The 283,631-nt window shown below is 39.5% G+C and overlaps 8 protein-coding genes and 1 long non-coding RNA gene across 17 annotated transcripts in view; 3 read left to right on the top strand and 6 right to left on the bottom strand.

Annotated features, from left to right (window-relative positions):
• The window catches only part of LOC124271904 (uncharacterized transporter slc-17.2-like), a 31,926-nt gene extending 31,035 nt beyond the window's left edge, over window positions 1–891 (bottom strand). The window contains exon 1 of the mRNA XM_046707079.1: window positions 534–891. The gene's annotated coding sequence lies outside the window, so the exon portion shown is untranslated. The remainder of the gene's footprint in view (window positions 1–533) is intronic.
• Window positions 892–20,812: 19,921 nt separating this feature from the next.
• On the bottom strand, window positions 20,813–66,046 carry LOC124271903 (forkhead box protein J3-like). 2 transcript variants are annotated; one of them, XM_046707075.1, is made up of 10 exons: window positions 65,684–66,046; window positions 46,642–46,716; window positions 38,422–38,505; window positions 36,731–36,835; window positions 27,103–27,202; window positions 26,147–26,200; window positions 25,462–25,584; window positions 23,695–23,847; window positions 22,222–22,301; window positions 20,813–21,414 (listed from the first exon to the last, which is right to left on the bottom strand). In XM_046707075.1, the coding sequence occupies exons 1-10, from the start codon at window positions 66,038–66,040 to the stop codon at window positions 21,301–21,303; spliced, it is 1,245 nt and encodes a 414-aa protein (XP_046563031.1). In that variant the 5' UTR covers window positions 66,041–66,046; the 3' UTR covers window positions 20,813–21,300. The 2 variants fall into 2 exon arrangements, with proteins under 2 accessions (XP_046563031.1, XP_046563032.1); XM_046707076.1 differs by having other exon boundaries at window positions 20,814–21,414; window positions 23,695–23,844.
• Window positions 66,047–88,384: 22,338 nt separating this feature from the next.
• Window positions 88,385–105,397, top strand: LOC124271898. Of its 2 annotated transcripts, none has more exons than XM_046707068.1 (17): window positions 88,385–88,427; window positions 88,730–88,793; window positions 89,173–89,229; window positions 90,228–90,354; window positions 95,644–95,733; window positions 96,281–96,468; window positions 97,393–97,441; window positions 97,787–97,886; window positions 98,554–98,645; window positions 99,282–99,651; window positions 100,016–100,365; window positions 100,861–101,045; window positions 101,575–101,655; window positions 102,409–102,563; window positions 103,338–103,406; window positions 104,306–104,414; window positions 105,088–105,397. In XM_046707068.1, exons 2-17 carry the CDS (start codon window positions 88,739–88,741, stop codon window positions 105,324–105,326), a joined length of 2,316 nt encoding a protein of 771 aa, XP_046563024.1. In that variant the 5' UTR covers window positions 88,385–88,427; window positions 88,730–88,738; the 3' UTR covers window positions 105,327–105,397. The 2 variants fall into 2 exon arrangements, with proteins under 2 accessions (XP_046563024.1, XP_046563023.1); XM_046707067.1 differs by having other exon boundaries at window positions 88,385–88,437.
• Window positions 105,398–114,047: 8,650 nt separating this feature from the next.
• LOC124271896 (arf-GAP with coiled-coil, ANK repeat and PH domain-containing protein 2-like) lies at window positions 114,048–217,784 on the bottom strand. 5 transcript variants are annotated; one of them, XM_046707062.1, is made up of 26 exons: window positions 217,610–217,784; window positions 207,368–207,425; window positions 192,227–192,285; window positions 190,716–190,776; window positions 189,687–189,704; window positions 180,072–180,125; window positions 179,539–179,597; window positions 178,201–178,384; window positions 171,873–171,917; window positions 171,486–171,581; window positions 170,836–170,910; window positions 146,683–146,727; window positions 138,641–138,735; window positions 128,626–128,778; window positions 128,308–128,425; window positions 125,515–125,618; window positions 124,924–125,049; window positions 124,130–124,294; window positions 122,798–123,009; window positions 121,004–121,117; window positions 119,537–119,787; window positions 118,806–118,915; window positions 118,043–118,103; window positions 117,212–117,261; window positions 116,697–116,755; window positions 114,049–115,707 (listed from the first exon to the last, which is right to left on the bottom strand). In XM_046707062.1, the coding sequence occupies exons 1-26, from the start codon at window positions 217,660–217,662 to the stop codon at window positions 115,622–115,624; spliced, it is 2,511 nt and encodes an 836-aa protein (XP_046563018.1). In that variant the 5' UTR covers window positions 217,663–217,784; the 3' UTR covers window positions 114,049–115,621. The 5 variants fall into 5 exon arrangements, with proteins under 5 accessions (XP_046563022.1, XP_046563018.1, XP_046563019.1 ...); XM_046707063.1 differs by having other exon boundaries at window positions 114,050–115,707; window positions 128,314–128,425; XM_046707066.1 differs by lacking the exon at window positions 121,004–121,117 and having other exon boundaries at window positions 114,048–115,707.
• Window positions 154,183–167,659, top strand: LOC124271899 (leucine-rich repeat-containing protein egg-6-like). The gene is made up of 2 exons (XM_046707070.1): window positions 154,183–154,305; window positions 164,814–167,659. Exon 2 carries the CDS (start codon window positions 165,181–165,183, stop codon window positions 166,855–166,857), a length of 1,677 nt encoding a protein of 558 aa, XP_046563026.1. The 5' UTR covers window positions 154,183–154,305; window positions 164,814–165,180; the 3' UTR covers window positions 166,858–167,659.
• Window positions 217,785–217,819: 35 nt separating the features above from the next.
• LOC124271900 (enolase-like) lies at window positions 217,820–240,335 on the top strand. Of its 2 annotated transcripts, none has more exons than XM_046707071.1 (14): window positions 217,820–218,027; window positions 223,940–224,047; window positions 224,428–224,523; window positions 225,297–225,355; window positions 225,914–225,983; window positions 226,472–226,539; window positions 227,901–228,042; window positions 229,185–229,274; window positions 230,367–230,423; window positions 231,165–231,310; window positions 236,967–237,106; window positions 238,116–238,232; window positions 238,680–238,788; window positions 239,192–240,335. In XM_046707071.1, exons 1-14 carry the CDS (start codon window positions 217,955–217,957, stop codon window positions 239,315–239,317), a joined length of 1,401 nt encoding a protein of 466 aa, XP_046563027.1. In that variant the 5' UTR covers window positions 217,820–217,954; the 3' UTR covers window positions 239,318–240,335. The 2 variants fall into 2 exon arrangements, with proteins under 2 accessions (XP_046563027.1, XP_046563028.1); XM_046707072.1 differs by having other exon boundaries at window positions 217,949–218,027; window positions 223,894–224,047.
• A 3,120-nt stretch (window positions 240,336–243,455) lies between these two features.
• Window positions 243,456–243,629, bottom strand: LOC124271902. The gene is made up of 2 exons (XR_006897176.1): window positions 243,596–243,629; window positions 243,456–243,538 (listed from the first exon to the last, which is right to left on the bottom strand). It is a non-coding gene; the product is annotated as an uncharacterized LOC124271902 (long non-coding RNA).
• A 3,153-nt stretch (window positions 243,630–246,782) lies between these two features.
• LOC124271901 (caspase-2-like) lies at window positions 246,783–265,238 on the bottom strand. 2 transcript variants are annotated; one of them, XM_046707073.1, is made up of 9 exons: window positions 265,141–265,238; window positions 261,389–261,551; window positions 258,479–258,863; window positions 257,575–257,627; window positions 256,677–256,844; window positions 255,488–255,725; window positions 253,905–254,090; window positions 249,101–249,210; window positions 246,783–248,132 (listed from the first exon to the last, which is right to left on the bottom strand). In XM_046707073.1, the coding sequence occupies exons 2-9, from the start codon at window positions 261,518–261,520 to the stop codon at window positions 248,022–248,024; spliced, it is 1,383 nt and encodes a 460-aa protein (XP_046563029.1). In that variant the 5' UTR covers window positions 261,521–261,551; window positions 265,141–265,238; the 3' UTR covers window positions 246,783–248,021. The 2 variants fall into 2 exon arrangements, with proteins under 2 accessions (XP_046563029.1, XP_046563030.1); XM_046707074.1 differs by lacking the exon at window positions 265,141–265,238 and adding an exon at window positions 265,018–265,128.
• Window positions 265,239–272,354: 7,116 nt separating this feature from the next.
• LOC124271839 lies at window positions 272,355–275,043 on the bottom strand. Its single transcript, XM_046706990.1, has 4 exons — window positions 274,903–275,043; window positions 273,481–273,776; window positions 272,967–273,037; window positions 272,355–272,692 (listed from the first exon to the last, which is right to left on the bottom strand). The coding sequence occupies exons 2-4, from the start codon at window positions 273,773–273,775 to the stop codon at window positions 272,645–272,647; spliced, it is 414 nt and encodes a 137-aa protein (XP_046562946.1). The 5' UTR covers window position 273,776; window positions 274,903–275,043; the 3' UTR covers window positions 272,355–272,644.
• Between the last annotated feature and the right edge of the window lie 8,588 nt (window positions 275,044–283,631).

The following is a 283,631-nucleotide window of genomic DNA, read 5'->3' as shown; positions in this document are numbered from 1 at the left end:
ATTTCTTTACTGCTGGCTCTAAGTTGTATCGTGTGACCTGTGTGAAACTTTTGCTGAGACATTGTTTCATAAGCCGATCGCGAGTATTCATGGACAGCTACATTATTATGCATTATACATTAAGCATGCAGTTTCTGATTCACGGTTGCTGGGCCTGCCAAATAGCCTTGTTATGTGGTGACCTCCTTTAAGCTGACGCGCAGTGGTGTACCGAAAATGCTATCACTAGACCCAACCCACTTATTCATAAGATTTACTTATATACTTAAACCTCATTAACTCGAATATATTCGACTCTTGTTAATGGTTTACTTATATACTTAAACCTCATTACCTCGATTATATTCGACTCTTGTTAATGGCCTTGATATACTGTATATAATGATCCCGAGTTGTCATTTGAATACAAACTATACTGTGGCGACACGTGATCCCAAGCCACGGTGGCATTAACCTGATTCTTGAGAATCTGGGCGCTATTGCTGTCGCAAAACTGAAACGAAACTATTAAATCATGTCAACTCAGTACATACCTTGTTGACACAGTTTAAGGCTTTTTTGGGTTAGTCCAGGCTATTTCCACTGTACGGATGTCATTTTGACCTCTCGCATTCTCTTCCCACAGAGGTTACTTATCATATCTTCCTACGTAACCTCTGTTCTAATACGGCCCTTTCATGGTGTGAGCGTTCAAGACTGGTGATTGGCGGCAAGCAGATTTAGTTGTGTCAAGTCAAATCAAGTTTATTGTATTCAAGGCCTCCGGCCCATATACAAGGAGTTACATACATATACATAATTACAGTACATAATACAATGGCAATTATAATGGTTATTGCTTAGATAACCTATCATTTCTCAAGACAACAGCATGTTTTACAAATAGAGAAAGGTTGCGGATAACAGTTTCGTAAAATCCCCCTAGCGGCAAAAGATTGCAACACGAATTATCTCCCCTTCTTTCTATCCAATCAGAACACGTGTCACATCGACTTAGATTCAACTTGACTAACACAAGCAAATGTGGGGCCACAAATATCCCCCATCTGCCGGGGACTTGTGTTGATATTACACACAAGACGTTTAATGGCTAGCTTGTCCGTTGTCAACGAGGGCGATGGAGACGCCACTGATCCGCCATAACATGACTGAGTTCTGTCTAGAAGAAACGCTTGCGCATCGCGCAGGGGAAGAGGTTTAGTTTTCTCGAAGCATACGGAAGTTACCGAGGCCTTGCGAATGATCACTTTTGAAACAACGTCGATGATTGCACAACTAAATCTGCTTGCCTCCAATCACCAGTCTTGAACGCTCACACCATGAAAGGGCCGTATTAGAACAGAGGTTACGTAGGAAGATATGATAAGTAACCTCTGTGGGAAGAGAATGGTTTAGTTGTAAAATCGGGCAAAAAAAAATCCGAATAGCTGCTAAAAACAATAGATCAGACTATAGATGGCAATTAGGTTGCTCAGCCAGGTGTGACGACGACCCAATCAACTACATTAATTGTAAAGATAAATGTGAAAAAATAACAGGTTTTTAATACATTTTGGGGGTTGAGTCCCATCCGGGATTCGAACCAACAGTGGAAGTCGCAGTGGTTGAGCGGGTTAGGCGGCTGACTTTGTGTGCTGGCGATTCGGTGCCTGAATCTGATAGTTTGGGTTCGAATCCCGGATGTGACTCAACCCAAAAATGTACTAGAATCTGTACTTTACTAAGGACGTGTAACACCAAATATGACATTTTAACAATAGCCCTGGCTCAGCTTCTCAGTTGATTGGTTTAATTTCAAATATACTTCTCTCACCGCCATGTTACTAATAAGTTTGCACCACACTGTCTCTACATGAGGGCTGTTTAGAAGATTGAGAAGATTTGGGTCTAAGGATTATTGCATGTGTTGGCTGCCCGGCTGCTGGTTGCTTGAGCACACTCCCGTGTCACCCACAGGAGTGTCTACTCCTACTAGTTCTCCTTCTTCCACTACGGACCGCCTCCGTGGTGTAGTGGTTAGAGCGTCCGCCCGGAGAGCGGAAGGTCGCGGGTTCGATCCCCGACCGCGTCATACCAAAAGACGTTAAAATATGGTACTTGTTGGTCCCTGCCTGGCGCTCGGCATTAATGGGTACAAGGACTGGTTGGCTCGGAGTCAGTATAATGTGTCTGAGTGGGGTATTCATGCTTCACTGCGGCATGGTATCTCAGTGAGCTAGCACTAAAACCAGCTTCAGTCTGGGCTAGTAAAAGCAGCCGCACATACACATACACACGTTGTCATATGAGCGAAATATTCTCAAGCACGACGTTAAACCAATTTCACCTCACCTCACCTCACCTCACCTCACCTCACCTCACCTCTTCCACTACGGAATAAAATATATTACACAACCCGTATCCTGTGGTTTATTACAGAGCACCACTATTTCATGGCTGCAACATTATTGACTGAGAAAAAGACATGGTGTTTTCTAAAGGTCGCACTATCCTGAAACTTAATATCAATCACAAATTGACTAATTCAGCTTCTATCCAAATAATCCAAAATCGGCTTAGGTAAACGTGCTGTCTGCTTTCAAGCAACATCTTTGTTTTAAGAGAGCATAGAGTTAACATAGACACATGCTCTACGAAATATATCACTGCCACAAGCTAGAAGATAATTCCATCTTAGCTTTAGGATTTGAGTGGCAGCTGCAGGCATTTACAGATAGAGTTGCCTCCCCTGTGTACTGAATCCATTACAAGGCAATAATTAACCTTGGTTTTGTATTGAAATAAATCTGATTAATACAAATGAAAAGTAGTTGATTACTTTTGCACGATTATATGGAAGAGGCTTGTGCGTGGGTTATAAACTCCAGTAAGCATGAGCGCGACCCACTTCAACACACCTTAGCTCTGAAAAGTAAGTGAAATATCTTCAATGTATTTGGTATTTTCGTACAGGCATCTGTGTAACTGGTGTGAACACTTTGTTGTTATAGCTACTCGTGCCTCTGCTAGCCCTCCTAAACCGTCCAGGGGCTGTGGGGTAGCCTAGTGGTTAAAGCGTTCGCTCGTCATACCGAAGACCCGGGTTCCATTCCCCACATGGGTACAATGTGTGAAGCTCATTTCTGGTGTCCCCCGCCGTGATATTGCTAGAATATTGCTAAGAGCGGCATAAAACTAAACTCATTCACTCCATTCTAGCATCATAGCGCTTTGTCAAAACCACTATAGAAAGCAGGAGCATTCACCCAGGTACGTTTACGTTTATGTTCGTTATTTTCACATATGTTTTACGTAAGCGACTGGCGTTGATACGACTTTTTCTTGAAGGAAACGTTTGTTCCACAGAAAGAAACAGCGTCAGGTCGAAACAAGACAAGATAATCGTTTACGAATATCCTGAAGCAAGAACATTGGAGCTGAGAAACTCTGGTTTCTTTGCAGACACGGTGCCCCCTTGAAGCGATAGGGAATGGTTACTTTCGGGAAAAAGCTGATCCCCTTCAAGTGTTGGGGGAAATTGTTACCATTGGAAAAAAAAACCTGTGCCCCTTGAAGCGTGAGGGAAATTGTTACCTTTGGGGAAAAAAAACTGTGTCCCTTGAAGCGTTGGGGGAAATTGTTTCCATGGAAAAAACTGTGCCCCATGAAACGTTGGGGGAAATTGTTATCATTGGAAAAAGAACTGTGTCCCTTGAAGCGTTGGGGGAAATTGTTACCATGGAAAAAAACTGTGCCCCTTGAAGCGTTGGGGTGAATGGTTAACTTTGGAAAATACTGTCCCCTTAAAGCGTGGAGGAAATGGTTATTTTGGGAAAATACTGTCCCCTTAAAGCGAGGAGGAAATGGTTATTTCGGGAAAATACTGTCCCCTTAAAGCGTGGAGGAAATGGTTATTTTGGGAAAATACTGTCTCCTTAAAGTGCGGAGGAAATGGTTATTTTGGGAAAATACTGTCTCCTTAAAGTGCGGAGGAAATGGTTATTTGGGGAAAATACTGTCTCCTTAAAGCGAGGAGGAAATGGTTATTTTGGGAAAATACTGTCTCCTTAAAGTGCGGAGGAAATGGTTATTTTGGGAAAATACTGTCTCCTTAAAGTGCGGAGGAAATGGTTATTTTGGGAAAATACTGTCTCCTTAAAGCGAGGAGGAAATGGTTATTTTGTGAAAATACTGTCCCCTTAAAGCGTGGAGGAAATGGTTATTTTGGGAAAATACTGTCCCCTTAAAGCGAGGAGGAAATGGTTATTTTGTGAAAATACTGTCCCCTTAAAGCGAGGAGGAAATGGTTATTTTGTGAAAATACTGTCCCCTTAAAGCGAGGAGGAAATGGTTATTTTGTGAAAATACTGTCCCCTTAAAGCGTGGAGGAAATGGTTATTTTGTGAAAATACTGTCCCCTTAAAGCGAGGAGGAAATGGTTATTTTGTGAAAATACTGTCCCCTTAAAGCGAGGAGGAAATGGTTATTTTGTGAAAATACTGTTCCCTTAAAGCGAGGGAGGAAATGGTTATTTTGTGAAAATACTGTCCCCTTAAAGCGTGGAGGAAATGGTTTTTTGGAAAAATACTGTCCCCTTAAAGCGAGGAGGAAATGGTCATTTTGTGAAAATACTGTCCCCTTAAAGCGAGGAGGAAATGGTTATTTTGTGAAAATACTGTCCCCTTAAAGCGAGGAGGAAATGGTTATTTTGTGAAAATACTGTCCCCTTAAAGCGAGGAGGAAATGGTTATTTTGTGAAAATACTGTCCCCTTAAAGCGAGGAGGAAATGGTTATTTTGTGAAAATACTGTCCCCTTAAAGCGTGGAGGAAATGGGTTTTTTGGGAAAATACTGTCCCCTTAAAGCGAGGAGGAAATGGTCATTTTGTGAAAATACTGTCCCCTTAAAGCGAGGAGGAAATGGTTATTTTGGGAAAATACTGTCCCCTTAAAGCGTGGAGGAAATGTGTACCTTTGAAGAAACAATGTAATTTGAAGCGTCGGGGAAAGAAGTTTCATGGAGAAAATGTGTACGTTTCAGAACACTAGAATCTTAAGTGATTCGTCAGAACCATGGGGACACTTTGTACAAGTACATTAAATCACATAGACAGAACCTAACACTATCATTACTTGCTTCACCTACACATGATACAGGACCTTGAAGTTAAAACATATATCACAGGGAAAATAAACAGTATGAAGCACACTGCCTTGAAAAATAAGTATATATTTGAAAATCAGATTAACAAAACGTTACCACAATATTACAACCTTATTAAACTTCATGTGTATAGTGACCGTATTCCATTAAATTACCGTCGAATAACCATGTCTGGTTTCATATTTAATAACCATCAGGGGGGGGTGTACTTTCTTTTGTCCGTCAGTTTACACCAAAGAGGGCGGTGGGGTAGCCTAGTGGTTAAAGCGTTCGCTCGTCACGCCGAAGAATCCGGGTTCAATTCCCCACATGTTTACAATTTGTGAAGCCCATTTCTTGCGTCCCCCGCCATGATATTGCCGGAATAATGCTAACAGCGGTGTAAAAACTCAACTCACCGAAGAATCTTGCAGTGCTACAATTACATCTTGCCTTACACACACATGGTACTTCGATACCGGCAAGTCTGTTACAAAAACAAGTAGACACTGAACGTTGGGTGAGTGAGTGAGTGAGTGAGTTTAGTTTTACGCCGCACTCAGGAATATTCCAGCTATATGTCTTCAAATATTCAGGTCTGAACCAGAAAATCCAGTGATCAACAGCATGAGCATCGATCTGCGCAATGGGGAACCGATGACATGTGTCAACTAAGTCAGCGAGCCTGACCGCCAAATCCCGTTAGTCGCCTCTTACGACAAGCATGGTTACTGAAGATCAATATTCTAACCCGGACCTTCACGGGTAGAACGTTGGATGAAAATCAACAACCTGGCGTTACGCTTGTGTAAGAATAAGCATATGCATGTGTAAACGAAAGGGTGGAAAGTGTTAATATGACAGCTTTATGTTTCACTAGAACATTGACATTGGCTCCGATCTCTGGCTCCGTCTGTTTAACTTTTTATAACAATACAGTAATGTTGCTCGTCGTCTGTCTTTAACTATGAATATGGATACTGTCTGGATCGCCATGTACCGATTATGAGAGAATACATTCTTTACTAGCAAGTCATGCTTTTTGAGAAAGGGCCGGTGGGGTAGCCAATAGGGCTGTGACGGGTCCAAATTTTCTATCCGGGTACTCCACCCCCTATTTTCCTACCCTAACCCGATACCCTGTCAACAAACTTGTAAGAAATGGCAACATATTCTTCAGCTCAGAGACTAACATTTTGAGTTATCTTAACCATGTATTGTATTCAAAACGGTGACTGTAAATTATGTCTAAATCTTCAAAGACAATACAGCTTTTTAATCATGAAAGAATAAGATTGTTTAATCCATTAGTCACATGATCATAACGGGTACCCGGGTCCAACTCATTACACATCCGTCCCAGCACTAGTGGCCACGTTATCGAAGCGTTCGTGGTCCAGCAAGCTCATGTAAGCTATTGTAAGTAGTGCTCTTCACCAACTTCCACCAACACAACCACTACCACCAAATCCGCCATTTCTCAAAGGCCAGCCCGTGTAAACCATTGTAGTGCTCTACGGCCACCAGCACCACCAAATTTCCAAAGTCAGTTCATGTAAGCCATTGCAGTTCTCTACCCAAGAGTTGCGTCCATTAGCAGGAAAGATTCTGATATATACTTTGATGCCAGATTTTTGCACTATCCCTTTTCATAGCGTTAAGAACCCGTAAGTGACAGTATATACCCTAATGCCATTTATTCATAACGTTAAGAGCTCGTTAGTGACAGTATATACCTTGATGCCAGATTTTTGCACTATCCTTTTTGTAGCGTTAAGAACCCGTTAGTGAGAGTATATACCGTGATGCCAGATTTTTGCACTATCCCTTTTCATAGCGTTAAGAACCCGTAAGTGACAGTATATACCCTAATGCCATTTATTCATAACGTTAAGACCCCGTTAGTGACAGTATATACCGTGATGCCAGATTTTTGCACTATCCTTTTTGATGGTGTTAAGACCCCGTTAGTGAGAGTATATACCTTCATGCCAGATTGTTGCACTATCCTTTTTTATAGCGTTAAGACGCCGCTAGTGACAGTATATACCTTGATGCCAGATTTTTGCACTATCCTTTTTGATGGTGTTAAGACCCCGTTAGTGAGAGTATATACCTTGAAGCCAGATTTTTGCACTATCCTTTTTTATAGCGTTAAGACGCCGCTAGTGACAGTATATACCTTGATGCCAGATTTTTGCACTATCCTCTTTCATAGCGTTAAGAACCCGTAAATGACTGTATATACCCTAATGTCAGCTTTTTGCACTATCGTTTATTTATAATGTTAAGAGCCCGTTAGTGACAGTATATACCTTGATGCCAGATTATTGCGTTACATGCCCATGTCGGCATGAGAAGCATCGTTTAATGCAGTCACGATTTAATGACAGACATCGACCAGGTCAGTGGGTCTGACCACTAAATCACGTGAAATGATAAACGCCTTTTTCCGTAATAGTGTCATAACTGGCCACAACCTGATAAAAAACATACTTGCAAATCACCAATAGTGATGAGATGTCCAACATGTCGACAAACTGGTACTATATTTTGACTTGTTCCTTGAGGTAGCTATTCTGACTTATGGGTAGGTATTTCCTTTTGTCAGATCTCGGTCAGTGAGGAAACTCAGGCGTGGCGTGAACGATAATAGCAGCACCTGAACGCACAATCGATGAAACGAACTGCTCGACCGGGGTGACCTGAATTCTAGACCTGTTACTATTTTTAGATGTGGCTCGCAGAACAGTAGATTTTAGCAGGTTGTGACATGGAGAAATGGATACGGGTGGCGTATGATTCAAACAAGTAGGATAAAATCATCACACTGGGAAACGTGTTTGTGTGCTCCTGACTGCACGTGTTACTAGCCTGGTTCCCGCCACCCCATGCGTGTCGTTTACTTGCGCAACAGCTCATATTGCGATATTAGAGACGAGACCCAGGTTAAGTGGAGGCCTACACCTTGTCCTTCAGACCCATTGAAAATGTTTCTCTTTGGTCGACACTTAGCTCAGAATATCATTCATAATTGGGGGACACATACTCACCACACCCTCTGCAACATCTGCAACTCCGACATCCACGGAAGTCAGCTGGCTGAGGTGTTGCTAGTTGCTCCAAGGCTGTACTGAAGGCTAAGCCCATGGATGTAATTCTATCCTTTGATTAAAGAAGAAAGTCTAGATAAGCGGACAGTACATCTAAGGAAGCCAGTCTGTAGAGATTATAATTTTTTTTAGAAATTATCATATAAACAATTAATCATTACCTTAGAGACTAGTGCAAGTCTAAGGTGTTGCTATCTCCGTCGGTATTACTGACCTGGAGTGAGTTTAGTTTTACGCCGCTTTTAGCAATATTCCAGCAACATCACGGCGGGGGACACCAGAAATTGGCTTCACTCATTGTACCCATGTGGGGAATCGAACCGGGTCTTCAGCGTGACGAGCGAACGCTTGAACCACTAGGCTTCCCCACCGCCCCTCCTGGCCTGGAACCTCTGGGTCGAAAACAGAAGGTGCAGTGACTGCCACGGCCAATCTGGCTTTTGTTGAGACTGTGAGGTTGGGGATGTTGACTCTGACAGGAGTGGAAGGTGCTTAATCTGGTACGACGAAGACGCAAGTTCCGCCGGAAGGGTAGCAATCTGGTTCCACAGAGTAGCAGCATGGGTTATGTACTCTCTGTAACTTCGTGGAAACGATTTTGTTCATTGTTTAACGCTCATATTCCAGCTTTGAGGACAGTTTGTAAATAATCGAGTCTGGACCAGACAATCAAGTGAGACATGAGCAACGATGTACGCAATTTGGATACTATGACATTCATCAACCAAGTCGGCGAGACTGACCACCCGATCCCGGATTCAAAGGCGCGTGTTCATGATCACTATCGTTAGTGAATAGCATGGTTTACAGAAGATCAATTCTAAACCGGATCTTCATAGGTATTGTGCAAACGACAGTGGTTGGTGAAGACTGACTGACTGACTGACTGACTGGCTGAGTTTGGTTTTACGCCGCTTTTAGCAATATTCCAGCAACATCACGGCGGGGGACACCAGAAATGGGCTTCACACATTGTACCCATGTGGGGATTCGAACCCGGGTCTTGGGCGTGACGAGCCAACGCTTTAACCACTTGGCTACCCCACCGCCCCGGTTGGTGAAGAGTAGTGGATTGTTTCATCACATGTTGCAGAGGATTGATAAGTGGTTACCAGACTAGTGCACGTGTCCTTTGGACCGACATTTGTCTTTACGGAACGGTAAAGTCCAGTATTTCGATATCCATTGTATCGAATCTCAATAATCTGCGGCATGTAAAGGATTTTAACAATTCCTCCGGTCCTTGGGGCGGATGTATTTGTCCAGAAATGACTTTTCCACCTCGTCAAACTTGACAAGTTTGTGAATACTCTTTAAACAAGATGTAAGCCTCCTAAAAGAACAGTGGAAAATGTGAACTAGTTGCACGTAAGTCCATATTTTAATAAAAGCAGGCTCAAATTTCTTTAGCTTCCCAGAGTTCTAAAGCTGTGATGGCTATAAACAGATATCAGAGGACACTTGGTCATATTCCTTGTAAAGATTTGTTCAAAATATTTGACAGTATCGTTACTCCTATCCTGTGCTATGGCTCTGAAATTTGGGGATTTAATTACAGCAAAATAATTGAAGATGTTCATGTGAAAATGTGCAAATCTTTTCTCAAAGTGTCAAAGAATACATGTAATGTAATGGTGCTAGGTGAGTGTGGTAGAGCTCCACTGCAGCTTACATATATGACAAGAGCTGTCAAGTACTGGTGTAGGCTGATACAAATGGGCCCTGAGAGACTACCCCACCAGTGCTACAGGATGCTCACTGCCCTTGATGACATGGGACGCACCACTTATGCTACTAATATTAAAAATATTTTATTCAGATTTGGATTTGGATATACATGGATTTCCCAAGATGTTGGAGACAAAAATATTTTCTTATCAATGTTTAAGCAGAGACTATTTGACAATCTACAACAAACCTGGAGTGTAAATGTTAATAACCTATCTGACTCTTATTCATATAAACAATATAAATCCCTACTGACTGTTGAATACTATCTGAACTCATCACTTCCATCTCGCCTACAAATGATCTTATCACGCTTCAGATGCAGTAACTTTAGAATAGCTGTCAACACTGGAAGACATCAAGCTACACTATATGAAGAAAGACTCTGTCCTCTCTGTTTATCCCAAAAAAAGTATTTTATTGAAAATGAATATCATGTACTTCTAATTTGTGAAGCTTATAGTTATTTCCGTAATACACTTATTGGTAAATACATCAATACTACCTCTCAACATAACTTTAATTCTATAATCGCTTCTCATAATTATGATATTTTGCATAACACTTCAATCTTTTTATTCAAAGCACAACAAATAAGGCAAAGAAATATATAATATATTCATATCATGCATTTGTACTGTTTTATGCTATCAAATGTATGTAAATATGTATTATGCGCAGGGATATTTTGTAACCCTATATTGTCTGTATTTTGGGCCAAAGGCCTTATACTGAATAAATCTGTCTGTCTGTCTAAAAGCAGAATAAAGGAATCGGCCAAGCCTTTCTGCACCAAGAAGGGCCTGCTTGGAACACAGCTACCTGTACTCTTGCAGTTCCCGGGGCACCATACCTAGCCTGACTTTAGACCTTACTCTGCAACCCGCATTGTAAGAGGCGAGTAACGGGATCGCCGCTGACTTGGGTGACACGTCATCATATCCCAAATGTGTAGATCGATGCTCATGCTGTTGATCACTGGATTGTCTGGTGTTGACTCGATTGTATAGATGGACTATTGCTGAGTGCGGTGTTAAACAACAAACAAACAAGCGTTTGAATCGTTTTGGCCAATCCCTGTGAAGATGACCCAGCATTTACTCATTCCTGGATGATTTGTGTTGTATACCTCATGCCTTCATGTATTAATACAAAAGTACAAAATCTCATTTCAAGGTTTATTCATTCCATTGTTATAGTATATTACACTGACATTGCAGCTAACTATAGTTAGTGAACTGTCACAAGTTTGAGCTAAAACATGATAGAAAATGTCAAATGGATGCCAAATTTACATGTTTATACAGGACGGATTAGAACATACTGATGCAAAAATATGAGCCAATAAACAGTTATTGTAAATGACATGCCCAGGGCCTCATGAAAACATTAAACACCTGGGATACGAGCATGAGTGAAGACATTAAAGCCTCAACAGTGCTAGAGGGTATTGTGGGCATTATCAGGGTTATATCACACCACCTCATTGTTAACATAGTGACAACCAGCCAGTGCTTGCAACACTAAGTTAGTTATACCCTGGGTTAATGTGGGAGAAAAAGCATAAAAGTGAAATATGGATTCTTGGAAAACATAAAATAGTGAATGGCAAGTGTAAGAGTTACTTCCCTTGCAATTTTGAGCTTCTTTGAAAGAGATTTTATCTATGAAATCAGTCAACCCTATCCAAAAAGGATAACTGTCTTATTTATTTCAGTTTTGTGCAGTAACATAAGAACTGCGTGCTGCCAGGCAATAGAAAATAATATTGCATAAGTAATCTTTTCTAATATAGATGGACAAGACAAATTGATTGTGTGTTTGGCTTGGAGTTAGTGAGTTTAGTTTTACACCGCTTTTAGCAATATTCCAGCAATATCACAGCAGGGGACACAAGAAATGGGGGTCACACAATGAACCCATGTAGGGAATCGAACCCTGGCCTCCGGCATGACGAGCAAACACTTTAACACTTTAACCACTAGGCTACCCCACTGCTTAGAACCTATTTCAGTTATACCACAGGTATCTGTTCCATGTGGAAAACCCGTTTCATTTATTAACCATCAGTCAAGCTAAGGTGATGACAAACCAAGAAACAGATTCACTGCAAATGGAGGATTCAAACCCATGATCACATGATGGCCACTCGTCCACTTAGCCATCAATCATTGGCAATCAACTGACCACAAATACACAAAAGACTAAGAACACTGGCAGTTGCGACATTCTTTGCTGGAAGCTTAACAATTGTTTATCATACTGGCAAACAGAGGATATGGTCAAATTTACTAGTTCAGCATTTTTAGCATAGCTTTTAAGTAACAGCTGAGATCCTGGCACTGTTAAGGGAGGCAACCCTGCATAATGAGAGAGATTATCAATGCACTATATATTTTATTGTAAATGAATATTTTTATTGACTTGTAAAATATTTTATCTACTGACCATTCAATAAAAATAATAAATACCGGAAAATTATAGTTCCTGCTGAGGCCACTAAATACATAAGGGGTACTGTAATATTTTGAACAATGACTCGTATGTCATTTACAATAACTGCATTTGTTCATGAGCCAAACAAGTTGAATTATGAATGCAATACATATCTTGATCTCAAATAAGCAGTACTGTCTAAAATGTACTGCCAATAAAAAACAAACAAAATAACAACAAACGTTGATATATAATATTTCTCTATGCATGTTATATTAGTGACCTTGACTTGAGAGATGTGGGATTATGACAATGGACAATTCATATGAAACAATGAAACAATGTGTAAATAATTATAAAATCATCATTAAAATTACAAAATTCTCTTTTAATATCTATAAATGTGGATGGTTTAAATATGGACGGACAAATATTGTCAAAAACACAAAATATCCATTGCATCTTAATTCTGATATCTTTGATAATAATTAGAATTTAAGAGCACTTGGAGAACAAAATAATCACAATGAAACAAATGACAAAAATTCCCTTTTTCCTAATATAGCTGAATTCCACAGCCAATTTCAACAAGGCCTGACTTATTGCAAACGCACCTCTGAGCCAAACTTTAGGAATATAACCAGTTCATAGTCACGAACACACTGCTGAACTTTTGAGCGGAATCAAGCTAATTATTTTGAGAGGACATCATCACAGCATGGAGAATGAGTGAGTGAGTTTAGTTTTTACGCCGCTTTTAGCAATATTCCAGCAATATCACGGCCGGGGACACCAGAAATGGGCTTCACACATTGCACCCATGTGAGGAATCGAACCCAAGTCTTCCGCGTGACCAGCAAACACTTTAACCACTAGGCTACCCCACCGCCAATAGGGAGAATCATAACTCTCATTGTGGAAAAGTCCTGCATGGTTACCCTTTCCATTAGATCCTAAAGAATTAATTAAAAATAAGAGTGATCTGGCAGGTCTAGAATACCCTGAAACATATCATTATTCAGAGCTCCATTTAGATCATATTTTGAACTTTCAAGATATACATTTTTAGATAAGATTTATAAAACACTGTATTTCTGGAACTTATGTAAGTCCATGGTTTGTAACTTGACATCCCTATCGAAAGTTGAGTAGTGTGTTGTTTTACTAAAGATACTGCGTGAGAAGAAAATTCCGGCCTTCTAGAGTTACCCATCAAGTCTGAAAGCACTAACAAAGGCTCATAAAGCAGAGATATATACCTGTGTTCAACACATTTGTAAAACTGTGGATAAAATTAATTTAGTTCATGTACATCCTTGTAAAATGAGTAGATTTAAATGTCGGCCATTTACCTCCGAGAATGAAAATAGCATGACAATGAAATAAGAACCTCATTTGATCACAGTGATGTACACAAAACATTCTAGACGTTCATATCAAAACCTCTGTCTTTAAATTACAATATATCCTCTGTGGTCTACACAGAAACAATTTGAGACACATAAATACTTTCCGTAACAACAATATAATAATCTACCAATGTAAAATATGCATGTCTGTGGTTTTGATTGATATTATGCAAATTGGGACTATGACGAATGTATAGCAACAAGAATGAAACAGTATATTCTAAAGAAATAAAATATACTTAACATATTCATGATATGCATGGAGATTCAATGTTTAGCAATGAATCTATATTATGTACAGTATTAAACCAGAAAACTGTGGACGGCTAACATATGATAATAAATTATATTGAGGGAACACCATGGTAAAGGGATACAAAGATACTAGCTTAAGTGTAGCAAGTTTAGTTTCACATTAAACAGGCAGAAACCTAACATGAAACTCCAATTCCAGTCAACAAGTCCATGTGTCAAGCATTTCCAGTCTTATAAACAAAACTAATGTTGCTGCTTGTAAAAGAATTCTTGAAAAACAAAAAGGATTGAAAATACTTCTATTATCACAGACTGTGTGACGGGAGTAAGTTGTGGTTCAGATGAAGGTCATTGGAGGTGATGTAATGTTGTCAGGGAATTAGTATGATCATAATCCAAACTAAATACTACCTTCCTTACCACATTACACTTTGTTTCAAATCAATGTCTACAATGAACCATATCATCAGTGACTTGCTTCCAACACTTAATGAGAGTAGTATAGCACAAAAATAAAGGATTCATTTAAGATACTTGAATTATTTAACGGAATGTTTGGCATCTGTGATGACTAATGATAAATAGTAAAAGTAAAAGATAGTGAAAATAGCATGTTTCAAACCATGGCCAACACAAATGAAAATAGCATGTTTCAAACCATGGCCAACACAAATGAAAATAGCATGTCTCAAACTGTGGCCAACCCAAGGTACACTTTGACAACATTTGATTATAAAAAAACACACCTATTTTTGTTTGAATAAACTGTTACAGCATGATTTCAAATGCCTAAAGATTTTATGGACCTTCGGGGTAGGAGGTAAACTCAGTGGAGTTACTTCCCTTTGACAAGAAAGCAGTTTGAGCTTCAAGACCCAATTCAAGATCTCAGGTCTATGTTAGATGTAAGGGAGTTACGATCATCACAGTTCTAAGATCGCTTAGTGAAGTGGGTCCTTGTCTATAGTAACACTGTGCAAATTTCAAATAATGGAAAATAAGTTCATTCATGTGGACACAAATATAACCACTTGTCAAACTGAGTAACACATTTGGGACTACACTTTCTCAGTCAAGTACAGATTCTAGAACTTTTGTTGGGTCAAGTCCCACCTGGATCCGAACCCACACCCTCAGAGTAAGGCAGCTAATCTCCAGCACAAGAAAGTGTAACCCCAAATATAACATATGTTACAATTCACCCCATTCTTATTGGCATTGCGTATTCCTGTTAAACTGAGGGTTTGAAGAGATTGAAGGGTTGCTGTGTTCACTTGTGGCCATGATTTATTCCAGTATGGACGGTAATGATATCACATGTAAGGCAGAGAGGGAATGCTGATCACTGGCACACTAAGACAGCAGTATGTACCAAACACACACATAAACAAGGTTAACACTTCCACTTACTGTATTTACCCCAATAAGCACCCTGGGATCGCGACAAAGGCTTAAGACTGGACAAGTGGTTCTAGGAAACCTTTAGCAATATTCAAGCCAGATCCCAGATGGACACCAGAAATGGAGATCCCATTCTCAATCCATCCAAAAATCAAACTCAGGTCTTTAGCGTCGCGAGCAAACACTCTAACCACCAGGCTATCTCACTGGCGATAGGGCATATGTCAAAGCTTGTTTCATATGGCTATGCATTGATAATGACTCCAGGGCCCTGGCTAGCTATTCTCGAAACTTTCGTAGCCCTACGAACATCTTAAGCCCATTCTTAACACATTGGCTACGATCAAAGTTAAGAATTCTTAGGGTTACGAACGTTTCGAGAATAAGGGCCCTGTTCCTCAAAGCGATCGTAGCGCTACGACTATCGTAAGTCTATGTTAACGTATGGGAGTTACGATCTTAGGGTTACGATCACTTTGAGGAATGGGGCCCAGTGCCTTAGCAGGTCTGCAATCAAACGTGTAATACTATTGATGCAATGTTTGATTTAGATTGATGCATGTACATTTTGACCGGGAGTCATGATCATGAACGGTGGGAGGAGAAGGAAGCTGCAGATAGCAGCATCTCCTCAATGTTGGCAGTGGTAGTTTGCATAAACATGAATATAATCGCTGCCACAAGTTGACACACATCAACCAAGCCTTGTCCGAGAGATCTTAGCACTCAAAAGGCTGGGTTTCTGAGGACCTGCACTGCCCTAAGAGTTTCTATGGGGAGACAAGCCAGAGTGAACTGGGACCTTTTTAGCCCTGCAAGTCCCTTTGGAGATGCAAGCCTGGGTTACTACTGACCTTTTCAGACCAGTGAGTACTTTTGGAGAATGAGTATGGTTTTATGCCGCTGTTAGTAATATTCCTGCATCATCACGGCGAGAGACACCAGAAATAGGCTTCAGACATTCTGGGGCATCAAACCTGTGTTGTAGGTGTGGCGAGCGAACACTTTAACCACTAGGCTACCCCAAGACCCCTATACCTAATACACAGATACAATACACATCTCCACAGTAATGACACATAAAATACAACAACTTATCACGCATCAAAGTGAGTCGTATTCCCTATCACCTTCTAAATCACCTTAACTTAACTTCAGAAACATTGGCTTAAAAACTGAATGAAAAAGTACATTTCTTCTGAATCATGCTGAGGATCATGAACACAAGAACAAAGAAAATAATTATTTATGGGTTACCATGACAACGAAGACATGGAAAATATCAGTAAATATCATTTGACACAGGATTACTCTCATTCCTTAAAACGGAATAGCAACATAATCATTTCAATGATTTCTTTTTTTCATAGTAGTACACAGTATATCATGTTTCAATAATCAACATTCGAAACAAAGAGCACAGATTTTAACATTGACACCACACAAACACTGAACAGTTTTGATTATGTAAGTTTGTTGAAATCCGTATCTCCACATCTGCTGAGAAGAATCTGGGGAAGTATATCAGAGAAAGACCTATTTCAGGATTACTTATCCACTTAACTTCAATTTTTATATAAACTTTAAAACCTGAAAATAATTAAGCCTAACAAACTATAGATTTCCAACAGAATGGCAATTTTGAAAGTCATATTCTTGGGTTTTTTCCAAAAGAAATTTCCTTTTGTCTACAAAGCATGAACTCAAACTGAAACACAAGAACCAACCTGATTATGCAATGACATATTGGATAACTATCCATGACAATTGTTATTTACCCTTTAAGTTGATGCAGTATGGGCTGGAGATGACAATTTCTTGTATTGTTGGAGCAAATCCATTTCTTTGAAAAATATCTCATACTGTTGGTGCCATTAATTTCTTTCATCTTTATTCTCACATTGTTGGTACCATGCACTTCTTGAGAATTTGTCTTGTATTGTTGGTGCCATCCATGTCTTTGAGAAGTATTCTTGTATTGTTGGTGCCATTAATTTCTTTCACCTTTATTCTCACATTGTTGGTACATGCACTTCTTGAGAATTTGTCTTGTATTGTTGGTGCCATCCATGTCTTTGAGAATTATTCTTGTACTGTTGGTGCCATTAATTTCTTTCACCTTATTCTCATATTGTTGGTACCATGCACTTCTTGAAAATCTGTCTCATCTTGTTGGTGCCATCCATGTCTTTGAGAATTAGTCTTGTATAATATTTATTGGTGCCACCTATTTCTTGGACCATTATTCTCATATTGCTGATACCATGCTCTTCTTGAGAATTTGTCTTGTATTGTTGGTGCCATCCACTGCTTTGAGAATAAGTCTTGTATTCATGGTGCCATGTACTTCCTTGACAACAGGCTTCTTGTTCTTCATTTCTTTGAAAATTTGTCTTGTAATCTTGGCACCAAGTATTCCTTGGACAACTAGTCTCATATCTGTGACTCTACATAGTTTTTAGTTTCAGTGTTAGTTTAACTGATAAAAATCTGTTCAGCACGAATACAAAACAGATGGACAGACAAAGACACATTCCTTAACAAAAACACTCAAAATACATATTTGACAGTTATTAATTATGTAGTATAACAAAGAAATATAAATAAGTTAAAAGTTAAACCTTTCATGCCAGAGTACAAGATATATATGCTCTACTCACACAATGTTCATGATAATGAACAGACAATATGATATAGTATTGGAAACTTATCTAAGTATCTCTTAATACTTGACAATCTGAAGTAGGTTTTCCATTGGAGCATAACACAATGAAGAAACGAGAAATATATACAATAATCAATCCCAGGAATAATCAGTCATATTCCTTGTCATATTGTATATACAATATTGAAAATAAAATAATTCTGGGAAAAGCAATCATAGGAGCATTTTCATTCTCTGGAGAATGTCGTCTAGGAAATAAATAAAAACAAATATATGATTCAATAAAAATGTACATTCCCAACCTGACCTATCATTTGCATTTGTGAAAGCTCAGATTGCTAGCCGTTGTATAGAGTCTAAGATCTGACCTGGTATAAGTGAGCTTGCATGAAATTGACCTGACATAAGTTATGTTTGTATGAAATTGACCTGACACAAGAGATGGTGGTATGAAATTGATCTGACATATGAATCACTACAAAATTGCCCTGACACTGTGAGTTGAATTGAATTTGAAATGACGTGTGTGAATGACACTGAAATGACACACAAAACTGCCTGAAATTGACATGACACAAGATATGTCTGTGTTGAGATGACAAATGGAATTGAACAAATGGCCTGATGTTCAGAATCACTGCAACATATGTACAGTATAATTTCCTTTTCGCTTTTAATTCCAAAGTACGAATATTTAATTCTCGAACAGGAAAATGAAGTTGCCAGTTGACTTCTACAAAATTTGACCTGTCTCTTCACTGACAGTGGGAGAATGAAACTTAATATACAGTTAAACTTGCAGGGATACATGTATCTAGTATTCCATAAAAGTGTGCAAAACAACACTGAATTATAAACTTGTCCAAAACATTGATTTTCTGTTTCTCAAATGTTTTCGGCTCCCAAACAAGCATCTGGCTCTGTCCTTCACCTTGCAGCCATCATGCAGGACTGGCCATACTGCACAAATCCAGTTAGGGTACAAGTAGCGAGACTTTTTAAACCTTGAACACCAGAATGCATTCTCCCCAACATGATTAACATCTCTTGAGCCTCCTCTTGGAACACACTGTTAGCAAGGTTCCAAGAAATTAGGTACAAACAAATATCAATTAGTTGTGGCATCAGCTTCCTGTACATCCTCGATAATCTCCAGGGTATACGTTACAATCACTCTCCACTATACCCTGGATGCATCCACGGCTTGGCCAGATGATTTTATTACCTCCCTTGGGTGGCTTTTTATCCAATCAGGCGTCTACGCTAGGAAGTTGAGCGAACCTATCACAACTCACTTTCACTTCTTAAATTATCTAACCGTTTAAACTTGGCAACACAATTGATGCAGAGGGTACTCTGAAAGATGTGGAAGGAGTTCTTTTATATATTTTTGAAAGTTTCAGATCTGTCATTTTGTCTGTATTATTTCTCAATAAATCTGAGTGGCACTGCAAACAAACCTTCGCGACTGCGACCGCTATCTTTGTTGACACTGGCAAGCTCGGATGTAACGGCGGCTTAGCTGATTGGCTACTGTAAGAATGCAGAGCCAGCAAAGGGAGGTAATATAATCATCTGGCCAAGCCGTGGATGCATCCAGGGTGTAGTGGAGAGTGATCGCAATGTATACCCTGGAGATTATCGAGGATGCTTCCTGTAATGAAAATCCAAATTGACAATTGAACAACTCGTAGTGATCAATAGGCTCATGGTTGTAAAATCATTCAATCCATTATCACAACACAATTGATTATCTTCACTTGACCAGCATTTTTAGCATCAAATATATTTTCTTTCAAAAACATTTCTTCCGACTGTAACACTGTACACGATTCAGGTAAAATGGACAGTGCATTAACATTTCTCTACTCATGCATAGATGATTCACAGCTCACAAATGACATCCCATTCTCGATGAACGATTTAGTCACAATGTACAAATTTAAATTTAAATTTCCTTAGTTAGTTATACAAACTTGAACTTTCCACACTTGTTCAGAAATTAACCATCACAACTCAATGTACAATACACAAGGTTTCACTACACACTCTTTACAAAGTACCAGAAGTAGCTAAATATCCACAGCTGGGGCCAGTCTATCTAGAACAGTAGCACTGGGGACAACATCTAACTGTGGTATCCCCTGATCTCTTTGCATCTACACATATTGTGACCAGGCTTAAAACACAAGAACCTTACAAACCCAGGAGAGAAGAGACTGAATACAGGACTGAGTGTTGCTGTAGGACTCCATATAAACACTGCATGAGAAAAAATCTTTAAAAAATAGTATAACTATCATCGCTAACAATATATATATATATAACGCAAAAAACAAGGATAAAGAGCGGGAATGATTTTGTGCCATATCTAGCAACATACCTACAATAACGCGAAATAGGCTTGTCATATTTTACCCATGTGGGGAATCGAACCAAGAACTATGTCATAAACAACACCACCTTGAAATCTCGACCACCCAACTTCCTGGTAGGTGATTATTTAACCTGTGTTAAACTGACTGCCTGAGTTTGGTTTTACGCCGCTTTTAGCAATATTCCAGCAACATCACGGCGGGGGACACCAGAAATGGGCTTCACACATTGTGCCCATGTGGGGATTCGAACCCGGGTCTTCGCGTGACGAGCCAACGCTTTAACCACTAGGCTACCCCACCGCCTGGGGTTGTAACTCTGTAGAATATAAAACTTTTACATTTTTTGTTTCCAAAAATAAGGTCAGAATTGAACATTAGTATAATGATGGGTTTTGATTCCCTTACCAAAATTTACAAACTTCTCATTTCAAAACAGCCAACTAAAATACTACTTTCTTGAAAATATACTCATAATGCTACAGGCCAAACTAGAAGATGCTTCACAACAGATATAAAATTTCTTTACTGGGCTCACAGTAGACAATAACAACTAAATATAGATACATGTATGTAAGTTATTTACAATCAACAGAATATTTACAAAGCACATTGCACCATATCGTCCTACCACAACTCAACCACTCCTATATCCAACCCTTCTCCCCTTGTATAAGCAGTATATATGAATATCAACAAATGGGATAACTCTGTGAGCAGCATCTCATGTGAACTGTCACATGGTCTTCAATGAGGCTTCTGATTGGATGAGGTGATGTGATGTCATGGCAACGCGACTACAGAAGCTTGTCCCAGTTGAAGTCGTCGTCGATGTCGTCCGAATGGTGATATGGTGTTCCGGACGGCAGTGAAACTACGGTCTGACAAGATGAGTAGCTCTCAGAAGCATTCTGGAACAATGAGTTTATTAATGTGATTGTTATCATTGTTATTATAATATTGTTATAGTTGAATGAGTGAGTTGGGTTTTTCACCACTTTTAGCAATATTCCAGCAACATCACGGTGGAAGACACCAGAAATGGGTATCGCACATTTTACCATTTGGGGAATCGAACCCGAGCCTTCGGTGTGACGAGCAAATGCTTTAACCACTAGGCTACCCCACAGACCCCACATTGCAATGAGAAATCACAATTGTTATTATATTGTTATAAGTGCTGGCACACCAATGACAGTAATCAGGTGAGAATCTCGGACCTTAACCCACACTGACTAGTTCCGGGCAGATTGGTTTGGTTGGTTGGTTGTTTAACGCCGAACTCAGCAATATTCCAGCTATATGGCAGCGGTCTGTAAGAACTGTAAATAACGTAGTTCCTGGCAGAGGGTGGTGACACCACAAGACTACAGCACAATCTGGGCCTACATGCGGGTCTCAAATTCTGATTCTGAGGGTCTCAGATTCTGCCTGAGAAGTATGGCAACTTTTGTCTTTTTCAGAGTTTTTGAAGACAAGATCTGAAGTAGAAAGTGAGTGAGTTTGGTTTTACGTCGCTTTTAGCAGTATTCCAGCAATATCACAGCGGGGGGACACCAGAAATGGGCTTCACACACTGTAACCTTGGGGAATAGAACTCAGGTCTTTGGGGTGACGAGAAAATGCTTTAACCACTAGGCTACCCCACCACCCGTTACATACGAAACATGCACTCTGGTAATATAAGTTACTGAGGAAGGGTGTAAGGGGGCCCTTACTGATGGGGGCCCTCCTTCGGCCACGTTCAGCTGTGTGCTGCTCATCGAGTTACTGCTGTTACAGAAACCATTCCCGGGACCTGTAACACATCGAAAAACAACATTCCAGACTGACAAGAGAACCAGCAACAGTCATACAATTTGGTGACCAGTATTAATGTTACAAACCAGTTATTGTGATCAGGAGTGTGGTAACGTTGCTTATCCCCTACCCAAATCAGCAGCCACTGTTTCCACCATGACAGTCTTATGGTATAAAAGACAGATTGCCTCTTTGTTAGCTAGCCCATTGGCTGTACAGAATTAACATCAACTTATGTCTAATACAGAGTACAGACTTTCCAAGATTTTCGGTTTGATTTTCCAGCTTCTTCTCTCGGACCACAAAGGACGGATAATGATAAGTGAATATATCATATGGGAATACGTTAACCACAGTTGCTATGCAACAATACAGTTGGTTTGATTGCCTAACACATTTTTCAAATCAATTACTGAAAGAATCAATTAACAAAACAATTGTTCTTACCTCATAACCATAGTTTGAGCATAAATACAAATGGTGTTCAAGCATTTTTATGAATCACAAGAAACTCTTGAGCAGTAACAGAAAAACCTCTGAATACTTCAGGAAGGACACAAACTACACCGAGGGGGGAAAGGTGCAAGTTACCCAAATGTAGGAATCTATCAATGGTAAAGTGAGTGAGTGAGTTGGGTTTTACTCTGCTTAAAACAGTATTTCAGTCAATTCACAAAGCATCAGATCAACTTGGAAAGACCTTCACAATTTACCACCAAGAAGCATGGGTATGGTGCTAACAACTACAAATACAATGCAGGTACAATTGGAAAACCTACAGGATTCTGGTGCACCTAAGGGAAGCAACTCTGCACAGTAAATCTCACCATCTCAGACAACTATGCCGCCTGTGCTTGTCAACATGTTACTTAAGGTTACAACTCAGGGGGCCCAATCCACAAAGCAATGATACCTATACTATACAGTTATGACAGCTCGTAACATTACGAACAATTGTGGATTGGGCGAGTGAGTGAGTAAGTTTGGCAGTGACAGATTGGCTTGGTTGGTTTGTTGTTTAACGCCGCACTCAACAATATTCCAGCTATATGGCAGAGATCTGTAAACAACTGAGTCTGGACCAGACATTCCAGTGATCAGCATCATGAGCATCGATCTACGCAACGGGTATACAACGACATGTGTCAACCAAGACAGCGAGCCTGACCACCCGATCCTGTGAGTCACCTCTTATGACAAGCATTGGTTACTGAAGACCAATTCTAACCTGGATCTTCACAGTTTTTGTGGATTGGGGCCCAGGGCCTAGATTTTCGAAACTCTCTTAGCGTTAAGATAGTCGTAAGTTAATGTTAATGTAACGCACTTACGATCATCTTAGCGCTAAGAGAGCTTCGAAAATCTAGGCCCAGGATATTACCGAAACCTACCTGATATTCCGCTGGTACTACTTGACTGGTTTTGACTCTGCAGCAGTGATTGATTGAAGAAATTGTTGAGAGAAGATGCTAAATCAGCAAATTGTTCCGGTTTTAGCGACCAGTTTGCCGGGTCCTCCTGTTTCATAGTTTCCATCAGGCCTGCTTGTGCAAAGAAAAACGTCTTATATAATGATAATGGTCAGTGTTAGTAACCAAGCGTGATGCAAGCAGCAGAGTGATGGTTAGCTCAGACGTGAAGACAGCAGATGAAGGCGGGCCATTTTGGATGAGTGGCTAATGACCCATGATGAGGTGATGGCAACCAGCCACGATATACACACTGGATGGCATGCTGGGTGGATTAAGGGTGTACATCATCATAATTTGATAATTTCCTTTATATTTTAATGATTTACCTTTACACTTTGACATTAGGATGAGTGAGTGAGTGGAATCAGAACTTCACCAACTTCAGCAATACTTCAGCAACGAACAGGAAGAATAGGGACCGAACGTAAACAGTATTTGTGGGAAATTGAAACAGGTTCATAAGTGAGATGAACCTATATGGGAATCTTAAACATATCAGATATCACCAAAGCTTTGTTTCATCCTCATTAATATTCAGATTATTTAAGGATAGAAATATTTCAGTTGGCAGTCAGGAAGAGTCATTGGCAGATACTGGAAAACAACCCTCTATCAAACAACTTTGCAAGACATTCGAAGACTCCCTCCTCTCCTTCCCCTCAAATAGGCCATACAATACACTATACTACACTTACTCCTATTTGTATGTTAAAATGTATTCTACAACCTTTCTTTTCAGTTATTATGGATTTTGAATCTTAACAGAATCAAAGTCATTGTTTGCAAATAAACTCAAGAGTTACAACTATAATAGATTGCACAACCAACATTGCATCTTAAACATTCTTCAGTTTTCAACTAAATTTTGTTTAGATACACTTTAGATGGGAACTAGCGAGTCTAGTTTAAAACCTTTTCAAAACTAAACCTAACTTCAACTACTCTTGATAAGGCCTAATGATATAGGCCTTTGCGAAGACCTGAAAACCCAATACTCCATGCATTATGAACATGCCTTTGGTATGACTTCTGATGAAAATGGAGGTCAATTGTAAGAATGAACTAGCAACACTATTAGAGATGGTTATGGTGAATTTGAAAAGGAGTATTTTCAAAGTTTCAGTTCTATGACAGTGAATATTGCAGGTGATGTGAACACGCACACACATATTAGACAATTAGTAGTCAAGGAATAGGAGTAGTAGAAGGAGTATATCATTCCCAATGACTAGTCTGAAACATAGTTCCATTACACAGATACTCGACAACCGTTAACTCGGAGTTAAGTACAGCATGGAAAGGAACACAATGAATACCCACAGTTATCTGTTTAACTCTGCACTCACAATATTCCAGATACAACAGCCCATATATAATCAAGTTTGCACATACAAGCCACTGTTTGATATAACGCGAAGAGAGCGATTCTGGTTTTACGCCGCTTTTTGCAATATTCCAGCATTATCATGGCGGGGGACATCAGAAATGGGCTTCACACATTGTACCCATGTGGGGAATCGAACCTGGATCTACAGCGTGACTAGTGGACGCTTTAACCATTAGGCTACATCACCGTCCCGGTTGATATAATGACCATATCATTATTATATTAATTATTATTAACCGAAATATCTGCAATCCCATCACTGTAATGTTCTTGTCGTTAATCACAGATCCCAAAAATACCTTGAAACTGGGTCATGTCGATATTATTGAGGTCATTCCCCGCTCCAGCCAATCGCATGCTCTCTTTCAGGGAGTCAAGGTTCTGAAGCCACTCACTTGTAGAACAATTCAAACTTGGAATGCCTGAAAATAGATCAGTAAGTTTTATCACAACTGTAACCATGAATTATTATGTTATTAACTGAGAATAAGATACAGAAGCATAAAATACACCACAAGAATCTATCACACAAGAATTTGCTACACAAAAGTACAAGAATCTATCACACAAGAATTTGCTACACAAAAGTACAAGAATCTATCACACAAGAATTTGCTACACAAAAGTACAAGAATCTATCACACAAGAATTTGCTACACAAAAGTACAAGAATCTATCACACAAGAATTTGCTACACAAAAGTACAAGAATCCAAACCAAAATGTCGCACTCACAAATTATACGTTGTTATCCATAAATTTGTCATTATTGTACTTTCCCAACTTCTCAAATGCCACTCGAAGAAGTAATGCCTGATTGTTTAATATTCAGCTTTCTTCAATACCATGGCACCAGATTAATATGGGGGAAAATGACACTACGGTAAAACATTACTCAAAAAACCAATAAGTTAGTCCAGGAAACAATCACACTTTTCCTGGATAAAATTACCTGACGATGTCAAAATAATCAATATCATCTCACCTGTCCCACTCTGGCTCTGAGAAATGTTTCCATTGAGGAGGGCATTCAGATTACCTGAAGCAAGAGTGGAGAGTTCAACACAAACTGCTCATTCAGACAATCGGTGGATAATCAGGGGACAAAATATGACGTTTTCCTAAAAACTGTTTCCATGTGAAACAAATATCCAAAATGATAATTATGGAGTTATGTATATTTATGGATTGCCAGACATTCCAAATTGCAATTATCCCATAAAAGAATTATCCGACTGACAGCCGAGCATTGTACATTAGTGTTGGGAATTGGTTAAAAATCGGATCAACACTATTGTACATTAGAGCCAGCAGGATTCAAATTTACATCTGCACATACAATACCCTCCAGCCATGTATTGATTCAGGGATTAAGTGTGTATCAGTTTTCAAAAGTAACATTCGCTACATTTTGCATCAATGTTCCAATAACTGTACCACGTCTAGCATTACCTTTCCATGTAGCACAAACCATTATGATTAATCTCACTGCATGGATCTATCAGACAAAACCTAATTTACCTGTGATGTCGATAAAACTATACCAGTCGCCAGAAACATTCTGAGTTTTATATCAAAATGTTGAAAGTGATGTATCACGCAGTAATGTATCAGTATTAATGCACTTTGTCAATGAATCAAGTATCGCAGAATGTTTCTACAACAGAAACTTGAGTGAGTGAGTGAGTTTAGTTATACGCCGCTTTTAGCAATATTCCAGCAATATCACGGCGGGGACACCATAAATGGGCTTCACACATTGTACCCATGTGGGAAATCGAACCCGGGTCTTCGGCGTGACGAGCGAACGCTTTAACCACAAGGCTACCCCACCATCCACATAAACTTGAGTATAATAATGAAAACAACATTTATTCAAGTCAAAGATTTCAAATTATTTGCTTCAGGAAATGTGGACCGAACACTTGTAAACAAGGTTACCTGTAGAGTTTTCAAACACAGACTTGTAGAGATTAACAAGATTGGATGATGCGTTCATGTCATCTGGATTTCCGTTACTTTCAGAGAAATTGCAGTTACTCTGAAAAAAGAACATCATATAATCAAAATGATATTCACCTGTATCAGATCAATAAGGTAAAACAGACTTCAAAGACACAATGGCTGCATCCACCCATCCAAGTGCCCTTGCAGTTTTGGGTTTTGTTGTTGTTTAATGCTGCACCCAGCAATATTCCAGCTATATGGTGGTACTCTGTAAATAATCAAGTCTGTACCAGACAATCCAGTGATCAACTGCATGAGCATTGATCTGCACAATTGGGATACAATCAGATGTATCAACCAAGTTAGCGAGCCTGACCACCCAGTCCTGTTAGTTACCAAATGAACATGAATATATGCTAAGAATCTGGCAGACAAATGTTTGTTTGGTTGCTAAATTCCACACTTAGCAGTTCTCCACCTATATGACTTCAGTCAATAAATAATCGAGTCTGAACCAGAAAATCCAGTGATTGGCATTATCAGCATTAAGCTACGCAATTATAAAACGATGACATGTGTCAACAAAGTCAGTGAGTCTGACCACCCGATCCCGTTAGTCCCGAACCCAGATCTTCACAGGCCTCCCATTTCAGTGAAACAAGTCAAATACATTATATACATCAACAAAGTAACAGTGAGTGAGTGAGTGGATTAGGTTTTACACCCCTTTTAGCAATATTCCAGCAATATCACTGCTGGGGACATCAGAAATGGGCTTCACACATAGTACCCATGAGGGGAATCGAACCCGGGTCTTCAGCGTGACGAGTGAATGCTTTAACCACTAGGCCACCCAACCGCCCCACAAAGTAACAGAAACAATTGCGTAGTTATGAAACAAAATGAAAAATATTGGTGAAAGATCAAGGCAATGGGTAACAATGAGGAATTTCTTTTCCATAACGAACAAAACTATAAGATTTTACAACTTGACATCCGACCCTGCACCAAGTTACTTCTGCTTCTGTCTCAGCTTCACATGTTCGAAGTAATTAAGAGCTGAGCCACATTGGCACTGTCACCCAGACATGATGAAGTGCAGTTAGTGTCTTTATGGCCCTTATCTGATCTTCGTGTAGACAAAACAAACCAGACCTTTCTGGATGTTGCCATTTAACACGCTTGTCATTTACCATGTTTGCTTGTCATGTCAGTGACAGTCAATGACATGAAGCTTCTTCCTCTCGTATATGAGAACAGAATATCTATTTTGGAACGTTTGTTTGTTGATAATGCAATGCTCATTCCAGTTAGTGAGTGAGTTAGTTTGGTTTAAACCATTTTGGCAATATTCCAGCTTTATCACGGTAAAACATTGTAAATGTGTAGGGAATCGAACCAGGTCTTCAACATGACGGGTGATCACTTAAACCACTGAGCTACCCTGCCCTCTACAGGGACTTACCTCGAGTGCTGTATTTGAGGGTCCCTGGGACTCAAAGTCTTAATTTTCAAGGGTCCTGGACTACAAAATGGGGGTCCCAGACACATAAATATTATTACTAGTAATGTTATTGTATTGTGTATCATGATCATCACATTGTTACAGTAATTAAATTGCAAATGATACCATAACCAAGCTAGTTGCAAACTCAGTGATAACCTATTGTTACTTGATTGGAATTTATACAAAAAGTATTTGGACTTTTTCTGCGTCCCTGTAGCTGCACTAATAAATTTATTAGTCCATTGTCAAAAAATTTTATGTGATAGGACCTGTAAATCCCCTATCAACCACTGGGCTACCCTGCCCTCTATCAACCACTGGGCTACCCTGTCCTCTATCAAACACTGGGCGACCCTGCCCTCTATCAACCACTGGGCGACCCTGTCCTCTATCAACCACTGGGCGACCCTGTCCTCTATCAACCACTGGGCTACCCTGCCCTCTATCAACCACTGGGCGACCCTGTCCTCTATCAACCACTGGGCGACCCTCTCCTCTATCAACCACTGGGTGACCCTGTCCTCTATCAACCACTTGGCTACCCTGTCCTCCCTGCCCTCTATCAACCACTGTGCGACCCTGTCCTCCATCAACCACTGGGCGATCCTGTCCTCTATCAACCACCGGGCGACCCTGTCCTCTATCAACCACTGGGCGACCCTGTCCTCTATAAACCACTGGGCTACCCTGTCCTCTATCAACCACTGGGCTACCCTGCCCTCTATAAACCACTGGGCTACCCTGCCCTCCATAAACCACTGGGCGACCCTGCCCTCCATAAACCACTGGGCTACCCTGCCCTCTATAAACCACTGGGCTACCCTGCCCTACCCTGCCCTCTATCAGCCACTGGGCTACCCTGCCCTCCATAAACCACTGGGCTACCCTGCCCCCTATCAACCACTGGGCCACCCTGCCCCTATCAACCACTGGGCTACCCTGCCCTCTATAAACCACTGGGCTACCCTGCCCTCTATCAACCACTGGGCCACCCTGCCCTCTATCAACCACTGGGCCACCCTGTCCTCTATCAACCACTGGGCTACCCTGTCCTCTATCAACCACTGGGCAACCACTGGGCTACCCTGCCCTCCATCAACCACTGGGCTACCCTGCCCTCTATCAACCACTGGGCTACCCTGCCCTCTATAAACCACTGGGCTACCCTGCCCTCCATAAACCACTGGGCCACCCTGCCCTCTATCAACCACTGGGCCACCCTGCCCTCCATAAACCACTGGGCTACCCTGCCCTCTATCAACCACTGGGCTACCCTGCCCTCTATAAACCACTGGGCTACCCTGCCCTCCATAAACCACTGGGCTACCCTGCCCTCCATAAACCACTGGGCTACCCTGCCCTCTATAAACCACTGGGCGACCCTGCCCTCTATCAACCACTGGGCTACCCTGCCCTCTATAAACAGTTTGGCTACCCTGCCCTCTATAAACCACTGGGCTACCCTGCCCTCTATAAACCACTTGGAATACAATATTATATCCCTTACATAGACATGCATGCACATGTGTGCGTGCATCCATGCTTGTAAGAATCTAGAATAACACCAGCTTTACAGTGTGAGATACCATGCTGCATGTTAACATACCCCCACACATACACTGACTTCAGAGCAGACCATTCTGTGCGTAATTCCCTTAATGCACGCAAGGCAGGGATACAATTACTACGTTATGATGTCCTTCAGTATGATGCAGCAAGGAATCCAACACCCAACCTTCTGTCCTCCAGGCAAACACATTATCCACTAGACCATGGAGGCGTCCTAAAGTGATGAAGTTTGACTAGATTGAGTGTTCTAACCTAACAACAGGGATCAAAGTACTGACCCTTTCTTCCCTATATTGCTGTACTCCAGACAACATTCAGCATGAACCTACCACAGGCCTACCAAAGAAAACTTTCCCATTGTGCAGAAAAATGCAGAAAAGCCCACATTAATCGTGGAAATAGCAACATAAACACATTACCTCGCTACTGAAACAGTAAAAACGGCATCGTTGATGCATCGTTACAGCCCTAGATGTGATACAGGCCTACCAAAGAAATCTTTCCCACTGTGCAGAAAAACGCAGAAAAGCCCACATTAATCGTGGAAATAGCAACATAAACATAATACCTCGCTACTGAAACAGTTAAAATGGCAACTTTAAATCGCTTACACTGCATCATAAAACGAGGAGCCCGCAACTTCGATTTTGCGCATGCGCACATGGAAGAAGAAGTCTCGACCGCATGTTGACATTTTCCAGTTGGACAAAAGTTACATTCCTTTTTAAGTATTTCTGTTGTGTTATTTGGCACTTATCATCATGATACTTGTGTGCACACTTGTTTAGTTTACTTTCCATTCGTATGAAACGATTGACAGCAATTATTTCGACATATTTAATACTTTTTCTACGCGAGGCAATTAATTAATGGAAGAAACGAAAAACTATCGATGCATTGATAGTATGTGTGACTATCGATAGTTTAATTGACTTTTGTTGATAAATGTGCAGCGCAAATTTTTTTTTGTATTTTTGGTATTGTTTGGGTGCAGACTTGCAGCTTCACTGAGTTTATGTTTAACTGTTTACTTGAACTGGGTTTCAAGTTTCTTGTCAGTTATTAAGAGACTGAAACTTGTTTCCATTTCATATAAACTATACATTCATTTGTGAAATGACTTCAAATGAAACAATTCAAAGAGAAAAATACTATTGCAATAGACTATCACTATCGCAATAGCTGTTTCCCCCTCAATAGTCACCCCTAACCATAGCTGTGTCATTTCTAAATGTTCATACTGGGTGATAAATGTCGTATCTGCACGACTATAATTGCTGCAACAACTTGCGACAAATAAGGTCCTTTGTATTTCACAGATAATAAAAAAATTTTTTTTACATATTTAATGCATACTTCGCAAGATGAATTTGATAAGAGAAGATCTTTTATCTGAACATGTATTCAGCAAACCTCTTGCTCCATAATAAAATCCAGATCAACCCACAAATTCAATTAAATATAGCCTGAACAGCTATTTCAATATATAAATACTTCCAACACAGTATATTCACAGGTCTAATTCAGCTGCATTAACACAAGACATGAGATATGCGTCTTACAAAAAACTCGATCCACCTGTGATTTCTGACCCAGAAAGTACCCTCTTTCAGCTATTTTCTACTGCGAGATCTTTATAAACCTCTTACATGACTGAGTGGGTCTCCGTTGGCATTCTGCCATTCTCTCACCGACCCACTGGCATTCAGCCAGTACTATGGTAAATATTATTTTTACAACTCTGAAATGGAGATTATATTGTTTGATTATTGTGAAAGCTCAAACGGAGTTCGAGAATAGAGCATGTCCAAGGATAGAGACGCTTGGCGTACTTTATTAAGTACCCTTGAATAAGTTTATGGTAGAACACATTCCAGCGAGTTCTAAACACACTTAACGTTGTGTATTGGCTATTATGCAGGGGCTAAAAAGAGCTCAAACCATTCATATGGATTGAGATATTATTAATACTGCAAATATGCCGAGACAAGTTAGTGAGTTGGGTTTAACACAGCTTATATGAAGTTGTCAACTTAGTGTGGCAGCAAAAACTAATTTTGTAGGTCTGGACTCCTACTCCTGAAGGTCTGGAGCCATAGTTTTGTAAGTGAAGGTAAAATAATGCATTAGGGATCTTCATAATCCAACAGTAGAGTAGACCAGAAATAGGCTTCACACACTCTATCCATGTGAGAACATAAACCTGGGCCTTCATTGTGTCGATACCTTAAGTAACCACTAGGCTAGCCAGCAGCAGTTGGATCACTAACGTTGTAGCAAGTTAATGACATGGTCAGCATGCCCTGCCATACACTAAGAAATCCGCACATGTGAAGGTCAAGGCCACTGTAAAGTTGTCTAGAGAAAACACATCCCATGATAGAGTAAGGCTATGGAACAGAAGGAGGATGATTGGAAAGTGGGTCAAGCCAGTTCTCAGGCAGTCATAATGTTTAAATAGAGAGAAGAACCAAAAATTATCAACCATTTGACATTTCAGAAAATATATTTTGTAACATTTCCAAACTATGACTTTAGCAGAGATTTGGAGGTTTTTAAAAAACGTTTCACTTGATTCTATTTTAGACACCAACGACCACTGAGAAAGGAACAGAAAAGAACACGAGGGATGTAAAATAGCACTAAAAACAATCACTTGGTAGTGGATAAGTATGCGTTCTCATTATTATTTTACTATACTCTTCACACAGCCTAAATCAAAAAGTAAAATAACAATAAAACAAAATTAGACACGGTAATACAAAACAATACCATCAGACAAACTAAACTAACACAATGTAACACTATAGCAACTAGCATTACAATGCCTTGCTTCTCTATGAAATAAAACCTGTTACTACACTTTTCTCCATCAAACAAGACCTGCTACAGAAAATATCCACCAGCTATTTATCTTGTGGAACGGTATACACTTTCTAACAGCATATAGGTAGGGGAATACGATCAATACAGCTTGCACTCTAGGACATTTCCTAATACATCGCTATCAATATTTCATGACTGTACCAAATCAACGACTGATGTATGTTTGAAGGTAGATTAAAAATCAATACTACATTCACACATCTTTGCTTCCGCTATTTCCGACTGGACAAGTATTTCATGACATGCCAGAGCAGACACATATTTCGAACTCCCTTCGTATACGGTTTTGAGAGCAACTGAGTGTGTGAGACTGTTGAAATCAACTATAGTTTTGATATCAAAAATCCTGTTTCAGAAGAGAAACTCAAGAATGGGAACTTATTTTCCAAGCTACTGGAGCCAACCATAGGAAATGTATAAAGTATTATTTTCACAATAAAAAAAATCTGCTATTTTGCAAAAATCAATAGCCAGAAATGTCTAATCCTTGAAAATATTTGACAATGTTGGTCTTGATAGTCAGTAATATTCAAGTTTAATGTTGCATTCAAGATTATCATAGTTATACAACAATGTAGACATACATGTCTATATGTGTGTGTCCGGAATAGTCCAGAATAGAGCTGTCTTTATGGTATTCCCTAACTGCCAAGCATCAGACTGAGTAACAACATGTACCATCTGTTAGGAGCGAATGACAGACCCTTCCTCTTATCAATAAGTGAGTCAGTTGGGTTTTACGCCGCTTTTAGCAATATTCCAGCAACATCACACATTGGACACCAGAAATGGGCTTCACACGTTGTACCCATGTGAGGTATCAAACCATGGCCTTCGCCCACTTTAACCACTAGGCTACACCAGTCTGATACTGCAGTCTGCACTGGTTAAATACAACAGCCAAAACTTACCATTCTGGTCACAAACACACATAGTAAGCCAGGACATATGTTCCTCCACATCTTAACGTTAGTACCTTCATCAAACACTGATGCAAGGGCATGCAAACAGAAGCGATCATAGCTCTACAACGGTCGTAAGTCTATTTTATAGTGTAAGAGGCAACGAACAGGATCAGTTCAAGGTCTATTTTATAGTGTAAGAGGCAACTAACAGCATCAGGTCGTAAGTCTATTTTATAGTGTAAGAGGTAACTAACAGGATCACGTGGTACGACTTGCAGACTTGGTTGACACATTTCATTGTATTACAATTGTGTAGATCGATGATAATGCTGTTGATCACTGGATTGTCTGGTCCAGACTCGATTATTTACAGAGCACCGTCATATTCCTGAAATATTGCTGAGTGTGGTGTTAAACAACAAACAACCAAACTATTTTAAAGTAAAGTAAGCTAAGATCTCTTTTAAAACCCCTCAAGTTATAGAAAAAGATGGCAAAGTTCTCAAACAATGGACAGAAAGAGATGTCCCAATTTCATGGTGAAGTAGATATCGAATTACCTGTTATAATCAGAGACAGATTATTGCGATTTGAAACCTTTCACAAAAAGTATTTTCCCAAGTAGTGGAAACTAAACACACTGTGTTACGAGATTACCCTACTGGTTTTTATGAAGTGCTATCTAACAAATCCATCGGAAAGCACTAAACGGAATTTGCACGCCTTTGTAATTAAACCATTCAACCGGACTCCGGCTTACTGGACTGTTTCAGTTACAGGTGAGTGAGTGAACACGATTCTGTTAACAATATGTCTCCCAATACGACGTTCACACTTAAGCCCCATGAAACTGTAGACCCATTACTCAGTGGTCCATCTAACACTTGGAGCTAGAGCAATAAAAAAATATCTGTTAACCTTAAATGGTTACGGGTTCCTAAACCAATGAAAATTTCGTTACCAGCAATAATGACAGTTCGTTGGGACAGATTGCTGGGAGTATTAGGTCCTGATTTAAACGCTGTCTATACTTTTTGCTCTGTTTCCAATCTCAATCCTACGTGAAATACTGAAAACATTGTCTCGATTTTCCCTGCCCCTGAGGAAATTTTTGCCCTAATGTGATAAATACTGCTACCCTTGCACATTCGCAAAATCCAGGTCAGCTTGATTTTTCTTTATCTTTATTTATAAGAAAAAAATGTTCCCGAAGCAAAGAGACTTGATCTATATCATTAATAAATTAAAAGATAAGAAGCATTGTCACTAAGGTGACATAATCCCCCGCTGCAAATTATCAAATCAAACTTATAAAGTAATGAAAGTTTAAGATAAAGTTAAATGTCATCAAAAGCATTATCTTGCTCTTTAGTTGTTCAAACACACACATATTTTCAAGACTGACTTTGACCTTGACATGAATGTCATAGTGTATGAAATATGCAAAACTAGTACTAAAGAAATTGCTTATTGAAAAACATTCAAGGGAGGTCTTGAAAGTCTATGAAGAAAATCCAGTGAACCCTTCTTAAAATATCTTGCTGACAATTCAGGTTAACATTCTGAAATCTTCATAGTGTCGTTGTGACCCTGAAAATTATGTGAAAGTCACCAAAATCGACTGGGCCCTGGGCCTTCCCTAGATAAAGCTTGGGGTTGAATATGAAGAAAATCCAGGAAACGGTTCTTGAGATAGCTTAACATGCAGGTAAAACGCGAAAGTCCCCTTGTGACCTTGAAATGAAGGTCAAGGTCACCAAACCTGACTTGGACCTTTCTTATAGTGTGATGAACCTAGGTACTAAATATGAAAAGAATCTAGTGAACGGTTCTTAAGATATTCCAATTCGTCCGTATGTACGGACGGACGGACAGAGCCTAATACTATATGGATAATGGATAATACCCAAGTTATCTAAATTTTCCTGAGTGATGTAACGGAGTTCCACTGGCAGTATGACCAAACAACTTGTGAATGAGTAAGTGAGTGTTTAGTTTTACACCGCCTTTAGCAATATTCCACCAATATCACGGCAGGGGACACCAGATATGGGCTTCACACACTATACCCATGTTGGGCATTGAACCAGGATCTTCAGCATGAAGACTGACTGACTGAGTTTAGTTTCACGCCGCTTTTAGCAATATTCCAGCAATATCACGGCGGGGGACACCAGAAATGGGCTTAACACATTGTGCCCATGTGGGGAATCGAACCCGGGTCTTCGGCGTGACGAGCCAACGCTTGAACCACTAGGCTACCCCACCGCCCTCAGCATGAAGAGCGAACGCTTTAACCACTTGGCTACCCCACTGCCCCACTTGTGAATCTTGACTAAAAGCATCACTGTCAGTAGATATAACGTTTTCAGGCTATTAATAGTTGAACTAATTAGACCAAACAGAATTTTACTACACAGAGGATTCGGACTGATGACAAAAATCACAGACAGAGCTTGGTTACCTCATATATCTGATGTGTCTGTATCTCTCTTGTTTAATGCTGCACTCAGCAATATTCGAGATAGTCAGCCTTCAAATAATCAAATCAGGACCAGACAGTCAACCCCTAATAATGAAGTCTGGACCAGACAGAACAATGATTGATAGCAATATCTCACAACCAAGTTATTGAGCCTGAACATCCAATCAAATTACTCACACTGAAAACCAAGCAGCACAAGGGACTTCATTTGCTATAGGGAATATAACTCTGAAACGTGTATTCAGTTTGTAAACACAAGAAAAAACTTACTTGATCTTGAGGTGAAGGAGGTGACACTTGTACATTGACGGCTGTCAGCGTCTGTGATGGCATCTTCGGTACACCAAGCCCTGGCTCCGGACTGTACGGTGATGCCTGCAGTACCAGACAGAAGTCTTGTAACCATACTGACATACAGGTATACACAACGGTCGTATTATATACCCATGCACTAGTCACTCCACAACATATCATCAGACTGTAATCCATAAAAAATTTAAAAGTAGGAATTATATTTTATTATTTTTTCACCTACTAAACTATTCAAAATATTGGTGTTCACAAGCGACAGCGACAACGTGTGTACTCATATGGGGAATCAAACAGGTCTATAGCCCCATGTGATTCATACAAAGTACACCTGATCATTAGGACTATGTACGTGGTGAATTTTATAAAACAGAGAAAAATATATTTTATGCATTTGTGGTCATTGGAGAAGATAAAACCTATCAATGAAAAAATATTATAATTAATCCATTAAGGACTTACGGTAACTGCAAATACATTCTGTCCAGTTCTATCTGTAGTCAGGTTTAAAATATTATTTCAATAAATGAAGATTGGGCCAATCAACACTATTTACTTAGTACTCCTAGGCCAAATGTAGAGATAACATCATTATCAGGTAATATGATACACCAGGCCTTATCACCCATACTGCATATCCTGATCATGTTGAACATCAGTGCTTGTCACCGTCCATTAAACCATGTGGTTAACTGACTGACTGACTGAGTTTGGTTTTACGCCGCTTTTAGCAATATTCCAGCAACATCACGGCGGGGGACACCAGAAATGGGCTTCACACATTGTGCCCATGTGGGGATTCGAACCCGGGTCTTCGGCGTGACGAGCCAACGCTTTAACCATTAACCATGTGGTTAATACTCATGAAGTTGGTCTATGAACATGTGGACACTGTTTCAACAGAGGTTTTTTTTGTTTTGTTTTGTTTTGTTTTGTTTTGTTTTTTTGTTTTGTTTTGTTTAAATCCTTGTTTGTTTTCAGCAACCTGATACATTCTGTGTCTAGTTCCAGGTGGGAGGGTGGGAGGGTGGGAGTTGTCATACCAATTACTGGATAACGCTTTTACTGCTGCTGAGAGATCCTAAAAGATAGGGACTTTTCTAACATTTGGCCTAGGACTATTACCTGGTTTCAACAAGACAGATGTCTTAAATACAGAAACACACTTAAGTTTTAATTCTTACCATAAGGTGCATTCTCAGTTGTAATCACTGCATCACAGCAAAAATATATACTTGCAGGGTTTTACACTACACACATATGTGGCGTCCAGTACGTACAAAAGTAGAGAAAGGACACAGAAACAAATGCAGCGTGTTCTCTACACTGTTACTTCACAGGACCCACGTTTGCCTGCAAGGACCCTAAAACTAATAATTACAGGTCCACTGGACCCTATGTTTGTGAGACGAAGTAAAACCCTATACTTGAAAGAGCAACCCCCCCAAACATCTTACTCCACATTCATGCGCACTGAGACAAAGGTACAGCACTCCACAAATTGACAGATCGTATCCCTTTTATTTTTACATCCTAAAGGAACAAGTGAATGGGAAATGGAAATATTCCTAAAAGAATATTACTCCTAAAAGACTCCAGCCACCTTGAATATTGAACAGTCAGACCCTTTTTCACGTGTGTACGGTACTCACCCGATCGTTCAGTCTCGGCCTCTTCTTGTGTCTGGCAGGGAGCGGGTCTTCTGGGGGGTTGCTGTCTATTGCCCAGTATGATCCCTGAAAGTAAGAATGAATATCATCATAGGCAGTGGTTGACAGCATGAACACACATCCCTTCGATCTGGGCACAATGACCTTCACCTTCAGGTACTGTAACAAGGTGATCTTCCGAAGTCAAATCTCACAGGAAGTTCAGGAGTACTGAAAGCTAGCGTGTCTTAAAAAACCCACAGAGGATCATAGCAAGCAGTTGACAACAGGAGCAACCATCCACTCCAATATAGGGGGCCGGTGGGGTAGTCCAGTGGTTAAAGCGTTGGCTCGTCACGCCGAAGACCCGGGTTCGAATCCCCACATGGGTACAATGAGTGAAGCCCATTTCTGGTGTCCCCCGCCGTGATATTGCTGGAATATTGCTAAAAGTGGCGTAAAACCAAACTCAGTCAGTCAGTCCAATATAGGAGTACACAAAATCAGCCTGGTCACTGTAACAAAAGGATCATATATGAATACTTGCTGTGACAGGCATGGATTACTGGGGACCTCGAACCCCACAAGAAGAAGGCATGGGGTGGGGCCCTGATGACCTAGACTGCCCTGGAAATCCTACAGGGAGGCAGGCGTGGGTTACTGCGGACAAATAAGCCTACAGGAAGAAGGCATGGGGCCCTGGACCTTCAGTTCGTAATGTTGTGAGTTGTCGTAACTATGCAGTTTATCATAAGCTTACGAATGATGTAGTGCTATGAACACTTTGTGGATCGGCCCTTTGGTGACCTACACTGCCCTGGTCATCTACAGGAAGACATGCGTGGATTACTGGGGACCTAGGACCCACAAGAAGAAGGCATGGGGACCTGATGACCTGCACTGCCCTGGTCATCTACAGGAAGACATGCGTGGATTACTGGGGACCTAGGACCCCACAAGAAGAAGGCATGGGGCCCTAATGACCTACACTGCCCTGTTCATCTACAGGAAGACAGGCATGGATTACTGGGGACCTAGGACTCTTCAAGAAGAAGGCATGGGGCCCTGATGACCTACACTGCCCTGGAAATCCTACAGGAAGACAAGCATGGATTACTTGGGACCTAGGACTCTTCAAGAAGAAGGCATGGGGCCCTGATGACCTACACTGCCCTGGTCATCTACAGGAAGACAAGCATGGATTACCGGGGACCTAGGACTCTTCAAGAAGAAGGCATGGGCACCTGATGACCTACATTGCCCTGGGGCTCCTTTCACGAAGCAACCTTTACGAAGGTTAACCTTAACTCCCATTCTTTAACATTGCACTAAGGTTACCTTAGTGACTCACGCTTTAGTGCAATGTTAAAGAATGGGAGTTAAGGTTAACCTTAATAAAGGTTGCTTCGTGAAAGGAGCCCCTGGACATCTACACGAAGACAGGCATGTGTTTGGGACTCTCTGCTCTAAGAAACCATATATTGATTGAAGAGTAATATCATCCTGCAACATCTAAGACGAGAATAACTAGAGAAGAAAACACTGAGTGTCTTACACAACCTTGGCATCTTTATCTCAAGATACATCAGATAATGTGGCCATAAAGCTAATCTTGTACCAGTCATACCTGCAGCCTGGAGCTACATACTACAAAGACTGCTGGCTTCATGCGGTCACCCTTCACTGCTAATTCAGCAGTACTTCAGGAGACTCAGACTTGAAACACTAGAATCTTGCTGTCAACAAGTCCTACAATAGACAGTGTATGAAATAAGCCAAAACCCCAGTCAGACAGGGCTGGTAACTTTAAAATGTTACCAGTGCAAAATGGATTTAACCAGACCAGACACCGAGATATGACTCAGATGTATATATAACATCTAAATTTTGACCAGACCATCGGGCTGGCTCGCTGTAAATCTAGACCATCCGTCTGAAATCTAACCCGTCTTGGGGGGTTGGACGGGCCTTATTTCATACACCGCAATAGACATGTGACACAAGAATTTTGTCAACAACTGATCCTCTCTCAGACTTGCAACACATGAATCTTGCTAACAACTTATCCTATCTCAGACTTGTGACACAACAATTTTGTCAACAACTGATCCTCTCTCAGACTTGTGACACCTGAATCTTGTTAACAACTGGTCCTATATCAACATTGCAACACAACAATCTTGCTAACAACTTATCCTATCTCAGACTTGTGACACATGAATCTTGCTAACAACTGGTCCTATATCAACATTGCAACACAACAATCTTGCTAACAACTTATCCTATCTCAGACTTGTGACACATGAATCTTGTTAACAACTGGTCCTATAACAACATTGCAACACAACAATCTTGCTAGCAACTTATCCTATCTCAGACTTGTGACACCAGAATCTTGCTAACAACTGGCCCTATATCAACATTGCAACACAACAATCTTGCTAGCAACTTATCCTATCTCAGACTTGTGACACCAGAATCTTGCTAACAACTGGTCCTATATCAACATTGCAACACAACAATTTGCAAACTTATCCTATCAATCTTGCTAGCTTGCTAACTTCCTATCCATTGCAACACAACAATCTTGCTAGCAACTTATCCTATCTCAGACCTGTGACACCAGAATCTTGCTAACAACTTATCCAATCTGAGATTTGTGATGCCAGAATCTTGTTAACAACTGGTCCTATATCAACACTGAAACACAACAATCTTGCTGACAACTTATCTGATCTCAGATTTGTGATGCCAGAATCTTGTTAACAACTGGTCCTATATCAACACTGCAATACAAGAATCTTGCTAGCAACTTATCCTATCTCAGATTTGTGACACCAAACTCTTGCCACTGAAACCTGCATTACCTGGTCATATCTTAGCACCATACAAATGGTAATTGGAAGCTACACACAGACTACATACAATGATCATAACGTGAAGTTGATCGAGCTTCCCCTACAGGAAACACTGCATCATGACAAAAGTTCACAAGAAAATAAGCTGTTTTACCACTGTCTGGCGATGTGAAAACACAACCAGGACATTTTTACCAACCTGGGAGGTCCATGTGCTGGAAACATCAACATCCAAACTCTTCCAGTAAAAAGTGCAGTAAATGCACTGTATCACGCCCTCATCAGTGTGTTATAACTAAAGAGATACGCTTACAATCACGTATCCCACGGCGCCGGCAACTGTCACAGCTCTCTCAAAGACAGTCTGTGACAGGTTTCATCATTGATCCACTTCCAGCCATATGATAAAAAGCAGTTGCACTTACGTATTTGCTCACTCTGAATGAACTGTGAAACAAAACTTCAGCCAGCAAGTTCAGTGCCAAGTATATGATTGTTTTTTGTTGCTTAATGCTGCTTTCTGCAATATTCCAACAATTTACAATGTGAATAATCAACTGAGGACTTGACAATCTGATATAATGAGCAAATATGTTAGTTGGGGAGCTAGGTGCTTACTCCACTAGCAGAAATATTCAATATCACAGCAGACAACTTGAGTGAGAGCACTTTTATACCACTTTTAGCAATATTCCAGCAATATCACAGCAGAGGACACCAGAAATGGGCGTCACACATTGTACCCATGTGGGGAATCAAACCCGTGTCTTCAGAGTGACGAACAGGTGCTTTAACCACAGGTTACCCCATGAGATCATGGATATGGTTCGCTATGTGTTCAGGAGAACTGTGCTAGTAAACGTAGAATATTCGCATGCGCATGAAAACAAAAACAGTCATGCTTTCGACCTCTCCTTAAATTAGTGTTAAAAATTGACGGACGAGGGGTCGTATATTCGACGGCCTATCTTAATATTTGAATTATAACTCGCAAGTTGATAGGCTGCTTTCTGCAACGCCTATCGAAAGTATTCACAATAGGACTATATTGTTGTGAACAGTGTACAAACTGTATACTTTTGTGCAAAACAAAAATAGAATTAAAGTGAAAATAGATTAGTGACAGTGCTGAGAGCTTATTTTATGGAACACTGCGTAACACTACGCTTTCAGCAATATTCTAGCAACTTACCAACTGGGAGCACCACAAATTGGCTTCACAGATTATATGTGAGAAAATGAACCTCTGCATCTCCCTTGACAAGCTAACACCTTAACCCCTGGGCCATACCGCCTTCAGTTATTTTAGTGGGAAACTGGGACACACAATATAAAAAGAGCAAAGAATTAAGCTGATGTGTTCTTAAATGTCGATCAGTCTTTAATGCAATACTTCTGATTAAACTGCCTGACCCTACTTTTCACTTCAACTTACTTTCAGCTTTCATTCATCACTTCACTATCAAAGTTCCACTTCAATAAATATTTTGCTGCTTAATTTGCTTCTGCACTGATCAACTTTAGTTTTGATTCATTTTTAAATTATACATTATTTTAATTATCCCAGATCAAACCATGACACTCCGTAGAATCACGGATGAAAGGGCAAAGCTCCTGTGATGAAAAGGTGATAGTCTTGGTTGTGCTGTAACTTAATGAGATGAATTTGGAAGCTTCCATTACAACCTAACACTCCAGCCTACAGCCACTGAAACCTTATTCCATATTCAGCAACAACTGCAGTAAGGCATTGAAAGCTTGGACATCAACACTGTAAGCTACTTTTAAAGTCACAAATTTTGAAAAAATTGTATAACTATCTGGTTTCCCCCTACTATGATATGGCTCTACAGCCAGGCTTTACTGCTTCCAAATTTGGGGCCAAACTGTACTCACTCTATGTAAAATCTGAAAGATCCTAACAGTAGCCCACTTACCATGACCCAATCAACAGCCCACCTACCATGACTGTATGAGACCCCCATCTACTGTTTACCTACCGTGACGCTATGAGACTCAATCCACTGTCTACCTACCATGACTGTATGAGACCCCATCCACAGCCCACCTACCATGACTGTATGATACCCAATCCACTGTCTACCTACCATGACTGTATGAGACCCCATCCACTGTCTACCTACCATGACTGTATGAGATCCCATCCACTGTCTACCTACCATGACTGTATGAGACCCAATCCACTGTCTACCTACCATGACTGTATGAGACCCAATCCACAGCCCACCTATCATGACTGTATGAGACCCCATCCACTGTCTACCTACCATGTCTGTGTGAGACCCCATCCACAGCCCACCTACCATGACTGTATGAGACCCCATCCACTGTCTACATACAATGACTGTATGAGACCCCATCCACTGTCTACCTACCATGTCTGTATGAGACCCCATCCACAGCCCACCTACCATGACTGTATGAAACCCCATCCACTGTCTACCTACCATGACTGTATGATACCCCATCCACTGTCTACCTACCATGTCTGTATGAGACCCCAACCACAGCCCACCTACCATGACTGTATGAGACCCCATCCACTGTCTACCTACCATGACTATATGAAACCCAATCCACTGTCTACCTACCATGACTGTATGAGACCCCATCCACTGTCTACCTACCATGACTGTATGAGACCCCATCCACTGTCTACCTACCATGACTGTATGAGACCCCATCCACTGTCTACCTACCATGACTGTATGAGACCCCCATCTATTGTCTACCTACAATGACTGTATGAGACCCCATCCACTGTCTACCTACAATGACTGTATGAGACCCCATCTACTGTCTACCTACCATGACTGTATGAGACCCCATCCACTGTCTACCTACCATGACTGTATGAGACCCCATCCACTGTCTACCTACCATGACTGTATGAGACCCCATCCACTGTCTACCTACCATGACTGTATGAGACCCCATCCACTGTCTACCTACCATGACTGTATGAGACCCCATCTATTGTCTACCTACAATGACTGTATGAGACCCCATCCACTGTCTACCTACAATGACTGTATGAGACCCCATCCACTGTCTACCTACCATGTCTGTGTGAGACCCCATCCACAGCCCACCTACCATGACTGTATGAGACCCCATCCACTGTCTACATACAATGACTGTATGAGACCCCATCCACTGTCTACCTACCATGTCTGTATGAGACCCCATCCACAGCCCACCTACCATGACTGTATGAAACCCCATCCACTGTCTACCTACCATGACTGTATGATACCCCATCCACTGTCTACCTACCATGTCTGTATGAGACCCCAACCACAGCCCACCTACCATGACTGTATGAGACCCCATCCACTGTCTACCTACCATGACTATATGAAACCCAATCCACTGTCTACCTACCATGACTGTATGAGACCCCATCCACTGTCTACCTACCATGACTGTATGAGACCCCATCCACTGTCTACCTACCATGACTGTATGAGACCCCATCCACTGTCTACCTACCATGACTGTATGAGACCCCATCTATTGTCTACCTACAATGACTGTATGAGACCCCATCCACTGTCTACCTACAATGACTGTATGAGACCCCATCTACTGTCTACCTACCATGACTGTATGAGACCCCATCCACTGTCTACCTACCATGACTGTATGAGACCCCATCCACTGTCTACCTACCATGACTGTATGAGACCCCATCCACTGTCTACCTACCATGACTGTATGAGACCCCATCCACTGTCTACCTACCATGACTGTATGAGACCCCATCTATTGTCTACCTACAATGACTGTATGAGACCCCATCCACTGTCTACCTACAATGACTGTATGAGACCCCATCTACTGTCTACCTACCATGACTGTATGAGACCCCATCCACTGTCTACCTACCATGACTGTATGAGACCCCATCCACTGTCTACCTACCATGACTGTATGAGACCCCATCTATTGTCTACCTACAATGACTGTATGAGACCCCATCCACCATCTACCTACAATGACTGTATGAGACCCCATCTACTATCTACCTACCATGACTGTATGAGACCCCATCCACTGTCTACCTACCATGACTGTATGAAACCCAATCCACTGTCTACCTACCATGACTGTATGAGACCCCATCTACTGTCTACCTACCATGACTGTATGAGACCCCATCCACTGTCTACCTACCATGACTGTATGAGACCCCATCCACTGTCTACCTACCATGACTGTATGAGACCCCATCCACTGTCTACCTACCATGACTGTATGAGACCCCATCTATTGTCTACCTACAATGACTGTATGAGACCCCATCCACTGTCTACCTACAATGACTGTATGAGACCCCATCTATTGTCTACCTACAATGACTGTATGAGACCCCATCCACTGTCTACCTACAATGACTGTATGAGACCCCATCCACTGTCTACATACAATGACTGTATGAGACCCCCTCTACTGTCTACCTACCATGACACTATGAGACCCCATCCACTGTCTACCTACCATGACTGTATGAGACCCCATCCACTGTCTACCTACCATGACAGTATGAGACCCCATCCACTGTCTACCTACCATGACTGTATGAGACCCCATCCACTGTCTACCTACCATGACAGTATGAGACCCCAGCCACTGTCTACCTACCATGACTGTATGAGACCCCATCCAGTCTACCTACCATGACTGTATGAGACCCCATCCACTGTCTACCTACCATGACTGTATGAGACCCAATCCACTGTCTACCTACCATGACACTATGAGACCCCATCCACTGTCTACCTACCATGACTGTATGAGACCCCATCCACTGTCTACCTACCATGACTGTATGAGACCCCATCCACAGCCCACCTACCATGACACTATGAGACCCCATCCACTGTCTACCTACCATGACACTATGAGACCCCATCCACTGTCTACCTACCATGACTGTATGAGACCCCATCAACAGCCTAGCCCAATATTCTATGCTAAACCAGTGGCCTTCAAGCAAACATGCGCCATATTTCCAAATGCATGTAATAGAGTTATAACTAATGTGATCATTTGGTCGAGGTGACATGTATTTCACTGATAACACGATAAGAAAAAACAAAGAGGATGTTTGACATGACTGTATTGAAAGCAATGTTAAAATGCAATCTCTGAAAATAAGATCTCCAAAATAACCATTCCTTCCAATTTGCCTGCCAAGAGCACTTAGTTTCCAATCCCAGATAAATCCCTGGGTGTGTCATGTACTCTATCAGTTACAACGTGTAAGAGTATTTTACCAGCCTGTGTGCACGTGGCACTGCATGTAGCATTTCAAATGTGTGAGCTTTGCACGTGAACGTACCTTTCCCGGATCATCTTTCGACCTTGGAACTTTAAGGAAGCACTTGTTTAACGACAGATTGTGTCGTATGGAATTCTGCAACACAAAACAACATAATTACCAACGATTGTACAACAAAAAGCTCTGATATACAACTACAATATAAGTATGTGGAAAGGTAACAGCCTCGTCTACACAAACCTTTTCACACCCAATTATGACAGACTGTAAGGCACAAGAAAGGATACATAGTTTGTTATTTATGACATTAATGATAAAAAGAACTGTTGTTTCCTAACGTCTATCTCACAAGCACTCATAGATTAGAGATTAGGCCCTGAATATATATCATATAAAGATAGTAACAAATAAACCCATTTAAATTGAAAAGGAGCCCCAGTGAGTTGGGAGATTCAGCCTGACTCTGGGGATATCTAGACTTGCTTCATTTATTGAGTTAGCACTGGCTGGACAGTAGGGTGAGTGAGTGAGTGAGTTTAGTTTTACGCCACACTCAACAATATTCGAGCTATATGGCAGCAGTCTGTAACTAATCGAGTCTGGGTAAGATAATCCAGTGATCAATAGCATGTGCATCGATCGACAGTAGGGGAAATAATGTGGTTCACGGACCATGAGACAGACTACAGCACTCTTTCCTGCAACAGTTTGCATACGGTAATGTTGACAGGTAATTTCCTGTAAAAATAAACGGTTCATTGAAGACTCCTCTAAGAAATACCTTTGCAACCAGCCCTACCTGTAGGAATTGTTGTAAACGTACTAAATAAATATATTTGCAACCAACCCTACCATGTCGGAAATGTTGTAAACTTGTACTAAATAAAGTAATTGTATTGAATTTCAAAAATAAGATAGCGAACATTGTGATCCCGTAACATTTGTGTATAATGCAAACAAAATTCAACTTCAAATATAATTTTGAAAACATACTGACTGACTGACTGACTGAGTTTAGTTTTACGCCGCTTTTAGCAATATTCCAGCAATATCACGGCGGGGGACACCAGAAATGGGCTTAACATATTGTGCCCATGTGGGGACTCGAACCGGGGTCTTCGGTTGAAAACATACCATGAATGCATATTCTTTGCAGTCAGAAGCATCAGTGGCCAATGTTTGGGATATAGCATCAAAAACTTAAAATTCTTTCATTGAAAAATCAAACATGATAAAATCAACTGAGAATTGAGTTTCTTCTGACTTCGGTAATGCAATATGCAACAATGTAAGTGTCATGGGGTGCTAAAAGAAGTGCATGCTGGGATATCACCTTACAATCTCTGAAAGGGGTTGATAGAGTGAAAACAAGAGAAAACGAATGAACAGTAAAATACATACATAGAGTAAACATATTGAAGTGAATAAGAGAAGATGACATAAGCAGAATAGATACACAGGAAGAGACAGATGAAAGGCATTGTGAAACCTACGACACTGAGTAGATTAATACTATAGTTAGGCAGATTTGTGGGGGATTCTGGTTTCGTTTCCTTTTTCTTTTCCCTCACTCTTATCAACTCTGTCACTCAGCCTCTCCAAATTACTTGTTTTACAACAGGAATCGTGAACGACTTAATGGAAAATATCTGTATGTTTAAAATAAGCCACGATAACACCATCAAGTATCAAGTATGACCTGAACATGATCTGCACAAGCAGCGAAGGTTTTTAAGAATACATTAAAAGTAAGAAATATTATGCTTCAAAAGTTGCCATCCTGTGGCTCCTGCCTGCTCAGTGACTCACTCCAGCAAGAAATCTGGTTTGAGTGACAAGCATGGATGATTAAGGACTTGAGGCAAGATAAATTATGTTTGTCTGGTCAAAGAAACAAAATATCATGTTGCAGTAGACTCTGTTCACCTTACTAAAGAAACCATAACTACATGTACAAGGTCTAACCCACCGTGGAATCAAGCAGGTTTACTTGTTACTCTAACTACAGGTACAAGGCCTAACCCACCGTGGAATCAAGCAGGTTTACGTGTTTCAGCATCAAGGAAACTAGGAACCTGTCATGGTAGACCCTTTGTTAGACAATCACGGAACATGGCAACCTGCTTTGTTAGACCATTACAGAACAAGGCAACCTGCTATGTTAGACCATCATAGAACATGGCAACCTGCACTGTTAGACCATCAAGACCAAAGGTAACCATCTTTTTCCACCTTTGTGTCCACAGTGCAGCAACATCAAGACAGAGACACCACAACAGCGCTTTACAAACTGTCCATTTGAGAATCAAACGCATCAGTGTATGGGCAAGCACTTTAACCACAACACTACCCAGCGACACACTTCCAATGACCTGCGACCATATCAAACTACAACTACAAAGTTGTACCATCATCCAATCCAACAAGATGGAAAGTCAACTGGACACCGGTACAGTGTGATATACAAATTTGCTTGCCCAACAGAAAAAAACACTAGACTCATGAAAAAACACTGTACTCATGCGTCGGGCAATGGGTTATTTCAACCCCTGTGAGGTAATCACTGCATCTTTCTTACAGCATTGTTGTTGTACACAGATAAGCCCTTAAAATTCTAGGACACTCCAAACATGAGAAGTGCACATACTCGAAGCCCTGATTTGAATCCATGGCACACTTCCTGTCTGCAGGTTGTGTTATTATCAATGAAGAGATACCACCAATAGTGTCAACAACACTGATCAAATATGACATCAACAAGCACCTGCAATTCCATGTCACTTATACCATGTACACATAGCAGCACTTACATGAAAGGCTTTGCTCTGATCTTGAAAGAAATCTACCTGTTAAATACCAAGGTCTTGATCCACAAAGCATTCGTAGAGCTACGACTTTCGCAAGCCTATGGTAAACTGTAGAGTTACGACAGGTCGTAACGTTACGTACGATTTGTGAATCAGGACCCTGGTAGTGGTAATCTTGCTATAATCTTACAACAACTATAATACCATCATTTCTACTCCAGATCTTCACAGGTGTGGATAAAGAAGATAAACCATGCTAAACCATACATATACTGAGGTAAACCGAGGTCTTCAGCGTGACAAGTAAACAAGTTAAGCAGTAGGGTACCCCACCGCTTTGCATCATGAAGACAAAAATGTATCACATGGTACACAACGACACTGAACCAAGTCACCAAACATGACCACATGATCCATCCATCACTTTTTACAATTGTCACAGGTAACTGTAGAACAATTCTAACCAGAATCTCTATGATAACTGAATTTATGAGATAAAAAAAATAATAATTAAAATTCTAAAATTCACCATTGAGGACTGAAATTGTTTTCCCCTGCTTTGCCTGACAATGGACATTTCTTTAAAATCAGATGGTCAGATAACCTTTCGCACATTAGAAAAGCAAGTCAACGTCACATTCCATAAAGTTGTCTTGGTGCTATAACTATCATAACAGTAGGTTAAAATAGGGGAGTTACGACCAACTTAGCGCTAAAATTGCTTTACTGTGGGACATAGCTGTTTCTTACCTGTCCCCAAAATGATGACACGATCATATCAAAGTACACCTGTAAATGTACTGTCGTCTTCAAAAAACGTGTGTCAGTCATTGATTGTGAGTACTTATACCTGGCAGAATGACAGCGATGTCAAGCAGTCGAACTATCGAGTGTCACACGTGATACTAGATCAATGTCATAGACAATAACCAGTGTGCCGGGCAATATAACCAGGGAATATAACTGGGGAATATAACCTGGTAATATGTTACAACAGTTATCAGGTAATTAGTTATGACTGCAACTACTGTTTGTTTTATGGTTGTAATGGTTGTTGTCAGTTGGGCTAGGCTGTAATATCCTCTTAAAAACAACATGGTTCAGATTACCCGACTTACTCTATTAAAGGCACCAATTATACTGACTGTATTGACCATAATAATCAGATTCTATTACGATCTCTGCCTAATGATTGACATTATCATGACAATTACTGGATAGTATGACACCAGCATTCTTTCATCAATCTAGATAACTACAACTGTGCATTTTGATCATTTCTTTAGTATGACACCAGCATTCTTTCATCAATCTAGATAACTACAACTGTGCATTTTGATCATTTCTTTAGAGTATGACACCAGCATTCTTTCATCAATCTAGATAACTACAACTGTGCATTTTGATCATTTCTTTAGAGTATGACACCAGCATTCTTTCATCAATCTAGATAACTACAACTGTGCATTTTGATCATTTCTTTAGAGTATGACACCAGCATTCTTTCATCAATCTAGATAACTACAACTGTGCATTTTGATCATTTCTTTAGAGTATGACACCAGCATTCTTTCATCAATCTAGATAACTACAACTGTGCATTTTGATCATTTCTTTAGAGTACGACACCAGCATTCTTTCATCAATCTAGATAACTACAACTGTGCATTTTGATCATTTCTTTAGAGTATGACACCAGCATTCTTTCATCAATCTAGATAACTACAACTGTGTGTTTTGATCATTTCTTTAGAGTATGACACCAGCATTCTTTCATCAATCTAGATCACTACAACTGTGCATTTTGATCATTTCTTTAGAGTATGACACCAGCATTCTTTCATCAATCTAGATAACTACAACTGTGCATTTTGATCATTTCTTTAGAGTATGACACCAGCATTCTTTCATCAATCTAGATAACTACAACTGCGCATTTTGATCATTTCTTTAGATCCTGGACTGAATTATTGAACGTGTGGACTGATGGGTGAAATGATGCAGTTAACTACTCTGAAAGAAACGACCAACTCTAAGCATTGTCATAGATGCATTGTGGGTACAGTGAATAATATTTTGAGTCCCTCTGAATGGAGTGATTTTTTTTTCATCCATTCTCTACATTTGTGCGTACTAGATGCACATTTGCGCATTACGTAAAAATCAGGGCCCCGTTTCACAAAGCTATTGTAGCGCTACGACTGTCGTAAGTCTGTCTTATAGTATAGGAGTTAAGACAGTCGTAGCGCTACGATAGCTTGGTGAAACGAGGCCCAGGGATGTAACGTCACAATCCTTATCAAAGTCTTAATAAAAGGACAGATGCCAGGTTTTTATGGGGGCAAGTTTTTCTTATTATTCACATTATCTAGAAATTATGATTTATACGAATATATTTTGTCTTTAGACTTGTGCAAGTCTATCCCAGGGTTGTTTCCGTACTATTTCCAGACTATTGCGACAGTTACTGCCCCTGCTAGTCTCCGTGACCAGATGGTAAGGCCCTGTAACCTCCTTCCCTGCCCTCCATATGTGCATTCCAGTCCAATAAATAATTGACATAGGATCTACCTATATAGTGACGACATGAAAGCCGGGATCAAAGGGCACCTGTCTGGTAAAGGTAATTGTACAGTATCAAGTATTAATGCAAGTAATTGCTAGTGGTCAGACCCATACAGACTCTGACAATATGCACAACTCTCTAGTCGAAACCTAATGAGCTATAGAACTCAGGTTATGGATTACAGGGTAATACCAGTATATCGGTGTTGCTGCTACGTAAATGCTATTGCTAACTTTATGACCCTGCTATTGGTCATCCTGCTGAACCTATAGAGAGGCTGGTTGTCTACCCATTCTCTGCTCCATATGTTCAAACTATGTGTCATTTGTTCAAACCATGTGTCATCTGTTCAAACCATGTGTCATCTGTTCAAACCATGTGTCATCTGTTCAAACCATGTGTCATCTGTTCAAATCATGTGTCATCTGTAACAGGGGCATTGGGGTAGCCCAGTGGTTAAAGCATTCACTGATCACGTCAAAGACCCAGGTTTGAATCCCCACATGGGTACAATGTGTGAAGCCCATTTCTGGTGTCCCCCTCCCCCGGTGTGATATTGCTGGAATATTGCTAAAAGTGGTGTAAAACCCAACTCACTCACTCATCCTGTTGGACCTACTAAGAGGCTGGTTGTCTAACCATTGTCTGCTTCATATGTTCAATATGTCATCTGAAACACAACTTAAGCTATTGCTAACTTTCGGACCCTGCTATTGCTGATTTTGTTGAACTGCTAATCTGCTATGGCTACCTCGATTGTACTACCAAACATCTCCGACTAACTTTCAAAACACAATGCCATTTAGAAAGTGGTCAAATGTAACATTACTGAGAAAGTGTAATCCCAAATATAACGTGTTACATTTGACCACTTTCTAAATGGCTTTGTGTATTCATAGCTTTTGGCCCTGGACAATTTACACTTGTCAGAGGGGTATACAAAGTCTGTGATGTAAACTACCAGTTGTCCTACTTCCATTTTTGTGGTGGCTGTGCTGGTAATAGGTGCCTGGCTCTAAAAGTGTGTGTTTCCAATACCGGTAGGACGCCACCCTACAAAAGTGAGTGAGTGAGTGAGTGAGTTTAGTTTTATGCCGCACTCAGCAATATTCCACCTATATGGCGGCGGTCTGTAAATAATCGAGTCTGGACCAGACAATCCAGTGATCAACAACATGAACATCGATCTGCGCAATTGGGAACCGATGACGTGTCAACCAAGTCAGCAAGCCTGACCAACCGATCCCGTTAGTCGCCTCTTATGACAAGCATAGTCGCCTTTTTGTGGCAAGCATGGATTGCTGAAGACCTATTCTACCCCAGATCTTCACGGGTCCCCTACAAAAGTACTAGAATCTGTACTTTACTGAGAAAGTGTAATCCCAAATATGTAGTTTAAGACAAAATATCATGGATGTCAACTTCTCTTTATTGTATACACGTATGTGGGTTTTTCCTTGCCCCTTCATCAGGAACAAATATATAGTGTTATATTGCTAACTTTGCTGAACAAACAACCAGCTGTTGCTAACCCTGATCAACAACTAACCATCTCGAGATAAGTCTGGTAACCTGCTCAACATGAGTGAATTTAGTTTTTATGCCGCTTATTCCAATATTCCAGCAATATCACTGCAGGGGACACCAGAAATAGGCTTCACCAATGTGGGGAATCGAACCCAGGTTTTCCACTTGACGAGTGAATACCTTAACCCTTAGACTACCCCACCGCCCTGCTAAACATGGTACTAGCTGACTAGCCATCGTGTGTTTCACAGGTTAACATAACGGATACACCCATATACATACATTGAAGACATCTGGAACACCACTCTTGCAATTACATACTTTCCTAGCTACCATACTTCTTCAAAGCATATAATATTTTGCTCCCAATTCTGATATTGTGGACTGACTGACTGACTGAGTTTAGTTTTACGCCGCTTTTAGCAATATTCCAGCAATATCACGGCAGCGGACACCAGAAATGGGCTTAACACATTGTGCCCATGTGGGGAATCGAACCCGGGTCTTCGGCGTGACGAGCCAACGCTTTAACCACTAGGCTACCCCACCGCCCCTGATATTGTGGAAGCTGAAAGATTTGGTTTGTGATTGATGTAATCATTAAAGTAAAGTATTCATCATGTATGTCTCCTATCTAACATTAACAACGACATACAGTCCAACACAGACAATGAAAAATCAATGTGTAGTTCCCGAATCTTGTCTAAAACACATTTCAATTCAAATTACTTTACAGCAGAATCATGCTTGGACGCTCTAACTATACAAAACTGCACAAAAGTCTTCAGCCTACATAAAAGAACTTGCTAAATAAAACACCCATTACTGACGGATGAATGAGCTGGAGGCAAAATATGCTAAATGAAGTAAAGAACCCTGCCGATATATTATTACCCTAATCTAAACTGAAAACATCAAAAAGAAAGGCAAGATCTGAAACTGATGTAATGCTCCTTATGTAGGCTGTCAATCAGCTATGAACTTCCTAAATCAATACAAAATACATTCAGTTTAATGATTTTCAATTTAGCAATTAGGCAACAAGGCTGATCAGCCCAGACACAATCGCATCGCTGTTCTATCACTGTACAGAAACGCTGAGCTCAAGAGAAACATGGACAGACTCACCAGCACCAACCATGGTTTGGTTATCTTAACCGCCATCAAAAGATGCATGCAAACTGAAGATTAAGTCTGTCCATGTTTCTCATCCACTCCTGGTTGGTTTCAAGAGACCATTTGGTGAGATGAGGTGAAATTGGGTTTTACGTCGTGCTTGAGAATATTTCGCTCATATATGACGACGTGCATGCGTGTGTATGTGTATGTGCGGCTGCTTGTACTAGCCCAGACTTAAGCTGGTTTTATAGTGCTAGCCCACTGAGATACCATGCCGCAGTGAAGCATGAATACCCCACTCAGACACATTATACTGACTCCGAGCCGACCAGTCCTTATTGAGCCCATTAATGCCGAGCGCAAGACAGGGACCAACAAGTACCAAATTTTAACGTCTTTTGGTGTGACGCGGTCCGGGATCGAACCTGCGACCTTCCACTCTCCTAGCGGACGCTCTAACCACTACACCACGGAGGCGGTCAGAGACCATTTGGGATAATGAAAGACTGTTTGAGTTGGCAATGCAAATTCCATGAAGGCACCCGCAACAAATCCCTTACGAATATGAAGCAAATATGATAAATATCATGAATACTGGGTAACGAATACTTATATTGCGCAACAAATATATGCATTATCACGTCAATAGTAGATGTATTATTCTTGATATTCAGTGAAACTATCGTCACCATCTATAGTAATACTATTGCAATAGGTTTTTTTCTCCTTGTTGTTGTCTCATTTGAAGTCATTTCCCAAATGAATGTATAGTTTCTACGAAATAAAAACAATTTGAAGTAGTTTCAGTCTCTTTTAATAAATAACAAGAAACATGAAACCCAGATCAAGTAAACTGTTAAAACATAAACTCAATGAAGCTGCAAGTCTGCACCCAAACAATAATTTTTTTTAGAAAACAACATAGATATTTAATAAAAGTGAATGAATCTTGTACTTTCTGTATTTTGGGCAGCGCATTCATCAACAGAAGTCACTTACTAAACTATCGATAGTCACACATGCTATCGATGCATCGATAGTTTTTCTTTTCTACCATCGATTAATTGTTATCAGAGACTCAGCGATTGCAATCCATCGATAGTTTGAAGCATCAGTACAGCACTCACAAATATCATGATCATTGGGTACACGAATACTTACACTGCGTATACACTATCAAGTCAGCAGTGGATGCATTATTCATGATATTCAGTGAAACAAAAACAAAATAAATACTTTGACATGTTTTGACCATGACCATGACAAACGACCAGTGACCACATTACTGGCTTTGATATATATTCCATATGTATCTTGCTTCAAAAACTTAATCCCCAAATCAAGTAAAAACACTCTTTTTTCAAAAACTTGTGAATATTCAATTCAGTGATCATGAAAAACAAAATGAATTCATTAAATGATACTGCTCAATTCTAATGATCATGAAACATTAAACGAATTGGAAGGATACAGCTCAACACCGTGAATCGTCAAAGGCCTACCAGCCATCACACATTTCAGAAGGACAGCTTGTCCCGTCAAACATGTCCTGCATAGCGATTGTAACATTCATGTCTTGTAATGACAATCACTGGCACACATAATCGATTTTAAGTGTCCATAATGGACTGTAGCAGAACATTCAGTCTTAGACACATAATTTCCTACGCGACCAAGGCATCTGACTCATTTTTACCCGAGAAAACAAATGACCGTCCATATTTGACCTATATGGATCATGTAGTTCCGATACCTGCCACATCATTTTCACAGTAAGTGCGCCACTTGACCTAAGATTAACGTAAAGCTGTTGTACAAACAAAGGTTATTTTATACAAGGTTAGGTGGGTGGGTGGGTGTGTGATTGGGTGAGTGAGTTTTATCAATATTTCAGCAATATGATGCTTGATGTGTGAACGCTTTAACCACTAGGCTACCCCACTGCCCCTTCATTGGCATGAGAATATTTGGTGGAGTGTTTGCTTCTGAGACTGACAGGAAGGAATGCTTCATTAACGTATAGGGTTTTCCTGAAACTAGTGACAGTTGTTTGTGTACACTTTATTTAGTTACTGAACATTACCGTAAACTCTGACTTGATTTTCAGTAGGATTAAGTTTCAGTGTAGTGGCAAGTATGTTCTTAAGGAAAACGGGGCAGTGGGGTAGCCCAGTGGTTGAAGCGTTGGCTCGTCACGCCGAAGACCCGGGTTCGATTCCCCACATGGGTACAATGTGTGAAGCCCATTTCTGGTGTCCCCCGCCGTGATATTGCTGGAATATTGCTAAAAGCAGCGTAAAACTAAACTCAGTCAGTCAGTCAGATTAAGGATAACCATATGAAATGTTACTTGGCACTGGCATTACATTAACGATGAATGTTGTGAGATTATTCAAAAACGACCAAAACAAACATACGCAAAACACTGACATTAGCTGTGCTATTTGTTCCATGGTCTAGCACCAATTTTTGGCAAAGGAGCTGATGTATGATGAGAGCGACACATTGTCTCTATGTAGTGTTCTCATTTATGTCAGGGTCTCTGTAATGGGTTCCATGATGAGCATGTTTAAAGGATTGTCTCTACTTTCAAGCAAACTATTTACAAAAAGTTCAAGCACAAGACAGATCAACTGAAGCTGTTTGACAGAATCAGTGGTTCTTAAAACATTTTGAGCTACTTATAGCAACTAAGGATCTCAGATTGATCCACATCATAAAGTGTTGTTACAGATCACGTGATCCAAAGATGCTGACACTGCAACTTTACCCTTCTTGGCAGCCACATGGAGGAACAACAATGATGCCTGTATGTGTGCATGATGTATAGTACCTGATGTCTATGCTTGGTGTATTGTGCATGAATGGTGCGGTCACAATGCATAGTGCATGATGATGTACAGTGCCTGATGTACAGTGCCTGATGTACAGTGGAAGCTGGGTGACAATGTTGTCACAGTCCCTGAACCACCTTCTTTTCCCTTCCGACTTTTGCAATGCAAGATTGGTTTATTTGTTAATTAACGCTGCACTCAGTAATATTCTTACTATATGGCAGCAGTCTGTAACTGACTGACTGACTGAATTTGGTTTTACGCCGCCGCTTTTAGCAATATTCCAGCAACATCACGGCTGGAGACACCAGAAATGGGCTTCACACATTGTACCCATGTGGGGATTCGAACCCAGGTCTTCGGCGTGACGAGCCAGCAGCAGCCTATAAAGAATCAAGACAGGACCAGACAATCCAGTGATCAACATCATGAGCATTGATCTATACATAATAGGGATACGACGACATTCCGTCAACCAGGTCAGCGAGCCAGAACACCCGATCCCGTTAGTCGCCTCTTACGATAAGCATTGGTTGTTGAAGACAAATTCTAACACGGATCTTCATGGGTTATAAGTTAATGGGTCTAGTCAAGTCTAGATTTTCGTCAGCTTCAGGCTGCACACTGGGGCTCTTTCTCAATTGAAAGGGAAACATCTGTTTTTTATCAAAATTACCCGTTTTTCAGAGATTAAGCATTCGACTTAGGTGGGTGACCAGAAGCGTTGAAGCAAAGACACTGTTGTATTGTGGGTAACTTCACAAAGACGATTACCTAAGCTCAACTGGACTGCATAACAGGTGAAAATGCTAATAGTATAGTGTATGATATCATTGAAAAATGGGGTGACGTCAGAATACAACAGACAACATGGAACTGTGATGAAGCCTTAGTGGGTCAAAGCGTTTGTTCAATGGGGTTGATTCACCAGAGGTCCCTGTTATTGCTGGAATATTGCTGAAACATTGCTGAAAGTGTCAACCTATACTCTGTGCTTCCATTGTAGGATTAACATGTTTCTAAAGCATCTCAAAACCCATAACACGAGCACATGTACAGTGAAAACATTTTAAAATTTCAATCCGCACTGAATTTCACTAGTTTACAACATGTTTAACCTGAGCAAAAACAGCAGATTTGTTGATATGTTATTTCCGCTGATGTGAAGATGTGTGATCGCTGGCCAACTTTTTTTATGGGAGCTACAGATTACCCCGCAGTTTAACCGAATCCACAGTATCACCAGTCTATTTTAGACTGAGCCCAGGGTTTTACATGACGCATTATTCCTGCGTATTTGATGCAACAATTTCGTAAACGACTCTCAAAATATTATCATAAGAGTCAAGCTTGATGCAAGTTTGATGGGTGACCCTCACAACTCAGTTCAATAAAATCGATTTGATAAGCAAAAAATGATATTGTTAGATTGTTCCAGAGAACTCAGAGGAGACAGTAATCCTGGCTGTTTGAACTGAACAATGCTGTAGTTTCACTTGGTGGTGTGACATAGACATTTACATACTGAGAATGATTAACACAAAGAAATATTAAACTTTTCATGACTCCCAAACATTTAAAATGACTCCCCCAAAAAATATTGTGAGTCACCATGACTCCCATTTTCAAAAGTCTGTGTAAAACCCTGTGAGCCCTTGCGCCATTGGCTCATTGAAGTAAAAAATGACGCACTATTCCTTGACCTGGTGGGTCAGGTTTGCACACCATAAAAATAAAATGACTCGCAACAATCATGCATAAACATACACTGCCAAACTTTCCAATATTTTCAACTTGTTTTCACATTTTCTAGAGATCAATCGGCATTCGTAATCCTCACAGCGCTATGCACACTTTCCAACATCCAGTGCGGCGCCAAAATCAATGCATGGAGCTTATAATATGTAACTTATTCAAGTCATGCATTTTGTCTATACATTAAGGGTTACGCCCCTTTACAGTATTTTTCTATATCGAAGGGCGGTAACTGAATTTGAAGGTAGTTATCGAACCAATGTCGGGAGCAAAATCATCTGATGACCCACCTAAAATGGCAAATGTCCCACTAGTTTCATTACCGATGGGCCCACGGCCCACTTCATTTGAAAAGTAAAATAGACACTGTATCACGAAGGGTGTTATTGTGAGGGAGTACTGTATCATATTTGATGACACTTACAGGGATTGGGATAGAGAACTTTAACAATGGGCCATTTTCAGGATTATTAGCCATTTTCTGAATTAAGAATGGGCCACTGCCCTTGTATCAATAGTAAACTTCAAAATTTTAATAGGCCATTTATTATTCTAATGTGCAAAATGGCTCATGGCCCCTTCCTTTCCCAAGCCCTGCACTTACTATCAGACGCTCAAATGTCCTACCATCGGAAACAATAAAGAATGTTGTATCAAATATGGAAAAAGAATGTTCAAATGGAACTTGTCTCCAGCAGAAAGCTTGTAATACCGTGATCATACACCCACAATTCATCAATATCATGACAATTGGATAAAAAGGAAGTAAACGTTTGTGAGCGGCAGTGCATGAGCACCTCCAACATCACATGACTGGCCTCGACTAGAGATTACTGGCCAATCCGTTTTGGGTAATGACCCATAATTTTTTCTAACAGCTACTCATTTCACAGACACAACCTAGCACGAAAGATATCCCGAGGGCTTGCAGAATGCCTGGCTTTGTCAGGGGAGTCGTAATTGCTATCAATATTCCAGCTAGGATTCAGAAGATAATAATTCCATCAAAATGGTATTCAATACATAAAAATGGAGTCGCTTTTTTTCAATTAATGAGCGCATTAGGCCATCATGAAATCCAAGTGACTTAAATCAGTTCGGCATGTCAGAAGTCACTGACGTCTGTTTTACTTTGTTCCTGAAAACAGGACTCAGTAATGTTCCAGCTTTATGTTTCCTGGAAAAAACAAACTAGTGACTGATATTACCATGATTACTATAGTGCCATCTTTAGGGGTGAAACCAGGGGTGGAAATAACTTTAAAATTGCTAGTGTACTCCGGTACAGTGGCAAATGTAAAATCACTTACCCTGATAATTTTTCCACTATACCGGCCGTTTTCTTGTTGATTTTTTAAATAAACAACATAATTAACGTTGGGAAGTCAACTGGACACTGGTACAGTGTGATATACAAATTTGCTTGCCCAACAGAAAAAAGCACTGGTCTCGGACGTCGGGCAATGGGTTATTTCCACCCCTGGAAACGGTAAGCTCTTATCACAGTTCGGTACATACTGCAGTACAAGGTCTTCGGTTTGGTCCGTTTCAGTTGGGTATATGAGAATTAACTCAAATGCATAGATTTCGACAAAATGATTCGATTTCTAGACATTTTTAAAAAGGTTAATAAAATGACAATATGAAAACTGAAAATACCGAATTTTTTTATTGCATTATGTTATACCAAACCGAGGGAAAATACCGTGGTTTTACTAACACTGTGGTATACCGTTTCATCCCAAATATTGTCGGGTGACCTGACACTCAAATCAACCAGGAAAGGCTTCCCCATCCATTCAGTCACTTTGGATATCGGGGTATGTGAAGTCAGGAACTGTTCTAATCATCACAGGGGCGGTGGGGTAGCCTAATGGTTCAAGCGTTGGCTCGTCACCCCGAAGACCCGGGTTCGAATCCCCACATGGGCACAATGTGTGAAGCCTATTTTAGGTGTCCCCCGCCATGATGTTGCTGGAATATTGCTAAAAGCGGCGTAAAACCAAACTCAGTCAGTCAGTCTAATCATCACAGAATTTCTTATGCATTTATGACACAAAATATTACCTGGAGAAAGAAGTTGCTTAAGTATAGCTACCATTTCACTTCACACGTTTCATCTTCATCATGGGTGCTGAATGTACACTTGTAAAGGTTCGCCAACATGCCGATCCACTTTCTTTCTGACATAATGTTTGTTTCAAAAATGCAGGAGAGGAGGGTTGTAATATCCACTTCTTTCTTCTTACTTATTACACTTAAGAGGGTATGAAAGTTTTAATATCAAATAAATAGCAGGATTGTTCTTAATGTAGATAATGTCATGGCTGCTCCCATCACTATCATAAAACACACAGAAGACAAGACAGTAAGAAGCCGCCTCATTGGCTAGTTGTTGTTACGCTGACATTCAAACATAGACACATCATAATACTCCATATTTGTTTCTAATTTCTAACCAAACAACTGGTTTATTTCTGTGTGCTTTATCATTTTCTTGTTTCGGTTTTTGTAAAAAGCAACTTTCAAACCCACCAAAAGATAATATAAAAGTGGTCTGGTCTCGGGGACAGATGAAAGATAAATCTATGTAACTGTCTCCTACGACTTGTGCTCAGATCAATGTCTACTGCTATATTCCGAACACATATATTCCATTTCCTGCTGGCAAGAAATAGTGAGCGTTATATCTGCTGTAGACATTTCCATCTTGATACTGTTTCAGAAAGTAATGCCTAAACAGGGTTTTCTCTCAACCTCTCTGAGACAGGTAATCTGCCAAAATCTGCAGCAAATGTAAGTAAGAAACTCCCAAAGAGGATCTGAAATGTACACCTCATGATATAGTAGAGGTGAGCTGTCTCCTATCAGGATCAATAATTAGGAAAGGTCTGATGGTTCATCGTAACTTGCATGCAGTGGTGAATATATCTGGATTTTTAAAATATGCTTAAAAAATCTTCAAATATTTCAGAATTTTTTCCACCATATGCAACTAAATGGCACTTAGTTTGGAACCCTAGATAACTCTCAGCGTGACTAATGCAACGGCCTCTACAGGTTTTCAATGGAGAGGTACATTTGTATTTCTACTCATAACTGGTAGGTTCTTAATTAATGAAGATGTTCTTTGATGAATTGTACTTATCCGATGATTTTTAATCCTCAACCAATCTTCTATCCTGCAAAACACTGAAAGATTTCTGTCCACAAGTTCAGACTGCAAACATCTGTTTCATCAATCACGTACAGAAATATATAACGATAATTTAACATCTGAACAAAAACAATTGCGTTCACAAGACTCTCGCAATAAAAATTTGTCAATTAGACCAAAACCTTGAAGTTAGTTTTTAATCAGTTCAGTTTTATGTGTACATATACATTACTAAGTAACATTAAAACTTCATTCAGTAGTGGAGAATTACCTGACTTCCCATATGACTCACTCACAACTTTTTCTAAATCGCTACAGCAAAGTTTTATTCCAGTGGAGGAAATGTATTTCAGTTTCTAGACTTTAACAACGTTCCCTTTTCCAGATTTACCTTACTCATCTTTTCCGCTACCCATAATACTTGCAACCTTTGTTTACATAAATAACGGAACTTTTCAAAACTAAATGAAGACAAAACTGAGTTTGTATAGACAACTGTTAACATCTGATATACAGCACTGAACAAGATTGAACTAACCCTGCTTTCAAGGATTTACAGGACGCGAATTCCTGCGTCCTATACACATAAAAAGTGACAATGGATGCAACGAAATTTATTAGCGCATCCACAGGGACACAGAAAAAGTCCAAATACTTTTGGTAAAAATTCCAATCAAGTAACAATAAGTTATCACAGAGTTTGCTAATAGCTGGATTATGGTATCATCTGCAATTTAATTACAGTAACAATTAATGTGATGATCATGATACACAATACAATAACAGTATTAATAATAGTATCTAAGTGTCTGGGACCCCCATTTTGTAGTCCAGAACCCCTGAAAATTCAGAGAATGAGTCCTAGGGGCCCTCAGATACAGGACTCAAGGTAAATCCCTGCTGCTTTGAACAAGTATTCCTGTTATACCACTACAGGTCTGTTTAATGAGGGAGAAGACCCTGGAGTGATGCAGGAGTAAGTGTGTGAGTGAGGTTTTACGCCGCTTTTAGCAATATTCCAGCAATAATACTATTATAGGATATTTATATAGCGCACATATCCAAGCAGCTAGTGCATGCTCAAGGCGCTGGTATTTTTTCCCTCAATCATTGGATGTCAATCTCAATGGCACATCGTATTATCAATCTCTACTCATTGGGGAGTATACAATTCTTGCTGCCACTAGGCGCACCGAGTTATTGTGGCTTTCTCATCCTAAGGAGGTGCCCATTCACAGCTGGGTGGACTGGGACACATAGTCACAGTACTTTGTCCATGTTCACTGCACGTTGCCGTACCCGCAACTAGGTGTTTGCACGAATTCATGTGGCCACTATCTGGTCATATACCAACGATTCATGGGTTCTTTTAAGTGCACTGGGTTGTGTACTGTACACTAACTCGGAAAGATTCTGCACACAAAGTTGACTCCAAGGTTTTTACACCCGGTCACAAGTGGGCTCGATGCCAGCATCACCTCGCTGGATCACTAGCCTGGCGCCTTAGCCAGCTCGCCCACCACGCCCCGGTGGACACCAGAATGCCGGGGGACACCAGAAATTGACTTCACACATTGTACCCATGTGGGGAATCGAACTCGGGTCTTCGGCATAATGAACAAACGCTTAAACCACTAAGCTGCACACCGCCCCGTGATGCAGGAGATGAGACCAGGTATGGTACAGACGAACCTAGAAACCTCTTTAGGGCCAACAGGGATTCAGACCCCAAATTGAAGGATTCTGGCATGCCCTACACATTATACACCTCTGTAAATCAATGACTGTTATATCTTAAGTAATCAGTAACAAAACCCACAGATAAAAGGTAAACTATTTACATGTCTGGTCACTGTTATCATGAACATGGGAATATGTTGTAAGCTCAATAGCTTTTTGTGTGTAATGTGATATAGATAAACATATTACCTGACATCTAATCATGTAATCAGCATTGGCAATAAAAGGTAGTTTCAGTTTTTATGTACTTTTAAGTAGTGCATACCAGCCCATATCCTCATTTGTTTTTTCAGTCATAAGATTTTCTCTTAAATTAGGTACTGTCATCCCTTGATCTTTTTCCCATTATATAGCTGAGAATTTGAGACTGTTTATATTTGGTGCTGATATCATCATGATCATATTGACAAATATTACCAATAAAAACACATTATGTCAGCATATTTAAAACAATAATTGAGTGGTATGTACCATCCCACTCCATCATTATCTTCAAGAAAACATTTTCCTGTGTTGTACTGTCCATTAGGTCTGCATTATTCTGAAGTGAGTGAGTGAGTAAGTACTGCTTAATGCCACATCAACAATTTTGCAACTATTCACAGCTATTCTGAAGTGATTATGTATCTGAATAGAGTAATGTTGTGAAACTAAGCTTGTCAATAATCGATTCTGGACAACAGACACCATCAATTAATATTTTCAGCAAAATCTACACTTGCTATGATATGTAGTGATATTCTGTCATCAATAAAAAAACTACCAAATCATACTAATAAGGAGCTTGAGTCAAACTAGCATGAGAGAAAACTCAATTTTAATATCATTAAACTCAATTCAACACCAATAACAGATGCTCTGAATATGTGAAAGTACTGTTTGTATCTGAATACAATATTGGAAAAGAGTTCCTTACATACACCCCGCCTTTTTTAGAAGGTACTTTTCATTACTTGTATATCTTTGTATTTTGTAAAACAATTTGGTTGGGGGGTACGCAAGGAACTCTTACCCAATATTGTGTCATGGCATGACATATCAAAATTTACCTAGCCTGCAGTAATATCTCACATTCCTACTGCTTATCAAATGAAATGCTTTCAGTGACACTTAACTGTCATGCATGTCTTGTTTCTCAGTTCAAACTTAAAACCTCTATGCTGAATCACTCAAGTGGAACAATACACCTGATTAACTGCCAGGCAGTCAGTGATCAGGCAGAGGTGTCAGGCACTGTATATCACGGGACCCTACATCACTGTATATTCCGCTAAATTAACACACAAAAGTGAAGTACTGAAGCACTAAGTCGTACGCGTGCTGTCGTCACAGCTCATTTGGAAACACATTTCTCTGCTTCATTTGCTTGGTTTAGGTACAGTGGCCTACCTATGAGAATACGACTCAATATATTTATCTGATACATTAATTTGATTAATATACACATATACTGCCAAGTTTTGACGATAATCGTAACAATAAAGCAACATTTAAATGCACAGTTTCTACTTCCAAAGGATCAGTACATCGAGTTTGATGTACATCCAGTGTGTAAACATTTGTATTACCTGTATAAAAACACCTGTAAAATCCTTACCTTCCACCCATTCCCTGCATCTTTGTAATAAGGAAAATTATCACAAATCCACTGATATATCTCGCTTAGTGTCATTTTCTTTTTAGTTGAACTGTTGATTGCGAATGTGATCAAATTGGCATAGCTGTAAGGTGGTTTCCCATCTTTTTGTATCTGATGTCCTTGATTATCGTACGTTGCATTCGTATCCAAGGGTGAATTTGGGCCCTTTCTCATGGCCAGTTGTCCACCTGAGGCTTTGGATAGGGGGTCGAGGGCACCGTTGGGCCCCCCTAAACCTGCCCCTCCCATCGCCCCACCCACACGCAGGCGGTGGAGCCAGTCCATAGCAGTTAGGGAACTCTCCAGCTCCGCCATCTTGCAGGTACTTGTTCACCGTACAACCTTGTGACGTCATTTATGTCATCATGCGCTATTTCCGTTTAGTTTTAGTTGCATTCCTTTTATATCAACGTATGAATATATTATGTCTTATTTGAGTACATATGATGTACAAGTAATATAACTTCATCAATATACCGCTATGGATGCCTTACTATGACGTCAAAGCGGAACTATTTCTTCTCGCGGATGAATCGACCGAAGCTCGCCAAAGTAGCTTCATTACCCCCAGCAGAGTTGCATAGCAGCCGATGCTGACCTCTGACCCATATTGCGGGAAATTATTTCCGCAATGTCACACGTGTAGGTAAAAATGTAAACAAAAATGTCATATGTTGGCGCCGAGTTGACATGGGGCCAACTAATTTCAGGTTTGACATGGGGAAAATTACCGAATAATATTCTTGTGAGAAGTATGTGAATACGGGACCTTGTCACGTGTATATGATTGTGTTATGTACAGTCATATAGATATATATACGTGAAATCGGTTAATCTGTTAAGGTGTAAATTATGATTTGAGAGCAATTCACAAAATACGTAAATATTATTGTCATTTTACAGATTTACTGATAATTATGTCAGTGTAACTGACAAGTAGAATGGCATTATTCAGAAGTGCAAAATATTTTAAACAGACTAATAATGCTATAACCGATGTTTTATACACATGTATATATAAATTATAGAATTAGCCTTTAACCTTTTAATAATTTTTAGTCACCTGATTATGGAATTCAACATACAAATTACAGGAATCCATTAAATTAATGTATCATATTGACAGTATTTTCAGTCAAATGGTTATATGAACGAAAGAAAATAGGCGTTTTGTAAATTGTCTAAGTGAAAATTCACTGACTATATAAATACCATATACATTTGTATATGTACAGAGAATCCGCTGTATACGATGTCCGGGTTGTTGAGAAAGGGGAGTCGTCATGTTAAGTAACACGGCAAGAGAGTATGTTTGTTGGAGTGTTGGGGTCAGGGAGTGCCAGCAAGACATAATACACTCCAGGACCAGAAGCTAGGTTACAAAAGGCGACACATTTAGGATTTGGAGGGATGCTTTTTTTATTTAAAAAATAATATATCCAGAGGATTATGTAAAATAACCTGGCAACAAAAATTACTCAGACCACATCCCACAATTCATCTATCAGAAAGACACTGTAGACATTGATTAAATGTTAGCAGTGCAAACAAAGCAGTATTTCAAGACATCATTTCCTTGATCTTGAAAGGTACACAAGTGTGTTACCCACTTGTCAGACTCGGTGACCTGATTAATTTGCCTGTCATCGTACCCCAACGTCGCTTCTCACAGGATCGCTCATCGGATTGTCTGGCCCAGACTTGATTATTTACAAACCGCCTACATATATATGGAATAGTGCTGACTGGGGCGTTAAACAACAACAAAAAAAACAAAAAAAACCCATACCATTAATAAGCAATAAGGCTCTGAGTACCCCGATCGAGGGGAAAACAGCGCCTTGAGCATGTACTAGTTGTGTGAATATGTGCGCAATATAAATATCCTATAATAAAAAATATCCTATAACTTGATAAACATGAGTATTTTTATCCCAGTTTAAAATGCAGACTTACAACCGTGATCAGTCGGGCGTTAAATTTGTATACACAGCACTTGTAAATCAACGTGTTATACTGTTATAATGCTGGACGTGACAGCAGCGATTACCCAGCGAGCTGATAAGGATGCTATATACCCGAGGAGTAAATCAATAATAATGTAGGAAATGCATTGGGGTACTATTCAAGGTGGAGGAAATGGTTTCTTGAAATAATATTTAGTTTTACACTGCTCATATTCACAAATCAATGTCTGCAATTTCCTTCAGGTGTTTGAATTGTGTGATTGGCATCTACATTCAATGTCCTGCTTTCGTTTATGTACATATTGGCGACATGCACGTGTAGTGGGTGTTGAAAATGGCCGATTTGGCAAACGGTACTAAGGGGTTATTCTACATATGTTGCAGTCTTCGGGCTGCATGCCTTAAGACATATACAGCATGTCATAAAGTTGCACTGTGTAGCCATAACTGAGATCTCTTTTTAGATTATATCTTTTTAAGCATAGGGTCTGTGGATGAAATGGGAACTTACTTAATAATGTATTTTTTAAACAATACCTGAAAAGAATTGTCGTCGAATATTTTTTTTCTGTTCTTTCCATTTGTTTGCTTGGGTAATGTTCGTGCTGTGTGCGTGTTTGGGGTGGGGTGGAGTGGAGGTTGATGATGTTCTTGATGCTATGGCCGTGTGTGTATTTGTTGTGGTGTTGGTTCCTTCCCCATTTTTCATATTTTTTAGCTGTATAAATTGCCTATTCTTCGGCGGCGTGGGGGAGGAGGTTGTTTATAGTGTTGATCCTATATTAACCCTTTGTCCTAATCTGGTTTTTTTTATATCTTTGAAACATATTACTTTTAGTGAAAGTTACATCTTACATCTAAGAAAATACTTAAATCTTAATTCAAAGCTTGTGTTCTTTGAGATACTCTTTTTTAAAATGTGGAAAAGATCGGTATTCCCAAATGGAAATAGAAACAAAATCCCCGAGGGACTTTGGGTCAGGACAGGCCCCCAGTACCTCATGCTTGTCGTAAGAGGTCACTACAAAGGGGATTAGGTGGTCCGGCTTTGTCATTACGTGTCAACATGCCCTGATGACGTGGTACTGTGCTCATGCTTATCACCGGTCCAGAGTCAGACAACTTATCCGCAGATCGTTGTGCTTCTCAAGCTATTTTGTCTCTTAATTTGGTTGGCAGCTCTGCATCTTGCCCTCCAACTGTTCAAATTTCCCACAATCAAGACATCAATTCTACAGCAGTCAACATTTCAACTGTACCACACTAACATTTCAACTCCAAAATAAGTAACACTTCGACTCTACCAGAATCAACACGTTAACACTAATGCGATACACATTTTTATTGCACCACTCTAACACTTCGACTCCAGCGCATTCAGCATAATCCTCAGCTTTATTGTAGGACGTACTTCACCTGCCCAACACTGACTCACTGCAACATTGCGATTCCATATTCCCATTACCCTGGACATGTTCAACCCGCACCCTCCAACACTGACACCTAAACCCCGTCCACCCCAGCACCCCGTTCTACCCCTACACCCCACTCACGTACCCGAGTTCACCAGCGGCCCTTCACTATACGTGTGTACACATGCCACATCAAGCGCACACTATGATGATTATATTGCCCTATCAGTAATTGCCTTCATGACAAGCACCCGTCCTCCCCCGCCGATCTACCCGATAAATTGGGTCACGTGGCCTCAATTCGCGTGTTGATTGAGAGGTCGCGAATCAGCTCGAGCGTTTGACGTTCAATATGGGTCAATACTTGGGCCTTTGTGTGACAAGGCCTCGTTATAACGGCAGTTAACAATATTCCTTGGCCTTGATTCTCAGAGAAGCTGGACAACAAAGGGAACGCACTTGTTCCGTCACGCAGTCGGTGCACGTGGGGCGTCAACCTTAACGGCAGCCATTGAACGACATAACTGCCACAACTGTCGGCATTATGTAACAAAAACAAAAGGCACTTTGCAATATTAACTTGAACCCTTCAAGAATCCCCAAGTAAACAATGGCTTCTCTCAGATGCGCCAAGAAAGTGCTTTGTGATCAATCTTTGCAAACATGATATGACGAACCGATCACTGTCTTGAAATTGATATATATGGGTTAGGAATAGCTATCTAAAACATTGTTCATATTTCGGACCAGCAGTCACTTAATGCCGGTGAAAACAGACACTGAAATAAAATACTTTATTTCGATAATTCTTGCGCCATGTCGTCTTCATGTTGAGATTAATTGAATTATTTGTTCGTGTTTTTTCCCAGAAATATCCTTAATATCTAATCTCCGAAACGAACATATTTTACACACAAAAAATGGGTCGTAAGTTATGTCCATAAAACATAATAAACAACTTTCTTCATTTTCTGAAATCTGAAACTGTAATTATCTGGACTTGCATTGATTTTATTGGGTATATTTGTTTCAAGGTGTGCATGACAGACTGCATGTACCAATTTATTATGCTAAAACATATTTTACAAATTAAAACCCAAAAATAAATGTTTATAAAATGTCTGGCTGGATGTGTTTTTGTATTACAACCTCCCATGTACCAATGCGTGTGTGAGTTAGTTAGGTTTTACGCCGCTTTTAGCAATATTCCAGCAATATCACGGCGGGTTACACCAGCAATGGGCTTCACACATTGTACCCGTGTTGGGAATCGAACCCGAGTTTTCGACGTGACGAGCGGACGCTTTAATGTTTTGCTGACATCCGTCGAAATAGATTTCCATTGTGAAATCTTTTGGCCACGTGGTACTTTAGGCCCAGAAGCCATTCAGTACCACCCGATGGTTACCTTTTGCTGACATCCGTCGAAAGAGATTTCCATTGTGAAATCTTTTGGCCACGTGGTACTTTAGGCCCAGAAGCCATTCAGTACCGCCCGATGGTTACCTTTTGCTGACATCCGTCGAAAGAGATTTTCATTGTGAAATCTTTTGGCCACGTGGTACTTTAGGCCCAGAAGCCATTCAGTACCGCCCGATGGTTACCTTTTGCTGACATCCGTCGAAAGTTATTTTCATTGTGAAATCTTTTGGCCACGTGGTACTTTAGGCCCAGAAGCCATTCAGTATCACCCGATGGTTACCTTTACATATAATAGTATAATAGTACAGAAGAAGTTTTAACTGAATAAACCCAGGGTCTCACATAAGACATAAGAAGTCCTTAATATCAGTTTGTCTTTCCAAGGCAACGGAGTTTTAAAAGAATCCTGCAACAGGCCAAAGCGACGGTTTCTTTTGAATTACTTTGAATTTTCTTACCAAAGAGAGGTAAGATGTTTCCTTTAATTATTGATAACCATTATGTTTAAAAGGCAATTTCTTAACATATAACCCGTTCAGGGTTCTTGTTGTTAAAAGGGACAGTGGGGTAACCTCGTCACGCCGAAGACACGGGTTCGATTTCACACATAGGTTCACTGTGTTGGAATATTGCTAAAGAGCGTAAGACAGTATTCACTCACTCACTCACTCACTCTTGTGGTCAAAGCGTTTGCTCATCACGCCGAAGGCCCCACAAATGTGTGAAGCTCATTTCTGGTCTACCCTGCCACGATATATGGGAAGCATTACTATAGGCGGTGTAAAATGATCACTCACTCACTGTTAACAGAACAGAGCAGAACAGAACTTTCTTGCTTGAAGGAGGATGAAACCCGCTACATTGTACATTGCAATGAGTGAGTGAGCGAATTTAGTTTTACGCCGTTTTTAAGCAATATTCCAGCAAAATCACGGCGGGGGACACCAGAAAATGGACTTCACACATTGTACCCATATGGGAAATCGAACCCGGGTCTTCGGCGTGACGAGTGAACCTTTAACCACTAGGCTACCCCACCATATGCACATTCAAGGCAATGAGAAATCACTACCAACAGAGCAGGCTATGCTCACCCTTATCGGGAATAACTGATGGGGGCGCTGATTCCCTTCATGAAAACCTTCCTACCACCATTTGACCCGTGAAGATCCGGGTTAGAATTGATCTTCGGTAACCCATGCTTGTCGTAAGAGATCTGGCTCCGATTTCTCGAAACAAACTTAAGTTTTTACTCAAATTTCAAACTGAGTTTGACAATTAGAAACAGCTGAATTTTTAACTCAAGTGCATTTGTAAAATAAAAAAGCCCAAAGAACTTAAGTAATCTATCAACCAAATTCAAATTGTTTGAGTTTAATATCGATTTCAGTTTATTCTGGGAAATGCATTTTCCTGCATTGTCTCACATTAGAGTAAAAACTCTAACTTAAGTCAAAACTCAGACTTAAGTTTGTTTCGAGAAATCGGGACCTGGTGGTCAGGCTCGCTGACTTGGTTGACACATGTCATCGTATCCCATTTGCGTGGATCGATGCTTGTGCTGTTGATCAGTGGATTGCCTGGTCCAATTTCGATTATTCACAGACCGCCACCATAAGCTGGAATAAGTGCGGCGTTAAACAACCAACCAACCAACTTACCATTACTTGGCCGTTAACGCATTGTCCTTGACTTTGAAATCTGCGACCGCCTCCGTGGTGTAGTGGTTAGAGCGTCCGCCCGGAGAGCGGAAGGTTGCGGGTTCGATCCCCGACCGTGTCATACCAAAAGACGTTAAAACATGGTACTTGATGGTCTCTGCCTGGCGCTCGGCATTAATGGGTACAACAAGGACTGGTCGGCTCGGAGTCAGTATAATGTGTCTGAGTGGGGTATTCATGCTTTACTGCGGCATGGTATCTCAGTGTGCTAGCACTATAAAACCAGCTTAGGTCTGGGCTAGTACAAGCAGCCGCACATACGCATGCACGTCGTCATATGAGCGAAATATTCTCAAGCACGACGTAAAACCCAGTTTCACCTCACCTCACCTTGAAATCTGCACAACAATCACTTTCTGGGTGGAACATAAAGTGTATATAGACGCTGTTAAGAAACTACACTAGTTTTGTAAACACGTATCACAAATTAATAAAAGCGTGATTGTTTATTTATAGGTCTACGTTCGATTATTGTCTTATAGTGCACGCACACAAAAACAGTTTGAATGCTGTACGCTTGTACGCCCCGACACAGCAGCACTTAACCGATTGTACCCTACGCACTGATTGACAACAACATACCCGCATGAAGGGCACGGAGTGCACGGAAACCAGGCCACGTTGATGAGTGACATTTGTCGATATCATATATTGAACCTTTCAGTTGGTTTGTAGATTACTTATCATTAAAGCGTAAATCTTTCCGCGAGGCTCGAGCAGGTTTTTACCGTACGGTACTACAGACGTCCTGGAGACTGGGATGGTATAGTAGTAGTAGTAGTTGTTGTTTTATACATGGGGGTGGGGGTAGGGGGGCTTGCTCACCACCACAGTCAGCAATGTTCCAGCTTTCTGAAGACGGTCTCAAAATATTGGAGTCTGGTCCAAACAATCCAGTGATTGACACCACGGGCAGGCATCGATCTGCATTTAGGATACGATAACATGTATTAACCAAGTGAGCGTGCCAGACTACCAAATGCTATCTTCTTATGACAAGCATGAGGATCTCATTGATACCTACATCTTGGCGGGTGGTGGTAGTTGTGGCATCAGTAGGAGTGATAGTATCAGTAAGAGCGGTAGTAATGGTTCTAACAGCAGTTACGTAGTATTGACCCTTACAGCAGTAGTTGTAGACGTGACAGTAACAGCAGTAATAACAATAACATCAATAGTTGACATTAGCACCAATAGCTGTAGACGTGACACTAACGTAAATAGTGGTAGACGTGACACTAACGTAAATAGTGGTAGACGTGACACTAATGTCAATAGTGGTAGATGTGACTAACAGCAATAGCTGAACACGTGACTAACAGCAAAATTTGTAGACGTGACACTAACGCCAATAGTGGTAGACGTGACACTAACGTCAATAGTTGTGGACGTGACACTAATGTCAATAGTGGTAGATGTGACACTTACGTCAATAGTGGTAGACGTGACACTAACGTCAATAGTGGTAGACGTGACACTAACGTCAATAGTGGTAGACGTAACACAAACGTCAATAGTGGTAGACGTGACACTAACGTCAATAGTTGTGGACGTGACACTAATGTCAATAGTGGTAGATGTGACACTTACGTCAATAGTGGTAGACGTTACACAAACGTCAATAGTGGTAGACGTGACACTAACGTCAATAGTGGTAGACGTGACACTAACGTCAGAGTAGTGGTTGACGTTACACACACGTCAATAGTGGAAGACGTTACACACACGTCAATAGTGGTTGACGTGACACTAACGTCAATAGTGGTAGACGTGACACTAACATCAATAGTGGTAGACGTAACACAGACGTCAATAGTGGTAGACGTTACACAAACGTCAATAGTGGTAGACGTGACACTAACGTCAATAGTGGTAGACGTGACACTAACGTCAGAGTAGTGGTAGACGTTACACTAACGTCAATAGTGGAAGACGTTACACACACGTCAATAGTGGTTGACGTGACAGTAACGTCAATAGTGGTAGACTTTACACTAACGTCAATAGTGGTAGACTTGACACACACGTCAATAGTGGTAGACGTAACACAAACGTCAATAGTGGTAGACGTGACACTAACGTCAATAGTGGTAGACGTAACACAAACGTCAATAGTGGTAGACGTTACACTAACGTCAATAGTGGTAGACGTGACACTAACGTCAATAGTGGTAGACGTTACGCAAACGTCAATAGTGGTAGACGTGACACTAACGTCAATAGTGGTAGACGTAACACAAACGTCAATAGTGGTAGACGTGACACTAACGTCAATAGTGGTAGACGTTACACAAACGTCAATAGTGGTAGACGTGACACTAACGTCAATAGTGGTAGACGTAACACAAACGTCAATAGTGGTAGACGTTACACAAACGTCAATAGTGGTAGACGTGACACTAACGTCAATAGTGGTAGACGTTACACAAACGTCAATAGTGGTAGACGTGACACTAACGTCAATAGTGGTAGACGTGACACTAACGTCAGAGTAGTGGTTGACGTGACACTAACGTCAATAGTGGTAGACTTGACACTAACGTCAATAGTGGTAGACGTGACACTAACGTCAATAGTGGAAGACGTTACACACACGTCAATAGTGGTTGACGTGACACTAACGTCAATAGTGGTAGACGTGACACAAACGTCAATAGTGGTAGACGTGACACAAACGTCAATAGTGGTAGACGTGACACACACGTCAATAGTGGTAGACGTGACACTAACGTCAATAGTGGTAGACGTGACATTAATGTAACTTGTGGTAGACGTGAAACTTATGTCAATAGTTGTAGACGTGACACTAACATCAAAAGTTGTAGACGTTACACAAACGTCAATAGTGGTAGACGTGACTCTAACAGCAATACATGTAGTTGCCGACGTGACTCTAACAGCAATAGTTGTAGATATGATAATACGTCAGAAGTTGTTGACGTGACAAACAGAAATATAGGCAGTCACGTCAATAACCAATAATAGTGGTCGTGATACTGGTAGTTGTAGCAGCAATAGTAGAAGTGCACTTTCAACAGTACTGAGGTTAACCGCAGCAGAAACAACCGTTGTTGTTGTTGTTGTTGTTGTTGTTGTAGAAGCAGCAGCAAGAGCAGTACAAGTAGTAAATATCCATTACAAACTGAAACACTGTTAAAAAATGGCTTATGAAGACCTACACATGTGTATGATCTTAGCAAGATGACACAGCAAAATCAATGCTTACGACTTTAAGGTATAGTTTTACTGTATCAACGCCAGGAATTAACATTGCATGTAGTTCAGAAACCAGAATCCAAAGTGGGAGTTTAATTTTGCTTCAGTATGGTTTATTTATAAACACGGTGATTTATCAACATATTGAATAAAATATTGAATCAGATATGTTGCCACATAAAATGCTCGTTTCATTTTTAACACAAACTGGCAACCATGCGCTAACCGTTCATCAGGTTTGAACATGATGGGTAATTAATGGATATAAAGGGGACGATCTCAAAACGCTGAAGTAACATATTCAGGGGAACTATATTTCATATGCGGGTTAAATACGCAGACTTCAAAACAAAGAAACTATTTTTGTCATTGAGCAATGCATTATGAATTGATTTGAATCGCGTTTTGTTAAACAAGAATTCTTTAGTTGAGATAATCTGGCAGTTGATTTTGAGACGACCTCAACTTTTTAGTCTGCAGATTTGCAGATACACAAATAATATCCCTACTGTGTGCGAGCGATTTGATTATGCAAAAAACATGTCATAATCTTCATGATATTGATCGTCGATAATTCCATAAATCCAAACACGACGACCGTCAATGTAGCTTAGATAGGGTACGGTGCTTAATGCATGGATGGGAGCACAGTCGAATGAAATCAGATTGTACTATTGGCCTCAATAATATTACGTGACCTACATTCTGCAGGGAGATTCAAGTATGTGAGAATGATTATAGCTCGGGTAGATTATTGTCATAACTCATTTCATGTTCACTTATACGGGGGGCGGTGGGGTAGCCTAGTGGTTAAAGCGTTCGGTCGTCATGCCGAAGACCCGGGTTCGATTCCCCATATGGGTGCAATGTGTTAAGCCCATTTCTGGTGTCCCCCGCCGTGATATTGTTGGAATATTGCTAAAAGCGGCGTAAAACTAAACTCACTCACTTAAACAGGTAGTGTAGTATTATTTCTTCTCATAACAATGTTCGTCATTTCACAGAGAACAGCCATAAGCCAAAGGATTACACGCACGTAGGATGAGTGACTAAATGTTGTTTTACGCCAGTCAGCGATATTAGAGGTATATCACGTGACCTGTGTAAAAGAGAACTCAGTAAGATAAACCACTGGTTTGTTTGTTAGTTGTTTAACGCCGCACTCAGCAATATTCCACCTCTATGGCGACGGTCTGTAAATAATCCAGTCTGGGCCAGAAAATCCAGTGACCAGCATCATGAGCATCGATCTACGCAATTGGAATACAATGACATGTGTCAACCAAGTCAGCGAGCCTGACCACGTGCCTTTTACGACAAGAATGCCGCCTAACATTTGTTATAATATGCTTACCAAACTCTGTATACAGACGCATGGTTATATTTGACTGCTATTTGATGTCATGGTTTTGTACCTAAAAATGATGAAGAAAAAAAGGAAAAAAAAGAATGCCGCCTTTTACGACAAGAATGGGTTACCGAAGATCAATTCTAACCCGGATCTTCATGGTGGTTCACTAAACCAGTGGTTGACATCATGACCACCACGGCAGGTCAGCAGTGCCACAGCTGTATCACGTGACCTGTGTAAAAGAGGGTAATCTGGTAAAACTGGGTAATCAAACCAGTGACATCACGAGCACTGACCCACGTCCTCTAACCAAAGGCATACATGAGTCAATGCTTGTAATATAGTCAATGGGTTTTTTACTGACCTCTTTTTTAAAAGTAGGAAGCTCCGTTTGCGCTTATTTCTTCTAATATTACATTATTGGGGATTGACGGTTAGTGGGACATTTATTGCAATGATTTAATTAAAATAGTTTTTTCACAGGAACACGTACATGTATTGAATTTGGACAGTTGCTATTTGGCACAACCAAGAGAACATAACACAGTGTTTGTATGTAAGCAAATTAAGTTTTATCTGATATACTGTATTCTTATCAGTGGATGGGACACTGGTGATCCCATTGTGATTCACCTCACCTGGGATGACAGAAACCTAGGGTAGTGGGTTCAAATCGCATATTCTCCATGAGTGCGTTTCAAAGTTGTCGGCACCATATACCCAAGTTTGTCATGCAGCCCCTGAAACAAACCCAATACAGCCCATTTAAGTCTGTAATATTTGGTAGGGCTGCGCAATATAACCGGTTTACCGGTATTTACCGGTTCAGACATGAAAACGATACGTATTGCGATACGCTGATCGAAAACCGGTATTTTGACATGCATTCGGAAAACTTCAAAACACTTGGAAATCTTCGGATATTTCCGTTTTTTAAATTATATCCTTTCCTTGATGTTCCAAACATTATTTACATTTTTATTTTGTCATGATTAAAAGTTGTTATTAAAGCCTAACCAAGCATTGTGATTTTGTAGTGTTTTTGCTTTATAAATCAAGCATTAACTCGATTACAAGTAGGCTTTTTTTTGTTAAAAACACTTCTTGCAATATATTGCAATATATGCTTTCGCATCGCAGTATATCGCAATATGAAAATTCTCTGCAATACCCACCCTTAATATTCAAGTCTAGAGTACTGCAGTTTCTGTAATGAAGAAAGTCTTACGGTGCATCTTTGTTGTATTTCATTACGATAATTTAAGAACTGTTACACGCGTTCATTTCAGAGACCTTTTATCACCAGAAGACGAATCCGTGTAAATTAGCCCTTAACACATTAAAGAAGAGTCTGATTTCTCCTGTCAACTAGTTTCACAGTGTCATGATGCTTTCCTCTATTAACGCTGTCCATACTTTGCCTGCCATTATAACACTGTGTGTACGGGCCGGAGGACTTATGTACAATAAACTATCTTGATCTTGACTAGATGTGAGTCTACACCATCTATGCTCGTGAGTTTCGCATGCATCACTTTGTGCATCCTGCAACCCCAAACCCGCACGCCGGGTCACAGAAACGCTGTTCTCGTTGAGGGCTTGCTCCAGCATGAAGAATCACTGCTTGCGTGTGACACCGTCTTCATCAACTGCATCATCAGGTCAACAAGTATACGCCCGCTCCTTAAGTTAATGAAAGACTCTTAAGTCAACAGGATGCCATCTCAAACGTATTGAACCATGACGCCAAGTGTTTTAGATCAAGTTATTGGAGTTGTTTGTTATGTCTGCGTGCAGTATTATTTAGCTTTTAAATAATCGCGTATGATAGGTATTTGAATATAAACAACAACAATATAATCACATGTGTGAACGCAGGTTTCAAAACAAAATGGTCTATATAACGTCCATAATAGGTGAAGACAAATCAGTAGTACAAATTCCTCCATGTCACAAAAATGATATGCTTCACGTCGGTCAATTTTGTGTTGTTTGAATGCGTGAGGTTTATTTGCTGTTGTTTGGTGTGTGTGTGTGTGTGTGTGTGTGTGTGTGTGTGTGTGTGTGTGTGTGTGTGTGTGTGTGTGTGTGTGTGTGTGTGTGTGTGCGCGCGCGTGTGTGTGTGTGTGTGCGCGCGCGCGCGTGCGTGTGTGTGTGCGTCATAAGCATCGTTCTACGAAATTGGGATACGATGACATGTGTCAACCAAGTCAGCGAGCCTGACCACCCGATCCCGTTAGTCGCCTCTTACGACAAGCAGAGGTTACTGAAGACCAGTTCTAACCCGATCTTAAAACTTAACGCCACACTCATCAATATCCAAGCTATATGACGGCGCTCTGTAATCGCGTCTGAACCAGACAATCCAGTGATTGAAATCATGAACATCGACATACGACATACGAAGTAATCAAGCCTGATCACCAGCACGGTTTGCTGAAGATCAGTTCTAACCCGGATCTTCACAATCAGCTGACGTTCCTTAAGGGACGACAAGCACAGGCCCTCGTGTCTTTGCGCGGATTAAAGATTTTTTAAAATATATAAAACATTGAGATGACCCCCGACTCGAAATGCTTCACAGTACAATGTCATGATATATATGTCAGGGTAGAGACTGCGATCTGGTAGAATCGAATCGGAGATTCTACCAGTAGAGATTGCGATCGGAGTCTCTACCAGTAGAGATTGCGATCGGGGTCTCTACTGGTAGAATCTCCGATCCTACTAGTAGAGACTGCAATCGTAGTCTCTACTGGTAGAGACTACGATTATATGGAATAACCTATGCAAGCAAGTGCAAGCAAGTGCAAGCAAGTGCAAGCTTATGCAAGCAAGTATAATAAGTGGGGATAATGTTTTCCTATTATTTGCCAGTTATAATTGAACTTATTTATTGTTATCTTGTTAACTTTATTTGTTAAGTCTGTTTTGGAGTAAGGTATTTTGTTTTTGTTTTTTGAGTGGAGTCCAAATTTGGCAGCTTGGTCTCATGATGAAAATACAGTGTTACAAACCATTTTTATTTTGATATTGTTTACAGTGAGGTGTTAAATGTTTGTTATCAAAGTCTCAGTTAAAAGTAGGAAGTTCATTCAGATGTATTTCAAAACTTATGATCAGTAATTGTTATAAAAACACTGCTTTCCAAAGAGGTGGGGAAATGACCAGGTGGGGATATGGCAGATGGGGTAATGACCTGGTGGGGAATTGCCCTACACCTATCCTCCCAAAATGCCGACATGCCAAGACACCTATAGCTTATAACACCGGGGAGTCATGATGACTCCTAAATTTTTATGCCTGGGGCAAACACTGATTATGCAATTGATCTTGCTTGTAATCAGTTTTGTAATATATGTATATATTGTAATATGATCTCTCAAGTCACATTTGTATTTTTAATATATCCGTAGAAGTGGAAACAGTCTAGTGTTATATCTGAATAAAATGCATAGTACTGTTCAGAAAAAGTGTCTTTGTTGTTTACCCACAGATCACTCGGAGTTTCTACCAGTTGAAGACGATTGCAGCCTCTACTAGTAGGATCGGAGTTTCTTCCAGTTGAATTGGAAAATGTACTGGTAGAATCTCCGATTCTACCAGATCGCAGTCTCTACCCTGACATATATGTACTGTGAAGCATTTCGAGTCGGGGGTCATCTCAAAAACAATATTTTATTAATCTTTAATCTTCCCAAAGATACGAGGGCCCGTGACAAGTAGTGACATACCGTGAAACCCGAATATAAGATATAAGTACACAATAAAGGTAGCTGGAAACAATCTCTACTGAACGTGTATGACTAACGTTGCCGTATATATGTCTTGTACCCCGAGTTATCTAAGCATTGTTACACATGCGTACTGGGGTGGTGGGGTAGTCTAGTGGTTAAAGCGTTCGCTCGTCACGCCGAAGACCCGGGTTCGATTCCCCACATGGGTACAATGTGTGAAGCCCATTTCTGGTGTCCCCCGCCGTGATATTGCTGGAATATTGCTAAAAAGCGGCGTAAAACCATACTCACTCACTCACACATGCGTACTTCGATAGTATATTAATATGAGACACTGAAGATAATAATAATAGTACTCACAAGGTTTAAATCTTTATTTCATGTTTAAATATTATAATACACGTCAGCAAAGAATCTATTGAATTTGCACACATTGCGCCAACATTGAATGTCACTCGAAAAATCTGATCATTATCATGGACTGCCTGTTCTGCGCATAGCAGTCAAAGTTTATTTAAGGCCAGACTAAGTAAACTTAGGCTCAGTATTATTCGATACACTGCTATACAGTATACCAGTGTAACGAATAATACTGAGCCTAAGTTTACTTAGACTGATTTAAGGCTAGTTGAGCCGCCATATTGTGTCAAGAGTGAGTGAGTGTAGTTTTACGCCGCTTTTAGCAATATTCCAGCAATATCACGGCGGGGACACCAAAAATGGGCTTCACACATTGAACGACCTGTGTATTAGATATCAACCGGAATTAGCACCTCCGTCTGTCAGTTAATTACTCCAGTGAGAGTGAAAGTAACTATAGTGCGTTTGCAATCAAACTGACTTACATTCTATTGTAACGTGTTACTTTGCAACATGCTACCCGTGAAGGTCCGGGTTAGAATATTTATCTTCAGAACGGGATCGGGTGGTCAGGCTCGCTGACTTGGTTGGCACATGTCCTCGGTTCCCAATTGCGCAGATCGATGCTCACACAGTTGATCACTGGATTGTCCAGACTCGATTATTTATAGACCGCTGCCATATAGCTGGAATATTGCTGAGTGCGGCGTAAAACTAAACTCACTCACTCACTCACCCACCCACCCACCCACCCACCCACCCACTCACTCACTCACTCACTCACTCACTCACTCACTCACTCACTCACTCACTCACTCACTCACTCACTCACTCACTCTCACACTCACTCACTCACTCACTCACTCACTCACTCACTCACTCACTCACTCACTTTGCAACAAGCTTCTTGGGACCGAGAAATGTATATCTCGATGATTATATCATGAGAATACCGGGACTATAGTAAAGCATCTTCATGAGAAGTTTTACTCTTAAAAGGTTTCTTTGTAGCGAGGCTTATCTCTTTGTAAGACTAATAAAAACACTTTCCGTGTATTTGAAAAATAGTTAAAAAACAAAATTTACAAAAAATAAACTTTTTGAAATGACAGTAGTTGTGTCTTTACTAGAAACAAAAGATATAGTCTTCAGAACTTCATTTGACTGGTACAGATCAATGTGTAGGGGGAACAAAGGACGTGCTCAAAACGTTCACACTGTATGGAAGCGTAAGAAGTCCATGAATGCGGTTCGTGGATCGACAAAATGCTATTTACTCAACAACCATTTCCGCTTTTTAATCTGACAGGTTCTCACGTGGATTTGAATACTGAACGCGCACAGCAAACAAAAACAGATAAATAAATTAAGGAGTTTGACAACTTTATCCGACACGACAATGTACACATGCAGAGGTTCCTTGCAAATTACCAACACACGGTAATTTGTATAGCCTCTCTGAATCATCGGCACGCTCCACGCCATTTATATATGTGTTATAGAAGTTTGCTTGAATAAGTAATGAGCTGCCTTGTCAGGATGTCTCCCTGGAACCGGCCGCTCCTGAGTCTATCAGAAGGATGCGCTCCTTCTGTCAGAGCACGCTTCCGATGACAGATTGTGCCGGAGGGCAAACTAATCTATATTCTAGCACAAAAATAAGTGCCTTTCGCCTTATTGATATGTGAGAATATTTTTGAAAGCATATCTTCATGTTGGAAATGTCCTAATCAGATATTTTGAAAACGTTGTACCAGAGTGAGTGATTGAGTATGGCTTTACGCCGTTTGAACAATATTCCAGCCATATCACGGCGGGGGCATCAGAAATGGGCTTCACACATTGTACCCATGTGGAGAATCGAACCTGGGTCTTCAGCGTGATGAGCGGACGCTTTAACCACTAGGCTACCCCACCGCCCTTACCTAAAGAGTGAGTGAGTGAGTGAGTGAGTTTAGTTTTACGCCACACTCAGCAATATTCCAGCTATATGGCGGCGGTCTGTAAATAATCGAGTCTGGACCAGACAATCCAGTGATCAACAGCATGAGCATCGATCTGCGCAATTGGGAACCGATGACACGTGTCAACCAAGTCAGCGAGCCTGACCACCCGATCCCGTTAGTCGCCTTTTATGGCAAGCACATGGGTTGCTGAAGACCTATTCTACCCCGGCATCTTCACGGGTCTCCTAAAGAGTGAGTGAGTGAGTTATGTTTAACGCTGCATTCAGCAATATTCTAGCAATATCACGGCGGGGGACGCCAGAAATAGGCAGTATACAATGTAACCCTGTAGGGAGCTGAACCCAGGCCTTGCCTAATTGATGGCGTGACGGGTGAACGCTTTCACCAATAAGGACGAAAATTCAGTAAGGACGAAAAACCCTAAAAAATGTTGCTGAATATTTTTTAGCAGGTTATCACTGAAATTAGATTATTTAGGGTGCCACGGAAGAAACTATGTGGGGAATCGAACCCGGGTCTTCAGCGTGACGAGCTAACGCTTTAACGACTGCTTCGCCGTCCCTCGTGGATTTGAATCCCGGTTCGATCTCGTTGCGTGTCAAGGTTTGTTCTCGCTCGTAAGAGGTACAAGTTTGAACACTTACACTTTTTACCTGACATATATAACTGAGAAATATCAACTCACCCACAAATTAGCTGCACCTGATATTGTATCGGGGTTATTTACATGTAGTAGTTTTGACTGACTGACTGACTGACTGAGCTTGGTTTTACGCCGCTTTTAGCAATATTCCAGCTATATCACGGCGGGGGACACCAGAAATGGGCTTCACTCATTGTACCCATGTGGGGATTCGAACCCGGATCTTCGGCGTGACGAGCCAACGCTTTAACCACTAGACTACCCCACCGCCCTGTAGTAGTTTTGAATCCACCTCACATATATAGAGGAAGAAAGATCAAGGTTAAAATTGATCTTAAGCGCCCCATATTTGCCGGGAGGGACACAAGTTCAATTTTAAAGTCACATCGGCATTGTTTCAGTCATATGGCGACTTGATGGGTCACAAACGATATCTGGTTGTTAGGCAGATCCCAACATCGTAGATCAATGCTCGTTAGGGGTGGGTATTGCAGAGAATATTCATATTGCGATATATTGCAATGCAAAAGCATGTATTGCGATATGTATTGCAATATATTGCAAGAAGTATTTTTTAAACAAAAAACTACATATTATCGAGATACTGCTTGATTTATAGAGAAAAAACACAGCAAAATCACTATGCACTAATGAAGTGTGCACCCTCCCTTTCCTCAATAGTGTGCACCCCCCTTTCTCAAAAAGCTGTATCCGCCCCTGCCTGCGTTTACTTAGACTGCCCTATAATAAAGCGTGTTACATTTGAAATATGTCAACATTGCAGTTTACAAACGAGTAGCCTGAAGACACAGGCTTTATATTCCTACTGATACATCTCGTGTCACCAGAGATCCCTACTTTGAATGTTGTTTTTTTCCTATGTATTATCAGTTACCCTATACACATATATTTGAATGATCAAAATTTGACGAGTACATACATGTATGTGTAAGTGCATTTTTTACTGTATGTTACACAATATCTAAGCTGTCATTCGATATACATTGACATGGATATTACGATAAATGCATTTGCACCGCCATAATTAAGTTTTTATTCTCATAGATATAAAGTGTCACGCGTGTGGGCGTGTATTCTTTGCGTCATACATGTTTCATGGTGACGTGTGGCCTTGTGGGTTTGGATGAACCCCGTTGGGCAATCCACGAAAATGAAGCGCACGACTGTTCAACTTGAGACGAAAGACGTGTGTGTCGCACATGAGTAGATTGATAGGCTAATATATTTAGAAAGACTTGATTGGGATTTTGGATCTAAATACATGCTCACTCTCTCTCTCTCTCTCTCTCTCTCTCTCTCTCTCTCTCTCTCTCTCTCTCTCTCTCTCTCTCTCTCTCTCTCTCTCTCTCTCTCTCTCTCTCTCTCTCTCTCTCTCTCTCTCTCTCTCTCTCTCTCTCTCTCTCTCTCCAGCTCCTACCATTGCTGACGCAGACAATGAAATCAATAAAGGCGGAGTAAGAGATTAAATATTAACTCGACCAGGGAAGATGAAGATCTTCAGCTATCTACATATCGAATGACTTCGCCTACCTTTAATTAAGCAGCAGTCGACTCGGATGTCAGAGCAGACGATAAATTACTCTTGAGCAGACGACATAAATCATGGTAATCTTCATGTTACTCGTAGTCTTTCTTTCTATCTACAATCGGAAATCGATCAGAATTAAAAAGATGTCAGCAATTAAAGAGGCCCGAAAAAACATACATATATACTTCGCAGCACACAGCCGGAAGGACTTTTGGTGAAATGTGAGACGCGCAGACGACACAAACCGAAATACTATAATGCACACTCATCATAGTGGACAATGGATATGAAGTGTGTCACTCCTTTGTATTAGACTGATATTTAGTCCCCGAAATCTTATTTCTACAGACAAATTAAAGACAATTTAAAAGATGTCTTGGGCTGAGCAGGTCTAGATTAGGCAATCATTCTTGTGATAGTGATAGTGGGAAAAAAACACTCAATCAATCAATCATTTTATTCTCAGATAACTACGATTGGTGGTACAAGAGCGAATACAATTACTTTATATACAAAAACAAATGAAACAGATACATAATAATAAATAGAATATATAAATATACACAGTGTCAATAAGCGAAATCTGACTGGTTTAAATGGGATTAAGTCCGGATTTCACGACGAATATGTTTTTATTTTATCGATGTTCCTCGGATTTTATTTGAAGAAATGCTAGTCCAGATGAGCACAGTTTTTCACCTTTACTGTAGACTGGATGTATGCTGCTGCTTCAGTCGCATTTTCTGATTATCATTATCTGATGTTTCAGATTAGAAGCATTTAACGCCATCTTCAGGTGTTTCAGTTAAGAAGCGTCGTCTTCTGATGTTTCAGAAGTATAAAATCTTCTTGGGATGAGATTAGGGTGTTTCAGTTCTCAAGCGTGATGCCATCTTATGATCAGATTCAGATATTTCAGTTTTCAAGCATCTTATGATCAGATTCAGATATTTCAGTTTTCAAGCGTAAGGCCATCTCATGATCAGATTCAGGTATTTCAGAAGTGTGAAATCGTCTTAGGATGAGGTTTAGATGTTTCAGATTAGAAGCATAATCTCCTGTTTGGTTTCATACATGTCACTTTCGACTCGACCTTTTCATCGAGAAATACCTTTGGTAAAATCAATCAACAGATGAACTATTGTGTTTTCGAATAGTGAGTGAGTTTAGTTTTACGCCGCACTCAGCAATATTCCACCTATATGGCGGCGGTCTGTAAATAATCGAGTCTGGACCAGACAATCCAGTGATCAACAGCATGAGCATCGATCTGCGCAATTGGGAACCGAGGACATGTGTCAACCAAGTCAGCGAGCCTGACCACCCGATCCCGTTAGTCTCCTCTTACGACAAGCATGGTTACTGAAGATCAATATTCTAACCCGGACCTTCACGGGTATGTTTTCAAATATGTTCATTACACACATGTAATTAGTTTTAATCAATCCGATTACCCAGTTGACTAACAGTTTTATACATGCAGAGATTTGCAAAACAAAATAACCTTTACAGAACACAAACTCGTCATTTCTAGCTTCAGGGTATAGTTGACTGATTTCATCATCGATTACAAAAGATCAATGAACATTTCTTCAAACCTCATTTTTTGTTCAGCATGATTTCTTTGTATGTTCACCGAACTATAAAAAAAACAACATTAAACAAATAATAGAGTTAAATTAAAATTTATAATATAAAATGAAAAGCGATTTTGTACATTCCGGGTCGTTGAAGAAAGAGTTCTAGTCCAAGTAGGTATCAAGACTTTCTCACAGGGATAATAAGGACTGCGCACTGCAGGTGGAAACAATGCAAAATGTTATGTTTAGCTGTGCCTGAAAAGAGATCGCGAAATAAAGTATATAAGTACATTATCTGGGTATAAAAGTACTACGCGAACCCGAGGGTAAATCCCCGTCACCCACCCCCTCTGTATACTAGAAGAAAGAGGTCCTCGTCAGGCGACTTGGAGCTTTAAATAGCGTCAGGCCTCGACACGTTCGGGACAGTTCTCTGAAAACATAAAGGGCTGGTTAGTTGCTTGAAGAGACATGTTTAACTATATATATGGGGTCACCGTCCCAGTCTCGTGTCATCGTCACAGTTAATTCACATTCTGCCTGGGGAATAGTTTTGAAGTCATTGTAAACCACTTCAAAGTTGTACTCCGTGTCGCGTGTTAGTATTGCACAATAAAACGAGTTTTCGTGATGTCGGGTGCTCCCGTCGAGTAAATCTTTCTGAATTGACTTATTCATACGCTGTTACTGTACTGCCTTTGCCTGTGCGGGGATTTCTTTTGGCAAAAACATTACATTGGGATTTCTAGCTGGTGAATTTTCAAGAGCTACTTGTTACCTAAGCTATTATTGATTTCACGCTATGATCTCTATCGATTCTTTTAGAAGTACTTTGTTCCAGGTGTTAAACTATAGGTGAGAGCGAATTGAGGTGAAAGGTTAAAGGTTAAAATTGTCAGTTCAAATACCAAAACGATTCTTCGTTTACAGAAAGGTCTAGAAACTTTAAGAAATGAAGACATTTCTCCATCCTTTTCCACACTAAAATGAGTAATGATATTATTTTAAGCATATTTTAAGGGAAAATCTACTCTTATATCGTATGAAAACAACATAAACTCTTAATTAAGGCCAGAATAACGACTGAACGTTGAAAAGAAATATTAATCGAATTTAGTATGAAAAAAAGTAATGTATCTGTATTGACGTTTCAAACCATTTGGATATGTATGGGGTGTCTAAATAAAGCTATCAAAATGTGTCCATTTGACAGACCAGAAAGACTAGAATTTTTGGGGGGATTTAAAAGTTACTTATTTATATTGTACTGATATTGTCGCACCGCATGTGGTATTTAACCATTTAAGGTTACCGACTGATCCAGTGACTAAATGAATACTGTCTTTGGACGCAGAAAGCAAAATTACATGTGCATCACGTCCACCTGTAAACAGTTTAGTCTTGGTCAGGCAGGAGTAACGCCCCATGTCATCGGAGTACGATGCAACATAATCAGCCACTATGAACATCCATTTCTAATGGCTCCGATGTTACTCTTTCTGAAGATGTATATCGGCCCTCAATCCACATGATTAAGGACGCGAGTGGTATGGTAAGACTTTGCGCAGGGGTGCCCAGTATCAGCGCAGTTGTTGATCTTTCCCCCAGATTTACTATTTGCTAACGATGTCCTTTAAATGATCGAACTCACAGGAAAACATGGAGAAACTCCTAACAACGCCTAAACAGTTTCTGTGTAGGGAGCTTAAAAAAAGAGTCATCAGAGTTATCCTTCTTGAATTTGGGCGACCTTGCAGACGATAGCTTTGGATGAAAGGTTTCTTTAGGTGATCACTAAATTTAGATCAACTGGTTGATAAAGAAGTATCATTTCAAAGATTGATCTTAATTGTGATTAAATGTACAGCCTAATAAGAAGAATGAATTGTGAAATATTATTATAACGTTGTGATTGACAATGACAAGATACAGCAAATACATTTCACAATCGTCTCTTGAATGATTTAGTTAGACAATGCCTTGCTCTCCATCTGTCAGATGAATAATACAGCTACCTTTTAGAACTTTCACCTTTCAACTGAGTTTATACTTTCTTTTATTATCTTTTTTCTGTGGCAGAAGATTAACATGGCTCTCAATGATGGTACAGTTATGGACTTGGACAGACTGATTCAGAGTTGTGGTAATATCAATTCATCCATACATTTGTACTGAAAGTTAGATCACACCAGTTGTAAGGATATGTCAAAATAGTGTCTTTTGCTTTATAAAGGCAGATAAATTTATAATCAATTAATATGATTTGATTGTAGGCCTATATCTATTTTTAAATAGGATCTTGTGCTAGTTTTCATTTTTTTCATTATCCTAAATATGAACCATTATTCAAGAATTTGCAGTGTCTATGTGATGCATCACCCCTTGCTATAGCAGGAGTAAGCACTGCCCTCTGAAAACGTATGATGTACAAGAACCTACAATGATCATTTATTAAATACCATTACCTATTGTCCCTCCTTGTACTAATGATCCTCATGGTGTCGAGATGGTTTTTGTTGCAGAATTTGAAAACAAGCAGTATGTGAAGTTAATAGAAAAAGAGAATCAGCAAACTGAAGGTAAGAAGCCAGATGTTCCTGCTATTATCAAAATGTGACTCACAGACAGGGTGACTGTGATTGAACGATGGTATTAATGTATGTATTGCGCTTATTTTCCTGTGTAAGGGTACATTTTTTCCTTTACTTGAGATTATGTTGTTTAATGAATTCATCCACTGAATATTTGAATCTTCAAACAGGGCTCCAGAAAAAAATTTCAACATCAGGAGTACGTACTCCTTATTTTTTCAATATATGAGTACTGGAAAACAATAAGAGTACATTTAGAGTACTGAATGGAATTTAATGGTGTATCATTAAACTTGTGCTTCGTTTCATATATGCATGGCAGCATTGCAACTCTGGTGTAAACGGTCAATAAACAATTAAACAATACTTTTTCAGATAAATATGTCTGTAAATGATTCTAAGACTGTACACAATTGCTGTGGTGCGTATCTGCTACGTTTTCTAAATTATTTCCTACCGTATCGTGTATATTTTTTATTCGTACATACGCCGATACGGCCCTTATCTGTAGCCCTGTTCAAATTTGACTAGCTGAAATGTCAACTATAATGAAATATCTGTGTGGCAAACACATGAATTTGATAAAGCATTTACCTGCCTGCTCTTCCTTTAATATCCTATATGACATAATGACAACGCCTAACATTCAGCCGATTCCGGGCCAGGTTTCAGCAGACTGGTTTTGAGGTTCCTATAAGGGTGTCTGCAATTACTGTCTGATATAAAATTAAGAATTGTTAATGGACACCCTTGGTTCTTCAAGCAGGATGTTGAAATGAATGTGTGTGACAATATTTGTTCATGATGGTAAGCCTATCAAGGGTATCAGCTGTGTCGTATGACATAGATGTTGACTAATGTATACCTTAACTTATCATCAATGCATTTCAATCAGACCAGTCACCTTGCATAAGTAGAATTTTCATTCACCCAGCATCATTATAAACACTTGGGTTTGAAGATCTTTTGATGCTATATTTTCTCAGCCTATGAAAGAGAAATTGAGGAGAGGGAAAGGGAAACATTCAAGCTGGAAGCAGCTATTTCTCAACTTGATGAGGACACAAAACGTGCTCACAAACAGTTTACCCTGAACAGAGACAACTGTGAAAGGTAGAATGTATATTTTTGTTCAAAATTTGCTTTTTCACATTTATTTGTTTTCAGTCTAGAGTCTGTTTGTGTAGATTATGAGAGTAGAAAGTAAAATAATACAGACATCTGTTAAGAATGCATGTTTCAGAGGAAATCCTCTCAAATAAACTGGTTAAAACTGGGATCATCTTATTTCATTCATAGTCCAGTTCCAGTAAAATTCAGGATGTACTATAATGACATTCTTTCAGTAAACATTCACCTCGCTTCGGTCAGCGATTATTGATTATCGATGGACTCGGTAGACTAATCAATATTCATAAAATGAAATATCAAAAACTTTAGAAAGTATTTTCATATTTTTATATTAGTTAAATCAAGACATAAACAATGGATGCAGTTTCCTGATCCGTAAAACTGCAATGTAAACAACATACACACATGTGTGTGTCTTAACAAGAATTATTCCTGATCGTCATGATTGTGGTATGAATTGGTACCTGTTTCATTTGCACTATATTATCATTGTGTCATTGCCCAAGTGAGTCTTGTGGTTGGTTTTATGATAACAATCGATTATTGATCAATTTCTGAGCTCCGATTATCAATGTGCATATTATGAGTGATAACCAGCACTTTTACCATTATATACAAAGTGACAACTCTGTGGCAGATAATGTTTGTGGATAAACAAAATATATAGTAAGTATTTTTCTAGCCCTGTACAGACTAAATTATTTTCAAGCCACCATCACCATGTTTTTGAGAGCTGTATTATGACTGACTGACTGAGTTTGGGTTTACGCCGCTTTTAGCAATATTCCATCACGGCGGGGGACACCAGAAATGAGCTTCACACATTGTACCCATGTGGGGATTCGAACCCGGGTCTTCGGCGTGACGAGCCAACGCTTTAACCACTAGGCTACCCCACCACCCCGCTGTATTAAGAAATGAAGAAAGAAACATTGAACAGTCAGTGCAGGGATGCAAACATATTTACACTGTAAAACAATAAAGGAATTACGATTTGTTTTGAAGGTCTTTGAAACAGTTTAAGTAACAGAACAGTGTTTTGCATGTCAAACATTTCAGTTGATATTGCAGAATCATGGAGGCAACAGAACCTGAAATGTTTTCCTTCTGAAATATGTAGATATTTTCACCCGAGTGTTTGTCAGTCATAGCCAAAACCTAATAGGTCATCCATGCAACCGCATACATTTATCAACAAATAATGATATATTTCATATCATAAGCCACTCGAGTGAGAGTCTATTTATCGTCCAAAACAATATTTCCAACATCTTTAGTTTGTAAATAGGAATATCCGGTATCCTCAAATTAAGAAGTACAGCTATCCAGCTTCAGAAAAGTACTGACATATTTCATATTAAAAGCCACTCAAGTGAGATTCGGTTTATGAGCTCAAATAATTTTTCCAACATTTTCAGTTTGAAAATAGTATTTAAGCAGTATCCTCAATGTAAGAAGTACAGAAAAGAGAGATTTGTGATTTTATTTCATGGTACCTGCTGATAATGGCCGATAAAGCCTTGTGATGCAGTTTCATTTCATTCCAAAGACATCTGGCCAGTTTTGCGTAAAAAGGCATACCCTCAAAACACTGAAACTCTATAACCCTTAAAGGTCACATGCAACCAAAAAATCAAACATAATTAAAACACAATTATCACTTCTTCATGACATATAATATGCATTGCTGATTATGAAAAAACAAATAAACAAAATTATAAGCGTATAATCGCAAATCAAAAGTGCAATATTTTGTACTTGGGTTTACCTCCCTCGAAACGAAGCAGCCGGGATACCGAACCCAGTCAGAGCGGGTGGGTGTGCACACAAGTGTAACGGCTGGTTCATTAGCAGATGCCGCCTTCACGGCTCATTGTGTGTGTATATATAGAGATGTTGGGTTTTGTATATACATGCTCATTTTTTGTGTATAACATTTTGCAATCAACAGACATCATAACATGTCATGTGTTCAAGTATCACACCTGCCTGTCTGAGTAATTACATAATGTGACAGAGACCGAACTTGGGCCATAAATCAATGCGTTTTGTTTATGGTGTATAGCCTGATTGGTGTTAAGTTCAAATTGCATGTGGTCAGTGATCGCAGTTGTGCATGAATATTGTCATTAGCAGACAGGCAGGCAGACACACAGGTGTCAATAAAACAAGACATTGAGTTTTGTCTGTGACAGCGACATATCTATATCACAGTTAGAAATTGTGTCAGCTCTAAATAATGACATTGCTTTTAAGTATCGAACTGAGAAAGTGACTCGGTAAGAAGAACGTGTGGTGAAATAGACAAATGAAATTATATAAACAGTTTATTTACTGTCATAACATATAAAAGCTCGCTTCGTGAGATATCAACAAAACATTAGGAAAATAGCTCGCACCAAAGCCTTCACCGAGTATTCACCAGACAGCCCGCTTCCAAGTGCGAACCTATTTCACTGCGCACGTGCTATGAGCGCAGCCCAGCTGGTGAAACCCGTATTCCCCAGAAAAGTCTGGGGAAAATTAGTGAAACGTTTGAACTCCGATTTCACGCGGGTTTTTTCATGGCGTTATTTTTCAACTTTATAAGTTGAATTTGCATTTTTGACACTTTGTTTCGGTAAGTCCATACCGAAAGGTATCAGAATCTGCAAAGTTGTGTTTTACGTTGCATGTGACCTTTAAATATCAGATGAAGTGACTTTGGCTGGAAGGCAAGTGTTAATTTGTATCCCCGGGACGTCATACAGGTAAATGATGCTTCATTATAGCCTGAGAATATCAACAGATCATCTTCATAATAACTGTGGTTATTTGAGACCTCTATTGTTAATGTTCAGGTGATAATAGCCCAATAGTAATTATACTATCAAACACAGCAGTGACCCATTCAGTTTCTAGTTACACTGCATCATACTCTGGTTTATTTTCAGACAACATTCGTGATCATAGGCACATGCAGTGTCCCTCCTTCCCCAGTGTGTAACTTTACACTTACACTAATAATTTTCCTGCCTCTTTTTAGCATGTATTGAGAATTAGTTACATGTGGTAATTATCGTCTAATTACCACTTAACTGTTCGCAAAAAGTGTGCTTTTGCTGAACAGAGTTCATAGATCTCGTAAATCAACTTTTTACATTTTGAAAAAGAGAGTGTAATTTTTTCGAGAGTCTGACACTCATCTTGGTTAATGTCATGAGCCAAGTGGAAGAACATCTGTGAAGCCATATTCTTTTCATTGTCACTTGTGAATTATTGGGACACAGTTGTGAGTGAATACTTTCAGAATTAGATTCTTTCAAGCTTGTAATTATCTTTACAGACACTTCTTGAGACTTAATGACTCTGTGCTACATGTGAAGAAGACCTATTATGTGAATACAATATCATGGTGATAAAATGTTCTCCTTATTCTAGTCATTTTTAGATTCTATTCCCATATGTACTATAAAGAGGTAATGAATTGTTCATCTTCCTGTACGAAGTTGTAATAGTTCTGGTAAATGATAACTCAGGCAAGTGTAAGGTAGATTGGCCAGATGTTTGTGCCAACTTATTGTGCTTAAGTCAAGTTTCATAATCAACCTTGGTTGAGATGTATCTTTACTAGACTGGCACATACATATGTATGTACATGCAACATACATACATATTATGTGTTGGAGATAGTAGCTTAGTAAAAGAATCAGATGGATTAGCATGAAGATAAGTGTTCTGGAACTCTTAGCACCACTGACTTTTGTTCTGTGCATGGGAAAAACTGTTTTTTCATCAAGTGTATAGTCTGTTTGCAGTGAAAACGTACTGATGAATTTCACTTTAAACAAAAAAGTGAATCAAGTTAAGTGAAATTAAGATTGCTAATCCTCATAATTTAACCTTGCCAAATGAACATTTAAATCTCAGAATGTTTTTCAACTTAGGATAAAAGTTGTTTAACAAACGATCATAGATTCAAATCGATATTATTGATTTGTATTACAAGGGGGTGAGCACAGGAGATGGAACAGTGAAACAAATGCACGTGCGGTACGTGATGAGCGTTAACTTACACCAACCCTACTTGTTCTCGATGTTTCATTTAAAGTGCATACCCCCTTGTAATACAAACCAATAATAGCGATTTGAAACTATGATCGTTTGTTAAACAACTTTTATCCTAAGTTCAATTGGCAAGGTAAAATTATGAGGATTCTCAATCTTAATTTCACTTTATTCGATTTACCATTTTGTTTAGAGTGAAATTCATCAGTACGTTTTCACTGCAAACAGACTATAGTTCACCTTTAGATTAGCCTGCACAAGTCTCCAAGACAATAATTATTAGTTGGCATCATAATTTCTAGAATATTTAAGTAATAAGGACAAATCCCTGTAAAACACTGGTGCCCTCAGATTGTAATGACAACTTATCTGGACTTTCCTGCTTTAGTTAGAATTTCATCCTTGGATATATATATATATTATTCAAGACATACCTGGAGCAAGGCTTATATTTAATACTGAAAACAAATTCCTCAATTACCTAGTGTAAAATATCCCTTTTCTAATGATTGGGAATACTCTGTATTGTCCGTGAGATTTGCTGCCATAATATTAAATCAAAAATCTTTAACGTTTAAGATCCCTAGACTTTCATGCTAAATGAGGGAGAAAGAGATATGTTACACTGGATAATAGAGGCTGCCAGGACTATAAATGTAGTTGATTGTTAATATGTACAAACCAGTTGTTTTAGAATATCATACAATAAATGTGCTCTCCCATTGCCAGAATATCTTACATCTGGACATTATTTTCAAATAAAACTCTGTACAAAAAGTTGGTGTCAAATATGACTCCTTAAACTATCTGAGAAAAACTGTTTGGATGTGAAAAGTAATCCTCAGAGTCCAATTTTGTATTTTGCTGTAGTTCTGTGTGGATCGTGTAAATGCATGTTAATAGTTTTGATAACAATAATTAATAGTAATTTGTGTCGTAAACTAAGTCAGGAGAAAAGAAAAGGAAGCTATCAGCTGTACACACATTATCTCCAAATCTACCTGTGATTCAGGTAAACAATTACCAATAATATAACTTAAAATAATTTTAATGGAAAGATTCGAAGAATTAGTATCTGCTACTATTATCTTAACAGGAATTATATATAACTACATGTACTACATGTATCTAAGTTTATAACTATAAACCATGAGTGTAGTACCTTGGTATATTGCCAGATATTGTGTGATACTGTATACTGTCTTTGCCTGTGGTTGTGTTCAGTCTGAGGAAGACGATGGTGGTCCTAATGGAGCATGAAGTGGCCCTCAACAGAAAGCTGAACTGCCTCATTGCCAATGGAGAAGATGAAAGGTAGAGCGATATGGTTCAGTGGGATTTCATTACATGTATGTTGAAGCAATATGGGCTAGAAATATATTATGTGTAACTGTAGTTAAGTAGTAACTGGGGATGTGTTAAGGTTCTGTCTAACTTTAATGTTTTGTGGGTATTTTTAAATAAATAAGGTAGTTCTTTGACATCTCAGGGATATCATATCAAGTACATGTGATTTCTGCCTTGGGTCAAGGCCGCCTTCTGGAGGATGAACAAAAGAAGTGTTCATCTTTGTGGCTGGGCATGATTTGAAAAGGTTTCTTCACACTCTGAGATGACAGATCACATACAACTGAAATAGTGTTCAAGAGGCATTCGCTCGCTCCCTCCCTCCCCCCCTCCCTCCCTCCCTCCCTCACTCACTCACTCACTCGCCCATCCACTCACTCACCAGTGTTCAAAATCATGTGGCACTGAAGTTTGCAAAAATCTAGGACCCTCAAAATCTTTAACTTAAACAAAATGGTCATGATAAGGGCCCATTAATTTCATGTTAATTTCAAACACTTTTCGCCTTGTATAGACTCCAGCATGAAGGTGTGGTGAAACACTATGAAGACATCTATGCTGACTATATGGTGAAGTACAAGACATTTCCCTTAGTGAAGGATCTGGCAGTGTACCGGGAGCAGATAGCTGCCAAGGAACAAATCCTGCAAGCAACTGAAGATAAAATCAACACTCTAAAGAGACAGATTGATGAGGCACAAGGTAGGTGGACAGCATCTCAGTCAGACTTCACGTCGAAACATGACACCTATATGGATGGATGTATTGAGCTGTGTTTGAAATTAATCCAGGAAGTGATGCAGGAATGTCAACCATTATGACTTTGGTAAATTCATTACAATATTTTTAATGTAATTTCACCAATAGTATCAAGTATAGTCCAAATTGTGTGCAATGCCACTGATTTAACTCAATTTTGATCTCACTGTGGGAATTATTATGTATACAACAAATAATTAATTGTTCAGCATGTGATAGTAAGGTTTACAGATTTTAAAGAGTTTTGATGGTGAAGTAAAATGCAAGACATGATTTGTTATCATTGATACCATACACCATGGTTATGTTTGTGTCACAATTACGGTACTTAGATGATATTATCACTGAGACATTGCCTCAATTTGGGGTTGGCTTGTCTAGTAATGGGGTCCATGTCATGACAATATGTTACCAGTTAAAAAATATTAGTGCCAAAGCATTTTGGCTCCAGCTTCTACGTCTTGTGCAAGTTCCTGCTTTTGAGGCAGCCATTTTCGTCACTCAGATGTCATTCTTGTAATTTCATAGAAAGTCTGTGCCAAGAACTTTCGGGTTTAAACACCCAACCTTCTTTCTTGACATCTATGGATTTTTGTTGTAATATTCTCTGATGTATGAGCTTTGTCCAGATGATCTATTTTAGACTGGAAGAAAATTGTCATGACTTAGGCTTCAGACTGGTGCTGAAGTTACAGACTGCAAACACATGGTCCTTGTATCCTATTGTATCCTATAGGTCAAACATATCTTGGACACCATTGAGCATATAATAATACCAATCTTTATTGAAAATTCAATCCACTGTAGAAGATGTTAAGAAATTCAAGAAATAATTCCATATACTGTTCTGATGTTTCCATTTTTCAGGAGGATCAGAGGTCAGCTTTAAAAACCTGAACAAATTCATCATCAAGCTGTATCCTTCACAGAAATACATGGATTAAGATGGGCTAGCTATTAGTTGCGCTCAGTACTCATATCATTCTAGTTATCTAGTACTACAGATAGTCTATTCCAAAAACCAAGCATCCTATGAGACCTATCTTGATGGTATTTTCAATATATTTTAGTTTCTTGAAATGCCACGATGATTTGGCATAAGTGGTGGAAACAGAATCTTGCAGGAGTGCTGGACTCATTGCTGTTTAACACTGAATAAGGTATTGTATTTATGCAACAGCTAAAATATCCCCAGTTGTCTCCCCCTACCCCTGTAACATCAAAGGTATACGGCAGGTAGTTATATCCCTATACCTGCCAGTGCTGAGATGAAGCTGGACACCGAACATGCTGTGTTGGAGAAGACTCAGTTTGAGGCCGAGCTGGGGGAGATTCAAGAGAAGCACTCCAGACAAGAGGAGGTAAAGAGACCCTGACACACCCTTGATTCCCAGGATCAGGGCCAGAGCATGTTGTAAGAGCTGTCTTAAGAATGATCGAATTATAGTGTGACCTGGTTTACTGCCATTAATTAATTAATTAATGTGTCCATTTATATAGCGCCAAACTCCACACTAGGTATGCTCATAGCGCTAACAAGCAAGGCACAGCACATTATTACCCCGGATAACCCAAGCTGCCTGTTAGGCGCTAGAAGGTTATAGTCATATGACTTTTTCCACCGGGTACCCATTTTCCTGCTGGGTGAACAGAGACAATTTTGAACAAACTCACTTGCCTAAGGTGAGACCACATGTGTCACGTTGTGGGGCAGGACTCAAGTCCTAGAAACTCTCAGGAGTCAAGCTGCCAAACACGGTCACCCATCCAAGGACTCTCCGAGCTCGACGCTGCTTAACTTCACCGATTTGTGACCTGAGCTTTGAGCACAGGACCACGCGCCACCACACACAAGACATGAACCACTGGTTTCACTACCCTGGATGTATTTGTGTTCTACAATACATTACATGGCTTTGTCTTCATTCACAGCTGTATACATAGCTGACATAATGCTACTGATGAAATCCTACTTACTATACAACCTTTAAAATTGACATAAGCTTATTCTGTTTTGTTATTTATCAGGAAACAGATGTAATAGCTAGACAGGGGACTGATGAACAGCCAGCCAACATTTCTGATGACAGCTTTGGAGAAGATATGTCCACCATGATAGGGTATGTCTGCCTGATTATAATACTTTGTTTTCTGCAGTATTTCAGTTTGATGATTACATACTGTAAATAATCAAGTCTGGGCCTGAGACATTACGTGTGGTTGATAATGTGACCAATTAGCATCATCATTCAGGTATAATGACTCATGGTCAACCAAGTGACTGATCCCTTGTGACTTTTTATTCTTTCAGCAGCATTCTACAAATTCCATTTGTCACTTCAGAGAAATAATAATGCATCTTAGTTACTCCATGTCTAAATGTATTGAAGATAAATCCTAATTCAGTTGAAAAGATGAACTGTTTCCAGCTACTAGTGACAAATCTGGTACCTTGTTTTGCCAGTGACGTACTTGATGAAGGTATGAATCCCTATATCAATAGTATTCAAGGAATAAGGAAGTTCAATAATCAGTTAGTTCTTCAAAGATAGAACAGTTCTCCAATATAAATGTATGTTATATGAGGAGGCTGTTGGATGGAGTGTAATCATGGCTCATTTTTTCAGTCTCTTGTCCCACCTGTATTCAAATTTAAATATGTAAACCTGAGGTATTCAAGATGAGGAATAATAGTTAAGAAACTGATGTCATTGGTAACCTGAAATATGCAGATGATTAACTGCTTCTACTTGTAGAATCTACAACAACAAGGCTGAAACTGGTGTGAATATCAACAACTCTGCAGAGATTCAAGAGCTAACTGTTAGCATGAACACGCAGTCACTTCCTGCATGTGATGTTGTGATGAAGAGTATTCACCAGCAAGCATCGACACCTCAACTGACAACTGCTGAAGAGATCCCAGTGACTAGAATGTCTGAGATCCATATCAATGCTTCTCTACTCTCTCCCAGCTTACAGACAAGGGCCCCTCCCTCTTCGCCTGCTGAACAAAATATAACACCTGTTCCTGTTGCTAATGACAGCACACAGAGCAGGGTCTCACCTCTTGTTATGAGGATGGGGACACAAAGCATTACCACACCCACCTCACACTCACCGCAGGTATATTTTTTATTTGTATGTTTAGGAAAGTACTATGTGACAGTTTGTATACTCTTTGCAGTAGACAATTAACTATATGAGACCTCTTGATTATCATACCTTGACTCTCTATTTGTGATGCACCTTAACGGTCCAATCTGCATCAATTTGAATTAGGATACATGTATCGTGTATGTATCTACTAAATTCAACCAATTTTGATACTTATTAGAATCTGAGTTGGATGGTTTCTGGTATAAAGAGATGTGTAAAGAAAATCTCTATCCTGGTAAGAATCTATGTAATGTTAAATTGTTTCTAATAGACTACTTAATCATTATATAATTTGTTAATAACTGAGGATTTTATTTGTGTGTGTTTACAGTCTACCAGCTTTAGGTCACCCCAGGCAGTTTTTATGCCAAGTTTTATATCTAAGGAGACAAAATCACAGCTCCACCCAGGACACTCAAGATCGTTCATTCCGAAGACAGTACACTCACCTCAGATCCCACACTTTCCAAAATCTACATCTGTGCCTGCTCTCAAAGTGAAACATGGCGTCAACTCTATCCAGTCATCGGGCAAACAGTCAGGACCTTCCTTGGTCATACCTGTAAGGGAGCAGAAAAGACACTCAGCATCTGTCCCTAGGTTGCCAATAGTACTGAACCAGATCCGAGTACCAGCAAAACAAGCACCTGTTCCTCCATCTACTCCAGAAGGTCAAAAAAGGTACCTGGGTAGATAGAATATCAAAATAGGATACAGAGTTGCATCACTCAGCTGTGCCAGGATCTGCTGACTCTTGGTTTGAACCCAGATTTGTTGTGATTCATCCATGGGCTTAGAGCCCCATAACTATGGTCAAATATCCTTCCTCATGGCCTCTCTCACCTATATTTACAAAATAAGTCGCCATTCCCAGATATTCTTACATTGCTTAAGCACAAAAATGTCCGGAAAAATATAATCACCAAAATTTTTTGTTTCAACTTGCATAGTAACACTATATAAGCCTTTTCAGTTTTCATACCTGTGTTTCCAATCAGATCGTATTTCCTGATCAGATGCAGGAATCTTATATGCATGAAATGTACTTTGAAATGTGTATTGTCAAGTGCAATACTTTTAAGACAACACACACAAAGAAATGTATTAGAATTTAACCGAAACAAAAGAAAAAGCCAATACTGCAGGAAATATGTGGAGCCTTTTTTACACTTTCAGCACAGAAGCAGTTGGCGCATCTCGATTCCTGTCTCCAATCAGTGAGCCTCAACCTCATCACTACCCTTCATATCCAAATCTGACTGCCCCACGAAAATTGGATGCTGGCCCAGTGGGACACCCCATGTCCATTGTGGAACACACATCCACCACACCTGTAACATCCCATCATTTTGATAAGCCAGGTTAGGTTTTTATTCTTATCTGATATTGGTTGTTTTATGTCCATTCCAAGGTGTACAGAAAGTACGCTTTTCAGTGACTTTCCTGAATATGAATAACCCCTGATAACATTCTATTAAATTCTGGAAAGACACATTTTTCACAAGTAACTGATAACATTTTAATACGTATTTGGGCTTGACATGTTTTACAGTAAAATATATGACATATCTGCATCAATTTCAACAGACTTCCAGTGATGAGGTAAAAAATAATAAAATATTATGGTCATGCTAAAAATACTCAAAAATATCAGTTTTAGAGGAATTGTATTGTGGAAGCAAGTGTGGAGTCTGGGCAGAAACTGTGGCAGTACACATCTGATCTAAGACCAAGAGAGGTTATAGCAAGCCATGGAAGATTTTAACATTTTAATGATTAAGCGCCAGTGCAAAAGATTGTGACTAACAAGTGCTTTCCATACATTTTCAATCAGAGACAATATTTAAGACTTCGAACATTTGGATTCCAGTACCGGGTATGTACTTTCAGGTGAGGTTTCAGGTCCCAGCAAGAGTCCCCAGGAAGCACCCGATAATGTTGTCATGGAGAGCCCTGACAGATCAAAGCCATGTATGTGTTACCTGAAACTAAATAGTTACTGTATCGGTATATGTATAGTGTTCATTGTGCACATTGGTCTCAGTACATCGTTGCTGACAACTGGTAAATGTTAATGATCAGTGCTTGCGTTATCAACCACTGGGTTCTACTGAGTTATGTACTTGTTGCTATGATAAAAATGTCATTGTGCTGATTGTAGAATCAAACACACACACTTCAAGAACTTTCTGAACCTTACATCCTTCAGCGACATCATATGATTCTGTGCTGTCTGAAATCTTAAAGACCCACAAACATTTTGAATCATTTTGTTATTACTACTATGGCACAATACATGGACAATAATCAAATGGAATGGGAAGTGGTGTTGTCAGCTGCTGATTTAATATCCCCCATCTGGGGCAATGACATTTGGACACTGCTGTCATTGGTCATGATGACAAATGAGTTGTGGCCCTGGATTATCTTAATGCATCATGTCTCCAGTTGCACATTTTCTCAGAAACTACTAAATTACATGAATAAAAGTGTGTAAGCTTATCTAAAAGATGCTTGTCAACATTATATTAAAATATTGAAGCAGTAATTGTTTCTTCTTTTACTGTTATTTTCGCTTTCTCCATGTATATTTTGTCCGCGAACTAACAAAATTCCAATTTACCCCATTGCTGGAGATAGAGATACTACTGTTGTTTTGTTAGAATCAGTTTACTGGAGGCAATGAATGCGAAATCTGTCAAATCTGTTCTTCCTTCCTATCAGGTCCGACCACTCCAGGCCAGACTGTGGAATATCAAATTGATCCAGAGAGTCCATTTGACCTGGAGAAACACCTTCAGAAGGTCAACTCCCTGGCCAAGTCCCCGGGAGGACCGATGTACACCCAGAGACCAATGTTTACGGGTGATGGGGCACAAGTAAGACCTCCTCCTTTATGTACATGTTTATTACAACTCTGTAGCTACTTATTAGAAATATGATGCCATGTTGTAGCCCTTTATGTAAGCTCGACTTCTATTTGTAGAATGTGATGATAACTGTTTTTACTGGATGGTAGGTGTCTTTGAGTTACTAGTCATTGATGACAAACATGACTCTTTAATGTGACAGGTGGCAAGTTTATATTGATTGCAACCTCACCATCAAGATATTAGTGCTAACAGGGATGCAAATTCAGTGATTCTGATTGGTTACTTTGACGTAAACTGATTGCCTTCCAAAATGTACAAAAGATGTTATAATATGTGGTAATGATATAAATGAATCTCATAAAAAAGTTGTTAAAAACATATTTGTCTCTAGCAAATTACTGAAATCAACACTTAACAGCTTGAACAGAATTAAACTTAACAACAACCCTTTAAAATCCTGAAAGTCTCCTTGCGAGTGGGATAACCTCAGCATTACACAAACTGACCTAACTTGCAGGCTTTGTAATAACCTTTATCTTGTATCCCATATGTGGCAAAGCTTGTATACTTATATCACAACTTTATGAGGTATTTCATGACACCCTGAAGGGCTCTATTTGTCAACATTACATTTACAAGTACATGTACCTAATAAACGGGGCTTCTGTACAAACCTGATACAATGTAAAGTGCTGATATATCAACCCACGAGTGCACCATGTTATGTTCAATACACCCTGACATCCCAATGTGAAGTGCATGCAGATTTATTTATTACAGATTGAGAGTAAAAGTCCAGGTCCATTTCTACAGACTTTCAGTTCAGGGGAAACTCACTCACTCAACAAGGTTAGAAAAATCTTGTCTTTTTTTCTGTTGATTTGCAGAATTGTCCTGCTAGTTGCTGTCTAATGGGTAGTCCACAAGGAGTTTTAGCTTTACGCTGCTTTTAGCAATATTCCAGCAATATCACGGTGGGGGGACACCAGAAATGGGCTTCACACATTATACCCATGTGAAGAATTGAACCTTGGACTTTGGCATGATGTGCAAACGCTTTAACCATTAGGCTATCCAAACTCACCAGTCCACAAGATTGTCGCTGGTCTTGCACTTTTTAAGTGTTCATCATTTATATCAAATAAAATAGTCTTTAAATAATGTAGGAATCGCAAAATGTTATTCAGCAATATAAAAAGTAAGGTCAGAATTTTTCCACAATCTGTGCTTCTGAATTGATTTTTTTTGTTCATTAATGCAATCACTAGCATGATCATGGCCTAATGTAGATTCTGTATCACTGGCAGATCAGACAGGTGCAGGACTCTTAAATGTCATGGTAGAATTAACAATTGTGAGAAAATTATGGGATTTGGTCAACATATGTTATGTTTACAGGGCTTTATGTGATGCAGATATCTAGTCAGTAAACACAAATGTATAGAATGGTTGCAGAAAACATGTCATGTTTCAGAGGGACTTAAATAATATTCATTATACCAAATTCTAGACAAGAAATATACATTTCGTTTTACTGAAGTAATGATCAAATCTTAAAGTACAGAACGCTACACCATATTACAATGTATTTCTACATGGGAACCTCATATTTTTTGTAAGCACCCTTGAAATTTGTAATTAGGGTTTCTATAGACCCCTGGCTTTGTAGGTGAAGTAAGACAAATTTGGTTTTCCTCAATGTCATAATTAGTTTGTATTTAAGTAGCTTGAGATCATGGGTGTTTCAGTCATCGAGTGATGGCAGATCAGAGGTTGACCAGCTGATGTCGAGCATGTTCAGTTCTTCTCCTGATACTCCTCTGTCTGGGAATCTGTTCCAGGCACAAGATAAGACGGGTGAGGCGACCAGCTTAATTATTTCATTATGACTGAAAGACGTTAAACTATGGTACTTGTTGGTCCCTGCGTGGCATTAATGGGTACAACAAGGACTGGTCGGCTCGGAGTCAGTATAATATGTCTGAGTGGGGTATTCATGCTTCACTGCGGCATGGTACCTCAGTGGGCTAGCACTATAAAACCAGCTTCAGTCTGGGCTAGTACAAGCAGCTGCACATACACATACACACGCATGCACGTCGTCATATGAGCGAAATAATCTCAGGCACGACGTAAAACCCAATTTCACCTCATCACCTCATTATGACTGTTCACAGGTTGTGTAAAGTCCTATTAACCCTTAAGTCTTACAATCAGTCATCTCTTACAGTTTCTTTCAATGTTCTGTCATCCGAGGACACAAATCTGTGGAATAATATGGTGTCAGTGTGATCTCTAATTTTATCGAATTTGTTAAACAAGGATGAATGAAAATCTGCAAATTCATCAACAAAGCCAGAAAAATAACCTGAAGCATATCAGTCGTTAACTGTCAAATAAATTCAGAAAATTTTTGTCTGCAACTTCAGATACTGTTTAGTTTCTTTCAGTATAATTAACCAAACAAAAAGCTTCAACAAAGATTGCAACAAAGATTGCAACATGGATTATGAGCATCTCATTATTTCAGACCACCCTGAAACAGCAGAAACAAGTTTTATCTTCAGTAGAGGATCTGAGCGAAGCGATCGTTCAAGTTCCTTCCTGTCCATGTTTGAGTCACCAACCAGAGGAGCCAGAACACCACAAAACTTCAGTTTCAATTTTGGCAGTGACAACACTCCTACACCGAACAAGTCCGATTTTGCCTTTTCCTTCGGCAGTGGTGGAGGGGAAGACCGGTCACCCTCCATCTTTAACTTGTTTTAAGTTGAAAAATTGTTACTTGTCGTTAATGCTGTTCCATCACAAATGTCATATTACAGTTGATATCTATACTTTCAGTTAATCTCTCTACTCTGTTGCATACTTGCTTGGTGGGTGTTACGAGGCATAATCACTGCCAGGCATGCATTAACAATGACAGAAATGTTTATTGGTTGATAATAGTGTGCGTCTTCATTGCTGGTGTGTCACAATGTTAGACTGGGCAGATTGTGTTCATGTTATCAAACATTGGATGTTTGTACCAGGCTTGATTATTTGCAGCCATCATGACAGAGCTTCAACATTGCAGCTTAAAACAACATTCATTCCCTCTCAATACCTACTACAGAGTTGAGTCTGGTGTAGGTGTGGCTGTTAGCAAAGATACATTGATAAAGATTTCAACAATATATTTTGTAAACTGCACTCTGACAGACTTGCAGATTTTAGACTGACTGACTGACTGAGTTTGGTTTTGCGCGCCGCTTTAAGCAATATTCCAGCAACATCACGGCGGGGGACACCAGAAATGGGCTTCACACATTGTGCCCATGTGGGGATTCGAACCCGGGTCTTCGGCGTGACGAGCCAACGCTTTAACCATTAGGCTACCCACCGCCCCGCAGATTTTAGAACATTATGCAGGCATGAATCTTAATGGTTCTATCATCAAGTGTGTGGGTCACCATGACCTTAACTGCCTTAGGACTCTTGTCTGTGGTTTTATTGTTGTTGTTTCAAACAGATATTCCTTTGAAAAAATATATTGGCAGCCATATTAAAAAACTGGATTTGAACCTCTTGAACAAATTATGGTCAATTATCTGTCACCATATTCTACATGTTCTTAATGTCAATCACTAGATTGACTAAATCACTGACACACTGCCATCAGATACATAAGATATTATGGAGTGTAGAATAAAGCAACCTACAAACAATCAGAAAGAAAGAAAACAAACAAATTGTGAAACAGTGTCCACCTGTGTGGCTTTTTATTGGCACATCCGACTGGCAAGTGTACAAACAACAGTCTACCGAGCGCACATACCAAGGTCACACAGACAGACCACAGTAGGAATACATGATAGCCAGACTACTCTGACGTGCATAGAGGACACAGACAGACTTGCTGATGCTTTTCTTTTTCACATCTCGTAGTCATATTTCACTAAGTACTCTCTTCCCTATCATATACTGTCAAAACTGTTCAGAAATAGCTACGATCTCATGATACTCATCCGGTTTGCAAATTATCCAAGTATAAACTTTAGCGTACTACCTAAAATATTTACAGGAAGACTTAGTTTCCATGACTGCGTAACTAAATGCATAAAGTAGTGCACCAAGTTTTTATATGCTGCCACTAGTTCAAGCAGTTAAAAGTATTACAGGATGAATATTTAAATATGTTCAAGCAGTGAGGATCAGCCTCTTGCTAATTTGTGTGATATACAGATATGATGTCACTTTCTGTTACCTGGGTTAAAAGCTGAGTACCTGATGTTTCATTGATGGGGACTGTCTCAAAACCAATACTATTATTTATGCCAATGACATTACAGTTAATTCCTGAAAATTGCCTGTATAATTGTTCAATATTTTTTGTAGTTTTCCTAATGATAAAACCACATCTGCAAGTCTGTCAGTTGTAGAATTAATAAAGCTGGTAAATTTAGCCCACACATTTAGTTGATGGGTATATAATTAGCGATGAGGTTGACTAGATGCAATAATGAACAGTCTACAAGTATGTGTATAGGAGTCATCTGACAGAGCTTAACACTGAGAGACTTGGGTTGGTTTGAAATGTTCCAGTCCATAAAATCAACATAAATAATGAATCACAACTATTTACAATTAATCATAATTGTAATTTCTTCTTCCCCACTGTATCATATTAAAGTCTTATCTCAAAGTTGTGGGGTTGAAAGAATGATTTCAAGGGATGGTGTACATACATGGTATTCAGGACAATGTGAGGAAATGCATATTAAGATTGATATATATTATGAAAATTGCACATGCTACCAAAGTCATCAATGGCTTTCTTTAATGATTCTTCTTACTAACTCACTTTACATTTTTCAAACATTTAGCTCAACTGAAAGTATACAACAGAAACTCATTTCTAAGAATATATGTTTTATAACATGCTAATGATTGCAGAACAATATCCATTGAGAAACTAAAGTAACACTGTATGCCTGTAATAGCTTATAAAGCACATCGGTGACAAACGTTCCTTAAAGCAACTGCAAAATGTCATTCTTATTCGACTAAACACCATGTAAAATTCATGTTTCGATTTGCAAGTTCTTCATTTTCAGATGAAATATTGGGGGATTAAGTGACATCCTATCCTGTTCATTCAAGATCACATATCTGCACATGAAACCTCTATTTGTGATTGATAGCCCCATTTATTATTAACTTCTCATGAATAATTGCAACCTTCCCTATACGAGAATAGAACAGTTTATACATGAGTAGAATATTTAATACCTTCTCAATCAATTCCTTTACAGAAATTGTACAATGCCAAAGTTCACATCTTAAATCTAACCCAAGTTTATCAATTGTTCCTATTCTAGATATAGCCTATAGAGTCTACAATTAAGACAATTATGTCCCTTTGCCATGTCAGGATCTGGAGATTCTAAAGATATGTCTGTTCAACTACCATAATGAGTGAGTTTAGTTTTACGCTGGTTTTAGTAATAATCCAGCAATATCATGGCAGGGGACACCAGAAATGGGCCTCACACATTGCACCCAGTGGGGAATCGAACCAGGGTCCTTGGCGTGACGAGCAATCGCTTCAAACCCCCCCCCCCCCCGTCCGCCACTCGACTATCCATAGTGTTTTAACATTCTTTACCTGAATCACTGTGGGCTTTCAGTGTTAAATTGGTAATTGTTTCATCATTACTGCCATACTTCATAACCCAAACCGTATATACACCAACAACATCATTTTCAAGACATTGTAACGTGGGAAATCTTGTTAGTCCTTCACCATCTACAGCTTTTGATAACTACAAACACATATTTGAATCCTCAGATTCCATCATAATTAACAAAACATGAAAGTAGGTTTCAATACATGATGGTGAAATTTGGTTCAATGCAAAACCAAAAAAGGTGCATAAATAAGTCATCTATATTTGAACTTACAATACGTCTTGGTAGTTGAACAAATATGGGTTTCAGTATAGTTGATTGCAAAATTAGGTAAAAATGTACCATATATTCACTATGTAAACAGTCATACATAAATAGGTAATAACTTATCAAATCAAAGATGGTTTCAGCACTTGTTTCAGTGAAGTTTGGGTTGGATAATAGAGGTAACTGAAATGTGACTGAGCTGCACGAATACAACAGAGCATTGAAAATCATCTACAAGAATTAAAATCTAAGATGTCAGTTTCTGAACTGGGCAGTCACACTTGCTTACCGTGTTTTAATGCACAAATGCACATGAATAAAATAGATAATAAAAAAAATTATTACACTTGCAAGTGTACCACATGACTTAGAAGAAACTCGTGCAAAATTTCGCACTCGTTTCATATAAGTCGTATGACACACTTGCTCGTGTAATAATCTCTATTTCCAGGCCATAATCTTCCATAGTTATTGTAGGTCACCACCACTTACAAATTCAAACAACTGCTTTAACTGTTTACCGTGTAAACCAATGTGAGGTTCCATACATGTTAACAAAAACTTCACAAAGAGGTCAGAGGTTGCAGAAGGGGTTGTATCCAACGTGCAAAACAAGAAATAAAGCCACTTATCCTATATTTTATTGCAAACTGCAAATCATTTTTGTGTGACTGTATTTGCTAAAACTTTCAACACAACCCCTAAATGCATTGAGACAGATCCATATAGCTGTGTCTTCGGACACACATCTGTGACATGGTTTTGGTATTACTATGTGAATACATTTATTACAGTCCGTTTGGCTCAAAAGCGGACCGATGACAGCCAGGTGTTCGAGAAGCACATTCACAGACAAAGTTATTCATTCATTAACCTGTGCTGTGCCGTCTCCATCCATTCTCGAACACCTGGTTGTCCCTTTCTCTGCACTTCTCCCTCGTAACAAATAGTGAACTGTGTCAATACCTTAATGATAGTTTGTTAAACAACTTTTTTAGTTTTAGGACAAAATTTCTGCAAAAAACTCACAGAGTTGGTATGATGTTTTGATTATGATCAGCGTTTCTTTGAGTATTTTATGTTTATTAGTTTTCGAGTTAGACTGCAATTCATCGGTCCGATTTTTTTAGCCAAACAGACTATACATGTGAATAAAAAATATTTAAGGTTCAGCTTGGTTTCTTGCAGTGGTATTAAAAGTATCCATAGATGCTGTGACACATGTAGGCATAAAAAGAACACTTTTCAAGTCAGAACTGAAACTATCTCTTCAGTTTAAAGACACTTTTATGTTCTCTGGCTTGAAATCTTTTTAAATAGCCTCTCATCCTGTCTGAATGTACCGAACTTATTTCTTAAAATATCCAAACATTTACATCAAAGCTTTGATCAAAGCATAACAATTTACACATCATTCTGATACTAAACACAAGACATATGTTGTCAAGAAATCTAATCAAGCAGTTTCTGATCTACAAATATATTCCAATACATTCTTGCAAAAATTGTATATATTCAAGCCAAAATATTCAAAAATACTCAACACATCATTTGTAAACAATATCCACAATGTACAAAATAGGCTGAAATCGTATTTACAAAATTGCTTATTTACATGATTAATAACTATGTAGCTCCAACAGAAAACATGAGAGACATTATGTACAAGCAAAATACAAAAACATTAGGAAAGCATTTAAGCTGAGAATACCTGAATGATGCCATCACCTGTTCTAGCTAATGCAAGGCTGCGGAAATATACAACCCGACATGGGTTGCTGAAAACCAAGTTCAGTTAATTTTGCAAAGAATACAATAATCAATTTAATAATATGTTTACAGAGTCAAATTAAAAGGTTCTTCCATGAATACACCAACAACAAATGATGGATTCTGCAATAAGCGCTAAGGCACTGTGTAGTAACAACTGATATTCCATGGTGTAAGGTTGTATATAGGTAGCAAGGAAGCGATTCAATGGATTCATGCCAGATAATAATCTTAATTTCCATAAGGTGCTTAAATAACTCTTCAACATATTCAAGTAAATCAACAGCTATAATTATTGAATTTGTAATTTCAAAATAAACAGTATCACTATTAATTCAAAAGCTTTCTTGTGTTGCATTCTTGTGCTACATTTGGAGTATGTCTTTAAATTGAGGAATGTTTTAAATTCACACTTTGAAAACTGCTCCCCACATACTTCCTATTTGAGAGACATTATATCAGTCAGATTTTAGAGTGTAAAATTTAGTGTATGAAATGGAGATTTTGAACTTCTGGACTGACTATATATACCAAGTAATGGTGTGCATCCACACACAATCACCATTAAACAAATGCATAAATACCTTTATGGGTGCACCTATTATATATACTGAGGGAAACAAATAAGGGAACACTTCCAGATTTCCTCCCACAGTGCTATTCAAAGCTGGTGATGTGAAAACTGTAAAATATTAAAGGAATGCTTGAACGTTCCTTTATTTGTTACTCTCAGTATATTAGTATTTTCAACTAACTAGGGTAATATTACCGGTAATAGATTATATTTTGTGATATAAACTAATACTGACTTTGGGACTGCAGGATCTTGTCAACATGGGACCACTATGCTTGGTGAGCAATACTTTTTCTATGAATAAAATAAACCTTTTTGTAGATTCTCCCTTGACAGAAATGATTTTGTGCCTTTTGTAGGTAACATAACAGCTTAAAATGGTTTAAGCTTTTTTATATACCAGTACATTCAAATGTTGATTTAAATTGAATTAACACTGTGCACTGATAATCTCAAATATGTAAAACATTTGATCCATTATCTGTTGAAATATTGAATTAATGCATAAACCACATATTTCACAGACATACCACAAACTCTCTACAAATCATCATACTAATCGGGCCATTTTATTTTGGGGAGATCATGTCAATTTATCAAGTAAGAAAGTCACAAAATCAAAATGATTGATGCTTTACAGGATAATTGGACATACAAACTTTTGGACAAATAAATAGATCTCAGATTTGAGCAAGTACACACTTATGACAAAAGATGATTGAGTTTAACTCTGCTATATCTTCTGTTTTCAGACAAGAGTCAAAGCACTGATAGAACAAAAAACGTACACAGACAATGTTTTTGATGAACATAAAAATCAGATTTGAGTCATACATTTTTTCCTTTGAGACATGCTTCATGAATACTCCATAATAACATTCCAAGTCTGTATTTAGTAATGAACTGACTGACTGAGTTTGGTTTTACGCCGCTTTTAGCAATATTCCAGCAACATCACGGCGGGGGACACCAGAAATGGGCTTCACACATTGTACCCAATTTAGCAATGAAAACATGACAAGTATGAAAAAGCAGTCTGTGACCATGATTCACATTTTTTTTGCAGAAAGTGAATTATTAGAGAGTAAATATTGTAAAGACAACACCTAAAGACTTGTTACATTCAAACTGGCTTACACAGGATTGGTCAGCTCTAGATGTACTTACAATGAAACTGAATCACAATGCTATGCAAATCATTGTGATGTCACAGGTTACCATGACATCAGGATTCTTGTCCCTGTCCCTGAAGTTGGTTAGCTGTAGTTTTCACACTCTAGACACTGGTTACTACTCTTCACAAACTATGAAACCTCAGAGTTTATGATATAAACTTTCAACGACTATTGTGGAGATACATATATTCAATATCAGAAGATATCCTGGCGAGATGAAACAGTGATGTAAATCACAAACATACTGCTTCAGTGGAAACCATGAAGACTGGTATGGTGCTAACAAACCTAGAGTGCTGTTCTGAGTTAAATTGGGATTCAAACCCACTATCATGAGTTTCTTCATCCTCAGGGATTGAACTTCTGTGCCTAGTTGTCTTGAGGACCAGTGAAAGAAGTGATAAATAATAAGTGAAAAATATCATTGGTCTTTCAGGTTCTTAAAACTAGGTGGTGTGAGTTCTGACAGTTATAGCTCTGCATCACTTTGTGGCAGTGATCCTGGAGACCTAACAGTGGTCCTGGAGACCTTATGGTGAATCTGGAGACCTAACAGTGGTCCTGGAGACCTTATGGTGATTCTGGAGACCTAACAGTGGTCCTGGAGACCTTATGGTGATTCTGGAGACCTTACTGTGTCCTGGAGACCTAACAGTGGTCCTGGAGACCTTATGGTGAATCTGGAGACCTAACAGTGGTCCTGGAGACCTTATGGTGATTCTGGAGACCTAACAGTGGTCCTGGAGACCTTATGGTGATTCTGGAGACCTTACTGTGTCCTGGAGACCTAACAGTGGTCCTGGAGACCTTATGGTGATTCTGGAGACCTAACAGTGGTCCTGGAGACCTTATGGTGATTCTGGAGACCTAACAGTGGTCCTGGAGACCTTATGGTGATTCTGGAGACCTTACTGTGTCCTGGAGACCTAACAGTGGTCCTGGAGACCTTATGGTGATTCTGGAGACCTAACAGTGGTCCTGGAGACCTTATGGTGATTCTGGAGACCTTACTGTGTCCTGGAGACCTAACAGTGGTCCTGGAGACCTTATGGTGATTCTGGAGACCTTACTGTGTCCTGGAGACCTAACAGTGGTCCTGGAGACCTTATGGTGATTCTGGAGACCTTACTGTGTCCTGGAGACCTAACAGTGGTCCTGGAGAAAATACACACAACTTTGTTCAGGAAAATTATTACACCAGCATCAGACCAACATCTTAAAATCATGACCTCCATACCAAAAACACTCTGCCAGTTAAACTTTTGTGACCAAAACGACCACAATCTCACACAAACTACTTCTGAACAAGTGAATGTAAAACAAGTCTTTTCTAAAATAGCACTCATGTGAAAATGGGATTAGGAAAATAACATTTGAGGTGGTTGATGGACATTTTAAGCCACTTGGTGTCAATATGATTCGCAAAATAGCTGGACAATTTTCAAATGAAAAATATCACAAGGCAAACACTAAAGTTTCACAACCTAAACTGTGCTGTAAAAACTTGGTGATACTAACTGAATAGACTTCCATCCATTGGCTGAAATCTAACCAAAAGAATATACCATTTGGTAGGCAAGCAGGAAATATAGGTCCATAATTCCATGGACAATGAATTCATGTCCTTTGACATGGGTCAGTCTTGAGAGTTTTTCATATTGCTATTTCATGTTGTAATAACATGCACAAAATAGGACATGTTCAGAAAGACTGTGTATTTCCTTTTATAAATGCCCATGTACTTTGTCAGCTAAAATAATGACCTGTCATCTATTCAAATACTGACTAATTATGAGTCTTTAACCTAAACCTTTCTTCTGGAGTTGTTCAAAATCTGGTATTGTCCCTATTTTAATTTCACTAAAATAATTTGTAGCCCTTCACTGTAGATATAAGAGTCATCATGTTCAAACAGGCTTTCACTGATAAACTGCCAATTACTGAGTTTCAAACATTTTTGGATGGACTGAAATAGACTGACGGAGTTTGGTTTTATGCCGCTTTTAGCAATATTCCAGCAATATCACGGCGGGGGACACCAGAAATGGGCTTCACTCATTGTACACATGTGGGGATTCGAACCCAGTTCTTCGGCGTGACGAGCCAACCCCACCGCCCCGACTGAAATAGAAAACATGTTTGGGGGTTGTTTGTTTTGCTTAACAAATATTACCTGAATATCCAACAATGAATGCCTTTTTATGATATCAGAACATGATAAATGTCTGTCATAATGAAACCAGGTGCTACATGCTGGGGAAGCTGTCCTATATGCAACAGAGTACTGGTGTATATATTAGGTGTGTCTGACAGTTGGCTACAATATACAACAGTGATCACTGTTAAAGCAACATGATGCTGTGGTATAATACTTCTATATACAATACACAGGTTTGTAGCTTAGCTCTGAGACATCAAGACAGTCAATACGTATTGGTATAGACCAGGGACAAAGTCATAAGAGAGTATAAAACTAGTTTAACATGGAGACATTGTTATATAGACTGTTATGGATGGAGCTGCTTGTGGCCATCAATACTGAGACATTCAAGCACTGCTTGGACAACAAAATGGATGTCTGTAATTTATGTATTGTTGGGGGAGAATACATGAAAATTTACTTTACAGCACCGAAAGTATTGAATGGCACTGACAAAAGCTCCAGTAAGAATGCCCACTTCTATTTCCCAAATACTAATTGTTGTGTGTTGCTCATCTTGTCACTATGGATCTCCATGAGCAACAAGAAATATCACCATTTTATCACACATACATACATGTACCAGGAAGTTAATCCTATGTGCTGTGACATCACTATAACACAATGTTATGATGTCATAATCAATGAAAGCACAAACCACAGTTTTGACAGTAACTGACATGTCGTAACATAACATTGACGAGATTAGTCTTAGTGTATCCTTGATCCATGGCTTCACATCAAACAGTGAGTCTGTTGGATTGTAATACTGCTTTCAACAGCATTTCAGTTGTATTAGTACATCAGGTTAGTGTGGGGGAAACGACAGAAGTGATACATATCGAAGATGTTCACCTAGTTCACTAACAAGTGTGTTGACAAACCAAGAAACATAATCAGGTGGACCAGGATTCTGACCCACAATAACTGGTTCCTGGCATGTCCAAGGGAGGCAACTCCGCACAGAACATCTAGTATGTTGTTGAAGCAAATCAACCATTGGGTCAACACAAAACCATAGCAGTAGACATCCTCAATGGAGCAATATCTTACATAAACCCAACCTGCGCTCCCTCATGGCTGTAGAATAAACCCAGGGGCAAATTGAGTGAAATAATCAAAGGTGAGTTTCTTTTGTTGGTCCAGCTACTTCATAAACATCCATTCCTTCTGTTCCTGATTTGACTTAATAAAGCCATAAATACTCATTGGTTCTTCAGTTGAACACTGACATTCAAACAAAACGATGGTCATTCTTTTAACATCATTCAAGTAATGTTGACATTGTTTTCTTAGAAAAGCATCCATCTAACTTAACAACATAAACAGATTCAGAAGATGAGTATACAGCCATTGTGTAGTGTTATCTTCTACAACTTTGTCCTCGTGAGACGTTTAGTGAAAGACGTTATTTCCTCTTTAACTTCTCTGGGTTGTTTGACGCCATGTTTGTGAAATCCCGGAAGACATCGTTGAAAGTGCTGCTTTCGTCACCTGAATAACCGAAGCATAACCTTAAATATTACCCACGTGCTAGTTCGTAAAGGGGTTTCATAACATAGTGTTATGACACAAATGTGTCATAACACCTTCGAGTGATTTGATTGGCTAATACGTGAACTTTTATATTATCAGTACTACTTTCATCACACATTCCATTCATGATTTTCATTATGAAGTTTTCATACCTTCTGAGAGCATGTAAAACAAGAACACTTCTATGAAATTAAATAAATGCTCTAAAGTTGCAGAAACTTTGGGATGGCCTGTGTGGATGTCTCAATGGACCGAAACATACCAAACAAAGAGGTTAAGAATTTTAAGGACTTCTCAATAAGTGTTACCTCATGCTCGTATACCACAGGGTTGTCGAAGGGCCACAAGGACTGGAGTACCATTGATGGGCGCCATTGTACAAAGCAACCACAGCACTACGTCAGTCGTAAGTCTATGCTAAGGTATGGGAGTTATGATCACCTTTGTGTTAAGATTGTTTTGTACAATGGCACCAAGTGCATTATAAGAACAATGCAGGCTATCCAGGAAATGTACGTATGAGGTCAGGGGTACAAAAAAAAAATATTAAAAGCCACTTTAAGAAAGTAACTTGTCCTGGCTAATTTTCCACTTGCCCTGATTTTTATGACATAATCATGATGATGTATTTATGAAAGAATACATCAACATGGTATTTGATGTTAATGTTCACTGGACTATTTATCGAGAAGTGATAAATAGCAAAAAAGGATAACTCTACTTAATTATCATTGCGTAATTTAATAGCTACATTTTGAGCAGATATGAAATGAAATCCAAGTTTATTTGCAGTTTGAAACCGCAAGCAGAGATGATCTAGTAGCCCACGGAAAAGAAAGATACCATTATTTGATTGCCCGAAATGAAAACTGACTTGTCCCGGACGTCGGGCGATGGGATTTTTTGAACCCCTGGAGGTATGAGGAATATTCCTGTCAATCACCTACCAGGGTTCCCGCTGTAGGCGTCATCCTTCATCTCCTCATTCAGCTTGGCCAGACGCAGACTGAAACAGAACCCGTGCTCATCAGTGCAGGGAGAGACATGCCTTGTAAGTTAGAACCAAGGGCACGGTTAAATTACAACCATGGTGCCCGAACAGCACATGCAGACCTACTGCTTTCTATCAATGACATCTTGTAATAATGTCTATATTACGAAGCCAGTGCTTGATGTATTTAACACACATGAAATTGACAAACACAGAAAATGATGAGCACATTAACATCAAGAACACTCAAGTCAAAAGTTGTGTGTATGTTTCTATTGAATCCCATCACCCCAGGAGCATTTTTATTGCTATACCCTAAGTTTGTCCCCATATATGTACAAGACTAAATTAAATTATTCATAGCGTGGCAGAAAAAATAATCAATTTTCTATGAATTCATACGTCACACAAATTTGGTTACAAAATCCTACATACTTCTAGTGTTGCAAATCAAAAGCGTTGCATACTTACAGTGTAACTATATCAGCATTTGCATTGGCAATGGCTATAGACAGTGGGTCCTGAAAACATAATCGAAGTCCACGTGTAGTCGCATACAACCATGGTAATCAAACTGAAGGGAGCTCTAACAATGTTAACCTCAGTGCTAAGGTTAATGCTAACTGTTAATGCATGGTACCAATCACCTTAGCACTTTGTACAACGGTACCCTGTTTGTTTATCACAGACTAACACTGTCTGACTGAGTTTGGTTTGACGCCGCTTTTAGCAATATTCCAGCAACATCACGGCGGGGGACACCAGAAATGGGCTTCACATACTGTACCCATGTGGGGATTCTAACCCGGGTCTTCGGCATGACGAGTCAACGCTTTAACCACTAGGCTACCCCACCACCCCACAGACTAACAACAGTCTACTGTAGAACTACATGGGAAGGGCTGATGTGTCCAGCAACATGTGAACATATAGGGATACACTAAACCTACAACACTTGATTGTCAGGTTAATTTTGATACACTGACGCAGTATAAATTGTCATACCAAGGAAACAATTAAAGAACTGTAATTCCTTGATATTTTTAATTTTTTGGGGGTGGGGGGGGGAGGAAATTTGAAGAGATGGTAGATAAGGTATTACATTTTCTATTTCTTGTTGTAAGATCACACAAACTGTTCCTTTATAGCAAATTTAATTTTCATGAACTCATTGTTTTCATTCCTTATCATTGTCCAAATTGCAAGAATGCAATGCCTCATTACAAAAGAAATTTACAGATTTTCCAAATTACAATCAGTCAACATATGTTACAAGAATTCTAACTGGCCATGACTCTCTACCTTTCCATTGTTGTCTTGTGCTTTCTGATTGGCACCTCGCTTTAAAAACTGACACACTTGTCTGAAACACAATACAAAAAATGATCAAATTGAGAAATCCATGAATGACAGATACAATTGTTTACCATCCGTGTTTCAGATCAGCATTGTGTCTACCCTCTCACTGGTAAAGAAACATACCAAGTCTCAGTTTGTTGGCATATCATATTTACATACTTGGTGGCCTTTATCAATATGAAGCATTCTTTATTAACATAAAACACTTGTCAGTCTACCATGTCAAAATACCATATTTACAAACTTGGTGGCCTTCATCAATATAAAGCATTCTTTATTAACATAATAGACCTACCCTTTTCACATTTATGAATTTTTTTTTTTTCTTCAGTTTTAACAAAGTTGATTCAAGTTGTTCAACAACCACTTTCTTCCCCAGCTCATCTGATGCCTTAAAGCATCCTAGAGATGGCACTTTGTCACCTTGCCTGGCACTCAACATTAAGGGGACAAAACAAGGACTGACCAGCCCCATGTCAGTATACAATGTCCGAATGTGGTGTCCATGCAAAACTACTGCATAATATATCAGTAGGATAACACCATAAAACCATCAAATTGAGATTGAAGACCAACAATTTTGGTTTTGAATAACTTAAAAAAAAATTGGCTAGGACTGTCAAGTTGCCTAAGCCTCATCACTTTTTAAATGTCCTTAAAATAATTTGAAGTGTCCATTGTAAATCTGCACCAGAACTGAACTGACCCTGTGTGTCCGTGCACCGTGGCGAGGTGTAGCGGTGTCTGACCCTGGCTGTCCTTTCTGTCCAGCTTGGCTCCATTCAGCAGTAGGAACTCACAGGCAGCCAGAGACCCCTGAAACCAACAAGGACATAACAGTCATAACAGCCTTGGTTGCAGACTCTCATAAATACAGTACAACATGATATTGAATTATACTACAGGTCCCTGAAGCTCTCATTACAATATTGAAACAAACCCAAAAATGTAAGTAGGCTCACCCCTGACTGTGACTCCCAGCTTAAGCTGAACAACAACAATAATGACTATTCTATAGACAAGATCTGTATCAAACCTTGCACTGCACCTCACCGAAACACAAAGAAAGTGGTCCTCAAATTTGAAAACAATCTAATATACCAGAAGTGGAATACGACTTGTTTGCACACTAACTCTCTACTGTCCTTCTCTTCCTACAGCTGGTCATCAGTGAATGTAGACTTCTACACACTAATATGTCCCAGTGATACATGGATCTATGGAATCATATACATTTCTACACCACTCGAGTTTGAAAGAGACTTTGTCCTTCACTGAAGTCACAAGATCAGTGAATTGAGTCGAAAATCAAGTTTTTAAAAGTGATGCTTTGTAAGATCTTAATTAATCATTAATTTTATTATTATGATAATGATGAGAAAACATCTTGATTTGATTTGATTTCTTAATTTCTACAAACAACAGAATGTCTCCTACCGTCTCCACTGCCTTGAATATGGGCGACTTCATCTCATCGTCCTTGTTGACCCAATTAATGTCTGCACCATGTGCAAGTGCCTCCGCCATTACGGGAAGGTTCCGAGCCTCCGCAGCTTTGTACAGCAGCAGGTTCGGGTCCAGCTTGCTCATGTCCTCCCATGACGTCGTGGACCGGCGGTCTTCAACCTCATCAGCTTCCGTTGCCGACTCCTCGGAACTTTCCAAACCCAGCTCAGTGCCGAATGAAACTGTAAGAAAATTAAACCAATACTAGTTTATGGTAGAGTCTAGACGGGAATTGGTGGGTTTTGTGGGACAGTACTTCAGACATGTCATAGTGTGAGTGAGGGAGGGAGTTGGGGTAAGGTCAACCAGAACATTATTTGAGTTACATCATGGCAACAGTGAGTGATTTTCATTAATATCACAATTTGTCTACCAAATGAAGGGAGAAAACCCGAAGTGCCAGATCTCTGACATATTTGAGAGTTTGGTGACAATGGTAGACATGGATCATGATCAGCAATAATCTGAGATTCTGTGAACATCGGATCCGAGTCTGATGAATTCCCATGACAACTGTTCACTGACTTCAGCAGTAAATACATACAAGTATAACATAAAGGGGTCACAATTTGACCAGCAATTCTTAACAACCCAACCTAACAGGCAAACATGCATGTATCATCTTCACATATAACAGCATTAAAATTCTAATTATTCATACAGACTAAAGGACATAACATACTGTTATGTTAGTAGCTTACTGCCCATGCTTTGTTAACAATAACTTGCTCATTCTATTATAATGGCTGCAATGTTCCTGTCTCATGTCTACAGCTGGAGTATGTGTGACTGCCCATGCATTGCGTACATGTATTGCCAAGGGTATGATGTAAATACCATGCCATTCTCACATTCATCTTCATATCAACATGCATCATTAGTGATGGGAGCATAATTACATTCACAGCATGGGTCGATGCAGAATTCGTATGTTCACCCAACCAGCTCATTTTATGATCATCAATAAAACAGGAAATGGCAAGAATTTAAATAACAAGAATTCATTTTATTCAACTGCATAGAATATGCACCAGTTCCGAAGTTACCGATGCAAAAGCCACACATAGAGAGCATTAGCTGAAAGACTTTTTGCAGATCTTACAAGCAGGACCCAAACCTAATGGTTGAATATTAAGAGACTAACATCTTCAATTCCATCTTATTATGCTTCTAGCAAAGTGTTAATATCTATAGAGGCAACAAATATTTTCAAGATTTCACTATTACCAGTTAGACTATACAACTATATCTCACCTATGTCTCAGATTCAGAATAATGCCTTGTAATAAATCAAACATTTCCACTAAATCGTTATTGCTGATTATTCCCAGGTAAATGATAATATTGTTGATTGATCATTTCCCATGCAAATATTACATCCCCCTCTTTTCTGCTTACTCTTATTGAACTCTGTCGATGTTTGGATGTCGGTGCCAAACACAATAACATCGGAGGAGCTGGCGCCGTTCCCACTGTCTGTGTCCTTATTTGTGTTGGACACCGACAGTACCGCTGAAAATGGAACGGGGGAAGCAGCAGGTTAGTGAGTGAAGGGGTGGCGAGATCTGATCTGTCAAGAGTCGGACAGATACAGCAGTGAGTGCACAATATAGAAATGTATAACATTCCTAGGAAGATATGAAAATACAGCTCATATTTTGTGGGGAGCTTCATGATATTTTTTGATAAAGTCAAGGAGGTGTGTTGCAGCTCATTATGTAACATGTGTAGACTAGTTAAAATACAGGGCCCCGTTCCTCAAAGCGATCGCAGTGCTACGACAGTCGTAAGTCAATGTTAAAGTATGGGAGTTACGATCATTTTAGCTTTACGATCGCTTTCAGGAACGGGGCCCTGAGGGACAAGAAGTTTTCACAAGCCTCTGACTTACGAGCAAGTGCGTATGCCCAGCATTACTTCACATTTAGGAAGAAACCTTTTTGATATTTTACACAACTATCTCATTGCAACTTTCATCATCTAAACATATTTCTGCTTGTCAAAGCAGGAACATATTTTCCAGTTATATTTTCTAAGCCCTTGCATCAGTCAAACCTATCTGATTCTACCAGCTCGACCTTGGCTTTTAGAATCATGGTAAGTACATGTGAATTCTTTGAATAATGTGGACCAAAGTTATAATTATTGGTAACTGCCAGTTGTCTGTGGCCTGTGTTTGCCGCGATTAGGACCCCATCGCGGGGGATCGACTTATGCACGAAACATACCATTTTGACACTGATTTAAAGGATCAAGTTTGGGGGGTCGTCTTATCCATGGGGTCGTCTTATAGACGGTCATATACGGTAGATAAAGGTGTTAGGATATGGACTATTGTCAGCTGAGCCACCTTGACAGAACATGTTTACAAGACTCTGTCTTCAGGCTGATGTCATTTATGAGAGAGAGAACAGTTTGCATAAATCAAATCAGAGATGTGTACTAGTGCATGTGCAGGGATCAATCCTAGAGGTGCTAACTGTGCAGGGTCATTCATAGATAAATACATGATTCTGTGTGCAATATAATATATATACACCGGTTGATATATGTCTTAATATATTACATTTACAATTATATTCCTGTCAAATATTTTACAATTTACAGAACATAAATTACATGTTCATACAACATTTTATGCCTGATGTTTCACATTAAATGAACACACTGTGCCTACACCTGAAATGAAGAGTTGTCAAAGTACATGCACAACTGATGAGGGAGATCGTTAGTAAATTCATAACGCAGAGACAGTGAACATACACAAGCAGCTGTAAAGCTAACAAAATATCCTTTTACAGCAAATTACCAACATGGAAATTGAAATTAGATTAATCACTGTCAATCATGCCAAAATGTATTTACAACACGAAAATTAAACCAACAGTACAAAATGTAGTAAATCCATCAAAGAAAATTACAAGTGATGGAGTCATCACCAGGGGAGACAACTCTTGGATCCCTAGCACACAGCATGCTCATAACTTACGATTACACAGGACATTCAGATTACTATTGTAGACTCTATATTCAGTTTATTCCATCTTAAAACATAGATAAATTTTAAACTAAAGAAAATCATATCATTATTTGAATTGAAGCATGTGCTAAAATAAGCAAAACTAGCCAAAAGGAAAATAAGCAGGAAAATTTAGCCAAAACTAGAAACAAAACTTCAAAAAGGTTTCCTACCTTCCATAAGTCCACTTGTGACGTCCTCAGAATCTGACACGGAATCTTCCTTGGAATCCTCCTTAGTTGCAGACCTGGCCGGAGATTTCCGTGTCTTTTTCCGTACACTCCAGCTTCGGATCTTGTTCCCAGCTGTGGTCTTGGTGTCAGGGAGATGATTCACGAACGCCTTCTGGACGTACTTCGCCCGGATCCACGCCTCTCGAATTGTTCTGGGTGAAGACAAATTGACATGATGCTTGTATGTATGAAAGTCACTGTGGGAGACTCTCTACTTCGAAAAGGAAAAGCCCTTTGCAATGTTTTGCTGTCGTTTCTATTCTTATGGTCCATTTGTTCCATTCTTTGCTTAGACTGTGTCATCTTTCAAGGTTTAGTTATGTATTTATACATGTTCGAACCTCTCATTTATTACATACAATGCCATAGAAACACATATCACTAACAGGAAAGAAATGTTTTCACATTGTGCCACACTCAATAGATGCCCAAGTGACCCATCTGGAAGTCTATCGGTCTTTGCACACAGATGACGGACCAGAGAGAAAGACCATCTTCAAGCAGGATGGAAGACTATGATACAGTATAGGGATGCAGTTTCTCATTTTGTTGGACATGAATGTAGCTCCATCGTGTATGAACCATCATTGTGTACATTTATGTATGTTATTGATACGTAAGATGATTGTGATAAGTAATTGATCAATTTTTATATGTAAGCAGTTACGTTGTGCTGAACATAACAAATACAAATGATAGTCCAGATCAGTTGTGTCTTTCTTGGCTTGGTCATCCTTGGTGGTAAACCCTGTAATCCCCCATTGTCTTGCTAATTAATAAGGTCTGGTGATTTTAATCCAATAACAATAAGGACTGGCAAAAGAGGAACACCCACTGTCATCTTATACCTCATAGTGTGTTGGGCAGGGCTTGGGCTGCCTTATTGCACTGAATGATGTCATTGATTTTGAGAGTTAATAATTAAATAAGCAGACAATGAAATTCCTATTACTAACTGTTTTCATTTATAAGAATTGACTTCAAGATGGTTTGCAAATATTTGAATTCAACATTAAAAATGAAATGTATTATCAAATGAGCATACACGTGGAACAGACTGGTTCTAACGTTCATACATGTATACTACCTCACTGTACAGAACATTCTTCACCAGTTTCATGGTAAGTTTGTCAACATACCAGACACAAGGAATTCAATTTAACCAGGTTATTGGCACTCTTCTGCAACAAACTTACTACACAGCCATAGCCAGGCCTACCTAGTCCTGTGACTACCTTAAAGTCAGCACGATACTGCTTAAACTGGACCCACCTGTTTGATTCAGGTGTTGCTCGTTTTGCCACAGACTCGTCCACCTTAGCCTCAAATACTCGATTTACGGCCTCGTTGCCGACCTCCACCATGACCTTGATGAGCTCTGGTTCCCATGCATCCAGGGTGATGGACCGAACTTTGGACAGATGTACCCCGAAACTCCTTGAAGGAAGGAGAAGAAAAATGAGTGAGAGAATGCTCAGCAATATTCCAGCTGTATCACAACCTGTCTCAACATGACAATTTTAGCAGTCATGTATTACAACATGTATCAGGGTTGCTACAGTGACAGTTAGTCCCAGAAATACAGTTATGTTATTTTGAATCTTTATATCTACAAACAATTCTTCGTTTCAGGCCTTGAGCAGAGGCAATCTAGACATGCCAAATCATTCTAGACTTCAGTTGAACACATTTTGTAATCTATGCTCTGAGGACTGACTGACTGACCGAGTTTTGGTTTTACGCCGCTTTTAGCAATATTCCAGCAACATCACGGCAGGGGTCACCAGAAATGGGCTTCACACATTGTACCCATGTGGGGATTCGAACCCGGGTCTTTGGCGTGATGAGCCAACGCTTTAACCACTAGGCTACCCCACCGCCCCTATGCTCTGAGGAGATCTGTAAGGCAGAATACAGGGTACCAAATCAACATAAATTCAATATTTAAGCTGTATGATGACAGTCTGGAAATCATTTTGAAACAAGTCCAGACTAGTAACATTTAAGAAAGACTACTGGCATTTCCTTGTAGACTACCAAGGACTTGTTATACAAGAAGTACTGACCTGTGGATACCAGAACACTCTATACATAGTGTGATGCCGAGGTTGATGCTGGCCCAGCGAGGTTCTGGTGAGCCACAGTCACAGCACCGGTCGTTGCCTGGTACCGAGAACAGCTGCTCCATCCGTCTGTAACACATGCAGCACGTGTTACAGTGTACCACCATTTCTGATTCAGTCAATGAGACAGCACAACACCATCCTTAACAATTTCAGTAATATCATAGCTTGCCAGCTTAACATGGGAGGAACACTAAATAATATCTCAGGCATTTACCACTCTGGTGAAATCAATGGTTAATATAATGAGCAGTATCTAAAGCTGTGAGGTACGATGTTCACCAAATACAGCTTGGTTGCCTTCTGCAACATACAAGTGAAAATATTCAACATATGTTATGTTTGAGATGATACTTTCTAAGTAAAGTATCAATGCTAGTACTTCTATTAGGTTGAGTCCCATCTGGGATTCAAACCCACACCCTCAGAGTCAGGCATCTTATTGCCAGCACACAGAGTCAGTGATGTAACCCACTTAACAACTGATGCTGGTGACATATTCTAGCCCAAGTCCTGGTCAGTGCTGCTACTTACACCTGGACCTTGGTCTGTTTGGGTTGCAGGGGAGATCTCATGGCACTGACGTCGTTAGAGCTGGCGCCGTTCAGTACTGCATTGTTGTCTACACCTTCTTCATCCTAGAGGAAACAGATGAACCCGTACAGAACAGTCTGACAAAACACATACTACTCACGAAGATCAAAGACCTGGCCCTGATTTCTCGAAACAAACTTATGTTTTTACTCATATTTCAAACTTAGTTGGACAATTTGAAACAGATGAATTTTTAACTCAACTGCATGTTTTAAATAAAAAAGCCCAAAACAACTTAAGTATTGTAAACGTATTATATTTCGCGCAAAACATTTTAGCGCGAAAATTTATACACCGTGAATAAACCTGTCATTCATTCAGTCCAGCCACGCTCGCCCCTGAGTTGTTACCATAACACATCAAGTTTGAAGACAGAAATCTACGGGAATCTTAAAATGACGACTGATAGTAGCATAAAGAATCATACTTAACTGTCGCTGTGATGGATTTCCCAAAACATAATTAAATTATGAGCGAAATCCCATCGCCGAATTAGCGAAAACAGCAATGTGTGTTGTGGCCGCCATGGAAATTGGTCACATGACAGATGGTTTGATACAAAACAGATTACCATGAAACGACTCGGAAAGAAATAATACAGCAGTATTTTATTTATTCATTAAGATTTTATTTACCAGTACATCATGAAGCAAATAGTCACTTAACACTCAATCATCTCATTCACAACAACCCGGCTTGTTTGAAAACACAAAGAGCTTCATATACAGTAGAAGTTAATTCGTCAGATCGTCAGAATTCGGAACATAAGACTGATGTGTTTTTCATCTCTTTCGTGAGTAAACGGATTACTGTGTACTAGTATATCGCACAGATAGGGATTTCCTGTGAGTAAGCAATAAACGCCGCCTGACAGGTTAAGCCACTCTGTTTGTTTTCACTGCTATTAGTGGCGGCCAAAGAGACAGCTGGCAGTTCCGGCAATTACTGATTGCGCGAAGAATTGACCGCGCGATGTAGTCTAAACTGTCAATTACGCGAAAATTGCACCACGCGAAAATAAGTACGTTTACAGTAATCTATCCACCAAACTCAAATTGTCTACTATGTTTGAGTTTAATATCGATTTTAGTTCATTCTGGGAAATGCATTTTCTCAAATTTGAGTAAAAACTCTAACTTAAGTCGAAACTCAGACTTAAGTTTGTTTCGAGAAATCGGGGCCAGGTCAAACAAAGCCATGTTACATTATGTTTGTCTGTTGTTTAACACCTCACTCAGCAATATTCAAGCTATATGGCGGCGGTCTGTAAATATTTGAATTTGGACCAGACAATACAGTGATCAACAGCATAAGGATCGATCTGTGCAATTGGGATACAATAACATGTGTCAACCAAGTCAGCGAGCCTGACCACGCGATCCCGTTAGTTGCCTCTTACAACAAGGATGGGTGGCTTACATCTTCATGAGTATGTTACACTATTAATATGGGAGGTCATAGCTATAGTATTTGAGTTACAATCATCTCAGCACTTGTTTCAAGGAAGGGGGAGGTGGAGCTATAATCTACCAAATCTATTAACAAAATCTGTGTAAAACTGATTAAGTTTTTATCATCTGCAGTGTCCCATTCTACAAAGTGAGCTTAGCACTTAGACAAGCCTAGCTATAAAAATTTAAAATACGGCATGACAATCAGAGGACTTCTATGATCTACACACCTAACTGTCCACATACATCCCACCCTGCCATCTACTCTATCCCCAACATAAACACTAAGCATCATCACACTGATTACTACTGGAGCCAGTCTACAAGAAACAAGACCCTTGTCACCTCATCGACATCCCTTCCTCTGATCCCAGTTTACACACTGATGCTATCATCTATGGTGGGATTGTGTTTATTCTGCCTGGTAATGGGTTATAGGACTCCAGATTGATGTTGGTGCCCCACCCACCTCTGCTGTGTGTCTCTGTACATCTTTCAGACAAGATAATACCAATAGACAAAAGTGGTTGTTCATATAACAGAAGAAAGTGCCAGTGCTAATACTAACAGACCAAAGTACCTGTGCATATCATAGCCAGGTTAAAGTGCCTGTGCATATTATAGTCATGGGAAAGTGCCTGTGCTAATACTAACATACCAAACTGCCCATGCTAATACCAATATACCAAAGTGCCTGTGCATATCATAGCAGAAGGAAGTGCCTGTGCTGATACCAATAGACAAAAGTGCCTGTGCATATCATAGCAGAAGGAAGTGCCTGTGCATATCATAGTTGAAGAAAGTGACTGGCTAATACAATTAGACTAAAGCACCTGTGCATATCAATTCATAGCTGAAGGAAGTGCCTGTGCTAAAACTAACAGAAGAGAGTGGTTGTTCTTGTTGTAACAGAAGAAAGTGTGTGTATCATATCAGAAAAAAGTGCCTGTGCTAATGCTGATAGAAGTAGTTACTTAATTGTGTTATAACAGAAGAAAGTGCCTGTGCATATCATATCAGTAGAAAGTGCCAGTGCTAATACTTATAGAAGAAAGTACTGTCTGACTGAGTTTGGTTTTACGCCGCTTTTAGCAATATTCCAGCAACATCACGGCAGTGGACACCAGAAATGGGCTTCACACATTGTACCCATGTGGGGATTCGAACCCAGGTCTTCGGCGTGACGAGCCAACGCTTTAACCACTAGGCTACCCCACCGCCCCTATAGAAGAAAGTAGTTGTTCATGCTATAACAGAAGGAGGTGCCAGTGCTGATACTAACACTCACAACTGAGTCCTGAGCGTTGAGCGTCTCCCTGTAAGCTTTGTTAATACTGCACTGTATAGAGTTGATCCACAGGAGACACTGGGAATCAGAATCAGCCTGCAACACATGGCTCCTGCAACAGAGGCAAATGGACACATTAGTTTAGGAATTAAACTCTCATTTCATTTGATGCTGAGGAGCTTGCTGGGAACCTATGATACCCTGGAATTTTCCCCGAGCAAGAAACAGAATCGAGCTGGCAATAAGGGTGGTTGCGGGGTCATACAACATCAGAAGATTTACCCCAAGTTGCTCTACATGTGACCTACAAACCTTGTGGGGGAGAGGACCTCAAAGCAGAAGCGTCTGTCGGTGTCAACAACTGGTTTGATGGAACACAGTCTCAGGTCCTCTTCCATGACAGTCTGAGAGTCCTTGGAACGCTTCCGGTACACCAACTGACGTGTCTCGATCCTGAACCACCGTCTAAAACAGAGTCACAGCACCACATGACCAGGTCTGCTATATATGACCAACACAGAGAGTTAGTGAGGGAGTGAGGTAATGCGAGACTTTGAAAAGGGAGGGATCACCTGGTTGGGGGTTGTTTTTTGGTTAATATGTTTAACAATCTATTTACCCACATTATTGCTGTATGACATCAGCCTATAAATAATTAAGTCTCCAATGATCACTATTAGGTCAGTGAGTGAGGTTGGTTTAATGTCTGTTTGAATTATAGTTCAGCTACAGAACATGGTCAACTTGAGGAAAGCTCAAAGTAATGCAGGTTTACTGCATTGTTGAAAGCCATAAACAAACTCATGGTGCTGACGAACCTAGAGACAAACTGTAAAATAAAATCCTAAATAGACCAGTAAAGTGATCTATGCCATGGCAGCAAATCTCCTGTTTGATACGATCAGCAATCCCAAAACCATTACCACCCAATATTCATTAGGCAGTCAGTGCTCACTCATTCACTCAGCTCACAAAAAAAAACACCCAATACTCATTTAGTCAACCAATATTCTTTTAGCCAGGCAGTATTCACTCATTCACTGTGACAAGTAACAAGACTATTGGGTACAGGGGACCTGCTCTAAATCTCCAGTTCACTGAGATGTACCAATACTACATCACCATGAAGGATGCATGAGCACTGTCAGCTTCTTTCCCCTACAGTGTTCACGAATAGTGTCTGACCCCCTGACAAATCCAGCAGATTCGCCAACGGTCCGATAGAAGTCCGCCGGCCAGTGTCTGACTGTATATTTCACAATGACTTTGACTGAAGTTGTCATATGTCACATGTCACATGTGACGCTTGTTTGCTGTTTATAAATCTTATGTTTGTTAGTAATGTTAAATGCCAATTATAAGAAATTTTAAATCTGAAATGTGTGTTTAATTTTATTCTATGGGTCCTGTGAATTTTCAATGGGTCAGACAGATATCTGAAACCTACAGCACCCAATGTCCTGTTACTTTGAAACACCATTCGTGAACACTGACCTACAGTGTGTGTGGAGAATACAATCAATATACAGGGAACCTCTACATTAGTCTGTCACATGGACCCTGAAACAAATATATCAAAGAAAGCCCTTGCAAGTTTAGAATATGTGGCAAGTCTAGAATTTAAGTCAAGTCTAGATTTCCACAGTTTCAGGCAGAAAATGAAGAATGTCTCCTGACTCCTTTTCACTATATTCTAAGATAATAATTTAAGAACTGTTTTTTTCCTGTATAATATGGTAAATTCAGAGACTAGAGGTTAGTCTACCTCTACATCTAAACTAGTTCATTTGGAAATGTGTCTAGCTTCAAGCTGAGTCTGTAAGTTAATGTCACAGCTGCATCTGCACCGAAAGTTCCTTGCAAGACTACAAGTATGTGAACCACAAGTGGCACAGTGGCATGTTTAAGATGCTGCCAGGACACAGGAGGGCCCTGCTTCACGCTTATAACTCCCTGACCTATACCCATGGAAAAGTGCAGGCACTCCCTCAAGCAATCTGCCTAGTGTAACATTCATCCTTCAAGAAAGCACAAACTTGATAACACACAGTACTTCAATGTGTTTTCCATATTTGGTGCTATAGAAAAGTTATTCCCCTTGTGTGGTACATCTCTGACACTGAATTATGCCTCCAAGGTTCCACGGACCCCACAGTCCTACAATATGCCTACAGCCAAAAACTACATGACTCAGGTAAAATATCTGTCATTCTGACAGCTCCGCTCTCCATGACATGAAATTGTTGATACAAACTATAGCATCGTGCAGCTCATACACACAGCTGAGAGCTGGAGTTTATCAGACAGCTCCACACTCCAAGACATAACATTGTTGATACAGACTATAGCATTGTGCAGCTCATACACACAGCTGAGAGCTGGAGTTTATCAGACAGCTCCACACTCCAAGACATAACATTGTTGATACAGACTATAGCATGGTGCAGCTCATACACACAGCTGAGAGCTGGAGTTTATCAGACAGCTCACCACTCCAAGACATAACATTGTTGATACAGACTATAGCATGGTGCAGCTCATACACTGACTTGAGCTCTGGAACATGCACCACACTCCAAGACATGACATTGTTGATACAGACTATAGCATGGTGCAGCTCATACACTGACTTGAGCTCTGGTGCAACATACACTGACTTGAGCTCTGGAACATGCACCACACTCCAAGACATGACATTGTTGATACAGACTATAGCATGGTGCAGCTCATACACTGAGCTCTGGAACATGCACCACACTCCAATGCACTGCAAACAAACAACCTTGAACCGAAACCACCAACAACAAACTTCTCATTTATCACCCTCCTGTGAAAATGTTTTAAGAAAGTCAATAATTTCACATATTTCTTGAAAACTTTCAAAACAGGTTTTTCAGAATATACAAGTGAATGTTGAACAAAACAAAACAAGGAAATTGTAGCCTTGTTTTGTTTGTTGTTAAACAGCAGACTCAGCGTATTTATGGCAGTCTATAAATAGACTGACTGACTGACTGAGTTTGGTTTTACACCGCTTTTAGCAATATTCCAGCAATATCACGGCGGGGGACACCAGAAATGGGCTTCACACATTGTGCCCATGTGGGATTCGAACCCAGACATTCGTGAACCTGACGAAATCAGACTTGCTTTATTTACCATTAGGCTACCCCACCGCCCCGCTCTATAAATAGAAGAGTCTTGACCAGACAATCCAGTAACTGACTGAACAACAATCCATGCTGCCTGGATACAGTAGGACCCAGTCTGACCACTGGTCCATTTATTCCGGTATTACCAGCAGAAGGCTGGGGAAATACTTCATCTCAGAATCCTTCTGGTGGAAATCATCGCACCATTTGATCCAGAAACCTGAGGAAGAGTTGATGATAACACCAGAATACACCTGGTGAAGTAGAAGCACAACAACCTGTTGGCAATGTTCAGGCAGATAGATGCTGAACATGGTGTTTTTTGTGGATAAGATACTGCCTTTGGTCTGCTTATCAAGCCATGAAGAAGTGAATAGTTAATATGAGTGAGTGGGTGGATGAGTGGGTGAGTGGGTGGGCGAGCGATGAAAAGTGGTTTCAAGTGACATCACTATCTTTAACCGTTTAAAAACAGACCTTCAAATTCAAGACCTTTTCAAGATGGATCTTTAATTTCAAGGCTTTTCAAGCTGTATATACCCTGATTATTCAATACTATGTGGTATATTTGAGAGGCTTGAAATACAATTTGAAACATACACATCCTTCCCAACAAACTTGAAAGAAACATCCTCAAACACTTGTACCCAGACTTCTCTCTATGACATTGACACCATACAACTGCTGCTACTGGTTGGACAGTTTGCATCTGGGATCGACTGGTCCAGTTTCACTTTCTAAAGACACTAATTAATCTATCATAAAATTCCAACACTTGTGGCTAACAACATAAGCTTTTAAAATTCAAGTAATTTTGTATCTCCAAATCTGGGGGAATTAAATACACCTACCTACCTACCTACCTAGGTCACCATCACAGCTACTACAATGTAACGACTGACTGAGTGAGTTTGGTTTTACGCCGCTTTTAGCAATATTCCAGCAACATCACGGCGTGGGACACCAGAAATGGGCTTCACACATTGTACCCATGTGGGGATTCGAACCCGGGTCTTCGTCGTGACGAGCCAACGCTTTAACCACTAGGCTACCCAACCGCCCTACAATGGAACGAATTTCAGTAATCTACACTTGCAATGAACTCAAAAGAACCACCAATCTTAGTTTGGTAGAACCATAGCTTGTTATACATATTCCACTGAAACACACAGCAAGTGGTTGGGGCAGTTGTTGTATTCATTAGTTTGTTAGTAAATATGGTTTCTTCATAAACATAGTTTACTGAAATTTTCAAATTTTCTCTGCTCCAAATTACATTATGTTATTGTGCCCCTGTACCTACTGATGAAGGACAAGACTGCATGTTTCCTTGTTTCTTTTCTACATGAAACACACCAAGTCCCTGAAGCATATTGGTTTCCCTTCAGCTTGCCGTTACTGTATTGCTCTCTCTGCCCTTACTGCCATTCTAAAGTTCTTAAGAAGGATGTCTAGATTTTCCACAGCTTCCTTGGATCTATAGGGCTCCTTTTCAAATTAAATGCCGTTCATCTGTCAAAATTATCTATTTTCAGAAACTTAAACGTTTGTGTAAAACAAACCTTACACTGGTTCCAACCAAACATTCATGCTTCGTTTTAATCTGGCAGCAGATAATGTACACAGATGCATCTTTATATATACATTCCATTTGCATTTTTATTAAATTAAAAGAAATTCATAAAATAATCAACATATTGTGGCCTAATGGAAAATATGTCCGGAAAGTGAGCATTTGTTTGAAATGTCATTCCCTAAGTACCTCTTTAAGCCATATTTACATAGCTTACTTGGCTTCTGATATTCTACTGAAAATAAGTTACGGATTTCCTGATTTTTTTTCATATTACTAAAGTTTATCTGTCAGTTCAGTAGGAGATCATTCAACTAAATGAAACAGCACACATTTTGTGTAGAATTTTGAGAGAGAGATAATATCTTGTTTCAAGACATCATACATTTCCTGTTGATGTAACTGGTGGTGCTGGTTTGGAGTTTGGATTTAGCCTTGATGAGGCAGCATGGTTTAAACTAATATTGTCAGGAGCTGATCTGGAATGAGCAGATATATGATAAGAGATCTAGGGAAGGCACAAACAAGCTGTTGTACCTGATGTCTTCTGTGAGTGAGTGAGTGAGTGAGTGAGTATGGTTTTACGCTGCTTTTAGCAATATTCCAGCAATATCACGGCGGGGGACACCAGAAATGGGCTTCACACTTTGTACCGATGTGGGGAATCGAACCCGTGTCTTCGGTGTGACGAGTGAACGCTTTAACCACTAGGCTACCCCACCGCCCTGATGTCTTCTGTACATTCACAGGTTATCTCCTTCAGAATAGTAAGTTGTTTATATTTCATTGAAGTAGTGTTTCATACTTTTGCAACCGATCATAATAAAATAACTGATCAGTTTGATAAACTGATCAATGATCAGTGATGAAATCAATGGCTACATTTCTGAGATGAAAAATGAATTGCCCCCAGCCATATATGGCGGGGGCATAAAAATGCCAGATAACTGTTTCTGATAATCCAATAGGCCAATGAGGAAGTGAGTGAGTTCAGTTTTACGCTGCTTTTAGCAATATTCCAGCAAAATCATGGCAGGGGACACCACAAATGGGCTTCACACACTGTACCCATGTGGGGGATCGAACCTGGGTCTTCAGCATGACAAGCGAACAGTTTAACCACTATTCTACACCACTGCCCAACAGACCATTGATGTAACCAGCAATCCCATTTGCTACCAAACTGTAACCCGCAATCAGTCAATGACATGCTGCTTCCCATCTTACAGCAGGCAAGAGACTGATTTGAGGCCAGGCCAGGAAATTCCACAGTGTCCAGTACCAACTCCAACACTACAATATCAGCTTGTTATGTGTCTCACCATAACAGGAAGCACGAAAAGAGACCATGTGAGTTTGGTGTTTATCCGACTATGTGAGTTTGGTGTTTATCCGACTATGTGAGTTTGGTGTTTATCCGACTATGTGAGTTTGGTGTTTATCCGACTATGTGAGTTTGGTGTTTATCCGACTATGTGAGTTTGGTGTTTATCCGACTATGTGAGTTTGGTGTTTATCCGGAACTGTTTATATAACATTTCAAGCCCAGTTCCAGAACCCTCAAAGAACACTGTTCCAGAAGCAGTGTTATTTTGTCTGGATGTTCCAGCGTTTATAGCCGGATCATTATGCATCAGCCTTACTGGTTTCTGTCAGCAGGTTTGGCAAGTGCTATCCATTAAGTTGGAAATTAAGGCTTAATGTGAAAATCCAGTTTTTCTTTAAGGAAGTTGTGTTGAAATGACTACAGTGGATATTTTTTTCTATTTGTTTATACTTGTAACTTGAAACCCTTGAGAAAAGGAAATGATGAAAGGAACACTGATGATATTTTTGGACGTTCTAGAAGTAATGATCATAAAAGGAATTCCTGTTTTCCAAGGTGGATCATGATGTACTTGATGTCTTCAGCATAACTGAGACAAACGAGACAAGCGAGACAATTGGGTTTTCACAATGCCTGCAGGTCTCTGAGCTATCCCCTGATATGTTAAATAAGAGGCAGGGCAATAGCAAGTACCATCTTTAACATCTTTTGGTGTCACATGGCCAAGAATCAAACCAGAAACCTTCCACTAAAGAGGCGACTTAGGATCGGGTGGTCAGGCTCGCTGACTGGTTGACACGTCATTGTATCTCAATTGCATACATCGATGCTCATGCTGTTGATCACTGGATTATCTGTCTTGACTAAAGTATTTACTGACCGCCACCATATAGCTGGAATATTGATGAAAGCACTGTAAAACAAAACTCATTCACTCACTCTACTAAAGGAAACAAAATTCCAGTGTGGAGAAGTTCTATAGAATGTAAAAACTATGGCGTACACAGCAGTATAGTTTCACAGATTGACAACACAAAGAAAAGTATGATATACGAAGAGGTATCATTTTCCATCTCTATCAATGAGTGAGCGAGTTTAGTTTCACATCATAAATAATGGAGTCTGGATCAGACAATCCAGTGATCAACAGCATGAGAATTGATCTACACATATCTACACGATATGATGACGTGTCAACCAAGTTAGTGAACATGACCACCTGATCCCGTTAGTAGCCTCTTACGACAAGCATGGGTTACTGAAGATAAATTCTAACCTGGATCTTCACGGGTCTTAAACTGAATAAATTCAAACCATTGTGAATGAGTGAATTTTGTCCCAGTTTGAACAATATTCCAGTTATATGATGCCATGTCAGCTTTATGTACTAGACAGACCCAGAGTGATGTAGATTGAAGATGTTTACGTTTGTGAATGCACAAGCATATGTATGGAGCCGACAAACCGGTCAAGGCAAATCTGGGATTCAAACCACCTGGGAGTGCTAAGGCACAACTCAGCACTACCAAACTGAAGTAATGAGTGAGTGAGTGAGTGAGTGAGTGAGTGAGTGAGTGAGTGAGTGAGTGAGTGAGTGAGTGAGTGAGTGAGTGAGTGAGTGAGTGAGTGAGTGAGTGAGTGAGTGAGTGAGTGAGTGAGTGAGTAATATCACTGCAGGGGACACCAGAAATGGGCTTCACACATTGTACCCATGTGGGGAATCAAACCCGGATCTTCAGCGAACGCTTTAACCACTAGGCTACCAACACCCTCCCCCCAAAAAAACAAAACAAACTGAAGTACTCTATAAATAACCACACCATAGTCCAAACAGAAAAGACAAAACCCTTTGCACATCTATATGAAATCTATTGTACAGTTCTGACTGTATCATGAGTAGGCCAGTGTTTGATGCTGCAATCAGCAGTGTTACAGGCGTATGACACAAAATATTATCTTCGCAAATGTCTAGTGTGTCATGTGACATTTTTCTCATACAACAAAAACTTTCAATGAAGGAGGTCATCAATCAGAACTTTTTCTTATTATGGGTACATAATGCTTGAGACCACAAACCAACAACATGGGTCCTTAGGTTATGCAAAACACATCAAAACAATTTCTTTCTTAAAATATTATTGAAGCGTGTCCTATTTTCTACTTCATAAATAAGATGAAGTTTCTAAATTTTCTGGTATTGCATTCCCGAACATGTGCTAGAGTTATTTACCAGTATTCAGTGCTGGAGGCAGATGTCATGGCCAGCCATGTACAATCACCCAACACTCAACATGGCTACTCCGCTATGATGTTTTCTGTGTGAACTGCAGTCTCATCACAACTCAATGTAGCTGAAAAGCCGCTAGCCTTTCTACAAGGCTGTACTGAATGCTAAACCCATAGATGTATAGTAATTCTATCTTTTGAAGAGCAAAGTCTAGACAAGTGGACCCCTAGCCTTGCTCCAAGGCTGTACTGAATGCTAGGCCCATGGATGTATAGTAATTCTATCCTTAAAGAGGCAAGTCTAGATAAGCGGAAGACTAGCCTTGCTCCAAGGCTGTACTGAATGCTAAACCCATAGATGTATAGTAATTCTATCTTTTGAAGAGCAAAGTCTAGATAAGTGGACCACTAGCCTTGCTCCAAGGCTGTACTGAATGCTAGGCCCATGGATGTATAGTAATTCTATCCTTAAAGAGGCAAGTCTAGATAAGTGGACCACTAGCCTTGCTCCAAGGCTGTACTGAATGCTAGGCCCATGGATGTATAGTAATTCTATCCTTTAAAGAGGCAAGTCTAGATAAGTTGACAGTACAAGGATGTGAGTCTGTTCATGGGACAATGTGTTAATTTTATTTATATTTATTAGAAATTATCATTTAAACTAGTAATTATTACCCGAGAGACTTGTGCAAGTCTAAAAGGCCACTTGAAGTCATCCACACTGGCTGTTTTCAGGAGTCGTTCACCAATATATTCATGTCAGTGATGCAGATATTTGTTTTGTCACAAAGACTGATGACTCAATTTCTTAAAAATAGCTCCCAATTCACATTTTGGTAGAGTATATTCGGTTACCATTTTGACAATGCAACCACTTGACTTTTTTCAGATTAAAGGACAACTGCAATGACTAAAGTGAACCCTGCCATGGAATCTGGCCACTCTGTGATGTCAATCTGGCTGTCACTACGAACAAATTCTACATCTGGAATCAGTGATTCATTGCCTCATGGCTACCTCTTGATGAGTCAATCATTTAAACACAGACTCCATTTTCTACATGTGTGCGTTCTTTGATGGTGTAAACTTTTTTGAATAGGCATTAATGTTCTGTCACTCGTAGAAGTGAAGACCAAATAAGGGATGTCATGGCTCGGAAATTAAGGTAGTGATAAATCAGCTCAAAAGTATCAGTGTTGCAAAATGGTGGTCCTTTATTAAATACACATTTGTTAAGCTGCTTGTGAATTAACAAAACTTTACTATTAAGACCTGCCAATATATTTAATGCTATAGCACTGACTGACTGAGTTTGGTTTTACACCGCTTTTAGCAATATCACGGACATCACGGCGGGGGACACCAGAAATGGGCTTCACACATTGTACCCATGTGGGGATTCAAACCCGGGTCTTCGGCATGACGAGCCAACGCTTTAACCACTAGGCTACCCCACTGCCCCTAATGCTATAGCAGAACTAGACTGATCCCTCAATTAATTTTTTGGCTTCTAAAATGTCCATCTGAGCCAAGATCACTCAAAAGATATGAACAAGTCTATGGCAGTGAATAAATATTTTAGTTTCTCTTTTCACTAATCTGTATTGATACAGCATTGTAAATATACCAATACCTCAATGTTTCGTTATACGTTATACAATGACATTCCTACTGAACTGAGCTTGGCTCCTTGTGAAATGAGATTAAAGATTGCTGACAGGCAGATAATGTTGGGACATGGCTGATCCCAAAGGATTCAAGTTTCTGGTAACCAGCATCAATCAGGGTATGAAACTCCAAAAAAATTCAGCCAGACCACAGGGCTGGGTAGATGTAAAACTTGCCACCCCTGACTAAAACCTACCTGCCCACAAAATATCTTCATGTACATGCCTAAATTTTAACCAGACCGTCGGGCAGGTGAATTTGAGAAACTGGCAGTATGTGTTGAAAATAACCCATCCCGGGAGGTCGGGCAGACAGGTATTTCAAACGCTGCCTCAATGTAAGGCTGATTTAGATTCCACTTGATTTGGGTTGTCCACTTACCTGACCCATGTCCGAAATGCGTTTGTCGTTCTCTTGAAGAGGTAACCCTCCATCTTGTCCGATTCTTCCTGTTGGGCACTGTTCTCAGGGATTTCCTGCAAACAATTAACACAATTACATCATGGCTGAAAACCTAACTTCTTAAAGAAAAAGGAAAGACCCAAACACCAGTGTATTATCTGGTTCCAAGCCGAGCTGACCATTTTAAACATACTTCAGTTGTCCTGGCAGAGGAGTGAGTGAGTGAGCTGGGTTTAACACTGCTTGAAGAGTGTATTGTATATGTCACGGTTTGTCAGGTGATTCATGGTTGACCATAATCATATGTTGATAGACTGAGGGTCTTAGTCCACACCAAATCCTGGCAGTTCAAGGTGGCTGAGTTGAGTTTAACACCTCTTTGAAAAGTATATTCCAGTTACATCACAGCATGTCAGCTTGATGTGGGAGTATGCTGGAGTATTTTACTTATTATTATCAGTTTCAGTAAAGAGGAAAAAAAAAAAAATTTTTTTGTAACTGTAACAAAAATATCTAATTCATGTCAATGATGCAATTGAGGTAAAGAATTGGCAAGTGAGTGAATGAGTGAGTGAGTGAGGTTTTATGCCACTTTTAGCAATATTCCAGCAATATCATGGCAGGGTCACCAGAAATTGGTTACACACATTGTACCCATGTGGGGAATTGAACCTGGGTCTCTGGCATGGCAAGCGAACTCTTTAACCACTAGGCTACCCCTCTGTAAGAAACATAGGTTCATGACATGCAGATCATGTTCCAGAACACTCAACAGCAAATTTTGGCACCTTAGTCAAGTGGACCACCCATACCTCCTTGCAGCTTGGAGATGCAACATGCACAACTCACTGCATCCCCTTCACCTGCAGTGAATCTTGAGGACAAGTCTCAAAACAGGAACGAATACATAAATATTTGATGACCAAACCACCAGCTAGATTAACTAACAGTCCTCAAAAAAAGGTTACGTCAAAGGTTATGCAACAATTATTAAAAAAAACTCAAATGTATTAAAGGAACTCTCAAGTGCAATAGATGGGTGTGAGTATAGGTTGCTGGAGCTGACGAGGGGATGTTGGGAATGAATGTTATTGAACATATTCACTGTGGTCTGCAGGAAAGACTATCAACCTTCCTACTTTCTTAAATCAATAACTTGTTATTATATAACAAGAAAACCAATCTAGATTATGTACAATTTATTAAGTCCAGCTGGCTCTGTTCCATGCTGTTTAATTCAATACCATCTGTCTCATTCCACCAGGCCACCTATTTCCACATAGCCTCTAGTACATCTCCATGGATGATCCATCCTCGATTATCTCCAGGGTATACGTTACGATAAATCTCCACTAGTACCCTGGATGCATCTATGGCTCAGCCCGATAATTTTATTGCCTCCCTTTGCAGGCTCCGCATTCTTACAGTAGCCAATCAGCTAAGCCGCCGTTACAACCGAGCTTGCCAGTGTCAACAAAGATAGCGGTCGCAGCCGCGAAGGCTTGTTCGCAGTGCGACTCAGATTTGGGGGGAAATCATAAAGACAAATTGACAGGCCTGAAACTTTAAAAAATATATGCAAGAACTCCTTCTACCTCTTTCAGGGTACCTCTGCAACAATTATGTTGCAAAGTTTAATCGGTTAGATAAAAGAGTTTTGATTGGTAGGCTTAACTTCCCAGCGTAGACACCTGATTTGATAAAAAGCAAGCCAAGGGAGGTAATAAAATCATGGGGCCAAGTCGTAGATGCATCCAGGGTATAGTGGAGATTTATCGGAATGTATACCCTGGAGACTATCAAGGATGTGGATGATCTAGACCAATCCTATCCTTTTAAGAGGCAAGTCTAGATAAGCAGACAGTACAACACCAGTCTGTTGGAGGGATGTTTACATATTTTTTTAGAAATTATCATTTAAACTATTAATTATTACCCGAGAGACTTGTGCAAGTCTAGATTCCAAGGTTCTCCATTCCCACAGCTGAACTACATTTTGAGCTACCCTAATTTCAAGATTTGGTTTCAAAACCTATTCAGAGTATTCCTCAGGCCAGTTGTGTTTATACCTTGCACAAGGCTTCAGAGAGGCGGCTAGGGTAAGAACTTGGGCTAATTAGCCAGGTGCAATGAACTTACAACGTATACACCATGTTCAGGTCTGGCATTTGTAAATACCCTTAGACAACTTCAAACATTGTTAGGCTTAATATAGAAACAGAGCCATGGCAGTTGGGAAGAAAAGAAGTTTCTGTTACAAAATGTTACACAGTGTTGGTAGTTTCATTTGCACCTTGAAAAAAACAGATCACCTTGAAAAAGTTCATGATTTGAATTAGGTATAATTAGATTAATTTGTTCCCAACTATAGATCACAATTGGGATTTTTTACACCTCAAGGAAGGTAGACAGAAGGTACCAAGGAGACCATTTTATATTAACTTAAAGGTCACATGCAACCAAAAAATCAAACATAATTAAAACACAATTATCACTTATTCATGACATATAATTACATTGCTGATTATGAAAAAAAAAATATAAACAAAATTATAAGCGTACAATTGCAAATCAAAAGTGCAATATTGTGTACTTGGGTTTACTTCCTAAGAAACGAAGCAGCCGGGATACCGAACCCAGTCAGAGCGGGTGGGTGTGCACTAAGTGTAACGGCTGGTTCATTTGCAGATGCCCTCACGGCTCATTGTGTGTGCGTGTGCCTGTGCGTGTGCGTGTGTGTGTAGAGATGTTGGGTTTTGTAAATACATGCTCATTTTTGGTGTATAACATTTTGCAATCAACAGACATCATAACATGTCATGTGTACAAGTATCACACCACGCCTGTCCGTGTAATTACATAATGTGACAGAGACCAACTCGGGCCATAAATCAATGCGCTTTTGTTTGTGGTGTATAGCCATAAATCAATGTGCGAACGTTTTCATGGTGCTATGAGCAAGCCCACTTTTGACCCACAGCTGTTGAAACACTTTTCACCCCAAGCTTTAGAATTTAGTGAATTGTTTGAACTCCGATTTCATGGGGGTTTTTTCATCGCGTTATTTTTCAACTTTATAAGTTGAATTTGCATTTTTGATGATTTGTATCTGTAAGTCCATACCGAAAGGTATCAGAATCTGCAAAGTTGTGTTTTACGTTGCATGTGACCTTTAAATTCCTGAATTTATTGAGGGTGTCTAGACACTGCTGATATACAAATAAAAACAAGCTAAACATCCTCATACGTCATTTACAAGGCCAAAAAGACACACTGAATTTTTTTTTGTAAATGGGGGGGTGGGGTAGCCTAGTGGTTAAAGCGTTGGCTCGTCACGCCGAAGACCTGGGTTCGAATCCCCACATGGGTACAATGTGTGAAGACCATTTCTGGTGTCCCCTGCCATGATGCTGCTGGAATATTGCTAAAAGCGGCGTAAAACCAAACTCAGTCAGTCAGTCTTTTGTAAATATTAGTATGGGTCAGCCCTTATAATTCTCATAGCAGTTGTTTCTCAGATTGTAATATAAATTGTAAAATAATCCCAAACCAGTATCTTGGAAATGTTTAATGTACGTTTACTGAAAAATAGAAATGTCTGCAGGAAGAAATGTGTTTTGATTATGAATGACTTTTACATGTTCAAGACCATCTCCAGCCACATCATTTATTATTACCGGATATTTTATATAACATGTTTTCAAGAAGAAGTGTCTTATTGAAGGCTAATCTGACTAAAGCTGATATTTTAACATTAGGCTACATCTTCCAGTCAGCTAATGAGAAATGTCCTTCTCGATTATGAATGACTAGTGATGTAATCCATCACCATACCTGATTTGTGGTTCTTAAAAATGAGATATGGTATATAACATCTTTTTTAAAAGAGGTGTCTTATTAAAGGCTAATCTGACTAAAGCTGATATTTTACAGCAGTACATCTTCCAGTCAGCTAATGAAAATCCTTCTCGATACTAGTGATGTAATCACATCACCATACCTGATTTGTGGTTCTTAAAAATGAAACTAACTGAGCAGTTCCGAATTCAAATAATAAAGGATGCATCAGAATTCTTTGAGTGAGTGAGTTGGATTTTACACCGCTTTTAGCAATATTCCAGCAATATCACGGCGGGAAACACCAGAAATGGGTTTCACACATTGTGTCCTTGCGTGGAATCAAACCCGGGGCTTCGGCGAGACAAGCAAACGCTTTAACCACTAGGCTACCTCACCACCCCCAGAATAATGTGGACATCTCAAACATCATGAGCTAATGAGCGTCAAGGCATCATGAACCAAAAGGTACTTCTCTTCATGGAATATGTCTTCTGCTTGTAATATAACGTGTGTTAAATTCTTTTGAAAAATAATCACAATTTCCTAATTAAGATGGTAAAAATATTCAGCCAAATCATTATCGAAAGCTGACACCTGAGTGGCTCAAATACCTATACATACACCCTTCAGTAACAGATCAGCAGGTAAAAGATAGCTGATGGTTCCCCTGACGTGACCTTCAAAACAGTTGTCAGAACATCACCCATAGAGGTATCGCTTTGCATCAAGACTATCTGATCATAATGATATTGAGTCAAGGCCTTTAGATGTTTGTGATGTGTGCTTCAAAACTTACCACTTAATTTCAACAGGTAAATTAAAATCTCAGACAATTTAATTAAAATACATGAACTCCAATTAAAGTTAATAGAATTTCAAATTTTTCTTTTTTTCGCAATTAATATTTTTTGTCTGAGTCCCTGTTACATGTAGAACCAGACAACCAGGGAGTCCTTGACCAAATCATAAAGGAAAAGACAGACATCATTAAAAGAAACAAGCGAAATTATACCAGTTGAAAAGGCAATTGTTATATAAATAAGTTCCGTTACTGAGGTTCATATTAAGGTATGATGGTATGGACTGATATTTCTTTGTTAAATTAACACTGACACAGACAATCATTCACATTCTAAATGGTTTGATAGAGGTATCAGCCAAATATGAGACTATAAATCTTGAAGTAATCTACAATACCTATCACTTGAGCAATTCCACACATTTACACTTGATGTCAACTTCCTTCATTATCAAAATATTATTTCATTTTCAAAGATTTAAGGAAACTAAAGGAAGTAATTATCCTAACAACATGATAATTATTTTCAAACTCTCCCCTCTCTCCCATGTTTAGATACTGTGTACACTTGTTACAGGCTATGGTTTATCAACAAGGTTGAGTAGGTTGTAATGAGCAGGTCATTGTGACCTCACCACTGAGGTCATCGCGACATAAGTTAATATCTGATTTATATTCATGTACTGCAAATTGGATGCATGATACAACACAGTTACACTTGTATTCAGAAGTTACATTTCTATTGTGTTATGCCCGGGTTCTGGGACATTTAATATCAAATTTCTCCTCGGGTCGAGCACCTCCTCATTGTCACACACAAACAGGTAGGGACAGTTAAAAACTAACAGTGTTGTAATTGGTTTGAAAACAGTTAAGGTGTGAATTTGTAAACATGAGACTTAGAAGGTGAATGTTGCTTTTTGCTGTTGTCAGCACTATTCAAGCTTTACAATGTTAGCCTCTGAGTAATAAAGTTTGGGTGTGTTTAGATGACTTTGCAAACAAAGTGTAGCCACTTAATAATCTTGGGGAATGGGGTACTGGATACCAGTTCTGCCCTGAAACCCCAACAGGGAGACAAGCATGGGGTACTAGGGATCTATCCCACCCTGAAATCCCAACAGGGAGACAAGCATGGGGTACTAGGGATCTATCCCACCCTGAAATACCAACAGGGAGACAAGCATGGGGTACTAGGGATCTATCCCACCCTGAAATACCAACAGGGAGACAAGCATGGGGTACTAGGGATCTATCCCACCCTGAAATACCAACAGGGAGACAAGCATGGGGTACTAGGGATCTATCCCACCCTGAAATACCAACAGGGAGACAAGCATGGGGTACTAGGGATCTATTCCACCCTGAAATACCAACAGGGAGACAAGCATGGGGTACTAGGGATCTATCCCACCCTGAAATACCAACAGGGAGACAAGCATGGGGTACTAGGGATCTATCCCACCCTGAAATACCAACAGGGAGACAAGCATGGGGTACTAGGGACCTACTCTGCTATGAAATGCTTACAGGAAGACAGGCATCAGGTTCTGGGGACATACTGAAATATATGGTAATTTAACTGATGGTGAAGATGGAAATTTTACAAGTGCTTCCAGTGAGGCCAATTTTGCACAATAGTCTTTGATCAAAGTGAGGAGTTGAAAATTTGAAGTTAACTTTATGTAATTGCAGCCACAATACAGGATAAATGACAAATGAAGAAATGGAGGTACAAGACTTGTTGCAGCTCTATCAATCAATGACTAAAATCAACCATGCTAAGGTTATGGCTAGGAACGTAGTTTCACAGAGATACATTGGTGCCCTGAGTGAGATCTTGCTAGTTTACCACTGAGTACATGTATGGTGTTGTCAAACCTAGAAACATAATTTGGGCAAATCTGTCACTCAATCACAGGTGTCAGCCATGCAACTCTGCACAGTTCCATGATCACTTCATCCAAAGCCCTATTCAACAAAGCAATATGAGTGCTACAACTGCCCTCAGTCTGTTTCACTGGGGGGCGATGGGGTAGCTTAGTGGTTAAAGCGTCGGCTCATCATGCGGAAGGCCCGGTTCGATTCCCTACAAGAGTACAATGTGTGACGCCCATTTCTGACGTCCCCTGCTGTGATATTGCTGGAATATTGCTAAAAGCAGCATAAAACTAAACTCACTGACTCACTGTTTTACTTGAGTTAAATGATTACTTTGCGGACTAGGCCTTGATGTCGACAGCTTGCATCTACAACACATGCTACTGAACATTCTCTCAAACCCAACAGGCAAACAGTGTTAGTAAACATCGCAGTCATCAAATGCAGATACTGACTACAAACAAGCCAGCTCAAGACAATGTATTCAAAGGTTATATATGGGATTAGTAAAAATTAAATTTAAAAAAATCAAACAAAACTGTTTCTATCTATACCTGTGCACACAGAACGAGCAAAGAAATATCGTTGCATATTAACTTGTCTATTTCATTTCAAAGATGGTGGTGGTGTAGCCTAGTGGTTAAAACGTTCGCTCGTCATGCCGAAGACCCGGGTTGGGAAGTCCCTAATTGGGTTTCACACATTGTATCCATGTGGGAAATCGAACCCGGGGTGTGACAAATAAACACATTAACCACTGGGCTACCCCACTGCCCTTGAATCCCTATAAGGTAATGCCACAGAAGTGATCGTAATGCTTAGATGGTTGGATGCTGTAGCATACATTGCTTAATGTTTCATCAACTAGTCATATCTCTCTGAATTCATTCTGCTAAGATAGCTTAGTCTATGTAAGTTTGATCTTCTTTATATATTCCTATATATGTATTCTTTATACATTCCTATATATGTATTCTTTATACATTCCTATAAATGTATTCTTTATATATTCAGTATTCATTCGTTTGATGCAGTGAAGAATGTTTCAAAGACAGTTTATTCTAAATAGATTACTGCTCGTGAGAATGGGGCCATGTGGTGCTGTGATATTTTCAATGGCCAACTTTCTAAAGACTTTCTATAGATCTTAGTGAAAAGATAACTGGTGCAATTTATCACAAAGCAAACCTTTTCAAATCCAAGCATAATCTGTCTGAAGATCTTAATGCCAAGATTCCTGTAGACGTGCTCATTGTTTTCAAAGATCTATATCCTAAATAAAGTCTTCGTGCTAAGATGCACTATGCAACTATCTAGTCGAGGTGCAAATGAATGCAACTATGTACAAAATGTAGAGAACGGTATATATTATCTACAGTAGAACAGGCAAGTAGTGGTATAGTAATGAAATGTTAATGATAGGCTGGGTGTTAGCATGGACACCTGATGTCAGTGCTATAAGACAAGTGAAATGTAATGCTAATGGATCTCCACCACTTACGTCTGCGTAGAAGGTCGATTTCACTCTCTCGTCTCGTGGTTCTGTCTGTTTGAATACATAAATAACTTACCCAAACTCACAAGACTATACACATCATGTCAGAGAACATCAAGCTCCGAGTCATCTTCTAATATCATAAACGCCCAACATACGGCATTATAGATTTAAGTAAACATCCTTGACATTTATTATTGACTACCCTTGGTTGACAGGTGCCCTATCATGTGTTACAGGTGCATGTTAAGGTGCTCATCATGTGTTACAGGTGCTCATTATGCACATAATGTGTTACAGGTGCCCCAACATGTGTTACAGGTGCATGATAAGGTGTTCATCATGTGTTACAGGTGCTCTATAATGTGTTACAGGTGCTCATCATATGTTACAGGTGCTCTATCATATGTTACAGGTGCTCCGTCACGATGAATGACAGGTATATGTTACGAGTGTTTCATATGTTACAGGTGCTCATCATGTGTTACAGGTGCTCTATCATATGTTACAGGTGCTCAGTCACGATGAATGACAGGTATATGTTACAAGTGTTTCATCATATGTTACAGGTGCTCTATCATGTGTGTAACAGGTGATCATCACGATGAATGACAGGAATATGTTATGGATGTTTCATCATGTGTTACAGGTGCATGTTACAGGTGCTTCATCATGTGTTACAGGTGCTCCGTCAAGATGAATGACAGGTATATGTTACGAGTGTTTCATCATGTGTTACAGGTGCTCTATCATATGTTACAGGTGCTTCGTCAAGATGAATGACAGGTGTTCCACTATAATGTGTGACGGGTGCATGTTTAGGGTGCTAAACAGTTGATAGAAATAATCAGAAAAAAAGATTAAAGAAAGGATTGAAGAAAGGAAAAAGGAAAACAAAAGCCACCACCATCATCATCAGTTCTATAACCATAAAATGTCTGTCTATCATCATCATCATCATCATCAACATCATTGTTCTTGCTAACATACCTACAAAACTCAAATGTAACAATCCCTTTCATCATCAGTAACTTCTAAATGATACATTGTATCTACACTATGTCTGTGAGTGGTGACTATTTTTGTGCGTGTTGAATAACAGCTATATACAACTACTCCTTATCACAGCCTCATATCAGCCCCATACTCCCACCCCTCCTAAACAAGAACAGATGAATCATCAATATCACACAGCATCAGAAGAGGACAAGTGCCAGGAATTCCACATTCCACGCCCCCACCGTCACCCTCCAAGCAGGTTCCCCTCCCCTGTCTCCAGAGCCCCCAGTGAGGGCACTCAGTGACACAGAATACCCTCATCAAGTCCCCAATCAGACACCAACTACAACATGAGATCACACATCTGAACATAGGAGGGTGGAACATTGTGTGTTTGACTCACACAGTGTGTTTGTTTGTTTTCAAGTTTGTAATGTTAATATCCATGTCATGTTGCCCATAAACAATACACTTAAAAGCTGAGAATCTCAAGGATCGGAGAGGAAACAAAGGAAATAGATTCTGAGCTATGCATGGTGCTCCCAAGTGTATGTGAAGTATGTTCAGATTGGTCTCAGTCCACTAATGTCAATGTGAAGAATGTGCATCCACTTGAGGCACCAAGCCCATCTGAGATATCAAATATGGCATTTTTGTTCAAATCGGTAAAATGACAGTAAATTAACACTTGGGTTCATATGAAAGAAATATGAATTTAATTCATATCAAATTGGATTCAACAGTCAGCATCATTGCCCTTATATCACACTGGGCTTGATATCATAGTCAGGTTACTTACAGTTATACTACATTTGGGTTGATATCACAGGCATATTACAGTTACACTACATTATGGTTGATATCAAAGCCATATTACATTTATACTACATAATGGTTGATATCACAGTCATATTACACTTATACCACAATGGACTTAATATTATAGTCAGCCATATTACAGTTATACATCATTGGGCTTAACATAACATAAGGATCAAGAGGTCTGGCTTGGTGACCTGGTTGATGCATGTCATTAAATCCAAATTACAAAGATTGGCATTCATAATGTCATTCACTGGTTGGCAGGTCCATAATTAATTAAATAATCAACCATCTCTGTCCAGATTTGTATCTTAAAGACTCATATAGATGGAAGATTGCTGAGTGCAGGTCAAACCAAAATAAACAACAAACCACTTTCCACGTGAAAAACCACGAAACTGGGTATGAAATGACAAAGGGACATAACTCTATGTTCAACATCATTTTATATACTTCACTCCACATCTTGAACTTTACAGTGAATTCTCTTTCCAACATAATTACGTAGAGTAATATCTCATGTTAACATCTTTCTAAGAGTCTGTAGTAATTAAAAAAAGGTATCAGAAAAGTGTATCAAAGATTTCCTTTTTCCTTTCATCACCTTTTATATCTTTAAAGCAACAACAAGACGATTAATCACTTCACAACAAAGTGTTAAGAACATGCAGTCAAGCCACGGAGCACCAGCAGATTCTTGTACAGTGACTGGCTGGAACTTTATTGACATTGTTATCAAGTGCAATAAGGTTCAGTGGCTGAGTTCTATCAGTGTTGGCAGCTGAGAATTAAATCAGACATTAATCTTAGACAGGAGCTTGACGGATCAGTATCAAGCCCCTTGCACTCTACTATCGCCCTGCATCAGTGAAGGACATTGAAAATATGCACCAGGAACAATCTGAGAACTCGATCCGCATGATCATTAAAACAGCCATCATTTTACTGAGGTCTTTAGTTAAGAGATATATTTAACCAATATTTCCATGTCTTCTAGAATATTTGTGACGTTTCTTGTTTAATGGCACAGAACTATTCTATCTGTATGACAGTGCCTGAGAATAATTAAGTTTGGACCAAATAATCCAATGACTGATGCCTGTGTGTAATGACAAACCATCAACCAAGACACCGAGTCTGACCACCCATCAGTTCAGTAGCCTGTTTTAACAATCAGAATTGGCTGCTGGGTACAGATTCCATTCTGTAATCCTACCTGGCAGACATGGACAGGCTTGCTGACTTCCTTGACACATGTAATCGTATCACAATTGCGTAGATCGATGCTCACGATGTTAATCACTGGATTGTCTGGTCCAGACTTGATTATCTACAGACAGCCATCATATAGCTGGAATATTGCTGAGAATGGCATTAAACAACAAATCAACCAACCAACCTGGCTGACTATCGCAAATCCTGTATTTTGGTACTATTTGTCAATAGACCTCTTTGTCTTACATGTTTATCGATAATATTTTCCAAAGAACTAATGCCTTGGAAAAACACTTCCAGATCATGTTATGCCTTTGTTTTACAAATAAGATCTTCATACCTTTCACAAAAGTTCAAAAAAAGTATTTAAAATGTGACTTAATTAAAATGTTATTTCCAATTTAATTCTTACTTCAATTCATTTATCATAAATTTCTGAAATCAACCCTGACAATAGTTTTACTATTTTCTCTTTCCCAAAGCAAGAAACTGTTCTGGTAGATCGAAGAGATATTTGCACCTCTGTGGTGCCTCGCTCTTGCCCTCAATCAGGATATTTACGTCTGAGCACCACCAGTGTGTGCGATTGCATTGCCTCATCATGTACATCAGACATATCTATCAGCCATCTTCTCACAATGAAGCAATCAGTGGTATGAGCAGCCATGTTAATCTGCATCCACCATAGATACAACGCTAAACCTTCAATCAAGGAGACAAATACTATCTGACTCGTGTCAAGTTGTCAAAAGTGTAGCCAAAGTTCTTTGACACCATGACTGATCAATTGCAAAATCAGTGCCAAGCGGTTCCATGCAAGTGTATTAGCCGAAGATTTATGATCATTTAAGGTTCGACTTAACAATACGTAGGTGTTTTTTTAAAGGCACCAAGCAACAGTTTGGTATTTCCCAAGTCATCATCACGAAACTTTTCCATATATTTCTAACTCTTTATTAACGATTTCTTCAAACACAATTTGATCCTATCTGCTTCCTACAAGCCACGTGTCAAATACATTCGTCTTTCATTCCCTCATTCAGTAGGCGCACCACTTGTCAAGGTCGGATGATGAAGACTCGTGAACGCATGTGAACCTCCTCATTACATTGCTGAGGCTCCAAACCAAAGGAAAACATGTTCTGGTTGAATCACAACAAACATATTTCAAGGTTGAAAGCAAAAAACATATTGTTAATATCTTTAGCACAATGCTGGAAACTGTCTCCAAGCAGACGGCTGCTGAAACAGGCAATAACAACTATTCATCATGCTTAATCATGTTTAAAGCCATTATATTCCCATGAGGTTCACACCAAGACTGCAAGGACTGACAGTGAATGTCATTCGACATATAATAACATTTGTTTGCTGTTAAATGACACACTCAGCAATATTCCTGCATGATGGCAGCCTGTAAATAACTGAAACCGGACCTGACCACTCAGAGATAGAACCTGTGAAGAAATATCCACACTGTCAGGGCGTGATGACTCACAATCCACTGAATCACCAGGTCTGATCATCGGATCCTGGAAGTCACTTTGTAAAGACAAGCCCTGGCTGCTAAGGGACCTATTCTACCCCAATTCTATGAATAACAAAACTGTTGCAAGGTCATGTTTCCCTAATTGGTCTTAATGTTATTTGTTTCTCCTTCGTGAATTAAGAAAAAGCAACAAAATCCGTTCCCTAATCATAAGAGATCTGCTAAAACCACCTTCCATTATTATAAGGAAAATTGTGTATGGACTTACATTTCTCTTTAACAGCCTTGTGAAAAAGACATCCAATCACTGAGATTAGTCCTACTAACACTTAGCAAACAGCACTTCAGTTAGGGTCAGTCATGTTTGAGAAAATACATAGATGCAGTGAGTGAGTATGGTTTTACGCCGCTTTTAGCAATATTCCAGCAATATCACGGCGGGGGACACCAGAAATGGGCTTCACACATTGTACCCATGTGGGGAATTGAACCCGGGTCTTCGGCGTGACGAGCGAACGCGAACCACTAGGCTACCCCACCGCCCCACATAGATGCAGGTCATGTTACAGGTGAAAGTTGAGGGGCTAAAACACCAAAGATCATAACTGGATCACACTGGGATTAGAACCAATGACAAGAACATCCTGGAAGCTAGGGAGATAACTGTGTATTTTGTTGTCAAATGTGGATGCACAGGAATTCTAATGTTGCTTGTTCACCCACAAGTGACATTTGAGAAAGGGATGCTGAAAGCTGAGAATTGGAGGATGCTGTGTGGAGCAGGGGATAAAAATTGGATACTTGAGTTGAAAAGGGGATGAAAATGGTATGCTTGAGTTGAAAAGGGGATGAAAATGGTATGCTTGAATTGAAAATGGGATGAAAATGGTATGCTTGAGTTGAAAAGGGGATGAAAATGGTATGCTTGAATTGAGAATAGGATGCTCAATTTGAGAATGGGATGCAGATGAGAACAGTTGACAATGGGATGCTAAAATTAAGGAGATGTTGAGAGCTGAGAACGAATGAGAACGGGATGCTGAAGTTGAGAAGGTTTTAGAATGGGATGCTTAAATTATATAAAGCTTAGAATTCAATGCTAGATATAAGAAATGAATGAAAAGACTGTTTCATAAAGTCTGTGGTCCAAGCTCTTGGTAGAGACTAAATTAGGAGATTACAACCACACCTACGCAAGGTGTTCCAGTACAGTTCTGTAGAGGCATCATGACTGTGAGTAACAACCCCAGCCGATGAGCTCATGGAGCTGTGACCCTGATCAAGGTCACCCATCAACTCCCTGAGCAGTAACAGGTGGATTAACTCTACACCAACTAATGTATTTGCCATGTCCAGGCCAAGACTTTCCGTCTGTACTGGTGTAAACATTACCTACTCTATCCTTACATCACCAGTCCCGGGGAGATGATCAGGATCACTGACAGACTCTGCCACTCACTTTCTGATTAACTACTGGAACCTGTGACTATCTTGGATCTAAACCTGAGTGAGCTGAGCTGAGCTGAGCTGACCTGACCTGACCTAAGCTGAGCTGAGTGATTTGAGTTGTACCCCACTATTAGCAATATTCCAGCAATATCAGCTGAGCTGTGGGGAATCGAACCCAGGATCAAGGAGCATGATTTGAGGTTGTACTGACTGAGTTTTAGTTTTACACAGCTTTTAGCAATATTCCAGCAATATCATGGTGGGGGGACACACATTGTACCCATGTGGGGAATCGAGCCCAGGATCAAGGATCATAAAAAGCATGATTGAATGGTTGGAACACACACCTGGCAGATACTGATAGCGGAAAGGGACATAACTCCTCATCAAGCCTCGGATCCCAAAAGCACAGCAACCAAATATAACTGAACTAGTATCCACTGATGGTATTATATCACCAGTGTCATCTCACATTGAGCCTTTTAGTCCTCCAGATGGATTTATTCCATCTTGGAATTTCCAATGACTTTCAGCATACTTTCCAACTTAATCGCTCAAAGTGTAAATGCATGTTTCTAAACTCTGATATATCATGTCTGCCTAGACTACATGAACTGAAAGCATGAGCAAGGATCTGCATCTTAGCATGATGACTCTGCCATTCTGCCCTTGGTTCATACCAGATGCACCTCAGACCATTGGGCCACCCATGACTTCACAACAGATGCACCTCACACCATTGGGCCACTGATAACTTCACAACAGATGCACCTCACACCATTGGGCCACCCATGACTTCACAACAGATGCACCTCACACCATTGGGCCACCCATGACTGATGACTTCACAACAGATGCACCTCAGACCATTGGACCACCATTGGGCCATGACTTCACAACAGATGCACCTCAGACCATTGGGCCACCCATGACTTCACAACAGATGCACCTCAGACCATTGGGCCACCCATGACTTCACAACAGATGAAACTCAGACCATTGGGCCACCCATGACTTCACAACAGATGCACCTCAGACCATTGGGCCACCCATGACTTCACAACAGATGCACCTCAGACCATTGGGCCACCGATGACTTCACAACAGATGCACCTCAGGCCATTCGGACACTCATTAGTTCATATGTGGGTAGGGTGTTGTAGTGCTACTTGCAGTACTAAAACAATATCAAAGTTGAGAACATCAAGGAATGGGCTTTGAATCCAGCTTCAGACCAGAGGTTTCCTCACTGATTGTTATTACAAGGCTTTTTCCAGCATCACCAAAGCCAAGGTCAGAGTTAAGTCGAGCTGAAATCACTCACGCATAGCAATGATTATCTTAGAATGAATTTCTCTATGGAACATCACTTTTAGCATGACCATGTCATCCAATAGTCGTCCATCTATTTTTTGTACACAACTGGTCCAAAAACTACTGTAACACTCACACACTAAATATTGAAACAAAGCATACATCTGTGAGAGTTGTCCCTCCAGTGAAACAGACTATAGAGGGATGTATCTGCCATGCTTCAAGCTCCCCTACCATCCTACAGTGCGCCATGCTCTGCCCGACTGACCAGACTAGCTGTCACACTGTCACATCAATCGGATTATACTGCCATTTCTAACTGGAATCATAATTACATGCAGGTGAGGTTAATGATCTTCTTTAATTACATTATTCCGTAGCTATTTTTCTCCTTAATTAACATGTGTTTTATTTAAAATACACTCTGAATTTTCATAAATCAAGGTTTTGATATCAAAACTTCTGATGATGACTAATTATCATCTCTATCACTTTAGAAATAATCTTAAGAAGCTCTGTTTTAAGACAGGAACATGGTTTTATTATTTGTACATATATGTATGGAATTCTTTAGAATATACATAAATATATTGTGTAAATGTTTCGATTATATATTTTAACAAAACCTACATCATCCCGTTAAAAACTGTTATACGCACAATGCCATTATTTAAAATGACATTTAGTATACAGAAACTTCAATCGCATTATCAACTCTAACTCGAAAAGAGAAAATATGTGTTCTTGTGCTGAAGTCAATGTCAAAGCACAGAGAATGAGAATCAAACCCACATGACAACGTTGTTTCTGATTAAGTCATGCCAAAATTCCTAAAAAAAACATCTGATTTTTGTGGCCATTTTTCCCAAGTGTTGCAGTATATCTCACTTACACAATACCCATTCTGATTTTCATCAAACACAGAACTCTCACATTATACATGTTCTTATAGCTATGTTTAAAATACCATATCACTAAACATCTGCAATGAGAGTTTCAGGGCCTGATTCATTTACAAAACAATACACTTGTTTTTGATCAGCCATGTTAATGCTGTTGGTGATGGACTGCCGTGCACAACAACAAACATTTAGTTTTTCTGGAAGTTTCTTCCATGACAAACCACTCCTCCCATCTGCTGTACCCATCACCATTAACCTTCAATCCTCAGCTTCCTAAGTCAGCAAGATTTTTTCTTGCTGACTATGATTCTAGACCAGATTTCCTTAATCGCTGTTTAAGCAGGTGATTTTGGCCAGTAAAGAAAGTCAAAACTAAATATTCTTTTTAGCTGTCAGGATCTGCTTCACTAAAAAACTGATGTCTTAACATTCAGCTCTCTTAACCACCACTTTTGAAGTGTTATGCGGGTTTATTAAGACTGTCCAACCAGACTGTTCTTCACCATCCAAGGCATTTTTCCATACAGTGTCTTATTCAGTGTTATCGGTGTCATTAATCTAAGTTGGCGTTCCGATTGTGCTATCGGTGTCATTAATCTAAGTTGGCATTCCGATTGTCTTACCACTAACATTGCTTAGGCCCTGGGAGCGTATTAGGAGGAATATGGTATACAGCTTACATTTCTTATTTCATTTCCAGTCTATATTTCTTTGATATACATCACCATATATTTCACCAATTGGAACCACTGTTATTACGTTAAAATAAAACCGGCATATGTTTTAAGAGAAAAGTTTTTAAATAAATATAATGATTTTACCGTTTGTGCTCACATCAAACCCTATTTACATATGAACTAGCCTAAACATGCAAAAAGAATATATGGTTGTAATCAAACAGCTTCAAACAGCAGTGTTTGAAATTAAGCAACAAGGTTAACAGCCCCTGTCATAGACCTAATGTAAAAAGTTAAGATTTAGGGGGTTCCTAGATCCAAATACCATAGACGAAGACCTATAGAGCCCTAGGGACCCTGTTATGCTGCCAAAGACAAAAAGCTTGACGACATCTTATGACTTTTTATCAAATTCGAAAAACATCTTTTGGATATATTTTTATGAAACTCTGTTAGTTTCCTTGAAAATCTAAAATCCCTGGATGCCCCCAAGCCCCATTAGTTACAAAAAAAAACGTACTGTGATGGAAATATGAAATGTGAATGCCTCAGAACAGTCTTAGTTACACACAGAAACAGATTCTATTGGGTGTGAAAGGTGAAATAGATTCTATTGGGTGTGAAAGGTGAAACAGATTCTATTGGTGTGAAAGGTGAAACAGATTCTATTGGGTGTGAAAGGTGAAATAGATTCTATTGGGTGTGAAAGGTGAAACAGATTCTATTGGGTGTGAAAGGTGAAACAGATTCTATTGGTGTGAAAGGCAAAATATAGTGAAAATACCATGAAATGATCACTGAAAATTAGTGATAACATGTCATTATGTAACGGGTAAGGATGTCCTGTCCCAATGCCACTATTTTTATAAAACATATTGAGTGAGTGAGTGAGTATAATTTTACATTGCATTTAGCAATATTCCAGCAATATCACAGCGGGGGACACGAGAAATGGGCTTCACTTTTGTACCATTGTGGGGAATTGAACCCGGGCTTTTGTCATGAACGAGCAAATGCTTTAACCAATAGGCTACCCTGTTGCTTTAAAGCCACACAGTAGTAACCCTGCCATGTGACAGCGGGCTGTAAACAAACCAGACAGTTGAGATATCGGTGGACCATAATATCCAGTGTCAGCGAGCCTGTTTACTAACTTTGCTGAAAATATACATGTTCATATTGGATTCTCCTGATTGTGTCATCGTGCAGAGATTCTGCTGCTTATAAGTAAATAAAACATTAAAGAATTACATTCTGATTGCATCTCAGTGGGGGTAGATTTAAAATGTCATAACTTAAACATTTCTGTCATATATTTGATCAATCAAAACAATCTTACAAACTCCAGTTTCGTGTGATCATATCTTGAAGCTGTTTTAAAACACTGGAACCCTGTATAGGTGCAATCATAGGAAATGTGAATCACAGGATACGGAATTTTAACCACCCACCCACATTGGCATGCCCTGGGAATTAAGCACTTCTTCACCATGCTCTTCCTAAAACTCATCAAGTGATGCTTATATCTCTGATGATGAGACCACAACAATTTCCACATGTCACACAAGGCTTTCTACATTAACAACTCCAATGTATTTCAGTCACACAAACACTGTATAAGTTCCATAAATGAAATGGGCAGCGGTTAAAGTGTCGAAGACCCAGGTTTGATCCCCACATGGGTACAATGTGTCAAGCCATTTTCTGGTGTCTGGTGATATTGCTGGAATTATGCTAAAAGTGGAATAAAAACATACTCTCTCACTCTCACTCGCTCACCATAACTGAAATTGTTTTGGTTGAATGTCACAGATCACACCAGTCCTTGTGGTGTGTTGAAGGTGTCTGTTACAGACAAATAGACATAATTAGCCAGGTGTGCTTTAGCATCATAAATGCCATTCATTAATAATCAAATTGTATTCTGTGAGAATTTGGTGTACAGTGCAGATCATTACTTGCTTATCATGCCGATGGTCTGATCTTGTTTCCACTGTTGTCCAATGTGAGAAGCCCACATAATCTCTCTATAATCTCTACCCGTGAAGATCCGGGTTAGAATTGGTCTTCAGCAACCCATGCTTGTCTTAAGGGGCGACTAAAGGGATCAGGTGGTCAGGCTCGCTGACTTGGTTGACACATGTCATCATATCCCAATTGCGTAGATCAATGCTCATACTGTTGATCACAGGATTGTCTGGTCCAGACTCGATTATTTGCAGACAGCCGCTATATAGCTGGAATATTGCTGAGTGCGGCGTAAAACTAAACTCACTCACTCTGTAATCTCCCACTATCATATTTCTAGGAGCATAAACAAAACCCACTCATGATTCAGTATTTAATATAATACAATTTCAACAGTTTCAGCCACCTGATAATGCAAATAATTACTTACTTATTACTATTGAACTAAAATAGAACTAAACGAACAGAATTACTTCCATCATTCCCAGATAAACACTGAAAGCACTAATTGGGTTTAAAGAAGTGGTAAAGTTCCCTGAAGCGTTACTATATTTCCTGTGCGTTGTGCCAGGCAAGCAGGTATTTTTTGTGTAAAGCCTTCATATCACTCATTAAGCTGTACTCTACAAGTTTCTATTTATGTAGGTTAAATAAGTGTTACAGCAAACCCATTAGACTTGCACAAGTTTCTAAGGTAAAAGTTCCTAGTTTAAATGATAATTTCTAAAAAATAATAAATAACAGACTGGGGTCCACCTATCTAGACTTGCCTCTTCGAAGGATAGAATTACTATCTACAGCCTTGGAGCAGGGCTACAAACCCATGAAAGTTTTCCTCATTCCCTGATCAGAACCATTCCCTCAAATGCAATCATATGCGTCCCATGTCAGTCAACAATAACTGTCCAGTTGTGACTCACATAAACACTTGACTCATAAACTGAGGCCAGACTCCTCCTAAAAAAGACACTATCCATCAAACGCAGTCATAAACAATATGTTGTTGTTTCCACAATCAGGTCTTCACCAGGGCTGCAGGCTTGGTCCTTCACTATCACATGTGTTTTACAAGATAGTATTACCATGAAAAACAAGTTGTTGTGATGGGGGTATGTGGAGTACCTAAATACCTCAAGGGCATGTATTCATGAACATTTCTCACGGTGATGTATGTACGTGTTGGATTAATATTTTAAGCAACAATTTCAGCAAACACAAACTTAAAGGGCTTTATATTTTAATAAAACACTCCATTGTTAAAAGAATGTATAACATTCCTATGTGCCTAAAATATATTTGAGTAGTTTAAGACTTCTTCTTGCCTTACAAGTAATTCTGTTAGCAGTTTCGTATGGCGACCAAGCCAGTTATTCACATAATGAAAAATGATCCATGCAAGTTGAAACTATGACAACTTGGTCACTGAGACTGACCATCTGATCCATTATAGTCATGTGTTACTGCAGGGTAGGTTGCAGGTGAAATTTCTATTCTCCCAATCCCTTGCATATGACTGTAGTGCAACCTATGCATATTATCCTTTGCCATGTACCTTTGTATATTTATCAAAGACGAGAATGTAGCAGAACCATCAAGTAGTACTCAATAAGAGATACAACTCAAATTTCTTATTAAACAAGCTGGGGTAAAAAATGCATCTCATCTGCAAATGCAAAAGTTCACAAAACACTTGATGTGAAAATAAACCATAATTTAATCCAGAAACGCACTCAAATCAAAATTGAACTCCTGGGCACTCCTCTGATGTAACTGAGTGCCCACATGCTCGGAATGTAATGACGCAACTTCTAACAAACTCTTGAACTGATACCCTAGAATCTTGAAGATTACTCTGTCCTGTTTAAAGTATGCTTAGTGTACACACATGCAGGGGATGTAGACTATTATCAATATCCAATGTTTTTTTCATATGTCTAGACAGTGAAAGTTATCAATAACATCTTTTTGACCATTTGAGATTTAAGATGATAAAGAATATTTGTCATCTTGTTGGTGTTCTTCAAACTGTACAAAGTAGTTTTTCTAAGACAAGGAGATGTGTTACTGGATCACCTGCATTATGAACAACTGGTGTCATTTCTCCATGCAGCTATTTGTATGAAAGCGTGATAAGTGTATTGCTTCTTTACTTAAGGCAAATCATCGCAACATATTTTTATCGATCATCCAAGTCCATGATGATGATATTGATGTTGGAATGCCTCCTGCTCTTGCTTGCTCAAACATACAGGGTGGAGATCAGTGCAGACACACTTTAAACAGATGAAAGATGGTTTCGATTCATTTGTATATTTGATATGTGCACATTAAGATGTAATTAGAAATACACCTCCAGAAATCTTGTTTAAATGCTTCTTTACCTTTCATATCTACATAAGTAGGAAAGCAAAACAAATCTGGGATTCAAACTCATGATCAGCAGATCTTAGTCTGGCTAAGGAGGAGAACTGACCTGACTTTCGAACTAAACCAATGGGCTACCACTCAGGGCCCTTATTCTCAAAACGTTCATTGTCCTAAGAATTCTTAACTTTGATCGTAGCCAATGTGTTAAGAATGGGCTTAAGAAGTTCTTAGGAACGTTTCGAGAATAGCTAGCCTGATGCTATAAGTTGGAAAAGAGGCCAAAGATTATATTGGGTTATGTGGACTTATTCAGTCAATGTCTCAGCAGTAATAGGGAGCTATTGACTCACGTACTCCATCACACAGGGATGTATCAGAAAAAGATAAGGATGAAATACATCGACCGATCTTGACAAAAAGTACAAAAGTTGTCACAGTGAGTGAGAGTGAGTTACTCATTAGTTTCCACAGTATTCACACATCCATTGCTGGGTGCTGATATACCAAAAAACATCTTGGAAAATCTTGGATATAAACCTAAAATCACAGACTTCTAGCACATCGGAGACGTGCAGCATTGCACAGTGAACTGCAGTGCCCTGAATGGCTGGGCTACCATTATCCCACAGTCAAATAAGTATTGGTACTGTTCCTGCCTGCCCTGCTGAGGAGTACATCAACCGGAGAGATATCAGATAGTGTTGACCTATTCTGTACTGAGGACAACAGACTCAGTGTAAGAGTGAGTGAGTGAGTTCAGTTTTACGCTGCTTTTAGCATTATCCCAGCAATATCACGGCGGGGGACACCAGAAATGGGCTTCACACATTGTACCCATGTAGGGAATAGAACCCAGGCCTTCAGCGTGACGAGCGAACGCTTTAACCACTAGGCTACCCCACTGCCCCCTCAGTGTAAGAATATTTCAACAGTCTGTAACACCAAACAATGTCAGATCTTTTCGATACACAAGTTACAAACAAATGTTTATTGTTGAATATTACAAACCGTGAATTATAATTAAGCAGAGGAACTGTGATTGTGAAAAAAATGTGTCTGTGCTTGCTAGACAAGTTTTAAGGTGAGGTGAATCATTCAACAACACAAACACATTACAGGTTATGCAACTGGACGAGTTGGTTAAAACACCCATGTTGATTTCATCTTCAAAGTTACCTCTGTTGCTTTCAATGCTACAAATGACGTCACATGGGGTCATCACCAGTGTTGCCCGAAGTGATATTGCTGGAATATTACTAAAAGTGACATCAAACTCACTCACTCACTCACCCACTCACTCAATGATGAGGACGACCATGACTATGAGTGTTTCTCGGCTTCTACTAATGTATCCAGGATGTGCATAACTGCTGGATCCTGTATCTAACATTTTGTGAAAGTAGAATTCATTAACAAATGTATGGTAAGCTGGATTTTGTGATTCTGTGACAAGGATTCAGTAACCAGCAACTTATATTCAGAAACTAGGATTCAGCAACTTGAATTCAGAAACTAGGATTCAGCAACTTACCGTATATTCAGACACCAGGATTCTGAAACTTATATTCAGAAACTAGGATTCAGTAACTTGGATTCAGAAACTTGTATTCAGCAACCAGTTACATGAATTCACAAACTAGGATTCTGAAACTTATATTCAGAAACTAGGATTCAGTAACTTGGATTCAGAAACTTGTATTCAGCAACCAGTTACATGAATTCAGAAACTAGGATTCTGAAACTTGGGTTCATAAACTGGGTTTCAGAAACTGGGATCCAGTAATCCTAGCAGTTTGGTTACTGAATCCGAGCTTCCAGCGTCTAATGTACGAAGTGATTGTAGCACTATGTCATGCATAATGTGTAGTAAAATACGCTTGTGGATTGGGACAAGGATCATATTATGATGTCTGACACACAGGTCCAGGTCCACATGCTTGGATTAGGTAACAGATGGGTCCTTTCTGTCCTGTATCCCAAGATGGGACCTTGGGACCCATCAGTCTGGGAATCCCAGCCATGGAAACTGGTCATGTTTCGAGACCTTGAGAAGCCGAAGTTATTACAAGTGATAGGATCTACTGGCAACACACAACACTGTATCAGCCTTTTTCATGTGCACTGAAGTATCTCAACTATAGCACCAGTGCTTTATAGAGTACAAAGGTGTATTTAGAAGAGAGTTAACTTACGCAACCAGACAACAAATGAAAACATGTATTCATCGAGTTTAATGTATTTCTTTCCTGATAACATGTAAAGCCGACCAAATAATTGCTGAAACTATCTGAACGTGGGGATAGGGAAAAGATATCATATGTTTCAGCTTGAAATACTTTAAAGTTGCTGAGATTGCCTCTTTCTCCATCATAAAAACTCAAAAGATAAGGTTGGATACACAGTGCTTAAAGGTTTGATTTCATCAAACCTAATACCTAGGTTTGAATGCCTGAATCTCAACTCGGTACAATGTGTGAAGCCCATTTCTGGTGTCCCCTGCTGTGATATTGCTGGAATACTGCTAAAAGGAGAATAAAACTCAACTCACGCTCTCACTCACTCACTGTTATACTGCTTAAACATTGATGATGTGCCATAAAACCATACTCATTCACAATTAATGTAAAATGGTCTCCACCTATTCGTTCATTACAGCTCAAATACCCCCTACAATTTGTGCTGCTGCTGCCAAAGAATGGCATAAACTCAACCGATGAGATCCTACCGACATCTGACATCATTGATGGATATCTCCCATACCACCTGTGACTTCTTCAACAGTATAACCTTTGCAATACAGCCAGGGTTTTATATTTACACATTCCCTAACCACTTATCCTGTATTGTGTAAACCACCGAGTCTTACATACAGACAGCGAGGGAGGATGGAAACAGATGGAGTCACATGTCTGACCACACACAGTGTCTACCACCCATCTCACAAGCTTGCAGTGTCCCAGGCACTTGAATATGTAGATTGTCAGTTTGCTGTGTATTGTGAACAAAGAGTTCAGGAGTTTGGATCAAAGCATATTTTAAAAGTATTTCAGCCATATCAGGGTATGGTCTTGCAACGCAACTTGGGTACAATGTGCGAAGCGCATTTCTGGTGTCCCCCTCCGTGATATTGCTGGAATATTATTAAAAGCAGCGTAAAACCACTCACTCACAGTCATGTAGGATTTTGAAGCAAATGTTCAACCTCTCCAGACCCAAGGGCTCCTGACCCCTTTTTTCTAGTCTGTTTTTTCCAGGTTCTGAATCTCCAATCTCACTGAGGCTCCTTTTCAATTTAAATGGGTTTATTTGTTACGATCAAAATTATATACTTTCAGGGACTAAGCATTAATCTACCCTATTTTCATGTGCCTGAAATTGGATTTTGATTGTCAGCTACACTCTTGCAAAGCTTAGCCATGGCCTTTTTTTTCAATTTTACTGGCACTACAACCAAAGACAGGCTTGCCCAATAAATATTCTGTCTACTAGATTGCCTATCTCATTTGGATCATAATTAGCAAGACTCTAACTGATCAATTTTACGAGAGTTAGTCTTCAGGTTACTGATTTAAGTCACAAGTACAAAGAACCATTTAAAAGCATTGCGCAGGAATTACATGATATGAATCAAAGAAGAAAAAGAATTTCAGGATTCCCAAATATATATCTAAATGTCATCTTGAAACAATAAATGTGGGCAAGGAGGGTATAATGTTGGTACAGAGACAGCAGGCCGATGATCATTCCCAACATCAGGAAAGGCCGCTCCACTAGACTGGTGTGTGGTGATTGCCAGAGTGCCATGTTTGTTATCACAAGAACAAACAGACTGACGGTTCAGTGGAGATGGAAGGCTGTTCACGTCTGTCAGTGCTCCTATCATGTATAAGTCAAACAAATGCCCCCTCCCGATGCTTGGGATAAGCTGGATGAGTTTTGGATAATGCTAATCAAGCCGCCTCACTTCATCACGTGCTACAAAATAACATTACAGTATATCATCCTGTATATCATCCTGTATAAGGCAAGTTTTTCATGCCTGAAATGAGAGGGCTGAGAATGTTGGGTGATGTTTAATGCTGACTCAGCAGTATTCCAGCTATATGGTGGCAGTCTGTAAATAATTGAGTCTGGACCAGACAACCCAGTGATCAACAGCATCATTTATTCCCTAAAAGTCAAGACCACCAGACAGAAGCTAAGACAATTAAGGCATACGTTGGACTTAATCTACAAAAATTTAGTTGCTGGTTTGCAAATCTTTGAAAACATTCTTCTGTCTTAATCATGAGCAATTGATTCAACCAAGGCGTTTTTGGCCCCGTAATCAGATTTCCTGTGACAATGACAGCTCCTAATCCAATGGTGGATAGCACGAACATCCATCCACGCAGCTGGAGTGTCTTGACAAATTATCCTAACACTCATCCCACATCTCAATGAATTCTACCAGGTATTCACACTGGAACCTATTTGTGCCAACCCTATCATTTAGAAAGTTTCAACACACCCAACAGGTCAACTGCCTCAGGTCATTTCCATGATTTAGCACATTATTTTCGAGTTTTGTTTGGTTGTTGCTTACGTCGCACTAAGCAATATTCTAGCAATATAGTGGTGGTCTGTCAATAATTGAATCTGGACCAGACAATCCAAAGTGATCGGTACCTTAGGGACATCTATAACCTAAATACCCAGAATCTTTCTGCTGGACATTCTCAATTCACTGCATTAATTACAATCTTATAATTTCCTATAGGTCTAAAACTAACTTCGGAAAAACATGTCTGTGTTTAACAATGTAAGTATGTGATTCATTATTATGACCCATAGAAAAAGAATAACCTCTATATTTTTTTAAAATGATAATAGTTTTTCAACTATATACTGTTGTATTTTCTTCACTGACCCCACCTTTTCCCTTTTTCTATTCAGATGAGGAACTCAGCGTGATGCTCAAGTAGAACAGCAGCAGATACACCAACATCCAAAATGGCCGACATACAGTGTCTGCTCGTTTGCCTTGCCCTTGTCACTGTCACAGCACTAGCTGCTACTCCAACATGTCCAGCAAAGTGCCGATCTTGTCAAAACAACATCACAGACTGTTCCGTCATGAAACTGGCAAATCCACCAAAAGACGTTGACATAAACACAAGAATTTTCAACATTGGTGGAAATGCTTTAAGGGTTCTTGGTGAAAATTCCTTTGGCAAACTGCCAAATGTTGAAGTTTTAAAGGCAAGTGGAAATCAGATCAGAGTTGTGAAAAAAGAAAACTTTCAAGAGTGTTCCAAAACTCATGACCCTTGACCTGTCCAACAACAAAATAGGAAGAATGTACTCTCAATCCTTGATTGGACTTTCAAACCTTAAGACTCTAAACCTGGCCAACAACAACATCCAAACAGTGACCCAGATCCTAGATGTTGTCCCAACCTTGTTCCAACTCAATCTTGGATCAAACAGAATAAGAGTCATCCATGCTAAAACCTTTTATAAGAATGTCCATATGCACTATCTGGACTTGAGGTACAATAACCTTGTCAGAATCCATCCAGATGCCTTCAAACATCAGAAATATCTGCGCTACTTATTCCTCAACAATAACCCACTTGCCAGTCTTCCAGCTCTCAACATGGGCAGCCCCAATCTTCAACTGATCGACTTTTCTCACTGCCAGCTGAAGAAGGTTCCTCAAGGAGTCCCACCTTCTGTTTCTGACCTTCGTCTTGGTCATAACAAGATAATTGAGATACGTAAACGGGATCTTGAAAATATCACCAGACTCCGCATGCTAACCTTAAACAACAACAAAATCAACAGAGTGGCATTCATGGCTTTCTCAAAGCTAAAGAATCTTCAGGAGATTTGGTTGAGAGACAATAATCTCATTTATATCCCTCGAGGATTGCCAGACAATCTCAAGAAGCTATACATGGACTCGAACAAAGTGGTTGAAATTCAAAGAGCTCAATTTGCAAACACATCCCAACTTGAATATTTCACAGTTGAGAAAAACAGAGTCCAAACAATTGAGGCTGGTTCCCTGTCCAGATTAAGGTTTCTGAAATATCTCAACCTTCAAGGCAATGGAATATCAACCATCACCAAAGGCATGTTCGACAACGTACGAAACCTCACCACCCTCACCCTGTCAAACAACCCAATCAACAAAATTGAGACTGGAGCTTTTAAAAATCTGGAGAACCTCACATCCCTTTACATGTCTTACATTCCTCCCTCAGATGACTTCTCCCTGGAGGACAACTTCCTTCCAGAAATGCCCAAACTTGAGAAGCTAGGCTTGATGGGCAGTCAGAGTCTTGCTCTGCAGCTACTCCAGATCATTGATGACACACCAGTCATGCATCACCTGACTGAGGTGGATCTGACCTTCAATGACATCCAGACCCTTCCACCTTCTTTACAGAGAGTCTTCCCTAAGGTACAGGCTCTGTCCATTGATGGCAATATCCTGAACTGTGACAACCGACTTCTCTGGCTGGCACGGTGGATGAAAGCATCAGATGTGAAATTCTTTGCTTATGAAGAGCCTCAATGTGAAGAACCAGAAAAAAACAAAGGAAAATTGCTCAAAGATGTTCCAGAGTCAGATTATGTAGAAGTAAAACAAGAGTTACCTCCCCCTCCACCAGTGCAAGAAGCTGAAAGAAGGACAGTTGAGGTTCCAGAGAAAACTGAAGAACCTGTCCAGAAGTTGAAAGTTGTGCAAGTTGAGAAAGTTGAGAAAATTAATCACCGACGTAAAGGCCTCAACCCGGCACACAGGGTAGCGAACCCACAAACCCAAGCCGCAGCAGCAACAACAACAACAACAGCTCCTGTAACATCCAAAGTTGAGGCAACAACAACAAAAGCTCCTCAACGTGTAGGCAGACGTCAAAGGGTCTCCAAAAAACAGGGCAGCCAACAAAAGAGGAAAGCGTCCGAGGAACAGAAGGCGAAAGAAGACTGAGAAGAAACGTCGAAGAAAGAGGCGTCACCGAAAGACAGAGGATGACAGGGTGAGGAGATATGGAAAGAGCCGAAAGAGGAACAGGAACAGGAACAGAAACAGGAACAGGAACAGAGCAGCAGCAGCAGTGTCAGCTTAAAAGACACTGGGCATATGGAACCATCACACTTTTAACGATTGATGATGGATTCTTATAACAGTACCATGTACTGAACATATAATCCACAGAATACAGTTCCAAAATCCTTTTCAAATGAGGCAGAGTATAGTCTCTGCATTCATTCTAATGACCTATGTAAATGAGATAGGACATGGTTTTAGAGATCATTTCACTTAAATGGCGAATTCAAGTGGAACTGTGGAATAGTTACTGGATACTTCGGATGAAATGAGACAGAACATGGTCTCATCGATCACATCTGAGGACCGATGAAGATGGATTTTTGACTAGTTATCAAGTAATATGGATCTATGAAGTCACGTCTGAGATACAAATACCCAGGGTACGGTGGTACCAGTAGTGAAAAGAACTTCTACCACAATATGCAAGAAAGATTCTTGAATCAACTCATGTACTAGATCACCGATACTGTGTGGTGATGTCGGCATGCACAAGGTACCAAGAGCTTGTGATGAACCAGAACAGAGACATTTGACCCTCAAGATGGAAATAGATAGCAAGTATTATTCCACAAAAACATTATTCATTCTTCAATTTCAAAATTACAGACATGTTGTTTGGGTATTCCTAGATGCGACTACCTGAAATATTGACTATGCATGAATAATACCAACATATCGGGACAACTCTTTGCAAGTCTATGTTTGCTCAGGATGCCCACTATTAGAAAGACATACTTGAGGTAACAGACAGGTGATTAGATCTTAGCAATTGTGAAGAAAAATATATTTTGAAATACTTTTTTGCAATAATTAAAACATTTGTTTTATAGACAGAACATTGTTTACAGCTCTTATGAGAGAATTTGGATGGATGTTTATCCAAAGACGAGGATTGTAGATACATTTATAGTATCTGGCATTGTAGGCCCAATCAAATACCTTCTTCCTTAGAACTGCTGAAGAGAAGGAGGTCAACAGGAAAGAAAACAATGTGGTGGTTGATTTGACACATACATCCTTTCAAAAACTCTTAAAATGTTGATGAAAATGAAAACAAAAGTAAATTTTCAAAAAACAATTTGGTTCATATTTTCAAACTGTCCAAACTTGACCAATGTCATCTTAAAACAAGAGTATGTCCCAAATAAGTCCATGTTATCCCACCGCTAGAGAGAGGTTGTTGATGAAGATATTTACTCTGACAGGTGAGTCACACCTAGGAGTGGGAGATAGATGCTGAGGCTGTTGGTTTGGAAATTAGCACCTTGATCAGAATACTTCATGAGAAACCTTCACACCCAGTATCCTTGCATTCACAGACCATTACCACTGCTGCCACACACACATCTCTGCAGACACAAATAGCCAAGTTGAATATTGGAAGGTCATCACTTCCGCTCATTTGACCTTCTTGCTGTTAACGGTTAAAACAGTCCAGTGGGCAACATAAAAGTCATTAGTTGTTGGCAGAAATTATTGCTTAATTTAATATGTGATTGTAATACCTGTCTGAAAAAATCTTGCTGACATTATACCAATCTGAAATAATCTTTCTGAAAAACCTGTCTGAAATAATCATTCTATAATACCCATCTGAAATAATCTTGCTGAAGTACATGTTTAGAAAATGTTTGTTGCATTTTTACAATACCCTTTTAATATAAACACCCATTAATTCAAGATCATTTGAATTTATCACTCTTTCATAAAGTCATAAATTGAGAAATAACAAAATATCTCAGATATATCTCAACCACCAGAATAACTGCTTGACATGTTTCGTTGTAGATGCACGACTTATTTTCAAATGTATGTAGAAGCTTTGTGTATTTGTAATAAAACTATAACAAAACAATCAGACTACTTTTCTTTTGTTCCACACCCCAAACAATAGTCATAATTGTTGAAAATCTTAAGAATGCCACTTGTTACATTATAACCTGAATACATGTACCGTATTTCCTCTAATAAGTGCCGGTGGTAACGTGCAAATCCCAAACAATTACGGTAATTACACCTAGTAAGCTCAAAAGTGTCAGGCCTCTAAGAAGGGCCAGGGCTGGAAGTCCGTTAAAAAAATAAGTGCTCAGGCACTTCGGGACCGTTCATAATTTATGGCTGGTGTGTGTGTGTGTGTGTGTGTTTGACGATGATGATGATTTTATGGAGAAGCATGTACAATGTGAATGCCCCCAAAATTTATGTACATAATAAGTGACCCCTGCCTGCATGTCATGTACAAAACCAATGACCCCCATCCCCTTACCATAATTTCTAAGAATAATTTTAAACATATTTTTATGTACTAAATTGCTGACCCCCTAGTATGTGTGTACAAAACTGCTGACCCCCTAGCTCCTCAGAACAAAATGGGTGACCCCTCCTTAAAATCATCATCCCCCCGTGCAATAAATTATGAACGGTCTCTTATTTGAGGAATTACGGTATTTCATTTGTCATCACACTTCAATCTTCAGATTTTAACAGAAGTCCACTTCCTTGAAAACTATCGACAAACAGGCTGCGATAACAATAGCATCTCCCCTTCAAAAACCTTAAGGATTTCTACAAATGCCATGAAAGTTTTGTGAAGGAATTATTATTTTGTGCAGCCCTGTTATCGGGTTCATAGTGACAGTTGTGTCCAGTAAAAGACAATGTCATTTGACACACTATGTGTGAGTTTATTGGAGCACAAACCTTCAGAGTTAGCACCAAACTGTTTGAAAATAAAAACAAGCCATGTCAGGAATTCCAATGGAATTCTCAGGGATTTACATGGGAATATGGAACCAGTCTGCCAGAGTTTATATCACTGCTTGAAGTATCATTAAAACTGTATGAGATTCAAACTCCTCCTCCCTAATGCCAGCCACAGCGTCTGTGTCGGCTGTCCTTGCACATAACACAGCCGCCATTCCACCCCTCATATCCCAACCAACAGGATTCAGAGAACAGACCAAGAGAAGATGAGTTTGTGTATGTGTCAGGCTATGAATTGTGTTCTTTTGTAATGTAAACATGCAATTACCGTCATACATTAAATTATCTACTCATAAATCACAACAACTTGAATCAGAGCTTTACAACACTGTGCGAAAATACAAACATATGTTACAAGTGTGCACACATGCAGATTCTAAACAAGTCTTTAAAACAAGAACTTGACTCTCGTCCCTTTAAGAGGCTTTGTCTCATTTATATACTGATGGAAAAAAGTAAGGGAACAGATGCAAATGGAAGCATTAATTTGATTAGATATTCCAAGTGACGTTGACGTTGATCAACACAAGTTAATCACATTACCATCCTTGTTTTTAAATGAAGTTTTATTATGGACTGAATACATATTAAACAATGTGACAGGGTTTTACCTTGACATTTCTGTATTGCGTAAAACCCTGATATACTGATTCACAGTATGCATTCCCCATTTGTTTCCATTAGTACACCAGCCTCTTTCATTCCCTGTCTAAATTCATATTCATATGAATGTAACTGTGTTGTATTATGCTGTAGTCAGCAATATTTCAGCTGTATCACGGAAACCTGAATATAACTGACCCTTTGCTATAAACCAGTGGTCGTAATCATGAACACCAGCCCCATTGCTGGGGCACAATGACACACAAGCTCCTGGGCCACAAACGTAACCACCCAATCCTCAATTGACAGCTTGATATATCAGGAATCCCAAAGGAGATCAACCTCTCTTAGGGCTGAGCAAGAGGTAATTGAGACCTACTCTGTAATGGAATCTCAACATGGAGACCAACATGGGATACTGGGATCTAGTTTTCCCTTACAGGGTAGTCTGGAGACTTTCTCTAATGATGATATGTATACAGTACTCACCATTTTCTGTACTAGCGTGTGACGTTCCTCCATCTCCTTGCGTTCCACCTTGGCCTTAGAACTCAATTCTTCCACCTGGAACACCAAGACAGACGCCATCGTGTTTTACAGATTGACTTGTCATGGTTTTTTATGTATCCACTTGTCAACATCACATGGACAGCTATCCGTCACAAACATTTCCACTTATTTACACAAGTCCTGTTCCATAGAGCAAACTTTGCATTTGACAATTTTAACTCGTCACTTCATGATCAACTTCCATGAGTAATAGTGCCCAAACCAGTCTCGGCCCTGTTCTATTATAATGAGAACTTAGTACTAAGAGGACTATAAGTCCCTATCTTTACATTAAATTTAAGATAGCTATAGCACCAAGATGCTATTTAGAATGGATTGTCTTGGCACTAAGACAATAACACCTTGTTCTGTCACAGCCGCCGTGATGTTGCTGGAATGGTGCTAAAAACAGCGTAAAACCATACTCACTCTTACACAGACTTAAGTTGGTTACACTGGTGACATCAGTTTTACTAATATTGTGTATCCCCCAAAACAGATATGGGACGGGCACATATATATCTAATTTACTCACAACTGATTTGCATACTTTCCTTTTAAGGGCACACTGGTCAAGGGAGACAACTCACCTGTGTGGCAACATCTTTCATGTACTTTTCTAAATCACTGAACAGATCGTCTCCCTGGTGGAAGAATGTATTTTGTGCGTGCATAAAAGACAGCATCTGGAAAAACAACAAATCATGTTTTAAACATAATAATAACAAAATCTGAATTTATAAATTCCCAATTAACATTTTGATGTTTAATATGACAAAAGACGAAATATTTAAAATAATACGTATTCTTCAGAAGCTTATCAAATCTAAAAATATGTTTTTAATGTATGTCATAACCAAAATTGGATTTCATAAATCAATTTTTGGTGGTTCATATGACAACGACGGCTCTGTGTTAAGTATAACAGCCTGCCTGTGTAACACTTCAGATTGTGTACCTATGATGATTATACTCACTGTGTCGAGTACTTCAAACCTCTTCTTCGAATGGAGAACATTAATCTGAAAGAGTAACAGGTCACTCATAACAGAAAATGATTGAAATGAGAAAGTGATTGTGCTAAAATAATGTAATTTTTAGAGTAAAATTGATATTTTATACTTATCCTGACTCATGCTCTTTTGCTTGTCTCCTTCCTCTTGCGAACATAGTGGAAACACTTGTATCTCCCTAATTGAAGTTCCCTTCAATGTAAAATCACTAATTAGCATTCACCACGAGTTACCTCCCTTCCACAAGCGCGGGAACGAGGGCGCCACCTCTACCCATGTGCCTCACTCTCTCCTCATATACTGAGCCCAACATTTGAATTTACAGGGAAATCCAAAGTGTTATGTGGGGAGGATGGGAGGGCTGACCTCATGAGTCAGGATAAGTATAAAATATCAATTTTACTCTAAAAATTACATATTTTTCCTTATCCTGACTCATGCTCTTTTGCTTGTAGAATCCGATGGAAAGGAGGTGGGAATATATATACTTTGGATTTTTAATAATTAGTGATTTGAACTGTGATGATTGTAATAACCCTATAGGAACTTCATAAAGGCACTGAATTGATGAATTCCTGCTGCTAACTTATCAGCTGCCATATAAAGGTTATTACAATGTACTTATTATGATAAAGTATATATAACATTAATACAATGCTTAAGACTAATAGACTTAAGCTTGTTAAAATGCTAGTATAAACTCCTTAGAGTTTGTTAGCTAAAATACTTTAAGATATAAACATAGTACTAAGCTTAAGATATGATTAAACTTAAGCTAATTAAAATAGCAAACTCTTTAGAGTTTGTTAGTTAATATACTTATATGATATAGATATAATGCTGATATGAATAAGCTTTAGCTACATATATAATAGCAAAACTCTGTAGAGTTTGTTAGCTAATATATTTTTACAATATGAGTATAGTACTGTGCTTAAGATATAATTAACTTAAGCTACATATATAATAGCAAAACTCTGTAGAGTTTGTTAACTAATATATTTTTACAATTTGAGTATAGTACTGTGCTTAAGATATAATTAACTTAAGCTACATATATAATAGCAAAACTCTGTAGAGTTTGTTAGTTAATATATTGTTACAATATGAGTATAGTACTGTGCTTAAGATATAATTAACTTAAGCTACATATATAATAGCAAAACTCCGTAGAGTTTGTTGACTAATATATTTTATAATATGAGTATAGTACTGTGCTTAAGATATAATTATCTTAAGCTACATGTACAATAGCCAAAAACTCTGTAGAGTTTATTAGCTAATAGATTTATAATGTAACCCTAGTACTAAGCTTAAGATAAGATTAGACTTAAGCTAAATGTATATAGCAAAAAAAAACTCCTTAGAGTTTATTAACTAATATACTTTTATGTTATAAACATAGTACTGAGCTTAAGATATGATTAAACTTAAGCTATATATATATAATAGCAGTTAGCTAATACATTTTATAATGTAAACATACTGCTTAAGATATAATGAAACTTAAGCTAATTGTATAATAGCAAAAACAAAACCCTTTAGAGTTTGTTAGCTAAAATACTTATATGATATAAACTTAGTATTGAGCTTATGAAGGAAAACTTAAGCTACATATATAATAGCAAAAATAAACTCCGTAGAGTTTGTTAGCTAATACATGTTATAATGTAACCATAAAGCTTAAAATATGATGAAAACTTAAGCCAAATATATAATAGCAAAAACCTCTTTTAGAGTTTTGATAGCTAATATACCTATATAATATAAACATAGTACTGCGCTTAAGATATGAATAAGCTTAAGTTACATATATAATAGCAAAAACTCTGTAGAGTTTGTTAGCTAATACATGTTATAAAATAGCCATATTGCTTAGAATATGACACTTAAACCCAATAGCAAAAACTCTTTAGAGTTTGTTAGCTAATATACTTATATGGTATAACATAGTACTAAGCTTAAGATATGAATAAGCTTAAGCTACCTATATAATAGCAAAACTCTGTAGAGTTTGTTAGCGAATATATATTTTTATAATATGAGTATAGTACTATGCTTAAGGTATAATTAACTTAAGCTACGTATATAATAGCCAAAAAAACTCTGTAAAGTTTGTTAGCTAATGCATTTATCATGTTACCATAGTACTACTCTTAAGATATGATTAACTTAAGGTAAATATATAATAACAAACTCTGTAGAGTTGTTAACTTATATATTGTATGATGTAATAATGATAGTACTGTGATGATAAAAGGAACTTAAGCAAAATAGCATGTAGCTATTTAGTACTGTTATAAGATAAGTAGAAAACTGTAAAATTGACTTATCTTCTCCGAGGAACTGTCAATTGTTGTGCGAGGACCATGGGATCGAATTGGTGGATACCTGAGACGTCCTCAGTGGTGATATCTCTCAGATAATGGTTGGCAACCACCATATCGGATCTCCAGAAATAAACCCTCCATTATTCCAAATAACATTAGTGTAGATCAATTGTAGAAGTTAACGCTCTAATATCATGAGTATTAAAAGCTCATGGAGGGTCGGATTGGGTCCATCCGTCTTGTATGCACATAGTATGACAGTTCTGATCCAAACGGAGATATAGTACGTGAGACTTCATTCTGCCTAAGTTGATGATAGAGGAAATAATCTGTTGCATCTTCCCTTCCTGTTTGGTTCGGTGGAGATAAATTTACAGTGCTCTTGCTGGCCATCGTGATAGAATCATCGTATCATGGAGCCCAAGTATGTCATCCATGCGTGTTCATAAACCTCACTTGTGAGGTGTTGGAGCACTATATTCAGATCCCCAAGTTGGAGTGTGAAACTTCCGTTTTAATTCTCCCATCAGAAAGCTTAAGTAGGTTACTAACCATCCAGTTGTGTTAGTAGCTTGATGATGAAATTCAGCTGTAGTCTGAGACGCTGTGGATTTAGATCCACTTGTATCCCGTCGTCTAGGTAATTCGCTGCGAAGTCCTTGACGACGTAGGTTCTCAACCAGGTGTGTCTGTCCTCGTGAACTTTATGAAAAATCGCCTGACTGCCGTGCCCTCGTCTTAACTTGACAGAGGTCTCTAACCTGAAGAAAGCAGCCTAATCATGAAGGTTCAGGTTAACTGGACTGTAAGGAGGCTTGCTCGTTCACTGATATATAGTTGTCACTTGTGACGTAAGTCTTGCACTGTGAACTAAGATCGACCTCTACGTAGGGCGTTGTCCATCGCGGTCCAATCAGAAGAAGGCATTTTGATTCTGTATAATACCCGCGCTGTGATGTCACCGGTGTAGTAGGAAAAAAACCTTGTATAAAATCTTGCCATCGTTGATATTAGCATAAACGTCGGTCTTCACCGTAGCTTCCCGAAGTTACCCGAGTGACCACGTGTTTCGAGGGTTAGTGGAAACGCGCTCGAAACCTTCGGCGCGAAATACCTCGCTCTGTAATATTAATGCTGGGTAGGTTATTTTCCTGGCTGTCGTGAAAGTAAGTTCAGTTTTGAATATAATTCCGACTTCCTTATATAAAGGTACAATAAACTTGCAAGTTGTCAGCTTGTAGACTGTATACATGAATGTATCGTCATAATTGTAGAATTAAAGCTGAACTTGTACATATTTCTTCTCAGAAACGTTGACGATTATGAGTTATACTCGCTGTAACAAGACTGCTGTTCAATTTCGATATTGAATTGTCTGCAGATATGCGTAATGGTCACGCATGTAGATAATCGTATCGTCGTCCGGGATTGCATATTCTAGCAATTTATATGGAATAGTTGATTTCTGTGAAGATCTATGAAACGTCGTTGACTAAATAATACAGCGACGTTCTGTGTTGTAAATAGCCTGTGCAATTGTCTTCGCGTAGGCTTATAAACGGCATCTGGCATACAGTTGATAGACAACTTATGCGATGTGTTGAATGGACTGACGAGTAGCTATATATGACGAGTGGCTAGTATATGGAGACCTTGGAGGAAACTTCCTCGGTGAATCCCGGAGACTTCGCGAAGCTCTCGAAGTATCCCTTCTAGATTTTCTGGGTGAAGTAGACTTGCAGCCACTTAGCCTTCGCGACCTTCGCGAAGGTATCGAGTCAAAGCCCGATTAGTATATATATATATATATATATATATATATGAGCGCTTGCTTCGCGAACGGCCTCTGTGTTAAACAGGATGTGGGGTCGGCGAAGCGCTACTCCTCCGCGATGTCCCTTGTAGCTGGTTAGGCTCTAGCTCCTTCTCGGAGGCGGCCTGGGACTTGCTGGTTGTGCATAAGTAGGGCCGAGTGGATCATCTTATCTTCAGAAGTCGTGTTACGAAGTCTGGTGATAAGTGTCTTATTGATCGTTCTAGATCTATTTAGGCCAGAGAACATACGTCTCGTCATGGATTCAACTGAACCAAATTACAATTGTAGTTCTTATTCTTGATATCGATGATCAACTTGTCTATGGGTTGATCTTCTCGGAGACTTGTGAGGAGAACGTTGATAGCTTTGCGAAGCTCTTGTGTAGTCCCTCGATGTCCTTCTAGATGATGATGATCTGGATTCAGGTGTCCTTCGCGAATACCTTCGCGTAGCTTTCTCTGCGTCCGGTCCGGGGGAACGACAATATGACCTTCGCGAAGGCTTCCGTGATGTCTGATGGTCCGAATCCACATCTAGGGATGAAACCGAAGAAGGCGATGATCTATCTCGCCTTCACGAAGTCCTTCGCGAAGGCTGTACATCTAGGTCCTTCATCAAGGTGGTCTGTGACTTCCTTCGCGAAGGTGACATCGTCCTGGCTGCTACGTTGACGGGGGGTGCCTCTTGGGTGATGTCTACGTTGGGGGTCGGCCAACAGCAGTAGACTGGCGAGGGGTTCAGGTGTATCAGTCATACTAGACTCTGCATACGCGACCTATCTGCTGCGCGTCTCAAACGCAAAGTAAATATTAATAAAGGGTAGAATTTGATAAATTAGTACCGCAACTGCAACGTGAATAAAATGAACATGGCGCAATACAACTAAGGCGGATCAGCAGCAGAATAAAAAACGTAATCTGCAATAGTACAGAATTTTTATCAACGTAATACACTGAAACAAACACGGCATCCCGTGAATAAACTGTAGAAAAACGATTAAATATCAATATATAATCGTTGAAGGATACTAGCTAAACCTCTATAGATGTCTATACGAGGTAACTAACTAAATATAAATCAAAGGATATAGTGTCGGGAGACACAGGCGCTCTCACGTCCAGCTCACTGGGCGAAGAAGGAGAGAGTGAGGCACATGGGTAGAGGTGGCGCCCTCGTTCCCGCGCTTGTGGAAGGGAGGTAACTCGTGGTGAATGCTAATTAGTGATTTTACATTGAAGGGAACTTCAATTAGGGAGATACAAGTGTTTCCACTATGTTTGCAAGAGGAAGGAGACAAGCAAAAGAGCATGAGTCAGGATAAGGAAAAATAAACTTTATAGGTGAGATCACAATGATATTGCATCACAGTGGTCTTGCAGTCCCTTGTGACACAACATTTACCACTTCAGTGAAACCCACAAGCATGGCTATATATGGTGCTGTCAAGCATAATAAATCCGATCATAGGTTCTGGACGTGCATAAGGGACACAACTCTACACAGATGATGATGGCGATGATGATGATGATGATGATGACGATGACGACGACAACGACAAGCTTTACTACATGTGTATGTATGTGTCCGTAGATAAATATATGTATGTGTGTAGAAGTATATATGAACGCATATGTACATGCACTTAAGGTATATATAGATGAAGTATACGTATGTATATGGAATAGTGTCCCTATTATGTATCAGCTAAGCAATGAATACGATTCATGATCACTGCAACTACGCAGATTTATAACTATACATACGACTGTGTTTACAAAACTGAAAATAGCAGAAATCAATACTGTAAAATGTGATATGTATATCGCTTGAAAGTGGTGTGTAACGCAAAAACTGTATTTTATAACATGTAAAAATTGCATTTGATTCTGAAATGTGATGTACAACATACTGATGGGAAATAAAAATACTTAAAAAAAAAATTTAAAAAAAGAAGCTTTACTACATAATGCATATGTGACACATGAGCCCCTCTAAAGAGGGGTGATTTGACCTAAATATATGGCAACCTGATGGGGGCATTAGTGTTGCATAATGAAATTTGTATGAATTTGGAAATTACAAAGTGTATAGCAGTGCCTTAGACACAATATCCCCTAGACTCGTGACAAGATGCATGAACACTGACCTGGAACACATAGTCTAGCGAGGTGTGGGCAAAGCAGGACCTCATGGCCGTCAGTGTGTTGTGGGACTCCTCACACTCCTGGGGCTTGCTCTTCAAGGCCTGGGAATTCCGTAACAATGCGTTGTCCATGTCGTCGCTAATCTTCTCAAAATGCTTCTTTGTTTCTTTGGCCTTCTTGATGTCACTGGAATCAATGGAACACATGTTAGACTGTTAGACTGTAGGTGAGGTGAAATTGAGTTTAACGTCGTGCTTGAGAATATTTTGCTCATATGACGATGTCAGACTGTAATCATCTTCTATGATCCATACATCTGTATACTCACATGTTCACATGTTTACTGGACATACACAAACATTCAATATTAACAACGTCTTTTTGATTTTTTCCATAATGGAAGTATAAACATTGGAAAGAAAACTAACTATTTGTAAATATATCTGGATTTAGGCAAAATGTCCACATCAGTTTTCAGATTTATACCTCAAAGAACTTAAGAAATCAGTTTAGTTTTACGCCACACGCAATATTTCAGCTATATGGCAGCGGTCTGTAAATAATCGAGTCTGCACAGACAATCCAGTGATCAACAACATGAGTATCTATATATGCTACTGAGGTGAGGTCAAATTGGGTTTTACGTCGTACTTGAGAATATTTCCCTCATATGACGACGTGCATGCGTGTGTATGTGTATGTGCGGCTGCTTGTACTAGCCCAGACTTAAGCTGGTTTTATAGTGCTAGCCCACTGAGATACCATGCCGCAGTGAAGCATGAATACCCCACTCAGACACATTATACTGACTCTGAGCCAACCAGTCCTTGTTGTACCCATTAATGCCGAGGCCAGACTGAGAGCAACAAGTACCATATTTTAACGTCTTTTGGTATGACGCGACCGGGGATCGAACCCGCGACCTTCCGCTCTCCGAGCAGACGCTCTCACCACTACACCACGGAGGCGGTCATATATGCTACTGGGATATGATGACGTATGTGAGCAAACCTGACCACCCGATCCCGACAGTCGCCTCTTACGACAGTGAGTGAGTGAGTTTATTTTAAGCCGCACTCAGCAATATTCAACCTATATGGCGACGGTCTCTAAATAATCGAGTCTGGACCAGACTATCCAGTGATCAACAGCATGAGCATCGATCTGCACAATGGGGAACCAATGACATGTGTCAACCAAGTTAGTGATCCTGACCATCCAATTTGTAGGTATACGGAGAACAATATTTTGCTTCTGGATTTAACAAATTTGTTCAAAGATTTAATACAAGACAATTCTAAATGCCTTTTAAAGAATTTCTTCATAGAACTACATCTTACTTTTTGATGAAATTGTTGAGATTTTTGCACACAGATCGATGAGCCTGGTCCATGAGTATCTGCAAATAGGAAATTAAAGACTGACTGACTGAGTTTGGTTTTACGCCGCTTTTAGCAATATTCCAGCAACATCACGGCAGGGGACACCAGAAATGGGCTTCACGCATTGTACCCATGTGGGGATTCGAACCCAGGTCTTCGGCGTGACGAGTCAACGCTTTAACCACTAGGCTACCCCACCGCCCCGGAAATTAAAGAACTGTGAAGCAACATGTTTTAGGAAAACTAGAAGATAATGTTAGATGATACAAAATATTTGTGAGAGTAAGGTTGTTGTAGCCAGCGAGCATTATCACAGCTACAGGCAAAATGTATACTATGAACAAAGGGAGGTGGAACATCAGTGTTAATGTACACACTACATGGAGACTCAAGTACTGTGAGGAGTATCAATGTACAAGCTATCGTGCTACTTGATTATGAAATAACGGAATTAACTGCTGACATTTTGTTTAAGAATAACAAAAACTCACTGTGAAATATTTGAGCATCTCAGACATGGCATGAGCAAACCGATTAAGGGAAGCCTGAAAACAACAAAGTCTCATACAAAACACATCAATTATGTTTGTAGAACAAGTTGTAAAACAAATAAAATATGTGAAAAAATGTACATTTTTTTCTACCCTCTCTATTGTTATAAGAGTCATTCTGTAAACAGATGGAACGGGATAGGGGAGAGAGGAAGAACAGAGGGTGAACATACAATATGTAGCTGGTTTGTATGTACGTTTGTAAGTTTGTGTACTTAGCATATGTTTGATGCTGCACAAAGCAATATTTCAGCTATATCACAGACAAGTAAACAACTAAGCCTGCACCTGACAATCAAGCCAAGGTTGATATGAGTAGTGACTCATGCTATCATGGGAAACCAACACATCATCACAGTCAGAACACCATGATGGTTTAGTTGGGTTGGAAAAAATCAATGTTCTTTTTGTTTTTAGGCCAGACCAATTTTATTTCTTGTTTTACGGATCCGCTGGTCATATTTTTTCAAGAATAAGAAAAATAAAAAAAAATCAATTTTCCCCGCTCAAAAAGTCAAATCCTCATGTTTTTATTACAAAAAAATAAATAATTTTTTATTGTTTTTTTGCCCCATATAAACTTAATAAATTGCCAAAAATAAAACAAACTTTTAGCATTTAAAAGGAAAATTATTTTGACCAGTGATTTTTATCTTTAATTTTTATCCCTCCTGCCTTTAGGTTTACTGAGGACAAAAATCTGTAAAACAAGAAATAAAATTGGTCTGGCCTTATTAATTTTTTTCTTTTTATGGGTGGTCTTTCTTTTCAGAGGAAATCCAACTGTACCAATTCTAGTCTGGAATCCCTACAGAGGCACCATGAAACCAGGCTGTTGTGGGTATGTGTTACAACGGACAAAATATCACACGTATCACAACAAATCAACATCAAAATATTCTTTAAGAAGCCATCAGCCTCTGGGCTATAAGATATAATAGGGTGAAAAAATGCAAATCTAAACTATGCAAACATTCAGTACATACAAGATGCATTCAAAATAGATTCATGGGGTCAAGACATATAACCTGCACTGTGCAAGACATGCAAGAGTGACAGAGTGTGTCTGCATGCATGCAAGACTATGGTGGCAGTCTGATACACACTAATATAGTGTGACAGAGACAAGACGCCGATGAACAGATGAAGACGTCTGTAAACCATTCAGTACTCTACATGCCTGTGTTCACCCAGTCCCCATAGTCTGATCAGGACAATTATGATGCACAAGGGTCCATGTCAATGATGGAAACTATAATAGTAGGTTATAGTAGATAGGGACAGTGGGAATCTCGTTAATCCATTCATGCGCGTCACTAATTAGATGGCGAGGCAGTGGGCTACCATAAGAGAGTCATAGTAAATATCAGTGTCATTCAGATAAGATCTACTTCACCGCAGTTTAAACATGCCAACAAATGTGGACTGAACCATTTTGGACTGACTTTTTCAATTCAGAGTGCCATTACGTGATCAAAGGGAGATAAAATTATGGTTCTGACATGCTTATCTCCCCTGAAGAAGCAAACCTCAGAAAACTGCTCTCAGAAAGCGATGCATCAATTCTATGAAAACAATACTATGACAATAAAAGGTTTGCAAAGGTCATAGGTATCTGCAAAGCTCAATAAGCAAACAAAATGTGATGCTCTTTGCAGTTAATTGTTTGCAGTACTGAAGCAAAATCCCGTAGATGATCACCATGATTCCCAAACAGCACCAAATCAAACACAGGTCTTCATCACAATGAGATGGTATAACCACTAGGCTACCTCACCCAGGTCTTCATCACAATGAGATGGTATAACCACTAGGCTACCTCACCCAGGTCTTCATCACAATGAGATGGTATAACCACTAGGCTACCTCACCCAGGTCTTCATCACAATGAGATGGTATAACCACTAGGCTACCTCACCCAGGTCTTCATCACAATGAGATGGTATAACCACTAGGCTACCTCACCCAGGTCTTCATCACAATGAGATGGTATAACCACTAGGCTACCTCACCCAGGTCTTCATCACAATGAGATGGTATAACCACTAGGCTACCTCACCCAGGTCTTCATGTCAATGAGATGGTATAACCACTAGGCTACCTCACCCAGGTCTTCATGACAATGAGATGGCATAACCACTAGGCTACCTCACCCAGGTCTTCATGTCAGATGGCATAACCACTAGGCTACCTCACCCAGGTCTTCATGTCAATGAGATGGCATAACCACTAGGCTACCTCACCCAGGTCTTCATCACAATGAGATGGTATAACCACTAGGCTACCTCACCCAGGTCTTCATGACAATGAGATGGTATAACCATGACAGTAGATGCTACACTAGGCTACTGGAGATGGGTATAACCACTAGGGCTACCTCACCCAGGTCTTCATCATGACAATGAGGTATAACCACTAGGCTACCTCACCCAGGTCTTCATGACAATGAGATGGTATAACCACTAGGCTACCTCACCCAGGTCTTCATGTCAATGAGATGGCATAACCACTAGGCTACCTCACCCAGGTCTTCATGTCAATGAGATGGCATAACCACTAGGCTACCTCACCCAGGTCTTCATGTCAATGAGATGGCATAACCACTAGGCTACCTCACCCAGGTCTTCATGTCAATGAGATGGCATAACCACTAGGCTACCTCACCCAGGTCTTCATGTCAATGAGATGGTATAACCACTACTAGGCTACCTCACCCAGGTCTTCATGTCCAGTGAGATGGCAACCACTAGGCTACCCTCACCCAGGTCTTCATGACATGTCAATGAGATGGTATAACCATTAGGCTACCTCACCCAGGTCTTCATGTCAATGAGATGGCATAACCACTAGGCTACCTCACCCAGGTCTTCATGACAATGAGATGGCATAACCACTAGGGCTACCTCCCACTTCATGACAGGTCTTCATGGTGAGATGGTATAACCACTAGGCTACCTCACCAATGAGATGGCATAACCACTAGGCTCTTCATGTCAATGAGATGGCATAACCACTAGGCTACCTCACCCAGGTCTTCATGACAATGAGATGGTATAACCACTAGGCTACCTCACCCAAGTCTTCATGACAATGAGATGTTATAACCACTAGGCTACCTCACCCAGGTCTTCATGTCAGTGAGATGGTATAACCACTAGGCTAAGTTTGGTGAACCTAGCATGTATAGTTTCGATGATATGCTGTGGCCAGGTAACCATCCAACACATTTTGCACCAAGTCATGTTTCCATGGAAACAACAACAAAACAAATTCTGAAAAACTTTAAAATAGCAAAAGGCACATCAATGGGTAATGATTAACATGTGTGTGAAGTTTGGTGAACCTAGCATGTAAACTTTAAGAGATATGCTCTGGACAAAAAACACCAAACACATTTGGCACTAAGTCGTGTTTCCATGGAAACAGCAATAAAACAAAATTTTGAAAAAAAATTAAAATAGCAAAAGGCACATCAATTGGTAATGATTAACATGTGTGTGAAGTTTGGTGAAACTAGCATGTAAACTTTAAGAGATAAGCTCCGGACAAAGTTTCGGTTCGGGACGGACGGACGGACGGACGGACAGAATGAACGCTATATACCCCCGTTAATAGCGGGGGTATAATAAAAAATGAAAGAAACCAAACTAAAGCTAATTAGAATAAAATAAAACACCCCCTCCAACCATGACCTTGACCTTGATGAGCCCCAACCAGGAGAGGGTTCTACTCTACTAAAAAGAAATAACTGGCAAAAAGCACAAGGATATAATGATCATGATGATAGTTGTCCGTACGTAACATCATAAAGTGTCTAATGGATTCCATATGGTTCTATTTAACAGCTTAACAATAACAGTACAAAAATATGTCCTGTTCATCAAATCATGTCAAATTTCAACAAACACACACAGAAACAGAAGGATCATGAATGCTTTTGACATTTTCATCTGAGGAAGACTGACCAAGGGAAACAAAGCAGGAACATGACGTGCATAACTTGTTGAGTTGACTGAAACACTCGTAAAATCATGCCTTCATACAATCTAACATCCTTTCTCATTGCTGCCTCCATTATCCAGTACTGTGTCCATGCTCTATTGTGATGTCATTACACTGTTCTTTCATGAATGGTACAAGGATATTACCAGTACAAAATGCTTTGCTGCATGACTTCTCAAGTACAATGCATGACAGCACAAGAGCTTTCCTTCCTTTTACTTAATACTCAGGAAAGTATTGACATGAGTCACACTTAGCTAAATAGAACTGTCACCTGATGGTGTCAGGATTATCAGATCTTCGTGCAGGAAGGTACTGCACTGGTGTCAAAATATTTTACTTTAAACATTTTGAATTTTTACTGATAGCATTTGAGTAAATTTATGAAGGGCTCACTGATCTGAGGCACCAAGTTGAATGAAGATCCAAGTTTACAAGAGCCAGTAGTTGATGTATAAAGCTTCCTCCCAAAACAATACATGGAGGCCAATGGAGCAGGATGAATATCGTATCAGATTAATGGAGACATGCACTTGATAACCGAGGCTGTCATTGCCACATGTTTCCCCTCAATGATATCTGTCTGTCTCAGTCCCTGAACCACATTACATTCCCTATTGCCTAGCCCTCCCTGCAATGCTGAAAACCTAAGTAAAGCAAGTCTAGCGTTAGTCTATGATATCACCTACAACTTAGCACCAGTCACAATCTGGGAACTGGTTGTCAGGGATACTTACTGACACTTTCCTATCATCCTGTGGGACATAATATATGTCAAATAAATCAGTAACCATGGTAACACAAATTTAATTGGGACAGTGTGTTGGCATAATCATATCTTCTAGGCAATAGAGTTCAAATAAAACTAGGTCATGATACACTGTATCCGTATCATTTAGTTTCTTGCTAAATATTCACCCACAGAAGCCATAGTAGCTCTTCTGTACTTTACTGAAGTCTCAAAACTAAACCAAATATGCTTCTGTCTCCTAATTCTAGGTAAAATTTAAAATCAGAATTTTTTACCTTTGCTTGAATATTATTGAAATAACAAATTCACCTCGTATCTGAACAATGAATTAAAATACATGCAAATCACTTAAATTATCTAAGAAATAACTAAACACAGAAAAGGGTGATTGTGTGCATAATCTTCAGGAGAAACAAATGATTTTGTCAATGGTTATCCTCTCACTAAATAAACACTGCTACCATTTTTAGAGGCTATTCATCAAGTTAGTATCCAGTACCATATATAACGTATCAACTTCTGACTACCATGATCCTTGATGTTAGCCATGAATGTTCTGTACACTACAGGGAAGGTTAGGGTCGGCCATGTCGAACAATGTACTACCATATATAACGTATCAACTTCTGACTACCATGATCCTTGATGCAGGCCATGAATGTTCTGTACACTACAGGGAAGGTTAGGGTCGGCCATGTCGAACAATGTACTATCATATATAACGTATCAACTTCTGACTACCATGATCCTTGATGTAGGCGATGAATGTTCTGTACACTACAGGGAAGGTTAGGGTCGGCCATGTCGAACAATGTACTATCATATATAACGTATCAACTTCTGACTACCATGATCCTTGATGCAGGCCATGAATGTTCTGTACACTACAGGGAAGGTTAGGGTCAGCCATGTCGAACAATGTACTATCATATATAACGTATCAACTTCTGACTACCATGATCCTTGATGTAGGCGATGAATGTTCTGTACACTACAGGGAAGGTTAGGGTCGGCCATGTCGAAAAATGTACTATCATATATAACGTATCAACTTCTGACTACCATGATCCTTGATGTAGGCGATGAATGTTCTGTACACTACAGGGAAGGTTAGGGTCAGCCATGTCGAACAATGTACTATCATATATAACGTATCAACTTCTGACTACCATGATCCTTGATGTAGGCCATGAATGTTCTGTACACTACAGGGAAGGTTAGGGTCGGCCATGTCGAACAATGTACTATCATATATAACGTATCAACTTCTGACTACCATGATCCTTGATGCAGGCCATGAATGTTTTGTACACTACAGGGAAGGTTAGGGTCGGCCATGTCGAACAATGTAGTATCAGGTCCAACAAACTAAGAAAATGATCAAAATGTCCAGAGTTTTCAACTTAATGTGATGCAAGTGAGCATGATTTTATGGTGCTTTTGGCATTATTCCATCTATATTGAGATCAGGACACCAAAAATAGATTCACAGATTGCCAGGGTACGGGAATCAAAACCTGTATCTGAAAAGCCCACACAAATCCATTTGTATATGACACGCCAAAACATTATAGATATGACAAGCCAAAACTTCTCCCGATGACCAGTTAAATATGCTTAAGTTTTCTACATAATGTTTCATTATAATTTGCATCTCTGAAAATGATCAGAAGGAAGAGTGGATCTTAAGCCGACAGATAATGCCATTATTGCTGCTTTTGCGTGGAATTTTTTTCATATCTGTGGACATTGTGCTCATTTTCAACTACTCGACAGATCTTTGTACCGAGCGGACATAGACACTTTTTGACACTTGCCGAGGGGCGGAGTCTGAGGGGGATCCCGAGGGAGGGTCCCCCTGAGGTGATGATGCACTGAGGGGTGATGATCTGCGGATAATTCTCTTCCCCCAAGAGTTCATACAATTCAATATATCTACCGGTACTAAGTTCTATTTTACTCGATAGACTTTCTTATTAGTGACAACAAAATTTTCCAATAATTTTATCATCAGGCTCATTTTTATTTGCACAAGACATTATCATGCAAAGGACACAGTACACATTTTTGATAATCTGTTGCCATGGATACAAGAATGTTCAGAAATGAGGAACTGTGGATTTTTCACAAGAAAGTAGAAACAATGATTCCAGTTGCCATTCATCTGCCACAAAGACAAACCGCCATAATGGAAGAGGCAGTCATGTCCCTATGAAGCCTTCTGTCTAATTTCTGTGTAGCATTAATAACTCCTGGATCTGCTTCCTTGTACCAAAAAACCCCAGGAATTCAGTAAACATTCCACAAATTGGTCCTAACTGTCGATGTGAATTGTAGTGCTGGAAATAGGTGAGTGAGTGAGTGAGTTTAGTTTTACGCTGCTTTTAGCAATATTTCAGCAATATCACGGTGGGGAACACAAGGAATGGGCTTCACACATTGTACCCATGTGGGGAATCAAACCCGGGTCTTTGGCGTGACGAGCGAACACTTTAACCACTAGGCTACCCCACCGCCCAGTTAGAATAGGAATCTAGGGAACCAAATTTTTTTCACTGTTAACAACAGTGTCAGGACAAGGACCCATTGACATGCTAAATTTCATGCACTGGTTTGGATGGAAACAATTAGGAAATACCTCACTAAACCTGTGGGGTGAACCTGTGTCTTTGTGCAAAGGGACACACCTTTCAAATCCTGCATTTTTAAAAATAACAGCTACAATATTAAATCAAAATGTGCATGAAGCTGGTGTTAATACCATTTGTGAGGACCACATACGGTGCTGAAGTGCAGATGTGATGGTTATTAATGCTACACTGAAACAACAAAGAAAGCGATGTGGCTTAATGCCACTTTAAACAGTATATCAGGAATTGTCAGTTTATTCTGAAGGGAAGTGAAGCTTGGCTTAGATCTTTACCAGCTCAGCTACAGTACTGACCAACACTGACCAAGAATGACTGCAAATCTAAAGATTTTGTACAGTATCAAGGGTCAAGGAGCACTGGGTAACCCTACATATATAGGCACATGTTCACCTGGTACATCAATTTCAGAGTATTAAACTATAACATAACATTTCCCTGGGAACAAATTGAAACTTCAACCTTAATTAGATCATCCCAGAATTTGAAAAATACCTACAGAATTATACACATTTCAAATTATGCCAAAGCTGGAAGGTGTGTTCAACTTTCCATCACGCATGTCAGATAATGAATGACAAATGTATCATCTTCACTATAATGATCACAGTCCACTGTTCCCACTTCATGACACTCCCTAAATCCAGGTCTTGTGACTCAAGCAGATATTGATGAAGACAGATCTGACATCCCTACTGTTTCCATACAATGTTCAGTACAGCTCCAGGTATACCAATATCCACCCTGTACAAAATGTTCAGTACAACTGCTGGTACCAATATCCACCCTGTACAAAATGTTCAGTACAACTGCTGGTACCAATATCCACCCTGTACAAAATGTTCAGTACAACTGCTGGTACCAATATCCACCCTGTAAAAAATGTTCAGTACAACTGCTGGTAACAGTATCCACCCTGTACAAAATGTTCAGTTCAACTGCTGGTACCAATACCCACCCTGTACAAAATGTTCAGTACAACTGCTGGTACCAATATCCACCCTGTACAAAATGTTCAGTACAACTGCTGGTACCAATATCCACCCTGTACAAAATGTTCAGTACAACTGCTGGTACCAATATCTACCCTGTACAAACTGTTCAGTACAGCTCCAGGTATACCAATATCCACCCTGTACAAATTGTTCAGTACAGCTGCTGGTACCAATATCTACCCTGTACAAACTGTTCAGTACAGCTCCAGGTATAACAATATCCACCCTGTACAAATTGTTCAGTACAGCTGCTGGTACCAGTATCCACCCTGTACAAAATGTTCAGTACAGCTGCTGGTACCAGTATCCACCCTGTACAAATTGTTCAGTGCAGGTGCTGGTACCAATATCCACCCTGTACAAATTGTTCAGTACAGCTGCTGGTACCAATATCCACCCTGTACAAATTGTTCAGTGCAGGTGCTGGTACCAATATCCACCCTGTACAAATTGTTCAGTACAACTGCTGGTACCAATATCCACCCTGTACAAATTGTTCAGTGCAGGTGCTGGTACCAATATCCACCCTGTACAAACTGTTCAGTACAACTGCTGGTACCAATATCAACCTAGACTAAGTCTTAGTCTCTGACTATATATAATTTTGATTTTAACAAATAAACTAGGCTGTAGGGAAAATAATGTGGTTCAGGGACTGTGAGACAAACTAACATAAACCCTGTACAAAATGTTCAGTATAGCTGCTGATACCAATATCCACCCTGTACAAATTGTTCAGTACAGCTGCTGGTAACTTTATCAAGTAGGTTTACTATTGTTGTTACAGGTGCTGGCACCCTTAGATATGATTTTAGATTATCTCTGCACTGGCTTGATTAAGGTACCAGCAACTGTGAATGAACACTGTACTACAAATATAAGGAAGATGAAATTCAAACGTCAGATCTGTCAACATTGATATTACAGCTTGTAAAATGCTTCCAAAAGCTTTTAGAAAATTCTAAGATAATAAATTCATAATTTTCGAAAGTAGTTCTTAAGTACAATATAATTGTAAATCATTCATTGGAAGAAGGGAATCATCACAACTCCACACACCAAGACATTGGACATAATCATTTGAGGTTCAATATGCACACTGGAAATGACGAAATTCGCAAACCAAGCAATCTGGGAACTGGTTGCCATGGATACTTACAGACACTTTGCTATCATCCTGTGGGACATAATATATGTCAAATAAATCAGTAACCATGGAAACACAAATTTAAATTGGGATAGTTAAAAAGGCAAATATAAGATTCCTTTCAAAATAAATATGAAATACAAAAGCTTTTCCACAAATTGTGGATTTGTGCCTGAAAGACTTCTTGAAAAAAAAGCTGGTTTCAAGTTTAATTACATGATCAGCAAAACATTGCTTTACTAAGGGAGGTAACTCTAAACAACAAATTCTTCACTGCAGACAGATCCTGCATTTGAAGAATAATTTCATTTTCGTCAAGCAGCCAGAAAAATTAAAAAACTAATACTACAGTGATAAGGTTAATTGACTTGTATCTATCAACATCAACTAAATTCATCTGTTGTTGTCTTTAGTCTAGAATTAATCAACTTTTCGAGACTTGATCAACACATTTTGAAAGGAAACTTTGGGGGTGAATACTGTTTTGCAAAACGTATGACGGATCTGTTCTAGAAGCAGAGTGTATCTGTGAAGCTTTCAACAAACTGAAGCAAAACTGTGAGTGTTAAGAAGCTTACACTGACAGGTCAATATAATTATCAATGAAACGGAAACTGGCAGATCTAAACTAATCATTTGACAAGAGATTCTAAAAGCACTGAAGCTGAAACAGCTCACCACCACGACTCAATAATGCAAATCACGATGCACTTCATTCTGTAGATAATGTTCAAAATAAATAAGATGGCGGGGTCCTTTGTGTGTTCATCTACACTACATGAATCTAGAGGCCTCCATACTTTTAAATTTACAATATTCAAGGACACAAAGGACACCTTGACATCCATGCTTAATTTTGAACATCGTTTTCACCTGTCTTTAAGAGTTTTTTCTTGATTACCTGCATATATTGGTTGTATACACGGTAAAAAGAATAGAAGATTTGGCTTTATCATTAAAAATCGATTATTCAGTCTGGTTCTGGTGAGTAGTTTCAACCCCAGTAAGCAGCGTTGGAACAAGGAGTCAAAAATAACTTACCGACACCAAATTGTCATCATGGAAATATGACGCCAGATCTCGAACACCTGTGATGAATCCACTGGAACAGACATTCAAAATATACTACCCATCAAAAGTTTAGACTCACTGGTGTAAATGTAGCCACTTACTTCAGTCAACTGTTCTAAACTAGATTTTGCAAAATAGTCCATACTGTTTAAAGGTACTGTTTACACATGAACTGATGTATTGAAAAACAAATTTGTAATGTTGAAAAGATTATTGTCATGGGTTCATTAAATGATGAAACTCAGTGAAAATTGGCGAATTCTTAACAAAACTTAACATCAAAATGCAGCTTTTTACATGCACGATATTTGCACATGCTTTTCAGCAATTTGATTCATGATCCTCGAGCAATTTATCTACATGAGGTTTGCAGTTGGTTCCCCCAAGTTAGTAGAGAAATTCATCTTTGATGTAACCATATATATATATATATACATAACATATAGTGAGTGCATTAGGTGAGTCTAAACTTTTCATGGGTAGCGAGTCAGGGTTTAACACTTTTAGCAATCTTCAAGACAAAACTTAGAGGGAACACCAAGAATTACCATCCCAAATTGTCCCTTTGATAGAAACTGAACATCGACCTTCAAGTGACCATCTAACACTTTGAACCACTTTGCCACCTTCACTCACAATGTTTAACCATGTTCAGTATAAACAAAGTTGACAGTCTATTTTGGAAAGCAAGATGAAGGTTTGAAAAACTGACAATGGTCATTTTATGTTTAATTCTGTATCATTTCATCTTTATACAGTATATGTACACACACATGCCACTACTGAATGTATAAAAATGCAAGTTCTTAAAAGATCCTGCCCTTTGTAAGTACTACTGTCAGTATATAGTGTTTCCCCTAGGCATTTTTAGCAGGGTGCAGAACCGTCCACTATAGTTGGCCCCTTTTATTTGGCGCCTTCTCTTCCTTTTTTTATACAATAATCGATATTAACACTTGGTTGTTTTTAGTTTCTATTTCATGTTGAATAATTAAGTGAAATAACTGTGCTTTTGAGCCTTAAAGAATCATATGCATGAATAACTTAACATAATACTTGGAAATCTGTCACCATATACCCTTTTTGAAACAGGGGTGCCCCTTTTGGAATTCTGTCGCCCTGCCCAATTGGATTCTGGGGGGAAACACTAGTATAAGTACCCCTGGCAGGGCCCCGTTTCACAAAGTTATCGTAGAGCTACGACTGTTGTACCTCCTACAGTCCGTTTGAGACAAAATGATACTGATGAATTGCAATCTAACCCAAAAACAAATAGACATAAAAGAATCAAACCAACGCGGACTCACATAGTTAAAATAATGCCAAAATACTTTTTCAGACTGAAAAGACTCAAAAGTTTGGGCACAGATTGAGTTGGATGATGTGCCACAGACACTGTTTCAGGCAAGTCCTACTGAATCACCTCGAACATGCCAAAAGAAGAAAACAAATGTGTTTATCTGACTGTCTCTGTATTTTACCCAGTTGCATTGTTGAAGTTCTTGCCGGTGTCAATCATAGTCGTGCATAGTTTCACCAGCTGAAAGAGAAGGAAAACAGATTAACCAGCGTGAACAGGAAAGAAGCAAACATAAAACTAATTCAGCCAAACAATGATCTACACCTGGCAGAAAGGTCAAGGTTTAATATCCTTGTCGACAAACCATCAAAGTTAATTGAGACATTTGCCACAGCTGACACATAAGTAAATAATACACATTAATGTAAACTGTTAGCTGGGTGCATTTTTCTGGTCTAAATGAATAAGGAATAAAATCATGCTTGTTATTTAGAATCAGGAATAAAATTGTTGCATAGAAGCCTTTGCCGGCATAGCTAAATAAATACCTTGTACACATAATACATGATATTAACAGACAGGAACACACATGTCAGTGTGCCAAATTTACGCTGGTCTTGTGGTCCCTGGCTAGTATAAATTCATCAGGACCACTAAATGATAAGTTTGTAGTGGTTCTGTTGGCCAGTGAATTTTGTATTGATAGTTAAGTAAATCTATGATTGTTATGTATGAAGTACAGACAGGACCACTAAATATTGTCCACTCCCTGGTCCTGTGGTCTAGTAGTGTTGGGAATTGGTTAAAATCTTATAATTGATGACTGGTCCATTACAACCGATCAATCATCAAAAATAATTGGTTAGCGTCATTTATCAAATGTTCCTGTTGTCTTTGTAAGAAATAAAGAACAAGAAGACAAAGTCATCAATATCCCCCACAATGGCAAAATACTCTTCATGATTATGTCTACGAGTTATGATTATGTCAAAATTTAGGTGTGTATATAGAAAAGTGGAAGGAGAGTATTGAAAGGTTTTTAAAGTTCTGCTCCGGAAAAGAGCACTACCACCAATTTCAGGCTAAGTCAAAATTGTTGCCACGGAAAAGCCAAAAATAGTTTATGCGGAATTCCAAAACTACCAAAAGGCACCAGTACACCACCAGATCTATCTATGTGCCAAGTTTGGTGAAGAAACATTGAACGGTTTTAGAGTTCTGCTCCGGAAAAGAGCACTACCACCATTCAGTCTAAGTCAAAACTTGTTGCCACGGAAACGCCAAAAATGTTTTATTCAGAATTCCAAAACTACCAAAAGACACCAGTACACCACCAGACCAATCTATGTGCCAAGTTTGGTAAAGAAATAGTGAACGGTTTTAGAGTTCTGCTCTGGAAAAGACAAATGTGCACGGACGGACGGACGCACGCACGCACGGACGGACGGAGTCCATTTTAATACCCCCCGCAAAACGCGTTGCGGGAGATACAAAACATGTAGTAATTTGGGTTTTTTGGCAAATTAAACAAAATCCATTTGCAGATTTTGCATATTTAAAGGATTATTAGTATATTAGGAACACAGATTTCCTGGATTCTTTTAGATAAATTCAATCATGACTTGGAACGAGCTTGTAGTGCTTATGAAATGTAAATTTAATGACACAGACAAAAGCAACCTTGTGAAAAATATTGTTGATGCAAACAAGTGTTCCAACATTGGTTGCGTTCGATTATGAGAAAACATGATCGATTGCTTGGTCGTTTAGTCACTGCAACCAATCTTCGATTATTTCAATTAATCGGACAACCACTATGGTCTAGTGGGAAATATTGAAAGATTTCTTTCCCTAATTATAAGGTTAATATTTATTTTTATCATATAATGTCATTCACACAAAGAAAATGGATGTAAAAGGCATATATTCATGTAAACTTTCAAAACCACATATGTGAACCCATTTATCAGACAGTGCTAAATAACTTGCCACTATGGTCATCTAAACGAACAACCACCATGTAGGGAACACTTACCTAAAAAGGCCATGTTATATATTAAGATTTATTGATTTAGCAGACATTGTGCCAAGTAGTTCCTGCCCAGCGACCTTCCTTGCATGTTAACCAGACCATGATACCAAGTCTCCCATACTAATTTGTTGCACTGACCAAGCTATTCCTTATGTCATAATGGTGATTCCTGATATTACTTTCTTCAGAAGAGTGAGTTGAGTTTTATGCCGCACTCAGCAATATTCCAGCTATATGCCCCCAGTCTGTAAATAATCGAGTCTGGACCAGACAATCCAGTGATCAACAGAATGAGCATCGATCTGCTGAATGGGCAACCGATGACATGTGTCAACCAAGTCAGCGAGCCTGACCACCCAATCCTGTTAGTCGCCTTTTACGACAAGCATGGGTTACTGAAGATCAATATTCTAACCCGGACCTTTACGGGTACTTCAGAAGAGTGTATTTCAGTTAATTTTTAACCCTGTCCTGTAGACTGAAAGCTGAAAAACAACTGCAAATTGCTGAGTCAGCATGGTTTTATTCCACTTTTAGCATTACAATAGCCTCATAACATTTGGGAACACCAGGCCCCCATTCCATGAAATCGTCGTAGCCCTAAGATGATCGTAACTCCCATACTTCAACATAGACTTACGACTGTCATAGCTCTACAATCACTTTGTGGAACATTGTACCCATGCAGAGATGCCAACCCTGAATTTAATGAAAACGGAGTCATGACTGGCTGAAAGCCAGGCCTGAGCACCAAAGGTGCGAGTTGGGGGTGAGTGAGTGGTCAGCTCTGCCATTTTGTTTCACTTTCATACGGACTATGACATGCATTTGGAAAAACTTTGTGAAACTTCATCAATAACACGCAATATACACAATCAACACCTAAAGGATCACACGCTAAGCTTTTGAATGCTTATTCACTCAAACACATCACTGGTGACTTACGAAATTGTATACCGATAAATTTATTCAGATTTTTTTCTAAAAAATCGGAGTAATTTAAAGAGAAATCGGAGAGCAGATTTCGTATTTGAAAATTGGAATAACTCCGCCAAAACTGGAGTGGTTAGCATCTAAGCCCATGTAGGCCATCAAACTGGGGTTGTGGTAAGATGAGCGAACACTTGGCTAAACCATCATCAAACCAGACAGCCACAGCATTACACTATTTAATGCAGTACTGTGTGTCTCTACGTGTGTGTGAGCATGCATATTTGAGTCATGCATGTGCATGCATGTCTGAGTGACTGCTGTAGGGAAGCAACAAGGAACGTGCATCCATTGTACGTTTGTGGAAAATGGAACTCAGACCTTGATCACGACAAGGTATACTTGAGCAACTTGGCTGCCCAACTGCACCATTAGTAGTGCATAAGCTTGTAAGAGAGGCAGGGTCAGGAACAGCCCATTTACATAGCTGGCTGTGAAGCCCAGTATGCAGGATTATGTGTAACACCGTGTCAGGGAGCAGCGAGTGCTGCTCACTACTTACACTGGAACAACAGGTCGGCAGCTACATCAGTGACAGGAAATCAATCAGTGATGTACATGCGCTGTGGAGGTGCTGCATGTATTGCAACATGCAGGACATTAAGGGTGGAGCCTGACGGAGGTGACTGTTGTCACGGTGAAGATTGTCGGGCTGTTCCTGTCTTTCTGAGAGACTGATCATAGTCTCTGGGTAAACACTAGAATGATTACTTCTCACAAATATGGATCCGGGTTAGAATTGGTCTTCAGAGACCCATGCTTAGCTGAGAGGAACAACTGAGAGGATCAGGGGGTGAGACTCGCTGACTTGGTTGACACATCCCAATTATGCAGATCGATGCTCATGCTGTTGATCACTGGATTGTCTGGTCCAAACTCAATTATTTACTGACTGCCGCCATAAAGATTGCTGAGGGTGGAATTAAACCACAAACAAACACAAATATGGACTCACGTAACAGTATTTCTTAAACCTGGTCTGTCATTCTAGATCCCATTCTTATTACCTTGGGAAAGCAGATACCAGTCAGTGAATGAGAAATCCTGGTAGCCTAGTGGTTAAAGCGTTAGCTTGTCACGCTGAAGACCTGGATTGATTCCCCACATGGGTACCATGTGTGAAGCCAAGTTCTGCTGTCCATAGCTACGATATTGCTGAAATATTGCTAAAGCAGCTTCAAACTATACCCACTAACTCCCTCTAACCCAGGGCTATGAGGTACACAGCTAGCATTAATGTCTACTGCTGTTGACAAGCATATCACTTGGCTACATCTGAATGAGTGTTCACATCCGATGTCACCGTAATTTGGCTTCAATCATGTCCAGAAGCACATTAAGAGGTAAAATGCTACAGTAATACTGGGCACTAACGGCATCAGTTTTTTCGCTAAAGGTCAGACTCTCCCCACCAAGCTGTCGGCCACTACTGCAGACAGAAAAATTGATAGGCTGGAGTGAGTGAGTGAGTGAGCAAATCCTTTCAACAGAAGTCTTTCAAGTAGGATTATGTTTATAAATGTTGTCATAAGACAAATAGTAGCACACAATCACGTGATCAAACATGTCAGCTCATTTCCATTCATTGCTTAACAAGCTCAATTCAGGTTATTTGGTAAATAACAAGTGTAAAAGAAAATGAACAACATCAAAGGTTCAGGGTGTCACATTTTATCATCAGATTCCTGAGCTCGCATTAATTTCGTGACGCATTTTAAACTAGACCCTCACACTCGCATTAAATTCGTGACGTATTAATTTCATGATTTACAGTACCAGAAAAGGGCTTCACAAATTGTACCAATATGGGAAATCGAACCTGGGTCTTCGGTGTGTGACAAGCAAACACTTTAACCACTAGGATACCCCTCTGCCCTAGTACACTAGTCCTTAAAATTATAACAAATAGCAAAGCCCCAAAATTGGCAAAATGCTACACAAAGGTCCTTAAGATACCTTAACATACAATTTTCAGCATGTGGCTTTGAATTCTAGACAGGACTCAACCCAAAAGAGAAGTAGAATCCGTACTTTATTGAGGAAGTGTAATCCCACATATAACATATGGTACAACTGGGCAGCTCGGCAAGAACAATAGTATTTATGCCAATTTGTATTACTGCACCATTAAATCAGGCCACAGGATAATGTTCAGCCTTCAAAGCTGTCACATTCACTTCCTTTCATGATATAGTCATGGATTTACTGGTATAGCTATTTTTATGTCCAACTCATGACTTACAAAAATATACACAAGTCATGAGATAACTGAGACTGTTGGTTAAAACTCTATATACAGCATAGCAGCATGGAGCCAAGAGAACCAATCACTGACGCTCGGATCTATAATTCATATCTCCACAACATCCACAAATATCTTTAGTTGCCTCTGTCTCAATAGAGACAGCCAGACAGAATACAGAATTCCTAACAATGCTACACTTTATACATGAAGGATAGACTTTCTTTCATTTCTTCATGCTTGTTTGTTGTTTCTAACGTCACCCTCTGCAATAGTCCAGCTACATAATGGAGGTCTGTAAATAATGCTGACATGAAATACACCTTGTCACTGACCTGCTTAAGCTTGTTTGGTTGTTATTTCTAACACCACCATCACCAGTATTCAAGACACCGGTATAAAGTGGTGGTCTGTAAATAATTAACTCTGGACAAGACAATCCAGTGATTGACATCAAGAGCATGGTACCCAGTGATGACATGAAATACACTGAACCTGACCATCCAATCAATATACAGTGAAACCTGTCTAAACCAATAAAATGCCAGTTTAGACAGGGTGCTGGATAAGACAGTGACGATCATTTTCAAACATGGCTGCCACTTACACTCGTCAATCTCTTTACCTCTATAATGCTGAGTGTGCCGAAAAGAACGTATTGGATTAAGGGACCTTGATTGGACTGCTCATACCCATGCCGGCTTAGAGCGTTTGATTCACCGCACAATCCCTACTTCCTGATTATCTAACATGCCAAGAGGATAAATTAGTATATTAGTTTATGGGTCCTAAACATGCCAGTTTAGACAGTGTTAATTACAGTTAAAATTGCTTGTTGGGACCGGAAAGTCGTGCCGGAATAATGAATAGACAGGTGCCGGATTAGACAATGTTTCAATGATCATCGCATCATTGTAAAATGGCGGGACCAAAATTTTATGCTGGTTTTGACAGTGTTGCCGGATTAGACAGGTGCCGGTATTGGCAGGTTTCACTGTAGTCAAATCTGTCATGCACAGGTGACCGTTGACCTGTGTGCTTTCATTTTTTCTGAATGACAGTTTGATTCAGCCTTACAAAATTTCACATTCTGAGGATCAAGATGCCATCATTTTTAAAAAATGTACAATTACTTGTCTACATAGGATTACCACGAGGGATATCTATGACTTAGTCTTAAATTTAATTTCCATTTCTGTATGTCTCAGTGGTACCCACAGATAAAAGGCAACCAGAGGAAACGTTTAGGACATAAATATACAATTTAGCAGATGGTCAAAGGTTTCTGCCATGTGTTTACACAAAGTTTACAAAAATCCCTTTTGACTATCCAAAAAAGTAAACACTATCTTGATTAATCTATATTCTGAAACATATTTTCAGGTTTTTGGTGAAATAACAAGAAAGTGTGAATGAGTAAATTTGAATTAAAGTCACTTTGTCAGCAGCTGGAATATAGCTGACTGTGGCATTATACAACAACCTATAAGTAATCATGTGATTATCCACAAGTTAGCTTGACCTGGACCCAATTATTTCCAAGTTGTTGTGACACTACGTAAACCTGCTGATCTTCTGTACTATACTACATCATGTTGACAAATAGATTGGTACAAGGTAACACTACACCAAAATCAAAAGTTATATACCCAAACAGTAACTTCATCTCACAACTGGTATCATCTACAGTCATAAATTAACTACCAGAGGACAGGCAGCTCTGTCTCACTTATACACTGACCCTGTCTGATATATCAATCATCCTATCCCGTGCACATGCTGCCAAAGTTGTGACAACTACTATGCTCTCAGAGCTGTGAGTGAGTGAGTATGGTTTTTACGCTGCTTTTAGCAATATTCCAGCAATATCACTGCTTCACATTGTACCAATGTGGGGAATCAAACCTGTCTCTTCAGTGTGACAAGCCAATGCTTTAACCCTAATAGACTGCTGACTGACTGAGTTTGGTTTTACGCCGCTTTTAACAATATTCCAGCAGCATCGCGGCGGGGACACCAGAAATGGGCTTCATACATTGTGCCCATGTGGGGATTCGAACCCGGGTCTTCGGCATGACGAGCCAACGCTTTAACCACTAGGCTACCCCACCGCCCCAACCCTAATAGAGCTGTGAGTGAGTGAGTGAGTGAGAGAGAGAGAGAGAGAAAGAGAGTGAGTGAGTGAGTGAGTGAGTGAGTGAGTGAGTGAGTGAGTGAGTGAGTGAGTGAGTGAGTGAGAGAGAGAGTGAGTGAGTGAACGAGCCAGTGAGCAGATGGGTGGATGGTGACAGAGCGGGTCAGTTTGAATTTGAGTCAGTAGTGGGTTGGATGGTGGTAAGTGAGAGAGTGAGTGAGTGACACCAGCTGTAGCTAGAATGTTGTTTACCATGGTGACTACTCAGTGATCATCAATTAACAAAACCTGCATAGCTGCACAACTTTCAACTGTACACCTATATTTATTTCAGATTTTTCACAGCTGTGGGATTTTCTACTTGTTGAAGCATTTGCTCGTCACACTGAAGACCCAGGATCAATTCTCCACATGGATACAGTGTGTGAAGCCCACTTCTGGTGACCCCCACCATGATATGGCTTGTATGTTGCTATTCACTCTCTACAGATCTTTATGTCCTGATCAAGTGCAGGCATTACACATGCAAGAGTTCTACTGTAGGGAATAATTCATAATAAAAGTGCAATATCTCAGTTATTGTTAATTAAACAAGCCAATATTTTTTTATTTTTGTAGTGGACATGCATTTTGTTTGTTTTTCACTTAGGGCAACAAACGAACAAATTATACAAATATAAAACATATGAAAGTAATTTTAAGGAAATGACATTTACAAAATCTACCCAAGAGATTCGAGCCAAGCGAGTTAAAATATTGAATCTGATTACCCAAAGAAAAAACAACAACCCAGTTTGAATGATAACTAGTAAGTAAATACTCAATGGCTCAAGAACGTATCGGGAGCCTTTCAAATAGGAATTCAGGAGTTAGCAACATCAGCTAAATGGCATCCCCAGAAAACAGTACAATGTTATCACCGTATCAATCCCTTGATGCCGGGGGAATCTTGTTTTGACAAAGACTATCTTGTTTTGGCAGAGACGCGGCAAGAATGCCAATAATACAGTGTGGCCTAATAAGCAAGTCGAAAGAAGAAGAGATTCCATGTGTTGAATACTGTCTTACATTCTCTTCCTCAGTCACAACACTCGTCAGTGATGTGATCACCATAAACACCTAGGAAATGAACTTATAATTACAAACATATTACTGTCCAATTCACAAGATATTTATCTGTATTGCAAATAATATGATTGAATTATGGAGTTTTCCTGGAGTCCAAAAATAGTGGAATCTTGTTGCAAGTAACACGAACAAATTAGAGCTATAAGGGAAAAAACATCTCATCTTCTTTTGAGTTACACCATTGCTTTTATAAATATGACAGTGATATGGTCTGTACCTGGAAACACCACTGTCATATAGCTGGAATAATGCTGATTGCGGCGTTAAACAACAAACCAACCAAGCAGCCAACCAACAACGTCGGAACACAGGCCTAAATTTGTTGTGGTTCACTATAAACAATATAACTGAAAAGAAATATAAAGTTCCTTGCCATCCTTTTTGTCGGATGGGCTGAAACAGGTGAAACAGGTATTACATTGTTTAAATTAGAGGGGTGAGCATTGGTGGGTGAACGCAGCTGTGGCAGCGAGGGCCGGGGCAGGTTGTGGCAGCGAGGGGGAGGGTAGGTTGTGGCAGTGAGGGGCAGGGTATGCTGTGGCAGCGAGGGGCAGGGTAGGTTGTGGCAGTGAGGGGCGGGGCAGGTTGTGGCAGTGAGGGGCAGGGTAAGTTGAGGTGGTGGTGGTGTGTTGAAAGTGTCCTATATCCCACTAAGCAAAATGTTAATCATTAGACAATTAACTGTGACATGATAGAATGTTACGTTAGTTGTGAATCCTGTCTGAACAGATTGTGCTTCTGGCTTTATACGGTGCAACAAGATAGGTGACTTAAACACAAAAAATACAAGAGTATTTATTTCAGCACATCTCTAAAAGTGAAGGTAATTGATTTCTTGTATTTTTTCTTTCTTTGAAAAGAGGAAATTTGAAGCATGTCAGCAAAAACCGGTTTTCAAAGCCGCTAATAACTGGTTTGCTGACAGTTAAGCACAAGAAAAAATGAAAAAAATTACTGATGATACAAGGTAAGAATTTTTTTTATTATGCATCTTGAAAAAAAAGAAAAAGAAAAAAATGACAGGGGCTCCTGCCTTGGTTAACTTAGAATCTGGAACCGCAAGCCAATTTGTTATTAGCCTCAACAGCATCCACGTGAAGTGATTGAATTAAAATTTAACATCACATCGGCAATATTGCAACCATGTAGTGATGCAAAGTTGAAAAATATTAAATGTATTTCTACAAAGGAAAGTAAAATACAATGTTCAATATCACAGTTTTGGCATGAAACAAACCAATTTATATAAAAAATATTACTTTCTCAGACTGTTATTTTGTATGAATTAAAACTAGGCTACAGACAACTAGTGTAGCCATGTGATATGAGGTATCTAGCTCCTGGGTCCAGGTCCAGGTCCAATGGTTCGGAGTAGTCTTTCAAAGTTTTAGCTACCATAAAATGAAAAAATACAACACTCCAGGTGAGTTTATAAAAAGTAAATATAAACCCGGATCTGAGCTAAATTCTAAAACATACAAGGTTCCTGGTGATATAACAGCAAAATAAAATTACCATTCCTATGCCAGAAATGGCGGATCATAAGCTGATTCCAAATTATTTTGACATTTCTGTTCGGCAAATGTAAATATTTTCCCAACACAACCTACACAGCAGCAGGGAAAACATCAACATCCTGAATAGTCGATGTTCTTGCTTTCATAAACTGTACAATCAATGTCCATGTGGCCATAGAAAAGATTCTCCCTCTCAACAATATCCTGATGTTACACCGAACTAATTCATGTGATGACTGACTGACTGACTGACTGAGTTTGGTTTTACGCCGCCGCTTTTAGCAATATTCCAGCAACATCACGGCGGGGGACACCAGAAATCGGCTTCACACATTGTACCCATGTGGGGATTCGAACCCGGGTCTATGGTGTGACGAGCCAACGCTTTAACCACTAGGCTACCCCACCGCCCCTCATGTGATGACATGTCAATATGAGATAAGAATAAACTTCCCACAATGATGTAGGACATGACACACAACATAAAGATAGACACAATCAGCATCACCACACAGCCCTTGAAAACCCCGCTCCATCATCCTTCTTGTTATTTAATATGCATGTGTACAATAACTGTGATAACATCAACTAAATCTAAAAATACAGCCACAAGATTCTCACTCTGTGGAGGTCAGACGCTTCATGTATTATGGGCCAAATGCTGTACTTGTTCTGACAAGGGTTACGCTTATTCTTTGAACAAGTTTCCAAACTAGGAATAGTAATGGAGGCCCAATGGTACATAGACCCATGCAGATCTGAATATTTGTTTGTTTCTCACTTGTTTGTTGTTTAACATCTGTAAATTCTTGTCTGTAAATAATCAAGTCTGAACCAGACAATCCAGTGATCAACAGAATCAATCTACGCAACTGGGATACGATGACATGTGTCATCCGATCCCGTAAGACCATCATGACAAGCATGGGTTGCTGAAAACCAATTCTAACCCAGATCTTCAACGGTATCAATAAAAACAAGGAGTGAGTGAGTGAGTTTGGTTTTACGCCGCTTTTAGCAATATTCCAGCAATATCATGGCGGGGGACACCAGAAATGGGCTTAACACATTGTACCCATGTGGGGAATCGAACCCGGGTGTTCGGCGTGACGAGCGAACGCCTTAACCACTAGGCTACCCCACTGCCCCCATAAAAACAAGGAAACTGAGTGAGTTGGGATAAAAGCTGTTTAAAACAGCATTCCAGTATAACAACATGCTTGTCAGCTTGGTGTGGTTGGAAAACCGGAAGTAATGCAGGAATCAGACATTTACCACTTTGATGAAATCCACCATGACAGGTATGATACTGACAAACCGAATAACAAAACCAGGATAAATCTGGGATTTGAACCCATCACCAATCATTTCAGGAACGCCTATTGGACACAAATTCACAGTAACTCGGGCACCTCCAACAAGAAAGAAACCACCTAATTTCACCTGTCATACATCATATTACACTACTTAGGAAATCAGTGAATCCACACAAACCTCCTTAACATGGTGTAATGATCCATCTACACATTAGTTACTGCCGACCAGGTTGTTTAAACCGCAAGTACATTCCCCCAGCAGCCACTGCATCTGGCAACCCTTCCAACATCACATCCCTGCCCGTTTAAATCAACATATAATTTGGAGCTTGCTGCACACAATAAAATATCCATCAGTCTTAAAATAGCTGTAAGAGACATTGTAACAGAGGGCAGACAATCTCAGTTCCTGTTTTAATCGCATCTGGCAAATAGCTACTTTTACGTTTTTTTCTTGGCTAATTTGCAGTAAAAGACGTACTTCGAAGTCATTAGACAGCAATGGCACTACTCTCCTAGCTTAATTTAGCTTAAAATAGTATGGTTCAGGAGTTTAACAACCTGTTCTGATGTACCATAGTCCTATATTCATGTAATAAACACCCCAAGAAAATTAGAAAGTTGAAACTAGAACTTTTTTATAATAGTTACATGGCAATGATATGATCCTTCAAAGTTTTTGATACGAATGGTTGTAATATCCACAAGAAAATACCAACTTTTGCATAAAAATTGTTCCGTGAAGCGATGAAACCTATCTGTAAATATATCAATAAACGTGCGTTTTTGGAAAGGACTATCAATAAGACAAACATGGTATTTCAAGTTACATTGTGGCCATGAGTGCTTCCACTCAGAGGCTTCATAGAATGCTGTTTGTTGTTTAACAGTAATATTCCGACAAATATTCATGGCATGTAAATAATCAAGTCAGTATGAGACAATCTAGAAACTGCAACACTCGGCAACAACCTATGTTATTTAACAACAATATTCCTGTCAAATACTATACAATGATATAGCTGGAATCCTGCTTATTGTGGCATAAACTTCCTGATTCTTTTCCGACTTTGTTGTATAAGCTGTTCTAGGTTAAGGTTATCATCCATTGTGCATAGGTGCATGTATATGGCCATATCCAGTCGGTATATGCATATATGCATTCTTTGAGCAATGTACATTAAGAAAAAGGATCCATATCCAGTCGACATCAGGTTAGAATTGGTCTTCAGCAACCCATACTTGTAGTAACGGGATCAAGTGGTCAGGCTTGCTGACTTGGTTGGCATATATGTCATCGTATCCCAATTGCGTAGATTGATGCTCATGACATTGATCACTGGATTGTCTAGTCCAGACTCAATTATTTACAGATTGCTGCCATATAGCTGTAATATTGCTGAGTGTCAAGATCAACAAGTGACTGTTTTTATTTAGCACCCTGTACCAACACTGAAGATTTGATTAGAAGATTCCTTCTTCCTCTATTCATCCTTTGCGAATGGTAAGAATGATGGAGACACATTCCTTTCGTCATGGAATCCATATGAGCATGATGAGGATCTCTAATTTCACGACCAAATAGTAGGGTCGTTGTCCTGGGCCTGGATTTTCAAAGCTCGCTTAGCGCTGAGATAGTCGTAAGTGCCAAATTAACATTAACTTACGACTATCTTAGCACTAAGAGAGCTTCGAAAATCTAGGCCCTGGTCCTAGGTTTACAGTCAATCTGAGTGGGTCCTCAGACATAGGGGTTAAATACCATGAACCATGTTAAGTACCATGTTTTAATTGAACTTACAGGGATTAAAGACAAATAACATTTTACTAATTTTATCCTATTTTGACTGGACAATCCTTTAAAAAATTTGTAAAACATCTTCAGAACATTTTAGATGACATTCCATGAATGAATTATAATAATGGCAATGATCATCAAGCAGACCTTGACGACAAACTGAAGACTCAGGTCGTTTTCTCTTTCACAGAATGCAATTATTGAACACAGTATCTACAAGAAAGGCTACAAAAAACACTGGAATCTTGATCTGGAAACATCTTCATGGCAGAATTGCTCTCAGTCAAGGAAAGGTTTCACATGAGATTCTCCGGGTGGTATCACCCAACCTTCTGCTGAAGCGAGATGAAGGATAACTAGACCGTCATGTGCTAACCAGGATCCTGTAAGCTCCTAATGCTTATATAAGTCCTCAAATAAGGTATCCCTGCCAAACTGCGCTGTATGAGCTCTCCAGCTCTTCTCAGGTCAGAGATAATTGAAGTTCAAAGCATAACAGCAACCATTTGAAGATGGAAAGATCTTAAAGATTTCATACATCATGGCATTCAAGATGGTGGTGAAGCTGAAAACTTTGTAACACTTTGTTAATAATTGTACATAGCACAGCATTAGAACTTGACTTGATAGCTTCATTTGCAAGAAGGCTGATAGGAGTGCTGAGTTACATCTACCAGTGTTCTGATTACCATCAACTTGTCCTATGCTACTAGAAACATTTGTTAGGTGACTTTCATTGTTATCTGTTGTTGTCCTTATCAGAGAAACCCCAGCTATGTTGCAGGGATGGCAACAGCAAAATCTATTTTCATCGAAAAACGTAATATTTTGTCATCGAATGTGTGATTTAGAGGAACGATTTTGAAATAAAATCAGCAGAAATCCGCTGATGGGCAGAATATTGCCATCCCTGATGTTAGGGGTGGAAATAACCCATTGCCCGATGCCCCAGTCCAGTGCTTTTTTCTGTTGGGCTAGCAAATTTGTATGTCACGCTGTACCGGTGTCCAGTTGACTTTCCAATGTTAATTATGTTGTTTATTTAAAAAATCAACAAGAAAAACGGCCAGTATAGTGGAAAAATTATCAGGGCAAGTGATTTTACATGTGCCATGTGGAAAAATTACCAGGGCAAGTGATTTTACATGTGCCACTGTACCGGAGTACATTAGCAATTTTAAAGTTAATTCCACCTCTGGATGTTGGTGCATTATCACGTCAGAGCTATCTTTGGTTGGTTGGTTTGTTGTTTAACGCCACACTCAGCAATATTCCAGCTATATGGCGGCGGCCTGTAAATAATCGTGTCTGGACCAGACAATCCAGTGCTCAACAGCACGAGCATCGTTCTACGCAATTGGGATACGATGACATGTGTCAAGCAAGTCAGCAAGCCTGACCACCCGATCCTATTAGCTATCTAAATTAGGAGTTGTAATGACAGCAGTGAAGTTCTTATGCGTAAAATCATAATTTCATTTAAGAGCTAAGAAATGTTTTATTGTCCATTTGTATCAGCTTGTTTGTTGTTGAATGCCACACTCAGTCATACTCCAGCCACATGATGAAGACCCGGGTTCGATTCCCCACATGGGTACAATATGTGAAGCCCATTTCTGATGTCCCCTGTCGTGACATTGCTGGAATATTGCTAAAAGCGGCGTAAAACACAACTCACTCTTCAGCGTTAGGGCTGAATGCTTTACCCACTATGCCACCACCCCATACAGCAGGGAGACATCAATACATATCGAATGCTTCAGCTTCACCAACATCAACTCTGTCAGCTCTGTCGAACATGATCACGGACATCCATAACACAGCTCCCCATCTTAACCATGTTAACATTTTCCTAATGTAAACCTCTTCCCTTGTACCTACTGACCCTATCCTGAAATAAAACCTAATCAGTGTCAAATATTTATTTTATTGGACCTTATTCTGTTACCATGGTTTCACCAGAACATTTCATTAGCAGAACAATTTTTTCCCAGTCCCACTCTGTGATCCAGGAAGTAAAATATTCTTGATCCTCATACAGTACAACTCAGTGTGAACAAGCATGGCTACTGCACCACCTCAACAAGAATGTACTGTTTATAGGGAAACTTTGTCTGATTTACTTCCAGCTGTATTTATGCATGTGAAATATAATTGATATTTACCCGCTCTAGTCGAGCCTCCAGGGCCTCGATGTCCGATTCGGCTTCCTCCAGAGATGCCCTGCAAATAAATACCAACAAACATGAATGGGAGGTGGACAGTAATCCATTATCCAGTCCATATTCAGGAAATAAAACTTTTCTGTTTAAAATCTGAGGTAGTTTATCGTTGATTGAACACTGCTAAATGTCATCTAAAGCCTGAGGATTCAAATTTACACTGAGCCAGATTTTGATCAGTGATGAACTACCTCAAACTTTTTAAGCACAAGAGGATCCATTCTACTACGACAAAAGCGTGCTTTTCGAAAAGGGCTCTCATGGTGGGTTGACCTTGATGAATGTCTACCACAAGTCCATACTATAAATGAATGATACCTGTTGAAGAGACAGTGGAAGGTTGATAGCTCCAGTTGAAATATCACTAAATAGATACGTTCAGGTTTATTACAAAGATCCAGGTTAGAATTGGTCTTCAGTAACCCATGCTTGTCATAAGAGGTGACTGACAGGATCAGGTGGTCAGGCTTTCTGACTTGGTTGAGGCATGTCATCATATCTCAGTTGTGTAGAATGATGCTCATGATGTTGATCACTGGATTGTACGGTCCACATTCGATTATTACTCACAGCTGTGACCATAAACTAGAATATTCCTGAGTGTGTTGTTAAACAAAACTCACTCACTCAGACTCACTTACTACAAAACAGTCCTTGTCACCAACCACAGCTCTGCTTCACCATCACTTATCATAGACCTACAAAGTCTTTACTGTTTTTGATCATTAATCTAATTTCACAAACATGATAGACATGGTGAATGCAGTCAAAACATTCCCATAGAACCACAAATAACACATCTCATTCGGGCAATACACATTATCAAACTAACATGTCCTGCAAAAATATAAAGGTCACTCCCAATATGAACTAATTGTTTTACATCGGCAAGGCAGACATTTTGTCTCACCAGGGAAGCAGTGGAAAATTTACCTCTTGTCCCTGAAGTAAGTTCCTTCTAGCAAACTTTTCCTCATGCTCAGGTAACACCTGGTCTGTGGAGTAATCAACAGGTAACAATTCTTGTCATGTAAACCTGGCTTTCACATAATGTATCCTGACTTATTACTCGCCCGTGGAAGATACTGCAGTGTAATATTTTTACAGAAATATTACACTAGTGTAATACCGCCAGACGTATGACGTCATAATGGTTTCAGTCATGACATCACAATGTTATACCTCTATCACAATGGTATTGGACCTTGCTTGACTCGAAGAAAGCTGAGAGCCATCGCACTACGTAGGCTCTTTCTATCAATTTATGTTGCAGAGTAATAAACAGAATACAAAATACGCTTCCGTGAAATACCATTTTTATTAAACTTGTGAAAAATTTAGCATCAAACTCACTTTCGCCAGTTTTATACCAAATCATTAACTTGTTTAATACAAATGGTATTACACGGAAGGTCGTTTAGAATCTGCTATATACGCTACAGAATAGAACTGAATGTTTTGGACTTCATACTGACATCACTTACCTCTGTCACTGACCATTAGTTAGCTTTTGACACTTATGACATGGATTCTTCTGTTTACCCAATGTTTTCGATGGTAAAGAGAACCTGATCCTTGCATCTTTTAAAATCAAATATTATCAACACCTGGGTGACACATTATTTACTTCAGAACATGGCCGGCATAACTCCGTCATGCCATGATGATTTGGCTGGAATATTGTTAAGTGCGACATTAATACTCACTCACTCATTCACTCTATTTAGTTCAACCTCCTCATGCCTCTTTTGTTACTTAGTATAACAGCGATATTCTAGCTACATGACAGCAGTCCGCTGAATTAATTAAATCTGAACCAGACGATCCAATGATTGACAGCATGAACATCGATCTATCGGGATATGATGGCATAAGTCAGAAAGCTTGACCACCCAAACTCATTAATCACTTCTTACAAACATGGGTTGCTGAAGATCGATTCTCACCCGGATCATCATGGGTCCCCTCCTCATGTATCTTGGTTGAAAAGAAAAAGAGAACCTCATAAATTTCCTTTTCATATAAAAAAATATCAAAATGAGTTGATAGAATAACAGTACCATTTATAATTTTAAAGACAAGTACAGATACAAATTTAGCTATGCCATTAGCAATGATCTTTGAACCCCATAGATGTCTACGACATCATCACTGGTAACGTATCCGAATAGTTCTTCTTACGAAGCCACTGTCAAACCAAATGTCTCAATTCCGATGGCATTATTACAATCAGTGAGTATGGTTTCATGCCACTTTAAACTGTTTTTCAGGTATGTCACTAATATCGTGACATGAGGAAAACCCACCATATACAGTCATAATGTGGTAATAAAACTTCAGTGAAATCCTCAAGCTTGATTAACGTGCTGACAAATCTCAAACCATAGTCAGGTCAAACAGACATTCGAACCCAGGATCATGATATTAGGCATGTCTGTGTAACTGGTCGGGATGAAACTCGAAACAATTAACTGCGGAAAATAATTAACTGGCCCGTATGACAGATGAAAGGGTCAGGAAGTATATGACAGATGAAAGGGTCAGGAAGTATATGACAGATGAAAGGGTCAGGAAGTAATTACAAGAAACGACACATTTTGTAGTTGTTTATGTGCCAATGGTGTGAAAAATAAGTGCCCCAACAACTAAATTCTGTCGGGGTACAAATGACGTACCTACATTCATGACTAATGACCAGACATTGTTCTCATTGTTCTCTGCAATAAACTTTGACCTTTCAACATGAGTATGAATTTAGCAGTAAGGGAAAGAGAGACAGGCATGGATCAGTTTTGTTTGTTTGTTTGCTGTTTAAACGCCGCATTCAGCAATATTCGGGCTATATGGCGGCGGTCTGTAAATAATCGAGTCTGGACCAGACAATCCAGTGATCAACATCATGAGCATCAATCTATACACTTGGGACACAATGACATGTGTCAACCAAGTCAGTGAGCCTGACCACCCCATCCTGTTAGTTGCCTCTTACGACAAGCATGGGTTACTGAAGATCAGTTCTATCCCGGATCTTCATACATCAATGGATCAGTAACATCATATCATTTGACACAGGCTGAAAGAAAACAACAGCCATGACCCATGCTTTGGAAGGACTTGGTTAGACTGACTGACTGACTGAGTTTAGTTTTACGCCGCTTTTAGCAATATTCCAGCAACATCATGGCGGGGGACACCAGAAATGGGCTTCACACGGCTTGGTTAGATCAAAATGAACTCATTTTTCCTGAATACTGGCCTTACCGGATCTGTCAGTTTAATCTGAAGAATATTTTCAGGAAAGAGGATGAGTAATCATGTACAGTAACAATGCTATCATATACAGGATTATTTTCCATCAGAGAAGACAGTTTCCTTCTGGTTGTATGGAAGGGAGATTACTGATAAAATGTATCTCACTTCTCAGTTTTAATCGTGTAAAAAACAATGCTTGTGATGGTGTTCTTATCCGTCAAAGAAAGAGTGGTGTGGTATTTTTTGCTTTGTTGCATCCATTCTGTGCCAAATAATTACACTGACTGACTGACTGAGTTTGGTTTTACGCCGCTTTTAGCAATATTCCAGCAATATCACGGCGGGGGACACCAGAAATGGGCTTCACTTATTGTACCCATGTCGGGATTCGAACCCGGGTCTTCGACATGACGAGCCAACACTGTAACCACTAGACTACCCCACCGCCCCCCCCCAAATAATTACAAGACATGTCAGCATCTGATGTGAGTGAGTGAGTTGGGTTTTACGCCACTCTTGACTCTTAGCAATATTCCAGCAATATCACGGTTGGGAACACCAGAAATCGGCTTCACACATTGTACCCATGTGGGAATCGAACATGGGCCTTTAGCGTGACGAGAGAACACTTTAGTGAGTGAGTTTAGTTTTACGCTGCTTTTAGCAATATTCCAGCAATATCACTTCAGGACACCAGAAATGTACTTCACACATTGTACCCATGTGCGGAGCTGAACCCGGATCTTCGATGTGACAAGCGAACACTTTAACTACTTGGGGACCGCTGAATGTATGTTGGCCCAAACAATGAACTGTGCTTTAATCAACTTTGAGCAGTGTTTCAGTCACATAATGTTCATTCTGGAACACAACTCTGTGGCAATGCCACGTCTATTTCATTAACGATGTAAAATGTGTTATGTGCAACTGTCACGCTCCTTGACCGATCAGAAAGATTCACATATCATTACAAGAGAATAGTTTACAGCATTAACATGTGCCAAAGTGCACCACTTGCCAACAGTTATATATTGGGTACACAGTGAACATGACATGTTGCAAAGCAAACTCACTCTCATTAGCGACACCTTCACTGACTGGCAAGGTTAGACCTCACCGAACAATCAAACTTGATAAAGGTTGGTTGTAGTTTCCACATGACTAAACTAACCTGGGAAAAAATCTCTCAAGACATAAAACAAATTTGACAGCATTGGGTCGGAAAGAGTTTTTCGACAAAGATATTAATGTTTCTAACCAAATCATGGCTAAAGACAGAGATAGAGTATTTCAAGCAAAATTTATCAAGTGTCAGATTCAGGATGTCATGGAGACCGAGTCGAACTGGCACCAGGCATACATAATGTCATCACCATCATTTCGAAATTACCATTTATACCCAAAAATAAATTCCCTTTACCTTCATTTCTCAAAGGTTCAGCCAATTAAAAGAAATCTTTTTAAGTCAGGATGGGGACCCAAAGTACACACCTGTTTGACAACTAGACTGACAACTAAGTACCTCAGATTAAGCCTGTGGGGATTGTGGGTTAGAACAGGTGCAAAGTAACCCTTACAGGTTCTGAAAGGTGACGTAATCTGTGGGCCATTTAGGGTCGGCAGTACCACCTTAAAGAATGAGATATCATTATTTATTTCATGTAAGTTAACCTAATAGTGACTGATGATGGTCTGACTTTGAAACCTGGTTGATTATGTGGTTGTACATTAAGATTGTCCTGTTAAGATTGTTTGTTATAATATCAATCACTGGATCGTCCGGACAAGGACTGTTTATTTGAAGTCTGCAATCATCAGTGTGAAAATTGCACATTGTTAACAACAAACTAACAAACATAATAGTTAATGTCCAAGGAAGAATGTCCAAAAGATGGAGATAATTGACACAAAACTCAAAAACCAAAACAGATACCAGTGAGTGAGTGAGTTTAGTTTTATGCTGCTTTTAGCAATATTCCAGCAATATCACGGCTGTGGACACTAGAAATGGGCTTTACACATTGTGCCCATGTGGGGAAATGAAGCCTTCCATGTGATGAGAGAACGCTTTAACCACTAGGCTACCCCACCGCCCCAACAGATACCAAGCCAATTCAGCAGATCCTGGCACAACTGAGAGACACAACTTTGTACAAGGCCTTAAGACTAAATGGGGTTATATCATGTTCAATACATATTCACCAAGGTTGTCTAGAAATTCTTAGGGGCGGTGGGGTAGCCTAGTGGTTAAAGCATTCGCTTGTCATGATGAAGACCCGGGTTCGATTCTCCACATGGGTACAATGTGTGAAGCCCATTTCTGGTGTCCCCCGCTGTGATATTGCTGGAATATTGCTAAAAGCGTCATAAAGCTAAACTCACTTACTCAGAAATTCTTAATCAAATGACCTTAGCAGTACGAATTTAGCAGTATGAACATATCCTTCAAATACTATTTAGACAAATGGATGTTTTGCTTTGTAGGGATGTCCAACAAAATGGTCCACTTGCCATTAACAAAAACAAAATTCAGTATGTGATCCTAGTGGAAGCAATATAACACAACATTTGAATTGTAAAAACCAAAGTGATTTTCGGACTATTACAACATTGAGCAAACCCCACATATAAATGTCAGTGTGCCAAGCTCAATCATGACTATGTTTCCGATAGGCTAGCAGCATGGTGTGAAATGTCACCTAACGCCATCAGCATTGCCATCCCACTAATGACCTGACTATAGGATTGTTGATTATCTCCATCAATCTCCAACCAGCCTCTACAAGGCTGGGATATCAACAATAACATACATACTCAATAAAATACAGCTGTATAGAAGGTTAGGCCAAATTGTTTTCAGTTGGTTTATGAAAAAACAACAACAAAAAAACACTTAAATTCAAGAAGAAAAATGACATTGGACAAATAAAATGGAGGCTGATTCTTTTTTTACAATTCAGTGAAGGGGAAAAAACCCATGAGATTTCATCACTACAGTGTTAGAAAATCAACTTTTTAAAGACTAATCGACATGGCTGTTGTACGTCTATTTCACTCGTCAACATTCATAGCTAGTCCTGCTTGAACAAGACAATATTATGCTTACATTTTCTGTCAGTTTTATTCAGTTTCAATTTTTACAAAAGGAAGGACCAATAACTTTTTCTCACTGACTCCAGGGGCGGTGGGGTAGCCTTGTGGTTAAAGTGTTCGCTTGTCACACTGAAGACCCAGGTTCAATTCCCCACATGGGTACAATGTGTGAAGCCCATTTCTGATATCCCACCACTTTTAGCAATATTCCAGCAATATCACAACTAGGGATACCAGAAATGGGCTTCACACATTGTACCCACTTGGAGAATTGAACCCATGTCTTCAGCATGACCAACGAACACTTTAACCACTAGGCTGCCCAACTGCCTCCTCTATGACATCATAAGAAAGGTATGATAGTCTATGGGCTATATAATACTTTATCACCTACAATGACAAATGTAGATCAATTTGAATTGTTGCCCTATCTATGCCTAATTTATCCATTTACAAAACATACCTTGACACTGTCATGTTCTCCCACATCTGTATTAGATAAATAACCCCCAATGGAGTCTCATTCAAACAAGGAAACCTTGCTGACAGATAAACAGCTCAAACGGTATCAAAACATGATTTTATTGTGAACACAATCACCAAGCCACCTATCATGTTACACGTCCCAGAGAAGACCTATGACCATTTACTAACTTTGGAACCATTATCATCTGCAGAGTATCAATGTCATATTACATGTGGCAGTCCAGTTTTCATAGTGTGATATTCATTCACTGCCCTGTCCTTCGAAATGATATCAGATACCATGTTTACAGACAAACATGAACTAAAACCTCAACAAGTTATAGGGGTCATGGGGTAGGCTAGTGGTTAAAGTGTTCACTTGTCCAGCCGAAAACATGGATTCGATTTCCAACATGAGCAATGTGTGAAGCCCATTTTTTGTGGTGTCTCCCGCCATATATTGCTGGAACATTGCGGCGTAAAACCTCACTCACCCACTCACCAAGTAATAAAAGAAGTTTTAGGGCAGTTTCAAGAAAGTTGTCATAGACCAACTGAAAACCAAGATAAGAGCAATTCTGGAGAATAGGGACCAGTGAAAATGCAACAATCATCTTGACAACCAAGAAAGTGTCCATCAGCATTTCACTGGTCCTAATCTATTTTTACTAGCCCCAGGCTATTGGGATAGCATTGATGCATTAGAACACTCCTACCAACCAATTGATTCTGTCATTATGAGAAGAAAAATGTGACAGCTGAAGATACCACTGACCAGGAAAGTCTTCACTGCCCAAAGATAATGACATCATACACAGTAAAACTGTCATAATTATGTTATTGGCTTTTAAATAGATTATTGTATACAGGAAAAGATGTCTCTCTCAATAAATGTCAATAATACTAGAAGCTTTCACATGCACTTACTGGGTATTGATCCAGCAGGACTCTATTAAAGGACTTGCGTCAGAAACAAGATACAAGCAAGATCTGCACGGACACACTTTAAGATGGGTATTTCATACAAGAATAAGAAACTGTCCTAAAATTAGGCTTCCAAAATGTGTTTGGTCCTCATGCACTGACGGTCATGGCAGTCTGTGACTGATAAAGCCAAGTGAGTGAGTGAGTTTAATTTTACGCCACACTCAGCAATATTCCAGCTATATGGCGGGGATCTGTAAATAACCGAGTCTGGACCAGTCAATCCAGTGGTCAACAGCATAAGCATTGATCTACACAACTGGGATACAATGACATGTGTCAAGTTAACTGTCAACCAAGTCAGCGAGTCTGACCACCCAATCCTGTTAATCCCCTCTTATGACAAGAATGGGTTACTGAAGATCAATTCTAACCCAGATCTTCACAGGTACTATCAGCCAAGGGTGCCTGCAGTGCTGATGACAGCTGTAATCAGCTGTTGTTACAACAAGTATGTACCTGGGACCCATGCAGACCTAGAATCCCTACAAGTACCCCTTCATCAGACAAACAATTTGATGATGATTGATGACTGAAATACATTCTGCAACATCTTTCAAAATATTAATCATATTAGCTAAGAGATACACCATAAGTACTCAATGACAATTTGAGAGAATGTAAATGAATGTGAAATTTGTAGAGGTCCATTTACCTAATTCAAACAAACAACTGCACACATGAATCACTCTGTATAAGTTAAAAAAGATATAATTTATGTGTGTTTGATTACAACAAATTTAACAACAACTGTCAGACCTTTCCATTCAGTTAAAAAATGCTTGGGTATGTTTTAATTATGTCTGAAAAAGTGACTTAGCAGAAATCAAAAGGCCAAAATATTAGCGCAGGAAGTTGCAGCCTAAATATTTTAATGATGGCCTTCAATATCAATATCCCAACATATATGTCATCGCACCATTCACAGAGATAAAAACATACCAACATGCGCACTGATTTAAAGCCAGCTTGCACATTAACAAACAATATCCAAAAATGATAAATTACAAATATGTTTGGGTGTCTAATGTTAATGCTATTACATCAAGCATAAATATATATCCAATATTGAATAATCTGTAATCTTCCTGGAAGGAGACAAGTTTATTGTCCAGGCTCGAGGCAAAGAAATAAACAGAAAAATAATTCATGTTCTACAACAAACATCTCTAGTCCCCTTACCTATTAGGAGAAGAGGGAATGTATATTCATGCAATACACATCAACAAACTGGTATGCTGACAGGCAGTAGTCCAGCTTCACTATCAATCTAATCACACATTCCAGCTATTAATGTGATTAAGTAATTAACCTTGAGCTTCAGGTGCAATTTCAGAGAATTGCCGACCCATATGGCTGCTCTTTACAATGGCAATAACCTATAGTGAATGCACTGATAATGACCTGTATGTTACATGATTATACTATCAGTGTGTAATTCATTCAAATAATGTGATTGTTAATACCATTAACATTGTGAAGGCAAAGATTCTGGACCTTCTGAAATATTTTGAATGTGTGATTCAAAAGAAGAAAACAAGAACTGTAATTAATAAACTAACAAACCTGAAAAATGAGATATTGTCTATTCATTAGATTACCTCCTAAATAATCTTTATACATTATCCAAACACAGGGATTGGGACAGGGATTGGGAAAGGCAGGGGCCATGGGCCATTTTGCACATTGGAATAAAAAAATGGCCTATTAACATTTTGAAGTTTAATATTGATACAAGGGCAGTGGCCAATTCCAAATTCAGAAAATGGCTAATAATTCTGAAAATGGCCCATTGTTAAAGTTCACTATCCCAATCCCTGCTAACATAAAAAGATATTTGCAAGTTGCTATATTTTAGCATAAATAAGGACTTTTAACCCTGAATAAATAAGGATACAAAGCATACATATTTGTATTTTGCAAATCAATCTATGAGAACCTATATGCTGGAGTTGTTTCGGTATTTCTTATCTAAAAGATAGCATGGTATATTTGTCTCATGAAGCAAACACAAAATTCCAATGAATTATCTTCCACATTTAAAATGGTTAATACATGTCTGAAAATGATGCAAACATAACCTTGTGAACAGGTTCCATTAAAAAATTGCGATGATTTGGACTAACAGACTAGGGTAATGAATCATTGTGATTCATAAGCAATGTGTATGAAATGAACAGTATAAATAATGGCTCAAAGATTTTTTTAAACAATACCACAATGGGTGTGAAGATTGCCAAATGTTTCGATGGGGCCGAAACAAGGACTGGGAATGAGAAAATATTGACACAAAAATTGTCACCGAAGTTGATGATCTGTCACTTGCACGATACATCACTCTGACATTGAAGTCAAGTGTTTGCGATAGACACCTGCTTTCTGAGAACTCACCGGAATTTGGGGGAATCCTTCAGACATTCTTTAAAATCAACTGCTGGCTTCATAGTTATAATTCACAAGACCACCTAACACCGAAGTAATGAGCAGAGAACGCTGAGATTATCCATGGCCACTCGAAGCTGTAAAGTAATTCAACACATCAATAAACAGTAACCTCCTACTTCCATATTGGTTTCCGGTTTAGTCACAAGAGGGCGCTTTATGTTATATATATTTTAATTTGTATAATAATCACATATATCGAATTGAATATGCTGCCAAACCCTGCTCAGTTGAGAACAAAATAAAAATGTCTATTTTTCATGTCTCGGTGACGCGAGATTTCGGTGACCATCAATGAGGATCAAGGTCGCTGTTCAAGGTCGACTATTCCTTCGCCGGGTACTCAAAGGACGCTGCTTTTCCTCAGGTTTGTTCAAACATTTGAGTTATTCTGTTGTTGCTATTACCACCGAAGCATTCTGAAAATATGAGGAATAATTAAACTGAATATTCGAAACTTAACTTTTTCTATGTATTATGTATTTTAAAAGATATCGAACATTTCAAGTGTGACTGGCGTGTCACCGTCTGAGTCTGACCATGAAACAATGTCATGTCAATCACATATTTGGGATGTGATGCAGTGTTTCTCCAATGTCAATTGGCATAGAAAGTAACAAGTTTTTAATCTATTGAATTCAAATTCATTATTGTCTTCGTCAATCATGGAAATGGCATTTGCACAGGACAAATACTACCCTGATAGTTCACGGCCTATTATAGTTAAAGGAATTTAATAATATGTCCTCATAATTCAGATGTTAAAGGTTGTCAGCATAAAAAAGTTTAAAACGAGTGCACAACTAATCAATTTGGGTTTTGAAAGTCATTTATGCAATATCAGCAATTTCATCCATAATGTTATTTCGCTTGGACAACATTTTCACCCTTTATATTTGCCTAACATGGGATTTCTTGATGTGTGGTTGATCAGGTATCAGATTATAAGAGACTGCTTGTAAAATATTTTTTGCCCACATGCCAGAACATGCTGAATCACATACTAACTGGTGTATGGTGGCAGATGTGCTAAAGGACAAATGCAAGGTTTTATGTGACACAGAATTGTGCACACAAATTTATACAGAACCGTAACCAAAATTCGTGGATAACCTTGATTCGTGGATCACGGAAATTATCATGCCAGCTCGAAAATTAAGTCTCGACTGACGTCACGAAGCGGTATGTTTGATGTACATACAATGCCACGCCTTGCTGACAAAAAAGTTCATAATCTCTGCATTACACGCAAGAACATTTTGTGGGCACACAAATGGTGATGATTGCAAATGGCTTCCATAAACAAACGTCTCATTCACGAGTGGAATATTCAGCACTTTCAATTTGCTGAATCAATGAATAAAATTATCAGTGCGTATACAAAATGAAATCATGCATTTAAAATATGAATTTCGCTGCACTTCCCTTATATCCAAGAATCAAGGTTACGCGAGTGTACAACAGTCATAGACAAATATGTATGCAAGATGCAAAATAACTTCTTCGAGTGGCATTTTATAAGCTTTGAAGTACATTATAGACAACCTTTATGGATAACTTCTTTATTTCATGAGTGCAATGGTTCGATACAGATTCACACTTATCTATAAAGTTAGTCTATAGTCAAAATAGTCATTAAACCTAATTCAATACAAAAAATATAAAATTCCTGTTGTAAATATGTTTATCACATTTTATACTCAAGCACACAACACTATTTAATCATTTTGCAGTATTGTATCTGTACTCTAACCTCTCCTCACACATTAAGTAATTGTTTATAATAGTACTTACAATATAATTATTACAATAGTAATGCTGGATATCATGCTAAAAGCACACAGAAAAACAGTACTATGTCTTGAGTTAGGTTCTGAATGCAGAGTCATGATTGTCAAGTCCTTTTATAGGCTGCTGCATAAGAGAATGATCGCTGTTCATAAGTACGAAGGCTAACTCTTGTCACAAGAAGTAGATATTGTGATTCTGATCTGGTTTGAGTGTTGGGTTGAATATCTATAATAAGGGAAAAATAAATATGTTAGTGGGGATATTTTGTCAGAAAGGTCTGAAACTGCTGATGTTATGCCATTGCATGTTGCTAATTCTCTCTACATGACTGGCCTGTTTGTGTTGATTGTACTTGAAGTCTCAGATGACACTAAGGTCCTTGTCACTAAATTAAATGGGAATTTATACTTCTTGGAATTTGCCAATACCTATTGGATCAGAAAAAAAGCAAGATTTATGGATGTCGACTTCTTTAATGTGAATAAACGTGACGTTTCAGAGTGTATGCTTCTTTCTTCATCAGGTGAATGGTTGGGAGTTTGTATACAGTTGCATTGTGACGTCATGACAAAGTGACGTCATAACATAATCCGTTTAACTGTAATCACTTCTCCCTGAAGATAAAAGTGAAACATGTTGGAGAAGCTCCGTGGCGTGTGATTATTTCAGAAACTTCTTCTTATATATGTACTACTGTACGGTCGGTATTCTCATCACTTTCTTTATATATATATAAACATAGACAGAAGGACACTGTTGAAAGTTCGTGATAAACAAATAAATAACACTGTCAATCTGGCCTATGTTTCAACGCACAACCCCAAGAATCCGGAACTTTTTCATATCATAAGACAAAATGTTCCAATTTTAAATGCTGATATGAAAATGAATCGAATTATGGCTCATGTAACAATGATAAAGAGTAAACGCCAAAGCCGTAACTTAAAACACTTATTGACACGTGCCACATTCGACTCATGTATTAAACCTACAGAATTCAGTGTCTCAAAATGTAAACGGGAAATTGTGGAACTTGTGAATATATACTTGAAACTTCATGTATAAAGTTCAAAAACAGGAAACAATTATTTCATGTACGCTCTAACATGGACTGCTCCATAAAACATATTATTTATGTTATTATATGCCAAGGGTGTCATGAAGAATACATTGGACAAACGGAGTGCTTGAGGGACAGAATGCGCCATCCATAAACAACAGATTAAGGACCCCAAAACAAGGTGCATCCCCTTAAGCCACATTGACAATTATGCAGCAGGAAAGGAAATAAAATTTAAAATATTCCCTTTCTATAAAATGAATACTGCTGACGCATGCAGCGTAAAGCTAAAGAAAACTTTTCATCAAAGAATTGTGTCCATCGTTAAATAGGTAACGCGAATGTGTCTGAATTATACTTGTTTTCATTGTGCTACTAGTACTGTCAATATAAAGCCGCCAATGTGACGTCATGGCAACGCCGCGTCACAACATTTGTATACAGTTGCATTGTGACGTCATGACAAATTGACGTCATAACATAATCCGTTTAACTGTAATCACTTCTCCCTGAAGATAAAAGTGAAACATGTTGGAGAAGATCCGTGTTGTGTAATTATTTCAGAAACTTCTTCTTATATATATATATATATATATATATATATATACACATACATTGAGGCACTACAAAGATCAGGTTCATACTTATTGTTGCTATTAGAATCAATTAGAACTGACTCCAACTTCGTGTCATGAAGCCTTAGCTTTTCAGAAGACCATTTAGGTTATTTTAAATGTGAAAAGAAGTTTCAAATTAATCTGTGAACCTCTTCTGAATGCCTTTGGTCATTTTTATCCCACCGGCATATAGTGCGGTGGGATATAGTCGTCGCCTCGTCCGTCTGTCCGTCCGACCGTCCGTCCGTCCGTCCGTAATCATTTTGTTTCCGGACCATAACTCAAAGACCGTTCGATATTTTTTAACCAAAATTGGTAGATATGTCAAAAATAACCTAAGGTGGTGCCTTTTGCTATTTACAGATAGTTGTCATTTTTATTTTTCTCGGTTTCCATGGAAACGTTTTGGACTTAGTCTTAAAGAAGGGTGGGCTTCGTTTCCGGAGCATAACTCAAGAACCATTCAATGTTTTTCAACAAAACTTGGTAGATATATCAAACAGATCCTAAAGTTGTGCCTTTTGCTATTTACAGATTTTTGGCATTTTTATTTTTCCCGGTTTCCATGGAAACAATTCGGACTTAGTCCCAAAAGTGAGGGGTGGGCTTCGCTTCGGAGCATAACTCAAGAACCGTTCAATATTTTTCAACAAAAGTTGGTAGATATATCAAACAGAACCATGAGGGGTGCCTTTTGGTATTTACAGATTTTTGTCATTTTTATTTTTCCCGGTTTCCATGGAAACATTTTGGACTTAGTCTCAAAAAGTAAGGATTGCTTTCGCTTCGAGCATAACTCAAGAACCATTCAATATTTTTCAACAAAACTTGGTAGATATATCAAACAGATCCTAAAGTTGTGCCTTTTGCTATTTGCAGATTTTGGTATTTTTATTTTTCCCGGTTTCCATGGAAACGATTCGACTTAATCCCAAAAGTGAGGGGTGGGCTTCGCTTCCTGGAGCATAACTCAAGAACCGCTCAATATTTTTCAACAAAACTTGGTAGATGTATGAAACAGAACCTTAAGTGGTGCCTTTTGCTATTTGCAGATTTTGGCATTTTTATTTTTCTTGGTTTCCATGGAAACATTTTGGACTTAGTCTCAAAAAGTAAGGATTGCTTTCGCTTTCGAGCACAACTCAAAACCGTGATAATATTTTTCAACAAAACTTGGTAGATATATCAAACAGATCCTAAAGTTGTGCCTTTTGCTATTTACAGATTTTTGCATTTTTATTTTCCCCGGTTTCCATGGAAATGATTCGACTTAATCCCAAAAGTGAGGGTTGGGCTTCGCTTTCCGAGCATAACTCAAGAACCGCTCAATATTTTTCAACAAGACTTGGTAGATATATCAAACAGAACCTTAAGTGGTGCCTTTTGCTATTTGCAGATTTTGGTATTTTTTTATTTTTCCCGGTTTCCATGGAAACGATTCGGACTTAATCCCAAAAGTGAGGGGTGGGCTTCGCTTCCGAGCATAACTCAAGAACCGCTCAATATTTTTCAACAAAACTTGGTAGATGTATGAAACAGAACCTTAAGTGGTGCCTTTTGCTATTTGCAGATTTTGGCATTTTTATTTTTCTTGGTTTCCATGGAAACATTTTGGACTTAGTCTCAAAAGTAAGGATTGCTTTCGCTTCCGAGCACAACTCAAAACCGTATAATATTTTTCAACAAAACTTGGTAGATATATCAAACAGATCCTAAAGTTGTGCCTTTTGCTATTTGCAGATTTTTGGCATTTTTTTTTTTTCCCCGGTTTCCATGGAAACGATTCGGACTTAATCCCAAAAGTGAGGGGTGGGCTTCGCTTCCCGAGCACAACTCAAAAACCTCTCTATATCTTTCAGCAAAACTTGGCAGATATGTGAGGCAGATCTTGAAGTGGTGCCTTTGCTATTTGCAGATATTTGTGATTTATTATTTTCTCGGTTTCCATGGAAATGATTCGACTTAGTCTCAAAAAGGAAGGGATGGGTTTCGCTTTCCGAAACACAACTGGAAAACTTCTTAATATCTTTCAGCAAAACTTGGCAGATATGTCAGGCAGATGCCAAAGTGGTGCCTTTTGCTATTTGCAGATATTTGTGATTTATTATTTTCTCAGTTTCCATGAAAACAATTTGGACTTAGTCTCAAAAGGGAGGGGTAGGTTTTGTTTCCGAGCACAACGCCAAAACTTCTTAATATCTTTCAGCAAAACTTGGCAGATATGTGAGGCAGATCCCAAAGTGGTGCCTTTTGCTATTTGCAGATTTTTGTCATTTATTTTTTTCATGATTTCCGTGGAAACGATTTGCACTTAGTCTAAAATCAAGCTGGACTTTAAGTAACTGTCAGATGATTTGTTCTTTCAAAGATATGGGGGCCGGGGATATGTCATCTCTTGTTTAAACTTTTGATGACTCTTGTTTAATGGAAATACAATGATGATAATGCCTCTGAAGAATATTGCCCTTGTGCAAAATGCCCACCATATTGAAATATCACTCCACAGCTTTTAGAAATTCGGGTAGAATTGAGTTTTGCTGCGGCAGTGTTACAATCTACAAATGATTTAGCATTGTACTTGTTAGAAAAACATGGCATCATCATAACTTTGATGTTTAAGATTAAGATTTTAGAGTTTTGAGGTTAAGCCCAAAGTTTATTAATGTGTTAAATTCAGTTAATATTACCAAAAATCTTTACAGAAGGTTTATGATCACTGGATCTAATTTGACATAAAAGTGAACTAATTTGCCCTAATTTTGCAGGACACCAAACTCACATTGCAAACATTGGTTCCTGTTGACATTGCAGAACACTCAAAATCATCAAACAAGATGCCAATCACCACTCTTCACGCCAGACAGATCTTCGACAGCCGTGGCAATCCTACTGTTGAAGTTGACCTTAGGAATGAAAATGGTTTGTATAGTACACATCAACTTTCAAATCATCAGCACACATAGTAATTATGTTATGTTGTACATGTTGTAAACTTGGAATATGATCATTACAGTCCATTCTAAGATGTAAGTCAAGTGGAAACACTGCCCTGGTTATTTATGACTACCAGTTTTCTGTTTTTGATTTGGTAGTTTAATTTTGCTGTTTACAATATTGACAACAGTGAATCTGTATGACTGGAACTTGTATGTAGCCTCTGTCAAGCAAACCTGTGAGTGATATTATGACTAAGACCTACATTTTTTGATTGACATCCAATGAAACGAGTCACTGAGGTTGACTTCAAATCCATGCTGAACTTCATGAATTAATCTAAGGAATGTTGATATCGTCATCAGGCCTGTTCCGTGCTGCTGTACCAAGCGGTGCCTCCACAGGCATCTACGAAGCTCTTGAGATGAGGGACAAGATTAAGGCAGATTACCATGGAAAAGGTATGTTCAAGCTTACAGCAATATACAGATTGAGATCACAGAAAACATTGACGTCATCCTTTTAAGGGTTTTGCTGTTTTAGCACCATTCTAGGTGTATCACAGGGACCTGAAACAAGTGTTATCCAGACAAACCATTGATTGATCTAATGAAGAACATCTCATCAGGGTATGTTAAAACATGTCCACCACTAACCAGGTGACCCTATCCTTAAACCTGTGTGTTGTAACAAGCATAGAGTTATAGGAACAAGTTATAACCAGGAGGTCCCAATGGATCAGTAGCTAAAGGGTGTCTGAGAGGGACTGGAAATACATGTGGAGCCATTTTCTCACGCGGTTATGATTGCCTTTCATGCGTGATGCTGTGCCCCATTCTAGCTAGTGCAGATCTTGCACCAGGTGAACCTAAGATAAAATCCTAGTTGCACCAGCCAAATTCCAGTTGCACTGTTTTTATTTGCAGTATGTAATGAAAGAAATATGCTTTTGAATTATGTAGATGTTTTATTCAGAAGTTTACCCACTCAAAAATTGACTTGTACCTGGACTAATAACTAGGTTGCACTTTGTAATATTGGGTTTCACCAGTGCAAGTAACAAAGCACTAAATCGAGCCTTAGTATGCCATTGATCATGTGTTGTGTCAGTGCAGAAAGATAACCCCTGTAACTGTCCAAACACTATCCTGGCAAAGTCAGTCAGCTGTATCTCTAAACTTGAACAAACATGAATTGCAGATTTGTGAAACTTTAATTTTTTCTGTCTGCACAGGTGTGTCTAATGCTGTAAACAATGTCAACAATCTAATTGCCAAGGAGTTAGTCGGTAAAGTAAGTGTTTTGTAACCCTAGGTTTTGTCATTGAATGCTGTGATTTATTATACTTTGAGAGATACATTGGAAGAGAGAGGGGAAGGATTGGTTGATTTCTCACCCTGTCATACCAAGATTTAAAAATAATTGAAATGCCTAACTACAGGGACTTGGCTCTAAGGGGCTTAAACAATGACCTGTCAAGTGGAACCTTGGAATTATGCTTAGTCTATGAATATATATACAATTGTGATGGAAACAAATACTTCATTTTAAATTGAAAATAAGCCCCAGATTGATGCCTTACTACAGGGACTTGGCTCTAAGGGGGTTTAACAATGACCTGTCAAGTGGAACCCTGGAATTATGCTTAGTCTCTGAATATATATATTATGGAAACAAATAATTCCTTTTAAATTGAAAATAAGCCCCAGATAGATGGGAGATTCAGAACCTGAAGAAATCTGGACTTGCTTAATCGAAGAAAGGGCTGGGTGGGAGGGAAAATAATACATCTATAAATACTAAGGGATGAGTGGGAAGGATAATAGTTCATCTATAAATTGTTTTCTTTAGGACATTGACCTGAAGGACCAGAATGCAGTTGATGACCTTCTCTTGAAGCTTGATGGTACAGAGAACAAATGTAAGTAGCTGTCAGTCTATATCTCTTGTGCGTTTGAACTTGCAATTTGTTACTGCCGTTTACCATGTTAAGAGTCAACATTCCGTTTCATTGTTGAATTAAAACTATAAAACTTAATAAAAGTCAAATAGATCTTACAAGTGAAAGAATATGTTTCAAACAATAATAATTATTTGATGTCTGTGAGTGAGTGACCCGTAAAGATCCAAGTTAGAATTGATCTTCAGTAACCCATGCTTCAGTAAGCCAGGTGGATGGTCAGCCTTGCTGACTTGGTTCACAGATGTCATCAAATTCCAGTTGCATAGATCGATGCTGTTGATCACTGGATTGTCTGGTCCAGACTTGATTATTTACAGACTGCCACTATATAGCTGGAATATTGCCGAGTGTGGGTTAAAAACTCAACTCAACTCAACTCAACTCAACATTATGTGGCTGATGTCAAGTGACAAACAAATGTTGAAGTCTATGATCTATCATTTCAGCCAAACTAGGGGCTAATGCTATGCTGGGAGTGTCACTGGCTGTTTGCAAGGCTGGAGCTGCTGCCAAGGTATGTTATCAGGCCAATTTCGTAAAAATCTTTTACTCTCATGTGAAAACTTCCATGTGAAGATATGAGGGCACCTCCATAAAACTTTCTAATCAGTGTCAAAGGTATCCTGAGTCTGGGTGCATGTGAGCAAAACATTCACACCGCCATATATATTTTCTGTATTTTGAACACATGTATGAACAGAATTTAAAATAAACCAAACTGAAAAGGTTATTCATTTATATGGTTGTTGATGCTTTATACAACTGGCCATTTCTGAATCCAGGGTATGTTTGTGTCTTGTGGTAGCTGGCTTTTGCTGTGATTATAGTGGTAATGAACTGAAGCCAATCATACTCAAAAGAAGATATTGATTTTATCAAGAACCAAGATCAGGAGGTCAAAATGTGCACAACCTTCTCGCTCTTAACTTTAGTGTAGTCCTCGGATTTCATGCAGAAAGTTGAGGTAAAAGGTCTGTTTTGATGTGATTGGCCAGAGAATACAAACATCAATTACAATCACTGTGATGTAAGTCTTTTCCTTTGGTGATGGTCGGTGGGTGGGGACACTAGTGGCCCTGTGTAAGGAATGCTTTGCATCTAAAACATCTATAATAGGCTTGAATTCTGTTTGCTTTGATGGTATTCATGTGTTTGTCAGCACCATTCATGGGTTTTACCAAAGTGGTAAATGTATAAAACCAGCAGCACTGCATGATTTCCTCCCCAAACAAGCCATGCCACCAGAGCTCCAGATAAGATTTAGCTCATGTGGTTACTGTACCCACTGTAATTTTTTGGAGTGGGTATTATGAATGTTGAGTGGGTATTTCATTTTCCGTTACCCACTGCTTTCAAATATGTGCGTATTTCAGTCATGTTACTCACCTAAGTATTATGTCATTGATTCAGTTTACTAAGCAGGTATGTTCTGCCTTATCTAATCAAAACCAAGTTAAATATAATGGAAAACATTTCATAAAAAAGCATTCATCCTATACAGACAGTACAACACTTGTCCTACACTAACAGTACAACTTGATAGCAATCGATGTCTTTTTCATTGCGCAAGCAATTTTTATAAATATATTCCGTATGCATTTGTTTTAAACTTTTTGCGTATCCAACATTCTAAATGCATAATTGGTACGCAACAATTATTTTTCAACGCGTAATTGGAAATTTTCTATGCATATTTTACCCAGATACACAGCTTATCTGAGCATCTGATGCCACAACTAAAAAGCACTTTATATCTAGACTTACTGCCTCACTGTATCACTACAAGTTGTATTTGAAGGTGTCATATTTGTAACATATGCCAGATTTGATGAATATCACCGACAACTGTTAAACCTGTATGTGTGTTACTGTTAGGGCGTACCCCTGTACCGTCACATTGCTGACCTGGCTGGGAAGAAGGAGGTCATACTCCCAGTCCCTGCATTTAACGTCATCAATGGAGGCACCCACGCTGGCAACAAGCTGGCCATGCAGGAGTTCATGATCCTACCCACAGGTGAGCAGGGCAGTCATCCATAAACGTCAGCTGTGGACTGTATGGCTACCATTTATGTCAATATGTATTCTTGATGTAAACATTGTCTCCTTGTCAAAAAATGAGCATACTAATGACTTACATTGTCCATGTAGTAAAGGGAAATGTTGTTGGTCCTACCTGAAATCTAGTAATATCTGACTAGTTGACTACGATAACTTCAGATCCTGATAAGTGATCAGTACAGATGGTGGTAGACCACTTGACTATAATTTGGAAAACTCATTTTGGTGAATGATTGGGTACAAAAATGAGTGAGTTTAGTTTTATGCCGCACTCAGCAATATTCCAGCTATATGGTGGCACTGTAGATAATCGACTCTGGACCAAACAGTCCAGTAATCAACAGCATGAGCAACGATCTGCGCAATTGGGATACGATGACATATGTCAACCAAGTCAGCGAGCCTGACAACGCAATCCTGTTACAAGCATGGTTACTAAAGATCTTCACGGGTCGGGGTACAAAAATGAGTATGAGGTAGTGCATAATTAATTACAGTCAAGGATTCCTTGTCAATAGCCCTTTGTTACAAATTAAGATACAGTGAACTAAGTTCATAACAAGGACACTGAAGAATATAGCGACCTGTCTTTTTTATCCCAGGTGCTTGATGTATATTTTAGTCAAAATGTGTATAATGAACTACTGTTTAACATATAAATAAAAATTACTGATCCCTTTGATTTTGTTATAATTGTAGTAGATGGTATCAACTACTATTGCAGTAATACTCAAGGAACCCCCATATTTTGAAACACTGTCATAGAAATGTTGAAAATCATTCAGAATTCATTCATTCAGTATGACATCTTATGACAATGTTATGGACATTTTCCATTATTTGGGTACTTCAATCAAAAATGGTAAGTAATTTAGTAATGCAATGATTTTCCTGGAAAGAAATGTCAATGGGACAATTTCTATTATTCAACAAGTTTTGATGAGACATTCTGCCATATTTGTGATAACTCTTAATGAGGGTCTTGGATGAACTAATCTGAAACTCTGCTGTGATCATTGTAACCATCTTCAGTAAGCTTATTCAGAAATAGGTTGCTTGCAATTATCATCAAAATTATGAAAATTAGGGTTTGTCTAGGTGCCAGTTCCTTCACTGAAGCCATGAAGATGGGATCAGAAACTTACCACCACCTTAAAGCTGTGATCAAGAAGAAGTATGGCCAGGATGGTGAGTGTGTTGTGGCTATATGTTCTGGGCATTTCCATGATGAGAAAGTTCAATGAAAAATCATTGATGTTTGGAGGTAGGGATTAGAAAATTACTGACAAAATGTGTGTGGCTTTAGTAAGACTGATTTATATCATGGTTTTAACTATCTGAAAGGAAGCAGATATCACTGTGTAGAGTTTTGTCCCTTGGGTGTGATGCAAAAACCCTGTTTGTGCCGACATTGTTTACCTGAGTGGTAAACATGCAAGACCTGCATTGCCCAGCTGATGATTTCAGATAATGATGATGATCCATTTATGTAGCTCTTGTCACATACTGGATCGAATGTTTCACGTCTACAGCCAATAATTACTTTGCTCAGTGGACCAGTGTGCACGCGGTTTTCCCCATCTCGCCTATTATAAAACTGAAATACTGTTGAAGGCAGCCATCAACTAAACTCGCTATTAAGACTGGTATAGATGAAATAATCCAAAGAAAGCCTGTTAGACCGTAGAAATATTAATTGTGGGTAGTGAAAGGCACACTAGGTATTTTCATTACTTGATGTCATACAGAAAACAAGAAAGAAGATAACCATGATTATTATATAGGTAGTATTTTTCCTGTACCACAATTGGTCAAAAGACCGTCACATGATTGACTACAAAACACGATATTGACTTGAGTTTTCTGATAAATTACGATATTGACTTGGGTTACTAAAAATAGACAAGGAATCCCGTACGAAGGGGCTTCCCCCGCTTTTCAGCCAATCAGATCACTCGGATAGATGGCACAGAGTGTGCATTAAAAGTTTATGTTAAAACCCGTTTCTCTTTCATTATATAATAAAACAATTATAGACTCTTGTAGAGGTCGATATCGATTTTATTGACCTGAGAAAAACAATATCGCCCTCGCAAGCTCGGTCGATATTGTTTTACTCAGGTCAATAAAAACCGATATCGACCTCTACAAGAGTCTATAATTGTATAATATTACGGAGCGTGTTAAGAATAAATAGACTCAGTTACAACCGCACATCAATAGACTTCTGTATAATAATAGTTTATTTATGGTAAGGTTATGTATATTTTTCTTTTTTAGCTTGCAATGTTGGTGATGAGGGTGGATTTGCTCCAAACATCCTTGAAAACAAAGAAGGTATAGTAGATCTGCATATATCTCTTGTTGTGTAATACACAGGCCCAATGGCACTTACAGGACAGAAAGTTCAAGGCTTTGTAACTTTGAAAACACTGTATCCTGTATCAGTCATTTTCATTTGTTAATAACTGTTTACATTTACATTGGTGAAAATGTGCATGAAATGGTATGCTTGTTTCGCCTCATTCCATATGCATACAATTTCCACTTACCATGTTTATGAGGGTCCGGTTTTCACTCATACCGCGATGACACCATTTTCACGTTATTCTCAGCAACCACAATCTCATTACCCCCCTTGTCATCCATTGACTCCATTTCACAATTAATTGCAAACATTTTGTTTTTGTGATCAAAGTGGCATGTACCAAGGGAAGTAAATAGTGATTTGTTGAACTCTCACAACCGTAAAATGTATCCAGCAATATGATGATATGACATAGTGGGCACAATACACAAAACGGCAGTTATGCTATGCACATGGAAAACAGGATTTTTCTTGGCCTTTATTCTGTGTTATGTATAATGCAGGTGTCTCACAACACAGGGGTCATCCATGGACCCCAAGACCCATGTTATGGCAAGAGATGACTGCACATGTAAATCTGATGTGCATGTGTGCGCATATGGTTTACAAGAAGACCCAGCAGCTGATGTTGCCCAAACTAATTAACACTGACCAAATGATTACAAGCAAGATTCGCCTGTTTTGCTGACTCCGTGTTTGTTTGTTTTCAGGCTTGGAGCTGGTGAAGATTGCCATTGAAAATGCTGGCTATACTGGCAAGATCCAGATCGGCATGGACATAGCTGCATCCGAGTTCTGCAAGGAGAAGAAATATGATCTCGACTTCAAGAGCAAAGACTCTAACCCTGCTGAGTGGGTATGTGTCCCATTGGCAGAAATGGCTGGTTATCATGTCTACACTTGATTCTTTACATCATATACCTGGATTGCTCAGAGTTAAAACATGGGAGGAAGTAGTAACATGTAGGAATTGAATGTTGTATGTTACTCTCTCAATACATGTTATAATCAAGGATGGAACAAAGACTAGAACTGTGTCCATGCCTCTTTATTTACTCATGGAAACGAATATGGGAACACCTGAAAGTACAAGTGTTCCTTTATTCTTTTCCAGGTTTCTTCACAAGCTTTGTTTTGCGCTGTGGGTGAAATTCTGGAAAAGAATAAGGAACGCTTGTACTTTCAGGTATTCCCTTATTCATTTTCCAGTATATGTATTTCAGGCTTAGCACATTATTTCTGTGCTGAACATGTCCCTCTTTGTTGCACATGTGTCATGGATTAGCGTATATATGGCTATTTTCATGTTCAAGATTTGGTTATACTGTTATAATCCTAGGCTGTAAACATGCAGCATGCTTCACTTGATTTCCACAAAATATACTGATATGCAATATAAATCACATGCTTCCGGCCTCAGTTTGGACATATGTAGTTGTCTATACCCTCAAGTATAGTGTACCAAAATACTGATTTTACCTCATCCTGACTTGTACTAATTACTTATCTCTTCTCTTTACCAAATGGTAGTGGAAACTCCAGAGACTTTGTTCCTAAGAACAGAAAAGCATTTCACCCGAACAGATTTCAGTCGTACCAGATTTGATGACGGACCCAATTCATCAGTGCACCTTGGTTTCCATTGGGATTTTATTGCAGAAATGAACGTGCCTATTTATCCCACTCACACAGGACACAGCGGCAGGTCTCCATAACGATGATTTCCTTCTGGATGAGAGCAGTTTAGAGAAGCAGGGTTGGCTCCTCCATATGAATCAAACCCACACGAAGTAACAACGCTAGCCTCCATGCTAACACTTCACGACAATTGCTCCATCCCTATGGATGGAAGTATGTTTTTGGAAATCGGACACAGTGTTTGCCAATTATTTTCTCATTATCTCTGTGACTTCGCTACTGAAGATGTGGAGGGTATACGTCAGTTCGGACCCCTAGTTGTCTCGCAACAGCTGACAATACCCAACCGGAGATAAGGGATTAAAATCAGCCTCACTCATGTCATGCAGATTCTTAGAAGTCAGGTTACCAATCATAACCACCGACTGAGAGTCCATGTACTCCTGTTTACGTAGAAATCAGAACATTACTGACAGATGATTGTGTAAGATTACGGATCATTCTCTTGACACATTAATCATTAAAAAGCAAGCTGGAATCTAATTCTAAGAGCGATTACAAAATCCAGAGAATCGATAAGATGCATTCCTTTACTCACAAGTTTGGAGGTGGTGCCCCCAATGGAAGAAGAAAGCTGGTCTCCAGAAGTATGCAGAAGCACGTTCCTGGGGGGCTAATAGAACACAGGATCAGAATCTCACAAACAATCGATCCCACCACCTACTTTAGGATTCAAGTAATTAGTATGAGTCAGTATATGGTAAAATGTATATTTTTAAACTAATCCTATCTCACGACTTGCACCTCTCTCTCTTGCTTCGACTTTTAGTGGAACGACTGTAAACTTTTTCCCATAGGCCTCCTTGTTCATTTGCCCGTGCACTCCATGCTGCTCTCCTTAATTAGCTTCCTAGTTCCTAATAAAGCTTGCAGCATGCTCCACTAATTGCCCACGTGACTACCTTGAATGATCATTCTCTTTCTTGTCGCACGACTGTGTGGACGTATTGTATATTAGGGACATTATTTCACCCTAACATCATGGGGAAAACTGATAATCAGTCAAGGAAAAGGAAAGTTTGTGCTCAATGCAAGACGAATTATTCGTCCCTCGACTCTCACTCGTCTTGCACTGACTGTATTGGACAATGTAACTGGAACAAACGATGTGGCAAGTGTAATTCACTGAAAGATGAGGATTTTAAGGCCTACCTTCATGTTTGCTCCCGGAGAAACGCCGATAGGGACAGAAAATTAACAGAATCTGATCCCTCTCCCGCCAAGCGTACCATGTTACAGCGACAGAAAATCGTACCTTCACGCAAGAGAGCGACGTCTGTGGTTCAAGAGTATTTTATGGACGCTTCATCAGATTCTTATTTATCTAAGGGCGTTCGGCACCTATTACGTACGCATCAATCACCTCCTTCCATAGCGTCAGATCACTCGCAGGTGGTTGTGATTGACAATTCTTCGTTGCCTGTCCCATCTACACTACCAGGGGACCTTAGATCGACACTATCATCATCCAGATCATCGGTACACATATCCCCTTGAGTGTCCCAACCGCATTCAACCAGCCAACTGTCTCCCCACAGTTCATTGAACCGGACGGAGCTGGCTACAACAGCGTCGCCGGGGGACGTTCATCATGAATCAACACTTCAGGTTTCGTCACCTAATCGCCGATCCAGATCGCCACATCATTCTAGATCACCACAAACGATCTAGATCACCTTCACCATCCAGATCACCATCACAAGCCCGATCTAGATCACCTTGCCAATCAAGATCACCGGATCGATCCAGATCACAGTAGTGGTGGTCTGATTGATTGAAATAATCAAAGATTGGTCGTAGTGCCTAAACGACCAAGCAATCGATTGTGTTTTCTCCTTATCAAACTCAACCAATTTTTGAACACTTGTTTGAATCAACAATATTTTACACAAGGTTTTGTCTGTCATTAAATTTACATTTCATAAGCACAACAAGCTCATTCCAAGTCATGATTGAATTTATCTTAAAGAATCCAGGAAATCTGTGTTTCTAACGTACCAATCACCTTTAAATATGCGAAATTTGCCAATGGATTTTGTGCAGTTTGCAAAAAACTCAAGTTACTACATGTATTTTCTTTATTTTTTGTGTGCATTAACAAAGATAACAGGAACATTTGATAAATGACGCTAACCAATTATTTTCGATGATTGATCGGTTGTAATGAACCAATCATCAATTATGAGATTTTAACCAATTCCCAACACTAGATCACAGTTACGATCCAGAGCACATCTACGATCCACATCACCTGATCAATCCAGATCACCGAATGGATCCAGATCACAACTTCGAATCAGATCACCAGACCGATCCAGATCACCGAATGGATCCAGATCACAACTTCAAATCAGATCACCGGACCGATCTAGGTCAACTACCCGATCCAGATCACATCATCGAAGTAGATCGCCAGACCGATCCAGATCACCGAACCGATCCAGATCACAACATCAAAGTAGATCACCTAACCAATCCAGATCACCAAATCAAGCCAGATCGCAACTGCAAACCAGATCACCTGTTTGATCCAGATCACCTTATAGATCCAGATCACAATTTCCAGTTAGTGCATCGAATCGATCCAGATCACTTTACAAATCCAGATCATCTTACCAACCCAGGTCACCTATACGATCTAGATCACCTTACAGAGCCACATCTCATGGCCGATCCTATTCAGATGGTCGAACCAGAGCTCCATTCAGAACCAGATCACCAACTAGAACTACAGTGACCCGGACTAGTTCTTCATATCATACCGGATCACCTAGCCATACTAGGGAATCCAGATCACCGGCTTACCAACCTACTTCAGTACTTACAACGTCGAGATCTCAATACAGTTCCTCTGACCAACGTTCGGGTGATCATTGCATTGATACCACTAATAGGCCTACAGTCTCTTCCGGCTCATCGCTCATATCCTGTGGACCAGCTTCAGACTCTGCAATCCACAATAGGTATGCTATTAGACATAGGTCCATCACCCGTCACTCCAGGATTCTGCTCCCCCATCTTCTTGGTTCCAAAGAAAAATTCCAACAAACTCCGGCTCATCTTCAATATGAAGTTGTTCAATGCCCGATTCCTGCTTCCACCGCCTCACTTCAGGATGATGTCGATCAACCTTTTACTCACCATCCTGAAGAAGGTAGACTTCCTCATCAGCCTAGATCTTCAGGATGCTTATCTTCACGTTCCGATACATCCAGAAACCGGAAGTACCTTCGCCGGGAATCACTACCAATGGAAAGTCCTCCCATTTGGAATTTCCACGGCCCAGTGGCTTTTTACCCGAATTACCAAGCCCATAACAAGCTACCTCCACTTTCAAGGGATCACAACCGCCTCCGTGGTGTAATGGTTAGAGCGTCCGCCCAGAGTGCAGAAGGTCGCGGGTTCGATCCCCAACCGCGTCATACCAAAAGACGTTAAAATATGGTACTTGTTGGTCCCTGCCTGGCACTCGGCATTAATGGATACAACAAGGACTGGTCGGCTCGGAGTCAGTATAATGTGTCTGAGTGGGGTATTCATGCTTCATTGCGGCATCGTATCTCAGTTTGATGCTGCCCGGAAATGAACGTTAAACCTTGGAGATGCCGAGTTGTTTCTCTTTTACCTGCCTCGGTCGGTGTATGGGGGGCCTTCTTGAAGCAGGTCCCAATTCTAGTCGCAAGACTTTAATTACGGGGGTACCTTGTAAATCGTGGCGAGGCTTACTTGCCGAGTTGCGTCCCTTGTCTTGTACAAGGTTGCGGCTGAACACCACATCGCCCGGGAGCACAAGCACAGGAGTTGCATGCATGCGTAACAGGCCTCCCTTGTACATCACTATCTACGGTTGTCATCAGTCCACACAGCTCCAAGACCAGCTGTTCGCACTGTCCAGACAGAAGGGTAATCTGCGGCCCGCCGTCCAACCGTGGGATAAATGCAAGTTGTGAGATAGGATAAGTATATAGATATACAATTTATATTAAAATTTCCAATTTTTTAAACTTATCCTATCTCACGCGATGGATGCCTGCCCGGCCTCCCCACCACTCAGATTACAACGTTGGCTCCAAGATGAGAATGATCATTCAAGGTAGTCACGTGGGCAATTAGTGGAGCATGCTGCAAGCTTTATTAGGAACTAGGAAGCTAATTAAGAGTGCAGCATGGAGTGCACGGGCGAATGAACAAGGAGGCCTATGGAAAAAAGTTTACAGTCGTTCCACTAAAAGTAGAAGCAAGAGAGAGAGGTGCAAGTCGTGAGATAGGATAAGTATATAAATATACAATTTATATTAAAATTTCCAATTTTTAGGTAAAAATATAATTTATACTTATCCTGAAACATACACAAAAGTGCCCACCCAGATGTCCCCCACTATCCAGTTTCGGAATTCTGCCAATAGGGATAGCGATAACGGGAGAGTGACAAGTCAAGGTCACATGCTGCAGTGGGTGGACAAACCAAGGCTGGGGCTGTGTTCGGGTGAGATGTTTTTGTTCTTGGGAAGTTTCCACTACCATTCGGCAAAGAGAAGAGATAAGCAAAGAGTATGAGTCAGGATAAGTATAAATGATATTTCTCTTTCTTTCCCTAAAAAAAACAAACAAACAACAACAAAAATTTTGTGTCTTTGATCTTTCAGTTGAGCATCTTAGAAGATTGCATAGTTTCCATCCAGTGACGGCCAGAACCATATCATTGACTATATCAGTCAACAGATGATGTGAAACTAAGTTTGGTTTTATCCTTCAGCTGTCTGTTTCCAAATTTTAGTCCCTTTTTATTTATTTCTCCTATTCCTGTATTCCAGTTGTCCTCTGATGCGCTGGCTGATCTGTACAAATCTTTCGCTGAAGATTACCCAATCGTCTCCATTGAGGATCCCTTTGACCAAGACGACTGGGAGGCCTACACCAAGTTCACAGGATCTGTCAAGTTCCAAGTTGTAGGGTATGTATGCTTGGTTCTTTTCATTGCTGCACTATGATTCCTGTCATATCTAATATTTTAATGGCCTGTAAATTATCAGACTAAACAACCCAGTAATGAATGTTTTCAGCAACAGTCCATGCTATCAGGGTAGGATGCCATACATTAAACCAAGTCACCAAGCCCCATTACCATGGCTCTGTTTCACAAAGTGATCAGGGGTGGTGGGGTAGCCTACTGGTTAAAGCGTTTGCTCCTCATGCTGAAGACCCGGGTTCAATTCCCAACATGGGTACAATGTGTGAAGCGCATTTCTGGTGTCCCCAGCCGTGATATTGCTGGAATATTTCTAAAATGTAAAGCTAAACACACTCACAAAGTGATCATTACACTACAACTGTTGTAACTTCCAAGTTAAACCCAGACTTAAGATAGCTATAGCACCACAACTGCTTTGTGAAACGGGCCCCTCATCCTTACAGGCATCACTTACGATGCAAGTGCTAGAGACCTATTCTAATCTGGAATCCACAGGTTTTGTGCAATCACAAGTCAGACATGACTATACTCGTCATATCATTTCCAGATCAGTCTTCATATTCCAATATTTCACTTTGAGATTCCACTTTGAGGTTCACCATGTTCGTCATGGCGGACATCAGAAGATTGATTACAGCATATGAATTGATTGATTACAGCATATGAATTGGATGATCCTTCATTCTGACTATCTGGCTTGTCAAGTTATCGATGACATATGGGGTTTCCTTGATCACAAAACTGGCACCCTAAGATATGATTTCAAATACTCATCCATGAAGTATTAGCCCAGCTCACTCATTCTTTTCGTCTTAGAACAGAACAAAATGATTTCATGCAAGATGTGGTTATTGATGGTACCCTGACAAAATGGAATCCATCATATCTTTCATTGCCTAAAATGTTGACAAGATTCATGTCGTTGAATGCAAGAGCTGAATGTTTTCGTCCCTATGTCTGCACTGTTAACGTTTGCTGTTTGTGATAACAGTGATGACTTGTTGGTGACCAACCCAAAGCGTGTACAGAAGGGCATCGATATCAAGGCCTGCAACTGCCTGTTGCTCAAAGTCAACCAGATTGGAACTGTATCGGAATCTATTCAGGCGTAAGTTGTTTTACAAGAGTAGGTCACAAGACAAGTTTGTGAAAAGTACTGTGTGTTTATCAAAATGATTAAAATTCGGTTCATAGTGTATGGTAATAGCACAGGGTAATAGCACATTCAACCCTATTCTCTCCAACTGCTCATCTCCCTGACAAGTATTTGAAATATTAATTGTAAAAAAGCCAATCCTGCCTCATCTCCCCCACCTAACCCACCTCCCCCAAAATCACTCACCTCCCCCAGATCACTACACACACACACACACACACACACACACACACTCACACACACACACTCACACACACACACACTCCAAATCACCCACTTTACCCAACTCCCACAAAATCATTCCCTTCCCCCAACTCCCCTCTAATCACTCACCTTCCCCAACTACCTCACCCCCGTTGCCAGAATGGTCAGTTAGTCACTATGCTTGTGTGCCACCAGGTGTAAGATGTCTCAGGATGCTGGCTGGGGTGTGATGGTGTCACACAGGAGTGGGGAGACAGAAGACACATTCATCGCTGATCTCGTTGTAGGACTTTGCACTGGACAGGTAAAACCTACTTCCATTCCAGGGAAAGACTTCCGCCCGTATCCCCCCTTAAATTTCATTCTAGTCAAATCATATCACCTGAATAAATATTCCTCATCTGATCAGGATGAGTTTTAACATGTTTATTTGATTGTATCTGAACATACTGAAAGACTTCTAATAATGCCACACAAAGAAAATTTTCCTCATCGTACAAATTTAGGGGGGATACAGGTGGAAGTCTTACCCAACTAGAGACAGAATTGTCTTGTTTGAATTTTGACCATCTTCATTCATCCGGGGCATAAGTGACTGATTGGTCTGAGGTACACATTAGACTGGATTGAGTTGCTTCCCTTTGTCAGGAGCTGCTTGTTTTATTTACCATGCTCCTAGATTTAACTAATGTCAGTACTTGTTTCAGATTAAGACCGGAGCTCCATGCAGATCTGAACGTTTAGCCAAATATAACCAGATCCTTCGTATTGAAGAAGAACTCGGCTCAAGTGCAAAGTACGCTGGAGCTAACTTCCGCCGCCCAGAGGCATAAAGTGAACAGAACTGTTAGATTCAAAATGCTCTGTGCAAGAACAACTATATAGTTTGCAGCCTCCTAATTTCCGTTGCTTTTTGAATGTGCCATATTAACATGTCTCACAGAGAGAAGTGACTGTCGCCTACTTGAAGTTCAGCTACATCAGCTGTTGGTTGGTAACCAGAGACAGGATACCATTCGGGAAGTGTTTTGTTGATGTTTTAGTTTCATCTGTTATTTTGTTGTATATTTTGTTACCAACGTTTTACTTAAAACTCATGTTGGTACATAGTTATTTATTGTTTCCATCAGAACGATTGAAGAATCATGTCTTGGTACAACAACCCAAGATTCAATTTGAAGAAGTAATTAGACTTTGATGTGACTCTGATGCAGATGGCACTCATTGAAGATATACACATTATCTCCTGTGAAACTTTCTCTGTACATATCACTGTGGTTATGTAGCTATACGTTATGAATGTATGCACATAGTTGCACAGTTGAAGTTGGCAACAGCTGTTAATTGAAGTATTATCTACAGGTGAAAATGTCAGTGCTTTTACATTAACATTGCATAGGTCTTGTGGCCACTGTCAGGAATCTCCATGACTGGATTCTGTGTTCCCACAACAAGGAACTGTGGATACCTTTTTAAGACGGGTAAAATATATTACCTTCACTGTTAAACATTTTACAACAGCATTACTCTCTGTAGCTAAGTATTTCAGGGTAGATGAATGTAGTGAGTTGTTCAGTGGGCATTGTTTTGTTGAACAAGGAAGAACGTTAAAATCATATATTCCCATTCCAGCACTTGTTTCACAGTGCACTGTGTGTCTGACAGTGTCCAGTCATGATGATGTGAGGTGGTTGCAAGTCTAGGCTGTGTAGATCTGTGTTCCGATGTAGGATTGTTATTGTTACAAATCTTACATCACTCCTGGCTAATACAGTGCTAACCTTATCAGGTCCTCATGTTTTGCTTTCTGTTGTATGTACTACATCCTCTCAATAAAATATCCCATTTTGACGAGTCTTCTGTTGATATAGCTTGTGTATTGACCCATAAACTATGCAGGGCTACAGATAAGGGCCGTACAGGCGTAATGTACGCCTCAAAATCAATTAAGTACGACATAATATAAGATTTCAAGCGTATCGTGTACGCACATAAATACCTTTGTACGTCTAACATTTAACTTCCGTGCGTATCGTGCAAATGGAAATCTATTTCGGATAAATACTTGTCAAGTTTCTTTTGCGAAACACGATTTGACACATGAGGAAACCCCGACAGTAGGAATCCCTTGCGTTGCCATGCAACGATATGCGTCACTATTTTTCGATTGGCTAAAAACTACACTGTTCCTATTTATATCCATTCGGACCTGACATTTCGCGCATCCCACGGTCGCTCAGTTATTTCTCATCCGTCTTCAAATACAAATACATGGTTGGAAATAGTGATCGATGAAACATCCAGACAAACCACATCACCAACTCGCTCACACAAAAACATGTCAGCACTCCTTCAAAATTCTCAGTATACCTCCACTTGCAATATGATGTGTAAGTACACTCGCACCCCCAAAAGTTATCTGGAGCCCTGCTATGGGATTGATTTTAAGGAATTTCCAGTTAATTATTGAAATTCCAATCGGCATGAACTTCCTTTTTAATTAATAGTGGTGTATCAATATGGCAATACAGTATTGTATTGCAATACAAGGCTCATAATACAATACATTGATGTACAAATGTTCAAGAACCAGCTAGTGCATATTCTCTGGCATAGTTGAGCACCCCTACTAACTACACATATACCAAATACCATTTCATTCTGAAAAAGTTCTTATCATAAATAGCTATTTCAGTATGGCAGGTGTGGCTTTGAGATGATGCCATACAGACTATTAACAAAAGTGCCACAACATAAGCATTCATGATAAAGTTCACTGGACTTTCAGTCTGGTAAGCAAAAAACAATCGTCTCAATGTTTATAATGTAATATAAATGAACAAAAACATTCTTGAAAAATAGAAAGCAGGATATTTATTGCAGCTGCATATGAACAGGGAATAGCATTTATACTCAGCTCCAAAAGAAACGTGAATCATGTAAAACTTGTCAGAGGCGGATCCATAGAGGAGGGGGGGGGGGGAGGACTGTGCACTCCCACCCTTTTATGCTGAAAGTTTGTTAAATGACAATTCAAACTCGGCTGAAAATGAAGTGTGCACCCCTCCTTTTCTCAATAGTGTGCACCCCTCCCCCTCCTTTCTCAAAAAGCTGTATCCGCCCTGCTTGTTAGTTGTGAAGAAACAGTTTGTGTTTTGTGATATTTCATGTAATTTCAAATATTATCTATCCTCACGTTTCATTTGGAATTCAGTATATGAGGAAATATGAATACATCAGACAACGTTTGCCAAAATGGCAACAAGGTGATTTTATCCCTAAATGAACAGAAATGTATTTCATGGACTCATGGTTTGGTAGCAGTGACCTTCACATTATTATATGAAAACAAAGGCAGAATGAACAAGTGACTACTGTACAGCTACAGTGGTGGCAGTTATCAATGATTCCATATTCAGAAGTAGTTGCTGTAAACTTACATTTCATGACAACCATCTCAACATGAACCCATTTCAGCTGTTTACCTCATCAAAATCCACAAATTCCGTAGGTGCCAGTTTTATTTGCAACCATGTTTAGATGCAGCGAGCACAATTTTGAATGTGAACCTAAAACATTTTGTTTCAAGTAATGAAGAAGAAAAAATCTGGATATGATTTTTTGTGAACTTGTCTAGGAAGGTCATGGCCAGAAACAAAATTTATCTCTATTTTGTTGCAATCATGTCCTAGCACCTTCTGAAGCATGTGTGTATGCATACCTTCTGAGGCATAAAATACATATATAGAACGTCATACTAGTGCATATGGATGTTTTGTATTGAACAAGATGATGTCTTGGGAGCAGAGAAACAAGTTCAAAGAATGAGTTGTTTCTCTGCTCCCACGACCTCTTCTCGTTAAATACAAAACATCCAAATGCACCAGTATGACGTTCTGTATTTATTATATACCCTCTTATCTTGCAGGGGCGGTGGGGTAGCCTAGTGGTTAAAGCGTTCGCTCGTCACGCCGAATACCTGGGTTTGATCCCCCACATGGGCACAATGTGAAGCCCATTTCTGGAATCCCCCGCCGTGATATTGCTGGAATATTGATAAAAGCGGCGTAAAACTAAACTCAGTCAGTCAGTCTTATCTTGCATTAATCTTTTACTTAATAAAACAAATGATAGCGTAGCGGTAGGGGGTCAATACGGAATCTGGGGTGCAATACGGAATTTGATCACGTCATCCGTATTGCACCCCTGTATTACTATCCTAAGTTTACATGGGTATATAATAAAATACAGAACAAAGGGGGAAGTTCCAGTTGAGAAGGTATACAACAAGGCAAGCTGAAAACTGGTAGTGGTGTTTCAGTCACGCTGACACAGCATTTTAGCTTTGCATCAATAGATCTGGAATTACAATAACTCTTTGGGATCACATGGGTCAGGTTATTTATCACAATGATATAGCAAAACAATATAATATACAGGGTACTTGAATTATGTAGGCAGACTCGGCTCTTATCTCTAATACTGAACTGATATGTACAACGCACGAGTCCGATTGATCACATTCTTCAATTGAGCATATCACTGTAAAACCCCAATCTCATGAAAATCAGGTCTTTTACTACAATAAATCCATGTAACCTATGTTATATTTGGGCTACACTTTCTTAGTAAAGTGTCCGCCTGGAGAGCGGAAGGTCGCAGGTTCGATCCAAAAGATGTTAAAATATGGTACTTGTTGATCCCTGCCTGGTGCTCGGCATTACTGGGTACAAGGACTGGTTGGCTCGGAGTCAGTATAATGTGTCTGAGTGGGGTATTCTTGCTTCACTGCGGCATGGTATCTCAGTTGGCTAGCACTATAAAACCAGCTTCAGTCTGGGCTAGTACAAGCAGCTGCACATACACATACACACAAGTGCACGTCGTCATATGAGAGAAATATTCTCAAGCACAACATTAAACCCACTTTCACCTCACCTCACCTTAGTAAAGTACAGATTCTACTACTGTTGGGTTGAGTCGCATCCGAGATTCAAACCTACACCCTCAGAGACCGGCACCTAATCGCCAGCACACAAAGTCAGCCACCTAACCTGTTCAGCCACCACGACTTCCGCAAAAATGGAAGTCAGACAACTGGTAGTCTAGACTGCGGACTGTGTACCCCTCTGACAAGTGTAAACAGGCATGGCTCCCATGGCCGAAAGCTATGATTACACAAGGCCATTCTACCAGTTGTCCGACTTCCATTTTTGTGGAAGTCGCAGTGGCTGAACGGGTTAGGCGGCTGACTTTGTGTGCTGGTGATCAGGACTCTTTCTTTCTTTCTTACTTAGGGTGTGGGTTCAAATCCCAGATGGGACTCAACCCAACAAAAGTACTAGAATCTGTACTTTACTAAGAAAGTGTAATCCCAAATACAACATGTTACATTTGACCACTTTCTAAATGGCCTTATGTAATCATGTAATCATACAATTACTCAGGCACAAAATGACTCTGCAAGAAGATCAGTGACAACACTTCAGTATACTGTTTTGTCAGATGAACCCTATATTAAATTTTGCCATCAATATGGTATCAGGAAGCACTGATTCTTGGTTTTGTCCAATATTGGCTTGTAAAACACACTTGCTTCAATTCAACTCCTGAAATTTCTCGTTTAACCAATAAATGCCCACATATAACTTGAATATTCATCTTACAAGTGTTGATGACATGAGACTTAACTATCCATGACAACAAATGGCATGTCTTTTTTTTTATTTACATTCAGAACTGTCTGTAAGTATACAGACACAGAAATCTGATATGTTTCTCTGAATGTTTTGCAGAGAGGTACCATATCAGGCTAATATTTCAGATTTTAATGAGATCGCCCAGATAATTAGACTATCAGTGATCCATACACTATCTAATTGAAATTACTTTTTACAGATGCTTTGTTTATCAGGAAGATCTACCATTTTTTTATTTACAGGGCTATACTATATCAATTATGTTATTATGACAACAGTGACAACAGTGGCAAACAAGGATAAGTTGGACCGGCGCAGAGAACACGTTTACGAGAAGTAGGCGGTGCATGGCAATGAGCAAATCCATTTGGTTTGTGAAAGGTAGAGCAGATGTAGGCTAGTGCATGTACAGTGCATGACCATGAAATTGATTCCGCACGTAGCTGCAAACGCCTTTCTCGTAAGACTCTCACGTAGTCGGTGTAGCATTTTGGACAACCTGGGGCCCCTTCGCTCACATTGGCAAGCACCAGTGGGTGGCACTCATACATGCCAGTACGGGTCAATTGTCAGGTCGGGCTAAACTCATTCTTGTTTGCCAGTAAGTGACAGCCATTGAATATTCTTGGAGGGACATTATTTATAAAGAAAAATCTGCTGCTTCAGAACATTTATTTAATATTGAAATTCAGAGCCAACTAATCATATATACAACTCATTTCTTTTAAGGACATAAGCATATCTAGCTATTCATCTTTTTCGTAAATACCTGGTAACAAATTTTCATTTCAGTATATTTTTAACAAATGTCTTAAACATAAGATTTACCCCCTTTTCTCCTCCACATACCCCCAACCAAGAACACTCAATGGTCAGTCTCTGGACTTGCACTCTACATTATCAGAACAGGGATTTGATGAAAGACATTTGAAGCATGACAGCTATGCAACAAGCATGTCAGCTGTCACAGTTGGAGATGATGGTGGTGGGTGTTGTAACTGCAGCCGTCTCAAGGACAAGGCTCTCTTTCATCATGGGACCTTCAAAATCCTAAACAGTATTTCATGATGATCTAAGCATATGGTCATTTTTGGACAAAATCTATGTACTTGTAAATTAAAGACTTCATGGACAGTATAAATAATTCAACTCTTTCTTAAATATATTTATCATTTTATCTCAGTCAAAACAGATTTCTGAATAATTTGATGTTATCTGACATGTCTTTTCATGCTATTTGATCCTAATAAGCCTCTCTTCTACCATGAAAGGTGTATAATTTAAAATAAATGATTAAAACATTTTCTCTAACTGATCAATAGTGTTCAAAGTGTCATCCAATTCTATAACATTGCCACAGTTAATCTGTAATACAGTAAAAATTCAAGTACTTCAGTTTGAGTCATCAAAATCCACACTGTCAAGGTGAGGCACCTAATTGCCAGACACAAACACACTCAGCTACCATTGCTTTCATTAAGTCAGGTAGGTCGCAGACTTTGTGTGCTGGCAATCAGGTACCTCACTCTGAATGTGGGTTAGAATTCCATATGGGACTTGACCCAAATAAGTACTACAATTTGTACTTTGCTAAGGAAGTGTAATCCCAAATATAACATATTACATCTGTGCACTTTCTAAAGGCATTGTGTATTCACAGTATACACATTAACAGTTAATTTGCTGATCCATATGATCCTACCTGGTACCCATTCACTGCTGGAAGAACAAAAGTATATTTCTACACAATGAAGTACAGTCATATACTGGACAAAAATAGTAAGGGATATATGTAAATTCCGAAATTATGAATATTGATCTATATATTCATTGTCACACTGATAAAATATCAATCATAAAAATACCAATATCCCTAACTTATTTTGTCCAGTAGATGTTGCATGGCATCATTCACTCTCACACCAGTATCACTTCCATGTACGTCAGCTCTTCTACATCTGGGGCCTTATTCTCGAAACGTTCGTAGCCCTAAGAATTCTTAACTTTGATCGCAGCCAATGTGTTAAGAATGGGCTTAAGAAGTTAGTAGGGCTACAAATGTTCCGAGAATAGCTAGCCTGTTCATACAGCTACAAAATGTCATCATGCCCACTGAAAATCCGACCATGTCTAACTCTTGAAGGTTGCCGTAATATTGAAAATTACTGAATTATGGCACTCATGCATATTCATCAGTATAGGTCAAGGCCAGCAAAATGTCACTTCCTGTGTTCAGCAGTACAATTCTCCCTAATATGGTAAGGAGTTACTTACTATGTACAGCGTATGTGAATGAAATGAGCAAAGATGGAATCTCAAAATAAAGAACCTGACATCCATAACTTCTTGCCTCTATGTTATGAAAGTTATGTGCTGTGTTTATATGTAAGACATCATGTCTTTTCAATCCCTTTCATGTTAAAAAGGGGCGGGGGTAGCCTAGTGGTTAAAGCTTTCATTCGATTCCCCACATGGGCAAAATGTATTATTTCTGGTGTCCCCGCATATATTGCTGGAATATTGCTAAAACCGGGCGAAAACTAAACTCAGTCAGTCAGTCATGTTAAAAGTATTATCTATAAAAATATGGATAAAAATGTTAAAAAGCATGATTTATCTTATTTTTTATGAAATCCGTACACAATTTCTTGACCTAAAACGACATACATATTTATATTGTATTTGCCTAAATTGCATGAGAAATCAACTTTGGTGAAACACCTGTCAATGTCAGATATTGAAATCTGCTTACTGAGACCCCATTTAATAGTAATTGTTGTTAAAAGTCTGACACAGGCAATGTCATAAAACTCAGTGTGAGTCAAAAGCTTGTTCGCATTCACATATTTTCATAAACCTGAAAATCACTAAAACTCCACAGATGAAGAAAAATATTCAGATCACTGACAAACATGCGGCCATGAGGTACTGCAGCATCATCACTCTCACCAGTCCTCGCTGTCACATCTCTCCAATCCTGAACTCTCTACACTGGCTCCGTATTCGTAAAAGTATTGACTTCAAAATTCTCTGCCTCACGTATCTGTCTTTCTACAACTCAGGACCCTCCTACCTTTAAGACTTACTGACACATTACTCTCCAGAAAGACCCTTACGCTCATCACAATGACTGTTACTCGCTGTCCCGAGCTAAAATCTAAAATCATTTGGCCCAAGAACCTTTTCATATCCACGAGCTTCTCTGTGGAACTCTCTCCCAATTGAGTTAAATCATCTCCTTCCCTAGGTACATTAAAAACATGCTCAACACTCATCCCAAGTGACTTTTACTCATCTGTACCTGGCATCTGTATATAGTTTTAACTTGAGCTCAGGAAGCGCTTTAGGAATATCCCTGTGGCATGGAAAGGTGCTATATAAAATGTCTGTTATTATTATTATTTAAGCAGCTCACCTTTATGTAGCTTGAAAAATTATATCTTTTGGTTTTGTAGATTGTTATAAATTTTCAATCAATATAGCAAGAACAGAATTTCCAGAAACCTTGATGTTTTTTCCCTTTTAACATACTTTAACACTATACAGGCCTCTTAAGATGTACAGCTAAATTTCAGATTTTGACAAATAAATTCTGTAATTCTTGAACATTATCTGTGCTTGCATATGATTGATTACTTAAGTACAGACAATGAAAGACACTGTCACCATAGAAACCATATGAATTCTAATGTGTACTCTTGTTTTTCACATCTATTCATATTCACAGCAAAACCTCAATAAGTAGTCTTAATTACCACATATTTTCAGGGATTTGATAATAAAATCATCACACAACTTCTTAAGATATTTTTTCAAATGATATAGGGCATCTCTGCACCTATCGGAACTTGGGATTGAGGAACCACTTCTTGAGGAGCTGGTTTGTGGACGCTGGCATCATCTTCTTACCGTCATGGGTCTGGAAGTTCTCCGCTATCACCCTGTTAACCTGGACAGAAAATCACTTCATCTAAAATCTGCAGAACCTCCTCAAGTCATAAGGGACCATTCATAATTTATGGCTAGGGGGGTCATGATGATTTTTTTGATTTTTTTATTTGATTTGATTTTTATTTATTTATTTTTTTATTATTATTTTTATTTAATTTGTATTTTATTTTTATTGGGGGGACCCATTTTTTCTTGGGAGGTGGGGGTCATAAATTTTGTACACATGTTTCTAGGGGTCAGCAATTTTGTACATAATAATATTTAAAATTATGCTTAAAACATATTGGAAGGGAGAGGGAGTCATTGATTTTGTACATGACATGCAGGGGGTCACTTATTTTGTACATATATTTTAGGCTGGTCATTCACATTTTACATGCTTCTCCATAAAAATCATCATCACCTCCCCATGGCCATAAATTATGAACGGTCCCTAATGAGTAAGTAAATGAGTGAGTACGGTTTTATTCCAGCAATTTCATGGTAGAGACACCTGAAATGGGCTTCACACATTGTGTCCATGTTGGAATCGAACCCGGGGCTTTGGCGTGATAAGTGAACGCCTTAACTATTAGGCTATCACACAGCTCCCTCAAGTTTTAGAACCACAAATCTGGATCACAAAAGAAGAACAAAATTTATTGTCGCTGTTGTTCTTCTTGTTGTTGAGGGGCGGTGGGGTAGCCTAGTGGTTAAAGTGTTGGCTCGTCACGCCGAAGACCCGGGCTCGAATCCCCACATTGGTACAATGTGTGAAGCCCATTTCTGGTGTCCCCAGCCGTGATGTTGCTGGAATATTGCTAAAAGCAGCGTAAAACCAAACTCAGTCAGTCAGTCAGTCTTGTTGTTGAGACAAACTAATGTGATGTGACAGTATACCAAGTGTATAAGGTATGTCTATGGTAATGATAACACAATGTACTATACATAGTCCTCCTTTCTACTCTCCCCAGATAGCTATCCTACCTTTGTGAGCATGTCGTGAATATCACACGTGGCGGCACACTTTTTGAACACTTCCACCACTGAATTTATGAAGTAACTGCCTTCCTCTGTATTTCTGTATGACACAAACCCTGCAAAAAATACAATCCGTCTATCATCAGACTGATAACAAAAAATACAATCCGTCTATCATCAGACTGATAACAAAAAATACAATCTGTCTATCATCAGACTGATAACAAAAAATACAATCCGTCTATCATCAGACTGCTAACAAAAAATACAATCTGTCTATCATCAGACTGATAACAAAAAATACAATCTGTCTATCATCAGACTGATAACAACAAATACAGTCTGTCTATCATCAGACTGATAACAAAAAAATACAATCTGTCTATCATCAGACTGATAACAAAAAATACAATCTGTCTATCATCAGACTGATAACAAAAATTCAGTCGTTAGATATTTGGTGTTTAGTGGAGTTAATCAGTCTGGTATAGATAGTGAAGAAATTTAGATATTTGGGGTTAGATTAGTTTAGAATAAGTAGGTTTTGAACATTAAAAGAGTTTGAATTTAGATATTAGGGGTTAGTAAAATCATAGGGGCGTGCCTCGCTTAGAAACAGCATTAGAAAGACATATACAGAGTCATGCAAAAAGTATTCAGACAAAATGGCGACCTCGTTTTATTGCGGAATTGCTTCGCAACTTTGAATTCTCATTATCGGCAATCGTGATGAATAATGGCACGGACATTATTTTTGGTAACAGTCATTCATGTGATTGGTCAGGTCACGTGGGTGTGTTGTCGTCTGCTTTGTTTACATTACGTCGCGTGAGCATGAACTGAACATGGGTCGAAAAGGTAAGGAACTGACCCCCTACATCAACAAGGTAGTGAAACAATTACGTTTGGAGGGAAAACCTATAAAATAAATAAGTAACCTACTTGATGTTCCTCGATCAACTATCTGGTCTTTTATTAAACATTTGTTTGTGCGAGATTCGACAGAAAACAAGCCGAGAAGTGGTCGACCTCATACTGTCACTCCGCGTGATTACAGGAAATTGGAAAAGTTGGTGAAAGTGAATAGACGTGACACTTTGGCAGATATTACCCAAAAATTCAATGAAAATAGACCTGATCCAGTGGTAAAAAGAACTCTGCAATTTCATTTGCACAAAAACGATTATAACAGACGTGTTGCAAAGAAGAGGGTTTTTGTAAGGGAGATTAACCAAAAGAAGCGGCTTGGCTGGTGTAAAGAAACAGACGATTGACAGTTGATCATTACTGGAGCAAAGTTATCTTTTCTGACGAGAGTAAGATAATGATTGGACATGATGAGAGTGTTTACATATGGAGAAAACGAGATGACTGACTGACTGAGTTTAGTTTTACGCCGCTTTTGGCAATATTCCAGCAACATCACGGCGGGGGACACCTGAAATGGGCTTCACACATTGTACCCATGTGGGGATTCTAACCAGGGTCTTCAGTGTGACGAGCGGACGCTTTAACCACTCCGGTGCACCGGGCGAGATCAACGCAAGAATACATGATCAGAAATCACATAAATAACATGTCATGGCCTGCTCAAAGTCCAGACATCAATATCATCGAGAATGTGTGGTTATTTCTAAAAAGGAAATTGCAAGGAAGATAACATTGTATCCATTCTCGTGAAAACCTTGTACACGAAATTCAAGACATTTGGACCTCTGTTACGGCTGAATACGTGTAATCCTTGTACAACTCCATTCCAAGGCAGATCTTGAATGTTATCTGACTGAAGGGACACCTAACTAAATATTAGGTAAGTTTCAGTTCACTGCTCGCATTCTTAGAGAAAATATCTATGATTTTGAACTACCCACTTCCCGGGACTAGCGATAAGACATCGCCATTTTGTCCAAATACTTTTTGCACGACTCTGTAGGTGTATAGACCCAACCCTATTACTATATGAAAGGAAAGGGATGTAACGACGAAACCACCCTCTCCTCAATCAAAGTTACATTTCACAACGTAAAATATTTTTAAGGCCCCGCCGAAGCCTACGGAAATTAGCTGTAAATTGTCACAATCGGATCAATATTTCAAATGTTATATGCCACAACTCACCGAAAACAGCTACCTCCACAAATCCAAGCCAAAAGCATGGATCAGCCAAGACAGCGGGAAACTCACCTTTTAATTTAAACTCCTCCGATTGGTGGAAAATAAATATCCAGTAAGATTTTGTCTGTTTGCTAATGGGCGCGAAATATGAACTTTGCAATATTCCTTCCATTTTGGATGATGTAAGGAACAGTAAATTGGTAAGAATAATTTAAGCAGTTATAAAAATGCATTTAATATTGATTCATTTTAGGAAATTATATTTATAAATATTTAACCTCTAAATTTATTTTTACCAATTTACTGCTCATGTCATTTGACATTCGTGACCAACTCGTGTTATTCCGGAACAAGCTGGATAGCAACTCATGCCCCTCTGGAAGGATTTCATATTGGCGCATGAACATCAGAACTACTTTAAACAGGAACGATAAATCTATTCTTGTTTGATTCCAATGGTACTTATAATATCACCAAAGTAATCATACATTGTATTGCTGTTTATGGTTTTAAAGAATTAAACCTTTTTGATACAACTAAAAGGAGAAAAACTTATTTGTTACAGACTTATTCTGACATAATTATTACCAGATTTTCCCCTTAAATTTCCAATTATATTTTTAAATTGTGTTTGATAATCACAAACAGGATTTGTTTTATTAATTATGTAAATAAAATTTAAAAAAGCTACATTTAATCCCAAAACAGAAACTCAAAAATGTCTTTAAAATATTTCTCAAACTGAACATTCGTGTAACCTTGTTGTCATACCCCAAGTGGAATTTAAATGAATTTGCTGACAAATATATGAATGACCCCCCCAAAAAGTCAGACTAAAATATTCCCAGAGATGCGAAGTATATGCCCAGTGTTAAAGATGAAAGTAGTTGATTAGTTACATGCAGATATATCTAATATTATTGTTTTGAAACTGTAGCGATTTATAATTACATTTCCTAAAATTGTTGGAAGCACACGTACAATCTCCATAGCAAGATCGTCAGAAATACCCCCAGTTGGACCCATGAGAGCCGTTATGTCAACAAACGCACGTGCGTGATTTTGAATCTCTCACCGTCAATCGCATGATTCCTATCAAAAACTTCATAATAGGCAGCAAAATCCTGTTAGTTAAGTTCTTTGTACTTTCAATATGACGATATATATTTTTTATGATTTTTCAAACAACGACATAATGCCATAAACGATTTAAGTACTCAGGATTATTTTTACCAAAGCACTGCAGTCATTTGCGCGTGTTCTGATTGGTTTGTCGTATTTTCGCACATAACAAGCATCAAAAGGGGGACAAGTCTTCTTGGAGGTTACAGAAAGAGGCGAGTGGCGACGAATGGTCATTTGAATGTCAAGGTCATCTATGGCCGACAAGTGAGTATGATTGCCGATGAATTTGTAGAAATGCCTGCTTACTGTCAAGGAAATGATATGGATATGTTGCAATCAGTTTTTAGACCCGTGGAATATGGCCGCCAATCGAATCTAGTCCTACATAGGTGCTGTCAACAGGGCTGGAATTAATAAACGAATTTAAAAGGTGAGTTTTTGCTGTCTTGGCTGAACCATGATTTTGGCTTGGACTTGTGGAGGGAGCTGTTTTCGGTGAGTCGTGGCGTGTAACTTTTGAAATAATGATCCGAATGTGACAATTTATTGCTCATTTTGTAGGGAAATCATCTAGCTTTCGATCCATAGGCCTCAGCGGGGCCTTAAAAATATTTTACATTGTGAAATCTAGCTTTGATTGAGGAGAGGGTGATTTCGTCGTTACATCCCTTTCCTTTCATATAGTAATAGGGTTGGGTCTATACACCTATATGTCTTTCTAATGCTGTTTCTAAGCGAGACACACCCCTATGAGTAAAATTAGTTAAATCATTAGATATTCATATAATATCTCACTATATATTAAGCATGGCTTCTTTTCCTGGAATAACCACATTTGAGCTTTTCATTTGCTCTCAGGTTTTACTTTATGTAAGTAAGACCTATTTCCAGGTTTTACTTTTTGAAAGTAGGACCTCTTCCCAGGTTTTACTTTTTCCTAACTCTATATTTACATCAACATTCCAATTCAGATGATATGTGAGTGTTTGAAATCAATTGAGAAACATTGTCAAAGATCAATTTCAAAGTTCTAATGTTTTCCTAAGCAGGATTAGAACCGCATCTAACAGTCTATAAAGCTGACGCTCTACTCACGGCCACCAAGCCAACAAAGACATAAGGGTTAAATTATCTATTTATAGTTACTGTCATGAGATTGATTTTACTAGCGCTTCTGTTATTCTTATGTATCTTCATTACACGATCATCTAATTATCCATCATTGACGTTATGTTTGGGAAAGTAAGTCCTCGACCATCGGGTGGCTACGCACTCTCGGTCTTACTTCTCCCTACCCTCCGGTCTCGGGTCTTAATTTCCCAACCATAACCTCGGAGTCGTGCTTTATCCTACACATAAAACAAAAGTTTACCATTCAGCTCCTCATCAGAAAATAAGTGCTATCATGTTTAGCTGATTAAACAATTAGTAAAATTACGCTTCCACAAAAAACACAGTTTGGGAATCAGATTGTAGCTATGACAATAATTCATACTTGCCATTGTCTTCCTGGTTAATAATAACCACAATGTTTAAAGCATGTGATACAAACTTCAATATTGTGAGTTACCTGCTACGCTGGATTGAGCAATGATCATGTCAGAGAAAGATGGAAGAGACTGCAAGTCCAAATACCGTCCATCAGGCCTTTCTAGTTCTCCAAAGGCATCGCCCTGCTCTCCAGTTATGTCCTTTTCTGATACTTGTACTGAACCACGTTTAGTGTGAAAACTAACACAGCCCCCATCTTCTTCCGCTGGGAACAAAAGATATTGAAATGATTGATATTCTATTAAATACCTTGTAGTATTCAATAACAAAAGGGTGATTGGGTAGCCTAGTGGTTAAAGCGTTGGAATGATTGATATTCTACTAAATACCTTGTAGTATTCAATAACAAAAGAAGCCCAGGATTTGAATCCCTACTACATGGGTATAATGTGTGAAGTCCATTTTGGGTGTCCCCCACAGTGATATTGATGGAAAATTGTTAAAAGCTGTGTAAAACTAAACACACTCACTCACTCACTGAAAAACAAAAGACTTGCGTCTCCTGAATGGACATTAATTCCCAGTTAACACATGTTGGAATATGGCCACAGAGTGATGTACGGTATCCACTTTTTTCCTAGACTTCTCTGCCTCCAGCCCTAACCTCAAAAGGGGCGTTGGGGTGGCCTAATGGTTAAAGCATTTGCTCGGCATGCTGAAGCCACTGGTTCAATTCCCCACACGGGTACAATGTGAGAAGCCCATTTCTGGTGTCCTCCACCGTGATATTGGTGCAATATTGCTAAAAGTAGCGTAACACTAAACTAACTCACTCACCTCAAACCGCCAACAATGCAGCTGCTTTTGAACTTTCAAAATTAACGTCGGTCTTTAGGCCCGAAGCCGACTGAAAACCATTTGGACCCACAGCTTTTGTTTTCTGCAGCTCCTTATGGCCGACCGCTGTTTCATCCCCAATAACTAAGAGTATTATTTCTATATTGAAATTCTGATCAGGACCCACAACTTTTTATGGTTCTGGGTCCTTAGGGCCTTCAGCTTTTCAGGGTTAAGGTCAAATACTGACCTTTGAACCAACCTATTACAAGAGTGATGGCAAATATAGAGTGACACTCAGAGGGAAGACACATATAGCAAGAAAGCACTGTTGTATAGAGCACTTTTGACCAAGATACTAATGAACAGCTTAAGAGTGTGGACTTTGAACGTTATAAACAATTTTAAAAAGTCTAGCAACAATTAGAGAGTGCACATACTACAGGCATATTACATGCCACTTAATCACCATTGTTTTAACATATGTCATATTTGACGACTTTCTGAAAAGGTACTTTGTATCCATAGCTTTGGCCATGGGAGCCATCTAGGTACTGTTCTAGTACCTGTCCTCAAATATTGTACATAGTTAGAATTGGTTTTCAGCAACTCATGCTTGTCAAAAGAAGTGACAAGTCTCTGGCTTGGTTGACACATGTCATCGTAACGCAATTGTATAGATCAATGCTCATGCTGTCAATCACTGGATTGTCTGGTCCAAACTGGATTATTTACAGACCGCCATCATATAGCTGGAATATTGCTGAGTGCGGCGTTAAATAACAAATTATTACTTGAAATGTATTAAAAACAATTCATACTCACTGCCCCGGCAAGCTTGTATCAGAAACAGCTTCGGTTTCCCTTGTAGGATGGGGCAGTTGATACTACCAAATGTGTTGAAGAGGTCTCTGTTTGTGATGAAGTTGTCATTGTCAAATTTCCCATCCACACCATACATGCGTTGGTCATTACCCCCATGAGTCAGGATCACCACCACACAGGAATCAACTTGGTTCCATGGACAACTTCCCGCAAATTCTCTCAGCTTCGTTCTCATGAGCTAAAAGACAGCAGTTGGCTCTTGCAGATATGGCAATTTAAGAATTAATAATTCCTTCCATGCAAACATGCAACATTATCTGTGAACAAGTGTTTGAAACAAGTAGTCTTTAAAGTTGACTCAAGGGTGGGGAAAGTTTGGCCTAGGACAAACTTTCCCTTGGGAAGATTTAGCCTAGGGGGGTGGGGGTTAGGTTTGGCCTAGGCTAAAGTTTCCCCGGAGAAAGTTTGTCCAGGGGGAAAGTTTGGCCTGTTACACGGGGCCTTCAGCGTGACAAGCAAACACATCTTTAAGAACAAATGACAATATTCAAATCTTTTATCCAAACTTCGAATGCTTTTATTGAAGCAAATGTTAGCAACATTTGCTGACACAATAGCTCTTTCAGAGGAGTGTTTTTTTGTAATCTCCTTTGTTTAAAAATGATTAGTTTATGCTCAGTGTAGGTTCATAAAGCTAAACATAGAGAATGAGGGTCTAAATCAGACATAAATTTCTGACATTGAACACACTTGTTTTTTGCCATAGCTGAATTAAAGACAAAGGAGAAAAAGGGCAGGAAATATGGCAAATATACAGCCGATAAAGAAATTGAAACTTGGTTGTCTCAAGGACCAATGATAGAAGAAAATTTCACTCTCACTTCTGTATACGTGTGGTGTGTAGACCATACAGAAAAATTGTGATTTTTTTCAAACAACAATACAGTGACGTCATAGTTAGGGGAGGTAACTCTGTCAGTTAGGTAGGTATACCACTAGGGATAGCTATGACTTAGTGTTAAAAAATTCATTTTCATTTTCTGTATGTGTCTGTGGAAACCACAGGAATAAGGCAACCATAATCCAAAGGGAATGTTTAAGCCATAATTATGATAAGTTTATGCTCAGTGTAGGTTCCTAAAGTGATAAACTCACAAATAGTGAACACCAGTTGTAATCAAATACCTACCTCAGCTGTTAAGTTATGCAGGATACTGACTCCAAATCCCAGTCCCTCAAATAACATTTTCACATTTCGTACATCATTATCTGTTCCACATCTGGCTTGCATATAGTGAAATTCCTTGTTGTTGATGACAAGTACATAGCCACGAGGGGTGCTCTCCATGGTATAAACCTAAAGAACCAACATGCAGTCATCAATAAGCATAACAGTAAAGTTAGTCATTATCTCCAGGGCCGTTTCACTAAGCTCTCGTAAGCCTAAGATCTCATAACTTTCCTCGAAGCATTCCTACCTCCTATACTGTAACATTTACTTACGATAGTCTTAGCTCTACAAGAGCTTTGTAACACAGGGCCCAGGTTGCCATTGTACAAAATGTTCTTAGCTCTAAGGTGATCATAATTTCCTTATCTTTACATAGACATACGACAGTCATCGCTCTAAGGTTGTTTTCCACAAAGTGATCCTAAAACTACTGTACTATAACACAGTCAATGTTAAAATATGATAGTTACGATCACCTTAGTTATAGGATCACTTTGTGGAACAGTGTACTGTGCGTAAAACAACCTTAGAGTGATGACAATCATAAGTTTACGTTGAGGTATGGGAGTTACGTCCACCTCTGTTATAGGATCACTTTGAGATTGATTAAATCCCTCATTATTTGGGCATAGAAAATATTAATGTTATTATTTCGACACAAGTATCGCAATAATTCAATGTTAAATATTCACATTATTGTCAGTAGTCTGTATACATGTTTAACAAATGACATCAGTATAGAGGATAACCGCTGCCAAGTCCATTTTACCATTAAACTTCAATAACATGTTTAGATTGACTGATTCCTAATATTACTCAAGACATACTGAGTGTTATTTGTATTGTTTTCACTCACGTCATCAGTATTCCAGCGCCTGTGGTAGCTGTAGCCATGCAGAGCTATAGATGCTGAAGCAAAAACAAGCATGAGTTTACAGTGTGTACAGGTAAGTACAGGTAAAAATCAGTAAGAACAGGTGAGGGTGTAACAATTGATGCATGACAGTTATACAGACTGCAGTATCAAAAATTAACAGTGATTGTAATGACACAAAGATATTAGCTAGTGAGTTTTCAGTCTCAATGGCACAGAGTTGTCTCCCTTAGCAGTTTAGCTGAGACAGTTAGTCTGAGCACGGTGTAGCACATGGCAAGAGTCAGTCCTTGTTGTAAGTGACTTATTACAGAGATGCAGCAATACACTTTTGATGATCAGCAGCATGCTCATGATACAAATGAATAAAATACTGTCTCTCATGAATTCATAGTTGTAACCATAGATAGAATAGATTTCCGCCTGTATCGTCCCTTAAATTTCTTTCTAGTCAAATCTTATCACCTGAATATATATTCCTCATCTGATAAGGATGAGTTTTAACATGTTTCTTTAATTGTACAATGTATCTGATAATACTGAAAGACATATCCAGCTTCTAAAAATGCCACTCAAAGAAATTGTTAAAATTTAGATGAGATACAAGCAGAAGTATTACCCAAAAATATACCTTGGCTATTTTCTTAATATAATTGATTCGTTTCCAGATGTTTTGTCTAAACCATCAATTACCAAAATAAAATAGTACTATTCAATATTTTAGTTGTTCTATGAATACAATTTCAGTAGTCTGTGATAATAAAAGTGTCTTGATATTTTTATTTTGTCATCGTTGTGAAATATGTCTTGTAATAAGAAGAGCTAATCACAAACTCATCTCAAATGGTCAAATGAATGATGGACAGGCTTAATCTGAACTTCTTACGAGGTTCACTTGAGTACGACTGAGGATTATCCTGAAGTAACCTCATCTCAACATCATCATCATCATCAACAGGCTGCGATGGAGGCTGCGAAGAAGGCAGAGGTGGAGGGGGAGGCTGATGCGTTGTATTCACCACTTGAGCCGTCTGACCAACAAACACCCCTGAAGGTGCTTGCACACTGCTGCTCCTTGAGCTTGTCTCCTGCATTACTGGGGGGAGTCCTTTCTCAATACGATACCTCATTTCATGGTTGCGTATATGTTCAGCACAGTGTTCGTGACCTGTTTCATCCAAACATTGCAGGAAAGCATTGTATGCTCCTCGGTGACGGCGGTTCAAGTCGGACAGAATAGTTCGGACCTGCTCACTTCTGGGTTTTTTGCACTGAACAGAATAAAAGTATGAACAGTAATAACTAGGGCTACAATGAGTGAGTGAGTCAGTTTAGTTTTACGCCACACTTAGCAATATTCCAGCTATATGGCAGTGGTCTGTAAATAATCGAGTCTGGACAAGACAATCCAGTGATCAACAGCATGAACATCAATCTTCGCAATTGGGAGCCGATGACATGTGTCAACCAAGTCAGCAAGCCACCCGATCATGTTAGTGGCCTTTTACGACAAGCATGGGTTACTGAAGATCAATTCTAACCCGGATCTTCACAGGTACTGTTAGGGACCTGTAAGTTACACTACAGCATGATTTGTACTTATTTTCTTATTGTGATTCACTGAATGTGGAAGTGAATTGTAACTGCCCTACAGAACTACAGATAATCTTTTGGGTCATTGAGTTATGTACTCGCTTGTTTTCATCTCAGTTGGGTATCCTAAGAGAGAGAGATGAGAGAGATGTTTATTCAAATCAAAGGCCACTGGCCCAAATGACATACATTTGCAATATATACAATAAATATACATTTGTAATATATACAGGATATATACAAAATAGTTTAAATTACAAGAATAGAAGCGTACAATATGAGAGAGTATAGCAGTAGATTAAACAAACAGCATGTAGATTATTGGTGAAGATAAGGATATAATTTAAAGGCAATGAATACATATTTACTTAAATTTAACAGTGTTTTAGGACATTTGGTGTTCATTAGATTAGCAAATGTTGTAACTGAGGGATGGTTGTGATACATCGAGTGAATATAGGAGTTTCGGAGTTGGGTGAAGGCTTTGCAGATTAATAAAAAATGATACTCGTTTTCAATTTGATGGATTCCATATCGGCTGCAGTGAGAGCGGGGTATCCTAATTTTCCTTTGAGTAACCAAATAAATTGTACTCACCTCACTTAAACTCATTTGGGTATTTTGCAATTTTCCATTAACTGTAAAACTATAATAAAGACTAAATGTTGGTTTACGTGTTTGATATTAATTTTTGATCTGTAATATGAATTAATATAAGAAAGACAGCAAGTTGCCAAGTTGATGTGTTGAAATAGAACCTCTCAATATACCTGTTATTTTATCTATCCACCGGTACACAAGCTAAGATTTGACTTTTTTGTATGCACGCATGTAAGATAAAATTTATTGAGTATTTACAAAACCTCAAGCGAACTTATACGCAACAGACTTAATAGGAATTGAGTTTTCACATAAATATTTGTGTAATGTACGCAGATACACAGCTTATCTGTACCTCTGGCCCTAATAATAACCTCTTTCACAGATAAGTGTCACAGCTCCAATTTCATAACAGTCAGATCTTCGGCAACAAAAATATACCTATAAGGGTCAACATCGACCCCTCTGTAGAACACTGATTCAGGTGAATTCTGAACAAACTTCCTTTGCTCAATCTAAATGAAAAAGCTATGGGTTCTTTGAGTCAATCAGATTGCAGATTTCTAAAAAATTAACACCATCATGAATACGAATATTGCTTCAATCCATTGTTTGCCATATTTTGTGTGTATCTGACATATTTTGTGTGCATTTAAAATGACAGGGAGTATGAAACATCAACAACAATATAATGGGGCGGCCTATTTTGAGTACATTAGAAATGTACAAAGATACAAATTTATAGATGTTAGGATGTACAAAACAAGTGTTTGCCACTAATATGGCAATGTCCCCCGTCGCTAAAGAAAACTGAAGTATTTATAACATATTTACTACTTTTAATTTTTTGGTCACATACAAGATGCCTGAAATGACTGGTGTCTGCATAATCACCCATTATAGGCTGTCGAAATAATTAAGGACATTGGGTGCAATGTTTTATGAGATATCATGTTTTCATAAGTTTGAAAACTTATCAAAGTTTCGTGGTGACCTTGAAGATATGGTAAAGGTCACTAATGTAGGCTGTCACCAAATTTGAAGACATTGGGTACAGCAGTTCATGAGATATCATGTTAACAAGAGTATGTAAAGTGGTCAGTGTCATGGTGACCTTGAAAATAAGGTCAAGGTCACCAAAATCGACTGGTGTGGAGAGAGTGCTCTATGATTATAGGACAAAAAGTTCTTAGGAAAAAAAGTGACAGTAAAAAGGTCCTTGGTAAAAAAGGTTTTTTCAGTAAAAACTGATTTAGCTATTTATTTGACAAGATTGACAGTGATTGACATTTTTTATATCAACATTTCAATACGTCATTATGCCATAAGACTTTTACATTTGTTGTTTGTGTGACAATGAAAAACTAAAAACTAAAAAAGCATTGTTTTTCTATACATTTCTTGTTAGGAAATGAAAAGGGGTCTTTTTTCCAGAGGACTTTTTACCTAGGCTATATAGGACTTTTTAAACGAACACCTGCTCGATTTGGTGAATTTTGTAACCATGACAACCTACTCGCAAGTTATAATCATAGAGGATCAAGTACTGATCATCCAAAGTCTCTCACAATTGTCCTTCTCAAAATCATCCACACAAACAAACCTGGATATATTCCAACATCATGTCTGTGAAGACACCATTTTCAACCAGGTGGTCCCAGAGAGAATCGGGCATTACGTTGGACACCAGAAAGACTCGGCTCCGTCTCAGAGCCTCTAACTGAAATTCATCCATTGTTCAGCAGTGCTCACAACTCTCCCATATCCTGAAAAAGTTATTATCACCTTAAAATGTGACCTGCTAGAAATACTTTATTTTCTAAAAAAATTCTAAAATCTTTTTCTCTAATTTTCTTGGTGAACAGGCAAAATGAAACATTTACATGATTCCTTAAAGGGCACATGCAACGTAAAACACAACTTTGCAGATTCTGATACCTTTCGGTATGGACTTCATCAAATCATCAAAAATGCAAATTCAACTTATAAAGTTGAAAAATAACGCGATGAAAAAACCCGCGCGAAATCGTAGTTCAAACTATTCACTAACTTTCCCCAAGCGCTTGGGGGAATTCAAGTGGTTTCAACAGCTAGGCTGCGCTCATAGCACATGCGCAGTGAAATAGGTTCGCGGAGCTTGGAAGCAGGTTGTCCGGTGAATATTCGGTGAAGGCTTTGGTGTGAACTATTTTTCTAATGTTTTGTTGATATTTCACAGGCGCGAGCTTCTTATATGTTATTACAGTAGATTACCGATTTAACTGTTTATATAATGTCACAACCTCCAAAGTGTTATCACAATCCAGGGGCGGATACAGCTTTTTGAGTGCATGCACAGTTCATTTTCACCCATTTTCACGAGAATTTCGCTGGTAATTTAATAAACTTTCAGGACAAAAGGGTGTGTGTGCGCCCATCCACCCCAGTCTGGATCTGGCTATGCAATCTCAGTACAGACTTTACCATGCTCATGAATATCATTTGATTGGAGAAATGACCTTCATATATATTGAGAAAAGAAAAGACGAATGAGGGGTAATGGGTATCTATTCTGTCAGAACAAAATAACTGAAAAACAAACATTGTGTACTGGAGTAGTATTAGTAGTGGGGGTATGAATACAGGGTACTAGGTACAAACTAGGTGCAAACTAGGCAGAACCAAAGCAAACTATGTAGAACCTAGGCAAACTATGTAGAAACTAGTTTGCCTAGGTTCTGCCTAGTTTGCACCTTGTTTGCACCTTGTTTGCCTAGTCTGCCTAGTTTTCCATATAGACAATTGTGCGATGTAGATATATAGTACAAACGAAATGCCTCCGAAAAGACAACTATCGCAAGACCAAGTGGAAGAGATTCGCAAGATGCATGGGAAAATCTCTGCACAAGAAACGAAACAACGATTTGGAATCGGTTCCAATCGACACCGCAAAATATAGAATACAGAAGAAGAAGATATGCAAATAGCTACAAAGCCCATTTCCTCCTCCCCAGCTACAAATCCGAGCTCCAGCACATCTGTATTGCCAACCGCAGAACCGTCTACCAACACCCTCTTGCCCGCTGGCGAGATAGCTCCAAATCCGATGTCAACCTCCTGCACAATCCTATTGCCTGCTGCAGAACCGTTGACGTCGCCAACCGTCCAGGACTTCTACAATCGTGGAGCAAACAGCGACAATGTTGTCGGCTCGTGTGGAGCAAACAACGAATTTGTTGGTCGACATCTTGTCTAGGCTGGACAAGGACAACGACGACGAAGACCTCCAAGAGGAAATAGAAAGCGTCAAGGAGGAACAAGAAGAGACCCATCTGGATATCGAGAAGGTGCGGCAGATGGTAGAATCGGCCCAAAAGTGGACCTACCTTTCGATAGCCGCCGTGTTTCTCTGGAAGGTCATCCACAAGACCTGGAAGCACAGCACACCAGCCCACATACCGGTCGAAAGACAGGCCGACGAGAAGACAGAAACGACCAAACCAGTTTGCACGACCAAACCCGGGGCCCCCCACTACATGCAGTAGAAAAAAATATGTGTGTACGCAATTGTAAATATAGATAAAGAACTATATATTTTGCAGCAATGCATATTGTATGCAACAGAGGAAATCCCCCTCATTTCCCATTCGAGGAATTCGACAAAGCAGAGGCTGCATACTGGAAAGAGAACCCTATGGAGTATTCTTCTGTGGAGTAAAAGCTACGAGAAATGGCTGGGGAAGGCCCAATAGACCGACCAGCTCGTATACTAGGCCACTTTGGCTAAGATACGGCAAAACGATTTACAAATCGGAGCAGAATGTATATCGTTGGATACGCTGGTGGTATTCTATTCTGTATTCCTGGTGGGACTATTTGTTTCTAGTTGTATACCACAGACACCAGTCTATCTTTGTTTTTTGTGCGGTGTCGTCTTTTCCGGGCCTACTCTCCAGAGAAGCAGGCTGTTTGTTTTCCACAGGGCTTCTACCCCGCTAAGTTTTTCTGTTTCTTTCTCTAGAAAGTATCCATACTTCGGTATTTCTATGCCTGTAGCAGGGTTCCCGGGTTTGGTCATCTGCTTTGGAATCGGTGCCGTTGCAGCTTCTACCGCTATAGTTTGCATTTTTTCGTCCAGTAGGTTGTTGTAGTCTTGCTTTATCGAAGATAGCTTTCTTGGATCTGGGGCAACGACTACAAATTGGAAAATCTTGAAACGTTGGGCTTTTTGGGTTCCATTGCATTTGGGTTGCCGAAACTCATGGTGCCCTACAGACGTTGAGGCTCATTATAACCAACCTTGGTGTCGGTCAGAAAAGATGGATTTGTGGTTTCTGAAAAAATGGGTTGCCCTAGCTAAAATGAGATTCTTATAAATAAAACGTTGCTGTTGCCCATGGATACCAAACGATGGCTCGCAATTGATGGTGTCACGACACCGTTGTAGTTAATAGTATAGAAAGACATCGAACGATGTCTCCCGCTCGGGAATCATCTTTTTTACTGGGCGCTGGGAGCGGAATTAACCCAAATAAGGCCATTAGGGTACCCTGTATTCGTATCCCCACTACTAATACTACTACTGGGGACATATTTCGCCCTGGGGACCTTTTTATGGTGAAAGATGGGCCTGCATGCATGGCTTGGTCAGAGCAGACAGCATACACACTGTCAAAATACACGCAGTAGACACTAATACAAACCATGACTAGAATACCAATCAAAGAAGTCATGACTTCAATTTATGAACATAGCTGAACAATCACCACTTCATACTGTTCTGCTGTTTTATCCACTGGCCGCCAATACACATCAATTAATTATCAACTCTCAATAATATATTTCTAACAGTCTGACCACTACATATACAAACACTTTTCATGATATTCTGTAATTTGTACATGGACAGAGCTTGTGAAAAACCAGTATGCTAGTGCCGAAGGGGTCGTTGGCACAGGCAATACAGATATGTACCCAAGGTACGTTTCTGTATACAGAAGTGAGTTTCTGTATACAGAAGTCAAGATCAGAATACAGAAACGTATACCCTTAGGTCTTGTCCCCTCCACACTCTACTAGGGGTACATATAGTACCCATGCCGACATGGTATCAGTGGTATTCGTGATCCATCATTGTTTTGAACAAAAGAAATTAACAAATTGAGTGATCCACTCAAGTAAACAGTCGAAAGATAATTTTACTTGAATACAAACGACCACTCCCGGATACAGTCCATATATTAGTTCAAATACCTGTTTGTCAATAAATCTGTGTCCGTCCTCTTTATGTTGTTGCTATGTTTAGACTTTAAGACTAAGAGAGATGGTTACATTTATGTATTCGGATTATTGTGAAGCATTATACAACGCACTTACCTTGAGCAGAACGGATGTTTCCTGGTTTCGGTTTGTATGGGAATCCCCTGTGACTATTTTTAAACCACACGGAGTTCCAATGGAAGCTCCTCACAGCGATCTTTCATCCCTCTAAGCTGAACATTTCCATCGATTGCGGCTGAGGTGGAGTTTTCAGAAACTGGTTCCTGCTCACTTCGTCTGTATTTGACGTCACATCCACTTTAGTTTGGGGCATTCGTGACCAACTCGTGTTATTCCGGGACAAGAATAGCGATCTTCTTGGAGGTTACGGAAAGAGACGAGTGGCGACGAATGTAGTTTGGGGCCGTGAGCATTCGTCACCACTCGCCCCTTTCCGTAACCTCCAAGAAGATCACTATTCGGCTTGTCCCGGAATAACACGAGTTGGTCACGAATGGGCCGTGAGGAGAGTTCCGCATGCCTCTGCTACTCAAGTTTTCGGATTTGGTCTACCTGTAATGCATATGCAAGCAGCTTACTTTATAACTTGTTAAGTGCTTTCCTGAAAAGGCAAGGTTTTAAAATATTCAAAATGTTGTGATATCAGGAGACTGTGTCCACAGGACAGTGTTCGCTAAGATTGGCTTGCCATTGCTGGGCTCCGTCTATTTTTGCTTGCAAGATAAGCCTTCTTGTGGGCTACGGAAAGACGCAGTCTGTTTGTCCCTGAATAACCTGAGTGGTGACCGAGAAGGAAATTTATAAGTTGCAATAGAGTGTGCCGTCTGCAACATTACAGACGCATTACTGCGGCGTATCAAATAACCAAATCTGAATCAGACAAACGCTTGTTATTGACAGTCTCGCGCTGCACGGTCAGTGTGGAGTGAAGATTACCATGATACAAAATATCACATATTTTTTTTATAGTTTGAATATGGATATGAACTTCTATATTATATATGATGCGACGTTTCGGTGTAGATTCTCATACCGTTGTGAAAGAGTGAAGTATACTGACGACGACGAATTAGATCTATGGTTTAACGTCGGCTTCTGGCGGGCGCCAATTTCGCCGACGGGGCAGGTGGGATTTAACATTAAATTATAAATAGCTGGTAACAAGGGATAAATAACCATGCCCCCAAAAATGTAAATGTAGGGGCTTTAACCTAAATAAATTTAGAATGGAAACGTTTAAAACATGAGATAAAAATAATAAATAGCCGAAGTTATAAAGGGAAAGAGAGAAAAACAAAGGCTATAGTTTGTTAGTTAATAAGAGAAAGATTGACAACTACATGATAGGGTAGATAGACGGGGGCCTACAGTGGGGGTGGGGGTATAAGAAATAAGTGAAGTACTGCAGCTCAGAACGGACTTATATACATCAACAGGGATGAAGTAATAACAACATGTAGGTATGAATTAAGGGGATTAACAACAGTAACAAGGCACGGTGGTAATAATGTAGTGACTATAAACCAATAGTCCACGGGGCAGAAACAAAATATACATGGCTGATAAGATTCATTAGCAATGATAGCTGGAGTGTTCTAATCTGTTGTTTTTATCAGTTCATTGTATGCAGATAGGATGAGAGATCCCTGACCTCTGTTTATTTTTTTCTGACTATTAGTATTGTAATCCGAGTCAGCTGAGTTCCCTCAGCTATAACTGACTGACTGAGTTTTGGTTTTACGCCGCTTTTAGCAATATTCCAGCAACATCACGGCGGGGGACACCAGAAATGGGCTTCACACATTGTGTCCATGTGGGGATTCGAACCCGGGTCTTCGGCGTGACGAGCCAACGCTTTAACCATTAGGCTACCCCACCACCACCCTCAGCTATAAGGTGTGACGATAACAGATGAGTGTTTCTGAGCAGGAGACAGGCGCTTTGGTGTGAGCGAGTTTAGTTTTCCATCGCTTTTAGTAATATTCCGGCATCACGACGGGAGGCACCAGAAATGGGCTTAACTCACTGTACCCATGTTGGGAATCGAACCCAGGTCGTCGGCGGGACGAGCGAAGGATTTAACCACTAGGCTACCTAAACGTCACTGACGCTGTGAAACCCAACGTGTTGGAAGAATGTCATGCCCAGGCCATTCCCTTGAATGTTCTCCTCAAAATTCTCACGAGGGACGCGTACTGTATATGCTCTGTGATATGTAGTAATAGGTGAGGTGAGGTGAGGTGAAATTGGGTTTAACGTCCTGCTTGAGAATATTTCACTCATATGACGACGTGCATGCGTGTGTATGTGTATGTGCGGCTGCTTGTACTAGCCCAGACTTAAGCAGGTTTTATAGTGCTAGCCCACTGAGATACCATGCCGCAGTGAAGCATGAATACCCCACTCAGGCACATTATACTGACTCCGAGCCGACCAGTCCTTGTACCCATTAATGCCGAGCGCCAGACAGGGACCAACAAGTACCATATTATAACGTCTTTTGGTATGACGCCGTCAGGGATCGAACCGGCGACCTTCCACTTATCCTTTAATTACTTCGTTAGCTACTAATCAACATGTGATTCCATACATTCTTTAACCTTAATTAAGATGTGAATTCAGAAGTGCCTCGTTAACTAATTAAGCCGTAATTGATCAATTAATTGTTGATCTATGTGTTTATTGTATTGTTCTTATACATTTCAAGTGAAGGAAGCAGCCATAGCAAATCTACAGGAGTCTGAACGCTCCATTGCTGAAAAGGTGACCGACGAGGTTGTAGGCCACCCGTAACCAGGAGGAGGTATTTGCAGCCTGGCGTTTCTACAAGGACGGAAAGCTGAGCCCTAGCTGTGGAACTTCTCCGCTTGTTTCCAGCTGACTAGACCAGTGGAATGAGGTGAGGTGAGGTGAAATTGGGTTTTACGTCGTGCTTGAGAATATTTCGCTCATATGACGACGACGTGCTTGCGTGTGTATGTGTATGTGCGGCTGCTTGTACTAGCCCAGACTTAAGCAGGTTTTATAGTGCTAGCCCACTGAGATACCATGCCGCAGTGAAGCATGAATACCCCACTCAGACACATTATACTGACTCTGAGCCGACCCGTCCTTGTTGTACCCGTTAATGCCGAGCGCCATGCAGGGACCAACAAGTACCATATTTTAACGTCTTTTAGTATGACGCGGTCGGGGATCGAACCCGCGACCTTCCGCTCTCCGGTCGGACGCTCTAACCACTACACCACGGAGGCGGTCACCAGTGGAATGAACTGTTTCTGACTTGATGTAACTGACTTACATGGGTGTCATGTCATGTAGTAGTACGTAAATGGTACAAAAGTGCATGTACATGAAGAAAGAACCTACATGTATATGTCTTATTTGTTGATGTGTAATAAACATCAAGTGTTGTCTGATATAACTTCTTTTGTCATTTTTACACCTTGATATCAAATAATACAACATGGGAAAATATTATGAGTATAGGAATAATAATAATGTATGGCCATTTTGACTGTTTCTATGACCATTTTGACTTTTGGTATGGCCATTTTGACTGTTTCTATAACCATTTTGACTTTTGGTATGGCCATTTTGACTGTTTCTATAACCATTTTGACTTTTGTTATGGCCATTTTGACTGTTTCTATAACCATTTTGACCTTTGGTATGGTCATTTTGACTGTTTCTATAACCATTTTGACCTTTGGTATGGCCATTTTGACTGTTTCTATAACCATTTTGACTTTTGGTATGGCCATTTTGACTGTTTCTATAACCATTTTGACTTTTGGTATGGCCATTTTGACTGTTTCTATAACCATTTTGACTTTTGGTATGGCCATTTTGACTGTTTCTATAACCATTTTGACCTTTGGTATGGCCATTTTGACTGTTTCTATAACCATTTTGACCTTTGGTATGGCCATTTTGACTGTTTCTATAACCATTTTGACTTTTGGTATGGCCATTTTGACTGTTTCTATAACCATTTTGACCTTTGGTATGGCCATTTTGACTGTTTCTATAACCATTTTGACCTTTGGTATGGCCATTTTGACTGTTTCTATAACCATTTTGACCTTTGGTATGGCCATTTTGACTGTTTCTATAACCTTATTAACCTTTGGTATGGCCATTTTGACTGTTTCTATAACCATTTTGACCTTTGGTATGGCCATTTTGACTGTTTCTATAACCTTATTAAGCTTTGGTATGGCCATTTTGACTGTTTCTATAACCATTTTGACCTTTGGTATGGCCATTTTGACTGTTTCTATAACCTTATTAACCTTTGGTATGGCCATTTTGACTGTTTCTATAACCATTTTGACCTTTGGTATGGCCATTTTGACTGTTTCTATAACCTTATTAACCTTTGGTATGGCCATTTTGACTGTTTCTATAACCATTTTGACCTTTGGTATGGCCATTTTGACTGTTTCTATAACCTTATTAACCTTTGGTATGGCCATTTTGACTGTTTCTATAACCATTTTGACCTTTGGTATGGCCATTTTGACTGTTTCTATAACCTTATTAAGCTTTGGTATGGCCATTTTGACTGTTTCTATAACCATTTTGACCTTTGGTATGGCCATTTTGACTGTTTCTATAACCTTATTAACCTTTGGTATGGCCATTTTGACTGTTTCTATAACCTTATTAACCTTTGGTATGGCCATTTCGACTGTTTCTATAACCTTATTAACCTTTGGTATGGCCATTTTGACTGTTTCTATAACCATTTTGACCTTTGGTATGGCCATTTTGACTGTTTCTATAACCTTATTAACCTTTGGTATGGCCATTTTGACTGTTTCTATAACCATTTTGACCTTTGGTATGGCCATTTTGACTGTTTCTATAACCTTATTAACCTTTGGTATGGCCATTTTGACTGTTTCTATAACCATTTTGACCTTTGGTATGGCCATTTTGACTGTTTCTATAACCTTATTAACCTTTGGTATGGCCATTTTGACTGTTTCTATAACCATTTTGACCTTTGGTATGGCCATTTTGACTGTTTCTATAACCTTATTAACCTTTGGTATGGCCATTTTGACTGTTTCTATAACCATTTTGACCTTTGGTATGGCCATTTTGACTGTTTCTATAACCTTATTAACCTTTGGTATGGCCATTTTGACTGTTTCTATAACCTTATTAACCTTTGGTATGGCCATTTTGACTGTTTCTATAACCTTATTAACCTTTGGTATGGCCATTTTGACTAGGGTTTTGTGGACATTTTGACTTGGATGTTTTATGGACATTTTGACTTGGATGTTTTATGGACATTTTGACGTGTGGCCTTTGTTTCCATAGATCTGACACTTCTATCTATAGCGTTATCCATGTTAGATGCGGAGAAGCCGTAGCTGTGTAATGCCCAGTTGTCATTATCAGACTGTAAGGCGTCAGAGATCTGCCCCTTCGCTCAGAGTCTGACCATTGTCTGCACCATCCCCGATAGTCTGTCTCCTAGCCCCTGAACCACATTGGTCCGACTTTTATTTTATTTTCCATACTGCCAAGCCCTATCTGCTGTGCTAAAGCCCTAAATAAAACAAGTCTAGATTTCCCCAGGTTCTGAATCTCTGGTCTCACTGGGACTCCTTTTCAATTTAAATACGCTTGTTTGTTACCATCAAAATTACATATATACTAAGCAGCAAAAGAAACGTCAGTTTTGAATTTTCCTTCGCAGAAACGGATAACTGTAAACTCATTGAATGTTTTGATTGTATATTTTTGACACCACTTCAACTTTACCTGAGCAACGACATTCCTTCCCCAACTCAGAATGGAACCCAGGAAATGGTCTCAAAAATGCAACCTGATCTAGGAGATGGCACGGTGTTCTCCACGTTTGTCATGCAACTCATGTTGCACGTGCTGTTCACAAGGACCAGCCCTATAAAATGCACCCCCAAACCTGGTTGAAACATTCACATTACAACGTCAGCAGGATGCCCCTTCTCACGACAGCTCAGAGGAACCAGGCGCTGGGAAGACGTGAAGCTGGCCACACTGCACAAGCCGTTGCCAATCACTTCCAGGTCAACGTTCGGACCATCTACATGCAGCAGCAACGTTTCCGGGCCACCAACACCAAAAATGATCGCCCCCCGCCCACCTTGGTCCAGGGAGAGGAGGCGGCATCACAGCAGTGCGCTACATCGACCAAGCTCTCAGACCCCACGTCATACCACATTTCGCACGTCACCGGAACAACATTTTCCATCACGATAACGCCGGGACCCATACCGCCAAGGCTACACGGGACTTCCTACAGCAGAACGGTGTCAACATTATGCAGTGGCCAGCCCTTAGTCCTGATTTAAACCCAGTTGAACATCTTCGGGATGAAATTCAGAGGAGACTGAATTACGTCATACCAAGGCCGATTTATTGCGCCAGGCCTTTCTCTGAGTGTGGTTCGAGGTGCCAATGGCCTTCATCAATCGATTGGTGCACTCCATGCATAGACGCTGTGCTGCAGTTATTGCCGCTCGTGGTGGTTACACTAGATACTGAAGTCAAGAGTCTGAATGGACTGCAAACGTTCACGTAATGTCTTGGAATTGTGCTGAGTTATTCATTGATGTGTCAAGATATTGTACACAAAAAATGTTTTTGATCCGCTTATTATGTCCATTTCTGTAATGATTTGATTACAGTGTCTGTCTAATTTTGAATTCGTACTGACGTGTTTCTACTGCTGAGTATATTTGGAGACAAAGCGTCAGTCTACATCCCCGACGGAGCAAGTGGAAAGTTAGCCATGAAGGTGCGACTCGTTGATATGTATGGCAGTAAACACAGGGTTCGAATCACTGTTTGGACAGAAAACATTAGATTTATAACGTAGATTTTCGAAAATTCTGTCGCTACACTCATTATATAATGAGCGTAGCGGTAGACTTGTCTAAAATCTTTATTTCTTCACCGATTTCGTTCAAATTTGAAATATATGTTACTTATAACATAAAGAAATAATAAATGATTGCAAAAGTTTTTTTATTTTTAAACAGTATTGTCCAAACAGTTATTCGAACTCCTGTGGCAGTGAATATCACAAAGAAAACGGGAAGAAGTTCATGGTTACGATTTCGCAGCTATCTCCCTCAATATACACTTCGTGAGAGTAATTTCCTTTACCTGGCTATATTTATTGCGAACAGTTCAGCTGTAAATGTGGTAGGGAACTGGCCCAGGTATATATCAGGATATCAACCTGAAGGTAAAATACCCTGGCTGATGGATGATAAATCCGAAGAAAATCCAGAACAACACACGACTCATCAGAAACTAATTTGCGTTTATTTACAAATATACGAATGAATATAAATACGTACAAGTTTGCTCGATTGTCAGTAACCATTTATTATGCCATTATCATCTTTAAAAGGCATTTTTAAACCCTTGTATATGTGCAGTGGAGAAGTTATGACACCGACATGGACAAATCAGTTTTTAACCATTCAAAACCAAAAATAACAATTCTCTGTAGCCCAATCTATGGGTTATACTATTTCATTTTCCTGAGTAAAAAAAATCAAGATTTGCCGAACCAAGTTTTTGAGACTATTTATGAAATTGTTTTTCTTGGTATACAGAATGACAGCCGCCGGACCACCTGAAAATATAACACGGATATAAAATCTCTGTAGAGAGAGGCATGGGCATGCTATATATACACACACTGAAGACATGCTCTTTAATGCTCCAATACAACCTTACTACCACAATGCAACACTTTAAACTAACCATGGGGAAAGCGAATCTACTTCCGGTGGCAAGACACCGAGGCGGGCAAAAGTTGGCGGTAGAAGGACCAAAAGAGCAGTAATATTATATACGCCCTCCTGAAAAAGTGTACAATATATTCCATACAGTTTATGTACACTTACCGATACAATTCGTAACTGAAGAGATTTCTTCCAAGATTTTGTCGTGGCAGTTGTGACATGGGCCGCCATTGCTGTAATAAGATGAGGAAGAAACTAGCATCAGTACTTCCCTGTTGGATCGCTAACACCGTAACTAACATCAGTACTTCCCTGTTGGATCGCTAACACCGTAACTAACATCAGTACTTCCCTGTTGGATCGCTGACACCGTAACTAGCATCAGTACTTCCCTGTTGGATCGCTAACACCGTATTTGGGGTATGTGGCGGATTCAAAAATAGATGGATGTTTTATTACGTCCTCGAAATGAATTTTCACAAAACTAAAATTGTACAAGCAATGTAGAAAATACATAAAATGGTGTTCAAAACCAGGATCCTCTTGACAATAATATCCTATCACATTACTTTCTTGGTTATTATCTCCACGTAGGATACAATATGTCGGAAATAATTCATTATACATGGCACTGTCTGTTTGTGTTGTTTACTATTCATATATTACGAGAACTCACCTTTATATTCTATTGGAGTAAGTTTGTTCTCTGAAATATTCACGTTCGTTTCAGAGTCCCTCTCGTCTTCTGCCCATTGTGCCGAGTGAACGTTATCTTCCCAAGTTTGCTGAGAGTAATCTCTCCTTGGATCCCACCGAGGCTTATTTTTCCCATGATCCGTCCTTTTCGCCTGTTTTGGTTGTTTTTTGCCATGTTTTAACCTGTTAATGATGAGGGCGGCTGTTCTAGCCCCGTCCGTGAATATACGAAGTTTGGGGTAGATGATGTCAACCATTGTCAATATGTCCGTCATGCTGAAATTAAAGATAATGTACAAATTGATAACATATTAATGTCAACGTTGTTGGGTTGAGTTGTTGAGTTGGGCACTAATACATTACGAACGTTTTGATATATATTCCCTGTTCAATTTATTACTCATTTGACATCATAAATTCGATTTTATTGCATAGTAAATAAATTATTGAAATCGAAGAATATATGCAGTTATTGATATGACAATTTCGATTTTTAGACATCGATAAATGACTTAATACGAAGAGCCTAATTTCTAAAATGAATATTACGTTCTGGAGATCTCCAGATCTTAATTATCTGTCATCAATAAGTTAAACACATACACTAATACAGGTATGTATAACATTGAATGAGTGATAGAAATTACAGTATTGCTATCGTTTTATTGACATACAAACTTAATTTATGTAAATTGAGTAATCGAGAAAAAACCCTGGGAAATGATTTGTAAAACGGCGTCAGATATTTACGAGCCAATATTTGTAAGAGTTGGCATATAGTTTTTGTTAATATTTTGAGAAATGTGTATAATATTTCTTGTTACTAGAAAATGTATGGAAATGTGAAAAACAAAGCGTAGATCGATTTGTCTTCTTGAAACCGCATGTGGCTGTGCATAACCCCACGTAAAGTCATATAGTTATGTATGCTAACGTTCTATGTCATAACCCATAGCCAGTTATTGTCAAATATGCGTTTTTACGAGCACGTGCAATGACTTGTGATTGTCATTGCTAACCCTTGAATTTGAATACACAGTCACTTTTTTGTTACGAAACGGAATCCAAGGATTAGCATAATATCTAGCCTGCTTGTCAGCTGATGTGACGTCATAATAGTGTGACGTCTTATTATTGTGACGCCAAGATACTGTTTTTGGTCAACAAACAAATACTGCTCTGGAATGTGGTTTCAAACACTGTGTTATTTGGAATGAATAACAAAGGAGTCGTGAAGGACATTTTTGTTTCTAGCCTGATTATTAGCAGCTAGTGTATTCAAACAAGTGTATTGTATCACTTGTTTTAGATATCGACATGCCTTCATTCTTCATTCTTGAAAGATAATGAACACCCACCTCATCGAAATATGTCTACATTCTAACACTAACACACTTCTTACCTTGTTTAGCGGATGGATAGGATTTATCGATATCGTTCCAGTAATTTCAGAATGAGGCCGTGAGCTCTCCGCGGATCAACGTGTGTCTACTTGAAGGACCTCTACCAAGGCTAACCAGTTTCACGGCAACCAACTCCCACAATGCCCAGTTTGTGTACTGTGACGTCATATGTCTTATGACGTCATTTTAACTGTGACGTGGCGATACCAATATTCGGAGGAATGGCTAATGTTTTACTTGGAACCCCAGAGCACATGGGGACGTTAGAACAATGATCAACACAAAACCACGGATTAATGTCCCTTTAACTACAAGGAATGGTAACGAAATAGCCATCGTTTCAAAGCATTTTGCGTTCAACCTTTTTTGCACATGTTTGATGCATTCTATTTGTGAGCGAATGCCCCGAAAACGTAGGGTTTATAAAGCCCTGATCCATAAAGCACTATGACAGGCATAAAACAATGTTAAGCGGCCTTCACACAGCAAACTAAAGTTTGACAACACATGTTGCTGAAATTTTAAAAGTTGTCAAACACGTCACACGTCAAACACATGTTGTCAAACGTTCAGCGCCATGTCTCTATCGATGCTGTCACGTGACTGACTGACTGAGTTTAGTTTTACGCCGCTTTTAGCAATATTTCAGCAACATCACGGCGGGGGACACCTGAAATGGGCTTCACACATTGCTGTCACGTGACAATTTCGTTGACTTCGATTGGTTGTTTCTGACAACACTTCACACGTCAAACTCGAGTTTGACAACACCGAAAGTTTGATGGAAAAGTTGGTGATAATAGAGACCGATCCTATTTCTCGACAAGAGTTTGACAACTCTGAAATTGGTGTTGGTGGCGAGTTGTTGGAATGTTCACACGCTCAAACTCAAGTTTGACAACTTGTGTTGTCAAACTTTAGTTTGCCGTGTGAAGCCGGCTTAGAGTGTGGGAAATATACTGCAGCCTTTGTAGAAAGGCGATTGCGTTTACCGCTTTGGAGATTCGATCCACAACGACACAACTGTGCATACGGGGTACGACGCATTTACCCACTGGCCAAACCCTGGCTGAACACATCACTGAAGTTTTGTAAATGACGTATAGTCCGTTTGGCCCAAAAGCGGACCGATGAATTGCAATCTAACTCGAAAACTAATAAACATAAAATACTCAATGAAACGCTGATCGTAATCAAAACATCATACCCACTCTGTGAGGGTTTTGCAGAATTTTTGTCCTAAAAATAAAAAAGTTGTTTAACAAACTATCATTAAAATATTGACACAGTTCACTATTTGTTACGAGGGAGGAGTGCAGAGAAAGGGACAGCCAGGTGTTCGAGAACGGATGGAGACGGCACAGCACAGGTTAATGAATAAATAACTTTGTCTGTGAACGTGCTTCTCGAACACCTGGCTGTCCCTTTCTCTGCACTCCTCCCTCGTAACAAACAGTGAACTGTTTCGGTCCGCTTTTGAGCCAAACGGACTGTAGCTTTGCATTACTGTCTCATGGATTGTATTTAGAGCGAGGCGGTGGGGTAGTCTAGTGGTTAGAGCGTTCGCTCATCACGCCGAAGACACGGGTTCGATTCCCCACATGGGTACAATGTCTGAAGCCCATTTCTGATGTCCCTCCCCCCCTCCGTGATATTGCTGGAATATTGCTAAAAGCGGCGTAAAAATAACTCACTATCTTTAGAGCGACTTAGGCTTATAATGACTACGTATAAAGGTATGTTGAGTTTGCATTGCTCTCTGTGGTCGGGCAAGGGAGAGGGACATTACTGATGTGGTAACTTGGCAGATCAATATAATTCCTGCCACGTTAAGCTGGACCACGTTAACACTTAATGGAGTACAAATAAGGCGACACCGCAAAGGTGGACCTACCAGAAAAAAAATCGGACAAATTCTGAGTAAGACCACAAGAAAAACGTGTGTATTTTTTTAAAACCCCGGACCCCTTTTAAACATTTTAAGTATGGGAACTGAAAGTAAATTTAGTTCTGTCTTTTTTTCTTCTTCTTTTTACTTTTGGTTGCTTTACAACAATTTAAACCTGCTTCTTCCTCAATAAAGAGTCAATATAGACTTACTTTCATATGATTTCAATGAGCCTATATGCTTGAATTTTAGAAATCCACTCCTCACTTTTATAACTAACCTTCTTTTATTCCCTACCGATGATATTTTAAATAATATAAATACAGATTTTAAAAGTGTTTTGAGAATGAAAAGCCCATTACTAAGGTTGCTCAAGAAAGTCGTGGTTGTATCCACAATGTTTATTGATTAATAAAGGGTTAAAGTGTATAACGGTCCCACTCGATGGTGGTGTAGCGACGGCGGTCGTGCAATAGGAGGCCAGTTCGCGGGATGATTATCAGCCATAATGACCAGTTGACGCTCACTCTCTTGATGAACTGACATACATCACACGGGGAAGAGCTATTGGATATTGTACACAACTTCACTGCAGGTATGTACCTTACAAAGTTAACGCCTGTCAGAAATCCCTGTAGTATTTTCCATAATATCAACACACGCATCTGAAAATCTTATGTCAATTACTATTGCTACCTTAATTGTTTGACAGTAAGACTGCTTTAGTCTGATATTATTCGCTTTGGATATTTATGTATCCCAATGATGCATGTTTTTCTTGCAAGACCTTATTTTTATTCAAATCACTTCAATTTGAAGAGCAGATACATTATTTTGAGAAAGTAGTGAGTGAGGAATGTTTTACGCAACCTTTATCACTATTCCAGCACTGACAAAGCGCGGGACACCAGAAACGGGCTTCACTCTTTGTACCCATGAGTGTAATCGTATTTTTTTTGCGTTGGCGGGGCCAATGGGGGGTTCGAACCCCCTGAAACCCTTTCTCCCCCCCTTTTTTTTCAAAATTCCTGGATCCGCCCATGGCTTTAACCGCTAGGCTACATGACCGCGCGTCGCCATCTCTAGCATCTACATTGGAGGGTTTTATCATTCTCTAAGCCAAACGTACTCGACATGCGATAGCCACACTGTTAAAACGGCATGTATTCATGTATGGCACCATGTATCTCTGAATTGGTTTTGCTTGAGTTTATGAACAATTACTACGGGCCTGTTCACCCTTGTTGTACCACCTCTACAGTGACATGTGTGAAGTTGCTCGATGGAGGACACATCTGGAGCCGAGTTCATCAGTTTCCGGAAAGACACCAATAAGCCCGTCATTGTGGTCATCAGTGTGGTCTTCACTTTGCTCATCGTCATGGGCAACAGTCTGGTGCTGTCCTTGTTCGCCACCAAGAAGAAAGTCAGAACACCCAGAAACGCCTACATAGCATTTTTGGCCATTACAGGTTAGTGAGTGAGTGAGTGGATGTGAGGGTGAGTGAGTGGTCAGTCCCTGTTTCACTATCTTTAACAGGCAGCCAATTAGTACCTATAGTATTTACGGTGTCATTTGTGAAAAATGAGATGTAACTATCAAAACAGTTTCTGCATGGACACTATATAATTTGTGGATAATTAAAGTCAAATTACATACTCTTGGTGACTCCTCTATCTTAAGCTAGTCCATAACTTAAAGTTAAGGCAATTTTTGTTGTCACCAGTTTTTACAACTACGGCAATGTAGACAATTTAAGTCCCTATTACGCATTTGTGTAAGGTTTGACAATACTCTGTATAGCCGGGACTGTGGGGTAGCCTAGGTTAAGCGTTCGATCGTCGGCCCGGGATCGATTCCCCCACATGGGTACAGGTACTCTGTACCACATGTTCCATTGCTGTTCTAATCCCAGATCGCCTCCGTGGTGTAGTGGTTAGAGCGTCCGCCCGGAGAGCGGAAGGTTGCGGGTTCGATCCCCGACCGCGTCATACCAAAAGACGTGAAAATATGGTACTTGTTGGTCCCTGCCTGACGCTCGGCATTATTGGGTACAACAAGGACTGGTAGGCTCGGAGTCAGTATACTGTGTCTGAGTGGGGTATTCATGCTTCACTGCAGCATTGTATCTCAGTGAGCTAGCACTATAAAACCAGCTTCAGTCTGGGCTAGTACAAACAGCCGCACATACACATACACACGCATGCACGTCGTCATATGAGCGAAATATTCTCAAGCACGACGTTAAACCCAATTTCACCTCACCTCACCTCACCTCACCTCACCTGTTCTAATCCCAGGTTCGCCTCCAACTGGATACCTGGTCATTACTACATGCGACTCGTACCTTTTCATCAGTGTGGTTCATGGACTACTATGTGTATGTTTTCAGGCTTTCCTCACACATTAAACATGTTTTCATACAGCTGAAATAACTGCACGAAACTGAGTTTCAACCACGCAATGACCACCTCTTTGATAATTTGTTTAAAAACGAACATCTAAAAATCATTGAAAAACTGTTTTTCGCCTTTGTACAAATGATAGCAGTCCCGTGAAGATCCGGGTTAGAGTTGATCTTCAGCAACCCATACTTGTCGTAAGAGACGACTCACAGGACCGAGTGGTCAGGCTCGCTGACTTAGCAGTCACATGTCATCGTATCCCAATTGCGTAGATCGATGCTCATGCTGTTGATCACCGGATTGTCTGGTCCAGACTCGATTATTTACAGACCGCTGCCATGTAGATGGAATATTGCCGAGTCTGGGGTAAACGTAAACTCATCCACTCACTCACAAATGATATGGATGCATATTGGGGCGGAGGCGTATAACTGAAATAGATCCGGTTGGTTTTACAAAAATACGTCAACCAAAGAACAAACTGAGCGTTCCAAAATTTGATCGGTTGTGGTTCGAAAAGTATTGGCTGAAATATGTCCTTTTATGTTTCCACAGATATGTTGGTTGGTGTTTTTATCATCCCCCTCGACATCCTGCACGAGGTCGACGCCATCACACCCACGTCAGCAACATGCAAGATCCTGGAGTTCATGCGATACTTCGTCCTCACATCCAACCTGTATTGTGTAGTTGCCATAGCAGCGGATAGGTACCGATGCATCGTGCACATGTACTCAAATAAGCCGTCGTTTAAACACGTCAACATCGTCATTACCATCATTTGGTTATGCTCAGCAGTTTATGCCATCCGGGAACCCTTTATCTATGACGTCTTAAGCAAGAGTGACGTCAATGTGACGTCAAATAATTCTTCACACAGTCTCGTCATTTGTGGCATACGAGATAATGATACGAGACTGAGTGTTTTAATTCTGGATTTTTTCGTGCATTTTGTGATCCCTCTGTTTATAATAAGTTGTTTATATATCAAAATGACCTTCTGGCTTCTGAATCAGCACAACTTAATTTTTGTCAATCTACAAGCCAGAAAACGTAATTACAAGGTCATCAAAATGGTGCTCTTGATGGTCATCCTGTATACAATCTGCCAGCTTCCGACTCAAATATGGCGGGTGTCCGTTTATACCGGAAATGACGTCATTGACAACAGTGGCTACCTCCTAAACACCTTTCTGTTCATGACGTACACTAACAGTTGGCTTAACATTGTTGTGTACGTCATCTTCAACGACTCTCTTCTGAAGAGACGTCAGGATTTTGTCCCTTGTTGTAGGAAGCGAGCTGTTGGCCCTGCTGCCACGATCCGTACCATCTCATGATACCACATACAACGGACTGGTCCTGGGAGAAATATGTACTGACGCGAAACAAAACTAAGAGTCTTACTGTTACTTTCACTCAGTCAGTTGTGTAATTTTACAACTATGTTCAATAAATATTCTTGGTGTTTCAAATGATATGCTAGTTATTTCCGATTTATTGCTCGTCTTGCGACTATGCATGCATGGCTTTGATTTTAATCGATTAGGGCGGCTTCCTTGATAAAAGACCATCCTGGTTATAACGCCCATATTGGGTAATCAGCGTATATTTTGAATATCAATACATTTAAGGGCATTTTAAGAGCCTTTAGTGGAGACAAAATTTACTTACAAAATTCAGGTTATTCTGTTTGTATTTTGACCTTCCAGACTGATTGTTTGTTTATTGTTTAAGCCGCGTTTAGCAATATTCCATCTGTGTGGAGGCGGTCTGTAAATACTCGAGTCTAGACCAGGCAATCCAGTGATCAACAGCATGAACATCGATCTTCGCAATTGGGTTACGATGACATGTGTCAACCACCCGATCTCATCTCTTAAGACAAACATGGGTTACTGAAGGCCGGTTCTAACCCGGATCTTCACGTTCCAGAACAGATGCAAGTACCTTTACAAAGCAAGTGATAAAGAACAAAGAAGACCTGGTTCTATCCGCGTTGTCCTAACCGTAAACCTATCACCTTTAACTGTAACAAGCTTGGGCGGTGGGGTAGCCTAGTGGTTAAAGCGTTGGCTCGTCACGCCGAAGACCCGGGTTCGAATCCCCACATGGGTACAATGTGTGAAGCCCATTTCTGGTGTCCCCCGCCGTGATGTTGCTGGAATATTGCTAAAAGCGGCGTAAAACCAAACTCAGGCAGTCAGTCAGTGTAACAAGCTCATGTCCATGTCCAGTTATTTTCACCCATTCAACAGCATATCCTTTAGATCAAGGCGAGGAGTGAGTATGGTTTTAAGCCGCTTTTAGCAATATTCCAGCAATATTACGGCGGATGGCGAGGAGGGAAAACTTGAAGTGACTCAGGTTTAAACGCACGAGCATTGGTCTTGTGCTGACAAACTTTGAAACATGATCAGAGGAATGTAGGATTTGAACCTTCGATCACATTTTTCTTGCCACTCTGTACATCCTTGGGGCGGTGTGGTAGCCCAGTGGTTAAACCGTTCGCTCGTCACGCCGAAGATCCGGGTTCGATACCCCACAAGGGTACAATGTGTGTCCCCCACCGCGATATTGCTAAAATATTGCCAAAAGCGGCGTAAAACCAAACTCACTCACTCACTGTACAACCGTTTATCCCAAGGGGAAGCACCTTACAGTCAATATACTTAGTATATATTGTAAACACCGGCGATTGTGCTTATTGTTCGTCTCAGCCCGACAATCGACTGGTAGTCCCTTCCTTCATTATCTCGCACGACTTGAGACATAACCCATTCATTAGTGAGTGAGTGACTTAAGTTTTACGCCGCATTCCGCAATATTCTAGCCATATAGCGGCGGTCTGTAAATAATCGAGTCTGGACCAGACAATCCAGTGCTCAACAGCATGAGCATCGATCTGCGCTATTTGGATACGATGACATGTGTCAACCAAGTCAGCGAGCCTGACCACCCGATCCCGTTAGTCGCCTCATACGACAAGCATGGGTTACTGAAGATCAAAATTCTAACTCGGACCTTTACGGGTATCCATTTATCAACCAGGAGGACCACGGATAGACATTTCTGAAAGGGGATGGGGGCACTTTTCGATTTGGACCTTCGCAATCCAAGCGAAATATTGCGAAAATGTATACATTCACCAGTCATATGGTTCTTTTTTTCATTTTATACCGATCACTTTTAATATTGAATAGTGTACTGTGTCTTAATGATCTGTTGACAAACAGCGATTTTAGCGTCCGTATAATCCTTAAACCGTTTTCGAAGAAATGTTTTTGTAAGTCCTCGGGCTCTGAGCAATCAGAACCACGTAGCACTCTGTCTGTTTGTAGTGGAGCTGTACAAACATGGCCACCAGCTCCCTGTCACTTCAGAAGTGTTAGCTTCCTAGCAAATTCCACTGTATCATGGGAACGGAAGCATCTACCGACATTTTGTTTCTCCAAAGTGCAATTAGCCGAAATACCAGTGGCTATTCATGCCAGTCAAGGACAGCATTTGGTCGTCTCTGGGGATTAGGTCAGAAGTGACGGATGTATCGGAAACAAGTGCAAGTGCTGTTGAGACTCAAGGTTGATGCTTGAATAAATCACTGCATGTTGAATCATGATCTGTTGGTGTATAAGTTGACGGGTGGCTTCAATGTCATTTCATTTGTCGAATTAGTGAGGCTCTCCAACTCACATTCATTGGCACTTTTATGGAGACACGTTGAGGCCATTTAAACAAACAAACAACAACAACAAAACACGGCGTCCGACGCAATTCCTTATATTGATTTTCAGGTGAATTATTGACTTGCATCTGCATGTGTTTGTGACGGCGCCACCGGTGGAGCAGGATAAGCTCATCTACATTACGCAAAACGGTATATGTTTATGTTTGGCTTGGTATCATGTTGAAATGTTAGAAATGCTTTATGCTTCTTGGAAACCTTCAAAATCATCCCTCTAGACATAGCCTGTCCATAAACATACATTTAGTCCTAACTCATGAAGATCTTGTGAGGTGAGGTGAAATTTGGTTTTACGTCGTGCTTGAGAATATTTCGCTCATATGACGACGTGCATGCGTGTGTATGTGTATGTGCAGCTGCTTGTACTAGCCCAGACTTAAGCAGGTTTTATAGTGCTAGCCCACTGAGATACCATGCCGCAGTAAAGCATGAATACCCCACTCAGACACATTATACGGACTCCGAGCCGACCAGTCCTTGTACCCATTAATGCCGAGCGCCAGGCAGGGACCAACAAGTACTATATTTTAACGTCTTTTCGTATGACGCGGTCGGTGATCGAACCCGCGACCTTCCGCTCTCCGGGCGGACGCTCTAACCACTACACCACGGAAGCGGTCCGTGAAGATCTGGGTCAGAACTGGCCATATAGCTGGACTATTGCTGAATGCTGCGTTGAACAAAACAAA

This window comes from Haliotis rubra, unplaced genomic scaffold (genome assembly GCF_003918875.1).
Source record: "Haliotis rubra isolate DU_JTF1 unplaced genomic scaffold, ASM391887v1 Scf164, whole genome shotgun sequence".
Lineage (NCBI taxonomy): Eukaryota > Metazoa > Mollusca > Gastropoda > Lepetellida > Haliotidae > Haliotis > Haliotis rubra.
The sequence above is the reverse complement of the archived record's forward strand: the minus strand, read 5'-3'. Positions and strand labels throughout refer to the sequence as shown.

Coding starts and splice junctions, on each gene's coding strand:
- LOC124271899 (XM_046707070.1), top strand. CDS start 165,181: ATGACCCTTGACCTGTCCAACAACAAAATAGGAAGAATGTACTCTCAA.
- LOC124271896 (XM_046707062.1), bottom strand. CDS start 217,662: ATGAAGCCAGCAGTTGATTTTAAAGAATGTCTGAAGGATTCCCCCAAA. Junction 207,426..217,609: donor AAGGATTCCCCCAAATTCCG/GTGAGTTCTCAG, acceptor ATTTATTTGCAG/GGCATCTCTGGAGGAAGCCG. Junction 125,050..125,514: donor AAACAGACCAAGGTCCAGGT/GTAAGTAGCAGC, acceptor CATGTGTTACAG/ACGGATGGAGCAGCTGTTCT.
- LOC124271901 (XM_046707073.1), bottom strand. CDS start 261,520: ATGGATGAATTTCAGTTAGAGGCTCTGAGACGGAGCCGAGTCTTTCTG. Junction 258,864..261,388: donor TGATGTTGGAATATATCCAG/GTTTGTTTGTGT, acceptor TATTCTGTTCAG/TGCAAAAAACCCAGAAGTGA. Junction 257,628..258,478: donor GTCGTACTCAAGTGAACCTC/GTAAGAAGTTCA, acceptor TTTTTGCTTCAG/CATCTATAGCTCTGCATGGC.
- LOC124271900 (XM_046707071.1), top strand. CDS start 217,955: ATGAGGATCAAGGTCGCTGTTCAAGGTCGACTATTCCTTCGCCGGGTA. Junction 229,275..230,366: donor GAAGAAGTATGGCCAGGATG/GTGAGTGTGTTG, acceptor TTTCTTTTTTAG/CTTGCAATGTTGGTGATGAG. Junction 231,311..236,966: donor ACTCTAACCCTGCTGAGTGG/GTATGTGTCCCA, acceptor CCTGTATTCCAG/TTGTCCTCTGATGCGCTGGC.
- LOC124271898 (XM_046707068.1), top strand. CDS start 88,739: ATGGCTCTCAATGATGGTACAGTTATGGACTTGGACAGACTGATTCAG. Junction 100,366..100,860: donor ACTCCAGAAGGTCAAAAAAG/GTACCTGGGTAG, acceptor TTACACTTTCAG/CACAGAAGCAGTTGGCGCAT. Junction 104,415..105,087: donor CCAGGCACAAGATAAGACGG/GTGAGGCGACCA, acceptor TCATTATTTCAG/ACCACCCTGAAACAGCAGAA.
- LOC124271903 (XM_046707075.1), bottom strand. CDS start 66,040: ATGGCGGAGCTGGAGAGTTCCCTAACTGCTATGGACTGGCTCCACCGC. Junction 38,506..46,641: donor CGAAAGATGATCCGGGAAAG/GTACGTTCACGT, acceptor TCTTACTTTCAG/GGATCATACTGGGCAATAGA. Junction 23,848..25,461: donor CGACATGACCCAGTTTCAAG/GTATTTTTGGGA, acceptor TCTTTGCACAAG/CAGGCCTGATGGAAACTATG.
- LOC124271839 (XM_046706990.1), bottom strand. CDS start 273,775: ATGACGGACATATTGACAATGGTTGACATCATCTACCCCAAACTTCGT. Junction 273,038..273,480: donor TACTCCAATAGAATATAAAG/GTGAGTTCTCGT, acceptor ATCTTATTACAG/CAATGGCGGCCCATGTCACA. Junction 272,693..272,966: donor TTCAGTTACGAATTGTATCG/GTAAGTGTACAT, acceptor TTATATTTTCAG/GTGGTCCGGCGGCTGTCATT.